Source organism: Myiozetetes cayanensis, unplaced genomic scaffold (assembly GCF_022539395.1).
Source record: "Myiozetetes cayanensis isolate MyiCay16 unplaced genomic scaffold, myiCay2020 scf10, whole genome shotgun sequence".
NCBI lineage: Eukaryota > Metazoa > Chordata > Aves > Passeriformes > Tyrannidae > Myiozetetes > Myiozetetes cayanensis.
The window spans coordinates 13,912,886-14,160,834 of NW_026086605.1; the positions used below are offsets into that span (position 1 = coordinate 13,912,886).

General features: G+C 50.3%; 6 protein-coding genes across 18 annotated transcripts; 2 read left to right on the top strand and 4 right to left on the bottom strand.

Annotated features, from left to right (window-relative positions):
• Positions 1-3,099: 3,099 nt before the first annotated feature.
• Positions 3,100-47,006, bottom strand: KCNIP2 (potassium voltage-gated channel interacting protein 2). 4 transcript variants are annotated; one of them, XM_050339466.1, is made up of 9 exons: positions 46,844-47,006; positions 7,607-7,702; positions 6,358-6,482; positions 5,874-5,943; positions 5,708-5,778; positions 5,069-5,176; positions 4,599-4,703; positions 4,304-4,366; positions 3,100-3,971 (listed from the first exon to the last, which is right to left on the bottom strand). In XM_050339466.1, exons 1-9 carry the CDS (start codon positions 46,914-46,916, stop codon positions 3,924-3,926), a joined length of 759 nt encoding a protein of 252 aa, XP_050195423.1. In that variant the 5' UTR covers positions 46,917-47,006; the 3' UTR covers positions 3,100-3,923. The 4 variants fall into 4 exon arrangements, with proteins under 4 accessions (XP_050195423.1, XP_050195442.1, XP_050195447.1 ...); XM_050339485.1 differs by lacking the exon at positions 46,844-47,006 and adding an exon at positions 22,255-22,482; XM_050339490.1 differs by lacking the exon at positions 46,844-47,006 and adding an exon at positions 18,753-18,855.
• An 8,174-nt stretch (positions 47,007-55,180) lies between these two features.
• ARMH3 (armadillo like helical domain containing 3) lies at positions 55,181-183,848 on the bottom strand. Of its 5 annotated transcripts, none has more exons than XM_050336709.1 (26): positions 183,708-183,848; positions 176,596-176,707; positions 176,081-176,137; positions 175,804-175,950; positions 173,907-174,014; positions 172,707-172,799; positions 171,756-171,830; positions 171,006-171,092; positions 166,166-166,222; positions 165,089-165,132; positions 163,527-163,587; positions 162,518-162,564; positions 161,788-161,863; positions 159,144-159,237; positions 154,166-154,267; positions 149,644-149,702; positions 148,238-148,303; positions 147,077-147,146; positions 145,502-145,562; positions 142,544-142,632; positions 128,002-128,084; positions 127,357-127,483; positions 124,620-124,695; positions 89,282-89,360; positions 63,459-63,575; positions 55,181-57,577 (listed from the first exon to the last, which is right to left on the bottom strand). In XM_050336709.1, the coding sequence occupies exons 2-26, from the start codon at positions 176,695-176,697 to the stop codon at positions 57,485-57,487; spliced, it is 2,070 nt and encodes a 689-aa protein (XP_050192666.1). In that variant the 5' UTR covers positions 176,698-176,707; positions 183,708-183,848; the 3' UTR covers positions 55,181-57,484. The 5 variants fall into 5 exon arrangements, with proteins under 5 accessions (XP_050192666.1, XP_050192682.1, XP_050192674.1 ...); XM_050336725.1 differs by lacking the exon at positions 183,708-183,848 and adding an exon at positions 183,315-183,337; XM_050336717.1 differs by lacking the exon at positions 183,708-183,848 and adding an exon at positions 181,125-182,502.
• HPS6 (HPS6 biogenesis of lysosomal organelles complex 2 subunit 3) lies at positions 183,826-187,982 on the top strand. Its single transcript, XM_050336684.1, has 2 exons — positions 183,826-184,090; positions 184,343-187,982. The coding sequence occupies exon 2, from the start codon at positions 184,358-184,360 to the stop codon at positions 186,815-186,817; it is 2,460 nt and encodes an 819-aa protein (XP_050192641.1). The 5' UTR covers positions 183,826-184,090; positions 184,343-184,357; the 3' UTR covers positions 186,818-187,982.
• A 2,180-nt stretch (positions 187,983-190,162) lies between these two features.
• LOC126651102 (prominin-1-A-like) lies at positions 190,163-201,047 on the bottom strand. 3 transcript variants are annotated; one of them, XM_050336651.1, is made up of 26 exons: positions 200,594-201,047; positions 200,040-200,403; positions 198,778-198,833; positions 198,341-198,546; positions 197,774-197,894; positions 197,552-197,615; positions 197,064-197,153; positions 196,616-196,806; positions 196,453-196,527; positions 196,096-196,159; positions 195,690-195,849; positions 195,286-195,438; positions 194,678-194,801; positions 194,430-194,521; positions 194,275-194,358; positions 194,120-194,204; positions 193,871-194,014; positions 193,554-193,625; positions 193,261-193,350; positions 193,082-193,135; positions 192,638-192,718; positions 192,253-192,321; positions 192,070-192,159; positions 191,697-191,809; positions 190,751-190,768; positions 190,163-190,347 (listed from the first exon to the last, which is right to left on the bottom strand). In XM_050336651.1, the coding sequence occupies exons 1-26, from the start codon at positions 200,774-200,776 to the stop codon at positions 190,296-190,298; spliced, it is 2,895 nt and encodes a 964-aa protein (XP_050192608.1). In that variant the 5' UTR covers positions 200,777-201,047; the 3' UTR covers positions 190,163-190,295. The 3 variants fall into 3 exon arrangements, with proteins under 3 accessions (XP_050192608.1, XP_050192628.1, XP_050192618.1); XM_050336671.1 differs by having other exon boundaries at positions 200,040-200,190; positions 200,431-200,719; XM_050336661.1 differs by lacking the exon at positions 194,275-194,358.
• Positions 201,048-203,381: 2,334 nt separating this feature from the next.
• LDB1 (LIM domain binding 1) lies at positions 203,382-229,102 on the bottom strand. 2 transcript variants are annotated; one of them, XM_050340851.1, is made up of 11 exons: positions 228,946-229,102; positions 209,623-209,725; positions 208,993-209,037; positions 208,721-208,796; positions 208,295-208,397; positions 207,922-208,094; positions 207,576-207,698; positions 207,341-207,424; positions 206,969-207,092; positions 206,441-206,583; positions 203,382-206,075 (listed from the first exon to the last, which is right to left on the bottom strand). In XM_050340851.1, exons 1-11 carry the CDS (start codon positions 228,968-228,970, stop codon positions 205,845-205,847), a joined length of 1,230 nt encoding a protein of 409 aa, XP_050196808.1. In that variant the 5' UTR covers positions 228,971-229,102; the 3' UTR covers positions 203,382-205,844. The 2 variants fall into 2 exon arrangements, with proteins under 2 accessions (XP_050196808.1, XP_050196807.1); XM_050340850.1 differs by having other exon boundaries at positions 206,435-206,583; positions 228,946-229,101.
• Positions 229,103-232,624: 3,522 nt separating this feature from the next.
• Positions 232,625-245,766, top strand: PPRC1 (PPARG related coactivator 1). 3 transcript variants are annotated; one of them, XM_050305279.1, is made up of 14 exons: positions 232,625-232,719; positions 236,425-236,565; positions 236,701-236,856; positions 237,288-237,404; positions 237,758-240,503; positions 240,889-240,942; positions 241,305-241,365; positions 241,718-241,803; positions 241,969-242,767; positions 244,196-244,369; positions 244,543-244,606; positions 244,790-244,911; positions 245,064-245,215; positions 245,434-245,766. In XM_050305279.1, the coding sequence occupies exons 2-14, from the start codon at positions 236,506-236,508 to the stop codon at positions 245,535-245,537; spliced, it is 4,695 nt and encodes a 1,564-aa protein (XP_050161236.1). In that variant the 5' UTR covers positions 232,625-232,719; positions 236,425-236,505; the 3' UTR covers positions 245,538-245,766. The 3 variants fall into 3 exon arrangements, with proteins under 3 accessions (XP_050161236.1, XP_050161234.1, XP_050161235.1); XM_050305277.1 differs by lacking the exon at positions 232,625-232,719 and having other exon boundaries at positions 235,178-236,565; XM_050305278.1 differs by lacking the exon at positions 232,625-232,719 and having other exon boundaries at positions 235,178-236,565; positions 236,704-236,856.
• The last annotated feature ends 2,183 nt before the right edge of the window (positions 245,767-247,949 follow it).

Genomic DNA, 247,949 nt, shown 5'->3' on the forward strand with positions numbered 1-247,949 from the left:
ACAGCCCATGCCAGCAGTGGGGAAGCTGCAGCGGGCACCAGCCAACAAGGAACGAGTGAGCAAAGAGCTACCGAAAGACCTGGCTGGCGAAAGCCTGCACGCATCGCGGCAGACACATCACATTTCAGCCACGTTTGAGCTCTTCCCCGCTGATGACATTCTGGCGTGACAAGAAACCCAAGACGGCTGCATGTACAGCCCCGTCTGTACCTGCTCAGGAAGCTGCAGCAGAGCCCCTTGTCAAGGAGCATCTCTGGTTACCACCAGATTCAAGCTAAAGCTTTCAAAGAGCAAAAATAGAAATTGTATTGCTGCCCTAAATAGTAACTAGCTGAATTGTATTGATGCACAAGACTTTGCAGAGGGGTTAGAGAGGAGAAATGCACAGAATTTGGGTGGAAAATAAATGGGACTCTCATACCACCATATAGAGAGCTGGGCAGTGACTGGACCCTGAAGCTGGCATCATGCTCATAGCTTTGGTCATGCCAAACTAATCTTGCAGTAACAGTTCTCCCAGTGTTAGGATCTCATCCTTTTACAAAATGCTTGTATTTCTAGACAGTATTCAGGATGCTGGAGTGAATCACTGTCCCAGGCTGCATCAGCTGCCCATCCAGTTGCTCAGCTGTTTTCCCACATAGCTGCTATTAATTTTTTCCTCTGAAAGTTGGGAAAATGATGCCTGGAAACAACACAAGGGTGCCCTTTTCCAAGGACTCATCAGCTCTTATCTCTGTTTTTATCATAAACCCACTGACTTTGCTATTACCCTTAAATGCCACCTGCTCCTGACAAGGGACATCTAAGCCAGGGCTCAGCCCTGGTCACTTCAGCCCCTTTTCTGCCTTTTACTCTGGGGAGAGGGACCCAAGGGATCCCATCAGTGGCTCACAACATCCCTGTGCCACGAGAGGGCACATCCAGCCCTTGGATATCATTGCCCAAAATAGCAACCAGCCAAACAGAGCTCAGGGGATAGGATATACTTGGAAAAGTGGGTTAGAGGGGAAGGCGTGCCCAGGCCCATTCATACTGCCATACGCAGACCTGGGTGATGGCCAGCGGCTCAGAAAGGTCTCTGGAGAGTGAGAGGCTTTAGAAAGACCAGACTTGCCACTTTCCCAGTGCCACAGTGGTAATTCCACCCATAGCAGAGCCCATCCTTTTAAAATGTTTCAGTCTCCAGGCAGCTTTTTGCGTTGAGTTTCCAGTTCCCGGACCACAGACTGTATAGCGCTAGAGGATTTCGCTGTCCCATATCAGGTCCATAACCTTGTTCTGCTGGTTTCTTTCTTCCATGTTTTTTTCTCCTCTGTTTAGCTTCATTTTTTCCCAGTTCTCAAGGCTGCACTTTTCCAATGACCAGTGATTGCCCATCAGTTCACATCCCTAAGGAAAAGCCCTCCCCAGTCCATACCTACCTCTCCAAGGTGGTAGGTGACCGTCTTCCTGTTAGCTCAGCCTTAAATGCTATGTCCAAACAAGGGCCACCTGGTCCCAAGATCAGGTCCACCCAACAGCATCTCACACACCTGACAGCCCCACTCCTGAGATCTAACACACCTGATGTAAGAGCTTTTTAGCCTAAATGCCTACAGCCTCTTAGCAGGGGCAAGTCTGTATTTACAGGCCCATCAATGGCATGGCCAGGCTCAGCATACACCTTGTCCACTGTGCAACCTCCCAGAGCACCCATGCAGCCATAGCACCCCAAAAGGGCTGCCACCCTCTGCAGAAACCCTCCGTCCTACATTTCCCCTCCACCCCCACCCCAGACAGCTGACAGATGCGAAAACATAACGGTGGTGTGCATAGCGATTGTGGTTAGATTTTATTGGATTTTTGTTTGGTTTTTTTTTTATTTTATTTTTTTTTAACCCATATAATTGTTATAATACAAAATATACAGACTGGAGATGCCAAGCAGGTTGTGGGTCACCATGCCCTGGGGCAGGGGGTCACTCCATGCGACCTACAGCATGAGGGAGAAGGCGGCATCTGCTCCGTGTGGCGGGGGGATTGTGGGCACCACAGAGAGACTGGGAGGAGGGAGAACAGGGGGAAAGGGATGCAAGGGGTAAGGTTTGGGATACCTGCCCTCCCACCTTTGAGAGAATGCAAGTGGGAGCTCAGCCCCACGACAAACCTGGGAACAGGTCTGCAAGATGAGCAGTGTGTTGAATGAACCTAAAAAAACCCACGTCATTTCTGCGAGGTGAAGAATGTGTTGAATGAACTAAAAAACACATCATATCTACAAGGGATGGGACAGGGATGGTCTCGCTGGGGAGTGGCCCCATAGCTTTGGCTCAGAGCCCCAGGGGGGAATTCTAATGTCTCCAACACCAGGGGTTCAGCCTGGGTCTGGGGCCCAGCCCGACGTGGGTGCTGGCCTTGCACCCCTTCCCAATTTCTCCCAGACACCACAGCTCAGGTCAGCCCAAATCACCCTTGGCTGCTAAGGATACAGATGCTGGAGCCACAGTCAGGGACTGCCAGGGGCTGTGGAGGGCTTCTGGCATTGGCATGGGATCATAAGCACATGGGCATCACAAGCTCATGGACATCACTCAGCTATGACTTGAAGTGGTATTTGGGCAGGACAGGCCTGCCTGCACACACCCAGCTTCAGGGACCTGGTGGTGACAAGGACATGGAGAGCACCGGGGTCCCCAAGCAGGCTCTCACATGGCCATGCTGGGAGATGGGGATAAGCCCCCCTGCCCCTAGGTGACCCTCCAGCCTGCCAGCAGCATGGCAATGACTTCTGGCTGTCCCCAGCCTCAGCTGTGTCTCCCAGGAGTTGCCAACTCAATCATGTCACCAGCACAGGGCTACGCCTGAGGACACCTCTCTGCCCCATTGTTCATTCCCCAGCCTCTGGGCAGCAGATGGGCTGGGATGGGGCAGGGCCTGGGAACAGCAGATGATGCCAGGAGCATGGCTGTGAGCCCTAAGGGCCAGGACAGCCACCAGAGCCCAGCACATCTCCCTCTTCCATGTGTCCTCATACCCTGGCTTCCATGTCCTCAGGAAGGGTTAGAAAGGGTATCTCTTGATTGTAGCCTCAAAGTGGTTCCCTGAGGTCCCTGTGTACCAGCATTCCAAACTCAAGGGACAGGTTTGAGGCTGCAGCCCTCCCAGCCCTGCATCCTTCATTCTGGGGGACCTGTGCCACAAGAAGTCACCTCGGGGTTCCTTTAGTCTCCTCTCTCCCCTTGTCAGGATGAGCCTCCTAGGTCTAACCAGGACCCTTGGGGTCAGGGGATGCTCCCCATAGTTCATGCAGCAATGAGCCCCAAGTGCCCATGTGGCTGCCCTCTCCAGGCACGGTCCCTCTGCTCACCCACTGGCCCAGTGTCTGGACAGGGAGGGTGGCCAGCAGCTCACAGCCAAACATGCCAGGCACACTCCCCATGGCAGGGCACAGCCAGGGCAGGGGAGGAAGCCAAGGCACTGGGGCCCTTTGCAAGACTTTATTGGTTTCTAGACAGCATCACTGGAGGATTTGGGTTGGAGCCGGGACTGGGGGCTCCTGGGGCTGGAGAGGATCAGGGTTAGGGGAGCTGTGGCTGCACAGGGTGGTGTGCATGGGGAAAACCCTCTATTGCAGCCCAAGGCTGCGGCTTCCGCACCAGGAATGGGTGCAGGGAGGTCCATCCAGGTGAAATGCTCATCCTGTGCCAGCTATGCCCACGCTCCGATGTCTGGGAGCACCTGCTTGGGATCCCCTGAGGAAAGCAGAGCCAGCCCAGGGGAAAGGGAAGATCTCAGCGCTGACTGCATCTCCGGAAAGGGAGGCCCCTTCCTGTGGGGTGTCTGTGCAGCCAGTGGAGGGGAGGCTCAAAGGAAAAGTCAAGAGAGAGAAGCAGGTTCTGGGCCCAGTGTCAGGAGCGCTCGGCTGGAGGCAGGTCCGGGAGCTAAATCACACTGTCGAAGAGCTGCATGGACCGCATGATGTTCTCGTCCTGTCGGGAACAGGTGGGAAGTGGGCAAGTTGGGCACAGAACAGGAATCTGGGCAGCTCCCCCAAACTTGGCTCTAGCCTTATGGCAGCTCTGGCACATGCGTCAAGAGCCCCAGGGATTACAGGCAGTTTCCAAGCCCTGCTGGGATGCATGGCTCTTGTCATCTGTACAGGGATGACAGCACGGGTACAGTTCCCAAAGCAGATGCTCCAGCCTTGCTCCTGGGAGCTCTGGCATCATCCCCTCTCTGCCAGGAGGGAAGTGTGGGGGACAAAGGTCCCCAACAGTCAGGGTGGTGACCCAGCCCAGATAAGAGCTGCTGTTGGCTTTACCTTCTGGCAGGACTCCAGGAACTCCTCAATTGTCACCACGCCGTCCTTGTTCCGGTCCATTTTCTGCAGACAAGCACATCACAGGGGTCATGGCAGGGACAGCCCCAGCCCAGGGAGAGCCCAGTACCTCCTGCCCAGGGTGGGCACAACACACCTCTGTGCCAGCCATCCCCAGGCACTCAGCAGGACCAGCACAGCTCTGTTTCATCCTCAGTGTGAGGTGTTTTCTGCTGCACCCACTGCAGCCACTGGCTCAGTGCTGGAGCTCTGCTTCCCCAGGATATGCTCAGCTCACCTGGAAGAAGTTCTCCACATGCTCCCGGGGTGCTTCCTCCCGCATGGCCGGGTAGGTATATTTGCCCATCATGTCATAGATGGACTTCATGATGTCCAGCATTTCCTGATGGAAAGGGAAACAGGGTTGCAGGGTCAACACAGGGCTCTGTCTCCACCCAGTCCCCAACCCACACCTTTTTCGTGATGCTTCCAAAAGACCTGTGGGGTGTTCAGATGTTTTTCTGCTGTTTGTGTCCACAGTGTGGGCCATGTGTGTGCCTGCATGTGTGATAGAGCCCCAAAGCAGCAGACCCCTCATCTACCCTCCATCCCAGAGACACACCAGTGCCAAGGAGCCAGGAGGGGCATTTGCAAAGCTGAGCTCAGTTAAATATTGAGCCCCTGAGCTCTCCTCCAGAGCTCAGCCAACACTCCTGAGTCCTGTCCTTGTTCCTGACAGGTGCAGACCTGTCTGGACCCCCATCCCACCTCTTTGGTGATGCAGCCATCTTTGTTCAGGTCATAGAGGTTGAAGGCCCAGTTCAGGCGATCGTCAATGGTGCCCCGCAGGATGGTGGACAGCCCAGACACAAAGTCCTGCAAGGATGGATAAGGCAAGCAAATGGGAGTTACAGCCACAAAGGGCCTCACAGGACAGAGGGTACTGCCTTGCTTTTCCCTCCAGCAGAGGTGAACTCAACCCTAAAGCAGATGTGACCTCAGGCTGGGCTGACAAGGGAAATGTTGGTATCAAAAAGAGCCTGAGGAGAAACAATTGCTTGGCCCCATATATGTCCCACACTAGTCCCTTGAGTCACAGCACCCAAGAGGACAATGTGCACCAGAACCTACTGTTCAGCCAAAGGCTGACCAAGACCCAGCCACTGTTGTTTCTGCCAGTCTAGATATCATACAAGGCACTAACCAGAAAATACAGAAAGCCCTTTTTTTGTTGCTTTTCATTGCTTTTCTACTGCCTCTGGGAATTTAATAAACTCCACCAGGTCCTGCAAAGCTCTTCATCCATCTGCAACAGCAATGCTGCTGATCCCAGCCCCCAGTACCTGAAGAGACGTGCTCTTCCTGCCCCACTGCCATCCCATCGCCCCCTCCTTGGCCACAGCTCACCTCAAAGCTGACAGAGCCATCATGGTCGGTGTCAAAGGCATTGAAGAGGAAGCTGGCGTACGTGCTGGAGTCTGCAGGGAGAAGGGCAGTATGAGGGGCTGCTGTGTGACCCCCCGGCCTCACAGAGGCAACCGTGCAGGGCATGGGGACAGGGATGGGCACTCACCTCCCTGAGGGAAGAACTGTGAATAGATCTGCTTGAAGTTTTCTTCATTGACAATGCCACTCGGGCACTCCTGCCAGGGCCAAGCCACAGTGTCACTTCCACATTGCAGGAAGGGGGTGAGCATCCCCCTAAATCCCTGTGATTCCCTTGCTTTGCCTTGCACCCTGCCCTGCACACCTGGTAGGGTGGCTGGTAAGGCTGCTTTGAGCATCTCCCTGATTTTGTGGGCTGCACCCCTCTCTGGAGGGGCTCTGCATCCCAGGCACCCAGGAAGGGGGCTCTCTGCACCCAAGGAAATGGAACACAGGATCAGGTCTCCCCACTGAGCTCCCTGGAGGTAGGATCAGGCTGTAGCCTTATATAAACATCAACCCCAAGGTCCCAAAAGCCTTCACAAACACTGGGCACTGCCAGGTGCAAAACAACCCCGAGGAGGACATGGCAGCAGAGGTGGGGCTATCAAAGCTGGTCGAGGGGTACTCACGTTCTTGAAGCCTCGGTACAGGACCTGCAGCTCTTTTCGGGTGAACTTGGTCTGCTCCTGAAGCTGATCCAGCCCCTCGGGGCGGTGGCAAACGGTGGAGAGCTCAAACTCATCCTCAACACTGTCTGCAAGGAACCCAGGGGAAGAGAGGGCGGCTGAGGCCAGCGCTGTCCTGCCCTACCCTGTCATGTCAGGGGGTAGGAGAGGCATCTTGCACAGCACACTCTGTGCTCTCACATCTGCCCAGGGTGACACATTTTTGGGGTGCTCTGCTCAGCCAGAGTTATGTCTATGCCAGCAGGGGACACTCAGAGACACCCTAAGGGCAGACCAGGGACTGACACTGGGCAAAAGCTCCTCCAGCCTCCAGTACAGACCAGGGTGAGCAGAAAGGGGGTGTGAAACCCCTCCTGTGCTGAAACCCTCGCCTGCCTGCCTTTCTCCTCCCACCAGCACACACGTCTACCCTGTCCTGCTCCAGGGTTTGTGTCCAGCAGGAGAGTTGCCCCTCCAGAGCTCCCAGCCCCAGATGCCCCCCCAGCCTTTCTAGAGTCTGTCCTGCCCGCTGCGCCCCCACCTTCATCAATGGCTTCTCCCCACCATCTGCCAAGCTGCACAACCCCTGCCTGCAGCACCAGCACCTCCAGACCCCTCTTCAGCCAAGAGGGGCTGTGGTCCCATAGCAGGTACCCCATCTCTGTGGGACGGTTCAGCCCCTGCCCCTCCATACTCACCTTTTCCCTGGGGCGATTGGCTTGCACCGGTGGGCAGAGAGAGACCCTGACGAGGGGCTTGGACTCACCGAGGGGCCAAGCACACCCAGTGCAGGTGGTTAAGGTGGTTCTGCCCTCACTCCCTGCTCAGCCTTTTTCATCCCCCCGTCACACCCCCACCTCCAAACCGACCTTGAAGTTTGAGCAACAACCCCCCACCCCTCAAACTAGCGCCGGGAGGGTCCGGCTACCCTGAGCCTGCTCCCAAGCGGGTCTTGCCGCTGTTCATCCTGTTCACCCGGAGCTGCTCCGGGGAGCTGGAGAGGAAGAAAACCAGCCTGTCAGCAGGTGAGGACAGAGGCTGGTGCAGAGCCCACGGGATCGGGCCCCTCCAAGGCAGGATTGATCCTGACAGCCCCAAACCCAGAGCAGGGGAGAGGCGAAGGCGTCCCCTTCCCGCAGGCAGGGCCAGGGCGGAGAGCAGGCAACAGCGCCGCCGGGGACACACACACACAAAGGCAAGAAGAAGCACTTGCTTTCGCTGAGCGAGGGGATGGATTTGGGCCGGCAGCAGGGCAGCAGTTTGAGGAATCGCTGCTTCAGCGCTTTTTTAGTTTGGACTGGCGGATTGCCTGGAAGAAAGAAGGAGTCACCAAGCAGAAGAAGAGTTAACAGAGCATCAGCCCCGGTCCCGGCGGGCAGCAGGGTTGGGCACCCGGCGCGGGGTGAGTGGGGCCGGAGGCAGCACATGCAGCGTGAGGCTGGAGGAGCAGGAAGGCAAAACCCAGCCGAGGCTCTGCTCAGCCTTCCTGCTTCATCCCAGGACAAACCCGGCACGCGAATTTCCCTCCTTGGGAAGGATGGGGGTGGCAAAGGGGCAACCCTGCTGAGATACCCACACTCAGCACTTCTGCACCCCCACATCGGAGCGTGTCAGGGAGCACTGGAGACACTCAGGCACCCAGAAACCCATGAGATGGCAGAGCTGGACTCTGCCCTTTAACCTTGAGGACAAATATCTGCTCCCTGGGGACCGTCCCCATGGGGCAGTGCAGGGAGATGGGGTAGGATGAAGCCCAGGAAACAGCCTTTGGCTGAGCCAGGGCATTGCATCCTCCTCAAGCTCAGGCTGGGTTTGATCCTGTTGGCACCTGAGAGCTGAAGGCAAAGCATGCACCGAACCCTGCCATGCAGCCCAGACTGCAGCATGCACACCCACCCCAGCACAGCACTGGCACCCGAGGCCAGGGACCTGCTTTGAGACAGCCAGGAGGGATATAGGACTCAGGGCTTTGCCTTGGCCAGGCTAGGGGTAGGATGAGGTGCTCCCCACACCAGCCTGGCCCATGACCATCACATCCAAGTGGCCCTGCATAAACAGTAGGTCCCCTCACTGCACTGACCCACGTGCCACACCCTATTCCCCCATTTGGACCCCAATGACTTTTCTAAGCCCCATCTCTCCCACCTGGTATTGCCCCATGGCTGCAGACCCGCTCCCTCCCTTCCCACAGTGCCTCAAGCCAGCAAACTCAGCACAGGACTAATGCTGCAGGTGGGGAAGGGAGGAAGAGGAGGGGATGAAGGCCATGCCAGGCTCCAGCCCCCAAAGGGAGGCAGACAGCAGCATGGGGCACAAATGATATGAAAGGTGCAAAGTCCCTTTGGGTCTCTGGTGACACTGCGTTTGGTCCAAGCATCCTGGACATCTGCAAAGAGCAGGTCACAATGCCTCTGCATCCCAAACCCTGGGTTTGGAGTTGTTCCTCTAGGGCGCCAGCAAATGGGGCTTCTCTAGCAGCTTTCTCAGCCTTGGGGGGCTAAGATGAGCCCCAGATGCCAGAGAAATGGCGTTGCATGGTACCCAGCTCCATGACAGGGACATGAGTCTGCATCCAGTAGCTGCAGCCAGGCAGGTAAGGCTTCTGAGTGCCCACAGGCAGGACCTGGGACCATTTGAGATCACATCAATGCAGCAGGGCTGGGGTAGGCAGATCCATCATTCTGGGGGATGGAGAACAGCTCCAGGAGGTCATTGTCCTAGTAGGACATCACACAAAGCCACTCAGAGAGGAAAACTCTCCCAAAGGAAGTGTCATCCACAGCAGGATGCCAGGGATGTGCAAACACATAGGAATGAACAAATGCACCCCCTGGCATTTGCCAGGGGGTAACAGGCAAGAGTGAGGACCAGGATCGTGGCACTGGCATAAAAGGACAACCTGGCTCCTGTCTGCTCTGGGGTTTGCAGGCAGGAGAGGAAAGAGGATTCTTCCTTCCTAGAAGTGGGCATCAGCTGTGCATAAACAATGATTTTGTCCCAAATATGTTTCCAGGGCCTTATTTTGCAGAGGGAAAGGGAAATTGCACCTTTCAGCTTTCCGAGGATGCTTTGCAGCCAGGTCCCTCCAACAGAGCGGAGCTGTGGGAACAGACCTGGTAGGGAAGAGTGTCCTCTTTGCCCAGGAGAAGGAGAAGGGACAGGATGGGCAGAGCAACACCCAATGCCAGGGTGAAGGACCAGGGAGGGAGCAGGGCAGGAGGGAAACCACACAGCGAGAGAGATGCAACAGAGAGTAAACTGTGGTTGGACTCACAAGGGCAGCAGGTATAGGCACGTGCAGTAGGTCAGGTCAGGTGCAAGTTACACTTTAGTTTGTTATAAAGAAGGAAAAAGAAAAAAAAATAAAGAACATGGGAGTTTGCTTAAGGAGGAAACCAAAGGGGGCCCAATTTCAGGATCCCCAGGGCAGGGGAGGGAGCATGTTCAGCACATGCAGCTTAACAATAGGAGAGGAGTGACCAGGGCTGGGGCTTTGCTGTCCTGGCTTTGGTGTACCCAAAGGCTCTGCTGGGTAGGACACACCATCCCCTTTCTGTCCCCAGCATCCAAACCACAAGCAAATCTGGGGGCTCCCCCTTGCTGGGAAACAGCTCTGCCCAAAGACCAGGAGCGGAGCACAACCACGTGCTGCCACTGCGCACAAGGGACGTCTGCAGCACCAAGCTCTGTCCATGCCAGGAACAGCTCCCTTTCCAAATACCTCCCTGCTCTCCAGCCTTCTGCAAGGGCCATCCAGAGGCTGGCACAGAACAAGCCAACAGAAAGGGCTGGCAGTGTTTTATCTGCGGCGGGAGGGCTGCCGGGTTAAGCGGCTTGTCGCTTCCCATGCATCACTCCACAGCCTGGCAACTTCAAAATACACACACACACACATAGACTGAGCCTCCATCCTTGGGCAGCACAAGAAGGGGAAGGGATTTCCCATTCCCACCTCCCTGTCCTCCCCAGAGCCACAGCCACCAGTGTCCTCTCAGGGGCAGCTGGCTGAGAAGACTAATAGCAGACCCCTTCCACAGCACCCTCCTGCTAGAAAAGACCCTACAATAACAAACCAACAGGCAGTGCCAAACAACCCCCATCACTCTCCTCTTAATAAATGCATCATCATGATGGGTGGAAAATGTGCATCCCACAACAGCAAAACCCCCTACAGTGTTCCCAGCTCAGCTCCCAGGCATGGCACCATTCCAGGAGGGAAGCAGAGCACCAGCAGCCCACCAGTCATGTAGCCTCACAGCCCTTGCTTGGCTCCATGGGACAACACTGGGTCAGTCAGCAGGTCAGGAGGAGCTGGTACCCCAAGGCCGATCTGTCCCAGCACTCTGCCCTAGGAGCAGGGCTGGGGTGGCTCAAGGCTGCAGGGCGAGAGGAGCCTCTGCCTTTTCAGACAGCCTGGCAGCATAGGGAAGAGGTCAACAGCTCCCAGAATACATTCTTTTCTGTAAAAGAGCCTCTATCGCCTTCCAGAGCATCACCTTTTCCTTAGAGGCCAGAGGCAACTCCCCAGGCTCCCCCTGCCAGGCCATGGCACTGGGTCCATCTGGGCAGCAGTGCTGAACACAGCTGCCCCTAAAATCTGTGGCTGACAATCATCCTTGTGCAAGGCTCAGCTCCAAGCAGGATACCTCAGCCCCCAGCTCTGCCCACCCCTGGCAGTGCCCAGCCTCAGACAGTGCCACCAACCACAGCTCTCTGGGGTCTGCAGTGAAAGCTGGCAGGAGGAAGAGAGAGCGAGTTCCCCCAGCCACCCTGGAGGATGTCAGGATGGGTCCCACCAGCAGCAGCTCTGCAAATGACCCTCATCAGTCAGCAGTGACAGAGCCAAGTGTAATGAAGGTGCCTTGCAGCAGCCACAGGGGCTAGACAGTCATCCATCAGGGGAATGAAATCAGAGCTGGCATCTCCCAGGGCCAGACAGAGAGTCCCTGTTTCCGGGGGGTGGAACGGGGCAGTCTCAGCCTGGACACACAGACCTGGGAGGAGCAAAGCTGCCAAGTTAAACCTGTGGTTCATGGGACAGCAGAGGCTCAGGCCCAGATATTGCCCAGTGCCAGAGGGAGGAGCAGCTGCACGACCCTTGTGCTGAGCAGATCCCGAAAGGAGAAGGTAGGGCCATGGGCCAGAGGGGGCTGCAGAGCAGGGCTTACGGCAGTGCTGTCCCCATTCCCACCCCCAGCCCATGACAGTGCTCCCAGACAGCCTGGATGTACCCAAAGGAGATGCTGGCAGAATAGTAATTTCTTCAGGCCACACCATGTACGAAATTTTGCAAACAGGGAATGGGTCAGGATACAGGTGCCAAGGGACTGTGGAGCACAGGGGTTCTCCAAATGGAGCAGGTAAGGCTGCAGGAATGGAACAGCTATGTGCATCACCCTGCTACAAAACCCACACACAGGGACACATCCCATCACAGGAACATCTCTGGCAGCATGAACCATGGCACATCCAGGGTGCCAGAGAAGCTACCCAAAAAAATGCCCCAGCAGAGCAGCAGCTCCTCTTGGCTGCAAGCACCATGATTCATATGAGAACTGGTGCTCTGCATACCCATTATGCAGATGCCCTCTCCAGTAAGGCACAGGGACAAATCCTGGACATGCCCAGCCACAGCCCAGCCAGATCTCAGGCAGCTCAGGGACATCCTCCATGACAAGGGGTTTGAAAGCACCTCATGGGCAAAGTGCCTTCCTCTCCTCCCGTCCTTCTGCTCAGCCTCTGATCACTCCTATCCACACATCCTCCTATCACAGCTCCCACTCCAAGATCTGGATACCCAAGGGGATGTGATCTATAGTCCATTTATCTCACAGCATCCCCAGTGCCAGCGAGGAGGCAGAGAGGATGGAGGCAAAGAAACCCCAAATCACACTCACGCAGTCTGTTGGCAGCCCTTGTCTGAGCAGGGACTGTCTGTGGCACAGCTGAGGAAGGCAGCCAAAGGAAACAAGGCAGCAGCACCGGGCAGCTCCCTGCACTCCCACCCTCACCAGGCACAACCAAGAGGTCGTGTATCCATTGCTCTAACATATTTTGGGTCCTCTTCTTTGGCCACACCCAGCCCTGTCCTCAACACCCACCTGCCAATCCAGGAAGCTCAACACCCACAGCAGCCTCTTCCCTCCCCAGTCCTGGCACAGCCCCACAGAGAGGGCAAAGGGGCTCTAGCCTCTTTTCCCATGTTCCCCCCATAGCCACCAATTCCTGTAGCAGTGGGAAAGCTTTGTCCTACATGGTGCTGCACCCCACATCTGTTGCTCTTTTTCCCAGCTCCCACTCATCTCCCCAGTTACCTGCAGCTCTTTTTCCCATCATCTGATAGAGACTGGCCCTCTACAAACCATTTCCCCCAGACTCCAATAGTCCAAACAGTCCCCATCCCCCAGAAGCCCACAGATCACTCCATCCCAGTACCTCCAGAGCCAGAATTTCCCCACCCCAACTTTCTAGCATCCTGCACCAAACATCACATGTTTCAGTGTCCCCAAATAATCCCACCCAATATCCCAACATTCTGAAACATCCCCAGACACCCTCATTTCCCCAGCTCTCTGCACCCTAATGATGCCAGACACCTTAGACACCCTAATGCACCCCCAAATACCCCAAACCACACTAATCCTTCCAACCTCCCCCAGGCACCCTGCAGCCCTTGGGACAGGAGAAGCACCTCCATCACAATATCCCCATCTCATCGCAACCCCATCCCTGTCCCCATCCAGGGCACCTCCCCTGGCCAGGTTGATGATGCCCAAGGCGTGGAGTAGCTTGAGGCTGGAGCAGAGCAGCAGGATGATGCCCACCATTTGCAGCCCCTGAAGTTCCCAGGCAGCCTCAGCAGCCGACATGACCCCAATGCACAGCCCCAGCAGGCAACTGGTCTGGCAGCAACAGACCCAGCAAGGGAAGAGAGGGGAGGGCAGGGGAGGAGAGGCCTGCCTTGGCCCTCCCTCCCCTCTGGAGTCCCTTGGGGCACCCAGGCCACAGGGGAGGAGAGAGCCCACGGAACTGCCCAAGGGACTGAGAAGTGCCCGGGGCACCCCTGCACTACACAGAGTGGCACAGGCACCCCACAAAGGGGTGCAGAACTGGCACAAATGGCTATGTGTAGGAGGTTCAGCTGCACCTGACTGCCACCCTAACAGCAGCTTATGGTGGCACTGAACAGTATTCTAGGGACTCTCAAGCTTATCACTCACTCCTGGGATAGTGCTGCCACCCAGCCCAGGGACCAGCCCTGCCTACTACAACTCCTCTGCCCCATTGCAAACCATCAAACCCTCCTCCCAACAGTGCCCCTTTCATGCACCCACAGCATGGCACGAGTTCTCTGCCACGGAGCTCAGCCTTGTCAGCTGATCACCTCCACGGACACCTGCCATCCTCATCTCTTCCCTTATCATGTCCTGGGGGGAACATCTGCATCTGGGCACCAGCAAGTCCGCCACAGTCACAGCTGGGGGCTGCCAGCCCTGGATATCTTGCTTGCTGCTGGAAGGAAACGTGCCCCACAGGGTGCTGGCTGGAGGGAGGGAAGCAGGTCAGGGCAGACAGCCAGGATGGGGGCTCCCTGCAGCCCACCCAAAACCCTGCCTTGTGGGCAGCAGGACAGAGACCCCAGCGTGGCAACAGGGATTATTAGGAAGTCCTTCTTAGCTGGATGTCTATGCATCTCTCACCAAAAATCTGCTTCTGATCTGGCCACAGCCTGCCCTAGCAGTACAGCAAGTCCCAGGGCAGGCATCCATGGGGAATGAGACATTATCCTGCATCCCTGGGAGGCAGTGCTGCAGCCAAGCATGGATGGCACATCAGACCTCCTGCTACCTGCACTCCAGGGACCACAACTTCATACATCCCAGTCCAGGGCACCTCTATTCCCACCTGTGCCCAGTCTTGGGGTCTAGTCCTGTCCTTCATAGAGAAGAGGTGAAGGAGACCCCACTGAGCTCCCACAACACCCAACACAACTCTGTGCTAGAGAGCCCCAGCCTCTCCCATTAGACTTCGAGGTTTCACCCTCCACCAGCAAGCATGGATACAGAGAAGGGTTGTCCCAACAGACTCCTTTGCTCTCTAGATTTACTGCTTTTTCTCCAGCCTGTGATTTTCTCACCTTCCTGTGGCTGAGTGATCTCCTTACTCCTCAGTCTGCTGGCTCAGAGCCCGTCTCTGAGGTAGGACACAGCAGAGAAGGGGCCCTGCTCTATGTCCAGCTGGGTCCCCTTGCTCCCCTCTCCAGGCACATCAGCAACAGCAAGAGCAAGCCAGGCCAGAGGGAATTCAGAGGGAAGCAATGTGAAAAGTGATTAACACAAGGCCGGAGGGAAAAGAGATTCAACAAGCTAATTAGGTCTGGCTGGGCTGAGCAGGACGTGTCACCATGCAGCAACAGAGGCACAGGGCACACCGTGGGTGCTTGGGGACCTTGGGGAGCTCAGGGCTGGGAGAGCTGCCCTGCCCTGGCAGTGACAGCCAAGGAGACCCAGGACCAAGTCCCCTTCTACCCCTGCTTCACCCTCTCTAGGTAGGGTGAGACAGTGCATCCCATCCTGTGTTCGCAGGGATGACCAGGTATGACATCCCTCAGTGTGGAGCATGTGCAAGAGGCTCCACAGAGGGGAGATCTTCTTCTCCAGGATCCCAGTCCTGACAGGATGTGGCTCAGCTACAGCCTGACTCAGAGTGTAGAGCCATGCTGGGATCCAAGTTCAGGGCCTGATCACAGCTGCCACACATCCCTGCTCCTTTCCCTCCTTTGCAAGCCCTCACCATGAGCCAGAAGCTCTATCCTGATTCAGCCACTAGACCCTGCCCAGCCCAAGAGCCAGCTGAAAAACCTGTTATCCCCTGGAAAAGGAAAGGCAAGGGTTAAATCCACTGCACATTGGGAAATCTCTGATGCACCCTAGGGAACCCCGAACTTCAACCTGGAGCACCTGCAGCTGTCCTTGGCTAGATTTCAAAGATCCACAGCCCTGCAGCCAGCCTGCCTTCACCTCTGGGGTCTGTCAAACCCACCAGGCTGGATGATGCCTTGAGACCAGGGACCACAGCATCACATCCCTAAAGGCCAGTCCCTCCTTCAGCCACAATGCAACACTCCTGCCAAAGGGGTTCCTGGAAAGCAGGGCTTGGCAAGGGGCTTTGCTCTCACCAGCACCTCAGGAATGCTCACTTTCTCCCCTCTCTGGAGGAACCCTCACCCTGAGCCAGCCATCAGGAGGTGTCCATTCTGCTCGCTGCCACCACCCTCCTGCCTGGCATATTTGGGGTGCTGGTGGCACCCAGACAGGCTGCCACCCCCTCTCATTTCTCCCCAGACTCTGGAGGGGTTTGGTACCGTCCCCAACCCTGCTTCCCACTCCACATCCCCGGCTCTGGGACAGCAGCAGCACTCCCCGAACGAAGGCAGGGGCCAGCTCACCCCGTGTTGGGGGCTCTCCAAGATCCCCCCAGTCCTGCCTGCCCCTGTACAGACCCTGACCAGCCGAGGCAGGAACAGTCCTGGGCAGGCACCAATTATCCTGCCAACAGCAATCTGCAGCTTCATCTAATATTAATCTGAGGCTGAGCTACGCTGGTGGCTCTCCCGCCTTTTCCTTCCCACCATCCCCCCTCCCAGCCAGGACCAATTGCTCCACTCTGAATTATTGATGCTGCACTTCAGGAGCCAAAATTGATAGCGTTTCTCTCTGCCTGCCCCATCCCAAGTGCTTGGCCAAAGCAGGCTCTTGGCAGAGGGCTGGGACCCCCCTGCATGGCTCTTCCAGGAGATACTCAGAGGTGGGGACAGGCACAGTGGCACAGGGCAGACATGGAGTGACACAGTCCATCATTGATTATCCAGCTGGTAAACAACATCAGTTCCAGCATCAACAGCCCTGGAGATCCTGGAGCACAGTGCACTCATGGGAGACGCTCCATTGCTGCTGCCAGACAGTGGCTGTGCCTGTGCCACCAAGGCTGTGGCGGGGGTCCAAGGGGACAGAATGCCAAGCAGACAGGACAAGAGGGTCCAGACAATCAGCACTTCTGTCCAAGCCCTTGCTCAGAGAAGAGACAGCTCCAAGTGGAGGACAGTCTGCTTAGGGCCTCATCCAGCTGAGTTTGGGAACCCACTAAGCCTGAAGTTCCCCCAGGGGCAGACAGAGTCTGTCTGCAAGATGCTCCTGCTTAACCCATCTCCAGGGCTTGGGCATTTTTCTGGTCCCCTCTGGATGTGTTCCATTCCCAGCCCACCACTGTGGTGGCAGGACACCTCCCAGCACAATCTATCCACGGGACAAACCAGCACAGCCTGGGCAGAGAGACAACCACAGGCAGAAGACCAGCAGGGGACCAGCCAGAGCAGGGGAAGCACAGCAGGCAGCATCGATGGCTCTGGAGCAGGTGGCGGAGCCCCGTGTCCATTAGCAGAGCTGAGCCATTAGTGTTTGGTTTCAGGCTCTTTGCGGTCTCTGGGCTGTCACTGTCGACCGAGCCGTGGCTTGTAAACAACCCCTGAAGTGGACACAGCGTTTCCCAGCCCCAGACATTGCCTGGGACCTTCCACAGAGAGCAAAATCTCCTACCTGCTGCCTCTCAAGTCGAGGGGGGAAGTGACCCATGCAACAGCATCTCACCTCCATCCCAAAACACTTCCATTCACACACAGAACTCTTCACAGAGTGCCCAGGGCTCAGCTCAGCCTCGGCCAATTTTTGTCCCTCAGGCAATATGCTTCCCTCTCCTCTGAACACCTTTAGGCAATGGGAGCAGCTGCTGGCAATTCAGGGCACCTGGGTCCCATTCTCACTGCCACAGCTGGGGTGCATCTCCAGCCAGGCCAGCGACAGCTCCCCAGCATGGGAATGTAGGTAGCTGGGGACAGGCATGCCACTGTCCCCCCTGGAGGAGTGATAGCTGATGAGGACAAGGCTGGACACAGGACACTCCGTCTCCATTCTCCTGCCCTGTCCCAGGCCAGCAAAAAGTCACTTGCAGGTGGATGAGAAGTGTGCCCCAGGGAACAGAGGAGCCACACCAGGCAAGAAGTGGCCCCTGCCTTGTCCTATACCCCTCAGCAGGGTTGCTGCAGAAGCTGGGAGGCTCTCTGTCTCCATGCTTTCCACCACACCTGAGAGCTGTAGAATGGCTGCAGTCAATACCTGCTTTAGTCCAAAGCTTTGGGCAGCTACACGGGGAAGGGGAAGGCACCCCCCAAATCACCAGAAGAACTGGGGAGGGGGGTCCAACCTGGGCACAGTCAGCGTGCCCTCCCCTGGGGTTCACAAGGCAGGATGTTTGCCAGGCCAGCTCCTGCTTCAGTTTCCTTCCTGGTATGATCCACCCACCATGCTTTCCCGTCCTGCGAGCAGGTTTTCAAGATCAGAAGGAGAGATCCCCCCATTTGCTCCTTCCCTCCCCACCCCCAGGCACAGCCGACCCACAGGTGCAACCCAAGGGTGCTGCCGGGGAGTGCTCTGGCACTGTTTGTGGAGGGGAGCCAGCAATCACCACTACACCCAGCCCGTGTGAGAGTCAGCACTGGAGAACCAGAGCAGAGCATCCCAGGGTACCAGTGGACCAGGGAAACTGTCTGTCACCCCCTCACCCAGTGCCCTGATGCCAGGGGCTGGGCAGGCTGCAGCATCCTTCAGATGGGTGTGTGCAGGTATGGGCAGGGTTGGGGAGACCCTTCACACAAACTCTCTGGGAGCCCAGGGAGCACCCAGTCAAACAGTCCTGACCTCCCTCCCACCATGCACAGGGTCCCAAGAGCGGATCCAGATTCCAACAAGTGTGTCCTGCGCACACCACTCAGCATCTCGCACTGCCCGGCCCCAGCTGGACACCCCCTCTGTGTCCCTCCATCCTGCTCAAGGGCCACAGGGGGCCCTGGGGAGAGCCAGGAGCAGGGAGGCCAGAGGTGCCCATTGTGCCTGAGCCTGGCTGCTCCACAAACTGAACTCTGACACCTCGTGCACAGAGTGAGGTGACCATTGTCTCTGGTAACATCTGGGTCCTGTAGAGGTGCCGGAAAACACCCTGGTGCCCATATGCACACTTACACACAGTCCCAGCCCACAACACCCCAGCACACATCAAAGTCACCCCTATACAGCAGACACCCTGCCAGCCCTGTCCCCTCCCCACATCCTCAGCCACTGGGACAGGCAGGATACCCCACTCCTTGCATCCTATGCTCCTACAAGCAGTAGACGATCACCACGTCCCAGGACTCTCTCACTCTTTCATGGATGCAGCACTCTTGGAGCATCCTTGGAGGCAGCTCTGGACACCCACTGCCTGCCCCTCGTGTTCCCAGATGCGCCAGCACCGCCCACACCCGTTACCTTCCAAGGACACAGGCTCGAAGAGGCCAAATTGCTCCAGCACCTTGACGAAGAGGACCAAGACCACCAGCACCGCGATCATCTCAAGGCCTTCCAGGTTCATGGTGGGGGTGTCTCATGGCCCCTCACTCCCCCGCCCCTCCCCACCACAGTCCTGGAGCCCTGTCACCCCAGCACCACAGCCGCCAGGCCACGCATCCCCAGGGACACCTGCCCCTGTCCCTGGGGGGGGATCAGCTGTCACCCTTCTGCTCAGGGGCACCCGCCATCGGCTGAGGGCAAGCGAGGGGTCAGCGGGAGGCTGTGGCGGGCGGCTCAAGGAGCCACGGCCGAGAGCCCAGGCAGAGCAGGGCTGTGTCTGCGAGTAAGGGTGGAGAGAGGCCAAGTGGAGGGAGGCGTGGGGGGTGGCGGGCATGGGGGGGTTGAGGGGGGAAGGAGGCATGCCCTCCCATTCCAATGACACCACCTCCATCGATTTGCTTAATGCAGTTGCTAGGGAAACGGGCCACAGATATTAAAAGGCACTCAGTTCCCAGGGGGGGACACGGGGAGGGGCAGGACAATGGGCACTGGCTAAACATCCAGGATGGGAATGACTCAGATTTGTCCTCTGTGCCCCAGACACATGATTGCCCCACGGGGATCAACATGGCTGAGCATCATGGGAAGGTGTGGGGCAACAACTTCATCTGCCCCATTTCCAAACAGGCAGATGGGTCCAGCTGTTTTGGTGGGAGCACTAAGGGGAGATGCAAAGCAGGGCTGTGGGAACGGGTGAGAGCAGAGGCTGTGGTGCAGGATGCCCAAGACACTGCCAGACCCACAGGCGGTGCACCAATGACCAGGAGAGGAGAAGATTCAGGGATGCAGTGGGACTAAGGGACCCAGCCAAGGTCACAGAGCAGCTGGAAACAGAGGGTGAACCCAGACATCAGTGTACTTCAAGCACACATCCACACACTGCCAACAGGGCTAAATTTAGTTCCTCTGCTTTTTTTTTAACAGAATTCCAGCCATGTCCTGGCTGCTCAATTACAGTCCACAGGGATCACTGGGGAGCCAGGTGTCCGCTGGTCCCTGCCTATCACCAGGGCTCAACACCCTTGGGGTGCACAGCTTCCCCCAGGAACACCGCTGTCACTGCCCATCTCCACGTGGAGAATTCCCACATGGCACACAAAACAAGATCAGTTTTAACTCCAGCACCAGTGTGGCAGGCAGGGAGCAGGGCTGCCCCCCATGCTACCACTGCTCCCCACCCTGCACAGTTCCCCCCAGGTGCAAGGTCAGCTGCCCCAGGCAGAGGTGGAGTGGCCATGCCCAGGCTATGGGGCACACCTCCTGCCCAGCTCTAGGGCCCTACTGCCTCCACAAAGGGGCCTGCTGACAGGACTGGGGCAGAAATCCCCTTTTCTCCCTACTATCTTTGTGCTGGGTGAGAAATATGTCACCAGGGGAAGAAATGTCACCCTGAGAGGCCGGCGGGGAGAAAGGGATGGCAGAGGTGCTGGCTGTTACTGGCAAGAGCTCCCAGCAGGGCTGCCTCACACCAATCCCCCCAAGAACCCCCATATCCAGCCCAGAAGGCTGCAGGTTTGTCCCTTGGCATGGGACAGAGAGGGCTGGTGCCTCAGTTGCAGGTCATGGCATGGCCAGGCTATCTAGTGGCTCCGTGCCACCAGGCTCAGCATCTCCTGCCCACTTGGGATGTGCTCCCAAGGCTCTAATGCCAGCAGAAGATACCAGTGATGCATCAGAGGTGTCTTGAGGAGAAAGCTGAAACTTTTCCCTGGGGAAACATCTCTCAGGCTGGAAGTTTTCAGACTTGATATTTCCTTTTCTTGGAAAGAGGCAAGTTTCCAGGCACTGAGGCTGAATTTCATGTGGCTGCCTCCCAGTTTTGCCCCGAGTCAGTCCCTCCAGGCCAGGGTGGTACAGACCTGTTGCACTCTCAGAGAAAGTTTCCCACTGATGCCAACTGCATTTTTAAAGCCATTTTTCTTGCTAAACCCCAGTTACAACCCATTACCTCCTCAAGCCTCCAGCAGCTCCCAGTGCCAATGCCTGTCCTGCACACTGTGGGTCTATTTTTGCAACCTAGTTTTGACCAGATACAGAGCAAGAGGAGTCCTTCCAGCCTGAGACAGGGCTTGTCCCAGCAAAGAGGGTTTGGGGCAGCTCCTCTGCAAAGCAAACCTGCTGAGTCCCTGAATGGACCATCATCAGCCTCTCACATGTCTCGGCCAGCATTGTGGAATGCTGGGGCTGAAGGGCACAACAGCAGGTCAGTCACAAAGTGACAGCTTCCCCTCCTGCCCTTGTGCCTGTCCCACGCCAGCCATACTCCACAGCAGAGCAGTGATAAATCTCCCACTCACCATGTCAGGATCACACATTTCCATGCTGGACCCATTGATAAAAACCCTCCACTCTTTGCTGCCAGCATGACTGCAAGACCCCATCAGGACTGGCACAGGCACCTGACAGTGGTCCCATGTCCCAGTGCCGCACACCACGTCATAGCCCAGCTCCCAGCACTCCCAAACTCCCCAGGGTTTCTTGCCCAGAGCGCATTCTGTCCCACCGAGGACAGGTCCAGATGGGCTGGGTTCCCAGGGATGCTACTCCATCTGGAGCTGCCCCTAGCACGGAGGAGACACATGGGACCACATGTGGGAGCCAGACCCTCAGCTGCCTGCAAAGGGATTCTTGAAACCATACACACCCCACCAGAAGTGGGAGGGGGATTTGCCCCCCCATCCCACCAAGGGGCATCACTCCCAGTGGTGTCTCCTCACCCCTGCAGCCGGCCAGCATTTGTCCATGCCAGGGGAAGAGCCTTAAGGCCCTGGCTGAGTTGTGCAGAGAGAGGTCACACGGATGGATGGAGCAAGGAGACAGGAGAGGCTCTGCATGTCCTCACTCATGTGGCACCAGTGCCACCCCTCCTGCCCTGCTCTTTGCCCTAGGGTCTCACCTTGCAAAACTTTTGGCATTCACATCCTACTGCAGCGGGGCTTGGAGAGACCCTTCACCAGGAAAACTGGGACCCCTGGCACACCCCAGAGCTCCCAAACACACCAGCTAAGGACCAAAGATGTAGGTCATTCCCAAAGGAACCCAGAGCCCCAAAATGCAGGTTGAGGTCCCGGCATCAGCACTGGGCACACCACAAGAGCAGGAGGCTCCAGGGAGTCCGTCCGTGTCTCCATTTTGCAGTGAGGGGTAGCAGTACCTGGACACCGGCAGCGTGGTGGACCCTGGAGCAGCCCTGGATACTGCCACGACTCAAACTGGTGGCTGCCACTGGCGGAGCAGGACCAGGGCCAAGAGGAGCAACTAGGAGACTGAGGAGGAGATGGAGGTGCCCCAGAGAGACAGAGAGAGGGTCCCCAGTCCATCTGTCCCACACCAAGCATCTGGCTTGCCTCACCACTTGTTTCGTGGAAGCAGATGGGATGAGCCAGCATCACCCTGTCCCCCCAAGTCCCCAGCCCCGTACCTTCAATGCCGCTGATGATTTTGAAGCAGCGAGTGGTGAACCAATAGGAGATGAGGAGGAGGATGGCAATCAGGGAGGCATAGAGCAGGCTGTCGTTGTGCAGGGATGTCTTCTCCATGGCTCCATCCCCTGTGCCCACTTGTGCCCCCCACCCAGCCCCGCCGTGCTATCTGGGGCAGCCCTGTCCCGGCAGTCCCCCTGCCAGAGGAGCCGGCCACCGCGGGCAGGGAGGCGGGGGGCCGCACGGGCAGGCAGGCAGGTAATTGGGAGCGTTGTGTGAGAACCAGGCTCCCAAACCAATTACCTTAATTGTGCTCAGACAGCACATGGCAAACAGTTAAAAATAACCCTCCTGGCCCGGGGGGAGAGTGGCACCATCAGCCGGGAGAAGGAAGCAGGGGGCAGAGAACAGACGGGGCTCATTACCCATGTGGATGCAAGTCAGTGCCACGGGGCTAGCAAGGCATCACCACAGCTCAAGGGCTGCTCCAAGTCCCCTGCTGACCTTGGGATTCTCAGGGTTCAGCCCCTTGTTGCCACCTCAAAGGAGGAGCTGGAAGTCCTGGAAACGGGGCTCCCTAGGGAATGATGCTGCAGCCTAGGATCAGGGAACACCAGCATGTCTGCTGAGATGCTTGTGTCTGCCCTTGCTCCAGACATGGGGCCTTGAAGGAAGGTGTCTCTGCAATTCTGCCGTCCCAGAGAGCTGGGTCTCACAGAGAGGCTTTGGTATCTCATCCTCTGTGTCCCAGCACAGCACCTCCCCAGGGATGCTTGGGATAATCATCTGCTTTTCTCAGCCTGGAGTCAGAGCCAGACAGTCTAGTTCCCACTCTGTGATGCTGGGTGCACTTGGACAGTGCCACCATGAGTCTGGGCACACTCACAGATCCAAAACCATGTGGGATTAGCTGTACCCATGCCTGAGACACCTCTGGTCCCCAGACTGCCTTGGCCCCATGAGCTGCCCCATAGGATACAGATACATGGCTGAGGAAGACAGACCCAAGTGTTTCACCCTGAACTCTCTTTGTATACAAAATGTTCTACATCCACACTGCAGCTACAGCCAAGGGATGTGGCCACCCAGGTATGGGGTCAGGAGTACAGCGTTGCTCCAGCTCTGCCCATTTCGGAGAGCAGAATCCAAGCGTCCCGATCTGCCACTCCCTCCCTTCTCTATCCCCTAAGACCAACTGCTCTGAGCATCCACAGGTGACACTGGATAGGCTGGCAAAGTGTCTCTGGTATATGCCCATGGCTCAGCCCTGGAGAGGGCGGCAGGCCCTGTAACACTGCCGCAGGCACAGCTAGGCCAGGACAGGCAGCACAGGCTGGCACCAAGTGCCATCTATCCCAATTTGGGCTGTGATAGTAACAGCCATGAAGTATATGCCTCCCCCAGCCACCCCCACCCTGGCTCTGTAGTGTTGTTGGCAATGCAGCCCTGCCACCCAGCTAAATTTAACCACCCTACCAGCCACCCGCTGTGTGTAAATAGAAGTGCCTGGGAGCAGAGTTTGTTTCCCAGAAAGTAGCTCTGTGCACACAGGGTGTCATAGGCACACATGGGGCAACACCCAGAGCCATCAGGTAGCCAGGTGGCTGGTTCCTGTCTCCATCCTCCCAGTACCACCACCAGCAGGGGATAGGGAACTGCCCCCTCACTGTAAAGTGGGAGCAGATGGGGGACAGAACAGGGGAATCATCCATTGTCAAGGGACCTGTCTTTTCAGGAGGGGACCATGCACCTTGACCATGGCCAGGCTCTGCCCTGCTTGAGAACCACCCCTGTGATTACCCCTGTGCTCTTCAGCCAGTGCTGCAGGGTGTTAGGGCACTACATCCACAAAATGTGCCGTAGGACCTGCTGGACCAGAGTGAGGTGATGGTCCCTGGGCACAGCTGGGCAGCAGCTGCTCAGGTACTGTGGGTGATGCTGACCCACTGGGGGGCCAGCCTGATGGATAGGAGTTTCTCCTTTTTTTTTGTTCTCGGGGCCATCATCCATTAGGGAGAGTTAAATTTAGGTTAAAGCTGATCCCTTATTACCTTGCTGCTAATCAGAGCGCGAGCAGATTATTAATAAGCACATTAAAATATTGGTGAAATGCTATTTTTGGGAGGTGAAGTCACAGTTTTAATCTGGTTAATTGATTGAGTCATTTCTCTTTCCCCTCTCTGGTGACCTGTCCTTGGTTAGCTCCCCAGGGCACCCAACCGGGAGCCCCCTGCCCCAAGGCATGTCTGGTCAGGCACCCAGTGCCTTCTGCAGTAAGCTCCAAGGGACCTCCTTCACCTTTGCAGGGAGAACAGAGGGGCTCATTGCCCCCAAAAGGGGACGATGGGGTAAGTTAGCAGTCGGACACGGGACAGCATCCTGGTCACCCATGGACCAGAGCAGCGGCTGTGGAAGAGTGAACACTGTGGAGCGGAGAAGGTTCTGCAAGCCCCACATCCCACTCCCAACGTTGAGTCAGGGGGACATAGAGCTGCCTGGCTTTGGGTTTCACCCAACTTTGGCTTGTCTGAGAGTTTGGGAGGACATTGAAAAGAGAGTTTGCAGTGGTAGCCAGTGCCCCATTGCCAGCCATGCCCTCTGTGCCCATCCCAGCCCCGTGCATGCCCAGCAGGGCTGTAGGGACAGCCCTTGGTGCTGCTCAGTACCACGCACGGCCAGTCCAGAGACACAGTGGTGAGGAACACCCACTACAGCCCCAGTGCCATAGTGCCCAGCTGCAAAGCCCAGGACACTGGGATAAAGACCTGCAGGGTGTCCTTGCAGGTGGTGGGGATGGAAGCACACTGAAGTCCCATCCCCACTTCACTCCATTACCTGCAGTTCAGCCCCTCAAGTCCAGGGCCAGACTCAGCTGACTCATCCTCTTCCTCCTTCACTCCGGACTAGTTGGCTGGTGCCCAATGGAGCCAACTAGTGGGGATGGACCTGGCACTGCCTGTGGCACACCCAGCCTCCACAGCCTGGCACACTGCTGGGCCTGGGGGACTGTCCCCTGCTGCAGGGGGACCCTCCATCCCAGGGCTCAGATCTCTGTGGGCAGGAAGGTAGCATGCCAGCTGGGCATGGCTCACAGGGTGGATACTGCTCCCAACCCCCAGGACTGTGCCAAGTGCATCTCCATGCTGTCCCCGCCTTTCCCTGGCCCCAGGAATAGGCAAAGGCTGGGGAGACCCAGGGGTTTCCCCAGGAAAGGAGGGGCCAGAACTTGCAAGGGGTTTTCGGGCAGGCTGGGTCCTGGTAAAGGCAGTGCAAGTCCCAGGCCTGCTCCAAGGCATGAAACTGTCACGGGTGCCCAACAAGGCCTTCTCCACACTCATGGGAGGAAGTGCATACATGCCCTGGCACTGTTTTTGCTCAGAGGGACAGCCCATTGGTCCTCAGCAGGGCAAGGCCATGGGGATGGCAGCTTGCCCCCTGCACAGGGGCACAGGGACAGGAGCAGGAGTGGCACAACGGGAGTCCCAGCACACACAGGCACATGATGACCTCCCCAGGATGTGCCCATTGGGTTTAGGAGGTGGTTCTGGGCTCACGCTCAGAAGAGGGGGTCCTGGCCAACTGGCTAGTCTGTGCAGGGGCTGGCATGGGGGTGAGGGTCCTGCCACAGCTGTGACAGCAAACCAGGAGCACATATGCAGCTCTGTCCCCAGGACCAAGCATCCCAGGACACAAGCTGATGCAGGCACTAGAGTGTGTCCCTGCCTTGGCTTGTGGGGCACACCCAGGGCTTTCCTGGCCAGATGGATGGAGGGCACAGCTGTGGCCCCAGAGGAGTCAGATTCCTTCATATGGCAGGGAAGGGTCCGACCAGCTGCCATTTATGTGCACAGCAGTTCTTTCACGCTCCACTCTGCACCAGTCCCCTCCCCAAATAAAATATTCCCATCACCCCAGGTCCACAGGGGACCATTAGGGGCTGGCATTGCCTCCTGGAACGGTCTTCAGCTTTGCTCCACACGGAGCTCAGTGCAACCCCTCTGCCAGAGACTGAAGCGTTCAGCACCTAAACGGCATTTCCCCCCTCCCCAAATAACCCCGCAGAACTCATCAGACAGAGACCCCTCCCTCAGAACAGAGACCCCGTGTCCTCCGGGGCGGCACCTACCTTGGGAGAGAGTGCCGGTGACAAACTGATAGAAGAAGCGGATCACCCGGCCCAGCTGCCTCTTGCAGCGCTGCTGGCAGTGGCTCATGGCTCCAGCTCCCAGCGCTGGGGAGGGACCCAGCCGCACCCCCTCCCGGCCTCCAAACAGCCCCCCAGCTCCTCCGAGCAGCAGGCGATGCCCGGGGGAGGACAGAGCCTTCCTGCCCGGAGCGACCCTGCGGGCATGGGCGGCGGGAGCAGCCCGGCGGGGCGGGCAGCGGCAGCGCCCGGCAGCTCGGCAGCCGCCGGCCCCGCTCCCCGGCGGCGGGCAGCGGCAACTTTTGCGCGGGGATGCTCCGGTTCAGGGGGACGGCGGGACAGAGCGGCTGGCGGCGATACGCCTCCCGGGGCTCGGGCTCACGAAAGGTGAGAGCCGAGAGAGAGCGAGGTGCCCGGGCACGTTCCCCAGTGCCGTGCCCGCCCGCCGGCCCCCTCCGCACCGCAAAGTTGCGGGGAGCGGTGGGGAGCAGAGTCAGGGTGATGCGGGGGGCCGGGGAGCCCGGCAGTGCCAGCCAGCTCTCCGGCGGAGGCAGATGGACGCTTCCCTGGTTGGCAGAGCCTCGGGTTGCCCCTGGCTCCCGGTCCGCCCCTTGGCACCAGATCGACCCGGCACTTCACGCCCCGGCTGGCCGGGAACCAGAGGCAGGTTGGTATGGCAACCGGCAGACTCCACAGGTCCCGCTGACCAATGAGGCCCTGCTGCATCCCAGAGCCGCCTCTCTCCGAGAGCAGGGAAGGATGCTCCTTCTGGAGGGGAACCGGCACCGAGAGCATCCTGCATCCTTGAGCATCAGCCATCCATTCCCACTATCAAGTGCTGTGTGCATCCTGTATCCTTGGGCATGAATTATCTGCTCCAGCCAGCTGGTGCTGCAAGTATTCTGCATCCCCACATATCAACCATCCAGTGCTGCAAGTGTCCTGCATCCCTGTTGCCACAGCAATCCAACACTGCGAGCATCCTGCATCCCCGGGCATCAGTCCCCCCAGCACTGCAAGTGTCCTGCATCTCCAGGCATCCACTTCTGCTGGCTCCACACCGGGGAGGAGGCAAGGATGAGTGCAAGAATGGGAGGAAAAGAAGTCAAACTCCAAGACCACCCAGGCTAAGAGCTGCTCACTCCAAGCTCAGCCTGGCAGCGAGTTGCTACCTTGCACAGTATGTCAGAGCCAGAAGGGAGTCTGGCATGTGGTGGCGATGGGATTTCCCTGCTCCCAGAGCCAGCCTGAGATGCTCTGTGCAGACTCAAGACAACATCTCTTCCCCTAGTTTCTTTTTCCCAGCTGTAGTTCCATCTCTACACTGCATTCACACCCCACACAAGCAGCATCTATCCATTCCGAATCCATCCAGGCTCTATTATCTCGTAAACTTCATCTCTTATTAATAAGGAAGGAAGTGAACAAAAAAGGACCTGATGGAAATTACAGCTTCTTCTCCCTCAGGGATGGAAAAGGAGGTGGAGCCATGATCCAGCCAGGAACAGCCCAGTCCCTACCAATACCTCAAGAAGGAGCCCCAAGGGAAGGTGCAGGAGCACCACCACCTCCCACCAACCTTATACCAGGATTTGGTATAGGGTAACCTCACCTCCTGCTCCCCAAAAGAAAGGCCATCCCCTTCAAACGAAGCTCTCCCTATCTCTTATTCAGGCCACGCCCCTGCAAAAGATAGGCAGCCCCACAACGGAGTGTCCACACCATGGCAGGACAGTGTCCCAGGGTGGGGGGACCTGCACCAGGGGATGCTGCACTGGTCGCTGCATAGCTGAGCCAAGTTTGGGGAGATCCTAAAAAAGGCACAACACACAGCACAGCAGGGACTTGCAACCCTACAATAGTACATCCACAAAGCCCCAGACTGGGGAAGGGCTGCAAGGTACATTGTCATCACAAGGGGAAGGGGACACCCAAAGTAGAGTGGGCAGCTCAGCAGACAGACACAGCTCTAGGGAGAGTCTGTGAATGCAACACCCTGACTGAATCTACCTCTGTGAAACACCCTCCTCCACCTGAAAGCGCAGAAATTTGGGCTGCCAGAGGTGCCCAGTCCCCTTCTACCACCTTCTGGGGACAGATCTGGGGTTTAGGTCCCTTGTTCTTATCTACAGTATCCAGGAGCTCTGCTCCTGGCTTAACCCCACAACACAAATACACTGGGACAGTTTCTCTCAACAATCAGATCCCACGAGCTGTGTGATACAAGGCCAGATCCTGACAGTGCACAGCTCGCTCCCACTCTGAGGGAGAGGAGCAGCTCCCAGCATCACCGTGGGGACCACCCAGCACAACTCAGACCAAGGCAGCTGCAGCATCCCGAAAGCCCACGGGATACAGGAGAGGTGGCAGAACATCCACAGGAGGGTGCCAGAGCCCACAGGACGTGACAGCAAACAAAGTTTGCAGCTCGATCCCCAAAACCACCATATGTCTCCTTAGAAGCCAGGGACATGGTAGCAGAGTAGAGCCCAGCATCTGTGTCACCCATCCTGCCTCCAGGCCTGGCTGCCCACCAGCATCTCTGGGTGCTACAACCAGTCCAGAAGTGTAAACTGATTTCCAAAGGAGCATCACCTTTCTGGGCTGGCCCTTGGCTCACCAGAAAGCCCCTTATGCACTGACACTGAGACAGAAGTTCATGGGAACCACATGAGCTGAGCCAGGGGACTGTCCTCTCCCCCTGCACCCAGCAACCCAGAGCAAGTAGTCTGCAAGGATGATGCATTGCAGAGACATGAGCCAACTTGCTCCCATCCCAGGGCTCCCTTTGAGCACACACTCTCCAGGCTGGCACCAGGGACTGTGTGTCTTGCCCTTGCAGAAAGGCAGCAAAGCCACTTGGTCACTGCCCCTGCTCCTCCCTGACAAGATGAGCAGGCATTCAGTGCAAATCAAAAGTAAACCACAAGGCAGGGCTGTTGAGCCCACCTTTACACACTCTTTCCTGCTGAAGACATCAGCTGGGACACAGCCACCAGGGGTGCCACTGTAGGGTACATCCTGCCAGCTCCTGTCTCGAAACCCAGCCTGTGGTTCTCCCAAACCTGCCTCCTCCCATCAGGAGGCCAGTTGTTCCCCAGCCCCTGCCCCAGCCTCAGAGGAACTCCATTCCCCACAGTGCCCCACAGGGCAAAGGACATTCTCCAAAAGACATTTAGATCCAGCCCGTGTGCCCAGAGCACCTGCTGGGCTCCCAGAGAGGACATGTCATGGCTGGAGCTGCAGCAATAGGAAGGAGGAAGACTATTGCTCCAGGTTCTGTCTACGCCTTTGCTCCCACATGTGCTTTGGCTCTGACAAGGGGAGACACTGCCCTGCATCTCCCAGTGCCCAGCCTGCACTGGGGACCAGCCCAGCTCCCCCCTGTAGGGGATAAAGGGTAAATTCAGGGAGACTGCAGACCAACATTGTCCCCCGCTTCCCTGCCCCAGTCCCCGTGCCTGCCTGCAGACTGTGCCGGGACACCTCCAGCTTGGAAGCACAGAAGCCCGGGGCAGGACATACAGGCCACGCGGCGCACCTACGGTGTCACGCGTGGGGACACAGCCTGACCACGCTCCGTGCCCCCGCTTCGTGCCCCCCGCTCTGTGCCCCCGTCCCGTGCCCCGTTCTCGGAGCCGCCGCGGTGTCGCTGCCACCGCCTGACGCTGAGAGGAGCCCCGGTACAGCGCAGCGGAGCGGCAGGGAGGCAGGAGGTGAGCCGGGGACACGGATCGTTCAGACGGCTGTGGCGGCTGATGGCACACGGGGGACAGGAGGGGACACGTGCTGTTGTGTCGGAGCGTGGCCCTGCACGCGTGTGAGAGGGGGCAAGGGAGCCGTGAAGGCCATCCCTGCACGCACACGTGGCCACCGCGGTCCGCTGGCAGTTCCTTGCAGGCTGAAAGGGCAGTGAAAACACCGCCGGGGATGGGGACACCCAGAGCCATTGCGTCCTTCCCTACCCACGGCCCTCTCCTCCCGAGGTGGCTTCTTGGCAGACACGTGCTTCCTAAGACACCGACATCTGGGTTGGTACCTGTCGCAGGAGTGCAGGGAGCTGCCAGGGGAATTCGCGCTGGTTCCTGGCCCTGAAATATTCATTAGCACAGCCATCGAGAGAAGGGGGGAAATAAAAGACAAACAGAACGAGGGAAGCAGACAGAACGCTTGCAGGCAGCTCAGCGTGGCACAGACAAGCCCATGGGGTGTTTGAATCAAGGTCTTCATTTGAGTCATCGCACCAGTATGTGGGTCCCCTGGTGTCCGTGCAAAGCCTGTCTCACTGTCACAGGTGTCGTGGGCACATGAACATCCCTAGAAAATGCAACCAGGAGACAGTGGTCCTTGCAGGACATACAGCATGAATAGGGATGCCCTGGGACGTGGACATCACCAAGGGGCACCATGCTGGGATGGGGGTCAGGGGCCATTCCTACCAGCCCTGGATGGGGCCTGAGCTTCAAAGAGCTTCAGCTTGGGCTACACACCCCAGGAACAGTACCAGATCAGTGCTCTAGCCCAGGGCCACCTTGCCCAGGACATCTATGGGCTCTCTGGAGTCATTCCATGGCTGGCAGATACCTCTGACATCATCTGCCAACCTTTCTCTGAAGGAGGAAGAGCAGTCAGGGTGGGAGGCACATTTCCAGTAATGAGGAAGGTCAATCAGGATGAGAAGGAGGAGAATTTCCATTACCAAGGAAGGGCAGTTGGGGTGGGAGGAATGCAGGACACTCTGCAGCCCTGTGCCAAGCCTCAAGACACCACTCAGACCCACAGAGACTGGGCAAATGCTCTGTTCTCTCTGTACCTAAATCCAGCGCTCACCTTTTTTGGGGATGGAGGGCATATGCGTCCCAGCAATGCCAAACCCACAGCTGCTTGGCAAGGACAGAGCAGTTCCTGGCCAGAGGGAGAGCTCAGCAAGGTACACCCCAGAGCCAGGATATGATGAGGAGGAGAAGGAGGTGGACATCCCGGCAGCAGGGATGACTGCAGGAGACATGAGTTTCTGGTTCCAGACCCACTGCATCGGGGTGGGTGGCTCTGTGGGATCCCAACACCACTGCCACCAGCAGAAGAAAGCTCAGCCAAGCCAGCCCTGCGTGCTGCTGCTCTGCTTCTGTCTCCTCCCAGCCCGGGGAAACCACAGCCTCCGGGACTGGGGGAAGTGCTGAAAACGTGATGCCAGAGAAAATAAATAAGGCAACTAATGAGGTAATTTGCATAGCTATTAGCAGGCAGGATTTGCAGCGGGTCTGACATGGGATGTGCTGTCACAGCGAAGCACAGCCCGGGGGCTTTGCTGGTGCTTGTAGAGGGAAACACACAGCACAGCCGTGCTGCACGGGCACACCGCAGGCACCCACCGCAGCCACCGGTCACCCCACGACCGGGGAGGCAAGGGGGGCAGGAGCAACCCAGGAAGGAGGTGGGAGGGAGGCTCAGAGTGGGCAGACAGTCTGGGAAGGGCTGAGTGCTCTAACGTAAACTCATACTGCCCCTGACCACACACCCGGGGCTTGGCCCTGTGATGTGCAGAGCATGGGGCAGCACACAGCCCATACCTTGCCAAGGCACAGAGAGCATCCATGAAAGGACGAGCTTGCAAAGGCCAAGGGAAAGCTGCCAGCAGCCCAGCCTGCCTTGCGGGGCAGCCCTGCCATGTCAGAGCCAGCTGGCTCCATGCACTTTCCCATCCAGAGCTGGCCACAGCTCCCTGCATCCCTTACCTCTGCTTGCTCCTTTGTGAGCCTAGCCTAAAACACATCCATGACAAACATAAATCCCAGTCTTTGCTGCCAGCAAACCCAGCTCCCCCTGACTCCCAGTAGAAGGTGCAATTTTGGGATGTAGGACTGTGCATGAAGCCTGATGGCAGCACCTGCTCTGCATCATGGCTGCCCCCATCCTTAGATGTTTGGGTAAGGAATCATTACACCGCAGCAGGAAGGAGAGCACTGGCCATCCTGGTGCCTTCAGGCATGCAGGGGCAACACACTTGCAACCTGTGACACTGCTGGATCCCCAACCTGCTCTGCCTTGTAAATCAGCCGTGTGATGGAGAGGAGTGGCACGCAGGGCCACCCTTCCCTGGGCTGCCAGGGCATGTCTGGCTTTGATCACAAACGTGCGACGACAGCTCAGCTCGTTCTCAGCCGGTGGATCTTGTTTAAAAATGCATGTGACGTGATCTGTCTGCTCAGGAAGGAGCTGCCAGGGAAGGAACCCAACCCAGTTTCACCGTGCACCAGTCCCGCAGCACCAACCCACCAGCAGCTGGCACACAGTGAGCCGTGGGGCAGGAGCCTGGCTCTCTGGCACCAGGGACCAAGACGTGCCAAAGCACCCCCACAGTGCAGGGAAAGGATGGAGGCACCCCCACCATCTGATGACAGAGACAAGCAGAAAGACCCAATGGATGCGTGGTTGGACAGACAGACACAAACTCCACAAGCAATTTGGGTGGTGGATGACAGGCCAAGATCAGTGTCAGAGCCCCACAGAGACCAGCCTGGTGTGTCCATCCCCCCCAGCACCTCCATGACAGCCCATCACCATCCAGGTTACACTGAGGCACTCCCTGCTCCCAAGCTGAATTTTTTTTTGTCAGTTCTGCTAAATATTTTAGGGATTTACACAGAAAAGCTCTCTGTGCTCAGCAGCATTTAGGCCCCACTGGCATCATGCAGGCAGTCACAGGCACACCCCTGCCTTCCAGGGCATGAATAATTCATTGCCCCCATGAACAGGGTACAAGCAGCAGGAAGAAGGTGACAAAACTGGGGGAACAGGTTTCATCACCCTGCCCAGGCTCCTGGGGTGCACCCTGAGACTCTCCATATCCTGCAATGGGAGGGCAAAGAACTGCACCAACAGCTGCAGGGAAACAGAGGCACAGGGAAGGGATAAGAACCTGAACCCAGCCTTGGTTATAGGGCTGGCACATCAAGGCTGCAGCAGTAAGCAAGGACACCACAGCCTGCCTGGACCATCCAGGGCCATTTCAGAGCTTGCTGGGCGTGCAAAGCACAGCAGTGTTGGGGGTACCCAGGTTATATCAGGCAATGAGGCAGCACAGCCCCCAGGACCTCCAAAGAGCATGGCCTTCACAAGTGGGCACATCACTGGAATGGGGTGAATGGTTTACACTGGGGCACAAGACAGCATCTCCTTATACTGAACTGGCATCATTTTGCCCCTCATATGCCCACCTTGCTCCATGCACATGGCACCTGACAAGGACCAGCAGAGATTTCCATCCCCAGTCCTGTCCCTGTTCCCACTCTAAGCTTCACCAGGTCTCCTGAACTGCGAGGCTGGGAAAATCTCAGCCTGGCCACAAGTGATGGTGGTCACTTTGGGAGCAGTGGCCACTGCTCCCAAATCTGCTCCAGGTGAGGACATGACCCTCAGAATCCCTCCAGACTCTCCAACCCTCAGCATCCCTCCAGACTCTCCACCCTCACCATCCCACACCAAGCCACAGTGATGGTGACAAATTAATGAGTTCCATGCAGTCACACACAGGCTGGGCTCCAATAAGTGGGAGATGGCACCAGGTTCATTTCCTTGCAATCAGCGCTTGCTTGGCCGCCGACAGATCCAGCTCGGTGGGGTGATGGTGACAGTCAGCAGGAAGTGCAGTCGGGACAGGCAGGGACACGACCTCAGTTTCCACGTGTGCAGGCAGCCTGGGGCTGCCTGTGGGCCAGGCAGAGGGACACCCTCCATCACCCAGGCGGATGCTGCCGGGCTGAGTGACACGGGCTATTAGCACCACCTATCTGGGGGCTCTGGCACACGCTGGATGCACAGCTGGGAGAGGGAGATAAGACGCCCGAGGGATCCCAGGGAAGGGAAACATATTTCAAATGGCAGGAATCTCCCCCAAAATGGACTTGTCTTGAAGGCACTGAGAGTGTTTGCTGCTATTAATAACTCCAGTGCTGCAACCAGGCGCGTGCCCTCTGCTCAGGGAGACACAGCAACAAGGCAGGGAGAGAGAGCAAAGCGGTGCTGGAGATGGGGCTGAGGTCCTGACCCATGGCTTCTCACCTGTCCCCATGGCAACAGCACCCTGGCACTAGTCTGAAACCCCTGGATGTGTGGCTGGGTGGAACTGGGTGTCTATGGGCAGGGGAGACACACAAGTACTATCCCTCTGACAGCCCACAGCTCACCTGCACTTTTCTCCAGCCTCAAGCCAAGACACTGCACAGCCCCATGGCTGGGCTGATGGCCCCCGACACCAGAACTCTCCCTTTCCCCACCTGTACACTGCGAGATGGCTCAGCCCTCCAACCTCTTGCACTCTCTGCCCCATGGGGCAGCATGGCCACCCCCTTGGCATCTCCAGGGCACCCACTCAGCCCACTGCCAGCCCAGGGGGGCCCCCAGAGACTGCCTTTTAAAAACTGACATTTTGGGGACGGGAAAGCTATTTTCAGTTGTTTCAGAGGCAGCGTTTTCATCGCAGTTTTTCTGCCTCCACTGGAGGGAGGGATGCTCCCCCTGGGGGTGCCATGGCAGGCAGCTTTGTGATCGGCTTGTGGTGCTCAGCACCAGCTCCATGCCACCCCCTCATCTACCTACCCAGTTCCTGGAGCCACTGTGCCCAAGAGCAGGTGGGAAAAGACATCCCTGGGTTCCCACCTGGTCATGAGGGTCAGGAGCACCCCATCTGGGAGAGAAGATAGTGGGAAGCACAGAGCCTGCGGGCCTTGCTCCTGCCCGAGACCTTGCCAGCATCATCAAGTTATCTTCCACACACCTTGATGAGACAATCCCAAAACTGAGCACACAGAGCAGAAGAGGCCCCCCTCCCTCTGGAGCCCCCAGGCACTCCTGATATGAATAAATGTGCCTAGCAATTATGGGGTGGGGGGGGAATACAGCCTCCCAGTGTAAGACCTGCTGAGAGGCTCAGAAATAAATACGTTAATAATCAAATATCCATCCTGTGCTTGAGCTCACGGGAGGACTTTCAAGTCTAATTAGCAGAAGATTTGTACCATTGCTGCCAGGGCTCGAGGGACAATTCGCCGTGGTTCCCACGAAGTGAGAGGTTCTGCTATAATTAGTCAGCAGCATTCCGTCTGCAAGGATTACCTCCAAACCTCCCCCGCGTTCCGGGCTTGGGGCAGGCAGGACCCAGGTAAGCCAAGATGAGAGATGACCCCAGGCTTTGATCTGAGCAAATTGACTCTGGAACTGCAAATCCAGGGCAGGCAGGAGGACAGGCAGCAAGGAAGGCAACACGCTAGCAGGATAGGTACCCTGAGCCTGCAGGTAAACCCATACTCCCCTGCCTGTACACAACCCCTACACAACTCCTCTTCCCACAGCATCCAACCACAAAGACCCAGAATGCTCCCAAAACCTCTCCACACCCAGACTGATCCTTTCCAAGCCAGGCCCCTGACACCAAGAACTGTCCACAGTTAGTGGGGGCATTTCCCAGTCTACCCCATCACACATGTTGTACATCTGATCACCAATGCAAAGACCTTTCCCCAGTCCATCGCAGAGGGACAGGCAGTACCCAGGGGAGCACTCCTACCACCCCTGCCCATGTGTTTTTAAACAGGGCCACATCATGATCCTGAGGATGCCATAACAGACACTGTTCCCATTGCTACAGCACCTTGTGGGGTGGCTGCAATGGGCAGAAATGGGCACCCAGTGGAGCAAGATATGGGAGCAGCTCCTGGAGCTGCACTACTAGCAGTGCCCAAACTGGGAACCAGCTTCCTGGCAAAGGTACAAAGGCAGACAGAGCAGAGGGAAACATATATGCACTGAGGACCAACTGCACAAGTGAGGATGCTCTTCTGAGAAGGAAGTGTGGCCCATGCATCTGGTCCCACAGAGGGAGAGCCTGGTAGATACTCAACCAGAGCTCACTGACCCGGCAGCAGCTGCCAGGGATACTCATTAGCACCAGCTAATTGCAGGTAGAGGTGGCTGGCCTGGTAGCAGACACCCTGCCCACACACCATCCCCAGCCTGGCAGCAGGCAAGGCTACAGACAGGGTGACAGCGGTCACATTCAGGGCACTTTCTCAGGTTTGGCCTGGAAACATCTGTGCCAGACATTCTGTCCATATGAACAAAAAAGTCAGCACCTCATCCCTCTCAAGGGCATGAGGGTACCCCATATGCAGCTACGTTTCCTGGTCAGAGCACAGCCATCCCCATCCAAATCCTGTGCCATCCCCAAGAGACCTCCCCAGCACCACTGGAGTTCCTGCTGGTTGTTCATGCTGGCAAACAAGGGGTTACTTTTACTAGCCCCTCACTTCCCTACAGTTATTTAATTAAGCAGTGATAAAAGGAAAGACCTATTATCCGTAGAGTGACAGCAGGTTGTAATTACAGCAGGGCAGGCTGAGAAAACAAACAGTGCTGAGGGAGGCACAGGGTGGTGCAGTGCACAGGGGAGACCCCACATCCCCTGGGGACTCACGTCCCTGTCCTGGAACTGTGGTCCAGGTCAGAGGTGGGACCCTTGAGTCTGTGACAAACAGAGAGGGGGAAAAGACTCCTTTGCTCTGATGGATGTAGTCCCAAAAGAACCTCTCTCTGCAGTTCACACTGGGCTGGGGTGTGATCCTGGCCTCTTTCTGGGGATGCTGGGTCTGGACCAGCCCCAGGGAACAGCAGATTTTCAGTGAGTCATTTTGAAATATTGAATACCATCTCCTTTCTCCCCTTACTGCTCAGGGCAGCCCTCTGCACCAAGGGGACACGCTGCCCAGCTAAGAAGAAGGGACAAAGTCACTGCTGGGATGTGGCACCCCAGAGGGGCTCTGCCTGCCCCCTCTGAGCTGGGCATGGTGCTCTTCTGCTGGGTTACCCCAGGCTTGGGTTTGAAACTTCTGCCTCATGTGGCACACACAGCAAGGGGCAGGGGTGGAACATGGGGCATGGCCGTGCTGCAAACAGGCAGTTTGCAGCCCCCTCCTTGCCCAGCCACCCGGCAGCGGTGCTCTCCCTGAGGAGGGGGAAAGCTTCACCCCCATGTTCCCTTCCAGGGGTTGGAGGGTACCACTGGGTACCATCACAGTTGCAGTTGGGACACATCGGTGTGGCTTGGCCTTCAGGAGTGCACATCCTGCACCATCAGATGCCATTGTCCCCTGTGCAGTTCCCAGCCACTTCCTTTCCCTTCCTTAAATCCTCCTGCCCTCAGCCCAATCCTCTTATGCTCTCCTTCTCCCATTACAGCATCTTTAAATTAATGCCTGGCTGAGCGTGGGATAGAAGGAAATTAACCCTGGGCAGGGGGGGCAGTGTCCACAATGACTTTTATCTCAAGTCTAAAGTACTATTCCCTGCCCTTCTCCCCCTCGACATGCAGGGGAGAGACCAGATCTGCTATAACCACAGCAAGCATCACTCAAGCATGGGATCTCAGCACCCACAGTCCTTAGCTGAGGTGACAAGTGCCCCCTCCAGCCAGCCCCCTGCTTGGGAGGCTGCAAGGTCCCTGGGAGAGACCCCCAGCCGTGCTTGGGTTTTCACCAGCAACAGCTGGCTGGGAACTCACTGGGAACAGTTCCAGAGCTGTCTGCAGCCCTGACAGGGCACCTCTGGGCTGAAGCAAGAAGCCAGGAGGGATTTGGCTGCTGGTGGGAAGCATTTGAGACCCCATGGCTTGGGGAGGTCATAGGAGCTGGAATGGGTGGGAGGCAGGGACATGGCCAGGACAAAGGTTGCCACAACACACACCCCCTGATCAATGCAGGGAACACTGCTCGCCTGTGTCATGGTGGGGCGGTTGGAACACACCCCTTTCAGAGGATCTGTGCGAGGGTGAGCAGACACTAAGGCCACGACAAACAGGTCCGTCCCACCCAGTTGGGGTCCAGGCAGGACTTGATGGTTTTTGGAAAAATGCCTCAGGCAGCTGACACCATCGCTGGCAGCATGATGCAGCTGTGGGACCAGCAAGACCTGGAACGCTCCCATCAAGCTGCCCTCTCCCTGGGTGGTGGTGGCCAGGGCCAGGAATCACTTGCCAGAGCAGCGCTCCCGCTGATCCTCTCCGTTATGCAACAAATTATTCCACTCGCATTAATGACTTTGCGGCAAAGGGGGAAATGACATGAATGATTCCCGGTGCCTGGGAGTGACTCACTTCGTACGATGGAGGGGAGGCGAGCAGGGAGGGCGGGCTCCAGGGGAAATTTGTTTGGGTCAGCATGGGCAGCACAGGGCTGGGGCTGGGCTCAGAAGATGTGACTTCTAGAAGCAAAACAAGGGGGAAAGAAAGAGGTACTCAAGGGCAGATTCCACCACCAAGGAGAGGGCTGAGATGTCTCCAAGGGATGCTGGGATCAGTCATAACCACAGCATATTATAGCAACCCTCACTGTGCTGCCCAAGCCCCACACCCATTTGCCAACCTGTTCTGTGACCCCAAAGCCTCCCACCAGCTGCCGTCATTCTCTGCTCTGGGGTCAGACAAGACCCCCTGCAGGTACAGCCATAGCTGGGGGTGCTATGCCCCACCACTCAAACCCCCAACTCCAGCGTGCCCCTAGGACTGCAGCAGGATGGGCAGGTGGGCAGCTGCCCATCATGGTCCTCGGGGCAGCAGTGGAGGACAAAGGGGACCTGTCACAGGGACTGCAGCACAGAGCCTGGCATCTGACCTGCTCGCTTCTCCATCACCTCTAGAGGCTTTGTTAAATCACACTATTAAAAATTAATGTGTATTCCCTCTTGGAATAAATCAAGAGCTGTCAAGGGCCAGCCCTGTCAGCCACCTCCTGGGGACACCAGAGACACGTGGAGACACACTGGGGACTTCAACAACCCACTGCCAAGTAGCCCCAGGGGGACCCTTGCAGTGACGGAGGGCTGGGTGGATTATTGCCTTTAAACCCATTCAGGGGCTTTCTGTAAGCAATGCAATTTAAAAAAATTCAATCTAGGAAGAAGCGATTAACCAAAGGGGCCAGGAGCAATGGCTTGCCTGTCTAATCTTGTTAGTGAGCAGGCCAGCTCTCATTTCACCCCAATGCAGCTGGATGGGCTGCAGAAACCAATGAAAGCATCTGGGTGGCTCTTCCCTGGCTCCTGACCCATGGGTGTGCTAGTTTTCTGGTGTCTCACTGCATCCCACAGCTTCCTCAGCTGGGCCAAAGGAAAAAAAAACAGGAACCCCTCTTCCCTGTGACTCAGATCCAGGCCAGACTATCACCAAGGCTCCATCCCTAAAAAGCACTTTTTTTGGTGTCTAAATGTGTGGTTGGTTATGGGAAGAGGGCAGGTAAGGGAGTTGGAGCATTCCAGCTCTGCTGCTTGGGTCAGTGTCTGAAGCCAGGAGCAAGGTCCCACTTTCTGCCCCACAGAGGCTCAGCGACAGGGTCCTGCCAGTCTCTCACGGTAGCATCTTGCCAAGAAAACTTCCTCTGCTTCAGGCAGCCTAGCCCCTTCCCTGCAGGACTGTCACTGTCATGGGACTGGACATGTCTCACAGGCACAGCATGACAGCCCGGGGGTGATCCTATCCTACCCAGTCAGTCCCTAAGCCTCTGCATCAGAGCTGTGGCAGCAGATTTGTGTCACCACCCCACCTGCTGAGTTAGTCTCTCCATCATTGTCCCTGATCTGCTCCCTGAAGAGGGGCCAGAGGTGAAGTCATCCATCTCCACTGCCAGCCTGCCACCATCCCTGAGGGCTCTGAATATCCCGTCTACCTACAGGCACTGCTGCTACTGCAGTGTGGTCCTTGACAGACCTCTCCACAGATGCCACAAGACAAAGCCACCTGCTTGTCCCAGGTACAGCCAGGGCTCTCTAAGAGGAGCATGGATCAGGTTTGTCTACATGCAGGGGTATGCAGTACCCTTGCCTTGCACAGGGCACAGCCTCCAAAATGCTCACTGCAGATGGAGCTGGTGCAGGAATCAGGTGAGCACCAATGCTCAGAGCTGGGGCTCAGAGCTGCTCTTATGTCCTGCATACCTCAGCATCCCCAGGGCCCCACGTCCTCAGGTGGAGTGAGCAGGAGCAGCACGGATGGGACACTGACCCTCTTGCAGCATCCAGAGCCCCCAGCAGCAATGCCAACATCAGCCCAGGGTTGGGAGAGGTGACAACTGCCTGAACAGGAGGGAACCCCAACGCAACAGGTTCAAAAGCAGAGCACCTCCTGCCAAAATGGGGCTGGAGTCACCTAGAATCAGAAGGAGCTGAGCCTTGGGGGCAGGAGAGGCATGTGAGGCGTGGTCACACATGTGCATGCCAACAGCACCCCTGCCCACAAGTTTCTGTAGGTGACTTGCCCTGTCTGGACCGGAGGGGAAATGTTCAAGAAAGATCAGATTCAAAAGCAGTGAAGGTGACGCCCTCCTGCATTCTCCATCCCTGTCAGCTCCTGTTGAAGGTGGCAGTATCCTGCCCCCAGCTCCCGTCCTGCAGGGCTCCCTCTCCAAACAAGCTAATTACTCTCACTGCTCCCAAGGGGTTGCACCACCCGTTTTCATCTGAAACGGAAGACAAATTTACTTAAAAGCCAAAAGCAGCCAGAGCCATAGCAGCTTGGGGATCCCAATAAGAGTCTCCCACCCACCACAGCCCAACTGCCACGTCCCATTTGTGAAGCACTCTGTGGGGTGTCACTGGGAGCAGGGACACTCATCCTCAGTATCCTGCCACTCACCACCATGGCATGGTACCCACCCAGCCCTGGCATTCTGGCATGGATGGTGGGTTGAACAGGACCCCTGCACCCACCCACAGCCCCTGCCCTATGGAAAGGGGCTCCTCTCCCCCTTTGCTCCCTGGGAACCCTCTTGCAACAGCCCCAGCACTTCGCTTGCTCAGCAGTAACCACTCTCAGGGCTCTGCAACCTTAGTGAAGGGTTTTGATTCTCTACCCCAAGTCAGAGCTCCTCACCATGGCATCAGCCCACCCAGTTCAGCTCCCCTGGCGAGGGACAGCAGGGAGATTTGTTTCACTAGAGGCTCATTCATCTGAGGCATGATTAAAGCCCAGGGCTGGGATCCATTCCGGCAGCAGGAGAGTGATTTGCCAGCAGATGGATTTATCATCTCCCAAGCACAGCAATTTGGCTTAAACAAAACCAAACCACTTCTCCTAATGAAAACATCACTAATGAGTAGAGCCAGCAAGCGAGGTGGGGGCAGCTCCACTAATGTGGTCTCTCCTGTCCTTCAGGGCTGGTGTGACCCACTGATGCCCTGGTGGTAAGGAGTGCAGCTCAGCTCCAGCTGGGACATATAGACCCAATACAGCCCAGAGGAAAAGAGAGTTTGCTCCAGAGACCAAACCTCCTCCTGTCCTGACTCCCAAAGCTCTAGGGGCAACTGGTTCCAGCACAGCACACAGGACAAGAGCAGCACCACCGGCTCTGGGCACCTCCAGCTGCAACACAGCCAATGGTGGGGAAAAACTGTGCCCGTGGTGAAAGAGCCCAGCCCTGTGCAGTGGGAGCTGTACCCCTTGGACAAAATTGCAACAGCCTGTGAATTATGCATCAGCATCTGCAGAAATCAGAGCCCCAACCAAACCCACAAACTTCTTGTCAATTAATCCCGTGCCACCAATTCCCTGTGGACACCAACCTGCCTTTGCTTGCAGGAATGCAGCAGTGCCTGCCAAAACCTCAGCTCCAGCCTTTCCACCTGCAAAATCCAACCTGTTCACGGGCAGTGCTACCCAGCAGTATGACCCACATGCTCCTTGCCCCATGGTGAGGCTTTTCCCTGGCACAGGTTTGGAGCAGCATCCCCTCCATCAGAGACCCCCAGGATCTCAGCCTCTGGTTAAGGGAGGCCACAACAGCCTGTCAGAGGGGATTCATCAGCATCAAAGGTCTGCAGACAAGCCAGGACAGCAAAGAGGGAAGAGAAAGAGGGTATAGATGCCAGAAGGAGGAAGACAGTAGACAGAGATGAGGCAGAGTTAGGCAACAGTCCCATCACCCTAGGAAGGTGCAGCAGCACAATGAGGGCAAGGCATTTTGGCATGAAGAGGACCCACGGGATCCCTCTGCCCTGGCACATGAGTGGGAGACCCTTCCCCACAGTACCCCACTCTGAGGACCTCCTGGGAGCTTGGGGACCTGGCTTGAGGGTCAGCCCGGCTTCCAGCCCAGCCTCACCACCAGGCTGCAAGAGCAGAAGTGGCAAGCAGAAGGGGGGTCATGTGGGGCAACAGCAGCAGTGCAGAGGAGGTAGGTTAGCAGGGGAGCAGGGGGATGGACAACACGCTCAGTTCCCATGGGCTAGAACCTCAGGGGAAGTACACTGGTGTGTGCCACCCCTCCTGGGGGCTGCTTCTAGGAGGAGGGGACAACCCATGCCTGACACTGAGCAGAGGGATGCAGACAGCTGGCTCTGATAGACCCGTGAGGGCAGGGCAGTGCAGCCAGCGGTGTTCCTGTGCTTCTCAAGGAAGCAACTGGGCAAGAGAAGGAGCTTTATTGTGGGCAAGGGTGAAGTGGTCTTGGGCACAGTCCCCATTCCAGTCCCCCTCCCTGGGATCCACCCCAGCACACAGGCACACCACACAACCTGCCATGCACACTTGAAGACGGGCTCCTGGCCAGTCCCTGCCTGTCTTATGCCCTCGCTCCCACCCAATGGCCTTGTCACTCCATCCTCCAGTTGCAGATCCCAGTGCTTCCCCCTACACACACTATTATTTGGGACAGGCTATCACTGACACCTCCTCCACACCCTGGGAAATAAATTATCCCCCTCGCAGATGGAAGTCCTACGCTATGGCAAGCTGGTGGAGATGTTCCCCCCACCAGGCTGATCACAGGCTGTGAGCAGCCACGATGGAGCTGCTGGGTTTGCCGGCAGCAGAACAAGTCCCTGGCGCAGCCCTAGATCTGCCCATCACCTGGGACCCGCCTGCAGCAGATGCGTTGCCAGGGCACGGCTCCGTGGCTTTATCCTGTGCCAGGGACCAGAACCCTGCTCCCACTGTGCTCCCAACAGCCCAACTGGCCCTCCTGCCTCCTCTCTCTATGGGAGACAGCTCAGCCCCATCTCTCCTTTCTTACTGCCATGGGGAGAAATGCTTCTGAAACTCTCTCCCTCCAGGTAGGGAGGAGAGCTCAGTCAGATGCTGCGCTGCCGCTACACTGGTACCTAAGGCTTTCATCTCACGGAGCAGGTTGCTAAAAGTGCTAAGAGGTGGGGAGTCCCCATCCATCAGCTGTGCTTCCAGAAACAGGAGGATCCCAAAGCTCTGCAGATGATCACTATAGCAATTGCTCGACCCTGCAAATGCTGCAGCTGCCTTTGAGGTGGAGCAAAGTGGTTGTTCAAGTCCCCACATCATGACAACAGGAGGGAGAAAGTAGGGATGAAAAAGCAAGGGTGACAAGAGATCCTGTTAACCCTTTTCTGGGGACCCAACAGCCCTGGAGGTGAATCCCTCATCTTTCTGAAAGGCAGTTAGGGGGTTTGCCCCAGCCCAAAGAGCCCAGGTATGGACCCCATGCTGGAATATGCCATCCCGCTCACAGGACACAGCATAGCTGGGATGAGCTTGTCCCATGGTGTATGATGGGGTCCCAGGGCATCTACCCCTGCTCCCCATCTGGGGCTGGGGCAGCCTTGCTGTCCACACATCACTGCAGAGTGTCAGGCAGGAGCAAAACCCCTCTCCAAGTCCACTCACCTCTCACACTGCCAGCATTTGGGGCCAGGGATGTGGTACCTGCGCTTCTCGGGACAAAGCGGCACTGGACTCCCATTTCTTCTGCACAGAGGGCCATGGCCAGAGCAGTCCTGAGACACTGGCTCTGGGCTCTGCTTGCACACTAATCACTCATGTCATTAGAGGCTGAAGGAATAATGTAATTTATGGATGGCTTTTATTTCCCGCTAGCGTCATCTAAATATCCCAGAAATGGACCAGTTTAATTTCCTAGTGGCATAACCTAAACATTTCTCTCCTTAACACCCAGGTGGGAGCCCATCCACAGACTCAGCAGCCAGGCATTGCCACTGCCTGCCTTTGCCCCACGCTGCCACACTGGGGCCAGCACAGGCAAGGCCCTTCCCAGCTCACCCCAGCGCAGCCGGCCCGTGTTCCCCTGGCACAGGAAGCAGTGCTGCTCTCCCTGCTGCTCATACACAGGCAGTTCTCATTCACACACACATCCACGTGCTCGCACAGCCGGGGCAGCTGGGCACTGTTGGAGATGCCTCAGGGAGGGGGGTCTGTCACTGCACCCTCATTTTCAACAGCTTTTTTAATTTAAAAATGAGTATGCTGCTGGGGACAGTGTGGAGGGTTTCTCTCCTGAGCATGGCTGGGGATCCTGCTTCCCATTAGCTCCTCTCCTTCTTTTGGAAGTAAGTGTTGCAAACCCTTCTATGCACTGGGCATGCATAGATGGGAATCACGTTGCCCTCACTCCTGGTTTTGGGCAGTGATGGGAAGGAGCAGGACTGACTGCTGTCCCTGTACAAAGCAGCAATTACTGGAGCTGCTGTGGGGCTGTTACATCATCTGACACCAAATCATCTCTCAGTTAACAGCTCTTGCATGGAAGAGGTCCTCTGGACCCAGACACACCCTGATGGATGGATGGATGGGGGTCTCCAAAGCTGCAGGAACACGCCAAACTGCTTGTACTTGTCCCCAAGCAGAGCTGTGCTACCGAACAGCAGGTGCCAGCAGGGACCCTCCCATCTGCAGTGAGAGACAAAGCCCACACCGGCATTGCCAGCTTCAAGCCAGGGCTTTGCTATGGCCCCACGGTGGTCCAGACTCCTCACTGCATCCCCAGGGTATCAGGAGAGCCTAGGCCAGTTAGAAGGCAGGGGCTCAAGCTAGTACACCCTCCCTCTCCTGCCTGCATCACTTCCACACTTTCTGCAAGAAAGACAACTTTCTCTCCATCCAGGGAAGGATGGCTCCAATGCATTCAGCCAATGCAGAGGAAATCAGTGCCACTGGGACCAGCTCCCTCTCCTCCCTGGTGTTACTGCAGGCTCTGCCTCAGCAGGTCATGACCTGACAGCAATGACAAATGAGTGGCATGCCCTACCGAGGGCTGTTTCTCACTCTGGGAAATGGGGTAGATATTTCCAGTCTTGTTCCCCAGAGCCTTCCCTGCAGCCCCATTCATGTGGACAGGCGCTTGTACAGTGGCACAGCTCCCCTCCACTCAGGCTCCTGCTGCACAGCTGGTGCAGAGGTAAGTCCAGGCGTAAAAGGTCTCAGTCTTGGAGAGATTGGAATTTATTTTTAACTTTGATTTAGTTTAAATCCATATGGACATTTAAAGTTACCGGAGAAACCAAAAGTTGTGTGTGGGTTCCAATTTCCTACACAGCTCAAAAATATCTTCCCTGAAGCACGTTTGGGCAGACAGTAAGCAGTGTTTCCCATGTGTAGGGTTTTTCAGGAAAGCAGAGAAATGGTCCTGCCCTGCTACCACCATCTATTCAAAATTCCAGAGCAAAGCCTGAAATCCACTCCAGACTGTGGCAGGAAAAGCATCACCAGGAGTCAGAGGAGCTGCCTGTGCACACATCACAGTGCCTGCGGCATGAGGGCATCCAACCCCACTGGCTATGGACAGGTTCAGCTCCGTCATGGGTTCCAGGAGGCAGGTGGGAACCACTGCCCCATTGCACAGTTGCTGTGACAGGGGTCCTGACAGGGGATAGGATTTGGCCTGATCCGTGGAGAGAACGTTGGGAAGGAGGGATGTTGCCAGCTCCAGCCCAGCTCCTTCCCTATCGGACAGTGGGGGATAAAGTGTGATGGATGGGCCGATGTGGTGGGATGTGGGATGCCCAGTAACTCCCTGGGACAGAGGACAGAGGGGAATGCAATAGCATCACAGGTCATCTTTGTCCTCCCCATCCTGCAGCCACCCCAGTGACAGGTGGAATGTCTCTGGAGATGCTCTAGGGAACACCAGGTGATGGGTGAGGACACCAGGCTCTGTGGTGCTGCTGCGGTTTTCTGAGCAGAGTGAGTCTCTCCAGTCCTGGGGAGCCTACTGCTGGGGTGCAGCTGTGCCACCCCAGGGTGCAGTGGGGGCCCAAGACATGGTGGAGAGAGCCCAACACCAGACACTGGTGTCCCGAGGGCCTTGGGAGTAACAGTGGTAGTGAGGGAGCGTGAGCTTGGGGGCGGCCAAAAGTGATCCAAGCATCCCACCTCCCGGCCGGGGCCTTTTCCTTGCCTCGGGACAACCACTGACCGGCTGAGGCCAACCCTACCGCCCCTGGAGCATCCCCCCGCGAGGCCAGGACTGTCCCCCTGCTCCAACACGGGCTCGCGGCCATTCCCCCTCTCCCCGAGCAAGGCGTGAGGCGAAGCGGAGCGGGCAGGGACCGGGGCTCAGCGGGGCTGGAAGCAGGTGCCCGGGGCCGCCCCGCGCCGTGGTCCCAGTGGCTGCTGCACCTTCCCCGGCGGCGGCACTCACCCGTCAGCTGGTCGTAGGAGCCGTCCAGGTCGCGAGAGTCGGACAGGCTCTCCTTCCTGCCCTTGCTCCGCATCTTCCCGCCCCGCCGAGCGGCGGGGGGAACGGCGACGGGGCGCACGGGCTGCGCCGGCGGGCAGGGTCCGCCCGCGGCCGCCGCCTCCCCCCGCCCCGCCGCCCGCGCCGCTCAGCGCGGCAGCGGCAAAGGGGCCGGCGGTGCCGGGGAGCTCGGCGCGGCTCGGCACGGCTCGGCACGGCAGCAGGAGCGCGCAGCCGCCCCGGTCCCCGCCGCCGCCGCCGCCGGGGCTGGGCACGGCCGCCCCCTCCCTGCCGTCCTTCCCCGCCTCCTCCCGGGAGCCGTCAGCCCGGCACCGCCGCCGCGGGGAAACTGAGGCACGGCCGGGGGGCGGAGAGCCGGAGCGCTCCCCTGAGGAGGCAGGGAGAGAGCTGCTCCGGGCTGCACCGAGGTGCGGGCTCCGGCGGTTCGGGAGAGCCCCGGGAATCAGGCACCGCGCAGGGTCAGAGACGGGGACAGAGATGAATAAAGCGTGGGGCAGGAAGGGCGCAGACCCCCACAGCCCACCGCGGGGGATTAAGGGACTCTGAGCCCCGCGTGTCGTTGTCCCTGCACCACAGCTGCGCCCTGGGACCCACAGGAGTGGGAAGACCCCAGTCCCACCCAGTCCCGCGCGGCTGTTGCCGTGGGGAGAAGATGAATGTAAAATCGGTCCGAGACGGAGGGAACGGGAAGGGGTCAATAGATGAAGAAGAGGCGTGGGGAGGGCGGACAGGTCCCCCTCCCTGCACCCAAGCGCAGAAGCAGGTCCCACTGCCGCTCCCAAGCCGAGCACGGCTTTCCGTGCCGGCTGGAGCCTTTAGCAGGATTTTACCCCCATCTCCTGCAGCCCCAGGGAAAGGGTGAAGCAGCAGCACATTTGAAGAGGCTTCCAGAGGCACGGTACTGCCAAGAGAGGAGCTCACAGCCCACCGGTACATCTGGCACTGGGAACTTGATGTCCCGCTGCTGCCCCTGGTTATTTGTTGCCATCTGTGCAGAATGGCATCCCGGGGGATGCAGACTGTGCTGGAGAGTCCCTGCCACGGACAAAGCCAGGGGCTTTTGTTATGCCGCTGCCCGAGCACTGACTGCACCACGACATTGGTCCTGGGCACATCTCAGGGGCTGCGCAGCTCCCAGCGCTTCCCAGCACTTCCTCCCTTCATTCTTTGATCCGTGCAGAGAGACGGGGGAAACAGGAGCTGCGGGAGGAGGCAAAGCATCCCGTCCCGATCCCTTCGCCCAGCCCAGCCCACAGGAGCCGCAGGGCAGAAGGGAATTCGGAGCAGCAAGGAGGGAGGGCCATGCTCACGAGGCAGCGTGTTGTCAGCGTGCTTTGGTGTCAAGCCATGAAAGAAGCCGCCTTAGCAAGGCAGCGATGCTTAGCAACTGCCTGGATCTAAAAATAAGAGCCATTTAGCGAGGAAAACGCAGTGGAGAAATGCTTGGAGAACTAAACACATTCCCCCAGCCCTCCCTGTGGCCCGGCCACTGCACAGAGCCTGCATGCACTGACTGGCTGAACAAAAACTCCTGGGATAGCTCTAGCGGTGCCTGCTCTGCTCGGCCTGACAAGCAAAGCTGGAGCCTGGCCAGCCCTCTGATCACCTGTGCTTCTGGGCTTGTCCATCCTGCTGCTCCTTGGTCTCCTCAACCTCCCTCCTTCAACCTCTACACACATCCTCAGCCACATCTTTGCGGTGGCTCTTGGGGACCAGAAGTGTCCTAGGGAAGTAGTGGGGGGAGCAAGTGAGGGGGGCAGCCTGTGTGATCTGTGCCCAAGCTCATACACCCTGTCTTCAGCTTTCTGCAGGTCCATCCTGCTGTGGATGTGGTAAGCCCAGCAGAGCTGCACAGGGAAGTTTTCACCTTCTGCCATCCCTGGTCCATTGGGAGGCAAACATGGCTATTTTTATCCCAGCTAAGTGCTCCTGTTCCTGTAGGCAAGCAAGAGATGCTTTAGCAGGCTGGGGAGAGAGGGAAAGCTGGGCGGTTTGGTGAGTAACACAGGGTAGGATGGGGCAGCTCCAGGGCCAGGCTGACACAGACTTCCTCCCCACAGTGTAGAAAAAGGGGGACACAACTCACTTTCCCACTGGTTACAGCTCCTTTCCTTAGCAAACACGAGAGCTGGGCATTCTGCCAGGATCCACAGCCTTTGAGCCTTTCTCTTCTTGGGAAAAACACATCATCCTCCCCTAAATGTTCCTCTGGGCACTGGAAGCTGGGGGTCTGCAGGATGCCAGGGTAGGAGAAGCCCTTTGTGCTGCAGGAATAGCTCTGGTCTCTACCCTCCTGTCCAGACCCAGACAGGGGTCCTGCTGTGGGTGCACTGGGTGAAGAGACACCTTGGTAAACACGTGTGGCCAGGGATGGGCACGGCGACAAAGCCACCCCAGAGTGCTGAGCATTTTCTGCAGCACATCTCACTGGCACATGCAGCAGATGCAAAAACACAGGGCCAGGCTGAGGAAAATCACCTAAGTAGCATCCCAGGCTTTAGTCAAAGTGTACCTTGCACAGTCCCGCTGCTGCTGGCCTCATCCACCACAAAAACAATCAGCAGGTCCAGGAAGGGCAGGAGCCATCCAAAGACAGGGCTGGTGGTCTGTGCTGCTGCAGATGACATTCAATTAACTGTTTCCAGAGGATGGGAAGAGCTCTGTTGGCTCCCAAGAGCCCAGATCCCAGTTACAAGGGGTAACCAGGAGGGAGGGCCATGCCCTAGATGGCCAAGAGACGGCATAGGCTCCACAGGCATAGCTAACCATGAAACCCATATTCCAATGCCCAGGGCCAGGGAAGTGTGGAGGGCTGCCAGGTGGATGGATCCAGCCTGTTGGGGCAGGCAGGGGTCCTGTAGAAACATCCTGGCCCCAAACTCATCTCTGGGACAACAGCAGAGAGACATGAGAGAAACAAGGCCATGTAAACCATCCGCAGATCTTGGCACAGCCAGCAGTGGGGTGGGATGGGGGTAGAGAACAGGGGGACAGGTGGGAAATGCAAGGAGGAAGGCAAGCTAGGGGCACAAATGGTGCTGTCCCCTGAGTGCACCCCAGGCTGTGTGCCTCTTAGAGGCAGGGTGTCCCCAGGACCACCCATGGACCCTTGTCATGATGGAATTCACCCATTTGCATCAGCTGGGGCACGAGGCACATTTCCTAATGGCCTGTCACTCTGTTGGGCAGCAGTGCTTTGGTAAGGGACATCTGCACAGGATTAATGCTGCTCCACAGGCAGCAGAGCTGCAGCCAGGAATGGCTCTGAGTCAGGGCCAGAGGGGAGTATGAACAGGGCGATTCTGCCCGAGGGCCTTGCTTGTCCTCAGCTAAGTGTGTGGCCAGTGCAGCCTTGTCATGAGTAACTGGGGAAGCGGACAGGTTTGGGGATGTTCCAGTGTTGTCTGGGGCACTGGATGCAGAGCCTGGTTGCAGGCAGAGCAGTGCCAGCCTGCCACCAGCCTCGTCCAAACCCAGGCTGGACTGAGCTGAGCCCACCCACAACCACCGCTGCTCCTCTCGAGGAAACTCACCCTGCAATACGGGACTTATCCCTTCAGTTCATCCATGCCTTCAGCTCCTTTTTGGGATTCCCTGGCTCTGGGGGCACATGTTCCCACACGGCCCACAGAGCCCTGCTGAAAACCTCAAGCTCAACACAAAACCAAAGACAGTGCCAAACTAGTCCCATCCACAAAAGCATGACCCTGGAGAGGAAGCAGGAGTGCTGAGGTCTGCAGCCCACTGGACTGGGATACAGGAACACAGGAACCTCTCCCCTAGACCCTCTGCTCTTTGCAAATAGCCTTCTGCAGGTGTTATAGAGGGACAGGGAGAGGGAAAGACGTAATTTAACACTTCATTAGGTAACCACAAGGCATTGATCTGCCCTACCAGCCTCCACGTTCTATAATTGCGTATCTCCGTTCTTATTAGTTCTATCGGAAAAGCAGAGAGCAGGACTCGGGAGTCTGATCCTATCTTTAGGAAATTTCAAACAGAGATGTAATTGCCGAGTGCTTTAAATCACGGTGCTTTATCCACTGTTAACAGTATTTTAAAGCCACGGTCATCAATAGCAGTCCTTGGGATGTGCTCCCAGCAGATGCCGTTAATCCTATTTTCCTGGATTGCCTGGAGCCTCTGGGCTCAGATTTACACTCGGAGGTAAGGGACAGCTCTGCAGAGAGGACTCCCAGGCAGCTCCGGGGCTGGGACATGGGGTGCAGCACCCAGGCACTCGTCACAGTAGCAGAGGGCAGAAACAGGAGCTCCTTAAACCAGCTCCATCCCTTGCAAACATGCCAGCAAACAGCCACCTTAGATGGAGATGAGCAACTTGACACCAGAGGCTATTCCCCTTCCAGGGCCCATGCAGCCCCCCCAAGTCTGGATCAGGGATATTCACAGCCATGCAAGCATCTGGGGAGGGCTCCAGGCAGGGCAAATTGCCTCACTCAGGAATAAACCACAACACTTACTACATCTGCAGATGAAATGGATCTGGGTGGCATGAGACCAAGACAAGCCCCTTGGCCTCTGCAGAGTGACCCGTCTGGGGTCTCTGGTGTCCTGGGGACTGAGGAAGCAGCTACAGCAGAGCAGCAGGTCCTGGGCAGGCGATGCCTGAAGGGGACGTCACCCAGGACATACTCAGGGCAAAGCTGCTCCCATCTCCATTAATCCACCCTGCAGAGATACAGGGGCAGATGGGACTATGGTGAGATTCAAACCTGTAGAGAATTTCAGCTGATGGAAATCTTGTGAGGCTGGAGGAGGAACAGATTATGCTGCAAGCTGCTGGGAGAGCCTTGCAAGCAGGAACGCTGCAGGAGGAAGGGAACCTCCTCTGTCAAATGAAAAACCAGCAGGTGCGAGAAATCTGAGTGTGCAGGAGGGAAAAAAAACTTTGCATCACACTCTGTATCCTCGAAAGCCAGTCACCTGCCTCTGCCAATGCCTCCAGGAGGGATTCCCCAGCATGGCCTCACTGCTGGGTGGGCTGTGTGGGGTTCTGTGCCCACCCAGAACATTTCTTTGCCCCTTCTGCATAACAGATGCAAAATCTGTGTGAAGAAAAAACTTGGTTTAGGGAGTTGAGACTGAACTGGAGCATTCCCTGGCTCAGGATGTACCTCTAGTCTCATGAGCCCTCTCAGCATTACAAAACATGTCATGTTTGTGTGCTCAGTGCCTATGGGCTCAGCTTTTATTTAAAGAGGAACCAGATATTATTTCCAATCTTCACTTGTGCCATGCTGGATGCCACACCAGGGGCTCTTTCAGCATCTCAGGTCTGCTATGAAAACAGGTGTGCATCTCTGTCATGAGTCCACACTGCGGACACACTTCCTGCTCTGCCAGGGCCCAGTGCCCGAGCTCACCTCCACGTGAGGGCATGTCCCTGCTGTGACTGTGGTCTCAGCACTCTGCTGCCCATCCCATTCCATCCTACCCCATCCCACCGGCCTGGCAATGGTCACAGCAGAGGGGTCAAAAGCAGGCATAGGGCCAGGGTGCCACAGATGGATGCTGCTGGAGCATCACTTGCTGTAGGGTTGGGAGAATGACCATATCGGAGCTGCTGAACAGCCACAGGTCACAAATGCATTCTTGCCCCTGGACGCTGCCAGGAGGGCCCTGGTTGAACTCTGGAGCAGGGGAGCTCCAGATAATGAGTCATTAGTTGCTTCAGAAGGGAAACGAGCCAACCCAACCTCTGTATGTCTGTAGCAGAGTGACTTGTGGGCCTTGGGACACTGCCAGGCTGTACATCACTGAGAAGTGGCTGAGGGTTCATCTCCCACAGCAGAGCCGTAGAAGCAGCCCAGCATGGTGGGTGTCCACCTCCCCAGCCCCTTCGTGCCCCCACGGGACTCCTGGGAGCTCCCAGCCTCTGGCAGCAGCCTGGCAAGGCTCTGAGCTGCCCTGCAGTGAGCGGCAAGCCCAGCTCATTTAATCTATTCAATTGGATTCAATTTCCAGCCACATGATTCAATTAGCCCTGGAGGGACAGCACGGAGAGCAGAGGCTGCAGAGCATGGCCCGGCCCATGCTCCAGCAGCTGCCAAGCTGGGAAAGGGCAGTGCAGTGTGGGGCCACAGTGGCAGGACCTTGTACTTGTCCTGGCCCTCTGGGGCGTGCTGAGGTGATGGGGTTGCAGGCAATCCCTCTTTTGTCCAGGAGAGGCAGGGGCTCGTCTGGGCACAAGCTGCTGGTCCTGAGTGATGTGTGAGCAGCTGTAGGGCAGAGTCTGGTGGAGCCCTGTCCTGAGCATTTACGTTTGCAGTCAGTCAAAACCCAGAGAGGTGACAGCCACTCTGGATCAGATCTGAGGTCTGCATCCTTGAGCACCTGCCAGGGTGGCCTAAAGAAGCTTTAGAAAGACAACAGGAGCATTCAGCGATGCTCCCCCGAGGGTGCTGCCTGTCTCATGTATTTGGGATCACCCCTCTGCTTGATCAGTGTTGCACTGAGCTCAACCACACTGTGCTGTGATGGGGAGGACCAGGTCTCTGACCAGCAGAAGGACTCTCAGCAGCCCCAGGGCCTTCCAGGTCCCACAGGCCTTGCAACAGCCCTTCTCCAGACTCCTGGCCTAGACTTCCATTCATCACTTACTTCTCTGTCTGCCCTCCTCCTGAAAGCATCAGCAAAGGCATTAATAAGTTCCCACTAGGAGAAAAACACATCTTATCCCAGTCCCTTCGGATTTCTATACCTCCCAAAGCTGGGCTTTACTTCTTTCCTTTCAGGTTACTGCAATAGCTCATCTGCCAAAAAACCCATCACCTCCACAGGGACATAATGCCATCCAGCACAACTCTGCTAATCCCAGCAAGTAACAAGACCAACAGGAGATGAGAACAGATATCCATAAGGCATTGGTGCTGACACCAAGATGGAGAGCTGCTTTCCAGTGCCAAGAGCCAGCTGTAAATCTTACCACAGACTGCTGGCCACACACCAGTCTGAACACACATGATGGCAGTTGTGACTTGGCAGGGGTAACAGCAACTCCCCCTGCCTGCCCTGTACTGAGCTGGGAAAGACAGCGGCTCCACCCTGGGAGGGAAGTGAGGGGAAGCAAGTGGAGCACACTGGGGCTGATCCCCTGTGCAAGTGCTGTCTAGGCAATAGCTCTCTCCAGGACTTCTCCTCCTGATACAGACCATGCAACAGTCTGACAGGACCCCAGAGCAAGGAGTGTCCAATTCTTCAAGCAAGGAGAGAAAAGCACCCCAACAGGCACCAGGACTCTCATGGAGGGCAGCTCAGTCCTGCAGAGGTATGGTCCCTGTGCCATGCAAAGGAAGACAAAGAGGTTTGCAAACCAAACAGAGCAGGTGGGTGAAGCTGCACCCTACCCTCTGGCTGCTGTACACGATCAGGGGTGTGGTACTACCTGCTCCTGGCACCTTCCAAGGAGAAGACAAAACATCACATGGAGCTGACAGACCATGCAGGGAAGACTCAGCTCCTGAGGAACTGCCTCTCTCGAGTCTGCATGAAAAGTGGGACCTGTAAGAGTGAAGGAAGAGACCAAAAACCACTGTGGCACTTACAAAACAATTTTTATAACTCCCTCCAAAGTTTAGCTCCAATTATTCTCTTCCAGAATTTGGTAATTATTTTGTACAATATTTGTCTTCCTGCAGCAGCTGCCTAATTCAAAGGCAGCAATCTGATATCTCCCCACACTCCCTGAGCCTCAGAAACAGCTCTTCCAATAACAGACTGAGTTATGAATTAGATACAATAAAATACATTCACCTGCTCAGATCAGATACGGGATCAAACAGGAAAGTTTGAGGCCATCAGCCACATCCTGATGCTGAACGTTAGTTAAATGACTCTCTGCTCCGTTCAAGCTGGCCTCAAAATATAAGTAGCAGCAGGGTGTTTAACAAAGCAAGCAAATGTGCAGCAGAATCTGTGAGCAGGAGTTTGCTGACACCAGCAGCAGAGAGCATCACACTGTGCACAGACAGGTCCCTGTGTCCCCCGCTCACAGGCTCTCAGCCTTGCTCAAGTTTTCCTTACTGGCAGCCCCAGGCACAGGTAAGAGGAATAGGGATGCTGACTACTGGCTGGTACCTGCAGCCAGGACCAAGGATGCAGCATGGCCATGCAGCACCACAACCTCCCTCTGCACACACAGGAAGAGCCCAAAGGCAGGTGACAGCCCTGCTGCAGCCAGTGTGCCAGCAAATGGTGACAGGGCCACCCCCACAACCACCCCACTCTCCCCCCCCCAAAGGACAAACACTGCACACTCTGGACAGTCAGGGCTCTGCTATTTATTGAGCTCTAGGTTTGTATGTACATCCATTTACAGTGCTTGGTTTGGTGACAGCATGACAAGAGGACGTGTGTCACAGTCTTCCCAAGCTCAGACTCGGATGAGGGCTGAGCTCAGGAGCAGATCTCAGTCACAGCCTGGGCTTCTATAATGATCCAAGCAAGGAAGTGTCCTGAGGGAGACAAGACTTTCAATAGTTGAGCCCAGACTGAGAAGCTGAAAATTCCAGAGGTTGCCGAGGCAAAAGCAGACTCATCCCAAACTCTCTCAAGTATCTGACTAGGTTCAGCCTAACTGGGATTAGAGAACAGGAGGCATGTAGACAGCATGATGACTCAATGTTCCGACAGTCATGATGCTGGGGCTGCACCTCCAGTCCCCTTGAGCAGGAACTCCCACCCTCCGAGGTGAGATCCCACACACAATCCCCCACACACAGATAAGCACCATGTGCTGCAAACAACTCTTACTCATTTTTCACTGGAAAAGCTGCCTCCTCTACATGCCCTGGCCTGTTCTCAAGCAGTGATTCTATGGAGCCTGTTTGCTCTCCCAAGCAATGTCCCTCTGACATGTACACATTTCCACACACTCACATGGCAGAAAGCAAATAAGTGTCTGGCTTAGTTGTTAAAAGCCAGACAATTCCCTGCTGAGGCATAGTATCTTCTGCTGAGAGAAGCCAGTGCTCCCAAGGAAAATATAGGGACTTCATCAGGTGTCATGCCCAGTGGGTGGCCAAGGACACAGTTTTCAGTTACCCATGCTCATAGCAGGTAAAGATGAAACATTAACACAATTAACGTACATTAGTGTGAATAAGCCTTGTCTATAAATGGTAGTAAATGAGCATGACATCCACATTACTCACACTAACCTACAAGGCTAAGAGAAGGACTAGGCACTTTTTAAAAAAAACCTGTTTTCTAGAGGGGAAAAAAAAAAAAGGTGGATCTGGGACATAAATAACTTCTCTGCTTCAGTCCACCAAGTCAGGACAGATCCTACCAGCACTGCCGGGAGCTGAAAATGCACGAGCAAGGAACGGGTGTTTGTGCTGTGTTTTCCTGAGCTAGGAGCCTGACACAGCACTCTGAACAGGCTCTGCCAGGCCTAAGCACCTCTGAAACACCGGCTCTGGAGCAGAAAGGTCTGCCTGTGCCTCACAGCATGATCCCAGAGATCTTCCTTAGGAAGTCCTCAGCAGACCGTGGCTGTAAGTCACTTGGTGAAGACAGGAGGGCAAGTGAGAAAGCGAAGTTACTACTTCTCCAGCTGCATTTTAACTGTGTGCTACACACAAGGGAAAAAATGGGGACTTCTTCGTTCATGAAGGTCACCAAATACCTGCAAACATGTGCAAGGCAGACGTTCCTGTGAGGAAGAGGAGGATTGTCGCAATGCGGTCTCTGATGGGCAATAAGGTGAGTGAGGAGGAGGAGCCAGCCTGTCCTCTGCCCCATGAAAACCAAGTATCTAAAAATGTCCCTCAACCTTAGAAACAGCAGATGAGCTGGGACTACTGGAAGCAACAGTGACCCCAAGCAGAGCTGGTTCCAGTAACCAAGTGCTGTGTTTGAGGACACATGTTCTTGCATACTGGCTCAGACTGGACCCTGTAAGCCAACAGCCTTGGAGGCAAACTTTCTCCTTCTCCAGTAATCCGATGGCTTGGTTGAAGTGACACCTTCTGACAGCAGGAGTCAGCAGTGAGAAGGGCCTGCTCCTTGGGGAAATTTTTACACTCCAAAGCCATTGCCCATGGGATGGCAGCAGATCTGACTTACGTTACAGGAGGGCAGTTGATTACATCATTACAGTTGATTCAGGATGATGGAAATGAACAGCCCATACCTGGGATCAGAGAGCTTTCCCCATAGAGCAGGTGAGCGATCTCAACCCAGAACAGTTTCACACAGCTGGGCAGGTTTTATTATTTTGGTTGTGAGCTCTCCCCAGCTCTGCTACAAAGGTTTCCAGTGCATCTTCCCTGAGCCTGTGGAGGGAATCTCCCATTGCTATGTCACAGGAACGGCTCCCCACTCCCATGGCACCTTAAAAAATTGCTTCCTCCTCAACACGCCAATCACCACTCCTCAGCCCAAGTTCTGTTGAAACACATTCCATTGGGATCAAAACACACAGCAGCAAGGCTTTCCCCTAAAAGAAACACAGTCCCTTCTGCCGGCGGAAGGCAGGGGGTGACCGGCTGCAGAGCTGTAGTGTCCCTGCCCACACAGGCCCGTCTCTGCTCAGCCCGGCGCAGCAGCAGCGTCCCCGCCTCAGGAGATCGTAGAGAATTCCTTCAGCAGCAGTTCCTGGCTCAGCGTGTTGAAAGCAAGGTTCTTCCTCACGTTGATGCTGATGGACCGAACCTGACAGAAACAAAACAAGATGTTTTAGCCAAGGGACTCCTCCTGGCTCCTCATGAGCCTGGCAGTTTTGACACCACTGACCTCCATGCTCGGCACGAAACTGTTCTGCACAGTTACAGCTCCACAGAACTTGATGCAGCAAGCTCTCGTTGAGACTCCAGCTTAGCAAGAAAACACTGAGATTCAGCAGTTTCCTGCAATAACTGGAATGTCTACAGTGACATCCCAGAAAGAAGAGTAAATTCCCAATGAGACAGGTGTGGGAGAGGATGCTCTGTTTGGATGCATGAGCTATGATGTGTTTCCTGTTTGGGGTAGAAATGGAGAAAGTGAGCACTTCCAGGTTGCAGCTGGAAGATCATATTGTATCAGTGCCCACTGGAGTGCCAGCCAGCATTTTCTTGGACTAATGCAGTGCCATGGCCTCTGTCCTGCTCCAGAACCCAGAGCCAAAGATATAGACTCAAGGAAAGTTCAGAGGTCGTGCCACTAAACTGAAAACACAGATTATCACCCAAGCTGGCAGAAAACCCTGGGTTCAGAGCCAGCTGTGTGTACTCCGAGTGCCTGACACTTGCAGCTGGCTCACTGACTGTCTCTGAAGAAGAGACACCTTTGCCCCTCAGTGACACCCAGACTTCTGGTCGCTCACAGAGCATGAAGAAGAGCTGGGCAGCCCTGTTACGCAGCCACTTCCCTTCCCCCTTCATGCCTGCAGACTCACTGGCCGAGCACACAGGCCCCAGACTGGGCTCAGTCTCAGCTGCACTTGGCAACGAGAAAACAAAGTCAAACATCATCTGTGTCAGCGCCTGTGCAGCAGTGACAGAAAGCAAAACTGACACAAGCTCATCCAAACAACGGGATTACAGTTCCCAGAGACTCAGAGCCTGTGATAATAAGGTTGTTGCTGACCTGGTTAGTGTTTTGTGCTTTTTAAAAGCACTGGAGGAAGAATTAAATAGAAGCAGAATGAGGAATCCAACACTGGGGATGGAAAAGCACATAAATATACATATACAAATATATATATATACACTGCTGAGGATCCCACTTGCTGCCCTGGTGAGAAAAAAAGAAGGGAAGGGCAGAAAGCTCCCCAAAAGGCAAATGTGTAAGACAGGGAAGGAAATCAAAACATGGAAGATTAACAAGGAAAGCTATAAAATGAATGCCAGTGAGCCCCATTGCACAGATCCTAATAACCTGAGCATGCTAGCAAAGGTGTCTATGCCTAAAGACAGAGTATTTAAGTTTCATGTCATCTGCAGAAACCACAAACTCTCCTTCATTAGGATGCTTGGCACAGACCCCATGTATTCCTTGGAGCACCCCCTTCTCATCTCTCTTCTCTAGGTGCTTTTTGACTTACTCCATCCTGAAACAGTTTGGGATCACGACCCTTAAGATAACCACAGGTTACAGCCTGTGTTAACCACTGCAAGTGGTCTCCAGAACACTGGTTTGCACTGGGCTGTCTTGCTGCCAGGAGACAGGAGTCTCACTGACAGGATTTGGTCCCACTCCTACCAAGTGCTTCCCACTCCAGGGATTCAGTCAATTCTCACCAGAGGGAAAGAACATGGCTAGCCAGATTCAGAGAGTCCTCTTCCCTGAGGGTCACGACTGCCTGCAGAAAAGGGGTAGATGCGACATGTAGTGTAAGCCTTATTCTGACTAGAAGCATTTCTATGGGTCCCAGCAACAGAAAGAAAAAGCAGGAATGTGACCCTGGCCTCAGGAACCGCCAGGGGTAGGCAGATTCCCAGCTTGTATACACATCAAGTTCTCCAAGCAGGATGTGCAGAAAGCTCTGCAAGCCCAGAAAGGGAGGAGTGGCATGATGAGAACACAGGGCTTAGCAGAAATTGTAGCTATGGAGTGGAGCACAAGAAATTAATTAGCCTGATTAGTTTGCAAAGAGAAGAAGGAATAGAGCAAACACTCTCCAATATGTAAAATGAGGTCAAAAAGAGAACAGTGAGTAATATTTATCTGGCTCCCCAGGGATGGGGCAAGAAATACTTAGCCTAATTTAAGACAAAGAAGATTTACATAGGAAAAGAGGAAGTACTTCTAAACCTACAGTTTGTGAAGCAGTGGAATAGCTCACCTGTGGCTACTGTGAAGCTGTTTTCACTTAAAGACAGCTTTGGGTTTCAAGAGGAGTTTTAGACACAGAGTTTGGTCAAGAGTAGTCTAGCTAGACTTAGATCTGCTTTTACACAAGTTGGGGAGAAGAACACACAAGACTGATGTTTCTACAAATCTCTGTCCAGCATTTCTTCTGCTGTGAGAAATCCGGCTGCCCTGAGCTAACTCACTGGAAAGGTAAGAACAGCTCAAATCAGAGTTAAATCGAGTTATCTCCACCACCAGGGCTCAGCACATGAGCCAGAGCTCATCTTCTTTTGGGGTTGGAAGACCAGACAGTGACACCAAGAGGTATCAGCCTGTAACAAGGATAAACTTTAGAAGCTTCCTGTGGTCTAGCTGAGCTGTTTCATCCATGAGGCTATACCCCAGGACTCCTCCTAGCCCACTGGTGCAGCAGGCAGTCCAGGCCTGGCTGCCAGACTGGAAGCTACCAGATCTCTCCAGGGTCACTTAAACAAGGGCCCCAAAACCACAGAAGGCAAGGTCAGATCTTTAACATTCATTCTGCAGGGAAGTAAAAGCGGATTACATGTCCTCTCTTGCTTCTGTTTGGAGCACTAGGGCCAGAAGAGCTTTTAAAATTGTTTTCTCCCTATTAGCCCACAAACTTTGAAGAAATGGGAAATGCATGAAATGCTGATATCATCTGGAGGATGATGAGGGAATGAAGGAATGGATGAAGTGATGGCATTAACCATGTGAGGAAAACATGATTCAGTTCTAGTTTTGTGTCATTATAACTGGATGTGTGCAAAGTTGCATAGACACTCCTATTTCACAGCAAGTCTCATCAATTAAACCTGTTCCTAATCAACAAGCAGCTCTTAAGATATTTGTACAATGGGAGGATGGTTTACACTGACTGCTACATCTAATTAAAAGTCAAATTAATGTAATTTCCCCTGCAGAAATCAATCCCTAATCAGACTATACTGAAGTGACTACTGAAATCTATCCAACTGCAAAGACAGGGAATGCTTTGGAAAGACACTGAATCTCTTTCCACACATTTCTTCAGCTGCAATGCAAAGGTCCAAAAGCTCACATCCAAACTATTCATTCTATCAAAGCACCACAGTCCTCAAATGACATCCCTGAGGCTTCAAAGGAAAAGATATAAAAAGTGTTAGAAAACTTCCTAACTTCCTTCCTTTAGCCCCCAAAGGCACCACAACAGGCCATAAAACCCAGTTGATAAAACAATCTGCACATCACCTTCCACCACAATGTGGCTGCAGTACCGCAGCCTTTGAAAGTTTCTTTGTAAAGGGAATGGGAGAAGAAAGCAGATTTTTCTTTGGGATTAGTAAGAAAGAGCAGCACTGAGGCAAAGCCAGAGAAGCAAAGCAGTGCATTAGCAAAGCAGGTCAAAGGAGGGAGAACAAGATTTCTAAGCATGAAGGAACCCAGAGAATGGCATGGGGAAGCTTCTGCTCACTCACTTAATGGGAGCACACAGAGATGAAAAGGTAGCTGAAAAGGAAAACGACTCCTGCATGTCATTCCCCACCCAAGAAGGGTTTGCTTTAATGCAATCACACAGATAGTCATAAGAAAACCAGGTAGAATCTGGAAAGAATTATTTGCAAACAGATCCTGTTCAAGAAGACCTGATGGGACAAGCATGAGTTTGGAAACCATACTGGAAACCTTTAGTTCACTATCAGCCCTGCTCGTTTGGTACAGTCCACAAAGAGAACTGCAGCAACTTCTCTGTGCCCCCTCCGCAAAATCATGCAAACCTAAGTAGTTAAGTAGTTAAACACAATACATCGGGTAGCAGGGCATTATCCAATATCAGACCAGCTACACAAGCCAAGGTAAAGACTCCGAAGCTTCACGAAAAGGAAGCAAAGTACATGGTTTGAAGAAGCTATGGGGAGGACAGGTCAAATTAGGACCTTTCTGATGAGTTATTTGAACAATTAATAAAGCCATCAGTTACTGTGCACCTAGAGAAAAAGAGAGCAAGGAGGCCGGGAGGCCAGCTGGGTTTGCTGAAGACAAATCATAACATATCAGGTTGATTTCCCGCTGTGTTGAGGGAATGGCTTAATGGAATGCAGGGGATTTTCTGTAGCTGTGAGTAAAGAACATTTAATAGGGTCCCAATTCTCAGGGCATCTAGAGATGTGGATTAAACAGATTCACAACTGGGTCAAATCAGCACATTTATACAGTAATTATTCAGGCTTTAATATGCTCTTGAGGAGAGGGTCCCAGGGGTACCTGGATGGGCAATTTTCAGAAGGGAGTTGACAGGCTGGTTATGCTAAACCGATTCTTAAATGATACAAAATTGGGATTTCGAGAAAAAAAAATCAGTCTAGGAAGAAAATAATTTTAGCTGAAGTGTTTTGTGGCTGTGATGATCATAGGACTGAGAATGTCATTTTAATCAATTGGCATGATCAGCCTGAGCTTCTGCCAGGCCAAGTGGAAAGTGGGGCACGCAGGAAGCAGAGCAGTCATGTGGCCAAGAGGCTGGGGAAGGAGATGCTGGCTGAGGATGGGAGCCCTTGGGACAGAACAGATGACAACAGAAACAGGAATGTGCCTTATTTCCACGGTACAGTAATAGAGGAAGTCTGTGTCACAAGAAGGTTACGGCCAAATTTCTTTGCATGTGTTCCAGAAAAGGTATTAAACAGCGAGCCAGAGAGACAAAAACAGGGACAAAAGAACACAGAAGAATGGCATGGAAGTGATTGCAAGTAGTTTTGCCCATATACTACCCAATGTCTGGAGTGACTCCAAAAGCATCCCATAAAAGGAAACAAAACCAATTCAGGTGCTTGCTCCAGAGCAGAGTAGACAGAGGAATGCACAACATTCCCAAATTAATGGAGGCTCGTGATGGAGTGGGCAGGCATCGATACTGATGCCTCATCAATAGGCAACGACAGAGCTGGGAGAGAGAATCAGCTCTCAAACTGGTGGAGAAAGCTGCCACAGTTAGAGATCTTTCCCTTCGCTGAAGCTGTAATGATTCCAGAGTGAGGAAAAACAGGCTTCCCTCAGATACCAGACATTACAAAAATTCTGCCTCCCTGCTGATGTGGCTCTTGGACAAGAAAGTTGCATCAGGGCTCTCCAGAGCAGGGGAAGCAAGCCAGCTTGCTGAAGAATATAACTACAAACCCAAATTATTTGGACACAGTTTTGTCTTCGCTCTATTAGTTTTGTGGGATTTCCTATCATCAGTGTTCTCCTCTTGCAGAAGGAGACATTTCTAGGAAATGCCTTCACTTTCTTTGCTTGGGAACCCTATTTTGTGAGTGATGGAGGAAAGCAACAAGGAGGAACATGTTTCACCAGCATCACATGCTCTGCTCAGTCCCACACTTTGTGCTCCCCTTAACAACAGCAAAAAAGCGAACTTGCTCTGTGTGATAAACCCAAAGTGGGAGCAGTCAGCTTCTCCCCATGCAAATTTACCAGTACAAAACACAGAGGATCACCATGGCAAAAGGGACAGACACTGACCAACCAGTGCTGGCCTAAGCAGTCTGGAGGTTCCTCTTCAGCCACACAGAGTGCTCCAGGAAGCTCTCAGATCTGTTGAGATACGCAGCGTCTGTCCAGACCCTACTCCTACACTGTCTTTAGAGGCAACCCAATGGAGTGACAGGGCTGCTCAGCTATACCCCAAATGCCACTGCCCAGGCCATAAGCAAAGGGTCTGAAAGAGGGTTGTTGATTCTGCAGAGTCAAGTCAGCTTACCAGCTCTTTGAAGAAGGCAGCCTCTTTATGCTGCTCTGAGTAGCGCTCATACTGGTCCAGTCCGTCCTGCAGTTTCAGGGTCAGCGTGTCATAGTTGGACCGCACCACTTCCAAAACCTGCCAAAGACAGCCAAAGACAGCAGAAGAGTCAACATCCACAGATACCTCACCACAGGAGGAGCAAGGCTGAGACAGATCACAGCTCTGACACCTATGTTGTTTTTGCACCATAGGTGGCTTTAACAGCCAATATTTGTCTTGTAACTCCCAATACAGAGATGAGCACTAAATGTTTCCTAATGACAGTAAGGAAGACTCCTCAAATTTATGGAATTTCTTCATTCATGAGAATAGTGTATGGAGCCTATATGTATGACAGCAGCAGCTTTCTGTCACCAGAAGTAGACACGATCTCAATAGATTATGCAGTTAATTACCATGTTTGCACCCCAATACCACACAATAGGCACTATACACACACAGGTTCCCCCGACCCCTTCCAGGGCTAGTTTTGCCAGCACACCGCCCACCTGGCTTGGGAATCACCATTCACCACCTACTAAACCACCAGCTTCTACAGCTGCTCAGGTCAGCCTCCATACAGAACACTGCACTTCTCTCCTGATAGGAACAAGCTTCTGACAGGCACTAAGAGAAGACCAACCCTGGTATGGACTCTGGTTTTAGAAAGAGATGAAGACACAAATCCAGGACTTCCTGCCCAGGAGATACTTCACTATCTGCCTTCACTGTAACAAAAGCACTACAGCTTTTATTACTGCCCTACTCTGCTCCCAGCACTAGGCTATACTTGCAAATTCATAACTACACATCTCTGTCCCATTGAACTATTCATTTTCCTAGCTAGGGAACACCAAGAGGGACTCCCACGATGAATTTTAGCTTCAAAGCATTGCATGGACTAACATATTCCTCAAAGCATTTGTGAGATGGTTAGTAACAATAATGCTCCTAGAAGGAACCATAGAGCTCAGCACTCCTGGGCAAACATGCTTGAAACAATTTTCTTAAAGACATGAACTTCTTTCTAGGCTGTTACTATTTGCTCTGAGAGCTAAACAGAATATCAGCATCTGAGGCCTGCACTACAGTAGCCCCTGCTTACGACAAGGCTCAGCCAGGAGGACACACAGTATAAGGTGCAAAGGAAAAGGACTCTGCTCCAAGGCACCACAGCTCAGAAAAGATCCTAAGAAGAGCATTGCAGAGGATTTAAGACAACAGTGACCAGAACAATGAAGAGCCCTTGTACTTCACCTTTTGTCCTCTCAATAAAGTAAACACTACCCTCAACCCTCCCTTTAGGCAGCTGGCAGCTCCTGCCCCTTAACAGGACTGAATCCTGTCCTTACATCCTTTATGCCAGGAAACTTGGACTTGCTTAGGGTTCCTTCAAAAGCTTGTTTCCTCCAATCTCTGCACGTGGCAGTGGTCCACAGAGACACGCAAGCTAGAGCCTGAGGTGGCAGAAGCCACCTAATCAAGGACTGGGGGCAAAGAAAGGGTCCCAAAAGCGGTTCCCAGGTGAGATGGTCATACAGGTCACTTTTCAGCTCAGTTGTCCTTCAGCATTGCAGAGGCAAACTAGAGGTAGGAATAAGCATTTGGACTCAATCTCAGAGGTCTTTTCCAACCTAATTGATTTTAATTCTGATTCTAATTCTGCAATGTTACTTAAGAACAGCCTGCCAGTGTCCTGCTGTTGTGAAAGCACACAGCCTCCTCTCCAGGACTCATTTCCTAAAGCTGTTTGTCAGCTCCACTGCCAGAGAGAAAGAAAGAACCCTCTGCAATGACAGCGATCTCCAAATTCAGCCTGCCCTTCTTGTCCCTTTGAGCCAAAGCTGCAAGAAGTATCACAGAGCCAAGAGCAGTGATGAAAGAAAGCTACCAAGGCACAGGAATAACTATCCACTAGGGACAGATCACGGTAGTATAAAGCACCTTCTTCTGAGCAATAAAGAATTCAGCATCTTGCTCCTGTCAATCGCAGGAAGCCAAACTGACCAAGATTAATAATAAGCTGCAGAGGAGCTTGTTTGAAAAGCGAGGAATCGAACAGGCTTCTCCAGCAGTAACTCGGGGTGAAGGCATTTTATTCAGGGCTACCCCACTCCCCAGGAACCTTCCCCTGGGCTCCTCTTCACTCTCCTTGTATCCTCTTATGCAGAGCCATGCACAGTGCCATAGAGGTGTGCCCAGACAATGGATGGACATGCTTCTCCACAAAGAATCAGGATTCCTCCTTGCTAGCTCTGAGTAGAGATCTTTTCAGATATTCAGAGGTATCCTCAATCCGTGGTAAAGAGAAGCAAACTCTGAGGGCAGCAGTAAGCTCTGTAACCAGTATCCTTTAAATCAGCCCTCCTGCATCCCCTTTGAAAGGCAGCTAAGAACTCAGTTTGATACCTTAAGAGGAGGACAGGAAAGGAACAAGAGGCCCAGAAGTCTTTACTGTGTTACCCACTACTTATCATAGTCTCTGCAATGAACTTGAGATCAGCATATCCCTTTAGCTACATATTTCACTGGTTTCCACTCCTTAACTCCTTTAATTATGAAATAGAACTTAAAAAGAAAGAGTAAGTTAAAAATAAACAGCTTCTCCCCACTGCCTGATAATTTCCCTTTCTTGCTGTTGCTGAGAAAAAAATGCTACGTGGGATCTGAGATAAACCCACTCACAGATAATTTCACTTCATATCTGGTAATGGATAGAAACTGTTACTGAGATTAGGACCTGCCATCCTTGAGACGATTTCATCTGTTCTTTAAGATGCAGCTGCTAGACAGAGGACAGCTTAAAGAGCAGCGGAAGATATTAAGAGCATTTAACATGAAGGTCTAAAAGGTATCAGCTTTCTACACAGATGACAAGGAACTCAAATTCCCAGTGCAACAGAAGACTGTGTGCTAGCATCCTTCGCCCTCCTTACGTGCTGCTTTGACTTTTGCTCAGGAAAACTACTGCAGGAAGAACAGCGCTTTTCATTAAACACACGAGATCTTTATCTGCACCTTTCCATCAAATAAAAAGAACTAGAGGAATTTAATTTTGAGATTAAAGCATTTCTCCTTCAAAGAAAATATGAATTCCAAGATGGTGAAGAATGAATGACTTGAAAGAAGGGACTTTTAGTTGGACTCTTCCAAACAGATTTTAAATAGTCATTCAAATTTTTACAATCTCACGGGCATCTGGAAAAACACCAGTTCTAGTGTCAGGCAAGGACAGAGGAATTTGGACTGCAGATTATTTCAAAGGAGCTTGATGTGCCACTCCTCAGATTGCAAGGGTGAACATGCAGGGCAAGCTATTTTTTTAAGAAATATTTTACTGGATCTTTACAGTAGGAAAAAAACCCTAATGGAGTCACAATCTAAAACCCTTTTTGTCGGTTACCTGAGGGGGATTGGAGTCCTAAAAAAGCAATATGACGAAGTGAGCAACTCAAACACAGTCAATACAAGAGGAGCGAAGGCTGCTGAATTCCTTTCCTGCAGTTACCTGTGTCAGCCCCAAAGGCTACATTTGCTCATTTACTCCACTGCAACCAACCTCAAGTCAGTGGAGCTGCACCACTGTAATTCAAAGATAATTTACCATCAAATTAACCCCCTGCCCCATCACTCATTCACTGACTGCTTTCGAGAAATTCCAGGGAAACATTAGCAATTCAGGTCCCTGCATTTATGTCCCCAAACCAACCTTTCAGGAGCTGCATCTCTGAGCAAGCGCTTTCTGTGACACTCAGATTTCAGCTTCCTCCTGCAGCTACAACTGCCCATGGCCCCTAACTCTCCTTCCCCAGTAACATGGACAACTTGTGAACAGAGGCATCCCCTGAGTAACACAGCAGGAGGGCTGGCTTCTGACAGAAGAGCTGATGTGGGGCTCAGCTCTCCACAGCATCCCACCCATGCCCTGCCCTGCCATGACACCGCACCCAGAGAAACAAGATTATTTTGCAGAGTTTTTGCCTCCTGACTTTGCTCCATCCACCAGCCTGCAAACTGGACGGACAACCTCCACTGTTTGGGTCGGTGGACTCTTGAAGACATGCTCGTAAACCAGTTCTCCCAGAACCAATTGCCCCCGCCCTGCAATTCAAAACAGACCACGCTTTTTCTGTACCACTCACTACACACAGGCTCCTTCCTTACTGCACCAGAGCTGTTCCCTCTGACTGACCCTCAAAAAGAGCCGACATACTACACTCTCCCAGGAGAGACCAGTCTCCTACCCCTATCCTACCCAACAGGCAGTCACTCTTAGCAACAAGGCCAGAGAGGAAGCTGAACTGACAATGAAACCTAACAGGCAACATGCAGCACTAGGGCCCATCTATCTGGAAGACACCATTTGCTTCACTGCTTAGTAACTTTTTAACCTGCAGAATCTTTCATCATCTGCAACTGCAGTCTTTACTGGAACATAAAATTAGAGAGCACCAGCAATTCACAGCACCCAGCAAAGGCCCCGGTGGTGGGTAGATTCTGGGAAGAATGGACAGGTAATGACAGAAAAATAAAAGGAAAAACAGAAGCTAGAAGAAATCAAGGTCTCTACACTGTCTTTTTAATCAGCACAGGAAATGACAAGAATGCAATCAGTCAGCATCACCAGTACCTCGCTAAAGCCTCTCCATGCCTGTAAGACAGTAATTAGATACCATGACACCAGAGCCGTTGGAACAGCACTGATTGAATGATCTCACATCAAGTAAAAGGCAAAAAACCACCCCAACAACCCCCAGGTTAAAATGCACTTGCCCCACACACCAATTCCATGCTGCTCACATGGCTAGGATGGGAGGAGGCCCTCCAGATCAAGCCTAGCAAGCCCTCACAGGATGGAAAAGTCAGGTGCTCTGTCCCAGCTGTCCCATGCCAGAGGATGGAGCAGCCAGGCTACGGGGCATGTAATGCCAACCTCTCATCAGCGCTACTGCACAGACATGGCACAGGGGCAGAGGGCAGCCAGGGACAGACAAACAATCCTCCCTGCAGAGGTGTTGGAGTGCCTCTCACTGCCTGTGTATCACACCCAGAGGGAATTCTGGCAGTTCCACCTCCCAAGCCCAGGCAAAGCCCAAAACACCACAATCGAAATCAGCTGTCTGTCCCCTGAGCTCAGACAGTGAAGGCTGTAGGACATTATGGTTTTCCTATTCCAGTAGAATGCCCAATGTACATTTTACACTGCAGTCCTCAAACTGGCTTGTTTATTCCAGGTTTAGTACAAATCTTCCCCTTTTTCTCCCTCACTGATCTCCACAACTCCTAGTCCCTGAGCATTTCTCCTCATGAATTCAACTGACGAGCAACATTTCTCATCGTAATGAAAAGGCTGCTGACACCTGGACTACGAAGAGGCTACTGCCTCTCCATAATAAAGTGTCAGGTAATTGACATCAATTTTCCAGTAGTATCTTCTAATTAATATGGAAAATGATTTTTTTTCCAAGTGCCATCACACTTCTCACAGAGAGACTTTAAAGTTGCTGATGCAGGCTGGAGTCTTTGCCGAAATTAATCCCCAGGAGCACCACAGACAAAGAACATAACTAAATAATTAGAAGTTAAATAAAAACACACACACAGAGCTGCCACATTTCCCAAAAGACTCTGCCCAAACCCTGGCTACATGCATCTCCTTCTCCCTTTTCTCTTCACAGTCTGCAGGAGCCAAGCTCAGAGACACTAAGGCTGCCAGTGACACACATGTGCTGGAAGCAGCTGCCATGCACACTTGGCTTCCAGGAAAGCACCCACCCCAGGACTACCAGCAACACAGAGCTTTTGTCTGACCCAACACTACCTTACCTTTGCAGCTGTTCTGGAGCTAATGTAGGACTGATGCTTTAACACCATTCCTCACCCCGTGAAGATTAAGCCATGGTTGTTAATTCCATGTTCGTGAATGCTAAGAGGAAGAGGAGGAGGATGTCGCTAGGATAGTTTAACAACTCAGATTCCCAAGACATGCTTCATGTACTGCACATATCTATGGATCCAGAGGATGTGGAGTGGGTCTGGTGGGAAAGACAAAGATCTGGGCTGGAGATGCAGATGTAGTCAGGCCACATATGTGTCTTTCAAGACATGCAGCACATTGCCATTCCTGTTCTGGTGCCCCAGATCTCCTGCATCCAGCAGCTTGTACTACATATAGTGAAGGACCTACGGCTCTCTCTTGCTGTCAGATGAGAGTGTGAGACTGCTCAGACAGCCCCCACCATCTCACACACATCTGTCACTGCCAGAGTAGGAAGCATCATCTTGCCTGCCCTGAGCACAGGAAGGTTTTTTTCCAATAGAAAAAGTTCAGCCAGCTCAAAGGATTAAGTGAAAGTAAACAAGGGAAAATTTCTCCACTGATGCAGGATGCACCAGCATTGCTGGGCAGCAAGACACAGGAGGTCTGTGCAGGTCACCGGGGGAAAAATGGTCTGCAGAGGTGGGCACAGCTGCCCACGAGCATCAGGGTGGCACTGGGCCATAAGTACATGCTCCAGCCCTGACCATGGAGAACCAAAAGCTGATGGGACTCATGGGAGTCTTGTTCAGTGCCTGAAGCTGGACACATGAACAAGGTTGAACAGCATATAGCAAAGACAAGTTAGCCAGGAGGTAGGGAGAAGAGGTGCCCTGCCTTGCTTTCCACTGCTAAGGTTGGTGCAGGGACCCCTTGCATACAGTTCCCACCAGCTTTACTCTGACACTTGCTATTTTGTGTTTGCCAGTTTCCCTCTGCTCAACTCACTGTGCATTAGTCAGGACTGGAAGTGAACAGTCTTTGCCCATTAGTTCGTCCTTTGTCCCTGCCAGTCACTCCTGGCAGTCTTGCTGTGCTCAGTGAATTACTCTGTGCCTGGCCAAACATGAGGTAAGTCTAACTCTCCATGTCCCAAATCCTTCCTGAGGACCGCTTTTATACATTTGCACTTCAGTGGTATTGAAATCCAGGCCTTGCCAGTTCTCTACACAAGGCAAAAGGTTTTGATCGTACATAAAAGATTATCATTATTATTATTTTACTTAGCAACATCAAGGAGGGACATTTCACACCCCTTTTTCCTCACCTCAGCATAGAGCCAGCCATTCTGTCAGGCTCAGATGATATACAGTAGCTCAGATGTTTGTTCAATGATCTCACAGGGATCTGTGATCTTTAAAGGAACAAGCCTACAAAGGCGACAGTTTCTATCCATGGAGTGGGAGGGTTTGGTTACAGTCTTTCTACTCTGCCCACAGGTGTGCCTCTTCTAAAGATAAATAATTTATGAGCTCACACAGAAAATGACTGTTGTTCTCTGAACTCTGCTAGCAGAGATCATGTCCTGTTTTGAGACAAGAGTTATCTGCTCCAGAAATGTTTTAAACCCATAATCCATTAAAAGCCTCAGGTGTTTGATAATGTTGGAAAACGACTCATTGATCCAACCAATCTAGAACTCCTACAGCTTTCAGGAACATCCCAAAGTCAAAAGCGTTATCCAGCTCCACCAAGAAGCTGTAAATGCACAAAAACAGTGCCCATTCCAATCTCTCATTGGACAGGCATTTGCAAGAATCAACACTTACTTCAAGAAACAGAAAGGCTGCAAACAAGGACAAAGGCAAAAATCAAGAGAGACTTATGGTCTTTCAGGGGACTTAATTTGTAAGAGATACAGACAAACAGAAGAGATGAATCTGACTGATAACCCTGGACAACCCTGTAGCCATCACTAGGGCTAGGGAGTCTTGTGCAATGACACCCTCTGAGCTCCAGCATTCAGGCAGCTGAAAGCCTGCGCAGCCACCTCACCAGAGCGCTTATGCCATGAACACTTCTGCTACATAGTAATTACAAGAAGTCATATCTACAGACACATGACAGCTCCCACACATGTTAAATGCACTATGCTCATCCCATCGGGTTTTTGAGCACAAGGAGCAAAAATGCATGTAGCCCCACACTGCTTTTTCTCAAGACCAATCCACTTTCCCAGTTTCAAAGATGGTCAGTGGGTTTATACTGATGTACATATCCCACTTGGCACAAAGAACCTGGCACTCACTGCGGGACCCTGGGCACCCTTTCCCAGACCGCAGGTACAGGCTTTCCAGAGGAAATACAGGGGGCAATTCTGTATCCATTCAAGTAGGAAAACGAGTTCAGTGGGTTTCTGCCAAGGGAACAAACATCCATGTACTGCACAACACTGGCACTTTCAAAACCCAAGCAGGGAAAAAGAAATCAAAGATCCTGAAAGAAATTATCTTAAAATTTATCAATTAATAAAATAAGCAGCCTCCAGAGCAGATATTTAGATCTGGAAGGGGAGATACGCCAGAAACTAAATGAGGCCCACTAAGCTTGCCTGATTTTAGAAATGTTGCGAGGAAGGCAGGCAGCAAAAGGAAGGCCAGGATGATGGCAGAAGCATAAAACCCTGAGAGAGATAGATTTGCTATTTTGGAGTTACAGCCCATTTTGGAATTGTGAACCCTTATCTCCAGCTGGTGGCATTTATGAAAACATTTCTCACCGCTAGGTACGTAAGAGCACTTGCAATTCTGCCAAGGTTTGAAATGCACTGCAGATAGCTATGGACCGGACCGTTAATTTTTTTATTTCCCCGTTGTGCTTACAATTAACTTAAGTGCTGAAATGTGATGGGCTGTTACAGGAGAAGCTTTTTATCTACCAGCTGCATTCTAGCAGAGCAGTAAATCAACCGCTGTCACCAAAGCGTCAGACAAGAGGACGAGAGCATCCTTATGCTCACTGTTATCACTCATATTACCCGTTCAGCCTAAGTGGCTAAACCAGCATTCAGCAAATGAATGCTGTGATTTGTGTGCAACCTTTGGTGCAGTTCTCTATTTACAGCAGACCTTGTCCTCCTGAACACAAAGGAAAAAAAATAAGCAGCAGTAGCTCTTTAGCACCATTTAACTGATCAAAGCAAGACCAGTAACCTTGATGCCCAAAACAAGACAAAAGAGTTTCAAGTTGTGAACTGCTGCTCCAGCTGAATTGAGAAGCCAGGACACACAAAACTATTACAGAAATCAAAGACAGCCACAAGAACCTTAAAGACAGTAGGTGAAGGTTTTAAGAAAAGGTTTGAAATAAAATCCTTCCAGGGCCAGTAGCCAGAAAGCATCCTGACAAATGTTGGAACTCAAATACACAGTTTTCAGTTCAGATTGCCTTGATGAAGTGACAACAGGATACCTGATGTACACCAGAGGAAACTCATTCCCAGTAAAGAAATTCAAATTTGCCGAGAAGACAGTTGGCTCAGGAATAAGGCTGTCTAAAGAACAGATTAAGACAGGATATGCAACAAAATCCTTTCTATTCAATCAAACCTGGACAGAAGTGCACTGTTCCAGTTCGAAGAAACCAAAGCCTAATTGTGCCCACGGGAAAAACAATGGGGAGGTTTATCCTGGTTATGGTCTAATCAAACACCTGCAGTCACAGGAGGCTTCTGGAACTACGTCACCTGGTCAGGCTCACAGAAATCAGTACAGGATCCAAGAGAGCTTGTGCCCCCCACGCAGCCACCATGAACTTCTACAGGACATAATGATTACAGACTGACTTAGAAATAAAACCAAACCAGAACTCACCAGGACTCTGACTTGAAGATCAAGACAAATGAAAGGAGAACACAGACACTCCAAAAAGCTAGGGAGCTCGCCATGCATTTTGGTTTTCTTTTTTGATCTTTTACAGCAACTAGCAAGCAAATGGCCTCTATGAATGTACGGCCCTGGGTCTGATGCTTGCTGAGAAAAAGTGGATGCTAATCTACCTCACGACTTTATTTTTTAATGATCAGAAATCTTTTTAAACTTGGTTTGCACAGCATGAATAAATTTAATTGAAGGAAGTAGCAAAACTAAATACCAATATGCTAAAAAACTGGCCACAAACCAAGTGGATGTTGTGTATTTAAAGTAAGTCAAAACAACATAGGACATACTAGAGAAACCACCAGCTAAGACTGGGGAAGGAAGGTACATGTTTGGAGGAGCAAAGGTTAGAAAGATCAGTTCCATAGCTCCTACTTACATTTCAGCAATTAGTGGAAGTGATAAAAGGCAGTAATTCAGTGGCCTGAGGAAATGCAATGAAAGCAAGAAAGAGGAAACACAGAGCTCAACTGACTAACTGACCACACCTGGAAAATGAACTCAAGTCTGTTCTAAGATGGGAAAACCAAGAACATTTGAATACAAGCAAGAAGTCTGGATAGCCAAGAAACCCAGAGAGCAAATAGCTGTTTGATTATTTGCACTATTTTGCAGTTCTAGAGTATCATTTATGAAATAGGGGCATTGGAATCAATATACAAGATTTAACATATGGGTCATCAGAGAACTTACACGGAGACAACACAGTACTCCTCCTTTATTTTTGTGTTCTCTCTAATAATTTCTAATTCTCTACTTGCCTTTATGACCACTGTCGAGCCTTGAGACAACATTTCCAGGCTTATCACAATGACTCCAATAGTCCTTTCCTGCATGGCAATATCTAGCAGACTTTTCTACAGCTTAATGATTCTAAGAGACTTATAAATTCAATCTGCAAAAATGCCTTCTAAAGATAGAGCCCAAAAGAAGTAGAAGATCTACGGTCACTTGGTTAGCTACAAATAGCTGGAAAGAACTGTAGTAGCAGTATGCTAAGGTAGGTAGTTAACAAGGAAAGGTGGGCAATGCTTAGAAGTTTCTGTGACTCAACCCATACAAAAGTTCTAGGTTTTAAGGCTTTTGCAAATCTGGAGTTGGAACCGACAGCTATAAGCTGCTGGATGATCTTACAAACAGAAAATCCTGTAGTGAAAAGGGAACTTCAGCTGCAAAATGTCTGCTCTAAGGCTGCAGTTCCAAGTGTGGTTTAAGTCATTCTAAGTGCAGGTCACTTAAACTGCAGTCCAAAGTCTGGAGTTCCTCCTTCAAAGGTACTTACAGCAGAATAAGACACTCTATTGGAGTCTCTTCACTCTAGACATAAGCACTGAGGGTGCTGATGACCAGGCAGTATTGACATCAGGAGGGACCGAGAGGGTAAAGAAGGAGCAGAGATGACAGAGATATTGAGAATAAAGTTTGGAAGAATTATGACAGTGATGAAATTCCTAGCAATACAATGGGATCAAAGCAAATCTTCCCAAACTAAGTGACTCCTCACAAACCCTAGACACACTTTTGGATCCTACGGTAATCTTCATGGCACAGCTAATAATAATGGCCAGTCTTCACGAGTGAAGATCCGGGGAAGGTCTTTACACCTTCCAGCCTGCGCATTGGATTTTTTAGGTGAGACACAGTGTGCGCGGAACTGAGCCCACCCTTTAATCCTAAGGTTCATCTGCCGGGGCCAAGGGAGCTTGGACGGTGGTAGCGAGGTCCTTAGGACGTAGGTGGGTTGCCTTTAAGGGCTAACGAGCTCCACCTGCCTGGGAGTGGCCCTGACCGCGAATCGAACCCGGGGCCACGGCGGTGATAGCGCCGCGCCTTTACCACTAGACCACCAGGGGCTCCGTGCTAGAAGAAAAGAAAAGGACAAAATCTGTAATGAGGGCAGAAATAAAGGAACCAAATCATTTCTGATACAACATGCTGAAGGAGTGAAGCTTGTTAACATTTTAATTTGTTGAATTATCCCCTTTTGTGCTGTTGGAATGTGTCATTCTTTCAGAACTTCATCTGGGCAATGACCAGAACTGAAACAGAACGAGACCATTTATGCTTGGAAGTGTTCATGGCCAGCATAAAAAACATTTTCTGCCTGCAAAATCAGAACTGCTTAAACTTGACTGCTAAGTTAATTTAAAAGGAACATTCAAAAGGCTATCAGGACAGATGGAAACACAGAGTCTACTATCCAAGATAATCACTAACAAGGGCAGGCCTGATGAGATGCTAAACATTGTGGGCTGAGATACTTTTTGACTGAAACAGAGATGTGCAGGATAGCTGGCCAGCAGTCAACAAGTTGAAGCAGAGACTTGTGCATGAACCACACACAGAAAACAGTTCTGATGTTTCTGAAAAATCAGACTGTCTGCTGATTATTACTGCTCTTCTCAGGGAAAGACATCCATGTGTGTTCTCTGAAATAAATACAGAGACATCAAAGGTTGCTGACGTTCCATTGTTTCTAGTAGTTTCTTCTTATACATAACAGAAACTATCACGGCCCAAGATAATAGTTCTGCCTCTAGAGAAGGACTCCTGGAATGGTTAAATGGCATCTTGCAATCAAAACTTATTTGGAGAATAAAAGGGGTTTGTGTGCCTTGGAATGTAATGTTTATCCCTGCAATATTTCTTCCACTTACATCCCTAAAATATCAGACCTACCACCTCTTCAGCACCAGTGTTCTTGTGATTCAGATGCTCCCAGCAACAACCCCAGAACAGCACAGGAGAGAAGTTCCTTCAGAATGTGTGGCTGAGAGAGACTGAAAAGAGGCATCTTACCTCTGTGACAGTGACATTGTTATCTTCACTGAGGTTCAGATGCTGGATGGGCAGGAAGGACATGACACAAAGGGGAGGTTTATTGCTTACAGGCCAGATAAGATTACAGGGTTGGCTCTATGCCCACTATTGACAATCAAGGAAAAGGCGACTTGTGCTGGCACCTGTTCTCTCCGAAGGATGAGGAGATCAAAAGAACAAAACTTATGCTTCCTTTCCAAAGCACCATTAGCTATTGAATCCTAAAGCTGAGCTGATCAGTACGCAGAGCAGCAAGCTGGAGAACTACTTGCCCACAATGCCTGCCCTCTGAATCACAACATGCAACCTTTGCTGTCACAGCTCTAAATGGAACCTGCTGGCTATAGAGATAGGATATATTAGACTTAGGCAAAGATGATGCCACTCTCCTGGGGATACGGAGCTGATCACCAAGGTTTCCACTTTCTCTCTATATTTCTCTTTTGTCATATTTCTGGATCAGTACCTGCAGGATCTGTAATGGAAATATCATCTCCACGGTAATTTCTGCAGTGCTTGGAGAACACCATTGTTCCACAACCTAAAAATCCCTCTGTGAGGATTTAGTGCTCCCAAGTGCCTCTTGGACATCAAACGTTTTCAAAACTATTAGCTCTGATAGGTTTTTGAATAAGCTCAGTGAAGTCACTCAGTATTTCTCATGAGAAAGAGGTAGTTCTGACCTGGTAGAATAAAAATTACTGAAAAGGACGAGGAGGAGGGAGAAAGTCCACACAGCCCACGCTGTCTGCAAGCAAGGAAATGAGATTTGATTTACTCCGTGATTCTGAGGTGTGTTCAATTTCAGCTTGAATTTTCACTGCATAAATTCAGCTTGGCCGAGCAATGTCCCCATTAGAGACTGTCCAAAGCAATACAAAGTGATCCACAAATGATCTTTGAAGCTGAAGGTTCAAAGCCTTGGTGAGGTGGGGTTTTTTAGCATATTTTTGCATGTGCAACCCACAAACCCGTGTCTTCCAAGAAGTTTGAGGACGACAATATAAAGAAAGCAATTAGATACAGTGCATACACAGCTCCTTATGGGTGCCAATTAATCAATTTATTTATTTAGCTCACTGGTTAAATTTCCTCTTCCTGCACCACAGAGAACAACTCCAGGTCTGTTTTCTATGATTCAAAGGGATTAGATGACAAGCAGAAGTCACTCAGTAAAAGGACTTAAGGGCTTCAGTTCAGGGATTAATAACTCAGCAGCTTCTTCTCCAGATTTTAAAACCACTAATTTGTACTGCATTGGCTGGTAGGTTTATTTGCACAACCTATTTTTGTTTAAATGGGAATCTTAAACTCTTGCCAAAATGCTGCTGCATTGCCCCTTTGGTATTATTCTCACATCTGAATTTCTGACCATATTTAATGAGGATTTCATGCTGGCTTAGCTTATTTCTTAAGAAACTGCACCCTGTATTACTACACACAAGTTCAACTTCTACTTGGCTTTTCCTAACTAACCAGGCACATCAGCTCAGCAGCCCCCTCAGGAACTCAACACACTAGAAGGCAGCTTGGGTGGAAGCTTTGGACCAGGTCTCTCTGCATCAACCCAGGTCTCACATTTCAGAGAAGCTCTACAAAATATTTGCTTGCATTTGACACACAGTAACACACCTTTAAGGTAGGATAAACCACAGGGGTCCGCTCTCACCTGGGTTTACACAGAATAAATTGCTACCACACTTAGCCTGCTGAGAAACCCAGTGGCAGAAGCTGAAGTGGGACTCATTTCTGCTTACTCTTTAGAGACACTGATCTTACAGTTCTGACAATCATTCACTTAAGGGAGTTTCAGTGAAATGTTGCTACAATTTAACCCAAACACTTCTATCACTTTGGACTGCATGAATAAAACCCAGAAACAAGTCTGCAGATTGAAAATTCAGGAACTTTAAAGGTTTGTTGTAGCCTGAACTGGTCTGAGTCAAGAAAGACTAAATTTCTTCCATATGCCTTTTTAAGGACTGACTTGTGACTGTGCCTAGAGCTTTTATTTGGTGTATTTTCACAAATTGCAATAAGTAGAGCTGTTCACTTGGTTTACTGCTTCTAGACAACATCTGCCAGCTACAATCAACTCAGAAAGGACAGTAGGGAAGGGCTGGCAGCAGCCATAAGATGCATCATAGCAGCAAGCAACGGCTGTGCATTAGGAAAGGTTCATCTTTCTTCCTTCTCACCTCTCTAAAACATGGCAAGAGCACTAATTAACAGGCTACCCAAGGCACACAAAGGCTACAAAGAATGATGTCCCTAGTGTCCTGTTAAGGCCCAATCCCAAGACTGGTCTACCAAGGGGGTACCTTGGGATACCAAGGCTTTAGGAGCCTACTGAACTCTCCCAGTCACGAGTCTCCAAAACTGATATCAGAAAGCATTCAAATATCACAAGAACTGCAGAAATAAAAAAAGCAGAATAGAAATAAAGTGACCTACTTTATGTTCTGTTATCACATGTTGAAAGAGACAGAATTGTAAAATGCCAGAAGAGGCACATGTAAAGGAATCCTCTCAAATGCGTGTGCTGTCAGCAGCGTGATGGCACACAGCCACCCACAGGAAAAATAAGGGCAGGGAAAAAACTCAAGTCAAGCACTGTGCCAGATCAACAATTCAGTACCCAGAGAGAAGGGAACACACAGTAGGAGCCATACAGAACAAGAGAAGCCTGCGATCTGAGATGCCACTTGCCCCTACCCTAGCTGGTATTAAAGCCTCTGCCAGGGAGAGACACTCTCGCATCAGAACCATCTGATCCCCTCTTCCAAGAGCTCGTAACAGAGGAGAGCTGTCTTAAATATTTTGAAGATATTTCTCCAGCATCTGTTCTTGACTTAGTAACAAGTAGCAGGGTAGAAGATGCTGCAGTGGTCTGAGGGCACCCAGGTACAACTATGTAAGATGACCGGAAATAGGTTTAACAGTCCAGAATCTGGATTCACCTTTTAAACCACAATCCTATTTAGCAAGGGGGTTTGGGATAGTGCAGGTAGGGGATTTTTTCACCCCTTTTTAAAGAGGAATTCTATCAAAATAAAAACCTCCCACTCTCCAGATTTGACTTCAGAGATTTTTGCATCATTCTTTTCTGAAACAAAGATCGGGATCAAATCAAGTGGCCGTTTTTCTTCAAGCATCTTAACCCGACCTTTTCCAAACTCATCTCAGAAAAAGCTCTCCCTGACACATGTAAGCTGAGGTCACACTGAGTTAAGATCTCATATATGAAAAGCATGGCAGCTTCAATCCATGTCTCACAACAGAACAGTTACCTCCACCTTCAAATTATGCTTCACTCAGCTGAAGGGTTGCTGGGTGAGGATGAGGGACCAAGCTATGCCTTAAGCTAATAATGCAGCTCGCAAGACCACAAGTTAACAACTGACTTCCTGATGAGCAACTGGGACAAGAGTGTTCAGTGACCAACTTCTTTATGCTAAAACGTTTGGTACAAAATTAATTGCCCAGCCCTAGTACCACTTTGTCCTAGTTCAGAAGCATCAACATACTAAATAGCAACAGAAGCACTTTAGAACTCAAGCAGTCCTGGAATATTATCCCTCTGGGCACTAGTGAGGGTGGAAAGCTCAGCAAAAACTGGATGATGTGGGAAACTGTCATCAGACAGAGAAATTAAGTTCAGATCATGTTAATATTCTCCCCTGCAAAAAGTGTGTCATGCTCAGGTGTCTGCAAAGAGGCTGAGATGAGGCATTACAGCAGCTTTCCTTTTATTCTTCTGAGAAGGGGAGTTCAGCCCAGCAACAGACCTAACTTTCCTTTCTATGCCTATAAAGCGACTTGTAGGTGGTACTGTAATTAAATAGGTCCATCACTTAAAATAGAAAATCAAATCTTTAGAGCTGAGGTGAGAATTAAGACTCTGTAGTGAAATGCATCCATCAAGTCACTGGCTTTCAGGAGCATTAACGACAGGGTAGAAAATTCCCAGCAAAGCAGCCTGGATGCGAGAAAACAAAGGAGACAATCAGAAAGTTAAGTTCCAGCATGCCTATCCTCACAAATCCACATTTCTGTTTTCATCAGCTGGCAGATTGATCCTGTTCCAGTGTTTCAAGATGTTCAACAAAGAGAGCACTTACTGCTAACAAAACACAGCCTTAAAAGGTCTATACTGCAGCTCACAGCTACCTTTTTGAAGAAATGAAAGGGACAAAAATACCTGCAGATACAGTCAAGCTACAGTGAAGCTCCATCTAGATACATGTTCTGTATTACATCCTGTTGTACAAAATCACTGATAAACCTTGGGGTGACAGGAACAGCTAATGTTTCTTGCAAGGTGGGTAGATGCCTGACTCCAGCAAATCACCAATATGACACAGCTGAGCAAAGGGTAGTATCTAGGTTTGGAGAGGGCTGTATGTATTTCTAGTGCAGAAGAGTACTGGAAAGGGAGACTCAAGTCATTAGCCAGCTAAGCAAGCTCTTCCTTTAAACATTTGGAAAGAGAACTGCTGACAGAATGAGAGACATCTCAGGGCAGGCTCTGTTTGACCTCTAAATTCACATATGGATTGATTCATCCGAGGTTTGAAACATTAATTATCACCAAACTAGGAGAAGACTGCAAAGGACAATGCAATACTTAAGTGGAAAGACTGGTGTCTTACTTGCAGGAAGAGCAATGGTTTGATTCACAATGTGCTGAAGAAATATAACCAGGGGGGAGCTGATAGCAATGCCCAGAGAAATACATTTTCACAGTATCTCCATAATACTGTTATTTCCAGCTTTCCATTGTGTTAAACACACTCATGGAGCTCCAGGGCAGCTCAGTTTGCTCTGCAAAAGATATCAGAGACCTCCCTAAAGCCAAAGCACCCCAAGAAGAGTTAGCTAGCCAGATGCCTGATGTGAGCATCTTGTTGCCAGAATGGTTCCCTGTCTCTCCCCATCATTACATTTCACTGCAAGCAGCTGTCACTGTCTCAGAGTGATATCAGAATGTCATCAGTCCATTAATGGACAGGCGCTTTCTCATGCCATTGCAAGTGGGAGGAGCACTCATAAGAACTTCACCTCTCCAGCTTTTACACATGATCCCAACCCAGCATTTTCTGAGAACTCAGGAAGCCTTACAGAAAGATTTCAACTGCATTCTGTGTGTGTTTTTACATCCAACTCAAAAGCAAATGCAGTCTGCTGAATTACAGCTGCTGAGGGAAATACACTTGGGAAACCACGATGGGGTTTGTACACAAATAAGCCTCCAGCGCAATATTTCATTAGCAGGGTTCTGCACACAATGACACTTATTGGCAAAGTTTCCAAATAGGAGGCTAAAGCATATGGCAGGGGTCCTAGAAACAATGTTATTAGGTGCCAGTCTGCAAGAAATCACCCTGTACTCCAAATGTTGAGGATATACCAGCAAATTTTCCATATACATCCTCTTACTGCCAGAGGTTATTCTAACATACATCTGTTTTCATGAAAGAAAAATGCTTCTAAGTTTAAACTAACACTGATACAACTTGTGACACACCAGTTAACACTGATGCAAGTGATGGTTTCTGGGTCCCATCATCTTATTCCAGAAATCCTAGGTACTGTCAGACAATGCTCCAGGACAATTTACCAGTTTCTTGTCTGGGAGGCCAGAAAAAACTTTCCCTGTCAGAAATTCTTGCTGTGAAGCAGTTATTGGTGGAGAACATAAATCCACGGATTGGAAAAAGTGAAATAAGAACTCCTCCAAACAGGTGCTCAGGTGAAAGCAAACAGGGCTATGAACTAATATCCTTCCACAGGCCTACGCTTCTGCCAGCTATGAGGCAGATGCTGCTGCTCAAACAGCATGTGCTGTTAGCAATACTCAGCTCCCCAGGAGCTTATTTGTGCCTCAACTGAGCCATGGGGGAATACAAGCGCCCTCTGACTAAGGGAGTGGAATTGATTTATAGCCTCTGGCACTTGGCTGATGCAAAACCACCTTCCCCAGTTCCATCTCTCTGGGCATCCATCCCCCAGGCTTGCTGTCCTTGAGTGACAGCTCCCTGAGCAATCCCACTGCCTGCCTCAGATCTCCCGTGAAGACAGGAAGAGGATCAAGAAGACACATCAGGGATGCTGTCTTCTCCACTATTAAAAGGTTTGCCTTTGAGGTCCCTACAGTGGACAATAAATTTGAACATAATGTCTTAGCATACAAATGCCAAATGTCAGAGAGCCAAAAAAACTAATCTTCCAGATGAGTGGAGCTCTGCTCAGATGTGGCACCTTTTGGCTCAGCAGCATTTACACCCCTGCTCTGGGAGGGATGGAGACCACAAAGCTCCATTTGTTTCCCACTTAGAAATCAGAGCGATGACACGATTTGTCACTTCTGGGAAACAGCTGCAGCTCCAGTTAGAGGATCCAGAGAAGGAAGGCAGAAAAACATCATCTGTTACAGCACAATACTATCAGAGAGAAGGAAGACTAGCAGTCTCTGAAGGCAGGAGTTTTAGTCTAAAGGATGAGCAGAGCTGGCAGTCACTGCAAAGCCTTCCCCCCTTTTGTTAGAGGAGAATGTAACTCCAGGAGTGGTTTCTCACAGCCACATCGCTGTCTGTAGCTGGCACAGCAGGCTGCAGCCTGTCTGCATTTAGGACTCCTGAGCAGAGAGATGACTGAGCGTAAGGAAGCTTAGGGTGGAGCTCAGACCTAGAGCAACAAAGTGTAGTGCTATAAATCCAGCTTTACAGAGGATGACCAAAGAAGTTTGCACGGTATCTATATGCATTATGGCAACAGCCAGCGTCTGTTCCTGTTTCACAAGGGATTAAAAAACCTGCTCAATCTGAAGTTTTACAAAATGCAAATTGAATTGTGCGCTCACACAAGCCAGCCGTTGACAGCTCCTGCTTTAATCGCAGATGTGCAAAGTTGTAATTTAATCTTTATAAATGCAGACTGTTTTGATCATTCCGTTGCAATCCTCTGTGGAGCTTTCCCTGCCCTATACAAGTGCTTAACAGTGACGGGAATCCGTAACACTGCTTCCCACTTCCACAGCAGCCTTCCCTGGTAGATCACACAGCACTTCAAATGCTGCCTGGCTCCCCACGGGCTCCCCACTGGCTGCCCTCTCCCTCAGGAGGACAGAGGGCTCAAGGTTTGCTCAAGGCAGCATAATGACAGCCAGTTCAGACCCCACCCTGCAGCCCCTTCCTCTAGCTACCCACAGCATCTTTTCCAGGATTAGTTAAGTACCACATAAAGCACAAACCTACCAGGCATCTGAGAAGTGTTTTCTGAAACACACTCACTGGGGAGGAGGACAAACATTAGGAACTTGAGCGACATCAACTTGTCTCCACAGTATCGACAATGTTAAAGCTATGGCTCTTGCTCAGCACACTTCCAGCTGTTAATCAGGCAGGGGTCATAACTCACACCCCCAGTGTAGCTTCTACAGCCCCAGCATAGAAACTTATCTTGCTCCAGGAGATTTTACCCAGTTGCAGCACAGTAGCAGCTCCAGAAGGCAGCTCTTCCAAACCAAATCTCCAGCATTCAGCAAGCCTTGCTTTGAAGTTTAACGGACTTTTTTTGTTACCAGTTTGTACTTCGAGGCAGTCCCTAACCTGTCCAACAGGACAGCTCACAGAAGTGGTGGAAGCAAGACACGCCTCAGTATTTGCATTGCACAAAGCATGGAAAGACTCCTCTGCTCTGGGAGCAACTGAGGTGTTTCAGGGTAACTTTGCCTCCAAGAGGCACAGAGCAGCTAAGTGACACTTGGGGTCACGGGCAGGATGCTGGGTAACCTTTGTGTCAAGCCTGAAGGAAGGGAATTGAAGGGTTTCTCCCATTTCTTATCAGAGTTTCTGGGACTGAAACAGGAATAGGGTTGTATCTCTCCAGCAGCAGCTGTTTTTAAAATCAAAGTCCTTCTTTCGTCCCTCTAAGGGCTTGCCACAGTTGTTCCCCCTCCTGCAGTGACGCACAGTTTATTGTATTCTGCATGTTAATAAAAGGCACTACACAGCACAAAGTCAGTGCTCCAAAGCTCACCTCCAGCTTCAAATCTCCTTGCTGCAAAGCTGATCAGACCTTGAAGCCTGCTCAGACCCATTCAGTCTGGCACACTGCATAACGCAGTCTGAGGCATTTAGTAAATTGCAGGGATATTTCTCTGATAAAACAAAAAGAAAAAAAGAGAGGAGGGTATCTAAACCAGAGAAAACCCCCATCAGCTAAGCAAACCAGCAATTTGCCAACTCCAGAAGATTTTTTATATAGATCTTTTCCAGTTTCACCTGGTGCAGCTCAGCTCTATTTAAACAATAAAATCTGTTTCAAGCCATTAGTCATGAGTAGGTGTCTGTAATGAGAGCACAAAAGCCAACATCCTGCCTCATTTGCAAAGATGCCCTGACTTTAAATTAAGGCCTTGCCTTGGTAATCCCTTTGCTTGAGTTTCACATTCCCACTACTGTGTGCAACAGGGTAGTAGCAGGCTTGAGGCTTTCTACCCCAAAGCTCACTGCATTTCAGAAGTGAAGTAGCCAAAACTATTTTAAAGTATTTCTCAAGCCCTCACAACACATTATACTAGTATAAGAGATTAGGGGGATTTATTGTAGTAGTACCTAGCACTGATGGTATTCATCATTTTAGAAATATCAAATGTGCACATGCCAAGAGCCTTTTAACTCTTAACAGCACTCCCAGCAGTGCTAAAAAAAGACAAAGCATTTGGTATCTGCCAGTAGTTTTGCTGTTAGTTATGGAAACCAGAACAAGTTGAATAAACCGTGACATCAATGGCTCAGAAATAAAACACTTGAGGATATCCAACTACACCCTTTCGTGTCTTCCTGTGCAAGTCCCTCATGGACAGTCCCTGAGCTGCACTTCAGCTTAGTCCCTCGAAGCCCCACCAGGTAACAGAAGGCCATGAGGATGTGAGTGGCATGGAGGACCATTCAACAGTTGAAGTATGACCAATGAAAGGGAAACGGCTTTGTGAGATTGCCTAGCCCATACGGATTGCAGCTACTGGCAATGCTGGGCTAACGATTGGACTTGATGATTTTAAAGGTCTTTTCTGACCTAAAACAATTCTATGATTCTACTTGAGTTATAAAGGTGTTACAGTGTGAAACAACCTAAGTATTACATTCATTTGTCACAATTTTAAAAGTGATACAGTTGTCCTGTTTTTCCATCACAATCTGTTCTGGCTCCCAGCACTTTCCATCTTCAATTATCAGACACAAAACAGGTGTTCACAGCAGTCTCTCACAGTGAACTTTACCACTGTTTTGGAAGTGGCATAATGTCCCCACTGCAGCTGGGAAGAAAGAGGGGCTTCTATTAGAAAAAGTACATAAATGTTACTGACTAGCAAGTATCATCAGTCCCACATGTCTGCCATCTCAATTTTAAGACCCTTAGAGAGGAAACCATTGAGAGAAAAAGTGCTGACAAGAAAATGAGACCTTAGTGAGCTATTTTCTAACTGGTACAACACTTGCTTGGTATGCAAGGCACCACAAAACATTCCTGCTCAGAGGAGATTTCACCAAAACTACTGGGTTCCTCTCACTTTACCCTCTCTTGAAAACTGTACTACATTGACATCAGGCTGAGAGCTGCCCTCTTACAAACAGTTGCTCTTTCACATCCAGAAAAGGCAGATTTGAGACCCCGTCGAGATCATTCATGCTATGTTTTCATCCTTTCTGTTTGTCTGCATTTGCCCTCTCATGTTGCTGTTTCCTCACTGCTTTGACCCCGTTCTCTACAACTGCTTCTGCTAGAAAACATGTTGGGAGATTCTCAGATCAGATATGGCACAGAGAAAGTCTACTGCCTCCATGCATTAAGTAGATGGTAGTCCAGTCATCTAGAAAGTACAGATAAGTCCATGAATTCATTTCATAAAAGGTTATTTTGCCCTTTGATACAAGAAAGGACCAAAATCTCTTTGAAGACATGGTAATAATCACTTTCATGGAAGAGCCAAAACTACACTGGCAAATGTAATGGCCAAGCCTACCTTTTTGACTATGCAACATCTTTCAACCCCTTAAAGGATTGTGCAGGCAGAAGCCAAATGGGTTGAGAAGGAGAATACCACAAAACCACAAATTAACACTTAAGTCAGGTTTAACAAATTAGCAAGTGAGGGAAGATGCCAATAGCTGGCTAAGACATTCCCTGTTTCACGGTGAGGAACTACAGCAAGGTTTGTAAAACAGCTAATGACTAGGAAGGATTCTGAGTTTGCCTTGGCAAGTAGATGCTTTGCAGAACTGCATTGACAAGGATGCCATGGTGTTGATAGATTGAAATGGCTCATCATCAAATCCCTGGCGTTTGCTTGCCTCTGGGAATCTCCCACTCTTCACTCATGAGAACATGAAACAAAAAAAGTTCCTTCCCAGTATTTCTGATCTGAATATTGGATAAACCCCACAACAGCCAGCAAAGCAGTACCATGAAGTCTTACAAATATACCTGTCTAGAGCAGAGATCTGTATATTCAAACTATGTTCCTGGAGATCTTTAGGGCTGAGGATGTCCAGTGGTATTAACAGTCTATGCTTAAAACAATCCCATGTCCATCATTTTCAAGGGCCTACAAATCCCCTCAGCATGTAATACTGTTAAAATTAATGCTTGTAAATAAAAAAAGGAGAAAGGACTGAAATTACAGACTTAGAATTAGTGATTAACTTAGAATTAGTGATTAACAAGGTAATAAAGGCTTCAGTAGGATTAGGAAAAGAAAAAGACAGAGCAAAATCTCTTTCAGCTGATTACTTAGCTTTAAGAATATTAAAAATACAAAAATAAATAAAAACATAATCTAACTCACATGAACAGGTTGTCAGAACTCGGGTTCAAGCGAATCGGACACAAATCAGAACAGCTGGAAATTCCCCTTTAGACAGAGCTATGTCAAAGCCATGCCTGCCTGATTAACACGATATTCTCAGATACTGCAGAGGAGTATAAGCAGCTGTATGAGAATCTGGCCAAAGACTAGCATCTGAGAAGGAAATCCTCATTAAAAAAAAAGTTTGATCTTTAAAACTGTAAAAACAAATGTTTCCTATAGAGAAATACCAGTCTCCAGAAACTATTGGAATAACTCAAAGGAAAGAATAACCAGTTCCAAATGTAGTATCAATGTGTGGACACACAAGCTAAATGTCATCATTAAATATTTCAATGTGGTACACTTCAAAAAACAGGGCTATAATGGATGGTGGATTCTGTGCAGAAAATATTTATGGAGAGCAGAGAGATGGTGAATTAAGTGAATACACGAGTAGAAGCAAAGGATACAGCTGGTAGGAAAAACAACAAAGGAAAGAGACAGCAGCAGCCAAAAGGCAAGCTTGATCCCCTCCAAATTCCCCTCCCCATACAATGAACAGCTAACACAACGAAAACATCAAATTCTGTTGCTCCACAAAAGCCAAACCCTGGGCTTGATCTGGGCCATCTACCATTAACATAACATGTGGGACGGGTACTGACAGAGGGGAAACCAGAGTCCAGCACACAGATCTGAGCTCACTGGCATAATTAAAAGAGGAGGCAAGAAGTCTCCATCCCTCTTCCCCTTGTGCAGTGAATTGCAGAGCACTGATTAAACACCCTCACTGAGACCACACAGTCCCTCACCACAGCGACATCTCCTTATTTCTCTGCAGTTCACCAGGGCCTATTATTGCTTTACTTTGTTTGATGTTCTCCCTATGTTGAGAGAAAGCACGGAGGGAGAAAAGAAAAAAGACAAATCTGTCTGTCTTTCAACTTCCTAATCATCTTCCTCAAAATGCTCTACGCATCAGCACTGATTTCATTATCTGCCTGCTGCTAGAGATTTTATTTAAAGAATAACACACAAGGAAGAAAGGATTTAACCTGACCTCCCTGAACTGCTGGGGGATGAATACTACACAGAGCTGACAGTGAAAAGCTCATTTCCTTTCTCAGACTAACTCAAAGACTATGCAAAATCCCCCTCTATCCAAGCCTCCAGTTTTAAATTGGGCTATCAAAGGTTTTTTTTTTTAGGGGCCTGGGTTGATGCAATCAGTGTATCCTCAATGAATGAGGATTGATAACATGAACCATCACAAAGCATAGCTGTGGATACAGTGACTCTCAGAGGCAGAACAATGAGGAAAATTGAGCAAATTAAAACCAGTGTTCTTCTACACAGCTATACCAAGAAGACATTAAAAAGCAGTAAGGTCCACCTTTTTTCCTGCACTGCACCAGGACAGCATTCAGCCTGAGTCTTTGGGGTGTTGCATACTACAGATCAAGTAAGTTAATAAATGAAAAGGTTAGTGGGAATAATCAAGAAATAGTAAAAGTATCATGGACAGAAAGAAAAATTAATTGCAGAGCAGGTTACAGTCAAGATCTTTTAACAAGCACAAGCATGGGATCCACTAGAAGGAGCAATCCAAGGTGACTCCAATGAGGTCTGTCCTAGACTATATACACAGTTTCTTCTCCAGAAAGTCCAGAAGTGTTGACGCAGCTGCATCTGGAATGATTCCCCCAGCTCACATGGCAGCTCTGCATTTTGTCCACCACCTGCTCCTGCAGAGTCATTTACCTCTTCTTGATTAATGCATAATCCCAATATTTTATTTTCAGAAATAGGCCAGCTCTTCCCTTCCTGAGACCATACACAGTAGCCTATTTTCAAAAAGCTACATTTACACATTAATGCAATACAAGCAGGACACTAAGACACCAAACCAGGCCAAATTCAGGAAAGGAAACCTAACCCTACCACCCTTTTATGAAAAACCTTCTATTTTCAAAATCATAAACCAACTGAACACAATTATCCTAGAAAATTTCCATCAACTGTTGCCAGAGTTCCTTGATATCACCAAGAAAAAAAAAAAAAAGAAAAATCAAGCTATGCCCAACAGTTCCCCAATGACTAAATTTGCTGCTAAAAATTTCCTGTCCCATTCTAAATGCCAGCATCCTCAGTCTCCAACCACACTTGCTGTCTGTCAGTGCTGCATATTTCATACCCATAGTTCATACCCATCCTTCTGCATTTGCAGGACCAAAATCTCTGCATCTGATGGTAAAACTGGCTAAAGCAAGCCTTGCTTTTCTTTCACCCACATCTGAACAAGGAACATGAGAGTTCCACTTCCACCCCTCATACTGCTGCCACATCATCAATCCCAGCGAGCACAAGGTGCTCCTAAACACTCATATTCCAGAGGTCAACATGAAAAAAGGTCATCACACGCCTGGCTTACCTGATCCTCGGAGAGCTGTGATATGTGATTCACTGCAGCATAAGACTCGATCTTCGGGTTGAAGTGATTGATGATGGCTCTGAAACAAAGGAGGGAAATTTTCAGAGGTCTCAGGAACAGCTTAGGGATGCAGCAGAAATTCCCTGCCAGTCTGAGTAAGCCCATGTGGAACCATGGTCCTGCAAGAAGTGGTTCCTCTCTCACTATACAGAGTTGCCTGCTCTGCTGAAGGCACGCTCCCTGCTGAGGCCAATGCAGATTCAGACACAGGCTGGCTGGAAATCACAAGCACAGACACTGCCCTACACATGGGTGCATTTGTCCCAGCAGATGCTGGACTGTCCTTGCTGCTCTGAAAGAGAGAATTGCTGCCTAGCTGGGAACAGGCTGCAAATTGTCCCATGTTCCAATGGAGAGACAGCAAACACGGCTATCACTGCCCCATCCTGCTCAGAAACTGCAGCTCCTCATCTCTTCCAAAGTCAGTACTGCTTGACATTTTGCTCTATGGAACTTTAGTTGCCTGATATGATAAAGCTGATGGTTTATTGCTTTGGATTTCCACTATGTTTAAAATGCTGTACCTGGCCCTTACTTGCAGTCATCCATCACTAGAGCCACTATACTTGGACTTCTTACCATAACGACTTTAGTCCTCAGCCCCAGTTTAGATTGTTAGAGATAACTTATGTCAGTATTGCAAACGCGGCAGCAAACACTGGTCACTTCTGCTTCTTTGCCTCATTTCTCTCAGTACCTGCACCAACATACTCCTCTTCCCTTCTAGGTAGATCTAGAGGCAGATGTGAGAAATGTAAAACTGAAAGTAAGTAACAATTGAGGAAAAAATTCCAGCTGCAGTTTGGTGGTTATATCCTCAGTCTCCCCTCTACCTGCCAGGTGCAGCTGAGAAGACAAATGGCAAGACAGAAAAGACTCCTGGATTAGTGTTTGCAACTGCTCTAGTTGGGATATTACTCATGAGACCCACTGCTGAGGTAAATGCTCATCATGGGAACAGGCCATGTCAGTGCTCGGCACAGATGTGTGCTGACTGTGCCTGGAGAACACTTGCTCAGCCAGATTACACTGCAGCAGCAGTCAGGGCTTCCACTCTCATATTCATCAGCACGAAAATTCACTCCAGCTCTCTCTCTTTTATACTCTAATGGATTCCCTCCTCCCCACACCTCCCCCTGCAGAAGGGCTTTCAGCTGCTGTCTCCAGACCTCATCACAGCTAAGAGCTTGTGCACCAGTCTGCGAATAAGTGATATTCAGAGGTGCTAATCAGAGCCCATGGATAGAAAACCTGCCTGGAAGCATCCTTACTTCTTTAAGTACACAAATAAACAGTGTGGAAGGGGTGGAAAGTGGCAGCAAAAAATAAAAAAACACAAACAAACAAACAAAAAAACAAAACCAAACAAACACAAAAAAACCCACTAACCCTCCCCTCCCCCAAACAGAATTTGCAGATCACAGACTTATAGGGTGGTTTAAGTTATAGAGGGACCTTTAAAGGCCACCTAGTCCAACACCCCTACAACAAGCAGAGACATCTTCAAAAATATCAGATTGATCAGGGCACTGTTCAACCTGGCCTTAAACATCTCCAGGGATGGTGCACACACCACCTCTCTAGGCAACCTGTTGCAAAGCCTCACCACCCTCATTGTTTAAAACTTCTTCCTCATATATATAATCTAAATCAACCCTGTTAGCTTCAAACCATCATCCCTTGTCCTGTCACAAGAGGCTCTGCTAAAAACTTTTCCCTCAGCTTTCTTAACTTTCTTTAAGTACTGAAGGGCTTTAAGTACTTAGTACTTTAAGTACTAAGGTCTCCCCAGAGCTTACTCTTCTCCAGCTGAACGACTCCAGCACTCCCAACCTGTCTTCAGAGGAGACGTGTTCATCCCTCTGATCACTTTCATGGCTTCCCCTGCACTTGCTCCAACAAGTCCATGTCCTTCTTGTGCTGAGGACCCCAAAGCTGGACACAACATTCCAGGTGGGACCTCACGAGAGTGGAGCAGAGGGGCAGAATCACCTCCCTCGACCTGTTGGTAGATTAACTAAACATTCCCAGCCACACACCTTTCCAACACACCAGGTGCAGTCCTTGCACAGGGCCACTCCAGCAGCTTCTCCTATAGCATCAGTACACACTTAGCACAGAGAGGCTTCTGCAATCTCACCAACCTTGCCAGTTACAGCCATAAAACCAATTCAGCAGGGTGCCTATCAGGCTTCCCATAACACTCTTCCCTCTGAGAAGGGCAAACAGGCAGGTAGAGACATGCCCAGACTCCTCCAATTTCAATCTGACCAGAGAAGCAGCTCCTGTGAGTCTCAATCACACCCTCCATTACCCAGCCTCTCCAACACTGTGGCTTTCCAGTTGCATGTTTCATGCCTGGCTAGAGTCATACCTATAATCCTGCAGGACACGCTACAAGTTATTGAAAGAAAAGGGAGCACAGACTTACAACAATTTAAGTTCTGGCTCGACATAAGGTTTGGCAGCTCAGAGGGGTTCAGTGCGCTCACAGGGTTCCAACATTTACCAGGGAACAGATTTAGCATTCATTTGTACCCACTGCTGTGAAGCATTTCAACATGGGCTGCCTGCTCACAAGTCCCTGCTTGGATCTGAACTAGTGGAGCGGCACCTGCAATCACAGCTGGGATTCACCCAGAGAAAGCAAAACCACCAGCCAGCTGCCACTGCAGTAAGAATCAACAGACATTAAGGAAGAGAAAGAATTCAAGTCTCCTTCCTCGTTTCACTAAAGGTGAACTGAGAGCTCCTCAATGACTAGAGGAAGAAGTTCAGCTGTTTAATTTGTTTTAACTACAAAGAATTCCTTCCCAGATTGATCTTCTGCAGAGCTGTTTTCCTGAACTCACAGGCAGGCTGGGGCAGAGGAGCATGAAGAGCTTGAATTCAATCCTGACTCTGTGTAGCCAGGTTCTTACTATCCAGCACACCCGCCAAGGCCAAGCTTTGCACATGGTACAGCTCTTCCTCACACATCTGCTACGAAAAATTCCAGCTCAACCTGCTGTGTGACAGCAGTGCCTTTCTGCATCAGCTACTCTGATATCCCTCTGGTATTCTTCCATCTCTCTAAATCTATCCTGTCCCTGAGGCATACATTTAGGCAACTGGCCTCCTGGGCTACTCAACTGAGTAACACCCAGAATTTCCCTTAGCAAAGCTGACACTTCACCAGCACTTGATCCTGGAGACAACAGGAGACCAGCACTTTTAAGCACAGTCACCCTGCTATGAACAACAGGCCAGTGGTTTTGCCACCATTTGTTCACACACCCGCAGGTAACAGCTGAGCCTTGGCAATGGTTACTTTTTACACTGTGATTGCCTCATCAGCCAGTAGCTTTAGGGAAGGGGAAGGGAACAGTTAAAGTGCTTAGAAAAGATTTGTGATGCACTGTTCTCTACTGAGATCTTCATATCGATCATTGGAGGGGGGGGGATTAAACCCTTGTGTTTGGTATTCATGAAGCATGAGCATCTTCAGTGTATTTGTAAAGCAAGGAAATGGTCAAGTGTCAACTGAAAGACTAAACGCTGAAGTTCCTCACCTTCCTCAGCCTTCCATAGGGTGTGCATTTAGACATTTCCACACTGCCAAGTCCCTCGGTGGGGCTGGCTGCCATTTGTCATATAAATTTCAGAGCACTTTTGGGACACAATTCTCCAGGGACTGAGAGATGTCTGGAGAGATGTCACTTCAGGAACACTGCCTCCTCTGACAGACCCACAGTTCAGCAGTGAACTGGCAAGAGGAGACTGTCAATAGACAAAGGAAGGATTCTGCTGAATAGGCAGAAGGTTCAAGAACTAAAACACTGGCTCCTTCCACTTCTCTTTTAGAAGTTAATGCTTCATCCTCTAAGGCAGATCACAAGCGATCTCCACATTCTTTATTCCTCAATCTCCCAGTGAGAGATCTTGATCTCCCAGTAAATACACAACAGCCATACCAGTGGTCTCTTAAGAATACACATCTCACATTACTCCTTCACTCAGCTCTTCAGAAAGTAAGCTACCTACTCTTATGAGTATTATCACAGAATATTCTGATTGGGAAGGGACCTACAAGGATCATCGAGTTGAACTCGTAAGTGACTGACCCATGCAGGGATTAAACCCACAACCTTGGTGTTACTACCACCATGCTCTAACCAACTGAGCTAATTTCTACCTGGACACCACGATGCCAGAAGCCACGTAGACACACATATAAATGAACCTGCATATTCCTCAGAATGAAAGACCTTTATGTAAGTTTGTATTCATTGCATATTTATTGCATTTATTTCATTCTTTGTGAAGAAGGGAATGATTGCAGGAAAAAAGTGTATCACCCTGATTTAAGAACCTAAAAGTGCCAATAAATCATTTATTTGTACAAGCTGTATTAATCATGTTATTAGACAGTAAAAGTGGGTCCCACTGTCAGAGATACTGTACTAATCCAGAGGGATGCAAAGGGGCTAAGGATCTCAAATGCAAGAGAATAGGGAAAGCATAGAAAAGTGCATCAGCAACAGAGCACATAACAGTGCTGCTACTTACTAAGCGTCATGAAGGACTTCAGTTAGAGATAAACCAGGGATAGAAAAAAATACAGATAAAGAATATTGAAGGAAGAAGTAGAGAGATAGGAAAAAGGAGACAGAAGGGCAGACAGGATCAAGAAAAACAGAGGTGAAAAACTGCAGAATAGAGAAACAGCAAATCGATCCCAGGGCAGTCTGTCCTCTACAAACTGCAAAGCCGCAACTGGTGGAAAGTTTGTGCTTTGGCTGTTCTTGAGGCTGCAACAATTGGCCAATCCTGAAGTGCCTGTTACTGGCCCTTTGCCCCTCAAACACACACTGGAAGGTGAGAAGCAGTAGAACCTCCATGTGGGCCCTGTTATTTTTTTTATTCCCCAAATATGGACAATCCCACTGTGGCTCTCACCTAGGGCTGAGGTGAGAGAAGGAATACCTCCAGGTGAGTTGCATTCTGCTCTCCTCACTGTGTTCACTGCAACAGGGCTTGCTTCCGCAGCAGCTGCGGTAGCTCTTCAGACAGTAACATTTAAAAACTTGTTTTTATAGTCTTTAAAACCTGCCTAGAGTTCCTCCTTGATAAGCAAAAAAAACAAGTGCTACCCTGCAGAGAGGCCCAGAGTAAAAGAACTTCTGAAGACTCAGAGGCTGCTGACAGGGAAGGGCTCCTGTGAAAATCAATGTCATGAATGGAAAGATTTAAGTAATTCCTCAATTTAATTTGCCAATAGTTGTAACATCATATGTGAGAAATGCATCAGCAATGTGAAGGTACCTGTCCCTTAATTCCTAGCATCTTCCAGCCCATCTGGAAGATGGCTGTATCTACTGTGGCAAGGAATGCACCTTGCCCTCCTTAACCTCACAATAAGCTGGTCTGGGTCCAATGTGCAGGGAAAGCAAAATCACTATGCTTAGGCAGGCAGCACTTCTTCAGCACGTTTTCTCTGACCTCCAGACTCTCCCCATCAAGTTATTGCAGATGAGCTGTCTAATACCCACTCTTGCCTGACAGCAGCTACATTTCCAGAGTCCCATAAGACAACACTGTCCTCTTGTCCTGAGCAGTGAAATGAAGCACTGTGGAGATGCTGAAAGCAGGCTAAGGAAAGAACAGAAAGGCTGCAAGGTTTGTTGTAGAGATGGTAATGCTGAGCCATCATTCGCTGCGTGAACATGGCCTTTGTACCTACTTCACAGGTCCAGGATGCAATGCCTGGCATAAAACATTCTTGTGGATACTCAAACATTTCTTGTACAATAAGAACAGCACCACAAGTTCACTTCTTCCTACATCCTGTTAGAGTGGAACAGAGAAGCAGCAAAACCTGGCTGGTATTTACCCCTTCACAGGAAACCAAGGGTGATTTTATACTCACTACAGACATTCCCGCTGTCATCTGCTCATGCCAGCACAGTGCACAGGGCATCAGTGAATGCATCTCAGCTTTCCCTGAATAAAGCCAAATGCATGGCAAAGGCAGCCAAGTTCACTTTCCCTCTTCAATAAAAATTGACACTATCTGAGATGGACAAATACTTCTGCATGCACTAAACTCGTAGTGCCATGATGAAGGCTAAGAGCAGACAATCAGGAAAGGGCATAGTTGTCTTTCATCACACTCCATAAAGCTGCTTTACTACAAAAAGGAGACCTGAGATAAAGTGGTTATTGTTCGGGAACGGGAATCAATAAATGACCGATTTCTCCCTGATTTGCTACAGCAGTTTGCTCTCCCTCTCACACACCTTAGCTTCTGTCTTTTTGAAATGGAAATAAGAGCAATCACCTCCACAAAGTGTTTTAACCCAACAAGGTGATAAGAGATCAGAGTGTTTTAGTATGTAGTATGTTGGAAAATGCTCAAGCACACAGTAGCAAGTAAATTACACATAACACAGAGACAAAAATGAACACAAATCCTCTATCCTATTCCCTTGTGCATGCCATCACAATCATGGTTGCTGGAGATGTGTGTAAAACTTCCTGCCACAAGCCAGCCTTCCTGCAGCAAGCTGTGTCTCAGCAAGTGCTGCTTGGGGCAAGGAACCTGCTGACATGGCTCTCACAGGCACTCCCAGCACTCCAGACAATAAAACCCCATCTGTTCCATGCCTGCAACAATTAGATTGAGTTACTCCGTATGTACAGCCCCACCTGGAAGGAGGTGAGGGAGTTTAGATTATTTTAACACATGTCCACGAAGCTTTGCTATAAAGTACACCTACCTACCATACCTAAGCTATGTGCATCAATTAAAAGCAAGCAAACTCCCTGAAATGGTGCAGTAAATTCTTTCTTCTATTGTAGTTTAACTCCAGTCTGTTAAATTTCTCCTGCTCCTACAATTTAATGAGTACTGACATTAAGCTGAAAGTCCACAACTCTCAGTGGGAAGCATCTTCCAGACACAATAATAAACTGCAGGGAAGAATCCAAGACAAAAGGATATTTTAGTCAAAAGCACTTGCTTTACAGTTCACAGAAAATATCCGAGTCAGCACTGCAGCAGTTTCACAGAAGAAATAAGCCCGCTACACCTGTTCAATTCTGCCATACTGAAACCTATTGATCGCGATGACAGGCTCCGTGGCAGAGGGAGATACATGGTCTATTTATTTAATAAGGAGGGGACAAAAGAGTGCACAGACAGCAACTGAGCTTCCTGCAATTCTCGGCATGGTCTTACCAAGCCCCACTCTGCAAGGGCAGAAGCAGAGGATGAGCTTTCTGAACCACCACGAAGCTCTGCAGTGTATCTTGGCACCTCGCTATTTGCTGGATGCTATTGTGATGACCTGGTGCCATCACAGCTTGCAGGATATGCTGATTTTCTTTTCTTACAGATCATGTCCACACATTTAAGTCAAGCAAACCAAATACCTCCATCCTCACACATATACAACTTCTATTTGGCTTCTTAACTAAGGAAATCCTCCTGGGTGAGCAGTTAACTCTTTTGGGACAGCTGTTCAACAACCTCACTGGAGGCTACAACTCAGGCTGTTTGTCCACTCATCTATTTTCATGAAGCCAGTGCATCACTGGAAACTAAATTAAATCTATTTCTGCTCCCTTTTCTCAATAAGTAGGTATCAAAATTCTCAAGTACCAGTGGCACTGATAATTTAACTGATATGAATGACAAAGTAGAAAATACTGCCTAAGCACTGGGAGTGAAAATATCTGTTGAAGCACAGGACACCAGCCTGCTCTGTGTTCCAGTTCTTCTGCCAATCTGTAATTGACTTTTGTACAACAAAGCTATCACTTGATAACAAATACATCTCTCATCTCAAACATGTAATTTATGAGATCAAATGACATTTCATGGCACATTTCATTGCTCTGAAACAGCCAGCTAGTACTGGTGACAGTGTGGCAAGACTTTACTTTTACCAAAGTAAAAACATCAAAAAGCCAGCCCTCCATTACATCTCAATTCCAGAGAGCAGCAGTTAACTACACCTACTCACCTCTAACTACAACCAGAGCTGGTGCTGTGTGACAGAATACAGAAACACCACAGATAGGAAGTCTGCCCTCTGGGCTTGGGCTGTCAGGCATCGAAACCTGCAACCCAGTCTAGCATGTTCAAGATGTGAGTGCCAGCCATGATATACCAGCACATCAGATTTTAGGCACAATGTCTACACTTCTTCCACAGCTACGTTACCAGTTTTGATTCAGACTTTTAAAATGAGAAGCCTTTTTGTAAAGTTCCTGAATGTATGCTTTCAGTAAGTACTGCCCCTATGGTTGTGGTCCTGGCTCAGTATCTGCACAGAGCCATAACAAATAATATTAATATGGAAGTATCTTTTTCAGAGCCTTACCAACCTTTTCTGCAGCACATTTTTCCCAGTCCTCTTACCTAAAATATGTTCCTTTGTCCGAAGTTTGTCTGATGTACCAAACAAACAGAAAACAAAGGGACCAGACAGGCTACAGTTTTTTTAGTATGTAAGCACCCTGTGGTGCAAACAGCACAATATTCTCTGGTAGCCAGGTGATTTAGAGCAGTGAAATGGGTTATAGAATACTGCCTAACACAAACTACAGCCCTTCGCTACAACTGCTTTAAACTCCCATGTACAAGGCAACCTGCTCTCTAAAACAAACAGCAAGGTATGAAGAAACAACTAACCCAGAAGGTGAAGGGGAAAAAAAAAACAAGAAGGAAAAAAGTGAAAAAAGTGCATTTGACAGTGGTTTACCATATAGGTTTGTATGCCATCCTCCCTGGTTAAGACCTGAAGGAAATAATTTTCAAAATATTTATTCTCTGCAAGTGCTATAAGTGGGCCAGCATCCATCCTTCGCTAATCACTCACATTGCAGGCTGCTATTCAAGCTTCCTGAGACACAAGACACATTGCAAAACCTCAAACAGGATCAAAACCTGAAGTATTTTAAATTACTTTTAGTATCTTCATTAGTATTTATTCACAGGATGTTTAAGGAAAGCAGAAAGCAGAGTTTACTGGACACCACATCAAGTGCAGAACACTGTATGGATTGTGCACACCAGCTTCCAAACATACCAAGCTAAGAGTGAAACTTAAAAAGTTTATAAACCATCCCACTGGGACCTTTTAAATCTCTCTGAGAAAGGCAATGAGTAGGCTGTTAGTCTAATTAACTTAGTGAAAACTTGCCATCAACCCCATATTATCTAGAGTGCACTGGAAATGACTCTTATTACCTCATTTTGTCAGTTGTGAGTTGGCAGGTGTTGCATGAGGCCCTGAACACCCTGTTTGTAGACTGTGGCAGCAAGACAGAAACCTCTCTCTTTAGGTCATGTAACATAACCTTATTCTACCAACTCACAGTAAATCCTGTGCCACTAGCAGAAGTCCCAGAGGGAAAGGAAAGCACTGAAACATCAGCATTTGTCTGTATCGAGTGAGTAAAGGATTAGAATAATGCAATCTAGTCATGAAGTAGATGGATATTAAATGACACAGAGAGAGGGGGGAAGGAACACTGTCTAAGCAAGAATCAGCTACAGTCAAACTTACTTTGCAAAGGAAATTAAGACGAGTCACACAATTTAATTAACTTACACCAAATTTCAGCTATGGCTCTATCTGCACAGCCACATAAATCCGAAAGAGTTCACAATATCAACCTTTCAGACACTACCAGCTATCATACTGACCAAAGTCCATTATTTACAGTCCAATCCTCTGAAAATACAAGATGCTGCAAACTTTACAATATTTTCTCATCAGACAGGTTCAAATGAGAATCACATTTGTTGAAAAACACCTGATGGAAGTCAGGTCCTTCCAAACCCCAGGACCAAGACTGAAGCATGGACTCTGATGACACCCACACACACACTGAGTGAATACCACATCCTCAATAAAGATGTCATCACACACCACTTGGGACAAGGTGAAGTTGGTTTTCAATGCCAGGGAGAGGTAGAGCCAAACAGCATTACAGCTGAATGAATGGTTCCCTTTCATGATATTTATTTCACATCTGAAAAGCTGGAGGATCTGCAGTTGATTAGATTCTGTTCTCCTGAGACAGGGTGCCTGGTTTATGGACCAGTGGAGAGCTTCATCTCATCTCCTTTGCTGTATTTTATGTGTACCCATCTTTCCCATTTAACTCCCTTAATCTGACCTGTCTCCCTGAAAGCCAAGCTCCCTCCATCCCGATATCTGCACATCTTACAAACATCTACTCTATTCAGATCTCTGCTCTTGTTATCTAAGGGGTGATGATGAGAAAGAAGTGATTTACTGAAGTTGATCAAGCTATCAGCTGAGTTACCTACAATAAGCACACAGTAAATCCATTGTGACTGCAGAGTAAAATGCTGTACATAAGCTGGCCTGAGCCCGTACACTCGCAGTTCACTGGACAGAAGGAGGATTGGGGTCAACTCATCACAGCCCAACTGACAAGTGGTAACTTTTTTCAGTTCCCTGCCTCACTGAGGGCTTCCAGAATCCTTCAGTGGTTTGGGAGTTTTTTGGGTTTTGCTTTTATTTTATACATCCTTATCCTGCCCCAAATTTCAGGCAGACGTTGACAAAACCCATTCAGCTGAATCGGCCATTGAAGCGCAAATCTCTGGGAACAGACTTTCCCGTGTCATGGAAGAGGAGAAATTTACTTTCTTTTCAAATAAGTACATTCCCCTCTCACCCACCCATCATCCCTGACATACAAGCCCACGCTCACTCTCCCTCAAAGGTTTGGTTTTGTAATTTAGACATACACTTTTTCTCTGCTCTGTTCTTTGTATGGGTGTCAGTGAAAGCAAGGCCAGTAAAGTGTATTTTCTATTTCAAAAGTGAAGTACGGTTCTCCAGTATTAGAAACAGCACTGCACCAAACATTTCAAAGTTAACTGCTGATATTTTCCTACCTATCAAGTCAAACACAAAGCCCAACTCCTACAATGTTCTGCTACTGATACATCTTTCATGCTTTAGAAGTTTTTAAAGTGTTTTTCAAGGCTCTTAGAACACAATGCCAAAAAAGCCATGTTTTTTAATCAGCTACATATAATATAACACAGGTGGCAGAGGATCTTCAAGCAGTAAAGAAGGAGCCCTGGACTTTTTTCTGTGGAAGGAGAGCTAAAGGTTTGCCTCTGCTTTGTCCTTTTAATAGCTAAAACACAACTACACATTTGAGAGATACATCAGTTCTAAACAGGGCAGTGGCTTTAGCTCAAGCTAGTTTGTTTGCAAAGTTTAAGCTGCACAATTCTTACACCAACAGTTATAATTCAACATTTCAGACCTTGGACCAACCTCTGAGTTGTGTAACACAAGACTGTTTTATCCCCTCCCTTCCTTTTCTTTTTGAAACACAAAGCAACCATATTCAGTTGTTGTTGACAAGGTTTGTAGGCACTCAGCAGGTGGGGAAGACCACACAACTTCCCAATTGAGCAATCACAACTGGGGTCACACGAATAAATGTTACTCATTAATCAAATGAAAATACAGGGAAAAACCAAGCAAACTTGAGGAAAAGAGACAAATATTGTAATTATTTGCAAAATAATTTAACATCAAAAAGGCAGTCACCACACTTGGTTGCATTAATTTCTCTAAGCAGTATTTCATTCAGAATTGCTCTATTGAACACCAAAACAATCTAAGCATTAAAAGGCTGTTCAAATCTTGACTTGTCATTTTGCATTGGCAAAAACTGAACGTGTATTCAGCTATTTGATTTTTCTTCATTTCCTTTTAGCTCTTCCATTCAAAGACTGAAGGCAACGCTTCTTTCATCATCCACTCACTGAGGCAGGTTGATTTCTACTCCTGCACCACCTCACCACTCTTCCATCCACATACAAGGGGTCAAGATCTTTTTCCTGCTGTCGCTTGTGAACCAGCATGAGCAGCATCAGCTCAGTACTAGAAACATTTGAGATAAGAGTGCTGCCATACGCTACAAAGGGAAAGCTGCCCAACTTAAGCATTTTGGGAAGCACAGAGAAACAGGCGCATCTTCTAAAAAAAGGTATTCAGCACATATACAGGTCACTATTACAAAGTTTTAAACTGTCAATGATTACTGCATGTTTCTGTGATAGTGCAGATTCCACCACATTTAAAGAGCAAAAAAAATTTGCATGGTTTCTATTCCCTTGGCTAGCGTTCCTTCTGAGCATATGCATAATTACTTACTATTGATAGGCACACACTTAGAACTTTCTGACAACTTAACCCAGATCCAACACCGCTCTATCCTGACTGATACAGCATTTACTGCCTGGTAAAACAGTGTAAAAATCTTGCTCCAAAAACACTAGTCAAACTTGCAGCAAAAAACGTTGTTAGTGCAACAGAAAGCAATCAGGCTGCTCACTGTTCACCTACCAAATCCTGTTTTCCCTTCATCCACAGTGCTCTTGCTTAAGACATCATTTTCCTGAGTGTATTTGAAAAGCATTCTTTGCCAGCAGCTCTCCAGCACTGTGTAAGTTAGCTTGCATGGCAAAATTTCCTCATCTGTTGCAAGATTCCTAATAAATCATGCAAGTCATTACAGAACTTTATTATTTTAAGTAATAGGTCAGATGATTACAGAACCCATTCAGTATCAAAGGGATTAACTACTGCTTTAACTGCTCGGGTGGGTTATCCCTGGGTGATTACCAGGTGTCCACCAAAGCTCCTCTGTCATCTTCCTTCTCAGCTGGACAGGGGAGAGAAGACATAATCAAAGGCTTGTGGGTTGAGATAAGGACAGGGAGAGATCACTCACCAGCTACCAACATTGGCAAAACAGGCTCAACTTGGGGAAATTAGTTTAATTCATTACCAATCAAATCAGAGAATGGTACTGAGACTCCTCACACTTTTCCCCTGCTCCAGCATGGGGCTCCTCCCATGAGAGACAGTTCTCCACAAACTTCTCCAACATGAGAGTCCTTCCTATGGGCACCAGTATGGCTCCCTTCCACAGGGTGAAGTCCTTCAGGAACAGACTGCTCCACTTTGGATCCCTTCCACAAGGTCACGATTCCTGCCAGCAAACCTGCTCCAGCATGGGCTACTCTCTCCATGGGGCCATATATACTGCCAGGAATCTGCTTCAGAGCAGGCTTCTCATGGGGTCACAGCCTCCCTTGGGCTTCCACCTGCTCCAGTGTCAGGCCCTCCACGGCCTCCACGTGGATCTCTGCTCCAGTGTGGACTTCCATAGGCTAAAGGAGCACAGCTTGCCTAATCATGGGCTGCACGGGAATCTCTGCTCTGGCTCCTGAAGCACCTCCTTCCCCTCTGGCCTGGGTGCCTGCAGAGTTTTTCTTCTCATACATTCTCTCTTCTTTCTCCAGCTGCTGCTGGTGTTGTGCAGCAACTTTTTCCCTTCTTAAGTAACTTATCTCAGAGGTGCTACCACTGATGGGCTCAGCCTTGGCCAGCAGCAGATCTGTCTTGGAGCTGGCTGGCATTGGCTCCCCTGGACACAGGAGAAGCTTCTGGCAGCTTCTCACAGAAGCCACCCCTGTAGCCCTCCACTACCAAACCCTTGCCACTCAAACCTAATACAACAGTCAAGTGTTAGCTAAGCAACACAACAAAAACGATACAAGCTGTGGCATTTGATGCTAATGAGTACCAGCATTTATCAGTTTGCAAGAGCCAAGGCTTGGCAGCATACTTGTTTGAGAAAGCTAAACTGCATAAAAGTGAAAAGTGAAAAAAGATAAAAACCTAAACAGATGCAATAAAAAACTGAATACTATCTAAAGGTCAGAAGTGTATTTGGATTCACAGACAAGTCACATAGGGATAACTCAACAAGAAAATTGACCAAAATTTAGAAGTATTCCCCCCCCCGCAGCATATTTGTTCTTAATTTGAGTTGATCAAAAACTTTATTTGGACAAAATTCAAGATTTCAGTTCAACTTTAAGATACAAGGTTTGTGATAAAAATCGTTACAAACTTACACATTGAAAGCATCCAGCATCACCTCAAGAAAATGAGGTGATGATATTTCAAAATAAGAACTGGCAAATATTGACAAGTGTTTTGATTTCAGCCTTCCACTGGAAAATTATTACATCCAAGTTCTTTCCAAGCTATCTCTAAAATAAACTCACTGGGTCCAGCACACAGTATTTCCTCACACAGTGCACATATACACACAACAGACCCATCAGGACTAACGGTTTGCCTCCTGTTTCTGGCAGAGCTTCTGCCACGGACCAGGAAGCTCACCTCAAGATCTAGGCATCTCTAAGCCTTCAGATCCAACATCCCACATTTGGAGGAGATGTACAACTGCTCTGCACAAGCCACTTCATGGCCCCTGGCAGGAGGCCAGAGGTGCTGGCAGCAGGACCAAGTTTGGGGTGTATTATCCTGGGCTGGGACACCTGTTCATTGCTCAGCATGTTCACCATTCTGTGTTAATAAGAGCCAATATACTATCCCCGGCCTCTACTTCCCACAATTCTCAGAAAGCCTGAAAAATTAATATTCAGGCGACTTCTAAGGTTTCATTCTGCATAGTAATGAACAGGGAGAGACAGCAGAGAAACAAAGAACCTGCTTCAGTGCAGGTGGCACAGGAGAGCAAGAGTAAGCAGAGTGCTCAACCTCCTGAACTGCAATGGCAAACCTGAGTGTCAACAAACCATAATGACTTAGTGACCCAAAACACCTCTGCCATTATTCAGCAGGCAGAATTAGGAGATGATATAAAAAGACAGATGTGTAGACCTTGCAGATTCTCTGCAGTTACACATTGGGGCAGCTATTGAAAGCTCCAAAACAGGCTGTCCCAGGCTTTTTCAGATTCTCCCTCAGACCAGCTCTTCATGACACAGCAATAGATCTGCATCAAGTATTGACTACCTTTCCTGTTTCCTTAAATGGCTTTTAGTGTATTATCAATCACACCATCACTTTTAAGTGTTTTCAACCATTCCAGGAAAACTGCAGTCAGACAGCTGCTAAAGATCGAGTTCACTTTCAGCTCTAACAGGACTTGGGATTCACTACAATTCACTGCTGCACAATTTGGCACAGTTGACCTTCTCCTGATGGTTGGGCATCATTAAGATTTAGTTCCTGCACTATCTTTACACACAAAGCATTGCTATAGGAAGTGCCAGTCCTGTTCAAATCACAGTGTCTGGATGCACAGAGATAGAGGCCTGAGTGCCAGGCTGCAGATCCTGAAGCTGGTAAGTGGGTCCTCTTGTGTCAAAGCCTGTCTTGACATCCTGACCTAAAGAACCCAGCATCCTCAAGATCAGAGGATCTAAGAACACCAACGCTATACTAAAGTTTATTCTAGATGTATGCACTTCAAAAAAAAAAAAAAAAGCACACACAAAAACCCCACAAAAGAAAACAAACAAACAAAAACACACACACACAAAAAACCCCAAAAAACCCCCCCACACAAAGACTTTGCTGAATAATCAGCATACTTAACCCTTCCAATTCCCAGCACGATTTACCAGTCCTGTCCATTAATTCCACAACTAAACATGGAATACTGAGCAAAACTCATTAAGTAAAAATCTTACTTTTTACATAAGAAATTGGCTCTATGAAATCTCTGAAGCACTCTAGCTGTCTTTTGTTATTACAACCAAGTACAAAACTCTTGCTATTCTGAAACACAATGGGCAAAATCCCTGCTCCCATAAAAAACCTGAAACATGTACCGCTGAAAATATAAATTTCAGATGTGATATTTTTACCCAGAGGTTAAGCTAGGGAATAATTTCTCCACACTTCCGTGCAGCACAAGTCCTCCCATCCTGGCCCACACTCACTGAGCACAGCAGTCAGGGTGACTGCAAACTGCAGAAGAACAAAAAGCCCACTGACATCTCGAATCTCACCCCTGTCTTGTGGTCTTAAGAGCAACAATGCCTCAAAATAATTCTCAGGGCAGCCTTTCTGTTTAAGTGCTCCATGGATAAATTTCAGTATGTCTAAGGCTGATGCACAGGAGAATTCTCTCAATGCAAAAATAAAAGCCCAAAGCACAGGAATCCAGAGTGAATTTGTTAAGTTTTAAATGCTAAATGAGATCTTTGAGCCAGTCTGCCTGATCCATGACACCACAAGTCAGCAGATCAGCTTATCTGAACTTCAGCATGTCACAGGCTGTTGCATTTTTCAATATTAACCATGCACTATGTAGTCTCACGTCAGTAGCTTGCTAGAGCACCTCTCACCAAGGTATTCTGTTCAGATAGGAACAGGAGAAGAAAATCCATTCCTTCAATCATTTACTACAGTGGTTAATTACCTATTAAACACCAGGTACTAATTTGTAGTTTCAATTTGGTTTAAGCGTTTGCCTTACATTCCTTTTCTGTTGTGGTATTTTATCTTCTCAAAGATGCTTGAACACTCTGAAGAGCATACCTCGGGTTTTGTTTTAAAGAGACTGAAGTCTTGAAAGCCTTCTTACTAGCCTCTCATAACTGAGGTTTCTCTGTCCTTTCTCCAACTTTTTAATATACTTTTTGAAACAGACACCAGAGAAAGCTGCAAAATATATACGATCATAAAATAACTTTTCGTCTCCTGATAGTATTTCAAGGGTTAAACAATCCTTTCTAGCTGAACATTTTGCAAGAGATCTAAAGTTGCCAGTCAATACTTTTTGAGTCACTGCTTTTCAAGATACAGCCCCTTTTGCAAACTGGCACTTCCTTTTTCATCAAATGCACTGCCTGAGAGGTTAAAAAGCAACTCAGATCACACCGCCTCATCTACTTCATGATTTAACCTTCTGCCAGTCTTCCAGTAACTTGCCACATCCATCAGAAATTCTTACGTCCTTTCCGATCACTGAAAAACTTACCATGTAGCCCTATTTTCATGCTCATCACCTGACAAGGGCACCCTCAATATCCTTGTCTTCTGGGGATGCTCCACGACAAGGGTTTTGTTACATCACTTACTCTTAGAATCTCCAGCATTGTTGTTGATGCCCACTGCTAGATCCAAAAGCAACACTTAAGAGTTTCACCTGTCCCTAGAGCTTCAGTAATCGCTATGACACAGACATACAAAGGTTCTTAAACACTTCTCCCCCTGTCACAAGTTTTCTGTGGTGCAGATGAGGTACAACATAAACGTCAGCTAACAATACTCAGAGAGCCAACACCAAGCTAAGTCTGACCAGCAGCAATCTCAGTGACTTCTGAAGTCTCTCCCTGTGCTGACATTCAAGAGCTCTCCAAGTTCCTTTAGGCATGTGGCATTCCTTTGGTGATGAATACTGACCTAGGATCCCAAATTCCCAAAAACTCTCAGCCAATGGACAACTGCATGTATGGTTTGTCTGCTGTAGCCAAGACAAACTGCTTGCATGATGCCAAACAATTTGAAGCAGAATTAGTGAGTTCTGAACTTGTCTTGTTGCTGTCGTCTGCAGTGTGCTATTCGATCACATCAGCAATTTTGGGCCATCAAATGCAGAAAAGTGACAGGAAGACAAGTGTCAGCTCTGACAATAGGCTGCATCCACATTTCCTCTCAATTAACAATGCTAATAGCACATAGACGCATTCTTCATCTTGCAACTGTGGTAACTGCCAGGGAAACATTGATTAGAATGAATTTATGAGCATACAAATACATTTTCTCTCCTCCACAGGAACCCCTGTCCATAAGTTGATCTCTCCAATGCAGAGAAGAACTCAAGCTGCAATTACCATAGACCATTTTGAAGAAAAATCAGTCTTGATATGATGAATATTTCCAACAGAACAATCTAACAAATACCACATCCCTCCACCTTTTTGCTTTCTTTACACAGAACTGCATAGAACAAAAATCCAATTAAATTTCTAAAATGAGGTCACCTCTCAAAATCGCATACACTTTCTACAAGACTGCCAAGGAGTTCTCATACAGATCTGGACTTAGTCCAACCTGAGATACATTTTGGTGCCCTAAAGCCCATGGAATTTCAAAAAGGACAAATTATTCATCAATGCCCTCTGTGTACTAAAATGCATTCTGCAATGTTGCTGGCACAAAATGGCTGTTTGCTATGAGTGGGCAAAATGATTTATTTGTTATATATACATATAGCCTCTGAAGCACTGCAGTCCTTGTGACAAAGAGGCATACAAATGTGAGGATTATGCAGATAAATCACAGGCGCAGGACTGGACTCTACTGTACTTCCACTGTGTGTATATTTTTATGATCTACAAACGCTTTCAGATGAAGTTTTGTAACGTTTTAACATTAAAAACTCTTGTTTTTATAAAAGTTGATTACCACTTCCAAATACCTATCTTCCTGCCCCTGTGTATTGACTAATACATTAAGCTAGAATAAGACAATACACTTTTTGCTTCATAGCTATTGAGAAGCTCCTAAGCATGATTAGATTATCTCAGTTCAACCCAGACCAAAATCGTTTCTGGGATGTTCCTACAGCACATTTCGTCTAGTACATCTGCATTATTTATGGCATTTACACAAGGTGAATTGAAGGCTTTTATAAACTAAGACACAAATCAATACAAGCTCTTAGCAGATGGGGCCTTAGTAGGGTTCTACAGCAGCATCGTTCCACACAGAGCCAACTCTTTCAAGTGAGCAACTGGTAGCACAGAAGGAAGGTTTGCTTAGGAAGTCAGGAATTAGAGACACCTTCAGCACCCATCCTTTCCAGGAGAACTGTACCTGCCTCATTCAGAGCCTGAACAGGCAGGGTTAGGTTTGAATGCAGTAGGAGCGCTTCGCAACATCAGTCTGCAAGAGTCATGATGGCTCTGTTTCATTTCCCTCCCCAAGCTAACATAAAAAGGCTGTAACACAGATGGCTTTCCCTGTCAGAGGTACCACGGGCTGGGGAAGGAACGGATGGGAGGCAAATTCAGTTTGGCACTCAGTCATGTCAGCAGTGTGCTCCAAAGGAGACCCTTCTCAAGTTCCACTGTGTTGGTGCTTGTTGTAGGCAGCACAGGTGGAGGTGCAGGACTGGCCTGAAAGATCAGCGCTGGGCAGGAGAACCAGCTGGAGACACAAAGCTTTAGTTCCTCAGAGGGGGAAAGATCCTCCCCATCTTCATACAGAGATGGCCAGCTGGGCCAACACGGGACAGCAGATGACAGTAAGATTCTGTGGCATCACAAGTGCCTGTTTTTCAGATAATGTTCTTTTAATTCACCTTGGCTGGTCTTCATTGACAAATGCTCATCAAAGAACAAATCATTATTTGAGGCACTTAGTGCAGAGATCAGATCACCCTGATCCTTCTGTTTTCCTAATGCATCTACTTGTACACTGAAAATTCACAAGAATTTTTTTTTCTTTAGATTTAGTGAAATTGAAAGTTGTCTTCAGAGATTTTGGCAAAAGAACCTTTTAACCATCTATTTATAGAGCAGTGCATTGGGATCTGCAGTAGCCAGAAGGAAAAAGGAATGAATGATAAATTATCCAACACAAACTTCCTTTAGAACAGTAACCTGAACAAAAAAAAAGCTGATTTATGTTCCTGTTCAGTTCCTTACTCTACAAATGCTCACTAAAGGGATTTGGTCCCTTAACCGAATTTAAAAACCTTAAGGCCTTTAATTATTTTTTTTTTTTAAATCAAAGAAGTCTCAAAAGGTCCCACCAACTCAATCTTTAGCTGAAAAACATTAGGCTACTGAACTTATGAAGAGTTTTATATTTGTGTTAGGGCTGAAAAAATCCTGTTAGTCTTAATTAAAATCATGCCTTGCTCAGCTGGCATGGGTTTTACTTTCATGAGATTTATGAGTACATGATCCTGACAGCTCTCCATGAGGTCCTTCTGGAGAAAAAAGGAACAGTGAAGATAATGACTGAAATTCTCACGTAAAATCACAGAAAAATCTTCCATGGTAATCATTCTACTCTTTTCTTCACCAGTGCTCCAGAAAATCACACACTTCTCTGCCACTCCCAGAAAAGAGCAAAAGGCTGCTAGACAGGAGACCACCTCATCATATTCCTCCTCAGACATCCCTCTTCTAAATTACCACAGACAGTATTTCCTGCGCACACACAAGCAGCAGCAGAAAGCCACAGAAAGGCTTGGAGGTCCTCTCTTCTGTGTACAATGAGGGTGTGAGTCAAAATGAAGCTGAGACTCCTTCATATAACAATGAACCCTTACAGACACCTAACATGGGAATTCAGCCTTCTCAACTCGAAAGCAGTGACAGATTGAACACATCACATGTATAACCTAGATGGGTGATTGTAACTAAGCTGCAATCCTTCCATCCTGAAAGCAGTGAGATGGGGAATGTTTGGCATGTTGCCTTACCCTTGGATAAAGGCTTTGCAGCAAATAAGTTATTCCTGAGAAACTGCTGACAGATAAAATTTATGTAAACATTAAAAACTGCCATACTGAGTCAGGTAGCAAAGGCCAGCTCTATGTCCCTGCTTCAAAACTGTCCAGAAATGGGAGCTCAAGTAACAGTATAAAGTAGACAAAAATAAAATGATACTGCCCCAGAAAGAACCCTTACTTCCAGCCACATGCAGCTCAAGATAATACGAGAAGCAGAAGTGATATCTGCATGATTCAGTAACCCATGATGAAATTCTCTTCAATTAATTTGTATAATCCTTGCTTTAAATTCACATAACTTTTAGGTATTTCACTGCTTTAAAAAGTATTGGGTGAAGCAGTATCTCTTTGGTTTGAGCTTATCTGATCTTCTGATATACCCTCTTCTTACAGTTCCTCTTCATCTTCTCTGACATTTGATATTTTTTTACTAAGTCTTTTACATATTTTCTGCCATCTCTTCCAGCCTGAGGACTTGTCATGTATATAAATGTTCTTCATAACACATCTGGTTCCATACCTTCAGTCATTCTTGCTGCCCCTTTCTGAAACTTTCCTAGTTCTGCTACACTCTTTTGACTTTTCTAAGTTCTGGATATACATGAAAGACTAGGCTAATTAATACAAGAAATTGCCTTGCCTTTGGGAATCAATTCTAGCACAAGATACACTATTTTCTAAGGGAGAGGGGTTAAATTGAGAAGCAAATTTTAAAAGAAGTTATTATAGCCAGGTAAGAGAGAAGCTCCATTTTAGACCAAGAGATCTGAATGATTTTAAACACCACAGCTAACAGTTCAGTTAATGAATATTAAATATTTTATCTAGAGCAGTGTAGCAAAATAAACAGTAAACAAAATAAAAAAATAAAGAAAACCAACAGCTTTTCAACAGAGCCACTGTATGTTGCTGTGGGAACATGAGGTTATGTGCAAATCCCAGGCTTAGCATTGCAAAAGCATAGGGGTTATTTGGGGCAGGGGGGGAGGCGGTATTAGTTGCACATGCACACAGGTCCCTGACTGAGGAAGGGAGCATGAACCAATATCCTAAAGGCTGGGGCAAGTGTTATAATGAGAACTTAAAATAGTTTTTTCTTAAATTTTCCTTTTTTTTTTTTTTTTTTTACTGCTGGCCTCCTTCAGTAATTGTAGGCTGTTATCACAATCCCATGCTGTTCAGCTTCTTATGCTTCCATTTTGCAGGTTTTCAGAAAAAAAAGTGTCTTGGGAATGGTCACTGATTACAGAAAAGTCCTTCAAGAGCAAGGAAAGCACACATGGTTCTTCCGCTCCAAATTTGCCCCAAAACATCAACAGCATAGAGAATACTGAACTGCTCTGACGATGGTTTTCCAGGTAAGATAAAAAGCCAGCATCCTGACCACTCAGTGAGCTTTACTCTTCTTAACAGAAGCAGAAAGCTAAGCTTCAGTGCCCAAATAAATTCCTGTTTGGGTGGCAACTCTGGAAATATGCCTCCACAGCTTCAGTTCAAATGTTCCTCATTCCTCACCCTAGAGTGTCACATGATGAACCTGTGCAAGGTTAGCACCACTTCTGTGTTTCAGCAGCACACCAAAAAAAACCAACAGAAAAATCTCAGAATGCATCCTTTACAGTGTGTGATACTTCTCTAAAGGAAACCCAGAATATTTCTGAAAAAAGGGCAGTACGATTATAAAACAGTGGTCAAGAGAAAAATACAGACATCTTTCCTGAGGCTAGAGAAAGCATGCTGTGCTAAACAATTTAATAATTAAATTGAAGAAGAAAATACCACTGTAATTAACATACAAAGAATCAGCACAGCCAACTAATCTCATCATGACGAGATCGAATAAAGTAGCATGCGTTTTATGGAGCAATTTAATCTGGCAAGCAATTAATCGTAAGAGCACTAAGTCAAACGAACACATTTCCCTTTAAGGAGAGCATATTCATCATCTGTAATGTATTCTAAAGTGCAATTTGTTAGCCAGCCCCTGAATTTTACCGAAGACATTTACTGTCTTCCTTTGGTGGAAAAGCGATTCCTGACTGACAGGAGGGAGTGGCATCAGCCTTTTTGAACCGGCTACCCTATTAACACTAACATGTTCTCAATCGTTGATGCAGGAAGCAAATAACTTACAAAAAGTAGCTACAAGTTTCTACAAGCCTTATATTGTAGGAAACAGTACACACCATTTGAATCATGTCCTAAGTCTCAGACCAGCATGATCTGACCCATCTCTGTAACACCCTGGAACTGACAACATAACTGATGCAGGAAGGGGGGAAAAAATTAATTTAAAAAAACCCCAAACAAACAAACAAAAACAAAAACACAAACACCAAAAAACAAAACAAAACAAAACCAACAACAAAACCAAACACAAAAAACACCCCACATGTTCCTTGCTCATTGAGAACATCAGTAGGCATCTTTCACCTAGGCTCCTCCTGGTACAAGTCTGGGATTCTGGCTCTCCCCATCCTCTGATATTCTCAGCTACAAAATAATCCTTCCCTGTTTAGATTGCATCATTTTAACTGATTACAAGACTGCCCCAGACTCTCAGTGCTTTGAATATTAGAAAACCTTTCACTTCCAACTTTTATTTATTTATGATACTCCCTGTCCATTTGTTCCCATTACAAACTACCTTTCAGCTTCAGAAGCTGCTCTACATCACTTCTGTTTCCCACCACATTAGCAGTATCCACTAGTTTTCACTTTGCTAGATTGGGCAAAGCATGAGCCAAGTGTCCCTGGGAAGGAAACAGTGATTCTTGATGCTTGCCTGCACCTCTCCCCATTGAAGCTTATCCTTCTACAAGATGAATTTGAAGGGTTCCTCTCTTCCTAGGAAAAGACTTTCTGTTGAGTATTTTCCTATCTTGCTGTATAGATGGCCTTATTTTAGTTCTGCCTGAGTGCACAGTTTGGATCATGAAGATTAGCAGGCTGAAAGCAATCAAAGCTCACATCCTCTAAGTGTCCTTGGATCCAAACTGATTCCACTCGGAACACAGAAAATGCTTTAAAATTTAAAAACGTTAGCAGACAATAAAAAGGGCCCTAAGAACCATTCAGTAAAGCTAAGTCTTAACAGGGACCACTAAACTTTACCAAAAAATATGTGGCAACATTTCATCTAAAAAGCACACAAAATTCACTCAAATGAGGCTATTGGCCATGTGAGAACAAAAGCTTGCGAGAGACATACAGCTTCTGCCAGTGCCTTCCTGCCCCACTGTCACTCCGAATCAATTCAAAAGACAGATTTCTTCACAGTAATGACAGGATGAGACCTATGCCTGGCTGCTTTCAGTCCTCTTCCAGCCTGATAATTTCCCTTATGCTCCACTCAGACTGAAGGCATGAATATAAAGTAGCCCCATGCCAAATCAAAGTTAAATAAGTAGTACTGGAGATGGAGTACAATAAAAAAAAAAAAAAGAAATAAAAATCCCTGAGCTGTGCTCAGATCAAGTTCCGTTAGTATCATCTAATTCCAGAAATAGTTAAACTAAAGCTCATATTAAACTGATTATGAGAAAATACCCCTTTACTGCACTGTCAAAGCAGCATGGGGAAAAAAACTTAAAAAAAAAATTAATCAAAATAAAGATTTTTGTATTCTCAGAGGGGAAGAAAAAAGCCCACACTGCAAAAAGATGGTTACATTAAAGAAAAACTCTAGTTTACAGGCTAAGTTTAAAGGCTAAGTTTAAAGGCTAAGCCTTTAAAGGCTAAGCCTTTAAACTCCTCTGACCTGACCTTAAGTGCTCGGTATTGTTTCCTGATGCCTTCCTGCTACATAACATCATACTTAGACCGATACCACATTAAAACGACAGCAAGTGCAGGCACAATTCATTTAACAATTAATCTACCCTAGCTATCATTTTCACTTGTCATTAACTGCCTCTTAAATGCCCTCAATCTCATATAACCATAGACTCTTCCTTTAAACACACACACGGGGGAATATTCCATTATAGGCATTATTCAAAGCAGTGCTTTCTGTCCCTGTCATCAACCACAGCATTAATCATACTCAGAATAGTTTCTCCTCACAAATGACTGAGTTGCGTAGTTGGATCTCACCGGCAGGATCCAATTTAATGGTAAGATCACAGACAGCAGACAATACTGGGCATCTGCAACATGTACTGTGAGTTCTTCAGATTTTATCCTTTACTGATCTTTCAGGGAAAGAAACTAGATGCCAAACACCACAAGCTCCTTCTCATTTAAATAAGTGCTCTACTCTGCATGTCTAGCAGATGGCCCAGAGTTAACATATAGCACAACACATTCCAGGAGAACAAGTGTTTTACTATCTGACCATGCAGTGAAGAGACTGCTCTCTAAAATCAAATGGGTTAGGTTGGAAAGGACCTTGGGAGGTTACATGGTCCAACTCTGCACTCAGCATAGGGCCATTTAACTCACAGCTATGTTCAGGCAAGATAGGAATAGACTGCAACAGCAATAGATTGCAGGCAAGATTGCACTGAGCTATTTGTTCCAGTATCGGATCACTTATGTTGAGAAGAACCTCCCTCACTGCAATCTAACTTTATTTCCCAGCCAAACTTCAGATCCTCGACAGTCTTGTTTTGTGACTCTTCATTTCTGACATTAGTTTATGCTTAGAGTGAAAGTCACCAAACAAGGAAGAAAAACACATGTTACTCAGTGAAAATTGCAGTCTGGTCCTTCAGCATGGCTCGAGATATCACACATGGACTAACTCAGTAAAGAATCAAGAACAACATATGGCAGACCTATTGCTTTCTAAGTCTACAAGGGAAGTCTGTCTCAGACAAGCTCATCTCAAATGTTCATAAAAAGTTAACTCAGATTCCAAAGCAAACAAATAGCATTGCAAAATTGTAAGGACATTAAATAATTACAAAAAAGTATAAGTAAAAGCAGTCGGTCTTTGTTCACGTAAACTGCCCTGTTTAACAATCTCCCTGTAAAGTCCTTTCAAATATCCCATAAAGGACATTATATAAAGTACATCATATTCACACCCTGCTGTCAGCAGCAAGAGCTTTACATTACTTAACACAACACTCAACCTTCTGGAAGAAGGATCCAGTTTAAAATTCCTCATTCAAAGTGTGGGCAACATCCCAAGTTTGTTTAGAATAAAAGGATTTATCCTGCCCTCAAAGCACTTAGCAACCACATTTTCTGTATTGAGTAGAAACAACTTTTTTACAGTACCCAAAGCCATCTTTGAAATTCAGTGTTATAAAGTTTGAAATCATCCTTCTCTCGGCCACAGAGGTTGCATTACTTCCCATCCCACACAGACTCAAACACCTTCCATAATCCAACTAATGAGAAGAAAAATGTCACTGTAATTAACACAAAAAGCGATGACCTAATTAATCACTAAAGCAGCAACATGAAAAAGCTTTAGGCTTTCAAAGTCTTCTAGCAAAGTCAGGCAAAAAGATTGCCAGGGAGCTTTTAAGGTCATTCTAGTTTTGGTCACCCTCGAAATAAGACACATTTGAGACCATGTTTTTATATCCTATCAAACAGGACTCCATTGCAATGAGATGCCTTCGATGTGTCAGAGATCTACTTCAGACTCCCAGACGATTAACACTAAAGTTCTCTTTTTTTGGGCTCACAATAGTATTGTCTCAAGCCCAATACCTAAGGCAAAGCTTTAGGCAATGGTTATATTGATACTAACAGCAAGAACAGTTTACAAAAACCACCCTGCACTATATCAGCACAAGGAAGAGAACATGTACTTAGACCCCTCCAAAGAGTCACAGCAGTGACCACTGATGATGCTGGACATAACCAGAGAAACACTATGCAGCATTTTAGTTTAAAACCAGTTTAACAGGTCAAAGCTGTTAAGAGACACTGTCCTGTTGTCCCTGACACTGAGCTGTTTGTGCCCACATCCTCTATAGGTTGACACAACCAGTCACATATCTGTATGCAACAAAGGCTTGACAACTGACCCACACTAAAAACACGTTGTTTTGTTCTTTTTTTCCCTGCCTAGAGAGTTTTATCCCAGTTCAGGTCCCCAGTCTCCTCCTCTCCATGCAGCTGCACGATACAGGCTGCTCCCCACAGAGGAGACAGCAGGAATACACAGCAGGTGAACCGTCCTGCTCAGACACACTGTCAGCTTATACCTGCTCCAAGTGATCACAGCACAAGCTGAGGAAGCACACAGAGGCAGTTTTGTCAGAGGAACATCCTTTAACTAGACCCTTTCCAGCATGACATATTAAAACCTGGTACCCATCAGATTTGAATTCTTCATGAGACCACTGTTACCTTAATGTGGTTGACTTTGATTGCTGAGAAGCAGGCAAGCACATGGGCATCTGCCACTGCCACACCTTCATAGTTAGCATCCCTTGAGACAGGCAACAGAAATTTGACCTCAAAGCTAAGGGAGAAATTGCTACTTCTGGAGTATTATGCCATCATTTTCTGAGTTTTCTTCTAGCTACAAGGGTCAGGAAAAAAATTTAAAGACTAAATAGGGTCATAACAAAAGGCTGCATTCTGGGATTCCCAAACAGTCAATTTGATTCAGGTCACCTGAAACTCTGATGTATCTTACGGCCTGTGTCTGGACTGAGAAATATTAGAGTCCAAAACACTTTGACATTTTGGAAAGGGAAAAAAAATTATAAAAAATAATCACACTCGCTCAAGCTCTCTTCCCCCCACCCTCTAGCTCCAAGCAGCATTTTACTTTCACCTTAGCCTTAGCTATACCAACTGGTATTTTACTGGCAGTTGCACAGTTAGCCCCTGCGCTGGTAGGATGAAACAACCTTCTCTGCCTTTGGTGGGTAGAGCCATAAGGAAAAGCATCTTAACTTTAAAAGCTAGGCTGTATGGGTTTTTTTAAATGAACTAAGTCTTACAAACAAGTGTCTTCCTCTTACAGTTCCCTGGGAACTGAGCTACATATTCTGGTGCAGTCTTCAGACTGCAGTTCTGCAGTCATGCTAACAATGTATTATCCTTGCTTTCAGTTCAAAATAAGGTAAGTACTTCATTACTTAATGAGCAGATGTACTTAATGAGCAGGTACTTTGTCAATTTAGTCCTAAAGGAAGAATTAAGGAAGAGGGCATTTACATTTCTAGACTAAAACCAAACTTTAGGCCCCCCCACTATTATAAGATAATAAGAAATACATTTTACTGACTTTTGAAAAGCTTTTTTTTCTCCAAGTACACATCCCACAGCCCAGATTTTCAGAGGGAATAATAATTCTGGCTGCTGCTGTGAGCAACAAATTTCTTTTAAACAGAAAGAGCAAAACAGCTCTATATTACATCATTTTTCAAGGGAAAAAGGTACTATTTAAGTTCACAATGATTTTTACATTGTTTGGGTTATGAAGAAAGTTGCTTAATGTTCTTTCTCCATTAAAGCAAATCTTGAAAGCTATATTTGAGACCAGTGGAGATCAGAGTCCCTTATATTTACCCAAAGAATAAAACCAGCATGGGCGAAGTTTCGACAAGCTATAAACAGCTGTTTCAAACTGTGCTTCAGTCATGTTCCAGTAGAGCCAGTTCTTGGGGCCAAGAGAATCTGGTTGCCTCCTGGCTGCATTAGAGCTACCAACAAAGACATTGACTGTAAGGTTGAAATCTATCAATTAGGAACTGAACTCACGCCAGCCACAGTACCAGAGAAATAATTAAGATTGTTCTTGTAAACAGGATGAAACAATACAACCATTGAAAGCCAGAAACAGCAGACCTCTCTGGATTTTGAGCTGCAACAAAAAACCCAAGATGTTTACAAGTCTGCATTTTAGCTTTGCAGTACATGCTTTAATGTATTACTCAGCTCATCCACAACTTGACTGTTTTCAGCAACAGGATTCAAGACCAAAATATCTGCAAATGAGATAGAAAAATAACTTCTAACCAATAAATATTTTATCCACTTCTGAAATAAACCAGAACTACTCCCCATGCAGACATATATTCTCCAGTATTTTTATGTTTCTAGAGAGAAAAGTATTTGGCAAGCAAAGCAAGAAAGAATGTCTTGCCCTGTGCCACACTTCTTCAGACCAGGCGGTGCACAGTCACTCACGTAAATCAAACACAATTGCACCGAGAAGTCTTTCGCTTCTCTCTCTCTTCTCACAAAGCTCCTGACCCCAAATTCACTAGCACAAAAGCTGAAATTATGTGCCAACATTACACTTTCAAAGCTGAATACACAGCTTTCAGGAAAAAACTGCTTGCACCTTGACTAACTCCACGTTATAAGGCCACAATCTGCACCCACGAATCCAGTAACCAAGATCCACAGACACGAACTGCCTATTCACAAGGCAGGTGTATCTGACACAGAGCATACGAAATCTGGGTTGTCATACCTCAGTAATGGAGGTAATATTTCTCAGCAAACTTTACTAAGTAGCCTATGGATCCTGGCTAACTTTCCAAAACCTTCAGATCTCAAGGAAGAAATGCTTCCAACAAAGTATCCAGAAAGATAAAGTTTCACAAGTGGGCAAACTGCAGTGCGATGTTCACCTTACAGGAATCACATGAACTAAGAAACTTGCTGAACTTCAGAAGAGACTGCCAAGCAGTGGCAGTGCTGCAGAAAAGTTTCCTTTTGGCCCAGCAAACAATCCTGTCTTGTATAGGTGCCTCACCTCCATAGCAGGGGGTCCTGCTACCAGTTCCCTCTTAAAGGCCAGCCTGTTGCCTTTGTGACTTAAGAAAATGAAAGTGGCTAATAAAATTGCAGACATTGAAAAGCAAAAAAAGACAGCTAAGAGAGGCTGCTATCCCAGGAATAAATCACCTCAAGATTGTCCCCACCCTGATCCAAAAAAGCCTTGGTTACTCTGAGGATGAAATTTTAGAGCAAAAGTGATCCCTGTAGAATGACATTCAAGTGCACTGAAGAAAGCAAGCTGTGGCTATGGTATCTCAGATAGAGGCATTTCTTTGCCATCCAAACAGCTTTGCTCAAAATCAGCATCAGCTCTAGAAACCTTAACTCACCAAAAAAAAAAAAAAAAAAAGCACAAAGAAATCAGTCCTTTCAAAAGCCTAATGGAAGAAAAAATTTCATTGAAGAGAAAACACGCTTGACACTGTCAGAGTCCCTTCCCAAGCAGCAGTGACTGAAATGGAAGCAAATGGCAGAAAGAAGGAAGGTGACTAGGGATGTGCCTGACTTGCTTAACCATGCTGCTGTGTTCACGGAACTGGTCCATACAACGCCACTCAACCAACAGATCTGCTATCTGGATTCAGGCCAGTGGTAGAGACAACATTTAATTAAGCCACTGCATGAATGAGAAAGAATGAAAGAAAATTATAGCAGAATGAAATTGGCTATGGCTCTGTAAGAGAAACACACCAAGATGAATCAGCTTGTAAACAAAGAGCAGTAACTGAAAACTAACAACACTGTCTCAAGAAGAAATCAGATAATGTACAAGAAATGAAATGCTGAAGTTACAGAACTAGACTAAATGCTAATAAAAATAATGGAAACATGGGTAGACTGCCATGAAAAGACAAAACATTGCAACCGGAGATAGGAGAGCTTCTTTCCTTCTTTTCGATTCTTCTGTTAATATGTTGCCGGTCATTAGGTTTTTCCCTTTCAATCCACCTGCTTCCTCTGTTTAGGTGCCAGCTAATGCCAGAATCTGTTCACATCAAGATCTGTTGCTCCTAGCAAAGGAACTTTCCTTACCAGAATACTGCAAGGTCAAGTGAAAAACAAGCAGAGTTAGCAGGTGAACTCTGAGTAACCCAGCTCTGTTATAACCACTGTGGCATTTCAGAACTGTTCTGCTGTGCCAGAATCCCTGTGCAACTGGGAAAATATGCAATAAGAAACACGTGAAATGACAGGAAGAGTCTGTTAGTTTTCCTCGTGCAACGAGGAATGAGCACAGGTCACTAAAAAAAAACTAGAACAAATCCAGAATCCTCATCTAGAATCCGCTTTCAGTTTTTCAGCATCATCATTTTTTCAGCCTACCATCCAAAACTGCAATGAATTAATTCTTCAGATAGCTGGGATATATAAAGCTCAAAAGTTTTCTTACAGCATTTTAGCAACAATTTGATCCTTAATCTTACCAAACTTACTTTAGACTTTAAAAGTAGCAATAAAATACATTTCTGCCTTTCTCTTTGGGTTTTGTTGCTTTCCTCTTATTAAGAAAAGTAATTGTTGACTGTCTTGTACTATCCTGTGATCCGAGCTCAGTCAGGCTGATTAGCAGTGACAGCATGTCAGAGGTCATTACCATTAAGCACACCTCAGTGAACAATTCAATGGAGTTGTTATTCCACCAGTGGTAGCCCTCACAAGTAGGCTTAAGAATCCCAGGAAATGAACTCCAGATCACTCTGGGCTAACCTGCATGCCTGAGCACCCTCTGCTGCTCAGCACTAGCTGGAACCAGCAGTTCCACACAGTCCCCTGAGTCCCGGGGGATCATGATGCACACCCAGGGCAGTGGTGCCGCTGGAAGGAGCAACACCTGAGCATCCTTAGCCCACAGTTGTGGTTCATCTTGGAGAATTTGGAAACAAGCAGGTGCTTGGTATTTTCAGCTTGGAGATTATGGCTTTAGATTAGCACATTGCCAAAGGCAGCATGTTTTTGTGTGTGTTCTACATATAAATATACACATTTGTAAGTGTATACATGTGAGTGTGTCAGTACGTGTTTCAATATATACACAGATATCCATATATAGGTATATGGATATACACATTCATATATGTGCATATATCTATAATGTACACACCAATATCCATATTTTATATCTATGCACATAGATTTTCTTGACCATTCCTTTTCATAAACAGGCTTTAAGCCTGCCCTCCCTTTTTCACTCTCTTACTCATATTGGCAAGAAATGTGTGTGTCCATTATGTCTGTACAGAGAGGGAAGGAAGAAAGTGCATGTGTGTACATATATAAGTACATATCTTATACGCAGTTTCAGCTGGCTGTAATCCACAGGTCATCACTCCATACTGAAGCCCTTCTCTACCAGCAGGTCCCCATTCACGTGTCCTGCATAAATGCTAGAGCCATCCACTGCAACACGACTAGGTTAGCAGCATTTGGTTCCTCTCCCCATAAATAGATGCTAAATTCCTTGCAGTTTGGTGGAACAACCCTGAAGGTACTATATGGACTGCTTGCAGCTGCTCACTTTCTAACAAATATCTGAATGAAGCCTCCTCCTCTGTCAAGGCTTTCAGTAAGTGCAGTTCTGTGGAGTGCTGGTAATTTATCATAAGCCATAGCTTCAGAGTCGGGATATCTGTTGTCCTACAACAAACAAGCACAGCCTGATTTGGCTTTCTTTCACCCAGGTAAAACTGCAAGACTTCCTTCAGAATGCTCCTGCCTAGATTGGCAGCAAGCATAACCCTTTTTTTACATATCCATGTGATGCTTTAAGTGCTCCACCCAAATCCCCTGTCTCTCCTTTACAATCCCAAAAGCAGCCCTGGGAGAAGCAGCACCTCCTGTTCAAAGAAAGAGCATCACACGGTGTCTCAAGTGGAACAAAAACAGCTGCAAGATGGAAGACTGAATGAAAGCACCCAAGCAAGGATTGCAGCATATGCTACAACAGCACATAAAACACCTTAAAAAAAAATAACCCTGTCTAGTTCCATACTACAAACTTACTCTCTGCTTATTAAAAATGTTCCAGTGAGAAAAATAAAATTACTTTAAAATTATGATGGGACTGAATTTCAGACAATGGAGAAATTCAGTCAAGTAATCACTGAGGTAATCTATTTATTCATCTTGGAAAAATCCTGATCAGGAGAAAGTGCATTAAGACACGGGGATTCAGCTGCCACCCTTCTCACTGAATAGACAATCAGAACATGCCCCTTTGAACCTTGCATTAATAAAATTCTCATTAAATGCAAACCTGCACAATGTTATCTTGAAGAGGCTCATTAGCTTAATAAAAAATAACTTGTCTCAAAATGTGTTTATTTCCTCATAGGTGAGAAGGTGAGTTTTCAAACCACCAACTGCTGCAGCTTCCTATTTCAACCCCACCAGTGCTGCATGCAGCTATATCCTGCAGTCTATCACATCTCAATTATCAATGAAAACCCCAGAGACATATCCACAGACAGAAGTTATAATGACTATTATGAGATAGGACAGCAATTGAAATCACTCATTCCAGTGTGGTATGTAAGATTTTCAGACAGATAAGGCTATTATTATTCTGTCTTCTTCAAATTTTCATTTTCTTTAGGTTAGACAGAAATTATGAATTATCTGTAAAAAAAAGAGAAGGCAGGAATAGCCTCCCCATCTCTCAATACCGAAAAAGAATATTCGTGACTGCTCTTTTCACTGGAGAAATCAAAGAACACAAGGACAAGAAAAATCAAATAATCAGCAACAACAAAACTATCTAGTGGAGAATAAGGTCCAAGTAAAGAGTAGTGTTCATACCATAATAGGATACACAAAGTGAGATCTCTCTCTGTGGCTGAGTTTAAACAAGAACATGTCAAAGATTCTCTAAGTATTACTCATCCTGACTCTCTATTACAGCATTTCATCAGCTGAGCTCACCAGTTCAGCACTGTGGGTGCAAGCAGGACTGTTTTATGTGTCTCCTCAACAGTTACTCTTGTAACACAAATGCAGTGCAGCCACACACCACTCCTCTCCTGGCAGAAATACACATAAAATTGTACACTAAGATTTAAAGCACTTGTTAAAGCCCACCACATGCATGCACAGGCAGATGCTTTTACATTTATGAAACCCACTAAAAGCCTTAAGATAAGGAAATGACAATGTTTATTTATTTTTAAATAGCTTGTATAATGAGATGAAGATATAAACCAAAACAGGACTTTGCACTGTAGAGTTACAGCAAAAAGCAGGTAATCATTGCTCATAAAAACTTTCCAGAATGATGGAGCAAGGTGAGGGAAAAATCCAATGTGAAATGGATTTCTCTAAATTCATTCTCTTCATGGCAAAGGTATCCAAATAAGACACAGTATTCTAAGACCACTCTAGGGGAAACCAAAGGAGTATAAATGAACAAACATAACAAGGAGCTAAACCAGGTCCTAGTCCCAGTCACCATTTTGAAACATCACACTTTAAATCACCTTCACAAAAGAACAGTACCTTTGGATTTTTCTGGCTGCTCTGAAATCTATTCAGTTGAAGAATCCTTCAAATGTAGTATTTTTACCATCAGGAGAAAAGAAACCGAAGACAAAATTCTTCCCCGCTCCCTTTTTTTTTTTTTTTTGAGAAAGCAAGGAAATGGGATAAATCAAAGAGACTGACTTCTCAGAATCCTAATCCCTCCCTAGGCCTTGAATCATCTCTAATTTAGACCTTTTCAAATTTCAGTGAATGAAAAGCAGTCATTCACAAAACTTCAACCCAGATGAGCAGTTGGGTGGAGCAAGGGAAATCTACCAGAAGTCCATCAGAAAAACATGTTAGAGACTTCACTGGTTCCAGACAGAACTGTGACCTGGACATGTCTGATACAGGCTGTCCAGGGAAGGGTCTCACAGTGACAGTTTTTTTGTTGTTTCTTGTCTCAGTTGCAACTTCATAAAGGCAGTTGTTAAGCCAAAAGGAAATAAGCCCACACAAAATTTTAGTTTCACAAACCAGAGGTGAGCACAAACCCTCAGTGATCACTTATTGTTTTAATCTCTTCCCAGTGTAGACTTCTCTCCCTGGGTATACAGAGAATTCACAGGGCAGACATTTTGTGTCACATTAAGTGACATTATTTTGCCAACATCTACCTGTTCTGCTGCTTCACTTCAAGTGCATTATCTACCCACAGGAGTTCATTTACATCTGGTTTAAAAAAAAAAAAAAAAACAACAAAAAACCCACAAAAATAAGGATAGTACTAAAATAAATCTGGAATCATACATGATTGTCACCAAGCTTACAGACTTACTAAGGGAACCTCTAAGGTGGTTTACAGACATGTAAGATGTACACTGATTTCAAAGATGCCCTCAGAGAGTTTGTCCTACACAATGTCTTTTGTAGTGAGGGAAATGACAAGCACTAGCAATGCAGCAGTACTGAGCTACTTGGTGTTGCAGACACCGAGTGTCTGGGGTGACCAGGGAAGGGATGGACAGATATTTTTTCAGTATAAATACTTACACCTTTTATGGTTTGTTTACAGGCCAGAGCTAAGCTGTAAATATTCTCTCTCAACATCTGCTCTTAATCAGTCAGATCCATCATGATCCTCTTGCTCAGCACCCAGCTTGGTCAGTACTAGTTGCTTCAGGTGCCAGCAAAATAAATTCTTGCCATCGTGAAAGAGCACACACCTAGATTTACACTCTTTAGCCTTACAAGTAAAGCATAACTTCTGCCCTTGAACAGGAAGAAGAGGTTTAAGAGAACACTGAAATGTCCTTAAATAATCAGTTTTAAACACACACAAAATCCTGCAATGTTAACAGACCTCACATCTGCTTATTAGTGCTGGCTTATAGTCCCCTCCATAGCTTCCCAGAATTGCAATAGAATCACGCAACAGAAATCCATCAGGTCCACAACTGCTCTTCCAGCACAGCATTGTTCCCTACTGTACGATTCCTCGCAAGAATGCTGTGAGGATTAATTCATTACAGTTTGTGCCATGCTTTGAAAGCACTCAGTCAACAGAAGAGCCGAGAGAATTATTAGAGAGAGGACAATCAAACCCTGGTGATCCTCTCTTTATCCCAGTAGTCCCTTTTTAGAGCAACAGTTTAGCCCAACAAAGAGAACAAATTCAGCCCCAAATTTATTAAAACAAATGTGAAAGAATCATGATAAAAATGTAGTTGCACAGGACACAATCTTCAAAATGGTTACTAATTGTACTCCTTACCTAATATTCACTAATGCATGGGTCACCTTGCTTGCAGGCTCTTTCCACTGACCAGCATTGGTAGACAGCCTTAGAACTGAAAGGAGAAGACAGTTAACAGTGCTAGCACAGAACTGGAAATTTTCTAATTTTAAACAGAAAAAAAAAAATCTGCTTTGGCAAGATGGAAGTCCAGGAATCACATCAAAACAAAGGTCTTCTTCCAGACAACCTGTGATCCAGGGCAGATATTCCCTTCAAAGCCCATGTAAGAAACATAAGGAACATGGAAGTGGTGAATAGAAAAAAATAATGACTCTGAGACAGGAAGCAGAGGGGATAGAAGAACCCAGGTCTTGCTTTCATCACCACATATACCATTAATTTCCCCCAGACACAGGTCAGTGACCCACATCTAGAATAACTAGTATTCCACATTCTGTTGTCCTCCAGCTCCCATTTATGCAAGATTCCATCTGAGCTGGACTACATCCTGCAGATTAAACTCTCTCCAGCAATAATGGATTCTTTACATCTCCATTTATCCAGAATTGTAGAGAGGAATTACACACTAGACTAGGAAAAAACACTCCCTGTAGGAACAAGGGTGCTGTTCTATTGCACAGATGGTCTCTGACAGATTTAAGAGCAGATCTGAAAACATTCTGCAACAGGAAGAACTTCTAGGGAATCCAATCCTTTTCCACCAGAGTACCAAAAATATTTATTTAGGTCAAAACACGTGGTGTTTCTATGGTGGTAGTTACCTGCACATCTCTTGGTATGCATCAAAACAATAATAGATCTTGCAGCAGATTAATTTCCATATCGCCTGAATAAAAGGGAATTTTCTATGAAGTTGTACATAAGGGTTTTCAGGAAATTAGATCCCACAAGAAGGGATCACCGTCAACTTAGAGGTGAAGGAACAGCTCATCATCTGAATTTAGGATCATCTAGAAACATGGATGCTACAAGTGAATCCATAAGCACAGTGGCTGCGTACTCATGCCTATAATTGTAGTACAGAAGCTTCCAGTCCCGAAGATCTGGATAACATTCAGTTTCAAAACAAGAAACAAAAACTCCAAGTCAATCAGACTCCACCTCCACTCCCAAAATAGAAAGTTTCAACCACATTAACAGAAAACTAAAGGACAGAGTAGCTTCCTCATCTGTGCTCACAAATGCCCCAAGGTCAGGGTCACTGTAGTCCCAGAGATGGGCTGACAAGCAAAAGGAAGCTCTCAGAACACCTGATGGCTTTCATCAGCTTGAGACAGTGCTACCTTCTCACTTCTTAGTCTACCATTACACGTCATCTGCAGAAAAAAGATGTCAGCTCTGCATAACATTATTTTGTCAAACAGTAGGTACTGTATTTGAACATCTGAAGTAATGTATTCAGAGAGGGTTTTCATTCAGGTATCTCCAACAGTAATTCAAAGGGGTTTGCTCTAGGTAGCAAGATGGAAAACATTCATGTGACAAATTGTTTCAACGGGTTAGGTGTGCCTTTTGCAACCCAGCTGAGGAAGTATTTGAGTGTGTTATACTATTCCACTTGCCTTCAGCTTCCACAGGGGATGGGTTTGAAAAAATCTTAACAGCTAAAATTCTTGGGAGTAAGAAATGGGTTAGTAAAAAATCTTGTGCACTTAGAGGGCACAAAAATGGGCAAGTGATCTCTTATGTAATGATGTAATGGCTGATAACTGTAGGAAATTTATACAAAAGAGCAGTTACTTTTTGCTTGCAGTTACAGGGGGTATTCAGCTACTTTTATATGGGTGAGGAATGGTTCTCCCCCATGTCAGAAGAGTGCTGTGGCCAACTGTCTGTCCTTTAACTCCCCTTATTTGCTTATATTAATTCTCATTGTTCATTGATTGATTGCATTGAGAAGGAAGTACGGGGTGAATGGAAGAAAGGTCCTTCTAGAATAAAACAAACAAAGAACACAGCTATATTCCTTTTCTTCATAGCTTCAAGTATGCAGAAACTACACCAATGCTGCTGCAGCTACCCTGGGCTGCAGGCTCCTGTGTATGCACTGCCTGATTATGCCTCCATGCATTCCTTGCTCTTCTTTGTTCCTCTTTTCCCTGCTGGGTGTCACTTGGTAGCATTCCAGTATGTCTCTCTCTTTTGAAGGGTGGCAGCTCCTCCCTGTTTTGCCAGTGGGCACATTCTTCAGTCCACTGATTCACTTGTCACTGCAAGCAGCTTTGTGAGGGCTGTTTTCTTGGTTCTTTTGGCAATGAGTGCAGTAGATGTGATTCGCCTAGCACAGCAAGCTTTTTGCTATAAGTTTCTCAAATTCTCTTCCAAATTCTTATTTGCATTGAGTGTTTCTCTGTACTGGCTGGTTTGGTAGCATGTACATGCCTTTTGACTTGAAACTGTTGAATATAGTAGAGGCAAACTACATGAAAATGCATGACATACCACATACTCTCTTTTGCCAACAAATTTATATTTCCAACCACGGTCGGTGACTGATACAGAGGCAAGGAAGGTAAGGACTCTGTTCCTATTTTGTTCTGACTTAAAAAAAAAATTATCCCTTTAACAAGTTTATCCTTCTCTCAATTCCTCAATTCTTAATTTACCAAACATATCCTAGTACACAAAACCTGTCCAGTCAGCAAGGCGCACATCAGAAGCAGGTGGACTGAAAACACCTGACACAAACATCCCTCCTCCACCACCCTCAGTTCCAGTCAGCAGCAGTCCTGACGAGTCAGGAGGTACTCACCCATGGAATAAAGGTTGTCAAAATTCTGATGCATCCGAATGATTTCATAATACAGCTCATCATAGCTGCTGGGAGTGGGGAGGAAGGTGTCTCCGTAAGTGATGAACATGTTGAACAGGTTCACAACCTATATAAGTGAAAAGAAGTTACAAGAATATTTAGCCCAAATCTATTCTGCAACAGAAACAATACAAACTATGTCCCAAACCTTCAAAGAAATAGCTCACAATTGCAGCAGACAGTATTACACTACTTGATTGCTTTATCTATTATTTTCCTTATAGTAGAGACAGACAAGAACCTTAAATACTATTTTATCTGAGGCTAGAAAAGCATGTTTCTATTTTGCATGCAGAGGGACACAGAAGAAGAAACAATATTGACAAATCTGGAAAATTAAATAAGGCCTTTCCTCAAACAGACTTCTTTATTTCAATGAGCAGACCCTACAGTGAGTCCAAGCACTGCCCTTTCCAAACAGCTAGTGAAACCAAACACAGTGATATCCCTCTGCTTTGTGGCCTTCTTCTCATATCTCCTTAACAGACCAGAAATCCTTTCTGGAATCCTTTCAGGATTACAATTCTTTCTTAAGATTCATTCACTATTAAGTTGTTAAAAATAAGAGGATTTGTGTGTACTCACCATAAGAGCAAGAGTGAAGATGTTGTGCTTGGCCAGCAACACAGTCTCATTAGACATGAGGAACTTTAACAAGTTGATCAAAGCTAGGAGAAAATAAGTATTTTTAAAATAATATAAAAAACAAAGCCATTTTCTACAAGTCACTTAAATACAGATGCATTTACATTATCAGGTGTAAGCTAGCCTAAATGCCAGCTGCAGAAATTATTCTCAGAATTTATCAGAAATTATCAATTTACATGTAGGGGTTGGCAGTGGGTTTTGTGGCTAAAATACGCTGCTGGACAGCTAAGTGACAGCTATTTTATCACCCCACTTTTATTCTATTTCACTGACTTCCCAATCAAATCTTCTCAGGCTCAAGCTAAGTCTCTTGTTAGCTTAGTTCATGGAGCTTTTTCTATCTGCTAGATCCTGGAGTGAGTTTTCAGGCTGGAGAATCAGACTGTCTCGCTTCTGTTTCGTGTATCACCAACATGATGTATGCATAGTCAGCCCCAAACTGTCACTCTTGTTGATACACAGAGTTTTTAAAAAAAGTAACAAAAACCCCACAGCACAGCTTTTCTGTAGCTCTGTGTCAATGCTGCTGCACTGGTAAAAGGAAGAATGTAGTACTTTATTGTGTCAGTTATCTGGGGCTGGGCGGTAAAGACTACAGATCTGGTTCACACTCGTCTTAAATTATGAAACAACAAAAGTCCCTGCTGTAACCACCCAACAGCAGTTAGTAAGAGTGATAATTAACAAAGAGGTTCACTAAAAATGCTTTAATCAAACCGACTTCACAATAAACAATTGCATTCCATGTGCTTGAATAAAGTTCTTTATCTTGTTTTTTCTAGCTGAAATTTTTTGAAGAGAAAACTATTTTCTTCTGCATTATAGCTGCTCAGGACTGAAAGCTGATGCTTGCCTAGAGCAGGTTTTTAATGTACTCTCTACTCTGAAGTCAAGAGATTTCAAGACTTAAAACCTCTGACTTTAGATGTCCTGCAAAGTCAAGATGGAGTGTTATACACACTTCTTAAAAAAGTTCTTTATTATCTACTAATTGGTAGCTGCATCTAGCAGAACACCACCAGGCATTAGTCCAACTTTTTATAGGCATGAGTAGAATTTGTTAATCTCTTTTTCCCCTCACCATTACACAAGTGCCACAAGCTACCCAGTTCTGGTTTGGGAAAACTCCACAGCAAATGCAGAACAAACCATTCCTTTCAGCCCAAAGGTACAGGCTGTGTAAGAGAAGAAGAACATACACAGGAAACAGGAATGAGGTAAGGACAAAATTTAGATACCCATCCCCTTCAAGATTAGAAAGTATTCACAAAAGGTAAAACCAAAAAAACAACAGTATAAAGATAGATGTGAAGAGAGTGGTCAGATCTTGAATTAAACAAAATTGTCAGATTCTGAATGCAGTCCTGCAACCTCTATTTTCCAATATTAGAAGTTTACCACGAGTATCAAAAGTTTATATACGCCCCCCCAAAACAGAAGCCTACATCTCCAGGGTGGGTATTTACTCATCACAGACAGAAGCTATTTCAGTTTAATCTACCAATGGGTGGCCGATGCTGAACTGCAAACCAGAGTGAACAAAGTTCTCTGCAAACTCCAGACATGCAAATGATTTATCTTTCAGAGCTATTCCAGGATTTAACCACCAGCAATAACATCTCTCCCTTCCGTGACAGCGGCCCACCTCATGAAGCAGATATATTAACACTCATTCAATTCAGCCACAGAACTCCCCATACCATTATCACCCCATCATCAGACAAACTTCTGAGACCAAAAGCAGAAACCAGATTCCACAATAAACCATCTCTGGAAATAACTCCTGTCAGTTATTTTTCAGTAAAACAGCTTTTTCAAAACAAAGAAGTAGCAGGTACAGATGGGCTCTCCACCAGAGCAGAGATCCAGCTAAAAACAGGTTGCCAAGGTAACCAAGCCTCCACAGCAAAAAAGTAGAGTCTCCTGCAGTCAGTGCCTTGGACTGCAGACAGCTGCCCTGCATCTCTGTCACAGCAGCTCATCGGCCATCTCCCCATTTCATAGTTACAGGCACGACTTTACTCTTTCCTGTCCATACAGCCACAGCTTGTGACCAGGTGGTGCTGTTTAACAAACAGCACCTTGGGCTTCTGGAAGCAAAGTAGCAGAGCTCTGGATTTCCTGTAACAAGTGGTGTGAAGTCTTTTGTTCGCTTCTTTGCCTCTTGCTCTCCCAACAGAGCCCTGCTGAACAGCCTTTGTAGCAGGTGATTGCACAGCATGACGAGAAGCCACTGAACATCCAAACACAGTGAACATGAAAGACACCCCTGATAGACACTGTTTTTAAAAGAACAAGTGTATTTGTCTAGAGCACAAGCACTCACCAAACAACAAGCACCCTACAATTACCTATTGCAGTATTTCTGAAGAACCTGCACTGCTCTATATTGGTGACAACACTCGAAGGAGAACTTGCTCTGTTCTACCCCAACACCAGCTCCTACGTTGCTCCCAGCTGTTGTGAAGAATTTGCTTATGTTTCATTTTCCTGTTCCAGTTAGAAAGAAGGCAAGAGATTACCACTGCTTGAAATAAATCTTTATACCTGAACTGCACTGCATCACAGCTCACTACTCACAGCTCATCTGCGCTGGTCCTTCCCCAAGAACTAGGAAGGAGAGGGTTGTGCTTCACATGAAGAGGAAACAGTGCTGCACTCAGAGCCTGGCAAGAAGAACTAACCCACCAGGTTTACAGGCACTGTGTGCACTGTACAGATAAATTTATCCAACTGTTTGGAAACCACACATTCCTAAAAAAGTTGCAGTGTTCCTAAGTAGGATATGCTCTACATCGATACTAAAAGAGCAACCAATCTTTTTCCACACCAGCACATTCTGCAGCAGCCTGTGCTCAAGTGGCTCTAAGGAACAGGATCACTGTGGAACATGAACCCTTAAATCTCTTTCCTGTGTCTCTGTAGTTTGCTTGTAAGGCAGACTGTACTGAAAATGAGGACAGCTATGCCCTGGAGTTTTCAGGATTAACAACTTTTAGATTCAGCTTCATGTGCCCAATGTATTTCAGCAACAATTACACACACAAAATAAACTTTTAGAGGAAATGTCCAACTGGTTGAACACCCCTCTGCCCTTTAGCTCCAACAGGGCACTGATGCTACTATTCCTGAACAACCTGAAGCTAAAACAGATGTGCCACTTTTTCCCTGCTGCAATCAACTGTTTGCCTCTCATAGCCCATCTGCAGGCTGCCCTCTCACAGTAGCCAGGAAATTATCCTTTTTTTTTTTTTTCTTTCCACAACAGAGGAGCCATTCAGTCTCTCAGCTGCACAGCAGCTGACAGCACTGTGACCTTTGCTTGGGCCCAGCCACCTTAGCCCAAATTGTGCTCCAAGATTTAACAGTGATGGATAGTTTGGGCATGAGATCTATTTCAATATGAACTGGAAAAGAGCACCATTTTTATAACAGCCTCTAGAGCCTTTTCTTTCTTCCCCTTAAAGATACCTGTCTTTGGCATCCCTTGGCAGGACCCAATACATCCACTGTGGTGAGTCTTGAAACATCCATAATTTCACAACACAACACTGTCACTAGAACTTCTTTGGCAAGAAAAGCAGGAAGCTTTATGTAAACTAAAAAAGCAGCCACCAGTATTTTCATGCAAGCTCCTCAGTTTGAGCACACTGACTATGCTGCTTAAATCAATAAGAAGAGAACACAGATTTGAACACCTATATTTATAGCCTCAAAACCAAGTAGAAAAGCATGTTGAGTGGACACAGAGTCATATGATTGGCTGTATGCGAAAGTGGTGTAAAGCACAGGTTGTTTTTTAGGCAATTTTCTCTCCTAAGGATTATTATAGCCAAAGGATGAAAAGTGACATCACCAGCTTTTACAGATACTCTCCCTGCTTTTTAAATTGAAGTGACTGCAGAGAAAGAGGCTCTTAGCTCTTCCACTGCACAGCTGCTTTTGAAGACAGACATTTTCCCTTATCAGCTCTTGTGGCCGGTCTGTCTGCCAAGGAGCAGCAGTACTCCTGCTCAGTGATTTGCTGCCCTTCTTCAAGCAAATCCTCAGTGAGAAGACTGTGGGCAGCCAGAATCTCCTCTTCTACCAGAAAGGAAGTAATTCCTGGTATGGACAGATGCCCTTCACTCACTCCTTCCCCTATTCCTGTTCCCACACTAGACTTACCTTCTCTCCTTGTAAACCTTGTTTCAAACAGAAGTATATTCAGCCCCAGACAAATTGGCATTCATGCAAAGTTTTTGTTTAATTTAGTGTCTCAGTAATCACTCTATGGATCATGTGTAATGCAACAGGACCGTGGAGGTAGATTAAGAGAAAAAGAAAAAAAGAAGTAGTAGTACCATCCCTTAGGCAAGTCAGAATGTAGCACAGATTCTGCCAGGAGCATCAGAAGGCTCTGATGTGTTATTGCACAACGGAGCAGAAGAGAACAGCCCTGAGACACAACATCAGTGAGAGCTTGGGTGGGTTCAGCACAGTATGGAGGCCTCTGTCACTGCATCTGCTGCGCTTACAGGTCAAAATTCTTCTAATGGTGCATATAATGGCCCTCAACAAAGGAGCAAAGGAGAAAAAAGAGAGATGCGAGGATTCCTCAGCTGCAGTGTAACATCCATTAACAGGATCCTGTGCTCTACTAAAATCCTCAAGATTTCTACCCTTCAACTTTCAGGGCACACTGGGAAGAATAGTGATTTTCCCATTCTCTCTGGAAATTACCATTGTACCAGCAGTATATTCAGTGTCCTCCTTTATGTGTCTCAACACCTTTAGGAGGATCTCCACCCACATGTCACTAAAATAATGACATCTGGGCAATACTTCCATGTTGCAGAGAAATCATCTGCCTACGAGTGCCTCAGCAGCACAGTAACCACCCTGGACCTCCCATAGCCAGCCTTTTCACATATACATACCCTAAAGGTAAGGTCCATTCCACTCACTGTAGTACATGGTAAGCCAGATCTGCTACGGCTTAGCACAACAGACTGGAACTGAGAAGAAAGTGGATTCAGTTCTTCAGGAAGTAGCACTGGTCTTTCTGTGCTTCAATTCCTCCAACATAAAAGAGAAAACCAGACTACTCTACCTGCCAACAGCACTGGAAACATCAATAGAGCAACAAGAAGAGCCCTGGCTCTACCTGGTCAGATGAAAGGCTCACCTATGCACAGTGCTCTCCACTGGTCAACATCAAATCCCTGTTGAGAAGTAATAGGCCAAACAATGCTTTCTCATAATGCTCTTCCACATTCCAAAATACAGCATGATTTCCTTACATGAGGGAGACTACAGTGCAGAATATGGAAATAACAGATTCTCACAACAGACCAGTCCACTCTCATTCTAGACTGGAAGTCACAAGGGCTAAACTAGGATAACCATATAGCCCACTGTGCAGCTGTGAGGAGAAGAAAGCCCAGACCAGCCTAATCACCTGTAGCAAATGCTGTAACTGAAAGGCAATTCAGAACTAGGGTAACAAAAGGCTCAAATACGACATTCTGAGATGACCAGAGTGTTAAAAGGTGCAGATCTGGCCACATTCAGCACTGGCAGGCACTCAGCAGAACAGTGATCAAAACAAATTCAGCAGGAGATGAGTATCTACAGATTGGGTTTGACAGGAAAGAACCAACAGAGGTAGTTTCCAGATAGAGCTGTAGGAATAGGAAGCGTGTCCAAGGAATAGTTACATTGCTGTTACAAACTAATGCACCAGAACTCCCTGAGGCACAAACTATCCCAGCATTCTTGGACAAGCGAACCAATTACTCACTGACAGCACTTGCAGCTTCCTGTCAATCAGCCAAAGCGCTAGAAAACAAGACTGTTGCACCAGTGCTGCAGTCCCCACTCAGGGGAGCAGGGGAAGCAATGTCAACATCACCAGTCAACATGCTTCAGCTCCTTCCCTCTGCTCTGATCAGGAGGGAGCACCCAGCTCCCCCCCGTAACAATTATGTGGTTGGACACTCTAACCACAGCCACGCTGCCCCCCTGCTTGCTGCCACAGGCACTGCCAGGTTCCTCCTCCAGGCCACCACAGCTCTGTGGCAGAAAGCAGCTGGCTACTGGCAGGCTCCTCATCAACAGCACCAGCACTCTGCAGCTGTTCCCTCTTCTCCCCATGACTCTCAGGGTACAGGCATGGAAGCAGCCTGTTTTCTAAATGAGAATCAACAGCTTGCCAGAGGGCTGGAGCACATGCTGGCATAACCCTCCGCTCCCAGGATCAGTCAAGCAGGCCACTTCACTTCCAACCCTTTACTTTCTTTCTATAGCCCCCATCCCCAGTACTCACTGTTCCCACCTAAATGGAGCCACCAGTGTGAAAATTGCAAGCTTAATGGAAATGCTGATTGCTGATGCCAGAGCAATGCTGCTTGATGGCAATCCAGCAAGCACTAAGAAAGAACACAAATTTTCCAGCTTAAGCTAAAGCTCAGATGAACAATATGCTTTTTTTCTTAAAAATAAAAAATAAAAAAGCACACACCCACAAGCTTCATTCCTCTTTAGAGAAAAGGGAAGTATTGAGCTCAGTTCTGTTTTGCCTGACAGTGTAGGTTCACACTGTTAATTAAACAGTAGTCTTGGGAGTTAAGGTTGCACATTTTTGCACAGGGTTTTTAAACAGAAAAGGAGGAGAATCTGGAGAAAAAGCAGAAACATTGTGTGAGAACATGGGAAGATAGCAAGGTAAGGAAGCCAGGAGTGCTGCTGTTTGAAAACAAAAAGGGGGCAGGGATAAATCACTGCATTCTGAATGCTGCAGCCCCTCTGTGCAGACAAAGAAAGGGCTGTGAACAGCTGACTGTAACACTTTATCATCAATGGGACTGTTTCCCAGGAGAAATTTTCACACTATCTCCTACGATCTCCAAACTGCTAGGGATTCACAATCAAATTCTCCAGTGTTTGCTAACTTTATTTAAAAAGTAATTTGCAGGACAGAGCAACATATCTGGATGAGACCTGCCAGGCTGAGGCAGGATGACCAAAAGCTTGCTAGACTTTTGTCCATGCAAATGACTAAATTCCCTTTGTGTTCATCTGAGCAAGCCTCTGTGGATAAATTCCCATCCTCATCTCACCAGGTGACCAAAAACAGCCACAAATTCTTGTATTATTCTTTTTCCGTTCATTGGCTACCAGGGTAAAACTCTTGATTATCAGTATTAAAATATGTTAAAGGTAACTAGAATTAAGTAATAGAACACTAAGATTTAGGTAAAAAAAGATGCTTCCTAAGAATGACCCATGCAGGGAATTTAGAACATCCTCTTTTACAAGAAAGCCACTGAGGTTTTGCATTTCTTACACAATCCTCTTTAGGAGATTTATATTGGGACATTTCACCAAATGTCTGTGTGCTCTTACCACAAAAATATTCTAGCTTTGGCTGAAGGGGAAATGTGGAAAGGTTAACATGAAATTGGCCCACAAGGTGAGAATGGCAGCAGAAGACTACAAGAAGATATTTGCAGTCTTCCTTCTGACCTTCACATATGCTTCTGCCTGCAAGTGGGCTTTGTAAGATGGGACTGGGGTTTTCTGGGGCAACATGGGAGTGCTGCCAGGAGTACAAATTACGTAAATCAGCAGTTGCACCAACCTTGAACCAACCTTGGGCCAACACAGTACCACACGCCCCAAGCATCAGCACTCCATGGGTAAAGAAAAACCTCTAAGGGCTGCTAATTCCCACCACATATTCCATGGCACGTAACAGTTACAGCCTTTAGTTTGTGTGAGAAACTATATTCTTTCCAATAGGTTTTCAGAATTAATCCACATTCTCAGAAACTTCACTAAAGTCAACAAGAACAAGTGTTTGTAAACCTGTTGGGCTTCCTACTAAATAGGTGGTCAATATTATCTATTTTCTTTCAGTTCCAAAGACAAGGAAGAGGATATAAAGCTTGCTGGTTACCCATCTACAAGTAAAGAAGAGGTAAGTTGCCATAGACAAGGACAATGCATAAAATGCTACTTAATCACAATTTTTGTACTGATCTACTGAGGCACTTAAAAAACAAACGCTAATTCAAAAACTTCAACTTAATGATCCAGTTCATCAGAATACTAAAAGATCTCGCTGTTTTTTGCAATCCTAGAGGTAAGCATCTCTTCCCTCAGGGTGCTAATGAGACCTGTGAAGTCATGTCTAGTCCTTCTTGACACAGAAAGAAGCCATAAGCACATCTGAAACAGTCCAAACACCGTTCTGAGAAGAAAACATCCTTTCCTCTTTCAAGCATACCATACATGATAGATACCCAGGATACACAACTAAGCTAGATGCTAGCTCTCATTCCTAATTTTCCTAAACCAAAGAATGGTCCCAGCAAGTCATTCAAATAAGAGAACAGAAAAAGGATATCAGTTCCATCCCTGAAAGTTAAAAGTGATGAACAACTCCCTTTTTGTATCATGCAATTATTTCTAACACAAAGTTCCTATCCAGTAACACCTGCCAGCCTCCCTAATGCTCTAATCCCACATTTCATCCTATCCAGATCCTACTCAGGGTCTCCCATTCCTCCTAACACACTATAACCTCCCTTTCACCTTAGACTCTCCATCCTCCCAGGTCAAGATCCTTTGAACCTCTGAAGACCAACCCATTCCATTAACTCAGAACTCCCATTCCCCTTGCATCTTTAACCAACCTGAAAACTATTCTTGCTTCTTCCTTCCTCAGTTCCTGGTGCTGCCACTACCTCTGGGATCAGCAGAGCGAGCCCATCCTCGCCACTTCAACCCCATCCCTCAGTCAGGTGGCACTAGAAAGCCAGCAACACCTTGTACTGAAGGGGCTCATGAGATCCCAAATTTCCAGCATGGCATATGGCACATGGCTGGGAGCTCTCGGTCACGTGGAGATTCTGATGTGCCACTTTGAAAAGTTGGGCCAGCCTCCTACTTCAAAAGGCATGGAGAATGAGAGGGTGAGCACCAGGTAAAGCCTGAATTAGGCAGGATGTGCTGACCTACAAAGGCATTCAAACTCTAGCATTTGTTCCACAGTTCTCTTTACAGTTTACAAGCAGTGCAGTGAAGTCAGAACGCATTTCTGCGGGAAGATATTTGAAAGGTCAAGTCTCACATATTTACTTCTTTCTCTTCCCAAAGTAGAGAGAGTTCTACTCTTCAAGTAGAACCATTTAACAGAGACAAACAGACGTTCTTTGTACTCACCCCAGATTTCATTTTACAGAAGCATTTTACACTTCACACACAAGCATCCTATTTCTTCTACCCTATTCCTACACATGATCCTTATTAGTTATCTTTGAAGATGCTGTGCTGAAGAGACCATTCTCTTAAGCTTCAACATCCTTCAAAGCTTAAGGACATTTCTTTCTTTGTTAGAACATTAGAGAATTCTTCATTGCACAGAAATTAACACAGCAGCCTTATCTGTACCATCAGCTGAGTCACGATGGCTTCCTCTGAACTGCAAAGACTTCACAAGCATGCAGAAGACAGCACTGTTGAATCCTGAACATTAGTAGCATTTTTTAAAGCCATGGAAGATACTCTGCAAGTTTGTAAGGAGGTAATTTTTTTTTTTTACCTAAAATCTTTTAAGTCATTTGCTAATGATCAAGCTCTATGATCTTCCAAACTCTCATAGCACCCAGTGATCAAGCACTTTAGTAGTGAACTAGACTGTCTGGTGCATCAGTATATGAATCCTGCCTCCACAAGAGCCGCAAGACAAGCTTCCCTTGCCAGGTAGCTGCTGCAGAATGGGACAGTGACAGCGGTATTAGAGATGAAGGGGAGGCACATTACCTGATTTCCAGTTCAGCAACATAAATTAAGCAGACCTGATAACAGTTTAGAACCAGAAATGGCACAGGTAACAACTACTATCAGTAATCAATACTGCTCTATTATTTCTGTGACTGAAAAGTGACTAAGCAATACCACTTTAAATATGCACTGCATAAGGGCAAGAGAGTTACATATACTCCAAGTGAGTGGGGAGGGAGGTTCTACTCCCCCAAAAATTGCTTCTTTATTTTAAAATGTTCAACAGAGGAACCTTTTACATCTTTAGTATTCACCCAAAAAGATTTTGAAAGCAAAAAAAGATTTTGAAAGCAATATTACCCTCACATTATAAATACAGAACCTGACAGAAAGATCTGAAGAGTCTACAAAAAGGAAAAAACCAAAAAAGAAAAGAGTAATTTTGTCTAGCAGCATTGTAAAAGTCTGCTTTGATAATTCTAAACTGAGAAAGAAGAAAAATTAACTTCTTGATAGTGCTACACATTTAAAGCACCTTTATTAATAGTGCATTCTGCATCTATCAAATTAACTAAGCTACAAGATAAGAAATTGTAACTCATGTTAAAATTATTTGGAAATTCATCTTCAATACTTACTAATGGCAAAGCCCACTTTTAATCCTACTTAGCTATTTATTAGGGCAATTGAATGCAATTTCACTATTATTCATCATTATGTTTAAGATTTCTTTATGCTCTATTCTTGCTATTATAAGTCCATATTAGAATTGCTTTTCTGTTTCTTTAAACATGGGCTTTGCTTAAAGCAAACCATAGCAACTGCAAAGAAGTTACCTGCACCCCCTAAGCTCAGAGTGAATTGCTCAAGCATTGCTAATTTTGAGGTGGGAGGAGTTGTAGAAATGAGGTCTTTTTATATAAAAAGCTTAAATGACTCATGAAAACTCTTTTGGCATAGCTTATACATGCTTGACAACAACAACAACATATATATAGCACCATCCATCACTCAAGTGCTGTACAAACCAGCCCAAAAACATTGGGCATAACGGGCTATTTCTGAGAGCAGGGAACTGGGTGTTATCGAGTCAAGTTTTCTTATCAGGTATATAAATTACACTTGACATCCAGTAAATCAATGTTTAAAAAGTATAAGGTACCTTGCATAACTGTCCAGGAGACTTCCACTTGGCCAAAACATCTGCAGGAGAATGGGTCAACACAGACATACTGATCTTGGCCAAATTTCCAGGCTAGTCACCAGCAGTGGTGCACTGTCACAGATGAAAAACCTGAAGGTTTTCTACAGTGCTCATACAGCTGCACACTAATCACAGATGGTGGAACTGAAGTGAATAGTCTGCTGAAAAGGGCTATTAAAGAAGAACCAAGAACAACAGACATGTCTGGATCTGAATGTCTGGTCTACCTCTCAGTAAATGCACGTGCCAATTAGTTTCATAGGCTGATCAAAGTACAACTGCTCTTTATTCTCCAGCATTCCTTGTAAGATATTCTGGAATTTAGCTCCACTAGTGACCTGGTATTTATTTTTACACTACTTATAGCTACATGTCAGCTTATACACACTACTTCTGCCACCCACAGATTTTCCTTTCTGTCAGTCCTGCTTCCAGCTCTCAAATTCCTGCATCTTCCTCTGTCAGCTAAACATTCTTGGTCATCAGGTCTGCACAGCTAGAGATTTACACTGCTTTAAGTGTCATAGTCCTGGCCCCCTGACTTAAAACGAAAAAATTATTCTAATAGAGGAGCTAAGGCTGGATGACATCCAAAGACTTACAGTATTGTTCTTCTGCAAGCTCAGATGCTGCAAAAGCAAGTTCAACAGAAATAAAATCGTATGTAAACAATATGCCATATAGTGGCATATCCGAAAAAGCATGACAGACTACATAAAAGTCCTATATGTGTCCTGAGAGATGCAAAACACCTGGCTCTGCTGCTTTTCCCTGCCATCATTGCAACTTAAAATCAGACAAGTAAATGCAGAAAGTTTCTCAAAGTGCTGCTGGCCTTCCCTACTGAAGACAAGGCACTCACAAAGGAAGAGCATCAATCAATCAGATGACACACGAGTGGCTTTCCTTAATTAGAGACTAGCTAACATTAGAATAGGCAAGTGAACAGAAGGCTCCATACATTGCTACTGCTTCCACCTACAACCTTTATCTCAGTTCCTCCGCACCTTATACTGACTACCTACCCCACAGTAGTCTCTTTGTCTTCTTCTCCCACTCAATTTTCTGCCTGAAAAAACTCTCCTCCTTTTACATGCCAGGTAGAACTCCCTCCCTTTCTTTCAATACTCCCTTACACCAATTCCCTCCAGCTTCTTTGTTTCACTCAGCCCTGTTGGGGGTCCTCCATTGCTATTATCCACACTGCACCACAGGGGCATTGGTTCACTCATCACACACCTTGTCATTCTACAAGACAAGTGTGGGCTTGAAGACCTTCTGTAAAGCACACCTGATGGGGCAACCTGAGATCTCAGACCTTACAGTGAACAGCTGTTCTCTTTCAGTTGTCCATCCAATTCAAAGTCCTCAATCCAAAATAAAAACCCAGTGGTCATATGAAGGATAGAAATTAATTCACAAGTCCTGTGCTCTGGTTTGGAATTTTCTGTCACTTAGATCAAGACCACGGAAATAGCCATTCTTTCACATCAAAGGCAGTAGCATTCTGGGTAATCAAAGAGCAACCCTGACAAGTATAAGAGTTAATTATGAAATAGATCTCAAGATAGGGCTGCCAATTAGTGTTCACTCTGCATACAGCACTCTAGAAGCACACCTGGAGTAGCCAGGATGTGCCCTTTTACAGATGTATGTACCATTCCATCCAGGGCCTTCCACCCTGTATAAACCACCTGACAGCTACTGAGGAATCTGTCTGCTCACCTCAACATCCTATAAAAATTTTTTTGAAACATTCTTACAGTAGTTTGCTCCCACATGAGAGGATCTCCCTAAAACACACAGAAATCCATAGTAAGCATGAAGCTTTTCAGTTACATCAGGTGTGCAGACATTCCACGTTCTTCACAGAAACCTGATCAACCTGAGTGCTTTTTACATTACTGCTTTGCTTTTAAAGCATGTGCACTACTCAATACTTCTGAGGCCCTTTATGTTTCCAAAGCACTATACAAACACCATTTAATTAGAGACAGCTAACAAGAATATCCCAAGATACTGAATCTCAGCATGCAGCAAGGATTTTTATTCCCCACCCCGCCCCTCCCCAAATAGGTAAAGTTAAGGATTGAATGATGCCTAAGAGTGTGCTCACTGAGCTGTGGAACAATACCTTCAAGCAAAAAGGTATTATATTTGAAACTTTCATACTGCCAGTGTGTAGCAAAGATCCAGCGCAGCCTGGCCAAGCAGAAATGGCTCTGGTTCACTGTTAACTATTGAGAGGATATCACATATGCTGTCAGATGCAGTTTCTATTCACAGAAGGCATCCACATTGTACACACATTTCTCCTTACTGGCACTACACTGCAGCCATGCCTCTAGGGGCTCTGTTTTGATGAAAACAACTGAAAAGAAATCACTAATCCCTTAATTAGTGGCACCTGTTTCACCTTCTGTGGGAATAATTTAGGAAGTCTGAATGGGCCACATGTCACACAAAGTGAAAATCTCATAACTGAAAGTGACTCAGGTTGTTGGTTCATTTCTCTGTACCTACAACTCAGCTGGGGAAGGCTACTGAAAGTAAGTACTCAGTGTTAACTGAGAACAGCTTCATAAACCACTCATCACTGCCTTTTTCAAAAGCCTCCTCTCAAATTTCTGATGGGAGTTGCATTACACCATGCCAAGTTGCTGATCCTAGGTCTCAAGCACAGCTCCAGGAATACACAATTAGAGCCATGTTCCCTTGAATTTTCATAGAGCTCTTGTTTAAGCCACAACAGCAAGGGGATTAACTGTACTTTCCTAGCTGAGCTACTTCACTGCTTGCTAGATAAGAACAGAAGCACACACCTTAACCACCAAAAACACCTATTAGGTCTCATCATCCACTCTGCTACTCCATTCCTCAGACCTCCCACGCAATAACTGCATCATGTAAGAGTCCTACAAAGCTATGTCCAGTAGACTATGTCAAACCTCTTAATATTTATCTATCTCTGGATACAAGTGGTATGAAATAGACTTATCTACCATCAACTCAAAGGTCAGAGTTAAAAGCCTCTCTTCCCTCACACTGACATTTCTAGGTTGCTCTGTTCAGAAGGGGCTGCACACACTACTCTATGTGTATGCAGCTCTGACAGTAAAAAGGAAAAGTAAGGTCCACCTTCCTTTAACCAAGAGCCTGTTTCCCTTCTACTCACAAATACCTGAGAGAAACACTACTCCAAAAAAATTACTCCATTTCTCCAATCAGGTGAACAGGGACTCAGGTAATGAAACAGAAAAACAAAGACATTTGGATACCATGGTGATCATGGCCAGACAAGAAAGTAAATTAGCTACCATTATGATAATGAACTGGCTTTCCAAAAGAGGCAATTTGCATGTAGCAACTGAGAAGCAAAATAAAGATGCTTTAACAAAACTGCTGCTTGCTGTTTAACCCTGTAGCAATGGAACGAGCAGTCACAGCCACCAAACAGCCACTGCTCTGGGCTTTTCCTATTTAACTGTCACTGCAGATGCAAAGTACCTGACCAGAGCTCCCTCCAGGTGTAATGAAGTCTCACTCTGCATTTCTTCTGGTAGCACAGCAGCTTGTGCACAATCTGAATGCACCGTCTGGAAAAGAGAGGGCAAAGGATTAATGACATTGCATTTTCCAGGAATTCTACATCAAATCTGGAAATGTCTTCAAAATCAGCACCATAGAAACAGACAAACTCGAAGACTATCAGAGGAGGATGGGACTCATGGTTTTGAGCTCCTAAAGGAAACAAAAAAAGAATCAGACAAAATGAAAGAAAGGGGTCTGTATGTCAGTTTAAGCTCAACAGGACTGGACTGACCACAAATGCACATTCATTGTTTAATTAACACTTTCCACTCTTTGCTACCCTTACCTGAGAACCTCATAAGCTCTACAAAATGAGTTACTTAATTTGGAGGCTCCATGTGTAGGAGATACTGCAAGTTATTGTAAAATCTGAGCACAGTGGAGTTTCTCAGTTTCTCTGGCCCAAATGATCAGGCTAAGGGAAGTAAGAGTGCCAAAAAAACGACAGAATTTTTAGTTTGACTGAGGTGTGTGGTTTAATTACTTAAAAAAAAAAAAAGATATTTCTATTCATTTTTCCAATTTCTTTAAAAAAACAATTTAGGTGGAGTTTTAGAATGATCAAGCACTACACATACAAGCTCTGGAATCCCTCAACACAGCTAGTGTACTTGTCAAGTCTCCAAATAATCCTGTAGGTCTCTAAAGCATCTAGCACTCATACAAACTCTCAGGTGCACAAACATTCTTCACAAATAATATCAGAACTAAATATGCAGTATAATGAGCAAATTCTCTAACACTAGCTATCATAAAGGACAAGACAAAAAATATATACCAATTTCAATTTGTTAGGTCAAGCTATTTTTAGTTATTGACATTTAGAAAAAATAGAAGGAAGGCTTCAAAAAAGAAAAATTCCTTTTTCCCCAAATTCTTATTTCTCAAAGACATATCTCATTAATGTGAACATCTTTCTGAAAAGACATTGATGAATGACACTACACATCAGATAAACATAGAGAGATCAAATCCTAGAAATTTGCATGGAATTTATCCCAAACGGTCTGAAGAGTTCAAGAGCAGGCTTTAAAAATAAGGCTGTAGAAAAAAATATGCAGAAGGTGTACCTTATTCTTTTCAGACCTTCAGATGATCCCAAAAATACCACAATGAGGTAAGAACTAAAACTAACTTTGAATGAACAAAAGTTAACACCATTTATAATCTCTGAGCATCACAGTAAGTGCTGTATTTAAAACTGCATTCTCATAAATTCAACCAAGAAAAGGAAGCAAACCAGCTATGATAGACAGCTGTCTTCAGATCATGAACAGTAATCACTCTGGGAAGAGACCTCCTATTTCTGATGACACTGGTACCAGACAATGCCCAGCACCTCTTCACCTACATATTTGCTTAGCTGTAAGTCTAAAATTGGCCTCTCTAGGAAAAAAAAGCCAAACCCTATTTAAGGCACTGACCAGAGAGAATCTGCTAATGGCTAAAACATTTCTTTATAATAACAATAGCTGTTAATGCAAAATAATCTGCATACACATCTCATCACTGAAACCTTGTGATTGTACACAGTAGCATACAGCTACTGTGAAACCCTGGCACGGACAGAAAGGGATCAGAAGGGGCATAACAGCCCTAGTACCCCTTCCTAGACTCCCAGACTACACTGCTTTAGTTGTGAAACTTCATTAGTTATGAAGACATCCATCCCCGTGGGGTATCTCTGTATTTTAGTTTTGTGCTGAGGATTCGTAATACCCATAATGGACAAAAAGCACCCTTGGTCTAAGCAATCTGGATTTCTCTTTTAAATATTAATATGCCTGCCCTTGAGCAGCTTCATGTTGTCACCTTTTAAATGCACTGCAGAGAAGTATGACACTACTTGTGCATTCAGAACACCCACTTTGTCTGCAATAACTGCGTCTGCTACGGGATGGTTTCAGACAGGAGTATAGTGAAAGGACTGCACAAACATGCCAAAATGAATGGATACAGATGTCCACCAGTGGTTGCTACTGCTCATTATTTTTAGTCTCATGGGGTTTCTGGATGTGACATTACTTCTGAGCCCAAGCAGTTCACACCTTTCTTGTGAGACTCCAGTGCATTACACCCATCTACAACTAATTCTGCAATTCTCATTAAAAAAACATTTCTCACAAACTCAGTTGAACTATACAACCTTTGAAAAGGCACTGTAATTGCAGGGTTATGTGGGCAAAATCATAACATGCTGAAAAGTTACCTTAAGGGAAAACATCCTATGTGTCTTTATTTTTTCTGCAGAATATAGTGCTGTTCATGCCTTGGGGAAATTCAGCACTGTACAAACAGTCAGAGCAAAGCCAACAATCTGCCTAAATCCTATTTCTGCCCTCCAGGCTAAAGCAGCACAAAAGCATTTGAGGGGCCCCCCGTGGGACCCATGGAGTGCTCATGAGTAGTTCTGTCCTCTTGTCTCCTTTTGCCCATTGCTAAGTTTTACCCCTTGCAAGCTATTTCAAGCTTAAACCTCTCCTCCTCTCCACATTGCCTTCCAGGCCTCACATCAGTCATCCCTGGGTTTTTAAAACTGTCTTTTCTGTTTCTAGAGCAAGATTCACCTTCTGGGAAGTGGGGATTCTTGCAATGACTTTGTGTTATGAAACTTCTTTTAGGCTGAAAAGCTCTTTGTGTTAGATCAAGTAGATTAGGAAAACAGTCTGAAAGGTAGAAATTCATTTCACTTTCAATTTTCTGGCACACAGAGGATTTTAGAAGTAGAAAAAGTTACTGGAAGAGTTCATGAAACGCCATCCTACTCCCCACCAGCCACAGCGTTATTTCAGCAGGAAGATCGCCCTGGGAGCAGAATTCCACCCGAATTCAAACTTCAAATAAAATCACAGTGAGTTACCCCACAACACTTACACATAGAGATCCATAGGAAATTCTTTCATCATGTGTGTTACAATGAATTCCACCATCAAATCTGACAGAAAAGAAAATGATTAAGTAAGTATTGAGCTGGCTACTGGTAACTTCTTATAGACTGTGAGGAAATCAAACTGCCCCACCTACCTACCTACCTCTACCAGACAACAGTCCTGCGTAGATGAGAGGAATTTCACTTGTTTATTTGTTTTAAAGAGCATTGGACATCCTCTAGAATCAGAAAAGAAACTACTGGAAACTGACAGCACATACTATACCCTTTTGCTTTGAGGCACTGCTTCCCCACATACTTTCCCCCTCTAACAGCCAAATAAAGACTATACAATGAATTCTGATGTTTAGAATTGCTCTCATATTTCAAGACTTGTCACTAATGGAAAACTCCCTTAAGAAGCACATTTTAGAAAATTATTCTTGCAAGAAACAATGCACAAACTAGAAGTTTACTTAAAGAGACACTGTAGGTAACACCTATTTTTCCCTATAACAAATTCTGAAGTAAAGTTAGTTTGATCTCAACATAGGCAAGGCTTCTCCTTAAGACTAACTCAGGGAAAAAAAAAGAAAAAAAAGGAAAAAAGGAGAATGGACTGCCCATTTAAGGGCTCCCAATGTGAGGATTAGAGGTGAAGAATACAGAAATATAGTTGAAAGAGATAAATTACTATAGTTCAGCTAATAATGATATCGGAATGTGTGTATGCGCAGTACAACTTCAGCATAAAATGTTTATCTCATGCCAGTGGTAACAATTGTGAGCTGTAACCTCCTAGGGCACTTAGAGCCCAGCAGTGTGACTCAACAGTGACTAGAAACAGTCTAGGGAAAGAGTGCATGAGATCTGATAAGTCTAGAAACACTCCTCATGCAGTCAGTGTGTCTTGGCTTCAACAAGCACATGTTTGAAAACGCTGGAGTCTAAGACTACTTCCATACCATCCTGTTTAAGAGTCATTCAGGACCCAGGCTTCATCCATTTCTGAACCCATTTATTCTTTTGGCCTCCACAGTAATGAGAGTCACAATTTAACCATGTGTTGTATGAAAAGCTTTTAATAATGCCTCCATATCCACAGGCAAAACCAATCAAAGGTAGTGACATTCCTATTGGTTTTTTGCCCAAAAAAGGCTAAACACCCAGTAAACACATTCACAAACATATCCCTTCCATAGGTTTGCCATCCTCATATCGCCTACAAAGTACTTAGGGCTAATTGCTACCACACTCACCTAAAACTGAATTTATTAATCAACTGTCCTCCCTGTTGTTACTAACTCATATCAAAGGGGCCAACCGGCTTCTGCAAAGCTTACTGTAAATATATATAGGATTTTTTGCTACAAAGTTGCAATCTTGGATTTAATTTGTCTGTGAAGCAGCCATGTATAGTATGGGGATGGACATTCCATTGTTGGAAACATCTTTAGTTTTTAACTGTCCTCCTTTTAAGCCCATCCACCCCTCCACTTAAGCCACAAACCTCGTATTTCTCTTGCACAACAAGAGGTGCTCTGGGAACCACAAGCACACAGTACTGTGGCAACACTCACCGAGCACCGCACACACCAGCGGGCGGCAGGGCAGGTTCTTGTCTGCTGCTTTCTTACGATGTCTCATTGGCTTCAAACACACAAAGATGAAAAGAAATCAGCAGAAGCCTGAAGTGACAGTCTGAAGTGACAGTCTCTGTATTACTGTATTTTTCAAGCAAATAGCATCAGCAGCACAGACTTCCCTTTGTCTTTTTCTCCAACTGCTGTCTTACCTATATTAATCCTAAAGGCCATGGCTGGAGCAAAATTGTGCCTGCTTTTCCATGCCAGGGTTTTGTTTCTCCAGTTGTGTAACTGGAGGGCACTGTTATACTGGGTGGGGGGGGAACACCACAAGACAAAAACAAATCACACAGCAATTCCTCCCCCTTGCTTAGCATAATGATTTGGTTCCTGACCCAGAAGTCTGACTGGTATTCTCAACAATGTGTGCATTATTCAATGGCTTTGGTTTTATTGTAACAGACCAGAAAGGCTAACGAGATGGCAAGTTTGTTGTTAAGTGGTAGGGACTGGCATCCTTGGAGTATGCTCACTATAAAGTAAGATGTTTGTTTCTGTCCTGGATTAGTGACGCTTTTAAGTGCTGCTTCACTGTCAGATAAGGTGGACTTTGCCAGTACCACAAAGACAGAATGCATCAAGTTAGGATAACCATTCAAGTTACTTGTAACTACAGAGCTTCATGAGATAGCTAAGGACACTTCCCCCCACAGATATCTATAGGAAAAAGCTCTGAAAAAATACTTTCCTCCCTGAAGGTGAATCACTCCACCCAGGATGAAGCATAAGCCAAATGAGAGCACTCAGTGTAATTCCAGCTGGCTATTATATATCACATGAGGGCTCATGCTTGCTGAAGATTAAAGCAGAACATTCCCTCTGCCACTCATTTCCTCAGAGACCTCATAATATGCAGCTCCTCCCCAGTTACACAGGCCTCTCAATTCACTGACAGGGCAACCAGCTCTTTGTTCTTTGAAGAGACATTCTGAGAGCAATTTCAAAATCATTCCCCAACTGCTGCGTTTCTCACAGTATTTCCACATGCCTTAGCAATCTAGGTTAGATGTCTGTGACACAGTTTTCAACATACAGGGTCTCCAGTCCTCTGAGTTTGCATCCCAAAGAGAAAGCAATCTGGAGGAAAAGACTCACCATTCTATGTAGGTTTACACGAAAATTCATGTTGTCATCATGAAGAAAAGCGTTAGCATACTGATCCTATTGGAAAGGGCAAGAAAAGGGAAGAAATGTGAACAGCCCAACATCTCACAGTTGCCTCTCAAATCACACGTGTTTCAGTGCAATACTCCCAATATATAACTATAAAGTTAAAAAGACATCTGTAACTTCCTCTTGCCCCCACCTATGTTTCCAGTCACACAAAAGTAAACCCCTCCTGACCCCAATTCCACTTTAACTAAAGCCTGAACTACTGCTTGTTTGGTTAGCAATTTATTTTCCATTCTCCTCTTCTGCTCATTCAAACTCTGGACTGCACACACCACTGTGTCAAGAGTTCAACAAGTGCTCCAGATGTATAATATATGAAGGTGGTTCTCCAGCACACCAGTTTCTGTGACTGTGTGGACGAAGGTTTAAATTGGCATTTTGATGGACCCATCATGCCAGAAGTTACTGCAATACTAGCAGCTGTTCCACCCCTCAGGCAAAGCTCATTCCAACACCACCTCTAAATTAAAGAGACTTCTCCAGATAATGCACAGCTAGGATGGGTAATAAATATAACTGACTTAATACCAGAATCAAAGCATGCCCTTCTTACAGAGAAACACAATTTCTTATCTTGTGTTATCTATGCATCCATCTGAAGAAAAAGTGCCAAAACCATTTAATTAGAAAAATTTGAAATGTAAATGATTAGTTTTTAGGCCGTACCCTGAAGAAACATTACTTCAGAATCTTTACACTTGCTATCAACATCATGGCTTTTTATTCTTTGTTAAGAATGAAAGGTCTTTATTTGCAAGCAAGCAAAATGCAAATGCCACGCAAACACAACCACCATTCAGGACATCAGTTGGACCATTAGTATACACTTCCCATGAGACACGACCACATTCTGCCAGGACTGCTGACCTAGCTCTGTGATGCTGCTTTCTCAGCCTAATATCACGCTTGCTACTTGTTCTCCTTGTAGGGACCTACAGCCATGTGACTTTCTTTCAGACTTCTATCCTCCTTCAGCAGAAGGGATATGGCATAGCCCGTGTTTCCCATGAACAGCACAGAACTGAAAGCCATTAGCACATTACTCATCTAAAAGCCACACCACAAGGTCACTTCACAGCTAAGAGAGAAAAGGCTTAGGTTCATTCTTTTTTCTCTTCATTCTTGGGAGTTGGCTAACCCAAATAAGATTATCCAATTTTCATGTTTCAAATCAGCTTTAACAGTACTATACCATGTTTATTAGCAAAACATTAAGTGCCTGAGATCCTCACCACTCAGTTCCACTGTGGATATTGAACTGCTCCACCAGAGGCAGGTAGAGCCCTGTAACACACCATCTCCTGAGCAGCTTCATACAAGAAACCTACCTCTGCTATGCATGTCAGGATAATCAGGCACAGCTTGCCACTGTGCAGTCGGTGCTCATCTGCAAAGAAGAAAAACAAGTCCTCTGTGAGCCACACAAGCCTAGCAAGGCTGAAGAGCAAGACAGCTGTTGCAGCAAAAGAAAAGCCCAGCTTGGAGGTTATTCATACTCCTACTTCCTCTGGGATAGCTAATAGTCTATTCCCATTAAGCATTCACCCTCCAGCCTGTCCACTAAATCCCACCCCACAGTCTGCACTCACAGCAGAAGTTTCAGATTTGAACCTCCAACAGCACTGTAACTATCCACTGGGCTTCCGTCTCATTCAGTTTTACTTCCACAGCTACTCTAAATACTGGGGTTAGACCCTGTCTTTCTGTCATAGCAGAGACACACTGTTCCCTCTCCGAAAAGATGGAAAGAAAAACATCACCTTTGCTGTAGGTTATGAAACAAGTGGCAAAGCTTTGTCAGACGCACAGCACGGTGTAGCAGGATGTAGCACGGTGTAGTAGAATGACTCCTGACATTATGTTCAAAGTTCCGAGTTTTAACCCCAATACTGAGAGACACGACCTACTTTGCTCTGTGCAAAACTATGAAAGAAGGAAGTCTGCAAAGACTTAGCATTTTAAGCCAAAGAGTTTCACACTGATCATGTTCCACAACTTCTTATTCATCTCACAATTTCAAGCAGCTTTGACCTTGAATGACAATTGGAGGGCTGAAAGACTCACTAATAAAGAGGGACTAAGGTAGAAGAATGCAATTTTTACTTGGATTATTAAAAACTCTTCTCTCTCAATTTTAACCTTGAATATAAAAAACCCTCAAGATACACATAGTCATAGAGGACTGTAGGATGGAACAAGCCTCCGGTTCAATCTTTTCTCCAAGCAGTGCCAGGTAAGACCAGTTTGTTGAAGGCACTGTTCAATCAAGCTCATTTAAAAATCTTCGTTCTAAAAACCAAACCACTCACATCACACAATCCCAAACCCATAAAAACAAACACACAAAAAACAACAACATACCTATAACTAAATCCTGAAGTGCACATTCCTGAGACCTCAAACAGCTTTTCTAAAGCATAAAACTACTAAACATCCCATCCCAGGCATCTGCCTTAGAGTTAAACTTGGAGAAGATGGAAATATGAAAGAGTCAGACCCACTTTCATATAAATCACAAGACAGTCAAATTCCTTGCATCTTTGCAGATGACTTTTACAAACACTTTGTTAGCTGGTGTGTATATGGTAATCTATAGAAACAGAATGGGCTTAGCTAGCTGCTGTCTAGTCTGATGCCTCTTGTTTTCTTTAGTATGCTGCTGAGGGACAGATATTTACAAGAAGATAGGCCCTGAAGTATGCTGATTTCATCTTGCTTCACTAAGTAAGATGAAGAGGAATTTTGGAATGGGAGAGTTAAATGTCTCTCCTCTTTTCTTATCTCAGCTAAAACGTTTAAAGTTTTGTACTCCAGGAAAGCAGGAGAAATGGCCTCAAATAACACCGATACACAAGAGTCTTGTTATATTCATATTGTACGGCCTCCTTGTATACTTCTGTAGGTGCTGCTACCACTTCTCTCTCTGGGGATGATGCTGTAAAGGCTCATTTCACACCGAATACTCTGCCTTCCGCCAATGCTCTGTGAACATCACGTCATTTTCAGCAGCACTGGGGTAGCTATGCAAGCAGTTATTTGCACAGACACTTTGTATTTTCACAGCATCCTTCACTAAAGGAACAAAGCAAGCCACTTTCTAAGGGCTGAACCATAAACCCTGTTTCACCGATGGGAAAAAATGACACAGGTTTTGTTCCTCCCAAGGCAGCTGCCTCTGACTGACAACAAGAGGAGGATCTAGGAAACACAATCTATTAAATTATGTTCTCCAGGACAGGACCAAAACAACTGTCTAGTCCTGGATATGGAACAAACCAGTCTCCCCTCTAAGTGTTCCCACCTGTCTCAAGACACCTGGAGTAAATTGGAATTATTCATTCTTCTTGCTATATTGGTGTCACATAGAACCACAGAATTGTTTAGGTTAGAAAAGACCTTTTAGATCATGGAGTCCAGTTGTTAACCTAGCACTGCCAATCTAACCATGTCCCTAAAGTGCCACACCTACATGTCTTTTAAATACCTTCAGGGATTGTGATTCGAGCACTTCCCTGGGCAGTCTGTTCCACGCTTGACCTTATACAAGAAAAAAATTAGGCAGGGCTCCATCTAGAATCAAAATATAAGGACAGGAATATGCCCACTAGAATTAATAAGTACTGGTTCGGAGGGCACACTTTTTTTAAATGCTCAATCAGTGGAGCTCATTGCCACGGTGGGAGGGAGATTAGGTCTATCAGCCAGACCAATTTCAAACATTACACAAGCTAGAACCAAAGCAAAGAGAGAAACATCAACTCCTGTCTCATAACATAATAAACTCATCCCTTGTTGGTTTGTTTAGTAAGGAATCCCCTCTATCAGATTTCACTCCATCTGAAACTAATTCAGTTTGGCAGTTCCTGAGTCCCTGCACAGACTTTTCATTTTACGGTGACTAATAAGTGCAGAAGTTAAATTGAAAAACACAAATTTTTTCCATCAGAGATCTGGATCTGCAAAACAGACCCTGAGAAAAGCAAGTGAGAATGATTAGAGAGCTGGTAAACCCTCCTCATGTGTACAATCTATTAGAAATGACTGAGCAAAGACTGATGTGGTTTACTTCAAAAGGAAACATGAAAGCAGACTTCAAATACATAAAGGCTGACACAAAGAAAAAAGAAACAATCCATTCTCAATATCTATCTTGGAGAAGACAGACAGTAATTCAAACCCTAGCAAAGAATTTAGAAAGCATATGAGACTTTCTTACAATAAGGATGGTTAAATGGACAGTCTGAAAATGGTGCTCCACTATAACAGTGTCTTCATCCAACCTGTCAGCAACACCTCTGAGAAAAGATTCAGGTAAACCTGATTCTGCCTTGGTTTTGAGGAGTTGTCAAGGTTTAAACCCAGACAGCAACTAAATACCATGCACCTGCTTACTCACTTCCAGTGCTTCTCCTCTTTCCCCAGTGTGAAGGAGAATCAGAAAGAAAAAATAAACCACGTGGGTTGAGGTAAGAACAATTTAATAATTAAAACATCATCATAATAATCATCAGCAGAGTGAGAGAGGGTAACAGAACCCAAGAGAAGCAAGTGACGCACAACACAATTCATGATACAATTGCTCACCACCTGCTGACCAATACCCAGCCCATCTCTGAACAGCAACTGGCCCCTTTTGGGTAACTCCACCAGTATATCCACTAGGTGTGATATTCCATGGTGTGGAATATCTCCTTGGACAGTTCAGGTCAGCTATCCCAGCCATGCTCCCTCCCTGCTTTTTGTGCACTTCCTCACTGGCACAGCATGAGAACTGAAAATTCCTTGACTTAGAGTAAGTACTTCTTAGCCAGGGCCAAAATATCAGTGTGGTATCAATATCATTCAATACTGAATCCCAAATTCACAGCACTGTATCAGACACTAAGAAGAAAATGAACTGCGTCCCAGCCGAAATCTGGACAGGGGTGCAGTAGATATTTTCATAAAGTCCCTTTCGGTCCTAATTTCATTTATTCACTTTTTCCTCAACTAGCTTGCTTACTGAACAAGGCAGCCAAGTGTAACTTCACTGTAAGCTAGTAGGTACAAGGAAACTCTCCTGCCTGCTCTCTTATTCAATGCCAAGCAGTCATGAAGTTCAATAATTGATGTATCATAGCTCGGCAGATAACATCCTATTTTCATTCAGTTGCTACATCTAACTTAACAGCAAAAGTCAGTAATAGGCTAAAACATGGTGCAAAGATCACTTGTTATGTTCACACTATGGTCCTGCCCATACAACCACGGGGCAAAACAGCACCCTTGGGTACCCTGAGCAGGAGATGAACCAATACTTCAACTCTAGCAAGCTGAAATTAACCGCCACAGTACTAGAGGAGAAACAGAAAGCACAACATGGAAAGATACTTTCTCAAGCAAATTACTGCCAGTGCAGTGTAAGTCACTGCTGTCTTCTTTACAATTACATAGCTACCTGTTTAACTGCTAAGTATTAAAGGACAAAGAAAATATGTCCTCCTAATGCTGAGCTTTACCTCGTGCGTCAGTTTCTAAGTGTTCATTAAAGTACAGTTCTCTGGTCCCTGAGACTTCCCCTCTCTGACAGTTGGGAATCATATGCTCACACCTCCTGCATATGGACAGGCTTGGTTATTAGGTACTATAATCTATTATTAAATTCTTTTCATACTTGACATCTCTCCTGCCAGCATTAAGTCTGAGTCTCATAACTCTCATTTTGCAATAAGAAATCACTTAATTTTCCCAAAAGGTGGAATTCCTTTAAAGGGACTCCAGTTCACTTCTATTTCTGGAGTCACTAGACATATTCTTGTGACCTCCTCACTTCAAGAAGCACTGTTTGCTGCATCCACAGAATTCATTTACCTTTTGTGTCCTGCATCACAATCGAGCTGTACTTCAAGAAGGTTATCAGCAGGTTGCTGGTTTGCACATCAGCGTCCAAAGGTAGCTCTGCAGAGCTTATAACTGGAACAAAACAGATAAGACACATTTATCCTATACAAATACAAGAAATGACTATACAGACAACCAAAACATGGACTGACAGACCCAAGGCAGGATCAGCTTACTCGCAGGGCCATCTGACCTCCTCCTCCCTCTTGACCACCCAGGAAAGATTTTGTTGTGAAGACTGGTACCACTCCCTCAGAGACCATTTTCCTAAACTAAGCACAGGCTGTGATACCTGGCAAAGTGATATCCTTCCCTGTCCTGCTCCTGCTCCTCTCCCGAGGGAGCTCAGCTTGCTGTTTCAGCACTCATTGACATTCCCAGCCTAGGGAGCTCAAGATATTTGCACTGATATCCAATTAATTCTTATAACCAACACAGATAACATTCACACCGTTCTCAATCTGGAAAGAGATGTGCCCAGCAAAGGCCATTCTCTTTCATCCATTTTAGAATTTCCGTTCCAAAAGATCCACATCAGTTCTATTCTTCTCTCCCAGCAAGAGTCTGTCTTGCAGAAGCAACACACAAGACATAACGTAACAATTACTGACCAAAGCGGTAGAAAAGGGACGCAGGAAGAGCAGTTTTATAAAAATCAAGAAGCAAAAGCAGTCACACCTTATGCTGGATACATCACAACCCAGAAGGGAGCAGAAATGTACATTCTATACCTGCAGCAGTTCATTGGCATTTCTCTGGGATACTAGCTGTACTTTTGACATCTTAACAGTGGACATCATCTGCCTTAGACTTCACAAGAAGCCATCTCAATTCCTCAGCTAATTGCACAATGTGCCTCCTGCTCACTCCCCATGCACCATCTGAAGCACAGAGTTTATGAACTGTCAAACCCCTATCATGTGACTAAGCCACATTTTTACTGATGACTGTGCCCGAGCTGTCCTAAAGGGCTGTTCTCATCCTTCCCATTCAGAAAGCTTTATGAGAAATACTGAAAGGGATGAGCAAAAAGGTAAGTGGTAAAAATGCAGCATGCATTTACCTGCAGATCCTGCCAGTCTGATACCATTTAAGATAAATTAGCTCAGACAAAAGAAACCCCAAATTGATGGAGGTAGTCTAGGAAGACTTCAGTAAAGCACTTAATACAGTTCTGTATGAAAAATTAAGAGTGAAGCAGATAGGTGGGAACCAATACATAAATTTAATGTACATCAAAGCTCTGGTAAAGGAGAAGCAATTGGAGAAATTATTAGTCTGAGAAGAAACTACTGCTTGAATTCCTTAGGTGTCACTTCAGATAATAGTTCTCATTTTTGTGAGTGATCTGGGCACAGGAAACAGTTGCTTGCTAATTAATCTAGAGCATGGTGCTAAAAGCATCAAGGTTGTGGAGTTCAGTCCCCATATGAACCATTCACTTAAGAGCTGGACTCGATGATATTCGTGGCTCCCTCCCAACTCAGAATATTCTGTGAAATCTGCTAATTGCACAAAGTTGGGACATGTAAACACAGAGGAATATCAGACTGCGCACAAAGTATAAAAACATGAACACATAATAAATAGAAGATGAAATTCCACAATGTTAAGCCATAGGATCAGTCAGGAATTCAGGCATTTATTTGCATGGTAAACCTAGAGTTCATCAGTTGCCAACAAAATACCATGATACACTATCAGATCATGAGATGACACACTACCAACACAAAGGGTTCAAGAGTGGTTCTACATATCCAGAAATGCACTTCCAGCAGAGACAGGAACACTGTAATGCCTGGCACAAGGTGCTGGTGAAACCTTGTCCCAAACATCGTCCATAGCTATGCGGAACCCATGTTCAAAGGGGATGAACTTAAACTTGAAGAATATTGGAGAAAGGCTAGTAGGTGGAACAGAGGAAAAGAGTACCCTTCTTGTGAGACAGCAAAATACACAGGTGAGTACCCAATGCATGAAAAAGAGCTGTGTTTCAAAGGAAGGTTAACAGCAAGAGAAATGACCACGAACTGACAAGAAATGCAGGTTGCAAAGTTGAAGATTTCTAATCGAGGAACAAGATGCTGAAACTGCCCCCAACAGAAATTACTGGGAAACAAATTAAGTCAGAGTTTGATAAATTTAAGGGATGGATATGCCTGTGAGCATAGGGCACTAGTAGTCAAGGGGATCTTTTCCAGCTCTCCATACATGACAATAACATGGTTGTTCTGGCTGCTTAGAAGCTCAAACTCACAGGTTTTCACGTGCGGGAGATCACAGGTGGCTTGAATTACAGTTGTCAGAAGGCCCTCCTCTCTTCTCAAGCAATAGAGACAGCCTAAGATTGGGCTCCTTTTGCACTGGAAACAGATCTGCAGACCACTAGGACACATCTTAAGAACTGTATTATCTCTTTTCCATCTATCCTCAGGAATGCCCAAGGTTTTTCTCACTCTTGAGGAAAGAAAAAGGTATTTATGATGAGATTGGACCTTGCAAGAAGTGAGGAATTACTCATACTGATTGTTGGGTGTCTAGGTTGGGGGCTCTGAAGGGAAGTACTTTGATCCTGTACACAACTGTGTTTTGGTTCAGAGAAAAGTCTGCTTTAACAGACAATGCCTTTCACAATTCAAGGCTTGGATCTCACAACCCTGTAATGAAGAAAGTGAGGCTTATTTACCCCCCTGGAACTGGGGCAAGGACAGGCACAGAAAGATGAAGGAGATGAACCAACAGTAAAATGCAGTATTCTTTAAACTGAGCACAGAGAGGCCCAGAACACAGCAGAGGTTCTTGTGGAGCTCAAGATTATACAATCACCTTGAATACGAAATTGTAGCCCTCGGAAACAACAGGTCAAATAGATCAGTGTAACTTCTCTGTTTGAATCACATTAAAAAAAAAAATTCCATACTAGGGCTTTCAGCTTCTAAAGGTTGCACATCCCCAAGTGTGAGCTGGTTTAGTCCATTCAGGCTTGATGCCCTGGGGCTCCTGACACGTTGCAAACGTGCCGGGTCTGTTGGCAAAACCTATGCAATAAGACTGGAAGCTTTTTCATTCCCAATACTATGAATAGCTCAAAGATTCAGCTAAAAGTCTGAAAAATGTATTTATATCCCCAGTGGGTCCTTCTTGAGCTGTTACAATAGTGAATGAATATTTAACAACAGTAAGCAAACTGACATTTAGATAACTATGGTGACAGCCACACTTGATTTACATATTATGGATCAACAGTTTCTAGCAAAAGTCTGATTTTCTTGGGGGGGAAAAAAAAAAAAGAAGAAATCACTCTGAAGAACACATCCCTGCTTATCCTGGTTCATGCTACAGACCTTGGTGGGTTTTTTTAAACTCACATTTGGAAACTTTACAAGCTCTGAATTCACACTATAGGCTAACAGCCAGAGAAATTTCAAACCAGAATATGAACCCATTTTTAATCCCAGTCAGCATAAAAGAAAAGTGCCTGAAACCCATAGAGGGATTTCTACATGTTATTGTAACTTGAAAACTACACATTTTTTTAATGCAGGAAAAAGAAAGCAATCTTTTCATTCCAAAGCCAAAAAGCCTCTTGCTAACTTTCAGCCAGAGGCAAATTTTACATCGAGTTGCAACGCCTTAGAAAATGAGGAAAATTCTGACATATTCTTAAAATAACTGCAATGCTTGAGCATCGCCAAACTAAACCAAGCCGAGGGTCACAAAAAAAAATATCACTGAGAGTAGGGATCAGCAAGGTGACAGCAAATATGGAATGCTTCTCGATGGAGTTGCTGCACATTAAGATCAGATCCTCTTCTTAAATTTAGTAACCTTGTAAGCCACAAGAAGCCTTGAACTTTACAAGATCACTGCCTCTGCTTAAAGCAGGATGGAGTTTTTGTTTTGATTCTGTTTTGTCTTTTGGTAACTGATAAAAAGCCGTAGATGTAGGTAAGCACACGTTCCGTCAGTTGTGTAACATGGCGTGTGGGCGGGTACATTTGTAATGAACACGCTGAACACAAGCCCACAAAATGCCCGTCCCTCCACATTTCATGTTACGTGCACACAGAGACTTGAGACATAGGGGACTTTCTTTCTGAAGCTTTTGTTGTCCATGGTAACCAGACAGAATTCATCCTGAGGAGGCTCATCCTTAACTAGGGTATCAAATGACCTGAATAGCTGATAGAACTGAGTAACCCAGGCTGCTTTTCCCAAGAAATATTTCCAAACTGTGCTCTATTCAAATTGACTCTGTTCCTTCATTAAACACTTTTTTCAGCTCTAGAAAAAGTATGTGCCATTAAAGTACGTGACAATAGCCTTTAATTTCTTCTCTTAAAATAGGCCCTATTTATCCATACCTTAAATTGCAAGGGTTTTATTTTAGGAGATTGCAAAACATATTTATGTGGACTTGTAACATTTCAAAGAAAGATCTCGGGGTAAGCAGTTTTTTACAAAGCCTATCAGAGAAAAGGCAGTAAGAGGGAAGAATACTTTCCCACCCAAACAGAATTCAAATCCCAATTAATTCAAAGCTGAGGACAAGTGCATTAATGACAAGCAGGAATCCACTGCAATTCTCTGTAAATCTGTTCCAATGACAAATAATCCCAAGCAAAGGACCTGACACTAGAAATATTCATAAGTAAAAGCCTACATAGAATAACTAATGGGTTGGCTGTATCTTCATGCAGATATTGGGAGAGTACTGTTTTCAGAAGGAATATCAGCATAATTTCATTGAGCAATATACAATGAAACAGAAATAAATTTGAGTCAAAGAATCTCGCTCATGTTCAGTAAGGCAAGTCGCTTCAGGAAGAGACCATCAGGTTACATCTGCTCCAGACAGATCTCATTAGCTGCCATCTTGAGAAAATACTTTGTTAGTTATTTTACAGTTTTCAATTATTTTTCCCCAGGAGATCATTACATTTCTTACCATCTGAAGAAGGCGGGGTGGTTCCAAGTGGAGTGACAGGTGTCATTGGAATTGGGCTTGTTGGTGTTGTCATCAGGCCCATTTCAGGATGGCTCTAACAGGAGACACACATGCACAGATCAATACCTTCCCCAGCCATTAGAAACACAGATCACTACTTCTACTGTTCCACACTCTCACACAGACATGACTAATGAAGTCTCAAGAAACTTTAACCTCTCCTCCAAAATGCCAGGCCATGCTTTCTGACCTTGGACATCTAACAGTTAAACAGTACATCAATTTCTTTATTCTCCAAAACATGAAAATATATCAGAAAGTGGTGCCTCTCCCCAGCAGACAGAAAATACTCCCATGCAGAATGGGAAAAGGTTTGCAGAAGCCCACACTGCTTATAGCTTGATTCCCCCCCAAAGAACCCAAGGATGTGCATTTCAAGTCTTCCTCCAAGATCCTGTAATTTCTCTTTCTAAAAGCAAATTCTCCCCACTCCTGCCACCCCCACCTGTTCATATTCAAAGATGATGGCAATACATTACTTTCCTGTCTCACTATAAAGCCCAGACAATGCAGGAAAGGAGTGGATAACATAAATAACACTATCATTATCGATCCTTTCAGCTTCCATCAGTCAGTTACTCTCCCCATTTCATCTTTGCTAATAGTTGCCTGCCCAATTACTGCTCTGACTTTACTCTTTGCAAGCTTCCGGATCTATCCACGCGCTGGTGAGAGTGTAGGCAATCTGCTATTTTTGAGTCTGGCTGCCAAGCAAAGTGTCCATTTCATGGGGCAAGTTTTACATAAATGTATCATCTGCTTTAATACATCATCACAATTTCAAAATAAAAGAAAGGTACAGAACTGCTGATTTGACGTTAGTTCCGCAGGATTTTTCACAAGTGGATATCCTCCACACTGCCTCTGAATAGCTCATTTTATGAGCAACTATAAATGCATGTAATTTTTGGGAAGCACAAACACACGTACTACAACTCAAACACAATTCTACATCGCTACTGGTCCCGACTTAAAACTTTAAAATACAGTTTTTCACTGTAAGTCTTACATAAGCCAGGTTTGCCTCCACAGATTTTTGAGGTTTTCCTTCTTTATCCCAAACAGTAAGTGGTAGTTGAGAGACAAGAGTGCCACCCAGCAGCAAACCTGAGCACCCACGGCTGGTGAGTACATGGAAACCTTATTGTTCCATACGTCCACACAAATGAATCCCTGCTCTTCCCATGTGTCTCACAGCAGCAGGGAGCCATTCATGCAGTGCCAAGCAATGGACATCAACTTAGGCAACAGCATTCATCAGCTTTTATGAGGTTTTTCCAACATGACATGACCTACGTTGCTCTCTCTTAAATGAAGGATTACAGACACTCCACCCAAGATTAGCAGGCCTCCACATCAATTAAACCCACTGATCAGTGGCTGTTTCAGCTATTACTTCCACAAATAACTAATCTATCCTTTTATTTTTAAGAGCTTTTACTCTAGCTGATCTTTTTCTGCCCTACTCTTTTTCCTGCCAAAGGTCTCTCTACCCTCAGGAATATCTTGACCACAGAAAGGCCTGAGGTGGTATTACACAGAACTGAAAGAGCAGAAATCTCTCAGAAGTGGTAGGAAAGAATAACCTGGCAAAAGACAGGCAGGGAACCTCAGCAAATTAACCATCCGTGAAACAGAAGCTTTCTTCAGAGACTGCAGATCTGCTTATCAGACCTCTTCCATCACCACTACTGTCAGGAGTCCTCAAAGGTCTCCTCCATCACGCCAAGTGTCCAGCCTATGATGTATGACTATTCTCTGAGGACCTGAAATAACTAGGGAAAGGTGCTAACTGTTTTGCTGATGTCGTTTTTCTCACAGATTACTACCAATACCTAGAAACCAAAATTAAAAGACTAAACCTGAAGGTTTTCCTAGACACATCAGGCTACTTTTGCAGCCAGCCACAGCACAATCCCTAGATCAGACAGGCTTATTATCTGCCTTCCAGCAATAACCACCTTTACAAACTCACACAGTGTTTAGGAAAGCATCCAATGCTTTGTGATCAGAGGTATGAGCAGCCCACTGCTGCTCAGAAGGCTGCCATAGCTGTTCCTCCACCATAAACAGCACAAGGACAAGTGCTATGCTCCAGCAACAGGTTCCCAAGCAAAACGGGTTGGGCAAAACAGACAACACCATGCAGTCTGTGCACACCCATACAGGACAATTCATCCAAGTCTGGAGCTGAATCAGTCTCTTTCTCTCAATACCAACTTAACAAAAGTGTGATTTGCTCTAAGAGCTGCAGCAACCTTATCCCTACTAGTTCACTCACTCCATCCTCCCCCTAGTGCAGTATCAGTAGAGCACAGAAGGCACTCCATGCAGCCCTTCCCATTTAGTAGGAAAAATGAATAATTCCAGCTTGAACTGTGACTTCAAAACTCTACTGATTTTCTGTCAAGGAAGGAAGCATTTCCTAAAATGCTTCTCAGGCCCTGGCCTGCTTCTGATCTTTCATGCTGATCCTATGACAAGTATGCAGGGGTGTACATCTTTTCACCGATTCCATTTCTGACTCTCTAATTTCAAACACATGCACTACAAAGAAATGGGAAAACATTCCACTGAAACTCACCTGTGCCAGAACTGTGATGAAATTCCGGTTTAAGTGAACAGCTTCATAGAGGGCCAGAAGGATTGCTTCATTCGTTCTGTGGGAAGGACACAGACAAAGGCACAGTTAGTGATCAGAGTACTAGAAGTCAAGTTTTTCAGAAGTAGGGCCTATCTGAAAAAAGAATTTTTTTTTTTCAACTATAGAAAATTCTGCCTCTGCAATCCAGTTGTTCCTCCAATTACTAGTAGTACTTAGCAATGCATAAAAATAGCTATTTTTAGAGATCAACTACAGACTTTGTTCCCTTCCTGCTGAAGGTGTCCCTCGTTGCTCAAACAGTGCTTTCCCTTTGAAGTCCTTTCTTTTAAGGGCAGAGGGTCCTGCAGATACCAAAACCCCTCATATTTATCACTTGTTCCCTTGATTTAGAAAATATTTTGGTGGGGACAAGACTAGATGAATCATCTCTTCCCATGTGCCACCTCCAATATGTCTATTATATGTTATAAATACCCCATAAAAAACACTGCATTTTTTTTTTATAGACTTCATTACAAGCAATTCAGCTGTGGCTCCTCCTGCTGCACCCTTCCCACTGAAGGGAGAATCCACAGTTTTCACGGGTGTGGTACAATTTTAGTGACAATAGAACCTGCCCCTCCTGTTTGCTGTGTGACATTAGAACAGCTCCATGACAGAGTGGATCTCACTGACCAGCTCATTGTGTAACTAACATCTGTGCACTTACTGGACTGAGATCTTCTCATCAGCATCTGCTATGAACATGCTGCCCACCTATGGAAAGAGAGAGCATTGCACAGCAGGAATTTGGGAAAGCTATTAGGCAACAAGAGACAATACATGGATACAAACAGATGTGATTTTGCAGTCCTGTCACTGACCAAGTCTTCACCTGTCAAACCACAAAAAAAGGAAAAAAAAACCAGCTGGATCTTGGATCCCTATCTTGATTAGTCTGCCATTCTGTAAGAGGACAACAGAGATTGTTTCCTATCTGCTTGCCCCAGAGTGATAGCAGTTTCACCCAAGTCACTCCTGACAGACAGCTGTTAACAGTGAACTATCCTTACTTAAAGGAAATTTTCCTGGCAGTCAGATCTCAGACTAAAGCAAGGCCAAACTGAACAAGGGTAACAGTGGATACTCTTCACAAGGAAGAAATTCAGAATTGCCTTTGAAGAGTACCCCTCCAAAAATGCAGACAGTGCCCACTACAGAATCCAAGCTTACTCCATGGCCATTCAATACGCCCAGACTTGAGAAACAAGACAGTAAAGAAACAGAACCTCTAAAGCTAGAGACAGCCCAGACTGTGCCACTCTGTTTTAGGCCACATCAGCAGAGTACTGGGGTTTTTTGTTTGTTTTGGGGGTTTTTTGTTAGTGGTTTTTTTTAAGTAGCCATTTAAAAGTGATTAATAAGTTTAAAAACTGATCTAAAGGGGTTTTGTTTAAGTGATTTTTAAAATACAGTCAACTAGAATGACAGCAATGCAGGAGAACAATTTCAACTATCAACACCAGAACAGAGATCTTGTCTTTTGAAAGAGCTCTCCCAGCCAGACAACACCACAGTCCTCAGAATACAGCCATTTTAGTTGTATTTGGTTTGGATTCATTCAATCCATGCCTGCAGAACCCACATCCCAAACTCACAGTTTACAGAAACACCCTCCTGCTGGACTTGCATGAAGACACTTATTTTAAGGGTAGAAAAAAGACGGCTTCCTTGCTTACCATATTAGTTAGGGCTGAGAAGAAACCAGTCTGATGCTCCTCTTCCTTATCTTTGTATTGCCTGAACAAAAAGGAATAAGGATGAAGTTTCGGGGTTATACATGGAACTAGGGTTATTTTACCTAAATCCCTATAAGATAGTCTAATCTGATAAGTAGACAGGATGGAGGAAGCTTCAACATTCACAAGCCTTTTTCAAGAAAGATGCAAAGAGTATTAAAATATTTGAAAACTGTGTAGAGTTGAAGTGGGGTTGTTAAAAGACATGAGAGTTGAACAATGCTTGTGCTGTTACAGAGGACATGGGTAGCCTGGGCTAACACTGAAGGAAAGGACTCGAGTGACTTAGGAAATTTTGTCCTGCACTGGAAAAACAGTAATAAACCACATGAAGCAACAGAGTCAGTAACCACAGAACAGTTTCATTTCAATCATCTGCTACAGACCACATCAGAGTTGGTCACCCTAGGGCCTCCAGAAACCATGCAGACCATTATAGTTCATGGCCTGATCCCACATTCCTGGAGCAAGTGTAGAGACTGGAACTGAAGTCAATGAATAGGTTGGGTACCTCAGATTTAAGCTACGTTGCTACATTTGGCATTCAAATGGACTAGGAAAGCTCACATGGCCATTTATTATGTCTGTCATACAGAAGTCTCATCACACACAACATAACATGCAAAATAAGCAATTCTAAATATTTGGAAAATGGGGAAGAAAGCACTGAGATAAACAAAACAGGCCATGGTCTGAGACAGCTTTTGTCACAATGAAGGAAGCTGGGTCGGTGAGGTTTTTCTGCTTTACTCTGATAATTAACTCTGTTACATACATGATTTGCTGATCTTGCAAGTCACTTGCATAACTAAAACAGCAGAGTTTCAAAGGAATTAAAACATTTATCTGGATACTTAGAGAATCCTACTTCACCAAAAAATGTCATGTGTTCCTCAGGTAAAATTGCTGTAAGTACTAAATTTTTCTGAAGCACTTTCCTCTTTGGAAAATGTACCCATTTTGTGGTGTTGCATATGAAGCAGAGGTCTGGGAACATGCCACCCTGCTGCTGACTTTCTGGCTCTTTCTTCAGCAGCAGTTACTGCTTTCCACCATTTGGAAGTGCATGATTGCCCTAAGCATCTCTGATCTGGCATGTGGACAGGCCTGGATACATTTGTTTGTTTGTTTTAGACAGTTTTTGAGTTTAATCCATTCTCTAACAGAGAAGTTCTCAGCAAATCATTGATCTTTTTATTTGGGACTAAGATTTTACACAAGGTTCATACAGAGGTAAAATCCATGACAGTAAAAACATACAATAGATATCTTCCCCTAGAGCAAGCTCTCTCCTGAAGCAGCTCTCCTGAAACCCAGCTGGTAGAGATGGATTCACTCTTGCAATGACATCAACAACTGAGTCAAAGTATCCTAAAGCACAGGTCTATTCCCTGTCTCTCTGGATGCGTCAAGCCTATTAATGCTTCAGCATTAAAAAAAAAGCTTGTGAAAATGTACAGCAACTATCCTGTACTGCAAAACAAGACACAATTAGGTTTTACCTGTTATATTCCGATAAAGCCTGGGCAATTACAAGTCCCATTCCCTGAAAAAAAAGGGTTAAAAAAACTTCACATTACCAATCTCAAGGGAGGAAATCGCACACTGAACGCACGTAGCAATGCTGCCCTCCCAGATAACCTAGCATGCTATGAAGAATTTCCCTTGTAGATGTCTGAACTCTTAAGACATGCTATGATACAACAAAATTATAAATCAAAAATCAAGACACCAAAATTTAAAGTTATATATTTAATTACTAAGTTCAACAGAGAACATTTACTCTCCTTGGATCTCCAGACAGAGCTTACTCACTCAAGAAGCTTCATTAAAACACCAAGTGCTTCAGAAGGAAGATGGTGTCAGAGGAAAGACATCCAAAAATTCAAAACAAGAGCCATAAACACCAGTAACCTTTGACTTCTTGCAAACAGCCTCCACCAGTCCACAACTACTGAGCATCCTTTCTGTCAAGCCAATTTAATTAACTCAGAATCACTCTTTAGTTAGCACAGAGCCTGCTTTTTACTTCATGCCTAAAGAACAGTTTCCAAGTCCAGACCTCCATAGCTCAGTGTGCTGTCACTTTTTATCTACGCCTGGCTACAAAACTTAAGACTGTGGCTACAGCCCAAAATATGTTGTAGGACTCTTGACTCAAGTACAAGCTTCCATTGAGCTACAAGAATTAACTTTTGGACTGGTAAAACTGGGTGACACAGCATTGGAAACGAGATCTTTGGCATATGCCATCATATGCCCCTTTGGCATGTGACAGCAAATAGTGTATAGATAGTTCATAAATGTATAGTAGATAAACTTTAAGCATGTTTTTCTACCTAGCTTTTTAACCACCCCCACATTTACTGGAGATCAAACTGTCCAAACCACGAGTGGCCTAATCCATTGCAAGGGTACAGTTAGGGCTGAACAACCCCTGTACTGGTGTTCCTCAGAGTAGCACTGTTCCTAGGCCTGATTTCTACAATTTCTTCAAAAATGTGCTTGCATTCGTTCCACTACCACCACACATGAAAGAGCATCCCCAGCAGCACAGAGGAATCAAGTCAAGTACTCACATTGAGCGTGGCCTCATCATCCACGATGGAGAGCTTCACAATGTAGGGATTCACTGACTGCTCAGCATGAGGGGAGAAGGAAGAAAGAAAACTGGTTTTAAGTTCAGCCTTCAGGAAAAAAAACACACTATTATCTTTTCAAGTTTACCCAACCACCTGGGGAGAATCACTCTCCTGTCCCATAAAATAGAATACACGCAAAGAAACAGGAGTCACAGCACTTGCTAAGGTTGCTGTGCCTGGGACACCTTCTCCTTAATGGTTCAGCCAAGCAGTCTCCTGATTTTGTTAAGAAGAGAGGGAGTTTCTGCCCCTCTGCAAGCTCATCTGTCAGTCTTGAAAGTGGAGCAGCTGTCCTGCAAGCCTGTTATCTGTGACACACACACTGTTATGCAGCAGGAACAGGCAGTGAAGCTGTGACGGAACATCAGCGTTCTGCTATCTCCCTTCTGCAACACCTCACAAAGATTGCTTTAAGGAAGGAGGACCCAGGAAGGCACGACAATGTTGTAGACTCATCTGCTGCTGGGTTAAACATCAACACCTTGTTTACACCACTAAGACCTGGAAGTCTCTGGAAAATATAAATTCCTTGAACTTAGCTGAACAAAGCATGCAGGCTCCACCTATAAAGTTAAACGCTAATGATTTAGGAAGCATTTTAGATTAGCAATGCACATTTGTTTTTCCTGGTTTATATGTGTCAGTGCAAAACTAAAAAATGCTGATTTCAAACCTAGACACGGAAGAAAAGTCTGTCTGTGTAGTAAGTCCAAAGTTATGGGAAGAATAAAACACAAAACATGCATCAGTTGCTTGACAGTAAGTTAAAAATAAGGTTGATCAGAAAACACCACTCTCAACTATTTGGTGCTTTGGGAGGATCAGTCCTTCTCTTTAAATCAGAAAAGAAATTGATCAGAATAGTTCAAAGCTCAGCCAGCCTCTCAGCTGCCTCCAGGCAGCACCCAGCCCTGCCGCTGCCTCAGAAAAAGCACAAAACCCACACAAAACCAGCCGTGCATGAACCATGGAAAGACATTTCCTTGAGGCTGGAGTAAAGACTCCTATGGATTAACAATAGGGGGTCCTCTCTGTACAAACATGCTCCCCTTCAGAAACTAAATTTAGTCAGCGCCAGCGGAGCAGAAGCAAACTTCGCAAAGTCATAATTAAATATGGATTAAAATCCATCCTTGTAAATATATCTTAGCTTTGCTGATTTCAGTCATTCAACAGGGAAAAACTTCCCTCACAAGAGCTCATGCACAGAAGAGACCAGCCTGTGACTCATGACCAATAAAAGTGATGGGGTTTTTCCAGGCAATGGCCCCCAGCTACCCTGGATTAGAGGTTGCAGGGTTACCCAAATTCCCAGATGTGGAAATAAGCAAACTGGGAGATACTACCCTGACCAACACCACCAGGCTGACCTGACATCTAGTCATACAGTTGGTCCCATCACAGAGAGGGAGGGAGAGTGGGTTCCTTGTCATCTCCAGCCTATGAACAGTTCTTCACACTCCCGCTCTCCTTGATTTTCCAAGATGCATGCTCCATGTCTCCCGCCTCTTGGCACCAAGATGCCAGCAGTGTACAGCTGAGAGGGTCATGAAGCTGGTCCAGTTTGCTTTGGATCTCTGCTCTCTGTCTTTTCAATTGTCACTTCCACACCTGCAGAAGTCTTTTTAACAGTTCCTCTCTGAAGTATTCCATTCCCCTGACACATTCCATGCCTCCTTCTAGGCTTCCCTAACTCCTCAAGCAGCAGGCAGATTTCAGTGTATTTCACGCACCGTATGGGGTGTGTGGGACAAGGCAGTCTCTGCTGCCTTCCAGTATGCAAGTCTGTTCCAGTGTGATGGGAACCTTTCCAATGCTGACCATAGGACATGCAGTTTGTTCCTGCCCCTCCTTGAGAGCCACAGCTCCAGTTACTGTCCATGAGCACCAGTCTGCACATTTATGACGAGTGTCAGCAACCTGCAAGTTGTACAAGCACCCCCACCAAACCTATCCCATACTCCCTGCCTGCTTTCCTATTCTAATCCTGCTGTTTCAGAGTTCAGTTCCCCTCTCACCAGGAATCAAAGCAGAAATCTGAAAAGTCAAAATTACACCTACCACTCCACAACACGCACAGGCAAGCAACAGCCTTGGAAAGAAGTTAATAGGCATTCTGAAAGCTTCAAATTGTCAGTGAAGCAGTTACACAATTAGTTAGAAATAGTTTCTGCCTCTACCTGCAGACAGAAAGAACTCAAAAATATGATTCTGAGCTCCTCAGACAGCACAGGTCTTTTCCTATCACTGCCATCAGGTAACAAACAAAAAATAGCATTGAAATCTTCTTGTCAGTCATGACATACAGACACAAACTCCTGGAATCCGGGAATACTCACGATGTCCTCCATGAACTACCCATCATTAGATGCCAACAATCTCATAGAAATGAAGCTGCAGGGAATCATTACCAGGTAATTTTGAAAGTACTCCCCACTTGGTGACAAATGCCATACCAAGTGAGTATTATATGGGAAACTACACAAGTCTAGCAGAGGGACATGACCTCCATGCCTTCAAACACATCTCTGAGACCTTCAACACAAATCTGTGGAAGTAATTTTTTAGGTAGATAAAGAAAGCAGAAAAAGCCCAACCCAACCATGTATAATCCCTACTTAGGTGCTTAACTTTTCTTCACATCTGTAACAGAAACGAAGGTCAGAGTCCGCTCAATCACCCCTCATAAGACCTTCTGCTGAACAGTCATTAGAGATTATTCAGCAGAGTCATTCTGCAGGGAACTGAAGCTTGAGTATTACTCTTTTTGTTAAAGAGATTTGTTTAAAATAATTTGTTATGCAAGATAATTTTTTTAAAATAAAAACAAAAAACCCCATGAACTTTCCAGCTCTCCAGTGTTGTGTCTCTTCAGCACCTGCAGTTGTCTATATCAAGGAGAGGCAAGTGCACATAACCAGACACGAAGGGTTGTTGGATACACTCTAAGTAGTCAGGCAATTTGAGAGAAGACTACAAAATTCACATCCCAAAAACATGAAAGAACATCCTGATGCAAAACACACTGGTATTCGCACTAAAGACAGACACAAAATCAGTCAGCTAATTAATTTTCGACCTTATTAGATTTTCTTAAGCTGGAAACACAACTTAGTGACCAATGGAGTTCAGACAAAAGGAGAACCTATCAGCTGCAGCTTAGTTAGCTAATAAGAGAATTTCAAAGCATGAAAGTGTGCTACAATACACTGACAACCAGGTAACCACCAGAATAGTTCTAAGGGCAAAGGAACAGCAAATGAAAGCAGCTACTGTACTTAAGGAGAAAGAGTCTAACTGCATTACTACAGGCTTTGCTTGTAGCACTGCTACAAAGGGGCAGTGTTGGGCAATTGTCACATAAAACCTTTCTGGGAGTTGCTTTCAACCTTGCCAGATGAACTGCTCAAGCTGAAGTTCCCCTTGCCACACATCTGCTCGGCTGAATTGTACTTTTTAAGGATCACAATTTCCTTTGGGTGCCAAGTTTCAAGACATCTAGGACAGTGTTCTCCAAAGCACTCAACTCCAAATCAGTACTCCACAGAAAGCTACAGCAAAGAGCAGAGGACAAGTCTCACGTACTCACTGCATTCTACCTCACAAAGGACATAAACTACATTCCACAGGGGTCCATACCTCAGGGATGGGACTACACAGCTCTCCACCTTTTGGTCTGAACGTTGCAAAGAGACCTCTGGTCTTTCCAATCTGCCCTTATCAGTACCCTTAGTCATGCAGTTCCCAACAGTTTTCCCTCATAGCCATAAAATGAAATCAAACTCCATGCTACTACAGCACAGATTGCTGAACAGAATCTGTAATTCACTATTCTGACAACATTGACAGGAATGAGAAATCGACAGGCATTACTTTGACACCAAGTATAGCTCCTGTCTGTGCATATTCTCTAGGTCTATTCATAATTCAAAACAAGATCCATTATAAAAACAGATAGGTTTTGAAGCCTGTCCCTCCTGGTGATTCTGTTCAAGAAGGGGCATTCCAGAACTTTCCCATTTGTTGCCTAGGTATATTAAGGTATTCCTACTTGGGGAAACAAAAAAAAGCACCATGCCTCATGCAAAGAAAAGCCAACAGCAAATGTTTTTCCAACAGTCAAAATGTTTTTCAAGGTGATGAATAACAGGAAAAAATGGGACTACACCACAAAGTAGTACAGCCGGTTTAGAAAAAGGAAAACGAATAAAGTTCCTCAAAGAGGAATCCATCAAAGAGACAGAGAGAGATTTCTCTTAGAAATACTAGCTATGATGTTTCAGTTCATTCTTTGGTCACAGCTTTGCCATCTCTTCTGGGAATCTGTGCTCTTTCAGCCTGCTAGTCAGGTTCTGAATCACAAATTCAGTCTGAAGCCCAAGATGACTGACAGCTCGTTTAACTTTGGAGAATATGTATAACTGCACACTCACACACGCAGAGGCAAACACTGGTTTGGCACAACAATAACTCTTCCAAAAGGACCTTCCTCAGAATATTTCTACGAAGGAAACGCAAATCCCCTAGGTAGTTTATTTCATACTGGTGCAAAATGAGTTGTAGGAATATCATACACATTTGATTACAGACGTACATCAGAGACAGACACAGCACAACAGGACCGCCTTGCAAAGCTTCTGCAGCTCAGTGCTGATGTGTGATAAATGTTACAGTGTGCAGTCCTAAAAACTGTACTGTGTGCTGCCTTAATAACAATCCACCCTAAATTAATAAGGTAGAGAGAAGTGATGTTTCTGTTATCCAGATGAACACCTACCTCATACTTTCTGTAGTTGACCAGCAAGGCCAGAAGGACAACAGCATCATACCCGTGTTCCCTGCGACTCAGTGGGCTGGACAGGATCTGGAATAAACAATCGCACTGGTCTGTTCAGGCCTGCTTCAGGAAGCTTGCAGTGACTCTCAAAGTGCATACCCATGAAATGTACGTGTAAGAGCAAATTATGTCCTATCTGAAAGAGGGTACTTAAGGTCAAAGGATTGCCAGCATCTACAGGAAGTTATGCACACAGAGAAGCTTATTTATCACAGAAAGAATGCACACAGGCTTTCAGGACATAAAGGGCAAATATATTTCTCAACAGCACTGGACAGTATCTCAGTTAATCACCAACATTATTTGTGCAAGTTTTCTGGATTTCCCCAAGCTCAGTTCCACTTCTAAAAACTATAATTTATCAAAAAGCAGAAAAAACTTCTGGGGTTTTTTTCTGGGATATATCCCCACTGCCTTTTGAAAAAAGGTTTCTCTGATACATAAATTCTCCGTTAAATTAGCCCAGAAATCTGTTCAGTTTCTATCTGTGCAGAAATGTCTCAAGTGAAAATAAATACTCAGTAGTGACTAAAAACAGCAGACTAGAGTACAGAGTAGACAGCACTAAAAAAAAATATGACTGAGTTATGAATGGAAGCAGCAACAGCGCCAGTGAGCTAAAAAGCAAATACGTTACTGAAAGCTCTCACTATGCAAGAGGAGCCCCTGCAGTGAAGGAAGAACCCTTACCTGTAAAATAGCTTCAAATATGCTGTTAATCATCACATACTCCAGGATGGTGTTCTGGCTAATGTTATCCGTCACCTGAGTACAAACACAAGTTTTAAAATCCCACACGAAGCCTCCACTGATGCTGCAGCTGCCTCTGGGAGCTGTACAATGGGAACATGAGAGTTCTACTCCCAGATGGACACATTTATCCAGAATCTCACACTTAGTCAGCAAGTCAAGGTGTGACTAGCAGCAGAGCTAGACATGAAGTAAAAGAAATACATCCTGCCTCCCATCCCTTTCTCTGGCAAGAAGCACGACCCACATACTAAGAGCTCCCCCTTTCCTCCACACATTGTTTTCTTATACAGCTGCACAACAACAGCCATCAGCTGTTGCACACTCTACACAGGAGGTAAAAAATGAAAAACACGGCACATATGCTCCACTGAGTACTCTCCCCATCACGAAGAGGGCAGTGAAGACCTCCTCCACACTCAGTTATCTCTTATCACAGTCAAAATAGTTCACATTTGACCGTCTCAAGAGCTGATGAGTGGCCAGTTACTACACTTCCTCATTCTTCACATTCTCACCATTCTTGTCTACTCCACACTTCCTGTCTTTCCTCAACCCCTCTGCCTTTCTTTCCATTTATCTGAGACTTCTTAAATATCATTTTCACTAAAAAAAACCCCACACCTGTGAATCCAATTGACAATCCTGTGAATCCAATCCTGCCTCTCCCCTTTTGCCCCAGGCACTCATCTTACAGGATTCCAGTCTGCATTGGCACCATGGTTAGAGCCATGATGCATATTCTGGACTGGCCCTTGTTCTCATTCACAATTTCTTTGCCCTTCCCTAAGCTTCCCACTGCAGCCTTCTGCTGAAGTTTTGAGACAGTTCCATCCCTAACATGTGGCTCATGTAACCCCTGAAGTTATTATACAGCTGGTATTTACTTACAGTCACCAAGCAGAGAAGTAGCTTCAGACACAAGCTTTTGAGGCTTTCAGAACCTTCAGCACATAGGAGTGAGTCCAAGCTCTCCATCAGATTCTAAAGAACAACAGTCACATTATTTAAAAGCAGTATTTTAAATTATTTGAAATACTTTTTATAAAAAACTTCTTGAAAGATTCAAATACAAGAGTACCAATATAAAGCCACATTATTCCAGAATCAGTAATTGAGCCATTATTACTGCCACACAGGCCATATTCACACTATTGCTTCTCAACACTGTTTTGTGTTAAGTACATTTTAATGACTACAGGCATAACATTATGATCATTTTCCAAGAGTTTTCTCTAGATGCATGAGAGATTTTTGTATACATAGAACAAATTATTTTATTCGCAAAGTAATTCTGAACTCTACAAAATACGATTTTCCTTTTTGTTTGCAAGACAGTAAAATCACTGCTCAATTTTTTCTATATTCCATTTTCCTTATAGGAATAAAGTGGGTTTTATATAAGCAGCACACTCCAATTAACAGTACATATATAAGTTATGATTAAAAACAGATCGTATATAACTGTTTTTCAGATATTCATTAAAACTGTTTTCCAAAAACTAAGTTACAGGTAATACAGTTTTCTTAATGGAAAAATGTAGTTCTGACAGGTAAATTACTAGTTAATATTTTCCGCAATGTACTACAATTTGTATAGAGAAGAAAAATTGCCACTGTTGTAGAGATGAAAGACACAACAAGAATTCAGCTTCATCACTGATTACCTTATCATTTCCCAAACTCAACATCTTTACAGTGAAGAGCATCAAATAATTTTAAAGCGATACATGTGCTGATGGAATGTGAGAACAGAGGGTGTGACTATCAGATTAGAACTAAGCACAAGGTCTGAGGTTCAATACTAGGTACTAATGGCCTGTGACAGCCTTTTCTGGCTTTAAGATTTCTTAATTTCTGTGTGACTGCACACCGTAGAACTAAAGGAAAAGAATATTTATTCTGTTGAATTACTAACACATCCAGGGAGCCCAAGTGTCTTTGCGTCACTGGCAAGTAAAGAACTTCAGGAGAGCTGGTTTTAGTAAGTGGCTGGAATATCTCCCCCAAAGCTGCACATCTGTCTACAAATCTCTGCCCTTGCAACACAGCTGCTGTGCAAACTGTTCCTCTCCATTGCCAGTGCCTCACCTTCATACATAGCTCTGCCTTATCAAAACCCACAAGCATGTTGATGATGTCAAACCCAGAAGTGGATTTGTTCTTCTGGTGGACACCCCGAATTAATGCACACAAAGTCTGCAAAGGGAAAAAACAGAAGGTAAGATGTAAGGCAACAGCTCCAACTCAGTAGCAAAACCTGCAGCATAGCTCTTCTAGCACTGGTAAAGCACAGATATTGAAATTAATACACCAGCCTGGAAGCCACACATTTTCTCTGACCTCTCCTCCACCTCTATTGTTTCTAAGGAAGATTTTGGATGCTTAAGACTCAAAAAAATTGGAGAAGAATGTATTTGATCATATTTTTTCTCTCTGAGTACAAATACCAAGTCTGACCAGTAAACTCTCTGTCAACAGCAACAAAAAAGCAAACAAACACACCAAAAGAAATGTCTCCAAGGCTATTAGGCAGCTTAAGCTTTCCTAACTTCCTCCTTCACGTTTCTTGTTGCAGGCACTGGATTACTGCGTCATACCAAGTTCTTGGAGATCACTGGCAACACAAAGGTATCAGCACACCATGCTTCCAACAGACAACCTGGAAAATTTATGGACATGACTAATTGGGAACATCTGTGGTGACTTTCATCATCAGGCACCTCCCAGGCCTGTGAAGAGGGGAATGAGCAGCAATATAGCCACTGCAAATTTAGATCTCAGCTTAAATTCACCTGTGAGAAGTAATTAGTTTCAGAAGATGTAAAGCTGGAGACAAGAAGACTTGAAGGAATTAGCAGATGTCTGGAACTATACAGAAGAAAAAGGATAAGGTAGACATCCTTTTTTTTGTTACTGTGAGAGACAGGATATTGGGCTAAATAAACCCTTGGTCACCAAAATCATTCTCAAGAAATGATTGCTTAAATAAGTTTTGGCTTCAGGACCACTTTCCACATCAACAAAGTCTGATTAAGGGAACGCTCTCCTACCTCAAGCTCAGGACATGTTGCCTCACTCCTGTTTACACACACAGAGCAGTATTCTAGACTTGATCCCTGCCCTAACATTTTCCAAGAGTCTGGATACAAGTTTGAGAATTCAAGGTTGGGCTAAGCTGTCTGTGTAGCTATAACTACAATATTTAACAGCTTCATTTCAAACTAATTCTGGAAATAATAATAAAACAATGCAAGATTGCATGTCAGAGGTATAAATATTCTGGTTTAAACCAGCTTTTCCTAGCTCACTGCCCGTCCAATGTCTACTACAGGTAACTTCTTCAAACCTGACATTCATATCCTGTACTCCTATAGCTGAGAGAAGCAAATGCATTCACCAAACTGTAAGAATCAGCCTGTGAACTAATAACATCAAACACCAACACTGAGGAGGGGAGTCTCCCATATGAGACATGGGATGGCAGAACTTCGGTAAGGAAAATCCTGAGGGAAAATGGCTGTTAATTCTGGGTGACAATTCTTCACAGCTTCCAGTTAGGAAGTGTCCAGGTGGGACAGTTTCCTGTATAAATTTCACACTAACTTCTCCAGAGGTTTATTTATTTTTGGACCCCTAAGGAAATTCAAAAATGCAGCTGAAATGAGGGAGAACAGGTGAAAGTGGAATAACAAAGCTATACAGTATAAGTGCTCTTGAGACCCCAAACTGACAGCCTGCAGTGTGCACAAGCCCCCTTGTCTCTTCATTGCCATAAGCTTCATCCTCTATCACCAGATCCTCCTGAATTCTGAAACAAGCTATTGCTCTGCAAAGAGTAAAGAGACTATGAATGTTTGTAACCTCCACAGCCAGAAAGTAGTAACTGCTCTGTAGACATCGCTTCTCCTCAGAAGCAAAGAAATGAGCAGCTAATACATTGCCTCATCAGAAGGAAAAGACAGCATTGCCTGTCTCCCAGCAGTACCTGTAATGCATTGACCACTCTGATTGGGTGCTCCTCACCCAGGGCCTGGATGCAGTGCTGAAACAAGCAGTTGATGTTATCTTTTATCTTCATTAACTCTTCCCCATCCAAAGCCTCCAGCTTGCCCTCCAGATACTCCAGGTTGACCTGTCAGGTTAAGAAGCAGTTCATGCACGTTACACCCTCATGCACACCTTAGAAAGGCAAGTCCTTGCACTGACAGTCTGCCACTGGCAGAACAGCAACAGCAAATCAGAGGATCTTCAAATTTGGTTACCTTCATGAGAAATAGCTCCTCCCAAAACCGAGGGTTGCATTTACTGGGGTCCTCCGTCTGAAAGGAAAAGGAACAGCCATGAGGGCAAAGAAGAAAAAATCATTCAGACGGAATTTAAAGAAAATCATTATCATGGGTAGCTCAGAGTCAACATCACCCCACTGGATGACCAAGCAGTCTCACAGTGCAGAATTCTGGCTACACAGATTCCCAGAAACCAAGGGACCAATGGAAGTAGCTCTCAATTGGGATGCCTCTGTTTATTTTCTGAGGAGTTTTTCGAGAAATACTGGAAAAGCCATGGCTTCCCATAGATCACGAATGGTTCTGGTAAATAACAGGACAAGATGACATTAAGGAAGAGAGGAGAATACAGAGTTCTACATGACAGCAGGAGAGCCTACACTCTGCAGACCTTACCTTGGGAAAAAATCCCCCATAAAGAACCCTCAGCACAAACTAAACCAAGAAAATTTAACACAGCACTTTAGAAGAAGAGATGCTCAACTCCTTACCGTAAAAATCTCATCATACATCAACACAACTTTCTCTTTCAATGGCTTCTTGGAGGCTGAAGATTTCCGGAGCAGTCCACCTTTCTTCTCTGTTTGGGCCATGCTGTATACCCTGAAGGTAAGAACAGACAAAAAGGGCTCAGAAAACTTGAACTTTTCTTCAAGGCATATCTGGCCTGACTTAACCATGAGACTTTTTGACAAGCTGCAAGTAGGGGTTTTATAACTATACTAGATAAGAAATCAGATCAAAGGACCCATCTAGTCCTATATCCTATTTCAAAGACACATGCAAAAGTCCAGACGCAGGCAGAAACAGAATAAGCTCCTTATGGATAGTTTTTCTTAATTCTTCTCTGCTAGAAATTGATTCATGATCCAGACCAATGCAGTTTGCATCTAAAAAATTATATATTTTTTAATCTCTTTGGAGGAATTGTGATACTTAATATCAAATGGATACCCAGTCCTTTTTGATGCTGTTCAAGTCTCAAGGGCATCTGGTGAGTAAATGCTCCTGAAACTGTTTGAAAAAGTCCTCCCTTACTTGTTTAATATACTGCCTACCAGGGCAACTTCAGATTTGGCTTTTGCACTCTGAGGTGGAAGCCAACACTAGGAAAGCCTCCCTAAAGCACTCCTGCCACCCCTTATTTGTCCCTACCTCTGCATCTTGGCATCTCTTATCTGCACCAGCTGCTCTGCAAATTAAGCCAGAGAGGAACCCCAGCCTCTAAAGCATCCCATGTGGTTCAGTTTTCAGAAGAGAACAGAAGAACACTGGGGAGATGCTTCACAGGGATTTTTTTTTTTAAACCAAATGAATTTCATGATCCATTTGACAGTAAAGGGCTTTCTAAAAACAGAAGGAAGGTTTATTGTCATTAATTGGTGTCTTACAGGTCATACTACTAAAAAAAAGAAAAAAGAAAGTATCATTATTACAAAATGAGCCATTACACAAACACCCATAACTGTGGTCTCGAGCCTTCTGTGACAGACAACCCTCTCCAGGGGCTGAGAGTCAGAACACACGACTTGCCATGTACTCTCAGCCTTGTGTCTGCTGCTACGGAGCACAGCACCACTCTGACCTTGCAAATACATATTTACCTGCAATCACAGATTTTCCTGGCAAGCACCACAGCTTTGGCACAGTCCTAACCTCCTCTATCACTGCAGCATGTCAGAGGTACTTAGCAGAAAGGGAATGCCATCCCTCCTCATATCCCTGAGCTCCCAACCCTTCTCCCATACCTCCAAAGGTAATTACACACACGGCAGCAGCATACCGCACACGGAGGCTTGACTTCAGTCATACTCCAGAAAAACATGGGCAGGCTCTTGTGGCAGCTGCACTCAGCCGTGATAAATTATGCATTGCAAGGTAAGTTCACTGCTGTCGGAATCTAAGACCCCAGAGCTTTCGGAGCTGGCAGCCATGGAGACAGCTTTGGATGTAGCCTCAATCCCAGACTGCCTGAACCCCTTCCACAACCATAGCAGGTTTAGATCTGTCTTCCCCTCAAAGACCAAGTTCCAGCAACTACAGAATACCAGTTCCAGATCTCTTTCATGTTCTTTCCACTGCAGCCAGCTTTTATTTGACTTAAGCTACAATTGTGTTCTCAGCTAGGTCTCTCAGGCTCCCCGAGTCAGTTATTCAAACATCCATCCCTTGAGGCATAAACCTTGGTTCTAAGTGGCAAAAAAAAAATTTAGGAGAAACAATGCTGCTGCGAAAGACACTACCTCAGGTGTGAAAGGAAGGAGCTTTGACTGGATGGGAAAGGGTAGGACAGAACAGCAGATCTCACACCTGAAAAGCCAACATTTACACAGCAAGGCAGAGAGGTGTTCTGTCTTCCCACTAGAAAGGGAATATGCACAGCTGGCTGGTTACAGGCTGGTGTGTGTGCTGGGGTGAGAATGGAAACAGCCCCAAGACACACCGACAGAAGAAAGCTTAGCAACTACTGCACCGTAACATTCTGTAAACACCAAAATTATTCCTGTAGCCCGGTAGGTCTATGTATCCAATTAAGATGGAAGAAGGTTTCCAACTAACAAATGAAAACATTTTTCAATCATCTTGATAGCTTCTCTTTTACAGACTTTGCATTATTTTTAAACTGTCATGGGAAATAAGACATTATTCTAATTAGAAACATAATTGGAAACAGAGAGAAACCTATTAAAAACCAAATCAAGTGCGATGTCACTTTTAGCCTAGCAATACAAATCCTACCCAAGATTGCACAAAACAATTTTCCTACTAGAATTCTAAGTTTCTGAACCTAGAGCAGCTGCCAGCCCCAGCATACAAACACATCCATCAGTGTGCTTCTAATTGAATTACAGCTAACGAATCCCAATGTCAAAACTAATAAACTAACTCTCATTGCTTCTAGGTCAGCGTTCTCACATGAAATGTGTACGTGAATGGGAGGGGATCAATATGATCTGCTTAGTCCCTGGACTTTCAGAGCTGAGTTTTAACCCTTCTCCTACATTTCCAGAAAGACAGAAAAACCTAAATCCCTCAGGACACAAAGGCTTGATGCTGGGTGAGCATCAGAGGGATCGCATGATCATGTGAAAATTCTAGTCTGTCAGCACAGGGCTTGGGATTCGCATTCTCTCAACCAAAACTGCACAGAGCACACACAAGGACAATGCTAGAGGCAAGGATTAAATAACGTTCTTACTTTTAATTTGCTATTCTACAAATGAGCATATGGAGGAGCAAGGAGAGAAAAGCAGAAGTCGCCTTTCATGCCAATGCTTTATCAGGCTGTGCTTGTTTCATGACCTATGATGATCAGGCCATACAAATGGCTTTTTCTTTTCACTTTATGCAATTACATTTTCTAGATGTCATAAAGACAAACAGAAAACTGCATTTTGCTAATAGAGATCTTCCAGGCAGCTGCAGAAAACAACAGTTAAATGCACAAAACATTTATAAATATGTTGCAGAGGTGTCAAATTATGAGGATGCTGTGATGCTTACGAAAACTTTATGACAATGAATATAGTTAACAGTTTTCCTTTAAACATCACATTTAAAAAGCATCAGTGCATTTTCCACATTTTAGGTTCAAACAGATAATTTATTCTGTCAATAGGTCATTCCCATTAACACATGCTGCTAAGTGAATCCTGCTGTATTCACTGACTACATAGGAGAACTACCCCTCAGGGCCAAGAGAAGCACACGCATGGGGATTTTTAGAACAACAAGTACTTTGCTGTGCAGCAGAAGATACAAGATACTTCATCTGGAACTAAAAGAAAATTCAACAGAGCACGAGTCCTGAAGGCTCAAAAAGCAGGAAGATAAAAGCCATGGCAGGCAGACTTGCTTTATCTCTCATCAACCCCGAAATCAGCTGATGAAATCAGGAAGGGATGAGCACATCCAACTATCCACCTCCTTTCTGTTTCATTCCAGAAGTCATAACAGAGATTCCAACCAAACATATGACATTCCAATGAACACAACTCTGTTAGCTTTTCGTTAGAGTAGCCACGGAAAAATGAAGCTGACATTTTGAGTCTGAGATTTACTCAGACTCATGCACATTGAAGACTGTGGATGCTCCACAGTTTTTTCATTCAGCCCCTGTACAGACTTATTAGTATTACACAGACCACCTTTTAATAGCAAAAAATTCCATAGAAAGGATAACACTAACGCTCATCTACACCATAATGACATCAGGATCCAAAACTTGCAGCTTGTGTAATCTTGCTTGCAGCCCATCAAGCACGGCACTTTGCATTCAATTGCCTTGGCTAACAAACCTGAAAGTTTTCAAGATTACAGATGCACATACTCAACACCCACATACAATTAAACGTGAATAAGTGGGTTTTTTTCAGTGTGACTCCTCAAAAAATATATTGTAACACTTCTTCTCTAGGCAAAAAGAATACAGATGATATAAAATGGTATTTTCACACACTGACTTACTTGGCAAATCCTATCTTAAAAAGGCTTTGCAAATGATGTGACCTGTATTAGTTTGTCACTGCCAAAGCCCCAAACCTCAACCAATGTTTATAAAGACTCTGAATAAGAACTGAGATACTTTTGCTTTTAGAATCCAGTATCCCTTGACTTGCCAGAGCTACTAAGATTGGACTCACTTGTTCAAATATTTCAAGGCTAGTAATTGCCTCCTCCCTCCCTGAGTCTATGCTCTTGGGACTCAGTGTGATCATGCTTTGCCTTTCAAGGTGTTCGGCAGGTACATCACTCGAGTCTAAGGGAGTTGTTCAAAAAATATCTTAATCATGCAAGAGATAAACCCCTGTCTCAAAGTTAGCATACAGCTTCTAAAGCAATGTGTTATTAGCCATATACTCAATAAATTCTTCACTGAAGTACCAGGAAAAGCTTGCACTTAATTCACGTGATGAATCTGCAGAGTAAATAACAGACATGAACAACAGGCAGTTAAAACACAGGTTCCAGCACTCATTCATCCCTGGAAGCAATAGACGATCTGTACCCAGCAGAGTACCTGGAGTGCCTGGACCCAGTTCAAGGTCCTGTATTAAAACCCTCAGAACCAGCCAGCAGCAGCCTGGAAGACCACAAGTGAAAAAAGAGAGAGGAAAACCACACTGGATTAAATTTTGTCAAGGTTTTAGCAACCATCATGGCCAAATTTCTGCGATAAGCCGTTTTACAGCCTATTCTCCACCAACTCTTCAACTCTTGCGTTGGTGGTTATGGTTTGTGCTTGTACATCCACACTGCTTTTGTACTGCATCCATTCTTTACAACTTCATATGTATATTGTCCATTGCAATGCAAATTGCTTTGACTGTGCTTCCCTTTACAACTGAAAGGTGCTCAACCCACCAACAAGCGAAACAATAACGCTCACAGCATACGAGCCTTGGATCCATGTGGCAAAACTCCCAGGTGCCTTCAGGCAGTACGTAACGAGAAGCATATTCTGAGGGTGTGCTGATGACAAAAGCCCACATAGATCCTACTTCTTTTTCTGCAGTACCAAGAAACAACCTCCAGCAGAGTCACATACATTTTTACTGGAAAGTCCTTCCATCCCACTTAGAGCAGAGCAATCTATGTGCTTCTACATAGTACACTCTAAAGTTATACCACGACTGACCTATTTTTGCCCCCTCGAAAAACAGGAAAATCAGCTTCCTAATGCAGATACGGCCACAGATTACCTACCATTACACCTGCTTTAGCAATAATGTAAAAGAGTAACATTTCATCCATAATTGCATCTCATTTCTATCTGTCCAGTTAAAATAACACCCAATCCATCAACTTCACACCACCAACTAGTTACACTTCTTTCTGTGAAGTCCATCCAGATAAGTGTCACATGCTTCCACCAGCACACATTCACATCATTTTTCCAAATTATTTTCTCATTTCACCACGCTTTCTCTCTATATACCTGGCTACAATGCCTAGCTCTCTCATGTCAGAAAGCCTCTTCAGGTTTTCACTTCTCTAGCCCTTTAGAATCCATCCCACATAGTTTAGCCTGAAATATTCCCCACTGCCTTTACACTCCCACCTAAAAAAAAAAGCTCACACCACTTGCAGGCCTTTTCAGATGCCATTCTTCTGAAGAAAAACACTCTCCCTACAATCCTCCCCTGCCCTTTTCCCATGGATTCAGCTGGCAGTGTGGATCCAAGGCCCATGCAGAATATAGTGCAGCTACACGACCTTGCCTCCAACTTCTAAGGTAGCTGCTATGTTATAAGAAGCTGCATAGTAAAGTCATGCCAAGATAAGAAAGGTAGAGCTGCAGAGTGGGTAACATTTTTGAGATATGGACCATTAGCAACACAAGTACTCAGGAGTTAAAATAAAAACATAATAAGGTTTTAGTTCTAAAAATAAATAAATAAATAAATTCAAAAAAGTCAACCAAACAATAACAAAAAAACAAACAAAAAAAAAAAAAAAAAAAAAAAAAAAAAAAAAAAAAAAAAAAAAAAAAAAAAAAAAAAAAAAAAAAAAACACACTAGGAAGCCAGAATATAGCAACTCAGCAACACTGAGCAGCAGAGGCTGACCCTTCCCCTCCTAAGGGATGTCTGCGTGGCTGCCTGGTGTTAGCAGGTGGGGTGAGCAGATAAATGTTTAGCCTAGCAGTTCATTAAAGCCTCACTGTTGCTTTTGTGCATGCCCGCCAATAACTGTTTAACATGTTTACACTGTATCTACTACCCTACCCACAGCCTCCCTTTACACACAGCAAAAAGTACCCCAAGTGACACAGAGGATCAGCTATTATTACTGGAAAACCAAACTGATGTCCTTTTCCCCACTCAAAATTCCTCTTAAGCATTTTTGTCACACTTCCTGCTAGAGCTCAAACAGCTGGTGAACTGCAATCACCACGTATCGTCGCAATGATCCAAATTACCTCACTGCTTTGCATATTCCACCCACCTGCTCACCCTAATTGGCTCTCATCATATATTCAGATTACGGTCCCTGCTGAAGAGCAAACTTTCTAACAGTGATATATGCAACAGGGTTTGACCGAGCCCGCAGCTTGCTCATGTAGCAAGTACCTCTGCCTTCAGCAGAGTAAACATTGCAAACTCCCACTGCTTTGCCACTGTTTACCGCTTCCTTTTGCTCTGCCCATGCAAGTGCTTGTAGGACCGCGAGGTAAACCAGATAACTGGAGTGCCCCGCGAACGCTTACTGTCTTCCTAGAGTTATCCCGAGCCCAAAGCCCCCGCAGCCGGGGAACAGCGCGGCCCGCGGGCAGCTCCAGGGCTGGGTTGCCGCAGGCCCTGCGGCCTCCTCAGGGCGGGCACCCGGGGCACGCAGCGGGCACCGCGGCGGGAGCGGAGCGGCACCTCCCGCTGCACGGGCCGCGCGCGGCCGCTCCCGGAGCCGCCCGGGGCCGGCGGCGCAGCGGCCCTGCCACCGGCCGCCGCTGCCCGGCGAGGCCCCTGGCGGCGGGGAGGCGCCCGGCCTGGCGGAGCCCCCGGCGCGGCGGAGCCCCCGGTGCCGGAGGGGCGGCGGGGCGGGGGCGCGCCAGGCCCCGCGGGTGGGTGGGATCCCGCGTCTCCCCCGCCGCTCCCGCACTCACCTGCGGGCAGCCGCTCCCCGCGCACCGCGCACGCGCCGCGCGTGCGCCCGCCGGTCCCGCCGCGCGGCCGCGGCTCCCGTGGGCGGGGGCGGTGGCGGGGACGCTCCTCCCCGGGCCGGCCGGGGCGCTCGGCTCGCCCCCCCCGGGACTGGCGCTCCCGCTCCGCCGCGACCAATGGCCCCTCCGCCCGCGGGACGGCCCCGGGACGCGGCCTCGCCGCCCTCCCCGCACCGGCGGCGGAAGTAGGCGAGGGGCGGCCCGGGGCGGTGCGGCCCCACCCGGAAACCCGCGGCCCCGTGACTGCGCAGCGCCGAGCGGAGCCGCCGCCAGCCCGGCCTCGGCCAGGGGCACCCTGGCCCGGTAGGCAGCCGCTGCCGCGGCAGGTGGGTCCCGGCGGGAGGGGGTCCCGCGGGTGCCCGGGGAAGCGGTGGGTGTCCGGGGAGCTGGGGGCGCGGCCGGTCCCCGCGGGGCTGGTGCCCGCGGAACGGGCTCGCCGCGGGAGTAGGGTGTCCGAGGGGTCTCTGGGGGCCTGCAGGGAGCCTGGGAGTGGAGCTGCGGGGGAGGCCCGGGCGGGGACCGGGCGGCAGCAGGGGCTCCGTCCCCCGGCTCGCCCTGGTGCATGCTCTCGGTGACAGGACGGGCGCCCCAGGATGAAGCGCGCCGGGACGCTGCGGCAGGTCTCCGACTTGAGCGACTTCAGCCGAGGCCACTGGCTGCGGGAGCTGCTGTGCCGCGGAGAAGAGCCCAGCCACGTCCAGCCCAGCCCCGACGGACAGCACCTCCTGGTCCTGCAGAAGAACGGGCCGCCACCCCTGCCCCGGGTGGTGGCCTTCCAGCGCCACAGCATCGCCGGAGCCGACCTGGAGCGGAGCTGGCAGCCACCCCAGCCAGCCCTTGTGGGACTGCTCTTCCTGCAGAGCCCTGTGGTACTGGACTCTTGGGTACTGGCCATGGTGTGGGAACACGGCCGGACCGAGGTCTGGCACTTTGTGGTGTCCGTGGGCTGGCAGCTGCTGCAGAGGCTGGAGCTCTGCCAGGGCGCCCGGGCACGAATTGTCTCCGTGTGCAGCCAGGGAGCCAGCCTCGTGTGGTGTGAGGAGAGGCCGCCCCTGGATGCCCACTCAGACATGAGCAAGTGTGCCTTCAGGTTCTGTGTCTGTGCCCGTGCTCTGGAGGTGGGGGAGCAAGGTGTGAGGCTGGGCACCGTGAGGATGATCCTGCACAACAGCCCTGAGTATCAGGTCCTGGCCTCCCCTCAGCACATCTTCCTGGTGCCTGCTGCTGCCGGCTTTGCCACCACTTCCAAATTTCTCCTCACCTGGCATCCTGAGACAGCAAAACTCACCATCACAGCCCCCTCTGCAGGCTTCATCCACAGCAAGGTGCTGCACTCCAGCAGCGAGTCAGATTTCAGAAAACTCCTGCTGGGTTCTGTGGGCCTTCTCTCAGGTTTAACACCTCTGGACATTCACACCTCTGCTGTGTCTAACAGTGGGGGTCTGCTGTTGGTGAGCACAAAGGGTGCTGTGAACATGGTGGAGCCAGATGGGACACAGAGGCATATCTTTGACCTGGAGGTGGACTCCCTGGCCCCGGGGAGTCCTGTCCGGCTGAAGACCTTCGGCAGCATCCTGGCCTGTGTGCTGGCTGGAGTCCTCTACCTTGTTGACCAGAACAGTGGAAGGCTCATACAAAAGGAAGTTCTAAGCATGAAAGAGGTGCATTTCCTGGAGGCCCCGGGAGATGAGGACAGTATCCAGTTCCTCTCTCAAGCTGGCATCTATAGCTTTAGTTTCTCCAAACCTGAAGATAGCAGCAGACCTGAGCCATGCCTGGTGGAGATGGTGTTTGAGGAGGCCTGCAGATACTACCAGAGGAGGAGCCTCAGCAGCTCCAAGCTGACAGTGGAGAAGTTGAAGAAAGGTGGTGCATTCCAGGCTCCTGTGGCCCTCGCTTCCATCCTGCAGCACAGCCTCCACCAGAAACAAAAGCCAGCCCAAGGCCTGCAAGAAACTTATGCCAAGCTGTTGAGCACAATGAGCCTGGAGCTGCAGAGCTACAGGAGCCTGGAGCTCCTCAAAACCTGTGTGGTGTGTGCCCCAGAGAGTGAGGTGGAAAGCTACTGCAAGGAACTGGTGGAGCAGGAGGTCAGCCGCATTCTGCACTCTGACATGGACAAGGACAATTTGGCCTACCTCAACTCTGTCTTTGACTCTTTCCCCAAGGCTGCCTGGAAGGCCACAAGGAGCTGCCTGCAGCTGCAGCAGAATGGGGACGGCCTCTTGGTAGCCAGGGCCACCCCAGAGGTGTGGAAGAAGGTCCTGGGAGGCCCGCAGCTGGACGACGTGGGTCAGAATGGGATGGTCCCACTCTTTGAGCTCATCTGCGCCTCCTTCCTGAGGTTCAAACCCAAGTGGTTGCCCAGTTTTGTGGAGCTGACCCAGCAGTACGTTGGCATGTCTTGGGCGTACAGCAGCAAGGAGGGCCCAGAGGGCCGGGTGCCACTGTACAAGAGAGCACTGGGAGTACTGGCCCGGAAGAACAAACATAGTGAGGGAGACAGTGAGATGGAGCTGGAACTGCTGCTCTGCAGCAAGAGGCCTAAGGCTGTGCTGCAAGCTCTGCACCTTCTTATCCGTCTGAAGCGGTGGCAGCGGGTGGTGGAGGTGGCAGAGAAGTTCTCCAAACTCAGCCCCTTGCTTAACAAGGAGATATTCACCACGCTGCTGGCTGAGTTTGCCCAGCACCGGGAGCTGGACCCATATCTGGACAGGCTGTGGCCACTGTGCCCTGCTGAGCTCACTGCCTTAGACATCCTCACCGTGGTCCTGCAGAACCTCCCTCACTCCCAGGAGGACCCAGTGCCTTTCTCCAGCGAGGGGAACCAGCTGACTGTGGGCTTGCTTAAGCCACTGCTGCAAAGGGTTGTGCAGCGTCCCAGTGTCCAGAATGAGATGTACTTGGATGCCTTGCAGAGTCCCACCTTCCCCCCTCCTACCCCACCCCGAGAGCACAAAATCCCCTCAAAAGCAGCAGCTGATGATGTCCCTCAGCCATCAATGGCAAGGACTTCCTCACCCTCAGCACTGGTACAGGATGACAGTGTGTGACGGGGGGAAGGACAACCTGATCCCAAGCCTTGGGTGTACGAGGAAGGGAAAGCCGTATGCACCCCAGGAAATCCTACCCTGCCTGGCAGTATGGAAGCCTGCTCCTTTCTGAAGCCTCCCTGTAGCAGCATCTTGAAGAGCCTGTTGGGTGGCTGGGGTTGGGGGATCTCTTCTGAGCCAGGGCAGGCTTTCTGGCTATTCCTATGAAGTGCAATTGTGTGTGTCCAGTGGAGGAGCAAATGCCAGGTGCATTTGTAGATGAAAATGCTGGTTGCACTACAGGACTACAGAACTGCTCCCTTCCCAAAGCACTTTGTTTTCAGTTTGCTTGGCACCTTTACAACTCCCACTTCTACTTCCCTGATCCTCTAGGACTTGTGGTGGAGCAATGGGCAGGGACACACAGAGTGTTGTCTCCCAGTTCTCTGCTCAGTGAGTTGGGTGGTGCCTCCGAGCTCTGCCTGTGAGAAACAGGGCATGTTTCCTGCAGTGGGGTCACCAAGTCCTGCTTCTTTGGGCTCAGTCAGATGCTAAATGCCAGTGTGGCACAGCTCTGTGGCACTCGAGGTCCCAGCACACGTGCTGGCAGCTGCAGCACTCTGCACGCTGTCTCACCACAGTTCCTCTGGGATCAATCCTGTAGCTGTGACTGATTGCAGCTACTTAGCTGAAGAGAGCAGCCTAATTCCCTTATCTCTCTATCCCAGACAGTACCCAAACTCTCTTCTGAGCTGAGAAGCTGGCAGCAGCCTGTGTGAGCTTGGGGCTGGCCCTGCCTCTCCCTTTCCTTTGTGGAAGCTTAGATTATGCTGCAGGACACCCAGGCCCTCTGTTCCCATCTCCTCTACCTTTGCCCTTTGCACACAAAGGGGCTTTGTCAGGGTTGTCTGGCTCATATTGTGCCTCTGTTTGCAAAGTCAGTGTAACTTGAGAGCAGTTGTGCAGGAAGATCCAGGTTCCAGCCTCACTCTGGTACCCTCTGCCTGGCCCCCTCCACCAGGAGGGAGACCCTAGCTATGGCTTTGCCTCTGCATTCTGGGCTGTGGTGTAAAGGAGCTGTCTCTTGCCTTGCTGGGCTGGGGGAGATTCACCTGCATTAGTCCTCTTGAGAGTGGTCTGAAGTGTGGAAGACAGACTCCTTTTAAAAATAAAGGTTCCTAAAGCAGTGCTGAGGTGGTGGTGGATGTTGTGAGGGTACACACCCTCGGGAGGAGGGTGGTTTTGTTTTGCTTCTGGTGAAAAGTGGCCGAGCTCAGCTCGCTAGTACTGCCCAGCGTGGCTCACTGGGTTACACAGGGCTCACAGCTGGGTTTGGAGAGTGTGCCCAGACAGTCCATTCCCTCAGCTACTTACCATTATGAAGCCATGCAGGCAGGAGTCTGCAGAAGCAGGCAGAAGATAGAGTTGAGGATGGGGATTTTTTTTCTCAAGAGCTGCAACTTGTCCATTTTTTTTTGAAAACGAGCAATGGGGAGTACTTGGCTGGCCCAGCAGGAGTCTGCTGCCAGGCACTCAGTGTCAGAGCTGCTGTTGGAGAGATCCTGGTTTGTGAAACCACTGTAAAGATGCAGCAGGGCCTCCCCCAGACAAGGGCTTGGCTGCAGAAAGTCCCTGTGGTGGAAAAAAGGTCTGGCAAAGAGAAAGAGGAACTGCTGCAACGGTTGCCTAGAGGCTGGCTGGCTATTGATGAGACCTTCCTTATTGGGAAGGGGGTGCTGTGGCCATGGGACGCTGCCAGTTTCCTTCCCACACAAGGAAGCCACCTGATTCTGGCAGCTGCTGCTCACATGAGCAAGGGAGCCCGGCCTGAAAGGAGAGCTGGCAGCAGCCACTGTGGGCTGTCCCTGCCTCCTCTCCAAGCAGCTGCTGCCTCTGCCTGACTGTGCTCTCACCCCCCTCCCAGGGCTGCTCAGGAGGAGGATGGTGGATGGACCCAGACTCCTCTCAGAGCCGTTGCTGGGATGCTGCCCTGGGGCAGCACTGAATGGGGAGCTGCTGAGAGCAAGCCCCACACCTTGGCAAAGGCTGTGCAGTAATCTGAGGGGAGATCTTCATTGCCACGGCTGGATTTGGATGCAGGTGGTCACGGTAACACAACAAATGAGGGTCAAGCTCCCTGCCTTCCAGCACTAGCTCTGCAGGGAAGAAAAAGCAGATCAGGGAAGGAGCAGTGCCTGCAAAGCCAGCAAGAGGAAACTGAAGCCAGCAGTCATCCTGTGTGGGCTGATGTCCCCGAGGCACAGCAAGGGAAGAGGAAGCAGAGAACGCTATGTGGTAGGGACACCCTGAGGCTTGGGGAAAGAGACCTCCACATATAGGCCCTAGACAGGCAGGAAGCAGTCAGAATTTGGGAGGCTGAGGGTTCAGGGTAGGGGAGAGCAAGAGACAAAACTGAATGCTTTCCAAGAAATGCTGGAAGTCCCCAAGGACCAGAAAGGGGTGCTTATGAGGAGCAGTGACCAAACCACTCCGAAGAACAAGATTCAGCTGAGTAACAGGCAAGCACAGGGCTGTCTCTGCGGTCAGACTGGTGCTGGGGGGAGATAGCAGGAGGTAAGGCTGGTGCAGCTTTAGATAACACCCAAAGGAAAAACCAGTGATTAGGAGATCTGAAGGCAAATGGAAAAAGCAATAAAGCAGATGCACGTAGCGGAGGGTGAGCTGGCCAGCCTGGCCCTCTCACTCTGCTCCAGAGAGACTTGGACTGTGCAACAAAGGAAATGAGTCAAGCTGCTCCCGCGTATTCCCTGTGCCTGACATGGCTTTCGGGATGCTCCCTGTGCTTGCACAAAGGAGCAGCACAAAGCAACACCTGCACTCGCCCCAAGGCTGCAGACCAAGTCACCCTTGGCTTATCTGTGCATGCAGCTCTCACCATGCAGAGCATGGGACATGGGGGAGTGGACACAGGAAGTCCATGCCACCGTACCTAGCAGAGGAAGATGTGGGCTGCATGTACCCCATAAACTAACTGGAAGTGCAGACACACCAGGGTTGACAGAGGGAAGTGCTTCATCTGTTGGGGACAGCTTGGGGTGGCATCTCATGGACAGGAGGCTCTTGGTGTGGCTTTTCCCAGGAAAGGAACGGACACCCAGCCAAGCCACAGGTGAAAAGGGCTGCCCGGTGAGGGGAACATCACCCAGCCCTGGTGATGCTGAGCAGTGGTACTGTATCAACTCATGGGCTGGCTGTAGGCAGAGCATGCTTGGGAACTCCAGAAAGAGCCCTCTGGTCCCAGGCACAGCCCCAGCTTGGGCCAGCAGTAGGGAACCCTCCCTGTCCTACCCCTGTGTCCTTTACAGCCAGACCTGAGGAGTGCAGCCACATCCTGCAGTGCACACAAATATCCCATTTATTGTTTGACACCAAAAATCACAGCCTTGGAAAGAAGCAGGCTCCCTGTAAAAATAAATAGTCACATTTTTCAAGTCAGGGGGGCCTTTCCATTTCTTCTTCCATCTGTGGGCGGCAGGGGCTAATGCCTTGTGGATGGCCTGGGGATCATGGAGTAGTTGAACATAGGTGGCCTGTAAAACGAAGGTCACATCACCCCCAGCCACAGAAGGGAGCAAGGGACAGCCCAGGATGCATTGGGATGGCCAAGCATCATCACCCAAGCACCATCACTCCTATCACCCAGTCCCACAGGAAAGAGGCTATGGGGACAGGCATCCCCAAACCCACCAGCTTGGGAGACTGGGAGCAGCAGCACCTTCAAACTTAGGAGTGTGGGAAGGTGATGAAAGAGCCCCAGAACTGTGTGCACTGCAAAGGTCCCACCGTCCAAGCCATCCCCTGGTACCAGCACCCTCCTTGGCCTGCACTCACCCTATTCCCTACCTCACCCACCTCTCTTTGTGCCCTGACCCCTTCATACCACAGGATCTGCCCCCCATCCCACACAGGGACCTGGCAGTATAAATAGCTTACATCTCAAATTCTTCATTCCTGCAGGGGAGAAAAAAAGAGAGGACAGTGTCAGTGGAGCAAGACTTGGGACAACCCAGCATCTCCTGGTGGGACAAGATCTCCCCCAGGTCACAGAAGAACACAGAGAGTTCAGGGTGCTGTGATCCCCTCCATCCTGGCTGCCTGATCTGAACACAGAGCATGGGCCCCTACAGCCCCCCTGAATGTTGCTGCCCCCAGAGCCTCCCTGCTCCTTCCCTGGGCAGGCAGAGTGGGGCCCCACACTCAGCAGCTCAGCAACACACAGCTCCCCATGCCAGAATTTCAGTTCCCCCAAGTTTCCCAGGCAGCTGAGCCTGTGCCTCCAGCCAGCTCAGTAGGAGGCCGGGACTGGGAAGCCCCCAGCACACTGCAGGGCCAAAATGTAGCCCTCAGGAGCTGGAAATACAACTGGAAACTGCTCACTACCTTAAAGGGTCAGCAGTGGAGTAGCAGTGGAGCTGCTGGTTAGAGGGTCCCAGAGGGCTGGGGGGCAGCCCCGGGGCACCAGTGGCCACAGGTGTGTGAGCAAGCACTGCACCCTCGTGGCAAAGACACCATCCACACAGCACATTGCATTCTGCACAGCATGAAGCTGAGCTGCTGTCTGGGGACCCCAGCACAAAAATGGTGCCAGAGCAAGGCAGGTGATGGACCCCCGAGCCAGGCTGGGGCTGCAGCCCTGCCGGCTCCTTCTTCCAAGGGGAGCTGGATGCACTTTCATCTGGCCAAAGAGGAGGTTCAGGGCAGGCAGGGCCAGGCTCTTCTCCAGAACATCTCCATCTTCAGAGGCTGAGGGGCCCAAGGCAGCCCATGTCACTTTGGGATCAGCCCCACAGGCTACCATGAGGCACATGAAGGGACAGCTGGCAGTGCACGAGGGGACCCCAGACCCAGTGCAGCAATAGGAGGTGGGGCTGCTCCTCACCTGTACACATCAGCAATGTCCATGCGGCGGTAAAACTTGGCGAGTCTGACAGCCAGGATGATGCTGGGCAGCAGGAACAACGTGCACCAGCCCAGGCTGAACCAGAAGGCATTCTGGGGTGTTGGGAGGAGAGCCATTAGGACTAGACAGCAACTGGGAGAATACCTTTTTCTCTCAGAGCTCCCCAATGACCACCCAGTCCTTCTCACAGCTTGCTCTTAGCCACAGCAATCTGCCAGGGAGAAGCTGAGCCCTGCTTCCTGTGTATCCCTCATCCTTCCCTGCATCCCTCATCCTGTGCATGATGAAGACAAGGGGACCTCACTGCCGCCACACACACACATTTCACTCCACACACCACTGCCCTACTCACCACGGAGTCCATGATGTAGTCGCAGCCAATGACCTCCACATTATCCAGGGTCTGAGCTACAGGTTTGCAGCGTGCCACATCTTCTGTCAGCTGGACATATGGGTGGGAACAGGATATGTCAGCATCCACCAAAGCCTGCAGCCCATCCTCCCCTTCCCTCCACACCACGAGGTCTCAACTCACCCTGCTCTTGGCCCATGAGATGTAGGTCTCAAAAAAATGCAACAGCTGCTCCAGGAAGGCCCACGTCTCCTGGGGGGAGCAAGCACAGAGTGGAGATGCTGCACCACCAGCCCTCCATGCTCCATGTCCCCTCCCTGTCAGGATGGGGGCTCTCAGACCACCTCAACACAGCAGCAATGGGGCTGCATGCTTCACCCCACCCAGCCCCTTGCAGGGGGTGCCTTAAGGGGCAGGAGCACCCAGGGGTGCAGGAAACCCCCAGGGAAGACAACAGGGGAGGACAAGCCAGACATCACTTGGCATCCCTGCGCAGAGGGAGGTCTTGGTGTGGGAGTGCAATCACATCCCCACGGTGTGGCCCAGGAGCAGGGCAAGGCAAGCTCACATTCTTGATGATGTTAGGAGTCTCCTTCTCCAGGAACTCCTGGGTTTTGTTGGCTTTGTCCAGCGCAGTTCTTGTCTGTCCCTGGGGTGAAAGATGCTCTCAGCAGTGTGATGGAAGTTGGGTCCCCCACATCTGCCCTACCCTGCACAGCAGCGCTCCCTGGGGGCACAGCCTCTCTGAGCTGTGGTGTTCCGAGCAGTCATACAATGGTAGTGCCTGAGTACCTCAGGTGAAGGGAGCCTGTGCCTGGCAGGGTCCATGACACGGGCCCCCTCCCTCTGCCCCATGACCAGCCCCTGCAGCGTGTGCCTGGGGAGTCCCACAGCAGCCACCAGCCCCTCAGACTGCAGGTGACCCCCATCATCTCTGCTGCAGGACCTCAAGGGTGCTTTGCAGGATGCCCTGGACTGAAGTGCACTCAGGAGGTCCTCTTGTGCAGCCTACCTCAAGCTGGGCAGCCCCGCTCTGCACTGAGTGGATGTTCTTCTTCAGGCTTTGCTGGGGACCAAGAGAGGGAGGTCAGAGGTGTGGACCCCACAACTCAGACAAGACCGTGCCAGTAGGCTCCAAGCTCTAGGGAAACCTAAGCCAGTACTCCCAGGACCTCCCCCAGCATCGCTCACCAGTGGTCCAGAGAAGTTTGCCTGCATCTTCTTGTCCAGATTCCTCAGTTCAAGAGCTATGTCTTCCAGTTCCTTTTTCACATCTATGTCCTGGAGAAACTACAGTCAGCAGCGCTCCTGGCACAAGGTCCAGGCCCCACCATAGCCAGCTGATAGGCCTGGTTTGGGAAAAGAGCTGAACGAGGGTGAAGGGCATCGCCTCCTCTCAACACCCAGGCAGGGATAGAGGAGCCCCGCAGCCAGTGGCTTTGAGGACAGAGTGGCCATGGCCCTGGAGTGCCATGGTCTCTCACCGTTTTTTCTGCCAGCTGCTCCAACTCTGTGGCCAGATCCAGGAGGCTTCCCTGGGTTATGTTCTGCTCCAGCTGGAAAAGGCAGAGACAAAGCCATGAGAATGGGGAATGGGGCTCCTGAGGGGAGCCGTAATCCAGCTCGGGGGCAGAGTGGAGCCAGGACCTTCTGAGTGGAGGATGTGTTTGGTTACCAAATGGAGTGACATGAATGAAAGCCTGCAGTAGGATTACCACAGCAGCAAAGCATAGGTGACAGTGGACATCCTCAACCCACATCCAAACTCCCCCATCCCAACACCAGGCTGCCCTCAGCCCACCTGCTCCAAGGTGAGGGTGAAGTTGGGGGGCTGCCCAGCCTGACTGGCATTCAGCAGCATGTCTTCCTGTGTCTGGTCAAGCAGGGAGATGGGGCTCAGGGTGATGTTCACCTCCTCAAAAGCCGTGGAGATCTCTCCTGTGTACTGCCAGAGCAAAGGGGGCCGTATGTAGCATGTGCTAACCCCTCACTGTCCCCTCAGCCCTGTGCCCCCATCCCTGCCTTCCAGACTTGGCACCCCCAGGCTCACCTGGCTGATATTCAAGAGCTCATCCAGGGACACACTCTGGTCCAAGTGCAGAGTTTTCCACAGAGAAGCATCTTGCTGGCACTGCCTGCAGGGTGGGGGCAAGGGCTGAAAACAGGGCAGGCAAAGGCTACCCCCTCCCAGGAGTATGTTCTCACCTGTGCAGGTAGGTCACACCTTGCTCCTTCCCTGGCATCAGTGCCCGCCCACAGCCACAGCAGGTAGGGCAAGCTGTCCCCCTCCTGGAGAGCATCTGAGGGCATTGAACAGCTGTACCCCTCCCCAAAGACACAGTGCCAGGGCTGGGACTCACCTGTATATCTCTGAGAAGTTTGTCGTGTCACCCTCCTGGCCCAGCAGCTCTGAGAGGTTGAAGCCAGGGATCAGGCCGGGAGTGTCCAAGAGCTAAGAGCAAGGGAAGAGATGGAGAAACTAGATACAGTGCAGGGCAGGACACCTCAGAAGGACATCCAAATGACCAGTGCTGCCACCGCTCCACCAGTAGCCCTCACAAAGACAGAAGTGTCTCCATGCAGGAGTGTCTCTCCACAGGGAGCTCACCTGAAAGAGCTGCTGGTTGCGCCAGGACTCACAGAATAACATGTAGACATTCCCCCCCAGCAAGAAGATGATCATCACCAGCAGCATCAGCAGCCAGGAGAAGATGAAGCTGAAGCCGACCCCTCTGCCGGGACAGAAATGCCATCAGCACCTGTGGCCCCGTGCCCCAGTGCTGATGCTGGCATTGCCCCCAGCTCACAGAGCCCAAGGGCTGCTCAACCCTTGCCCCCCACAATTCCAGGAACACCCTCATTCCTCCAAGCATTTCTCCATTCTGCCTTCAGCCCCCAGAGTACAACCTGGAGCTTGGATTCCAGAATAGCTTCTCACAGCTTTGCGAGCCAGCACTCCCCTGCAGAGCCGCAGGACCACACACACTGCCAGCCCCCGCCAGCACGGGGCAAATGGGCTCCTCTGGAACGCCTCTCACCAGCACCAGGTTTTACCTTCACATTTACCACTGCATGGGGAGTTGCCATGGGGCAGGCCATTAATATGATGGGACTGCATGTAACATGATGATTTAGGAACCTGAGCATTCCCAGACCAGCCCTGCCCACCCAACCCACCGCTCCCACACACATCCTCAGCAACAAAGGGAGCCTCACGCCATGAAGAAGTTCCCGCCAGCATTGGAGAGGCCACTGCGCTTTGTGGGCAGCACGTCTTCCTTCAGACCCAGGGGCCCCAGTAGCAGCCCAAAAATGTTGCAGAGGACCACCAGCAGCACTGTGCAGCACAGGAGGGCACACACAATCAACCTGGGACAAGACAAAGAGCAAGAGTCAGGTAGAAGGACCTGAGACCCTGAACAGCACCCAACAGCCCACTGGCTGCCTTCCTGGGGAGGAAAAAGGCCCCAGGCATTCCAGCAGCAAAGGGGCACAGGTGACTGCAAGGTACAGCTCTGACTACCCACCACCCACCAAGCTCCTACCTCTAGCAACTGGATGATCAGGAACCTGAGCCTCTCGGGACAACAAAGCTGGGGATGCAGCTGCCCCTCACCTACCTGAGCCCATCCCAGGCAATGATCGGCCCCCTGTACTCCTCTAGCGTCAACATGGCATTGCCCACAAAGGCCCCAGCTTTCTCCTCCACATCCTGGAAAGGCAACTGTTCCTTCAAGCTTCTGATCTCCTGCCTGATGAAGGCCAGCTGCTCCTGTGTTTCTGCAGGGGACAGGGACAGGTTGACACTGCAAGGTGCTGCCCAGGTCCTGCAGGGCAGCGGGGACCAGGAGAGGATGGGAAAGGGGCAATCATGGCCAAAGATGGCATTGGCACAACGGCACCTGGGGACAGCCAGGGTTGCAAGCAGCCGGTTGGCAGCAGGTGAAGCCCACCAGGCAGGGGTGGGTTGAGGAGGGAGCCTTGGGAGAGGAGAAGTTGGCACACTGCACACAAAGCCCTGCTTACTTGCCACCACATCCTGGGACTGCTCTTGCACCTTGTCCGGGATTGTGTTCAGTGTTCCGTTAACCTGCAGCAGGGGAGCACAGCATACAGCTCACATCCTTGACCTCAACCCAGGGCTGAGCAGCACATCCTCTTGGTCCCAGATCCCAGTGCACAGGATAGCCAGGACCCCCAGAGCACCCAGTCCACCCCACCAGTGCACAGGGGTGGTGGGGACAGCGAGCAGACCTCTAGCCAGCCCTTCCCTCCATGTCACAGCAATGAACTCCCCACAGGAGCTTTTCCCAAGCCACCCTTGTCAGCACAGCCCCAGCAGTGCTGGGAGCACCCAGCCTGTCTCTAAGGGTCACCCATTACCTTCTCTAAATCAGTCGCTATGCTGGAGCTAGAAACATAATGCAGTGCCTCCAGCTGCTGCTGCACACTGGGGATCTGCAGGAAAGAGCCTGGGGTGAGAGGGCCGCAGGGGGATGGGGAAGGGGCTGTGGGGCCCCTCACCCCACACCCTGCCCCTCCTCACCGTGCTGAAGTTGGCAGTGAAGGCAAGGCCATTGAGGGACACGTTGTTGCAGGGGGGGCCGCAGCGCTGCAGAGTCTGGTTGAGTTTGTCCCGCAGGTGGCTCAGCTGCTGCCCAAATGTGCTCTGCAGCTCCTCGAGGTCCGAGCGACCGATGGTGATGTTGTAGAAGATGGCCTCCAGCATCTCCATCCCTGGGGAGACAGCAGGGGCTCAGGGCCTTATCCTGCCAGTGTGGCAGGGACTTATTCCCACCAAGCTGAACCTCAGGGACCAATAAAAAAATGCAACATAAGGACACCCCCAAAGTCCCAGCACTTGCCCCAGGGTGCAGCTGGGAGGCCAGATGGATCCTATGCCCTGGGAGCCTCACCCAAACATGCACCTACCCCAGCTCTCAGCCCCGGTATCCCCAAGTCTCCTGTCAGCCTCCCAGGGGTGGGACCACTACCTTGCAACAGGCTCTGGAGGGATCCCAGAGCCCCATCCGTGCTGCTCCTGATGCGTGAGGTGATCATGGTGCCCAGGTTGGGCCCGATGTCTGCAGAGATGGGAGAGGTGGTGTCACTGACAGGACCCCTACTTGCAGGAAAGCTGGTGAAAACTCTGATACCCCCCAGCAACCCAGCCCTCACCCATCCCTTAGGTGGGGGTCAGAGGGGATGCCCCTATCCTGCCACCACCTGCATTACCTTTCCCAGAGAAGAGCCTGAATGGGGAAAAGCAGTGGCTGGAGCAGAGCTGAAGCCTGGAGGAGCCCCCAGACTCAATCCCTTTGGACACCCCCATAAGAACCAGCCCAGTGACCCCCCCAGGGTCAGAAGCCATCCATAGGGCAGCAAGGCAAACCCACACAATACACCCACTACCCAAACACCCTCAGCCCTGGATCAGCTCACCACAGGAGCACCCCCAGCCCTGCCCACCGCACACACTCACCCTGGAGGCTGCTGTTGACATGGCCCAGCGGGACCTCGCTGTTGTCAATGATAAAATCAACTTGCTGTAGGGACAGAGATGTGGTGTCAGTGCGGGTGGGGACCCTTTCCTCACTCCAGCCCAATTGCTGCACTTCCCCAGGGGGCTGTTTGGGCTGCTCCCCACACCTGGCCCCTTGCCCCCCAGCAGGCACCCCAGCCGTGGCAGGGGGACCAGGCATACCTGGGGAATTGAGGCCAGGTAGGTGTGGAAGTTGTCCAGAGTGTTGTTCACATTGGGGAAGGTGCTGTTCACAGCCTGGGAGAAGCGGGCGTTGCTGATTAAGGCACAGACACCACCGGCCCTACAAGGGAAGGGCGGCAGGGTCAGCACACGGGAAACTTAATCCTGATGCTCCCCCCCTCCAGTACCTTCCAAATCCACCCACACTGACCCCAGCCTGCAGGGTCTGGAGCATGCCAGTGAACGCCCGCTTCCAGTGCATCCCAGCAAGTGCCCTGCACACTGCTAAGGGACCAGAGAAGAGGCCCACGGGAAACTGAGGCACGGGGGAGCCCAGTAACCAGTGCACCTCCAGTTCCCCGTGGCGAAGCTGTCGGGAAAGATTTGTGCCCTGCCAATGCGCAGCCCCCGGGGCCAGCTTCCCACCGCCGCCGCTTCCTCTCCTTTGTCCCGCCGTGCCGGGATCTACTCGTGTGAACAATGGCAGTTTCCTGGCACGGCCGCCAAGCGCCGGCGTTTCCACCCACCCCTGGGTCCCATCCGGAGCGTCCCGGCCAGAGCACTCACAGGAGGAAAGCGGAGACCAGCAGGACGGAGGTCCAGAGCGCCCAGCGCCGGCAGCCCATCCCCGGCTTCTGCTTCTGGTACATGCGGCCCCCGCAGTTCCCGCAGCAGCGGCAGCAGCAGAAGCAGCATCCCACCAGCGGCACGAAGATGATGAAGAGGACTCCAATGGCCGCACAGACCAGAAAACCCAGCTCGTAGAGCAGCAGCTGGGATAAGAAGAATGAGAGGCAGCATAACACTGGTGCCCCTGAAGACTCCTCAGCTCTGAGGGTCCTGTCCAAACCCACACAGGGCTGAATGCGTCCCCTCAGGGGGCTGCATATCTCCCCTTGCTGCTGCCTGGCATCCAGGGCTCAGCCTCAGAGCAGCACCTACTAGCATCCCCCAGTCTGTGGTGGTCTGGGGCTGCCAGACCTCTGCCCTGGCTGCCTGCTCACCTCCTTGATATCCTCCTGGTTGAACTCCATCTGGGACTGCCCAAAATCAATCATTTCTGGGGAATAAGAAGCAGACAGGGCTGTGAGCAGGTGCTAGGCCCTGGGGGGCCCTCTCCAGGTGGGCCTCACACCCTGCTCATCTCAGAGATGGTCCCAGGCATCACCTGTGGCTCAGACCAGCTGTGCGTGCCTGGCGTGTTTCTCCCCTCCAGCTGCCCTCCCCAGCCCACGTGCTGCACAGCATTTTTGCATCTGGGAAAAGTGCTGCCAGCCCCCAGACTCTCAGGGTTCCACAGAACAAGGCCCTCACCCCACTGGGCATCAGGGGCATTGCCCTGGGGCTGTCCTCCTGCAACCCAGCCCCCAACAAATGCCCGAGGGCACTGCCTACATGGAATGAGTGTTGGGGCAAAGTCCCCCTGACGTGCTGTCTCTTTCATCCCCAGGGCTTGCCCTGCCCATGGCCCATGGACTCATTACAAGTCATGATGAGACAGGGTGCCATTTATTGTACCCTGGTATCTGTGTGACATGAACAAGGCCACAAAGCCATTGAGGAGTTTGTCAGCCACACCTTTGCCTGCCAGTTGACAGTGAGCAAGGGCTGAGCCAAGGGAAGGAGGAAGCACAAGTGCCAGCAGCCAGAGTGGCATTTCCCTCCAGGTGGGCAGCACTCACCCCACCGGTATCAAGCAGCTGCAGGGTCCTGGTATCATCTGTGCAGACCTGCAGCCACTTCAGGGCAGAGCTGTGCCAGCGACACGTCCCTGTCCCCTCAGATATGGAGGAGCAAGAGCAAGCTCTGGCAAGCTGGGCAGCGTGCGGGGAGTGCCTGCAGAGCTGCTGTGCGGGCACTGGCACCGGAACACACTGCTCTTGGTGGCCAGCAAGTGGCTGCAAGTCAGACAAGAACCCTGAAGGCAGAGTTGGGTTTCCTCTGCACTTTTGTTGGGGCCTAGGATTAAAATACCTGGGAGGATAGGGCAGGAGTCTGCAAGGTGGCACTACCACCAATGCCTGTCTTGGGGTCCAGCTGAGACAGCCCCGGTGACAGTTGTGATGGGATATGGGTAGGACACAGATAGCAATCCTCGGGAACCCCACTCTGATTCCCCCAGCCATACTCCTCCTTACCCAGTAGCCCGGTGTTAAAATGCTGGATGGACAGTCACCAGTGCAGGAAAGCTCAGGCTCAGATGGGACCGGGCAGCTCAAAGCAGCCCCTCCACCCCCTTGCCAGCCCCCCGCTGCCACGCACCCACCTACAGGCAGGGGATTGGGTTGCACCAGCCTCAGGAAGCCGTGTGCCATTGCCACCAGCCCCGGTGTGTTGCTCCCCGGTGCCTCAAGGCCAGGGCCGTAGGCAGGCTGTGAGATGTTCCCCAGCTCCATCGCAGCAGCTCCGGTGGAAACCTGGGCACAGAGAGCAGCTGTCAGCGTTGTCGGGGCACAGGACCACGCAGCTTGCCCTGCCTCCGACCAGGAAATACAGAGAGAAAAATCAGGCACCTGCCGGCTCCTGCCCGGAAGGAACAAGCTGCGGGAGAGCACCAAATAGGGATGGGGAGTCCTGGGAACAGAGGGGTGGGAAGACAGGCAGGAGGTGCCCACGAGGGACCAGGGGGGCTGTGAGGGATGAAGCAGAGCACTCACCCTGTCCTCTGGCAACCCTGCGCGTCCACAGCTTCTGCAGGGCCCAGCCACACAGTGCCAGCGCCCAGATTCGCGGTTTGTTTAAGTTTCAGCGGTGATTGCTGACAAGGTGTTTGCCGGGAAAGGCGGCTATGCCGGGATCGCCCCACCCTGTCCCCTATACCTCTTGGCACCCGGCCACCTCGGGCGCCTCTCCGTAGCGGGTCACCACCGACGTGTCCCGACCCAGGCACCGGAGAGAGCCTGTCTCCTCACTCTGCTGAGCTCCCGTGCTCCTGCTGGTTTCCTCTTGCCCCGACCCAGGAGCTAGGTGGCCCGGGGTGATCCATCCCCACACCGCCTGCATCCTTTCGGGATGGGATGCATTAAGTCGGCCACAGTTTCGGCACAAACCAGCTCTAGCCACAGAACCAGGTTTTGCAACTAAAAACCTTCCGAAACCGGGCACTGCGGCAAACCCAGCGTTTTCCACACGCGTCCCGGTCCCCCCAAGCGGGAGAGAAGTCTCGGGGGCCTTCTGACGGGATTCTTCCTCCAAGGCTGGGCGCCTGCCCGGCTCCGTCCACGCTCCCCGCACAGCCTTCCCACGCCTCGGGGGCCACTCGTGACTCTACCCCCGCCCCGTGGTCCTCAACCTCCACTCCGCCGCCGGGACTCCGGGAGCCGCAGCCGGGGGGCAGGAGCGGGGAGGGGTCGGGGGTCGCTCCCGGTTGTGCCGCGGACGCACCAGGCGGGCGCGGGGCAGGTGCCCCGGAGGTCGCGTCCCGGCGGGCGGCGGCGGGCGGAGGTCCCCGGCTCGGTACAGCTCGGCACAGTTCCGCGCCGAGCGCGGCGCGGCTCCGGCAAGGGCGAACAGGGCTGGACAGAGCCGCCCCTTCCGCCCCGGCCCCCCGGGGTCTGTCCGGGGCGTGCAGCCGCCTCGGGCCCCCCTCCTCTGCCGGGAAGGGGCCCCCCGCCCCGCCCCGTCGCGCAGCACCTTGGCACCCCTCCTGCACCCTGCTCCTGGCCCCATCCCACCCTGACATCCTGCATCTGCCCGGGAGACCCCCGTCCCTGTCTTGTCCCATGTGGGAGAGCCCGCTGCCCTCAGACCCTATGGCCGTGCCCAGGTGATGCTCCCTCCTTGCCCAAGAGGCTCAGCCCTCACCTCACACTATCAGGCCCAGTGCTGGGCCCTCTGGCAGCCCACCCTGCCACAGCCTCCTTGACCAGAGCTGCTCCCCCTGCTGCCCAGCTTTTCCCTATGCCATCCCTCAGCTGTGCCTGCACCCTCACCTCCCGCCCCCGATCAGCTGGAGCCCCCAGCATGGTCTTTGGCCCCTGCCCCGTGTCCCTGTGTGGGGCACCATGAGCTTTTGGACGGGCACCAACGGGGAGTCAGGGTGAACTGTGCCCTAATGTCCTTTGCATAGTCGGTTTCCCGGTCCCTCCAGCGCCCATGGCTTGCTCGCTGTCATCTCCCAGTTACTGCTTAACTTGGCACGAGCAGGCATCACTGCACTTCGTGACCTGGGGCAAAAGTGGCACTGGGAGGAGGGCAGCCCTGCTTCAGAGTTTCTTCCTGGTCTGGCCTATGCCAGGTGCTGGGGTACCATCTGGAATCCTCTGGCTCAGTACTGGCATGGGCAGGGCAGCAGAGGACACAGATGTATCCTGCCAAAAAAGCTAAAAAGCAGGAAGTTTGTCACAGGGTCTGATGTGAGAGGGAGGTTTGGGGGCTTCACAGGTAGTCTTGGGCTTTCCAGCTCAGACCTCAATCCTGAAGTGCTTCCTTGGGGCCCTCCACCAGCTCCCGGGTGCATGTGCAGCATCCCACCAGGCTGGATCTGCAGGATCCTTCACGGATGGCAGGAACTGCTTCTGCAGAACATCAGTCCCTTCCAGCCCAGGGCATCCCACTGAGGCTGCCAGAGCTCAGTGCACATCAGGAGCAAGGGTGTTGACAATCTCAACTCTGGATGCCACCACACCATGGGCTCATTGGGGCCACCCTGCACCCACCTGCCCAGCCACGAGCTCCCACTACAGCACTTGTGCTCTGCAGCCCCGCTGACCTCAGTCCCTCAAGGTAAGGGTGGCAAGGTAGTATCCCCTCACCGCAGATGTAAATCCAAGCCCAGACCCTGCTCTGAGGACACAGGCCCATCCTGCCCTCACCCTCCACTGCATCAGCCCTGTTTTAAGAGCCTGTTTTCCCCCACATCCCTTTTTTCCCTACCCATTACTCCCAGATCTGCCCTCATCCCACCACTAATCACAGCCACAGGCTCCTCACCCTACACGTTTGGCCAGAGTGGGGTGTGTGCATTGGATGAGGCAGCCACAGTTTAAGCCTACTGTGTCCACATGACTGGGGACTGGACCCAGCTACTCCCAGACATCTCACCCAGCGGGGATGGCAAGACGCCATCTCTGGGGTCAGCTATCTGCCCTGGTCTGGGGGAACTGGTGGCCTGCATCTTGCCTCTAGTGCTGGCACAGGGCACCCCAGCTTCTGGAAGGAGACTGGGCTAGTACCTGTGCAGGCTGGCACTCTGGGGGTCCCATGTCCCTTCTTTGCCCCCCCAGAACACCTCCACGCTGCTCAGCTGCTGCTGCCCCGTTCCCACAGCAGGACTGCACTGCCCCCACTGCTCCCCAGGGAATACGCCTATCATCTTGATGTTCAGACAGGCCCTGAGCTGCTTGTTTGCTCTGGCTTGGGGACAGAGCCATTTCCCAGTTGCCCTGTACCTTGTGCTTGCTGAGATTTCTGCTTTCCATGGTGTGGCAGGGAGCTGGCCATGGTCTGGCTGGGAACCAGCAGCCTGAAGAGAGCCAGCATCATCCCGGGAGCAGCAAGCCCTGTGCATGCACCCCCTGCCAGGGCACCAGAGACATGAGGTTCTGCCCTCTCTGCCTTGCCCATAGTGGCCTGGTTCCACGCTCAGAAATAAATGCTCAGGACAGCCTCAAACCGAAAAGTCATTTTATTGGTACCATACATGACTCATAAATGGCACAAACTATGGAGGGGAGGAAGAAAAAAATAAAATAAAAAACCAAAACAAAACAAAAGAAAAAACACAACCAAAAAAAAAACCCCAAAAACCAACCAATGAAACAAACAAAAAACCAAAACAAAAACCCCCCAAAAAACAAAACAAAACAAAACAAAACAAAAAGGCATTACAGTGTGCCCGGGGCAGTGAGGGCTCCACACCTCCACGGCAGCCCTGCGGCATGGTGTGGAGAATTGTACCTTAATTGCAACTCTCTCAGAGACCCGCTCCCCTCCCACCACACCAGGCTCCCACCCTGGGATGCTGCCCCCACCTGCAAAGGGGCTGTGGGGACCCCTGTGCCTTCAGCTGTGGGTCTGACAGGCCATGCCCTCTGCCTCTGGCCTGCCCATGGAAGGGCCCTGGAGCCGACAAAGGCATCTCTCCGGATATTTTCAGCTTGACCAGGGCTGACTCAAAGGACTCCCATCTCCCTGCCCAGCCCCAGAGACAGCAGGAGGAGACACACAGGGTGGCGCCCACCCTGTCTCAGCAACCCCCTGCACTCGCAGCCATGAGTGGGCAAGTGCAGGGTCCCACAGCACCCCTGCTGCAGCCAGAGCCCCCAGGCAGGGACAGCCCCTCAGTGCCACCTGCCAAGCCCCTGCCCCACAGGGCAGTGGGACATGGACTATGGGATCTCCGTCAGGGAGCTGGGCGCAAGTCTGGCAGAGAGAATGGAGCACACAACCCTCTCCCTCAAACTTCAGGGCTGCTCTGCCTGCCCTGGGCTCCCTTACACATGCAGACAGACACACAAACCTCCCGCACACACACTCTTACACACATTCAGACCCCTCCCACTAGGGCAGTCCCTCCCACCCTGGCCACCCCCCATGGCAGCACTTGCTGCAACCCCACCTTGGGACATGCCAGGGGGGCCCCATGGGCAGCCCAGACTCCCATCTCACCCCAAAACCTCCCTCCAAGGCTGCTGGGGTGAACTGGTTAGCACAAATACCCTCCCCCAGCACCTCCCATCTTCTCCTTGGAAGAAGCCTTGGAAGGGTTTATTTTTTTTCTTTTTTCTTTTTTTTTTTAAACCAAAACAAAACCCCAAAATTATTATTTTTCTCATCGTTTCCCCTAACATCAATGGAGGCACCTGCTCTAGTGATAACACATTGAAAGAACAGTATCGTACACACTGTCTACAGCGCGGAAATGTACAAGCACGAGGTACACGAACCCAGGGGGGGGAGTGGGGACAACAGCACACAAGATTTACATTGAGGAGGGAGGCGGGGGGCTGATCCCCCTGACCCCTGGAGGGATTAGAAAGGAAGTCTGCAAAGTCTCTCCTTGGTTTGAAGCTCTCCGAACTGGATATAAAATGAGACTTCCAAGAGAAGAAGCCTGTACAAAAGTCAGGACAGGGTGAGAGGGTTCAGGACAGGGAGGGGGGAACTGGCAAGGGGGCTGAGGGGGGCTTTTCCCATTTTTTTTCTTTCTTTTTTTTTTTAAACTTACAATTTTAATAATATTATTTTTTTTTCTTAAAAAAAGACAAAAGTAGGAGGTACCAGGAGCCAGGGTTTGCAAAGGGGCCCCAGGCAGACTCACGCAGGGTGGAGGGAACACAGGGGCTGCAGGCAGTGAGCAAGGGCACTGGCTGCTCCAGCAGAGCTGCAGGTCCTCCGTGTCCCTCCAGGCCCCCCGCCACACACTTCCTATATACAGAGTGCCCCCATGGCCATGCTGCGCTTTCGCTCTGGGGAGCGAGGGGAACGGGAGGGTGCAGGAGAGCGGGGAAATACGATGGGGCCCTATCCTCAACACCACCCCAGCGATGCAGGATCTGACGCCAGCCGGAGGAGGTTCTGCGGCAGAACCCGAGGCATAAGGACGGGTTTCTCTCACTGACCCCCCCGCCACTCAGCCCGAGGCTGGACCGGGGATGTGCAACCCTGCTGCAGGTGGCTGCTCAGCAAACACCAGCCATAGGACCCGGGCAGGAGGAGGGTCTCAGGGCTGTGCCAAACCCCAACACGTGGCATCTGGTAATGCCAGCTGCTGCTAACACCTCCCTCCTAATTCCCCCCACTCAGCAGGGAGGGGTGGGGCACATCGGGGCGGGGATGAGAAGCTCTCTGGGCAAGAAGCAGGGAGGAAGAGAGAGGGGGAATAACGAAGCTATGGCCCCGGAAACCCACCCCTGCCCTGGGGTCCGTTGCGGAGGCAGGCGTGGGGGTGCGGGGAGGCGGCGGGGGGAGAGGGCTGGGGGCTGCCTGCCTGGCACGCGCCCCAGGCCGTGCACCCCATCATCTGCGCGGCGCCGGTGTGCCCCCGGGACCTCACCGCTTCCCAGTCACTCTGTTGCAAATGTACAGGTAGATTGGTTGGGACTGAGTCCACGGGGCGGCGGGGGGGCCGTTACTGCGACGCCTGTGACGTGGGGTTCTCTGACTTGCTCTCCTGGCTGGAGGGTGGTTTGCTGTTCCAGGGGCTGTTGGCCCCCAGCGCCGGCGAGTTGTTGAAGCTGTCCTCGTCGTCGATGCCGTTGGCGGCGTCAAACTGCGTGTTCTCCAGCCGGGTGATGAGCCGCTCGTCCTCGTCCCCAAACTCCCCCCCCATCAGCGTGGGCTCGCCTACCACCATCACATCCTGAAAGGGGAGACGGTCCCGAAACATAATCGAGGTGGGGGGAGCCTGGGCCGCCAATCTCACCCTCAACACTGCAGCCCCTTTGCCCAGCTGCAGGGCCACTTGCTCATCTCCACCACATGTCCCAAGCTCGGGCACTGTGTGGAACAACACATCCTCACTCCCTTGCAGGAGCACAAAGGAGCTAAGGAAGGCAGCTGGGACACCCATTCCTTCTTCTTCCCATCACATGGAAAGAGCTGGGGGTGCTTGGACAGGCAGTCCCTCGGGGTCTCCCCCTAGCAACTCCCAGAGGCTGGGGCAGAGCACCCTCCCCTCCACCCCCAGGGAGGAAGAGAGAATGGAAACGGGATGCTTACAGGTACCTGACTGGACAGGGCAAAGGTGCTGGCTGGGCTCTTCTTCTTGCTGTTGCTGTTGTTGGTGTTTCCCCCACCGGAGCTCATGGTGCTGCCCCCCGACATCTTCCTTTTCCGGCGCTTGCTGGGCTGCTGCCGTGCTGGCTCCGCTGGTGGAGGATGGAGACATACATGGTCAGTCCCAAACCCTTTTCTGCAAACCCCACCTCTGCAAAGACCACTTCTCCCCTCCAGGCAGCATCACCACCCTACTCGCCGGTGCAGGGGACAGGAGAGGCAGCGGGAAAATTTCCATCCCTGCTTTGCTTTCCACAAACAGCTGGCAGCCCCCAGGCAGGGAGCACTGGCTGCCTGCAGCCCTGCTCTGCCCCAGTAGGAAGGCAGAAGGAAGCCAGCTGCTTGTCTCACCACCCCAACCTCACAAAACGAGGCCAAGAACAGCTCTGGGGCTGGGAGAAGTCTGTGCTGAGGGCAGGGCCCAAGCAGGCAGCCCCAGAGACCCAAAGGCAGCACAGCAGGCAGTGTGAAACTCACCAGGCGGAGCAACCATCCGCTGCCACTTCTGGAAGAGGCAAGTTTTGAGGCAGTCCCGAGGACTGAGGCTGTAGGTCTTGTGTCGTGACATGAGCTCCTGCATTGGTTCTAGGATTACACAGAGCTGCAGGGAGCAGACAGACATGGATTTAGATCGCAATGCTCCGAGCCCCAGCAAAACCCCTCTGTTAGGCAGCCGTCTGCACTGCACCAACCCAAGCCACGCTGGGAGCTTGTGGGACACGGCAGACCCGCTGCCCCACGGTTCTCTGCAGCACCCCTGCAAGACCCCTTTTTCAAAGTCTGCCTCGCTGTCTCCCCACACCCCAGGGCAGCCAAGAGCTGCATCCCCTCCTCTTCTGGCATGCTTACTCGGAGGTAGTTGAGTGTGGAGTTTGAGAGCCCACAGCGTGTGATGTTCTTGGACAACTGGTCCAGCATCTGGGGATCCTGTGCCTAGGAGCAAGAGGGACAGATGGCTCAGCTGCATCCTGTGCCCTGATCTGTGACTGGGGGGACTGGGTTGAGGTCCCCCCAACCTGCACAGCAGCTGGAGTAGCTCAGCAGTGTCAGTCGTGCCTGGGGGAGCTCCTGGAGCTGTACTCACATGCATGGCAAGGATGCTGCGAGGGATGAGCTCTCGATGCTGGCGGATGCTGAAATGCCACGTCTTTATCCTCATCATGTCATCAAACATGAACTCCAGGTAGAGCCGCCCCTCCACACATACCTGGACATGGCATAGGGTCAGGCACAGGCTGCTCCAGCCTCCCCCAGCCCAGATCCCCTGAGTAGCCCTTGCTGCACACTGGACACCCTCCCAGTGGCTTGCCTCTGCCTCCCAGGAGACTCAACACAAGCCAAACCCATGAGCCCTGTGGGACCACAGCCACCACGGGGGCACACCAAAGCAAGACGTGAGGGGCAGCAGAAGCTGTAGGCACAGCCAGTACCTGGGTGAACATGGGCTTGCCGTGCTGGGTGACCATGGTGCACTGGTCACAGTCCAGCGAAACGAAGTTGTTGTGGAAGGACTCCTTGGGGTGCTTGAGCACGTAGTAGAGCTCTGTGGCCCCCCCCTCAAAGATGCTGCGGAAGTAACGGGGAATCAAAGTCCGGCCGATCGCTGGAGCAGAAGGAGGAAAACAAGGTCAGTAAACCTGGCTCACCCAGATGTGCCTTGGGACATACATGAAGAGGTTCCTCCTGTCCCTGCTGGCTGAAGACCGCTGACCTCCAACACCCTGCCCACATCCCCCTGAGCACACAACTCTCTCCTGCCGGAGGGCAATGCCCTGACGAAGGAGGGCTCAGGCTGGTACTCACTGTATCTCTTTGGTCCATCCTCCAAGCAGAAAGTGATTGTTAGCATGGCGTCATCCTCAAAGAACTCCGTGGTGAAGGCGTCCCACCACAGATTGTCACATTCCTGAGGATGGCGGAGAGATACTTAGTTTATGGGGAGGAGAGAGAGACAGACAGACAGCCACTGGCTGCCAGGCACAGTAGCCATGCGCTCAGTCCATGGGGGCTGCGCTCCAATATGAGTGCTTGCAGATGGGACTAGTAAGTCCTTATGGGACAAGGTGCTTGAGGATCTCCACAGTGGGACAGCACCCTGCAGCCAAGGGGATTTCTCCTAGAGCCAAGGCAGCTTATAACAGCAGGCAGCACAGAGGACCCCACCCTCAAAACACACACACGGAAGCATCCTCTAACCCCTGTCTGCCCCTTGCTGCCCCAGCTCCCTACCTCTGTCCAGTTCTGCAGCCGCTTGTTGAGCTCAAATATCCTGTAGTCAGTCTGGTTCCCGTACGGCGTGTGCCTCCTGCCCAGAGAGCACAGGAACCCATCAGAGGGGAAGGCAGCCACAGGGTGGGGAGGGGTCCTGAGCCCATGGTTGGCAGAGTCCAAGCAATCCCCCCACAAGTCCCAGTCAGCAGTGTGCTGGCCCTGCTCAGGCACACCCACCACGGGCACAAGTTCCCCTTCCTGCAGGATTCCCATCAGCCCCCCATGCTTACCCGATTCCAGGCTCCAGGTACGTTGGTGGGTACATAGGAGTAGGTCTAGGGGTGGAAAGAGATGCAGGCAGATCAGTCTTAGTGGGGATTTCCCACCACAGCTCCCCCTTCCCCGGTTACAGCAGCAGGTGATCAGGCTCGCTGGAGGCAAGACCCCCACACACGGTGCGGGCTGCACCCTGGCTACCAACATGTGACAGCCCCATGGGCATCCTGTACCCCAAAAATGGGCTCTGATCTCACATCACTGGCTACTTCACCCCTGGGACCTGGCCCACTGCTTGCTGGCGATGTGCCCAACTCCTCTGCAACTAGGACTGGTGCCAGGCAGGAGAGATTGGAGAAGGGGCTGCTTTGGGAGAAGCTGGGAGTGCTCCCTGTCCAGAGTCATCCCAAGGGCTTGGTCTGGAAAAGGGCTTGGCCCTAGAGAGCTCAGGACCTAGGGGCTTTCTTCATTCCAAATATCATTCTTGTACAACCCAGTACCACCTGTGCCTGCTCTGACCCCTTCTCTACCCTTGTGCTAACTGAATTCCAGCACCCCACTTTCTGCATGCTGCTGGGAAGCATAACAGAGACCCTGGGGTGCAGACTGCAACCTTGCAGACCCCTCCCAGGACACCAGCTCACCCCACATCTCGATCCAGCATGGTGCCCGGGTGGAAAGGGGGGAAGGCGTTGCCGTTCGGGGGCTCCTTTGGCGAGTACAGCTTGAATGACTTAGAGGAGCAGCCTGTAAAGAGAAGGGACACAGGTCAGTGGGGGCACCCTGTGAGGAGATGCATCCTGCTGCTGCTGCTGCTGTGAGGAGGAAGAAGGATGAAGGACCAGCCAAGACCCTGTTACCACAGTCACATCCCTCCTCTGCTCTCCCCAGTGTCAGCCCAGCCCTTTCACTCCACACACAGCTCCAGGCCTCCCCTTTGCAGGATGGGACTCACAGGGTCAGGGCTGAACTCAGGATTAGCAGCCAGAAGAGCCCAGCCCCATGAGAAGGTTCCCCACAGGTGCCCAGGGTTTGTCAGTTCTCAGTTGGCTGGGCTCTGGGGATGTGCCCAAGGGGGACAAGTCCAGCTCATTAGCCAGAGTGGGGGATAGCTGGACCCTATCCTCTCCATAGCCCTCCTCCCGCGCTGCTCCTAATCCCACCAACCGACCCGGGAACCACACGGGATCTTTTCGCTGACCTTTCCATCGTCATGGTGACGGGTGAATAATCACCCAGAGGGACGGATGGCAGGTCCCCAGGCAGCCACCATCTGCCGCTCAGGCAGACCAGTGGCCACCCAGCTCCAGGCGGACAGAGAGATTCCACACGCCAGCCCCCAGCTGTGATCAAAACATCCCAAAGCCTCATGCCCACTGCAGTACCAGGATGAAGGACAAGAAGCCCACAGTGGGCCGTGGGGTGTGATGGGGTCTACAATAGAGCACACAATGTGTGCAAACCAGCAACATCCCTGAAAGCAACCAGGAGACAACCCCCCCCGGCCTGCCAATGGGAGACAGGGATGGATGCCTGTCGAATCCAGCCATGCCGGGCACAGCCAGACCCATCCAGGCTCCCAAGGGGAAGCAGGGGGCTCCCACACTCACTAGCCCTCTCCCACAGCAGGGGCAGGTTCCCAGGAGCTGCAGCTGCCAGCACCCCTCCCGAGGCCTGCGGGAGCCCCGGCACACCCCGCGGGTGGCAGGACCCAGCATGCTGTGCCCGGGCGCTGCCGAGGCACGCGGCTCCCTCCCGGCAGGCAGGCGGGCAGACAGGCTGACCTGGATGGGGTGCAGCGGCGGGCGAGCTGCCAGGCAGCTCTGGCTCCACCGGCTCAGCCGGCCTCGCTGCGCACGGGCACGTCTCCCCCCGCCCCGCTGCAGGCAGGGGCCCCGAAGCCGGCCACATCGGGGCCAAGGCGGGATCCCCATCGGCTGCCCGCCTGCACACAGCCCTGGGACGGGCACTTCCCAACGCCCACAAACTGCCAGGATTGCCAGCCAGTACTGGAGAAAGCAAGCCCAGCAGTGGAGGGAAGTGTTCCCGAGGCACCAGGCACGCTGCTGCCCATCTGGGCTCTGACGCACAGCTAGGCTGTGGGGAACAGTGCAGGGACAGGATCGGAGCAGCAGTTCAATTGTGTCGGATACAGGAGGGGAGCAAAAAGCACCAAGGTCAAGGAAAGCGATGCCATCAGCACCAGGACCCGAGATGTCCAGCTTGTTGCAAGCCATTAGCCAACACGGAAGAATGACCAGGGCATCACCTTCACCCCTGTAAAGCCTCCCGGGACCCCAAGTCAGCAGTCACAGGGATTGCATACACTGCTGAGCAAGCAAGGGCTGGTCAAAAATAGAGGGGGTCACCTCCTCGGCATTAAATCCAACTTGCAACAGGGGAAATCTGTGTTTTACTCCTTGATTCTTGTTTTCTTGGAGCCTTTTCACCATGTTTCCGTGCAGCAGCTGAATCCAGCTTCTCTCCAGCACCCACCAGGATGCACCAGTCCCATAGGGCTGGAGCCAGCCCAGCCACTCAGACATGGCTCACAGCTCCAGCTCCTGCCCGCCTGCAGTGAGGATAAGTGGGGCACGGCACAATTTCTCATACAGCTGCTAACAACATTGGCCCCTTGCTCTTACCTAATGTTTTCAAAGATAAAAAAAATTTTAAAAGGGAGGTCGATGCTGGTCAGTCGGTGCTGTGAGGGAATTTTTGCTTTCTGCTTTATCCACCTCAACTTGTACCTAATGGAAATGATAATTCAACCCAAACTGTACTGGAAACAGAGCACTTCCATTTCCTCTGCACTTTCAGCAAACAACACAACGTTGAAGGTACTCGATGCTTAGGAAACTTCCCAAAAGTGTGTCTTCTGTTGAAAACAAACTGATTCATTAGGCAGAGACAGCACTGGCTGGAGAACTGCTTGTTTCTGGTCACCCTGTCCATGGGGAGGAGAAAAAAATTGGACCCAGCACGTCTCATCCTTCAATTCTTTGTTTTTATTCACTGATGAGAGATGGGAGGGTTAAGTCCCCAAGGCTTCTTGCTGTTCTCAGTCCCCATCTTTTTTCTCAGGGAGCAGAAAGGTCTCCTGGGGTGGGGAGACCAGGGAGACATATCACTCTCCATTCATTTGGCTTCTCCTGCTCCTCCCTAGCTCCCTGCTCCTGGAGGTGGGACAGTAGATAAGCCAGGTCACCACTCCTACCCAAGCATCCATTTCCATCCTGGGCCTTCTCTAGCAGGTTAATATGGACATGACCTGCTTTTGGAGCTCCACTGAGTGACCTATCTCAGGATCTAGAGGAAAGGAAAGGAGTCTGTGACTGGCCTCAGTAACACTGGCATCCTGACCAAGTGTTATTTTTAATGCAGTGTAAAATATGTAATTGGATTCAGTGGTTTAAAACAACGCTAGCAATAGCCTTAGGATTTGATATAGGCTGTCCAAATTCTACATTTACTGTACACACTTTACATGAAATAACATAAATACTTTAAAGCAGCAGCAAACTAACTTTTACTCACGCAAGGGTCACGCTGCCTGGTCTGGGAGATCCCTCCATCACCACCTCTCCCCTTCATGCTGCTCCAGCTGCACGTAAGCCCTGTCCAGCTGGATGAAGTGACCCAGAGCTCCACGATGTGGCCCTTCCCAAGTCAAGCCCAGTGCTTGGCCCCAGCTGGTGTTTCCACATGACCCTGCTCTGCCTCCTGCTTTGCGCACAGAGGATCTGGGCAGGCTTGGTGCAAACAGGGATGCTGCCCGGTGGCTGAGCATGTGATGCCCCTGTGGACCCTGAGCCAACAGGAGATGCTTCCAATAGCTATCCTCTGGTGCTAGCCCAGCACTGCAAAAACATTCAGCAAGGGGAAAAAATCAGGCTGATGCTGCAGCTGGTGAGCTACTGGTCCAGGCAGGTCTGGGCAAACAGCACAGTGCCTGCCAGGTGGGCAGCCTCACAGCTCCTCCTCAGCACAGAGGTGCAGGAGAAGGGAACCCCGTGAAGGGATGTCCTGCCTCAGCATCCTCTGACAAGGCCAGGTCCTCAGCCGTGGGCAGGATGGAAGCCACAAAAGCTTGGGCAAGTAAACAGCTCCAGGAAGGCAGGCACCCAGGGAAGGGAAGGCAGGTGCTCTACCCATGACTCACGTACAGCCCAGCACTGCCCAACCCTCCACATGTCTTCTCCTCTGTGTTCCCTCCCTGTGAGCTACCAGCCCCATGGGGAAAGCTCTTCTAGTGCATTTTCCGGTGGGTTTGCTAGAGCAGGAATGACTCAAACCCTACCCAAGCCCCCAGAGCTGGGGAACTTTGGGATTCCTAAAGCACCAAAAGCACAGTGGGCACTTTGCAGAGCCAACATAGACAGGAGACAGCAGGACACAGTGAGCCGAGACCAGCACCAGCTGCCTGCCTGGGCAGGGGACGTGCAGAACAGGAAGAAAAGCCCCTGCTTGAACTCTTTTCACTTCAGCTTGCCTGTAAAGAGCAAAGAACTGCTGAGGACAAAGGCAAAGCAGCGTCAACATCTCACTCCTACACCTGTGGCCATTGGTAGGAATCAGTGCCCCGCCATCCCAGAGAGAAGCCAACTCCAGCTGGGCAGCCAGTGCTGCTCCGTGCAAGCAGCAAAGCTCAGCAACAAGGCAGAGGCTAAAAACGTAAATGATAAAAATAAATGAAGAAGCAGGGCTTGAAAGGGGCCACAGGGTTACAGCTCAGCCAGGGAGCATCCTGCTCCTCCCAGCAGCCCAGGGAAGAAGAGAGGCCAGCCTTCACTAAAGGCAGCCAATGCTTCCCAGCATGCTCTGTGCCTGCTTCCTGGCTGCCTAACGAGGCTTTAAAGTGTAAATAGCGGCATTGTTTCACAGGGCTGCCTCGCTGGGGTGTGGGAGCGGTGATAGCGGCAAGAAGTACATCTTCCCAGCCCAGTCCCACTGGCATGGCTGGTGGGAGGGTGCTATCCAGGAGGCTGCTATCTGGGGCTGGGTGCAGGGCAACAACTCAAATAATTCACGTGGTTCTACCCAGTGACAGTGCCTGGTGTCCAGGAAGTTGGCAAAGCTGTGAGGCAAACATGGAGAAGTATTCAGAGTGACTGGGACAGGCAGAGGCACATGGAGCAGTCCCTGGTCTGCCCCCACAAGCCTGCCTTCACCTCTTCTTTCTCCTCTTCTCTAGAAGAGAGGGAATGGAGCAAAGCCAATTGCAAACCCTGATGTTGTTATTAAACACACAGGAACCCAGGCAGCACACACAGAGGCATGACCTGAGACATTATCAGCGACAATCTCAAACTGCAGCAAGCCCGTTTGCTTTGAAAATGCAGAACTGATGCAGCTGAAGCTCCCAGGAGGCCGGGCTGTGTAGGGAAGACAAGATGCCACTTTTGGAGAAGACCATGTGCCATGGACTCAGCAGCATCCAGTCTGAACCCAGCCAGCACATCGCCTGGCCCTGACCCGTACAGAGGCAAAACCTGCATCGCCACCTGCCCTGCTGTGTGCAGGGATTACCCTCTCACTTTTCCCAAGCTACATATCTGAGTCAGCCATGGAGCTTATCTGGACCACAAGCTGCTTCCCTGCCTGTACCACGTGGCTGTGCACAGTGTCCCGGCTCCAGGTCACATCCTGCAGTGTTAGTGCAAAAGTCCCCCACGGCAGCACACAAAGCACCTGGACCCAAGGGTGCTCCTCTCTATAGGCTGCCTCACAAACTCAGGGGGACAGCCAGAGAAGGGATAATTACTTGCAGCTAGTTATTACAAAGTGACAATCTTGACGCAGGCTGCGAGGCAGCGCTGGCCAGGATGTGGATTTACAGGTCAAGGCCCAGAGTAGTCCCACAGCCCCAGCTCTGCTGGAGTCCCCGGTCTCCTAGGAAGGCATCCTGCAGAGCTGGGTACTCAGCTGAGGCCCTGGGGGACCACACTGCCCTGCAGCACGCTAAGGATGGCAGCAGTCTCCCCTTTCCCATTTTGTCCCTCAGATGATTCAGACACGTAGATGGGGAATTCTCCAGGAGGGAAAAAGGGAGAAGAGCACGCCCTGCCAATTGCAAAACAGCCAGAAAATTGAATCACGTCCAAGGCTGCGAGCCCCAGATGCAATCCCACAGATAACCCAGTTTCAGCTCCTCTACTATCAACTTACCACGAGGCAGTCATTTCCTGCAACTCTCAGGGAAATATCCCACTGTCCCTAATTACTCCTTTCAGTTCACTGTCTCAAAGACGATCCATAATCAAACACTGCCGGTTTCAGCCTCAGGAACGCACCTTTCACATTTCTAGCCACTTTCCCTCTCACCCAGACCCATGCACCCTGGGGCCCTGCCATCATGCAGTGACTGGGCTCTCATCCCTCAGCGTGCAGTCAGCACAGGCGCACAAACGAACAACATGGTGTGGGAGCCACGGGGCTGGAAAAAAACCCTGTCGGCATCCCGTGAATAAAAGCCTCCAGACAAACTAGGGTTTTCATCATGCAAGGTTTTCTAGGCTCTGCAGCAGCACAGAAAAATTCAGTCAAAGGCAACCGTGCCGATGGCCTCACAGAACATCCTTGCTCCTGCCTCCTTGCCCACCACGCACGTGGTGGAGTAAAATACACAGCTCTACAAGGGATTCTGGGCTTGTTGCTCGGCACAGCCCTCCACAGGGACAGAATCTGCCCCAGAGAGCTGGAGCCAAGAGCCACAGCAGGGAAGTGGCAGCAAGAGGCTGAGGTCTGCCCTATGCCAACAGAGGGGGCTTCATACTGATCCCTCAGACCCGCAAGACTGCCAAGTGCTGCTGCCTCGGAGCGCAGGAGGCTGTCAGCCCCCACGTGGCACATGGAGATTTGCGATCCCGGGATGCAACACTCCACCTCACTCCCCGCCGCTGCCATCGGCGCCGAACGCTGCACGCTGGGACGCGTAGTCTCCGGAGACAGCAGCCCCGCCACCAGACAGCCGCCTTGCTCCATGTTGCCTCCTAGGTGGAGCCCCACAGCCCTGGCAGCCGGCCAGGCGCCCGCTCTGGAGGGGGTAAAAAAGCTGGATAACTCCTGCCGTGAGGATCCAACTGGCCATGCTGGGGTGGCTTGAGCCTGGGGGCAAACCATGACGCTGGGGTTGTAGTGGCTGTCCCAAAGTCTGTATCACTCACAGATGCCCAGGGAGGGAAGGCACAGTGAGAGTACGGTGGGAACCTGCCCAGTGCAGCTCACAAAACACCTCCATTGCCTCTTCAAGCTGCCAGGGCAAGCCTGCCCCCCTGCTGAGGCTGAACTTTTCTCTCCTCAGGAGTGATGTGGGAGCGGCTGAGCGAGGGACTGGCCGGCTGCTGGCAGCGCTGGGGACAGAGCAAATGCTGTGGTTCCTGCACTTGCACCGCACCACTGCACTGGCAGCACATGCTGCCACTGGCATCAGGGCTTTGGACAACCAGTGCAGGATGGGGCCAAAACCCCAGGGAGCAAAAGGACAGGGTCTGGTCAAGCACACCTTCTTGCTGCTCCTGAGGCACGAGCAGCCCAGTCCCAGCACCGCAACTCTGTAGAAACTATCTTTACCATCGCAGCACAGCCCCGGGGAAACCCTCTCACCCAAGCAACCCTAGTTACAACTCCACCCGAAACAACAACAACCCATGGGGCAGCAAACCTCATCGCAGCTAGCATCACAACCCACAAACACACACGCACACGGAGCAAACAACAGCAGGAGCATTCTGTACTCGGGTCACTGAGAAGACAGGAGGTTTCCAAGAGAAAGGACCAGGAGAAGTGCTGTCCAGCTCTGCCACCACACAGGACCTGGAGTTTGTATTGTTTATGCAGACCTCAAGCTCATGCCAGTGCAGAGCTGCAAGCATGCAGAAGACTGGCACACTGAGAGAGACCACAGGGGTTGCTGCCACCCTGACAGCCATGGGACAGGGAAGGAGCCCTGGGCCCGGCTGGTCCACATCACCCTCTGTTCCAGCATACCGATGGGCTGGGCAAGCTCGGGGACGCCAGGTATCACTGCTCTTTGAAAAGAAGCTGAAAGAGACTCCAGGTTCCTAGACCAGAGCACCTTTGCTCCAAGCGAACTTCTGGGGCTTTTCACTGTCTTTTTTCTATTTCACATGGATTGTGACCTGCTGCCGGTGAGGGGAAAAGTCTCCATCAAAAGACACCAAAACCTTTGTATCACCAAACTTTCAAGCACCAGCCTGTCCCCCTTAGATCACAACTTTTTCTCTCTGAAGTAACAAAACCTGCATGTTGTTCTGCTCAGCGCTTCTCTCCTCAGTCTTTAAGCGTTGCTCAGATCACAGACCTGGGATTTCTACAAAAATCAGGAGCAGAAAGATCACGTTCAGTTCTACTTCAGTGAAAACTACAATTCCCCACAACGAGAACACTCCAAAACCTGAGGCTTTAAAAAGGAACATGGACACTGATGTTTACCCATACTTAGAAACAGTAGGACCAGATACCTGACGAGCACTGGAGGAGTCGCTGCAAAACTGCTTGGACAAGGTGCTATTGAAAGCAGGCAGAGAACCACTGGGAAGACCCTGGGAAGGGGTGTTTGCTCCCACACCTGTCTGGCCCACTGGGCACTCTCAAGCAGGCTCAGACTCCGCTGGTGAGAAGGAGGCAGGTGAGGGTTTGCAGCGCGGGATGGGTGCATGCTCCGTGCCCCAGAAGGTGACTCCCTATGGGACACCCCCCCTGCCTTGGAGCTTTTTGCTCACACCTCACCCCAGGATGGGCTGACACCTCCAGTTTGGGCTCCTGCTACAGCACTGGCTTAGGTAGAGGCAGGTTCCTGCCATGGTGCCTGGCCTCTGCCAGCCAGGGCTGCAGCGAGGTGATCGGGGGCTGCCCAAGCCAAGGGAACCCCAATAGTGCCACCCCTGGGTGCTTATTGCCCATCCCAGGTGGGCTGGCAGAGACCACTGGACGTCAGCACCCAGGCAGACACCCGAGATCAGGGTAGCCTACCACAGCAACTCTGCCGAGGGGGCTCCAGGGAAACACCCTCCCGGTGAAGACACCCCTCCACAGTGCTGGCATGCATGCCGATTCCTAAGCCGGAGCTGCTGAGTTTTCCCCATTCCCAAAGATGCTGCTCCCACCCCTAGCCTGGCCCCTTGGCCTCCAGCTCTGGCTGCCCCGGGCTGAGCCAATGCTTTGTCTGCCAGGGAGGATGAGCCCCCTGTGCCCATGGCCCGCTGAGTCTGGCCCCCCCGGGAGGGTAGCTCCTGTGAGAAGGTGTGTGGCCCTCAGGCGTTTGCACCCCTTGGACCTTTTATTCCCTTTAAGGCACCCATGGGAGGTTGGCGGGACCCTCTGAGCTGCGAGCAAGGATGAAGTTGCAGCAGGCAGCGAGGTGAGGCGGGTGAGCAGCTCACAGAGCCAGGCACCATACCCGCAGCCCCCATGACAGCCCACGCAGGGGGACGCGGGAGGACGCGGGGCAGCTGTCAAGGGGCTCGGGCAGGGGAAAGAGCCGAGGGAAGAACAAAGGGAGCTGCGGGCTGGGATGGAGTAGGGCACGGTGGGGCATGGGGGCTGCCGGCAGCATCACACCGGGCTGGGGGGTGCCGCTCCTTAAGACAAGACCTAGTGGATGGAGAGGGGAGCCGGGCGGGGAGGGCATAGGCAAGCAGGGGGGGCACAGGCAGGGGAGTTGGTGGGGAGGGAACGAGCTGGGGGCCAAGGATGCACAGAGCAGCTGGGGAGGAGTGAGAGACCGGAGAGCTGGGTAAGGATGGAGAAGGGAGCCGGCGAGGGATAGAGAAACGGGACACGGGGAGAGCCGGGCGGGGGGAGCAGAGGGCGGGCAAGGGGCTGCCGCGGGGACCCCGGGCCGTACGGGGGCCGGGCGGAGAGCGGCGGCGCGGTGCGGCCGCGCACAACTTCGCAGGCGCGGGGCGGCGCGGGCGGGACCCCGGCCCTCACCTCCGCCGCCAGAGCGGGGCCGCCACCCGAGGGGGGCACCGGGAAACTTCCGCGGGGGAAGGGGGCGCGGGGGGCGGGGTGACTCACGGCGCGGCGGCGGGCGGGGGTCCGGCGGCGGCGCGGCGGCGGCGGGCGGGCGGCGCGGGGCCGCCGCGGGGCGGGGCGGGCGGGGCGCGGGCGGGGCGGGGGCGCTTCCTTTGTCTGCGCCGCGGCCGGGACCACAATGGCTGCGGCGGCGGCGGGGCCCGCTCCCCCCGCGCCGCGCCGCCCCGGGGCCCAAGGGCCGGGGTGGCGCCCGAAAGGGGTCCCTGAAGAGCGGCTCCCCCGCCCGCCCAGCGCCGGTACTGGCGGCCCCCGGAACGGGGGGATGCGGGAGCCGCGTCCCGCTGAGGAGCTCGGTACCAGCCGGGGCAAGGATTCTTTCCCCACCGCGAAAGTTTCAATAAAAAAACAGACCTCCTCCTTGGCTTAGTGTGGGGGTGTCTGAAGTTTATCGGGATTTTCTTTCTTTCCGAAACTTGTTTTCCTTTCCCCTAGTTCAGGGAGAGGAAAAAAATACGACCGGTTCATTTGGGAGGGGGGATGAAAAGTAAAATGTGCCCGTTTGCAATTGCCTTCAGACCCCACGGATCTCCTTTCCTTGACAAAACTCCAAGCTCTTCCAATTTGGAATTTTTACACAAAAATTTCTATTTTTGTAAAAAATTTTCATAATGAAAATCTCCATTATGAAAAATCCCATTTTTCCCATTCCCTTCCTGCCTCGCATCTGCCCCTTGCAGCTCCTGCCCTGGCAAGTCATACTGCCACAGACCTCTGCTGCCAGCCCAGCTGGCAAGCCCATGGGCAGCAGGGACATGAACCGGGATCCTCGAGTCCAGATTGTGTCCCCCAAAGCCCCAAGAGCCCCCAGCTCCGGGTGGTAGAGCAGGCTCAGCGCACACACACGCACATGCCGGTGCATCTCACCCTGCACACGTGGGCTGGTGTGCACCCCATGGGCTGGCATGCACTTGCATGTCTTCCCAAATGCCTCCCGGCACAGCCCTGGCCAGGTGTGCACCCACGCCTGGGGCACACACACCTTCCCACACCCCCTTGCTTGCAGGGCCAGGCCCGCACCTCATCCCCTCCCCAACAGCAGCCTTGGGGTAATGCAGGCACAACCGGTCAGGTCCTGCCAAGCACGTTTGCCCCCCTGACAGAGCAGACATGGCGGGTGCAAAACCTCAGCCACAAAGTTTTGGGGGTGTCCTCCGCTCTGTGCTTGTGTACCCCAGAGCCCTGCAGCTGAGGACTCGGGGGAGCCCCCTGCCCCACAACCATGTTGCTGGCTGGGACCAGCACCAAAGACAGACAGGCAACATCCCCCAACTCCTGACCCCCATGCCCCCTCAGCCAAGTGAGGATCCATCCCCATGCCAGTGCCCATCATACCATAATGATTTCCCCTTGCAGGCTACCCTGCAGTGAACACCACTTTCCATGGGCACATAGCTAAATAGAGGAAAAGTCAATGTAAACCCCAGACAAACAGAGAGAAAAACTCACTGTAAATCCAACAACCTCTGTGACACCCTACTCTGCTAAAGGTATGTGCAGCTGGAGATGCCCATGCTGTTGGTGCCCCAAGAACTGGGCATGGGGATGCTGTGAGTGCCCCAGCATGCTGCCACTCCACTGCCCATCCCCCTGTCAGCCCAAATTTGTGTGGCACCAGGTGAGACGGGGCTGCAGCACGCTGACCCCACCGTCCTTAGGCCAAAAAATTGCTCTGGCTGCAATGCCGGTGACAGCTCCAGGATGGCACACCCCTCCTGGCAAGACAGGTCAGTAAATACAGTCTGCCTGCACCCATTCCCACTCAAGGATGCACGAGGCACAGCCAGCCACCAGCACTCAACACCACACCACTACTGCAAAATACTGCAAAACAGTGAAAAAACAGGCATTTTGTCCCTGTACTGGAGACTCCTGGCACCAGTTCCATGGCCAGGGGGATCAGAGAAGAGCCCCCACTGCCCGGTCCGGTGCATCTACAGCAAACATGCCCTGAGCAATTTATCCTGGGGCTCAGCAGCCCTTCGGGACTGCTCACGTGTCCCTGCTCGGCTCTGACGACAGCGCTGGACTGGTCCACGTGGCTGCAGCAGCCCCAGCTGTTTATGGTTATAGCCGAGTTAATAATTAAATAGATGCTGGATGGAGAGCAGAAGGGCTGGGATGCAGCTGGGAAGCGTGTGTGGCAGTGACTGTGTGGGGGGAGCCCCTTGCTCACGATGTGCTCACGCCCGCAGTGCAGGGGGAGCAGAGGGTGACAGGTTTTTGCAATAGGGCCCTGCATCCCCCAGATCCCAGCTTCCACTCTTCCCTTAGCAAGGGCCCCATGCCTGCCTGGTCTCCCCAAAGTCCAGCCCTGATCCAACACCTGGTGCAGGTCTCAGGCAGGGAACCAGCAGCAGCTCAGGAGTAGGAGTGAGTACAGGGATACATCCCAGACAGGCAGATGGGAAGAGCCCAGCAGGGACTAGCATAGCCAAAGGATGCCCAGGTCTCTCTGATCCCTGTGGCTGCGGCTTGGTGTGCCTGCAGAGAGTGCATGAGGGACCCCAGGCAAGCAGGGCAGGAGGCAGGGCATGCTCACACCAACACCTGGCCGGGGCCCCAGCAGGCGCAGGCATAGAAGAGGGACACGGACGCGCGCTTGCATAAAAAATAATAATAAAAATCTGCTAGCTCTGCAAAGAGCACAGCCTGCACTGGGGGACGGACTGGCCTGGCACTTCCAAACCTCACGGACTTGCCCAAATAGCAGCCAGACCTGGGCGCTGTCGCACGCACGCAGATGCAGCCTGCAGCAGTGCAGCATGGCACACACCCCAGAGCCCCCTTTCAGGAACACAACAGCCATCCCCCCAAATCCTACCACCTTTCAAACAGAAATATGCATTGCTTCCCTGTTTCTCAAGAAGAGGCTTCTCTCCCCCCTAAAGCTATGCATGCCCAGATCAGGGGGGAGTTCTGGGGCAGAAGGGCCCCCTTTTTTGGCTATAGAAGGCACAGCTCCGTCTCTCCAGAAACAAGGTTTGGGGGAGGCTGGAAACGACATAGTGAGTCATGTCGGGCAGGCAGCAGATTCTGGGGACTCCTGGGATTAACCCTTCAAAACCAGAACCACTTCCAGATATCCAGATGCAGGAGGAAAGCCCAGGGGCTGGGTGGAAAGTTGGCTGCCAGGGCAGGGTGGGAGGTTACAGGGTCACATCTTGAGCATCCCACAGGGGATGAGGAAGATAACCTAAGTATGTGAGCCCCAGACAAGCAGCAACCAAGTGCTTGCATCACTGCCCATCCCCTCCAGAACAAGAAGAGAAAGATTACAGCAGGGTACAGGACCCAAAAGCACATGGCATCCAAAGCATATGGGATGTCCACCCGGGTTGGCCACATCACCGCTGGGCTGGCCACAGGCTCCAAGGGGAAGGTGCAGTAAGCTTTGGCAGGTCCTTCTAGCAAGAGGTTTCCCCATGGCACCAGCACCAGAGAAACATAACACAGTGTTCCTATGCTGTCCCTGAGACATCACAATACATGTCCTGCGAGAGCTCAGCCCCAGCACAGCCACCCGCAGCAGTGAGCCCCAGCTCCTCTGGCAGCAGCCTGGGGCCAGCCTGCCAGAGCCGCAGGGTTTTAAGGCTCCTCAGGAGGCTCCAGGTGGATTCTCTCATGTTACAAGAATGGTTCATTTTACAGCCCCTTTCCCGGCCTGGGATCTCACGGCAGGGAGGGGGTGACACACAGCATGGCTGCACAGCCCCAGCATCCTGCGCCTGCCCTCTGTCCCGCAAGAAGACCATCACCCGTCTTAAGGGGTAGGCAATGCTGCTTCCAAGGAAAATCACAACACAGTCCTCAACACTTAGTAATGCAGCTCCAGGGACTCCTGGTACCCACATGTCACCGTGCTCTCCCATGCTGGAAGCCCCTCTGGAAGAAAGTAGGGGACATCTCCTGGGGCCCGGCTTGCACATGGTTGAGTCGAAGCAGGTAACTCTTCACCAGCAGAGCCCATCCCCCCTGCCACCCCAAACATGGTGCTGCTGAACACTCTGGAGCAGCTCTCCGAATATAGCAGCATCAAATAGCTCCATCAATAATGCATCGCTTCTGCTTCCTCTCGCTGCTGTGTTTTCGTTGCTAACATGCGTGTCCTTCCTGTTAGTGGCTGCCTCCTCCCCACCAGCTAGGCCAAGCAGGGACACGGCCACCATGGGATGGGGATGGCAGCTCCCACAGCTCCAGGTCCAATTCCTGTCGGGATCAACACACAGCCCCATCCACTCCACTTGGGGACAGCCTGGGATTTTGGGGGGAAGACTTTTCCATGGTCCAAGCCTCCTGCCGCGCACGCACCGGCAGCAGGCAGGGTGCCTCGGCATGCCGTGGCTGCCCAGAGGATTTGGCAGGGGCACCGAGCTGGGAGGAGCATCAACGACATCTCCCCAGCCTCGGCGGAGAAATGCCCCTCTGCAAGGACTTTTGGCAGCCCAGCACTCCCCGTACCCAAAAGGCACACCCATTCCTGACTCCATGCACTGTTGCCCCACACCAGGGTCCTCCAGCAGCTCTGCACTGCTGTCCCCTGTGGGGAGAGAGCTCCCGCTGCCATGCTCCTGCCTGCTCCTGCCCGCAGGTGCCCCGGGCTCATCCTGGGCCAGTTGGAGCAGGCAGGTTGGGGCGCCTGGACCTGCCCCATGCCCGGCAGAGCTGCGTGCCTGCAATGCCACAAGCTGCCTTGGGCTCCCACCAATGGGGAGGCAGGAGTTGGGGTGGGCAAGAGCTGGCACCCAGTACCCTGCAGCTGCCCACAGTCAGCAGGGGCAAACCCTGCCCTCGAGGGGAGCCCCCCAGGCTGCACAGGGCCCCAGATAGAGGAAGATGCAAGCAGCAGAGCAGAGGTTGGAGCAACCGGCTGCTGCAGAACAGGGGTGGTGGGAGCTGCCGCCCCTCTAGGCTCATCAAATAGTATCCAAGCACTGCCAATGTCCCAGCCTGCCTCAGGCTGCAAGCACGATGTCCCATCTGCACCTGGGCTGCACTGCAGAAACCCCGCTGCATTCACAACACCAGCACCTCAGTGTGTAGTAGGGGGACAGAGGCTGCTGCTCCTGCAGAAAGCAGGGGCCCCACCCACCCCTTGCCTGCCACCCCCTCACCGTGGGGCCATCCTGGGCACAGACAGTGTCACCTTGGTAACTCTGGGACCTAACTGTTAGTTCCACAAAGCCAAGGGCAGAGCAAGACCCTGCAAAGTGGGGACAGGAGCTACGCCCCACAGGGCCCCCTAGGGAAGTGGCAGCAGAGGGGTGCAGGCAGGGCGTTATCGGCCACCCTGAAGGGAGGGTGGGGCAGGTCTGGGCAGGGGCCAGCGCCTGCCACGGGGGAGATTACACCCTGGGTTTAACGTTCGCCCCGATCCGAGACCTGCCTGGGAGGAAAGGGGGCAAGTTGCAACAAGGGGCCAGTCTGACAGTTCTTGACGGGTCCTGGTCCCCCACCAGCACACCCCTGCTCAAGGGAGACACCCCACACTGGTGCACAGCCCACTCTCCCGCACTCCCATGAGCTGCAGTGAACTTTCCCAAAATCTGCCAGTAGCACCCCTGCTGCATCCACCTCAACCCTGCCCAGCAGAGACCCCGAGAGAGGGGCAGACAGTGGCCACAACCCCCTCTCCAGGTGGGGCCTGGCAGCCCTGCCTGCTCCCCAGCACCCTCCCCCAGGCACCGGCAGGAAACCACAGCCGCAGCCTGCGGGCAGGCTGATAACGGTCACCCAGCCCCATCCTGTCTGCACCCACCGCCCGGGGAGCTGCCCCCATACCCGCTGCTCCCAGGCCCAGGGGTGCATCCACACCACACACAACGGTGGCCCCAAAGGCCCAGTGTCACCTCCCGTGGAGCCAGGGGCTCTCACAGGCTGTGCTGGTGGTGCAGCGTGTGCCCCAGGACGCACCAATGGTTGCTGAGCACGGGTATGCTCGTTCCACAGTGCTCCCAGCATGCTGCTGGCACATCACGCAGACCCATGCCTTGTGTGTACAATAAACATGCATATGGCTGGGCAACCCTATAGCTGAGCAGGAGCAGGAGAGGGTGGCATCAAATCGAGTGAGCTGACAGGCAAGGGAAGGACATGGGACACTTGTAGTGTTGTGGCTCCCACCCTGCCTGGGGGCATGCAGCTGCCTGGCCAGTGCATTCCTGGCCACAAGTCCTCCCTGCCCCGGGGGGTCCCATCCCACTGGGGCACTCACTCACTCCTCAAGGAGTAGCTTTCACAGCAGTTTGGGCTGAGCAGATAACATTTCTGGAATAAACTCGAGGCCCTGGGCAGACAAACAGTGCTGAGCCCATTGGTACAGAGCTAACCCATCCACCTTTGTCCAGGCAAATCTTGGGTGAGCTTGCACCAGCCCTAAGGAAAGCTGTGATGGCACAACCTCACATCAGCAACCAGATCCCTGAGAAATCACTTTGCTGAGCACCAGATAGCCACAACCCCATCCCGACTTTGTTGGAGTGTGCCAGGCACAGGCAGCCAGCACGGCACAGACAGCATCTACCATGTGGGCACTTTGCTGCAGAGGGGGACAGGGCTAACAGTGTGTTCCATCCAAACATCACCAGTAACACAAAGAGAGCCTGGACAGGAGCACACAGACGTGTACGATGAAGCCTTGGAACCCCCACTGCTCCTGCCCCCAGCAGGTCCAGGTGCACCCCAAGGTGCTAGGTAGTCTCAGGGGCATTTGGGAGGCAGAGCCAACACAGGTCAGGGCTGCCTGACCCCCCCGCCACGGCACTCAGCCCGCTCGCTGCTGTCCCTCTCCCAGCGCATCTGTCGCAGAAGGCATGTGGCACAGCTCGGCCTCGTGACGGTGGGGGACGCATGGCGCCAGCTTGGTAGAAGGGAGGGATACGGCAGTGGGCCGTGCCCTGGCCAGGCATGTCCATCCCGGGACCTGGAGGATGTGGGCTGGGAAGCTCTCCCTCCTGATGAGTGGTGCACAGGCTGGCTCCTTGCAAGGTATCCCAGGGAAGGCGCTGACCTTGGGAAAGTTGCTTCCCTGCCATGAAGCTGGAGCCAGCCCTGCAGGGAGGAAGAACAGCTCTGCTTCACTCTGCTCCCCTCCTCCCTCTCTGCACTGACACCGTCACTACAGGGGGAAAAATAATGATAATAATAAAAATAATTAAGAAAGAAAGTGCAGAGCATGCTGGGAGAGCGAGCAGTGCCCCCAGGGGTCAGGGCCCTGCTGAGGTCTGGATGCCGAGCCGTGCCCGGTGAGAAGGGCTGAGCAGAGCAGCCCAAGCCACAGCACCACCGGCACCAGCACTGAGCATCTGCCGCCCTGGCCTCCGCCACCTCCTCTCTGAGCCTGCCACACTCTCCCTGTTCACCTCTCCACATCTGGGGTGGGGGCCAAAATCCCCCCAGTCCTTCACTGGCCCCAGCAGCTCCTCACCATTCTCTGGCACAAGGACTGCGTCAGGTTTCCAGCTGCACAGCCTCCCTGTCCCAAAGCTCTTGGGGAGGGAGGAAAGGAGCAGGGAAACATCCCCAGAGGGGCGCGAGTAGAGGTGCACTGGGGCAGGATGCAACCCCAGGGATGGCAAGGAATAAGGAGCCCCTCTGAGAAGGCACAACTTCGAAGGGGGGCAGCCAACCCCCCCGCAGCAGCAGCTCCCAAGCAGGAAACTCCTCCAAGTTAATGCAGCCCTGAAGAGCAGCCTGGGCAGAGCGGTTCATTAAATGTTTCTGGCTGGCGGGAGGCCAGCGGCAGAGCTTGTTTTTTCTATATTCCGATAAACAGTCCGGGGAGGGGAAGGGGGAGGGGGCGCAGGCTCTGGATGTGCCACCCAGCCCCGGCGGGGGAGCGGGGGAAAGGCGGGGGGCACACGCACGTTGCACGCACCCGCATGTCCTCCCCGCCGCGGGGGAGTGGGCAGCAGCAGCAGCGTGGGGGGGGGCCACAGCACAGGAAGCCATCCACAGGGATGCTCCCAGGTGTGGGGTGACCCCATGGCCCCTCATCACCGCGCTGAGGGAGGACCCCCCTCTTTGCGCCCACCAACATGGCGATGACATTCCCGGTGGCACAGGGCCAGCTCCCGGGGGACGTGACAGGGCCCCACCGTTAGCTGTGGCTCGGCCTTTGCCCCGCCGAGGCGGGACCCCCGCCAAGGCTGGGGGTGTCAGGAGGAGTGTCATGCCCCCGGTGCGGGGTGCCTGCGGGGCGGGTGCTGTGGCTGCTCGGCCTGGCTCGCAGGGAGGTTCACGTGACTTTCTGCTTGAGGAAGCAGCGCTCTGGCAGCTTCCAGTGGGAGATGGAGGAGGAGGATGGGGGAAGGGGCCGCCTGCCTTCATGGAAACACGGCGGCAAGGCGCAGGCAGCACAGAGGCGGGGAGCTGCCACGCAGGGGCAACCCCTTCCCCACGCCAGGGATCCAGCTACAAACCCCTCAACAGAGGTGGCCCCAGGGGATGCACAGGGATCATGCACTGTCACAGCATCCCATTGCCCCCAGCAATCCCCCAGCACGGGGGTCCTGGCCTGGCAGAAGGCTCTCTCGGGACCACAGGGATGCTGTCACAGAAGCTGGGCTGAGGAGCATCCCCACTGTCCCTGCAGGGACCCCAAGTGCCAGTTGCCTAGGGAAATGGCAGAGTCCCTTCACCAGGGCCCCCTGGACTTGGCTCCCCCTGTCTGCTGCCAGGGGCCAAGGGGACCTGGTGCTGGAGAAGGCTCCAGCAGCCCCTTGGGACCCCTGCCCTGCCTTGTTCCTGGCATAATGACATCCTGCATGCAGCAGCAGCTGATGCAGCTGGGCCAGCTGCCTCAAACCTGCCCCCAAGTCCAGGCGTCCAGATAAGCATTCCTGTGGGAGCACCCTCCTGGGTGCTGAGACCTCAGCAACTCATCACACCTCCCATGTACTCCAGCAGCCTCAGCAGCCCACAGTCGGGAAGAAGCCTCTGAGCAGACACCCCACAATGGCCATGGTGACAGGGCATGCAGCACCCTTGCCACCAGCAGCATGGCCAAGCCCCTCCAGGGATACTGTGCCTCGTGCTCACATAGGGACCGGGTGCACCCCACAGAGCTCCAGTCACAGGGGCTACTTCGGGGTCACTCCTCACAGTGCCACCTGCATGCCTATCCAACACCCCTGCAGCACCCTGCCTGTGAGGTCCCAGCCGCGGGGCTGGGACCGGCACCCATGTGCTCTTGGGTCCTAGACCTCTTGGTCCAACAGATCTCAGGATCCATGCACAGCATTCATGCCAATGGGTTCCAGCCTCACAACCAGACCCCAGTGTCCATGCCCTAGGGACTCCAGCCTACAGCTGGACTGTAACAGCCCATACCATGGGGAACCCATTCCCATGGCTGGACCCAATGGCCACACCACAGTGCTGGGACTCCAGTGTCCACACTTTGCTGAGTCCCATAGCTGGTCCCCACTACCAGTGCCATGGAGACCCCAGCTCCACGGCCAAAGCTCAGCACCCACATGGAAGTGTCCCCTGTCTCACAGTCATCTCCCAGCAGCCATGCCCCAGAGACCCCAGCCCCAGGTCCGAGAACCAGTGCCATGAAAACCCCAACCCCACAGCCAGACTCCACCATCAATGGCATGGGGATCCCAGCCCCACGGCGAGATTCCAGCAGCAATACCATGGGAACCCCAGCACCAATGCCTCGGGGACCGCAGCCCTACGGCCAGACCCCAGCACCAATGCCATGGAGACCCCAGTCCCATAGCAGGACACCAGCACCAATGCAGTGGGGACCGCAGCCTCATAACCAGCCCCCATTCTTTGTGGAGCCAGACCCCAACACCGACACCACAGCGGCCCCCACCCCACAAGTGGTCCCAGTCCCCCATCCAGCCCCAGTGCCGCAGGGACCCCTGCCCCAGGGACAGCCCCCGCGCCGCGCCACTCACCAGGGCATGCACAGCCCACTGACATCTTCACATGCCTGGCCCGGCCGGGGGTCGCTGCGCGCTGCCCGGGCCGCGGGGGTCTCGCATGGGCGAGCGCCGCGGGCTCCGGCGCGGCGGGCGGCGGGCAGCGCCGCGGCCAGGGGCGGTTGCGCCGCGAGCCGGCGGAGCAGCAGCGGGGTGAGGCGCGGCGGGGGCGCTCGGGGCGGGGGCGCTCGGGGCGGGGGCCGCGGCGGCGGAGCGGGAGCGGCGGCGGCGGCGGGGGCGGCTGCGCCGGCGGCGGGCGGGCGAGGGCGCCTCTGCGCGTGCGCGGGGCGTCCCGTTCTCCCCCGCTTCCCCCAGCCCCCCGGCGAGCGCGTGCGTGCTGCGTGCGTGCGCACCGCCTCCCAACCCCCTGCGGGCTGCCCAGCGCGTGCGCCCCCGGCAGCCCCCGTGAGGGGTCGGGGGAGCGGTGTGAGAGGGGTCAATGCTGGGGGAGGGAAGGAAGGGGCAGAGGGGGAAGGGGTCCCTCCTCAGCTTTGAGGGCGCTGCCCCTGGCGTTTGGCAGCTTCGGAGGGGGAGCGCTGTTCCCAGACCCCCGAGGGTGGGTGAGGGTCCTCAGGGCTGGGGGGGCGGCGCGGGGCTGAGGCGGCTGTCCGCCCCCCCTCGCCCGTGGGGGAGGCCAGGGAGGTGCTCGCGGGGATTTCCACCCGGGGGGACGAGGAGACGCACCAGGCGCGCTCAGCATGGAACCGAGCTGGCGTGGGGCTGGTGCTTTTTGGTGCCTGGTCAGTCTCCCAGCCCAGGGCACCGCGGGGAGACAGCTCCGGGGCAGCTGTGGGTGGGAGGGAAGGGGCCAGGCAGGGCCGGGGGGCAGGAAGGAAGAAGGTTCGCAGCAGTGCTTGGCACAGCAGGACATGGTGGCTGGCGTTTGCTGCACCTTGTGCAGGGATGGCAGGAGCTGCCAGGCAGGAGGCCTGGAGCTGCTCGGGTCTATGCTGTACCCTGTGCTGGGCAGGGATGTGATGGCACCCCTGGAGAGGCCTGGGGCTGGAGAGACGCCAGGGCAGAAGGAGCAGAGTGCCATCTGGACAGGGTCTCCGTGGGTGCAGCCACCCCAAGTGGATCCCACCAGGGATCCTGCCCCAGCCGCACGTGGTTCTTGCAGGCCCCTGCACGACACCTGGGGGGACAGAGCCTGGCATGGCCCCTGAGGGCAGGTGCTTCTGCCCTGCAAAGAGGCAGCCCCAGCCCCATGGTGGGAGCAGCAGCCCGGGCTGACCAAACTCCCTGGTGGAGCCTGAGCCCCCTCTCCTCCGTGAAGAGCCAAACACCAGCCCATCCACTCTTGCCTGGGTGGGACTCACATTCCTGTTCGATGAGTGTCCTCCAAGCATCACAAGGGTTAGAGCTCTCTTGCAAGCTGTGCCCATTAGCTCCAAGCAAGCTGCCCACCCTGGGTGCTGCACAGGCTGAGCCCGGGTGGCCCCAGGCAGCATCAAGCTGTGCCTGGCCAGGGAGTGGTGACAACACAGTGAGGGGAGCCAGGGATGTAGTATGCGCATTTTCCTTTCTGCCTGTTGTTTGTTTTCCCTTGTAAACCAGCAGGAATGCCTGGTGTTGCTCTGTGCCTGGAGAGCATCCCTGCTGGGGGTTGTGCTGGAGAAGGGAGGTACCTGCACATGGGATTCCCTCTGGTCACACCGCAGGGACCCCATGTGCGGGGAATATGGTCCCTGGGCAGGTCCCACATCAGGCTAGGCTTGCTCTGTGAGAAATTGGCCTTGTGCCACAGAGTCCTGCCACACACAGGGACAGAGGGATTAGGCAGGTCACTGCATGCCCTGGATGTGCCCCAGGGATCAGACAGGGAGGGAGAGGAGGGTGCACAGCAGGAGGAGGAAGGCTATGGGGCTCCAAAGGGGAACATTGTTCCACATCCCTGTTGGCAGGTCCTTGGGTGCTTGGTCATGGATGGCCTCTCCTCAGGCCAGTGGAGAAAGAAACAGGCATTTCCAAAGTGACTTGTTCCTTGCTTTAAATGTGTTGTGCTCAGGAGCAGCAAAGTGTCCTCCAGAGGGGCAGCTCCTCCTTGGCCACAGAAAGCCTAGAGCATTTGCCCAGGCTCCCCTGATTCCTCCACACTGCCGGGGCAAGTGCTAGCCTGACGAACGTGTTACAACCAGCTCAGTCCCCTGTGCTCCAAGGGTGCACTCATGTCCCCCTGTGCCAACACGTGTTCTCCAGTGCTCACACCGACCCCAGCCCTGGAGGAGGACGCGGCTGCCTGGCTGCTGCATTTGGACAGAGAAGAGCGCCACTGAGAGGCTTGAACGTGCTATGGGGCTCATTGAGGAGGAGGTGGGCAGCTCCCCTGGATGAAAGCAGGGAGGAGCAACCCCTGTCAGGCAGGAGGTGATGTGAGATGAGGTGAAAGTCCCTTGTGGCACAGGTGTAAAGAAGGAGAGCAGCAGGATGAGGCTCTGTGTGTCAGACATAGGCCAGTTTAATGACCAGGCACACAAGGCTGAACAAAGGAGCTCTGTATCCTGTGGATCCCCAAGGGAATCTGGCCTGGGCAGGTCTGAGCCCCAGGGACTGACACAGAGGCCAGGACAGTTAGGTCCTGCCAGGCAAACCCTGCACTGCAGAGCTTCTGCCACATGTCTGTGCTGCACCTGTGGTGCTGTAAGCACATCCCTCAGCTCCACGAGATGATCCTGCCGTCTGGGAGCCAGAGGAAGAGCCACAGGAGGTGACATCCCCAAAGGGACTCTGGGCTTACTGAACAGAGGGTCCTGAACGGGCAGGCCCAGTGCTGTGCACACTGGCCTACCCTGCCCCTCCTGAGGAGCCGGGCTGGACCGCAGCTGTGTCCCATGCGCCGAGTTTGAGTCCCTCCCATACCTCACGTCCTCCAGGCGATTTTCTGTGTGCCACCTCTGCACAGCAGCACAAGCCAAGGCACAGGCAGTGCCTTGCTACCCGGTCCTGCTCCACAGCCGTGCCCGAAGGCTGCAGGTCAGCTCACGGTGCCCATCCCGCCTTTCACTCCCGATAGTTCTTTTTCATTCTCCCGTGCCCGCCACGCGTGCGTGTCACCCCCAGTAGTCCCTGGCGAGGTTGGCCCCAGCGGAGCACCGCTGGTTCTGCCGCACAGGCACCTCCGGCACGGGGCAAGCCCACAGCCGTGGGACGGCCCGCGGGCGGGAGCAGCACTGTCCCTGATTCCCGGCAGCCGCCCGGGATCGGCGGGGGCCCACGCGCCAGCCCTGCCCACGTGTGCGGCAGCGCCGCGGGAAAACGCGCGCCCGCCCCGCCCCCAAGGGGCGCCTCCCGCCAGTGACGCCCGCGCCGCCCCTCCCACTGCGCTGCGCGTGGCGGGGCCGACCCTCCTGTCCCCCGCCCGGCAGAGACATGGCGGCGAAGCCCGAGGCGCTGCCCGCGCTCAAGATGGCCGCCCGCCCCCCCCGCGGCCCGGCATGCCCTCGAGCCCGCGCCCGCCTCCTGGCGCGCGGCCGGCCGTGAAGGGGTGCGCTCCCGGCGTGCCGCGCGCGGGGCGGGGCGGCGCGGGGGCTGCCGGGAGCCGTAGTGCGGGGAGGGCGGCGGTCACGTGCCGCGCCCGGCAGTGGCCGCGCTGGGAGCGGAGGCGCCAAGATGGCGGCGCGGCGGGGCGGAGCGGTGCCCGCAGCCAGCGGAGCCAGGGCCGGCGGTGGCGCCGCCGCGGCCGCTCCACGGGGTCTGGCGAGCGGCGGAACCCTGCGCGAGCCGCCCCTCCGCGCTGGCAGCCCCCTGCAGGTAAGCGGCGGCCGCGCGCGCCGGGCCGCGCCGTGACACGTGGAGGCCGGGGCGGCTCCCGCCGCGGCGGCACCACGTGTGCCGGGAGCGGGCCCGGCGCGCCGGTGGCGGGTGGGGGGTCAGCGCGGGCCGGGGGCGCCCTCGCTGCACACGGAGTGGGGCGCCCCTTCTGTGGGCCGAGGAGGGGGTGTCCGGGGCTCTCCCGCCGGGTGGGGCCATGGCGGCGCCGGGAGCCCCCGGGGAGGGGGGGCAGCACCGCGGCCCCGGGACCCGGCGGGGCGGGGGGCTCGGTGCCCGCCGCGGGAGATCACGCCTTGGCCTTGGGAAGGGGGAACCGGGGTGACGCCGGGCCAGCCATCCCCCCACGGTCTCCCCATCCCGGCGCCGCCCTGTGCCACCTGCGGGGAGGGGGCGATTTGGGACACCGGCACCTGCCGGTTTTGGTGGAGGAGCCGAGGGTGCTGGATTTGGTGTGCTCCGGGGAGGGAAAGGTTCCCCGAGTTGCACCAAGGCGTTATACCCGGGAAGCGGGGCTTCACCCCGGGGTAAGTGGCTCTGCGTGCGGGGCAGATCTGGGGCGCGGCGCTGTTGCCGCCGCCGCTATCACTGGCCCCGGTGGGACCTGGCGGCGCCGGGCTGGGCGCTGGGTGCGGGTACGCTGCTGTGTGGACGGGGATGCAGCATCCCTGTACGGGACCCGGGGGCGCCTGCGTTCAGCGTTTATTGGGATTTCGGGGAGCCCCGCGCCTCTGCCCCCCTCCAGGCTGCTTCTGCGTGGTCGGGGAGCTGCAGAGGAGGACCCCCCCCCATCCCGAGCCTGCACAGCGGAATGCCGAGTTTGTCTTGCCCCTCCCCGACGCGGGCAAAGTGGTCGGCGTGCGGGGAAGGGAGGTGTATTCCTCGCCTGATGCTTCCCGAAAGAAGCTGAGGAATCCGGGGAGCATCCTCTGGCTGTGCCCCGCCGGCCGGGCGGAGCCCCCAGAGTTCCAGGGCTCCCCCCGCGCCCTTGCCGGCTGCTCGGGCCCGGTGAGAGCGGCGCTGGCAGCCGGCCGGGGGCATGGCCACCCCGTGCTCGGGGCGTAGCCGCAGCATGCCGGGCACACGTGTCACCGGCGGGAGCCTCGGTTGTCCCTCCCTGGGAACAGAGCAGCGGGCGCAGTGTCCCCTGCGCAGGGTGGGTGCCGCAGGAGCTGGTGGCCATGCTTAGGGCTCAGGCCCCGTCCATTGCAAACTGTTGGCTCAAATCCCAGTGCCCCACGTGTCCAAAGCCTGCTCTGGGGCTGTGGGTATGTCCCTTCTCCCTGGCAGTGCTGGCTGCTTGGACACAGCGTGGCCAGAGTTGAAGCCCGTCCTTGAACGTTCCCGTGACCCTCTTCCCTGCTGTAAAGCAGAGAAAGGGAGCACAAGGAGTGCCTCTCCTGAGTTAGGGGTGATAGAGGTGTCTGGCAAGGAGGAGAGTGAGCAAGGGCACAGGAGCAGGCTAGGCTGGTTCGTACCCCCGCCCTGACGCACAAGGGATGCTCAAGCGACGAGAGCTTCAGGAGGTGCCAGAGCTTCAGGAGGTGCCGGCCCAAGGTGGATCAAAGGGAGTCCTGGGGGAACACAGCCTGGCTTGCTGGTGACTCACGGCTTTGGGACTCCTTATTGCAAAGCGCTGAGTCAAGGGAGTCGAAGAAGGCTTGGGAGATTGCCCTCCCTCCCCTTCCAGGCTGTGGGCAGGAGCTGCGGGAAGAGGCCATTTGAGTGAGAGGGTTTTGCTTCCCTCCCTCCAAACGTCTAACACTTGTCATGGGTGGAAACTTCTTATTAGATGCTGCCTTTGGGGAGAGCCACCCCTGTGGCCAGATGAGTAGGGTCATCCAGCCCTGGGGGTGTCCCCAAGACCCCATTGCCATCAGCAGGCAGGAATCAGCTGGCCCCTGTGTCCCTGGGCTGCTGAGGCTCCATCCTGCTGGCTTCTCTGGTGGCCCAGGCGCCTCTGCCTGCCGGTCACCGCTGACTCAGGGCTGCACGCCGGCGCTTGACGGTGCTAGGCGTGTGAGCCTGGATGTAATTCCCCGCTCCTCCCAGTATCTGCGTGAGGATTGGCTGGGAATCACAGCCAGGCTGCGCCTAGAGGGCTGCCAGTGGGCTCTGCGCTGGGCTCTGACCGGCAGCCAGCACTGGCCGAGGGAGGGGACTGGAGATGCTGAGCGGTAAAACTGCTCTGTAGCCTGATCTGCACGGTGGGGTGGTGTCCTGGTGTCACTGGTGGACTCCGCTTCCAGGCAGAGGGCCCTGGGAGAGGCTGGCCCAGGCTGCCAAACTGGCTGCAGAGCCCCAAACCACTGCAGGCTCCTGGTCTTTAAGGCTGCTGTGTCACAGGCTGGGGAGATCTGGGATGGGTGACTGCGGAGCATTGCTGTGGGTTTTCAGGCTTTGATTCCCAGCCTGTTCCTGGGATGCCTGTGTTCTGGGGTTGCATGGGGCTCCTGGCTGTGCTGTGGCCAGAGGTGCCTGCTCTGTCTGATTGGAACAAGTCTTTGGAGATCCCAGGGACAAGGGGTTTGGACACGTGGCTTTAGGAAACACTTATTTAGTGAAATGCCTGCTCTCCCTCTGGTGCAGTTTCCTGCTTGCTAGAAGAGGATTTCAAAGTATGGGCATGTCCTATACAGGGGCAGGGTGCATTTTGTCCTGCATGGGCTCAGGCTCATGCAAGCAGCAGTACCTGCATGAAACATGGGTGAGCTGCATCAGATGAGCATCCCCCAGGGTCTGGCCGGATTCTCCGGGTGCTGCTCCAAGGGGAGGAAGACAACTTGCTGCCTGCTCCCAGCCAGCTTTGGGAGGGAGGTGCTGGCAACATGCCTGTGCTGCTACTCTGCTCTGTATGTCCAGCAGCTCTGCTCAGCCAGGGTCTGCAGACCCTGCCCTCACCTGGCATCTGGCTTTTCATGACTTTTCCTGGCCTTCCTGCAGCACTGGACATACAGTCCAGTGAAGGCACCATGAAGTGTAGTGTAACTTTCTGAAGTTACTCAGCATTACTCAAACATCCCTGGAGGTGGCTGAGGGACTGGAAAGGATGTGGGGCTGGGAATTTGAAGAAAGAAGAGTAACGAAGCTGTTTCGGTCCTGCATTGCAGGCACAGAGCATGTCCTCTTGTAGCCTGCAGCAGAGGTGTTGGGATTGGGCTCCAGCAGTGGCAGCTGGCTGCATCCCTGTTGCTGACTCCTGCACTTTTGTTATGAATTTCGCAATGGTTTTGGGCTTATCTGAAGCGCCAAGAGCCAGAGCGTGACAGTCCGTGGGGTGGCGGGAGCCTGCCTGTTCCCTCCCTGTCCCGCATGAGCAGTGTTTGGTGTTGAGCAGAGGCTGGGGCTTCATCAGTTCACCTTTTCCAGTCACACAGCTGCGGACTGGATCAGGCAGAAATTTCTGGTGTGGAGGCATCCCAGGTAACTGGATGCGTCTTGGGGTGAAAGCGCCACACCACATTGTGCAGTGGGGTGGATACTCCCAAAGCAAGAGGGAATAATCCCTGTGCCAGCTTCTGACCTGTAGCCGTGTCCCACCTGCCTTCCTGCATGTTTGGGTCACGGGAGTCCTCAGCTGTGGTTTGCAGCATGGGCTGTCAGGAGCCCGTGTGTGCTGTGGAGGAGATCAGCACTGGTAGTGGTGCTGTGCAAAGTGTTTACCTGGCTCCCCATGCTCCTCAACAGTGCTTTTCCCTCGAGGATGACTTGAACTTAACGTCGTTGGATGCAGAAACCATCTTGGAGGCTGAAGAGATCCTTGGGACAATGCAGAACTATCTCGACTCCTCTGTGATCTCTATCATCGAGGATCTCTCTCTGTGCGAGGTGGGAGCTCACACGTGGGATGTGGTGGCTGGGCTGGCTCTGGCTGTGACATGGGTGGGGGTGGCAGCAGTGTTCCCCAGGGCCAGGTCTTGTGGCTGTGCCCCATCACACTCTGAGGCTGCCCCTGCTCTTTAGCAGAGCAAGGTCTGCCTGGATGTGCAGAACGAGCTGTCCTTGCTGACTGCCATCACGGAGATCCTGGACAGCACGGATGATGAGACCCTGTCCCCCTTTGACACCATCATGGATGCAGAGCTGCTGACCTCGCCTCGTGAGCGGGAGAATCCCTCGGTGAGTTGCAGGGCAGAGCCAGCCTGACCCCAGAACCCGTGGGAAGATGTTCAGGCAGGGCTCTTCTAGATCCTGGCATGAGGGTGCCCTGAGGTGGTAGGTCCCTTGTCCCCAGTAACCTGTGATGCTTCCTCTGACTAGTAACGTGAGAGAAGGGCTGAACCAGGCCTGGACACCCCCAGGGCTCCCGTGTAGTCCTGGGGGCCATGCCTTTGCTTTGAGTCTTGATGTAGAGCCAGAGATGTGCCAGAGGCTTTGGGGGGGCAGCACATCCCCAACCAGAGCTGTGCCTGCTGAGGGTGAAACAGGGCTGAGTTTGCTTCCGGGCTCTGTGGGGTGAAGAGCGTGGTCACTGTGGGGCTGGGGGTGGCCTGTCCCCTTCAGCAGTGTAAACCTGCCCCTGTCTCATCCTCTGTCCATCTCGTCTCCAGTTTCAGAAGTTTCTCACCTTGTCCCGTCCATTGCTGGAGTGTGAGAGCCCTGCCCTGGAGCAGTCCAAGGCTCTCAGGCCTCTCAGCAGCAGCAGCAGTGTCTCTGTGATTGGGAAGGTGAGCACCTGAGCAGGGGAATCTGAAGGAGCAATGTTGGGATGGTGCTGGGATAACTGTCCCTGCTGCTGTCCCCAGCCCTAGCCTTCCTACCTGGCACAGGCATTCTTTCCCAGAAGCAACGCTTTTGTAAGGCATCAGTGGCAGTAGGAGCAGGGTCTGCCCCAGGTGATGGGTACCGGGGTCTGGGGTGATGGGTTTCCAGCTCTGTTGTGTCATACTGGGAGGGTCAAATGTGTCCCAGCTTTTTGTCTGCCCAGGGACTTTGCTGTAGCAGACCCACAGTTGTCTGTGCCTGGGGGAGTTCTGGTGAAAGCCCAGGAGCTGATGCTTGCTGTTGTCCCCCTTCCCAGACTGATGCTGACCTGCCCTGGGACTGTGCTGCTCACGGCCTCGAGGACACAGTGCTGCCAAAGAAGCAAATCTGCAGCACCCCGAGAGTGGAGAGGAAGATGGGCCGGCACCGGGCTCGAGAGCAGCCCTTGCCACAGCGCAGTGATGGGGAGGAAGAAGAGGAAGAAGCTGCCTTGGGTGTGGAGCTAGACAGCAGCATGAAGGCTGTGGATTTCTGTGTGAGTGAGGCTGGGGCAGCACTGGAGGAGCACGAAGACCCCTGCATCATCAACACAGGTGATGTGTCTCTGAGTGAGCTGGTGAAGTCCATGCACCCGTACTGCCTGCCCACATTCACTGTGTGCCTGGACCCGGAGACTGAGCCCGTGGCCAAGGAACTTCTGAGCAGTCCGGTCTTGCTGGAAATAGTGCCTGACGAGGGAGAGAGTGTGGAGATCCCTGTGGTCCTGCAGCCTTTGGCTCCCAGCTCTCTTGATCTGGAGCCCCAGCTCCTGGGAGCAGAGGAGGGTACCAGGGAGTCAATCCCAGAGGATACAGAGGAGCTGCCAGGAGCTCCAAACCAGGAAAGTGGAGTGGAGGAGAAGAAGGAGGAAAAACTGCCTGGGAAGGAGCCCTCCTGCACTACCCCAGAGGGTACCTCCTCACCAGAGGCAGCAGCACCTGGAACCTGGAGTCCCAACAGCAGCTCCTGGCACAGCACGGAAGCCACAGTGGGTGGCAAACGCGAGTGCTCTGAGAAGGGACGGGGCCGTGAGAGAGCAAGGAAGAGTCGGAAAAAGAAAGCGGAGGACCAAAGCAAGCAGGCCAGGCCTGGCAGGGACTGTGTGGCCCACCGGCTTCGCTCTACTGGCTCCGGGCAGCCCCTGGGCCAGCTGGCCACCAGCCGGCAGCGGGCAGCATGTCCCTCTGTCCAGGTCTCAGACTTCCTGGCACAGCAGCTGGAACGAGCCCGGAAGGAGGGGCAGATGGAGCTGAATGCTGAGCGGGCACCACGACCCCAGGGCAGGCCCCGGAGCACATCAGGGGCCTCCCTTCCCAAGAAAGCGCAGCAGGAGCTGCAGAAGGTGCCATCACCAGAAATGGTGAGCGTAGCCCCAGAGAAGAACAAAACTGCAGTGCCTCTGGAGAAGACCACACCAAGCATGGAGGGGCAGCCAGCAACTGCATGTCCCAGCCCGAAGGACCAGGCTGAGGGCCAGGGAGATGCACAGACGTCTGCTGGACAGAACAGTGGGGTCTCAGAGGCTGCCTCTCAGCTCCTGGAGCAAGGTGTGCGGTCGGAACCCCCCCAGAGCATGCCAGCAGCAGAGCCGAGGGAGGGCCTGCCCAAGGAAGCCAAACCCAAGGCGCTGAGCCTGCGGGAATACCGCATCCGCATGCTGCACCGCCAGTCCAGCGCGGGTGGCAGCCAGGAAGGCAAGAAGCAAGTGGCCGGCAAGTGGCCCAGCGTCCCTGAGCCTCCAGCAGAGCTGGCAGAGATCCCCTGCCTGGTGTCACCCATGCGCTCTGCCACTGAGGCAGACAGTGCTCAGCAGGGCTTGGAGAAACCCGCCAGCCCCACTGCTGGCCCTTCTCCTGCTGGCAAAACTCCCACTGCTCTGGCTTCAGCTATGGCACCTGCCACGGCTCCACCACCCACAACACCAATGCCTTTTGCTGCACCAAACGTGCCCCCAGCCGCTGGGATGGCCCCTGCCGGGATGCCGCCACCCTCTGCCGGTGCTTACACCCTTTACCCACCAGTGCCTTCCTGGCCCTGTTTTAGCCCCCAGCCCATGGGCTACCATGGTTTGCCCCCGCCACCCCTTGCCGGCTCCTCCAGTACTTTTCACATGGTGCCTGGCCTCCCGCCTCCAGCCATGGCCTGGCCTCCACCGGCCGTGCCACCCCCACCTCCATTTGGCCCTGGTGGCCTCTATGGCCCAGTGGGGTGGGCACCACCATCCTACTGGCCAGGAATCCCCATGCCACCTCCGGTGCCTGCCCTGGCATACAGGGACCCCAGAACAGCAGCTCAGGCTGCCACTGCCTTCCCAGCTGGCAGCCACCCTAGCACAGCCCTCCTGCATGGGCAGCCTCCCGCCGCCCCTGTGCTCAGCTGCCCGGAGCCACCGGCCTTCCCTGCCCAGCCCCCTGCTGCCCCGGCCACTGAGATGGGGGCTGCTGGTGGCCCAGCCAGGCCAGCAACCAGCAGGGTACCGGACTCCAGGAGGCAGGCACGGCTGGCAGGGGAGAGCTCTCTCCCCAAAGCCCCTCTGGCTCCTGCCCCAGCCCAGCCTCTGCCAGCCCCCTCAGTTGCTGCTACCCAGCCCAGCAGGGTCCCTCCTGCAGCACCAGTCCCCCAGCCTGCCCCCACTCAGCCTCCAGAGGAGCTTCAGGCTGTAACCCAAAGGGCCGAGCTCCCAAAGGCCCCTCCAGCTGTCATCCACTGCGCTGTGGAGGTGTCCCCTGCCGCTGGCCCTGCTGGGGAGTCCCCTGACACCTGCCCCACGGAGAAGGCTGTTGGGCCAGGCAAGGGGACAGTGGAGAGAGCCCTGCTGGAGCCCAAGGCAGCTGCTGGGCAGGAGCTGCCTGGCCAAACATCCACCTCCCAGGCTGCGGCACCACCACCAAAAGCAGGTCGAGAGAGCAGCCTGCCCAACAAGGCGCCCGCTGCGCGGCCATGGAGGCACCAGCCGCTCCTCAGCCCGGCACAGCCCCATGACAGCAGCAAGGACATCGTGCAAGCCTTCATCAGCGAAATTGGTGAGTGGGAGGGTTGTGGGGCCATGGGTTGAGTGTCACCAGCCAGTGAGGCTGCAGTGCTGCTGGCAGCCCGCATAGCAGAACCAATTCCTGGCACTTCTGGTGGTGAGGGTGGCAAAGCTATGCCCATGGATGTTGCCTCCAGGGGATGGTCTGGGCTGGCTGTGCCCAAACTGGTCCCTCCTGGGTTTGCAGAACTGTATGCTCCTGTCCTTGCTGCAGGAGGCACAGAGCTGCTGCAGGCTATGCCACTGCTTCTCCTCCCAGGCACTTGCCCCATCATCCAGGGAGGCTGCTGCTGGGGGAGGATGGGGTTGGGATGCATCCCTGTGGTGCCAGGAGGATTTTGGCTGACCTGACTTGCTGTGCTTTCTCCCTGGCCCAGGGATTGAAGCCACCGACCTGTCCAGCCTGCTGGAGCAGTTTGAGAAGTCTGAAGGTGCGGATGCAGCGTGCCGTCCCTTGCGGGGCTCCCTCTGTGCTGTGCCAGCCTCCCTGGGCTGCCCATGCTCCCTGTGATGGGGTGGGAGTGGAGGGGCTCTGGTGTTGCTGCCTGTGGGCTGGTTATTCCTCTGCCCAGGTGCCTTTTCCTGGGGTTGTTTCTGTCTCCGTGTCCTTCTTGAAGGTGACCAATGGGGTGGTGAAGAGTGTCTAAAGGAAAGGGGGTGTGCAGCTCCTCTCTGCAGGGAGCTGGGTTTGGGATTCTGTGAAACTTCCGTCTCTATGCCTGAGGTGTTCTGTGTGTCCCGTACCCTCCAGTCTTGGCCTCTCACCATCCTCACCTACCTGCTCTCTTTTTAGCCAAGAAGGAGGAGACTCCTGTGCAGCACCCCGAGGACAGGAGGCCATCAGGGAGCTCTGGGTGAGTACCAAGATGTGGGCAGCTGGTGCCCCAGTGTGGAGCCTGGCGAGTGCTGAGTCTTGCCTTTGGTGGGGGCAGGGGGCAGCTCTCAGTCCTGGCAGGGTGTGAACTCTGCTGTGTCTACCAGCCTGGGAGGGGATGAGCTTTTCACTGGACTGGGACCAGAGCTGGCACTGAGCAGGAGAAGCAGCGATGAGCATGACCAGGCTGTGCAAGTTCTGTCTTTGCAGCTCTCTTAAATTGTCTATCCCCCTGGACTTGCTACTGGTGCAGCATGAATGGGTGCCCCAGGTGGGGGACTGGGGCTGGGCTTTGCCTGCCACATTTGACAAAGCTCCTTTCCCTGTCTCAGGCCTGAGACCCAGCAGGATGGACAGACTCAGCAGGAGAGGAAGCCCCCAGATGGCCTGCATGCCTCTGAGCTGGCCAATGTGGCAGGTAATGAATACCTGGGGCGAGGCAGGGGAGCCCATGGTATTGTGGCAGAGCTGTTGTGGGGCTGGGAGACAGCTTGGGGAGTGAGGGAGGCCTGGCCATGAGGGAGCCCAGCTGGACAGGTTGCATCAAGGGGCTGCTCTTGAAAGCCTTCTGGTACTCTCACAGGCCTCACCCCGCCAGCAACGCCCCCCCATCAGCTCTGGAAGCCTTTGCCTGCTGTCTCACTGCTGGCTAAGGCCAAGTCGCCTGGGTCTGCACCCCAGGAAGGGTCCCAGAAGACAGCCAAGCTGATGAAAGCCAAGCCACTGCCCCCAAACAAGATCCAGGGGAAGAGTGTGGTGCTGGCCCCCACCGGCACAACCCCCAACCACGTCTGCTCGGGAGACCACGACTACTGCATTCCATCCGTGGCACAGCCGGAGAGCAACAGTATCCCTGGCACGAAGCCCCCTGCTGAAGGCGGCTCCCGCTGGAACGTCAAACGCCACCGGGACATAACAATCAAACCCATCTCCTCCTTAACCAAACGGACGCTGGACCAACCTGAGCCCACCCCGCCAGCCCCCTCTCCCACTGTGGGGCCCGTCCAGGAGCCTGTGGGGACAGATTGCCTGGCCCCCCTGGATTATCGGACTACCATCCCCAACAAGGCCACCACCAGGTGCAGCAGTCCCCCCACCTCGGTGCTCCTGTCTCCAGCTGCGTCCCCGTGCCGGGACCAGGAGGTGAGGACTCCCAGTGCCCAGCCCAGCCATGCTGCTGCCAAGAGGTCCCTGCGCTGCTACCGGAGACCCCAGGACTCACCCAGCCCCTCTACCAACAGCTGGAGGGCTGGCCGGAGCCGTGCCAGCCGCTCCTTCAGCTCCAGTTCGGATGGAGCTAGCGAGTCCTCATCTTCATCTTCATCCTCATCCTCCCGATCCCGGTCACGGTCGTTCTCCCCACCCCCCAAGCGGTGGCGAAGGTAAGCTGTGCATTGTTTGTCGCTTCTCTTGGTGGCTGGTCTTTTGCAGGTGCCCAGACACCTCTTTATGGTCTTACTTGATAGCTTTTTGTCCTTGTGGCCCTTCTGAAGGGGTGCCTGAAGGGACAGAGGCTGTGGGAGCTGCTGTGACACCCTACCCGTGGGTGTGTGGCTGAACCCCACATCTGGGCAGGCATGCCTGCAAAGCTACCACTGAGCCAGGATTCCTTATTCCTCCTGGAACATGAGTTCTTGGCTGCATCTTGGCTCTTGAATGCCTTTTCTGGGGTATTACTGCAGGTGTTGGTGTTTGTGAAATGGGGCTGCTGCAGTCCTAGGTGTAAAAATGAGAGGAGCTGCAGCAGAGCTCTCCAGGGAGCTGCTGGAGGCAAGCAGGGAAAAGCCCGTCTGGCTTGACTGCCTCAGGGGCTCCCTGTGCTCCTTATGGAGGTGGCTGTGTAGGGAAGTGGGACAGCTTGGTCTCTGTGGGACACATTTGTTTTGGAGTCTTGTGCATCTGAGTGAAGCACAGCCTGTCCCAGCTGGGCTGGGAAGCACTGGAGCTGGCTGAGGGTATCTCTTGTCCTTTCCTGGGCGTTCAGCCAGTTCTGGAGACATCTCTGGGCGTGAGGGGCCTTTCCAACTAAGACCCCTCCACTGATGGCCAGTAAATGCAGAGGCTGGAGCTGGAAAGGACAGGTATATAGTGCCATGTCCCAGGGATGTGCAGCTTGGGGACTGTCAAGTGAAATGTCTGGCTTGGCTTTCCAGCAAATGCAGATGGCCTAGTGCAGAGAAACGTCCTTGTGGACTGTGCCATCCTGACTTGCTGTGCTTCAGGAGAACATGTGGTAGTACCAGGCAGCATCCCTTGCCAGGCCTGGGTTTGCCTATGGCAGAGACCACCTTTGGGCAGCATGGCTGGAGATGGACTGTGCTCCTGGCTGGAGGCAGCACAGCTTGATCCCAGAGAGGTTTTGGTCTTGCTGCCCTTAAGCTCTGCCAGACCCAGCCAGAGAAGCTCTTGCAGTCTCCATTCACACTGCTGTTGCGTGGGACACAGACGTGATGGCTCCAGTGTCATCCTGTGCATGGTGTGGGGCTCAGCACAGCAATCACAGCCCCTCCTGGGCCATCCTGGTTGCAGTCCTGTGCTTCATGTTCTCATGGGACTATTTCTTGCTCTTCACAGTCTGCTGTGAGCCTGCTCCCTTTTTTCTGTGGTGTTGGAAGCCAAGTGGAGCAACATCTCTGTAGTGCCACCCTGGCTGTCTTGGGCAGAGGTTTCCACAGTCCAGTTCATCCTGGGGATGGGTCCTGTCTGAGTGGGGTGCTGAATACTGTGGGGAGGATGGAGGTGTTTTTCACTGCTGGAGCCTCGTGGTGCCAGCCATGGGGAGAGCTCAGCTCTGTCTCTCCTTTCCCCAGATACCGCTCAAGATGTTCTCACAGCTCCTCCTCTCGCTCCAGCTGTGGGTCATGCGGCAGGTCCCGTGACAGGTCCTCATCCTCATCATCAACATCCTCCTACTCGTCCAGGTCCACATCCCACAGCCAGTCCCGCTCCCCCTCACCCCGCAGGAGGAGTAACAGGCGGAGAAGGTGAGTGTGGCCACCCTGCAGGACTGTGAGTTCTGCCCAACCCCTCTCCCAGCCTCTTGTGTCCTGTGCAGGAATAGACCCACTCCTTCACTATCTCCCTTTATGTTTGGGATCACTCTCCTCTGACACCCCCATGATCCAGTAGCTCATGTGTTTGGTTTCTGCCCTGCCAGATACAGTTGCGATGCACAGGACCACTACCAAAGGCAGAGGATCCTCCAGAAGGAACGTGCAATAGTGAGTGCTGGAGGGCTGGGAAAATGGGGCTAAAGATTTGGGGGTCCACACTCAGTTCAGAAAGCTGTGGTGATGCATCACTGCTGGGAAGCCCTGGCCATGGCGTGGTGTGGTGGGTGGCTATACAGGGAGGGTGCTCTGTGGGAGAGGTCGTGCTCATGGATGGGGCATGCCTGTCCACAGGAGGAGCGTCGAGTTGTGTTTATCGGCAAGATCCCCAGCAGGATGACACGGTCAGAGCTGCAGCACCGCTTCTCTGTGTTTGGGGACATTGAGGAGTGCACCCTGCACTTCCGGTCTGAGGGGTAAGAGCTGTGGGGATGTGGGTCAGCCCCTTCCCAGGGATGGCTCCTCTTGGCCCTTTTCCTATTACTCAAGGGGGTGGTGCAGACCAAGAGGGGGGACAAACATAACTGTGTTGCTGCTGATTTCCGTCCTCCTTCTTCTCTGGTGTCAGGGACAACTATGGCTTTGTCACCTATCGCTATGCCGAGGAAGCCTTTGCTGCCATCGAGAGTGGGCACAAGCTGCGGCGCCCAGATGAGCAGCCCTTTGACCTGTGCTTTGGCGGCCGCCGGCAGTTCTGCAGGAGGAACTACGCCGACTTAGGTGAGTTGTGCAGCCTCCACACTGAAGGATTGGCACCCTGGGTCCTCTCTCCTTCCCCGAGGTGTAGGGGCTCCAAGTCTCTCCAGTGCTGTGATGGAGGCCGGCCCATTGTCTAGATGGGTCTAGATGCTGTCATGTGAAGCAAGATGAGAAGTTTGCTGTGTGGATGGGCAGAAGTGTGACAGTGGCTCAAGGCAGACTCTCTCCGTCTCTTCCAGATTCAAACCGGGAGGATTTTGACCCGGCTCCCGTCAAGAGCAAGTTTGACTCCCTGGACTTCGACACGCTGCTGCGGCAGGCACAGCGCAGCCTGCGGAGGTAGCAGCAGGCAAGGCGGAGCACCTGCCCCCGCTTTTATACTCAAATACAAAAGGCAAAAAAAGTATGGAGAGAGAGAGATATGGGGTTTTTAATAAAAAGAAAAAGGAAAAAAATTTGTTTTATAACCAATATTTAAGGAGGATGGGTTGCTGGCCTTCGACTGGAGGGACCCAGGCAAGTGGCAGTCCTGGGCTTGCCCCAGACATATAATAAATGTGGATGCCCAAACAGCAGCACTGCTTTGTTTCCTCCTTTTCATGGGCCATTCCCAGGCACGAGCTCAGGCTGTGACCCTTCAGGACACCAAGGACTCTGCTGTGGTCTGGCCCCATGAGGCATAAAACGGTTGGGAACTGGGCACAGGAGTGGGGTGTCTGTGGAGAGTGGGGCAGGACTGCGTTCACCGAGCCTGCGCCTGTCACTGTGACAGCCTGCAATGGCCTGGCACGGGGTGAGCGCCTCTCTGAGGACCCCTCTGCCCGTCTCTTGGGCTCTGCTGGCTGGAGGCATTGGCACCCCGTGCCTCCCAGCCTTCTTACGTCCCCCTGCACCTCCCGCCATGCCCACGGGGGGGCGGTGCAAGATGCTCCACGGCCGCTGCCTGGCCGGAGCTCGGGCCGGGAAGGGCGGCTGGAGCCCCTGGCCGGAGCTCGGGCCGGGAAGGGCGGCTGGAGCCCCTGGCCGGAGCTCGGGCAGGGCTCTGCTCGCTCCGAGGGCACCGCGCCCCCTGCCCTGTCTACCGGTCCCTCTCGAGCCCGCTCCTTGGCTTTGCTCCAGCTCAGCAGAAGGAGAAGGATGTCTGACATCTCATCTCTGGGTTTCCCCTGAGGGAGAGATGTTGGTGTGACTGCAGAGAGGTTACAGGCAGCCGCAGCGGGATGGTGCTTGGCAGAGAGGAATGGACAGTGATAAGGATGGATGTGTGATCCGTGTCCAGGCCCTTCCAGTGCACTTTAGCTCATGGAGGCAGAAGGGTGATTGAAGGCAGCCCCCAGGGGTGTGTGCATGGGCCTACTGCCAAGCATCTGCCCTGCACCTTGCCCACAGCCAGCAGTGCCAAGGCCCTGACTCCTGTTCTTGTGCTGGCAATTAGGGAGAAGCCCTGCCTTAAGCTGCTCCTGAGCTGGGACAAGCCCAGGGATCCCCTGCAGGTGGGGCTGAGCCAGCAGTGCTAACTGGGAGCCCTGAGATGGCACCATGGCTTTGGGACTGGGTCAGGCTTGGGCAGGGTGCAGTGGTGCCAATTTGGGCCCCCTCTCACACACCTGGGGCAGGGGAGCTTAGAGCTGCCCAGATGGGCTCTGCAGAGCTGGGGGCATGTGGAGGGAAGGGATGGGCAGGTGATGAACCTTGCACCAGCGTTCTTCACAGTGCCTGGGATGAGAAGAGGCTGTGCCCACTCCTCTAGTGGGAGAGCAGGGAAGGGAGTAGGGGCAATAAACCCAGGCTGGGGTGTCCTGTGGTGTGATGCAGGATGGGGGGTTCAGGTAAGCTGATGCTACCACTTGGATCATGCTCAGGGCTCTGAGGCTCCTTAAGTTGTGCCTGGGGTGTGCTACGGCAATCTTATGGTCTGGGATTAGCACAGGAGTTGGTGCATATCTGTGCCCTTGCTGCTCCCCTGGATGGAGGAAGGTGCTCCTGCTCCTGCCTGCATGCTGAGTGACTCACGCTGCTCCATAGCTCAGCCCTGGGAGGCCTCTGCAGTACCCAGGGGTGTGGGGGGCAGTGAGGCTGCCTCCAGGTGACCCTGAGTGAGCTCCCACCCTGTCCTCTCCTGCTTGGCCCTGGACTTTGTACAAGGGAGGGTCCAAGGAGGTAGCTGCAGGCAAAGGTGTGAGCAGGATGGGAGGGAGGTGGGCAGGGGGCTGTTAATCAATAATGCAGCTCTTCCCAGGGACATCAGCTTGGCAGGAGGGGGTGACAGCCAGGACCTGGTGGGGACTTGTGAGGAGGATGTGCCCCCCTTTCTGGGAGTTCATGCTGAACCAGGGCAGTTGGGCCAGTGGTGGTGCTGAGCAGCATCTTCTTGGTCTCAGAGCTGCCTCAGCGGTGCTGAGGGTATGTGGATCCAAGCAAGCATTACAGGGAGAGCCTCCGTTCAACCAGCTGCAAAACCACCCTCAAGCTGTAGGCTGATTCTGGCCTGAGGAAGGGCTTGTGTGCCCTAGAGCTGGGCTTGTTTGTACAACAGCTTTAGGGGGTCTGGAACTTTCTTTACAGCCTTTCCTCAAACCTGTGGTGCAGCTGTGGAGGCAGGCAGGAGTGTCACAGCAAAGGCAGAGTTGGGCACAGGGGATATCTGCTTTCAGAGCACCCCCTTGACCCCTCGGGATATTCCACCACATGGACCTGGGGTGTGTGCATTCAGGCAGCTCCTGTGAGCAGGGCATCACCCCAAATGTGTGTGCTG

Coding starts and splice junctions, on each gene's coding strand:
- PPRC1 (XM_050305277.1), top strand. CDS start 236,290: ATGTTTGGGTCACGGGAGTCCTCAGCTGTGGTTTGCAGCATGGGCTGT. Junction 244,607..244,789: donor TCCAGAAGGAACGTGCAATA/GTGAGTGCTGGA, acceptor GCCTGTCCACAG/GAGGAGCGTCGAGTTGTGTT. Junction 245,216..245,433: donor GAGGAACTACGCCGACTTAG/GTGAGTTGTGCA, acceptor CGTCTCTTCCAG/ATTCAAACCGGGAGGATTTT.
- KCNIP2 (XM_050339485.1), bottom strand. CDS start 22,372: ATGGAGAAGACATCCCTGCACAACGACAGCCTGCTCTATGCCTCCCTG. Junction 5,177..5,707: donor ATGGCTCTGTCAGCTTTGAG/GTGAGCTGTGGC, acceptor CCATCCTTGCAG/GACTTTGTGTCTGGGCTGTC. Junction 3,972..4,303: donor TCCTGGAGTCCTGCCAGAAG/GTAAAGCCAACA, acceptor TGTTCCCGACAG/GACGAGAACATCATGCGGTC.
- LOC126651102 (XM_050336651.1), bottom strand. CDS start 200,776: ATGCAGGCGGTGTGGGGATGGATCACCCCGGGCCACCTAGCTCCTGGG. Junction 194,359..194,429: donor AACTTCTCAGAGATATACAG/GTGAGTCCCAGC, acceptor GATGCTCTCCAG/GAGGGGGACAGCTTGCCCTA. Junction 193,136..193,260: donor CAAACTTCTCTGGACCACTG/GTGAGCGATGCT, acceptor CTTGGTCCCCAG/CAAAGCCTGAAGAAGAACAT.
- LDB1 (XM_050340850.1), bottom strand. CDS start 228,970: ATGTCAGTGGGCTGTGCATGCCCTG. Junction 208,095..208,294: donor GGATGGACCAAAGAGATACA/GTGAGTACCAGC, acceptor CTTCTGCTCCAG/CGATCGGCCGGACTTTGATT. Junction 207,093..207,340: donor CCACACTCAACTACCTCCGA/GTAAGCATGCCA, acceptor TGCTCCCTGCAG/CTCTGTGTAATCCTAGAACC.
- HPS6 (XM_050336684.1), top strand. CDS start 184,358: ATGAAGCGCGCCGGGACGCTGCGGCAGGTCTCCGACTTGAGCGACTTC.
- ARMH3 (XM_050336694.1), bottom strand. CDS start 176,784: ATGGTTAAGTCAGGCCAGATATGCCTTGAAGAAAAGTTCAAGTTTTCT. Junction 165,133..166,165: donor ATGATGAGGCCACGCTCAAT/GTGAGTACTTGA, acceptor CTTTTTTTTCAG/GGAATGGGACTTGTAATTGC. Junction 162,565..163,526: donor TCTCAGCCCTAACTAATATG/GTAAGCAAGGAA, acceptor CTCTTTCCATAG/GTGGGCAGCATGTTCATAGC.